Source organism: Camarhynchus parvulus, chromosome 13 (assembly GCF_901933205.1).
Source record: "Camarhynchus parvulus chromosome 13, STF_HiC, whole genome shotgun sequence".
In the NCBI taxonomy this organism is placed as follows: Eukaryota; Metazoa; Chordata; class Aves; order Passeriformes; family Thraupidae; genus Camarhynchus; species Camarhynchus parvulus.
The window spans coordinates 8,835,938-9,118,552 of NC_044583.1; the positions used below are offsets into that span (position 1 = coordinate 8,835,938).

The 282,615-nt window shown below is 46.4% G+C and overlaps 8 protein-coding genes across 15 annotated transcripts; 6 read left to right on the forward strand and 2 right to left on the reverse strand.

Annotated features, from left to right (window-relative positions):
- The first annotated feature begins 364 nt into the window (after positions 1-364).
- Positions 365-74,587, forward strand: JADE2 (jade family PHD finger 2). Of its 3 annotated transcripts, XM_030957550.1 has the most exons (13): positions 365-736; positions 3,356-3,472; positions 7,099-7,156; positions 9,569-9,654; positions 20,747-20,904; positions 37,986-38,155; positions 47,745-47,956; positions 52,860-53,027; positions 53,546-53,662; positions 59,153-59,614; positions 63,981-64,098; positions 67,995-68,123; positions 70,317-74,587. In XM_030957550.1, the coding sequence occupies exons 3-13, from the start codon at positions 7,099-7,101 to the stop codon at positions 71,171-71,173; spliced, it is 2,535 nt and encodes an 844-aa protein (XP_030813410.1). In that variant the 5' UTR covers positions 365-736; positions 3,356-3,472; the 3' UTR covers positions 71,174-74,587. The 3 variants fall into 3 exon arrangements, with proteins under 3 accessions (XP_030813410.1, XP_030813409.1, XP_030813411.1); XM_030957549.1 differs by lacking the exon at positions 3,356-3,472; XM_030957551.1 differs by lacking the exons at positions 3,356-3,472; positions 67,995-68,123.
- Positions 74,588-91,588: 17,001 nt separating this feature from the next.
- On the reverse strand, positions 91,589-106,175 carry SAR1B (secretion associated Ras related GTPase 1B). 2 transcript variants are annotated; one of them, XM_030957422.1, is made up of 7 exons: positions 105,941-106,175; positions 101,448-101,518; positions 98,477-98,596; positions 97,628-97,693; positions 96,985-97,088; positions 96,703-96,834; positions 91,589-95,316 (listed from the first exon to the last, which is right to left on the reverse strand). In XM_030957422.1, the coding sequence occupies exons 2-7, from the start codon at positions 101,500-101,502 to the stop codon at positions 95,200-95,202; spliced, it is 594 nt and encodes a 197-aa protein (XP_030813282.1). In that variant the 5' UTR covers positions 101,503-101,518; positions 105,941-106,175; the 3' UTR covers positions 91,589-95,199. The 2 variants fall into 2 exon arrangements, with proteins under 2 accessions (XP_030813282.1, XP_030813283.1); XM_030957423.1 differs by lacking the exon at positions 105,941-106,175 and adding an exon at positions 105,871-105,930.
- Positions 106,176-106,287: 112 nt separating this feature from the next.
- On the forward strand, positions 106,288-129,456 carry SEC24A (SEC24 homolog A, COPII coat complex component). Its single transcript, XM_030957319.1, has 23 exons — positions 106,288-106,395; positions 111,042-111,563; positions 112,927-113,085; positions 114,772-114,849; positions 115,165-115,331; positions 115,936-116,108; positions 117,087-117,189; positions 117,971-118,097; positions 118,420-118,529; positions 118,959-119,071; positions 119,726-119,844; positions 120,480-120,535; positions 120,916-121,122; positions 121,413-121,533; positions 122,074-122,232; positions 122,734-122,907; positions 122,991-123,101; positions 123,448-123,623; positions 124,047-124,184; positions 124,854-124,958; positions 125,096-125,188; positions 125,689-125,792; positions 126,200-129,456. Exons 1-23 carry the CDS (start codon positions 106,347-106,349, stop codon positions 126,312-126,314), a joined length of 3,279 nt encoding a protein of 1,092 aa, XP_030813179.1. The 5' UTR covers positions 106,288-106,346; the 3' UTR covers positions 126,315-129,456.
- A 1,045-nt stretch (positions 129,457-130,501) lies between these two features.
- Positions 130,502-136,948, forward strand: CAMLG (calcium modulating ligand). Its single transcript, XM_030957696.1, has 4 exons — positions 130,502-130,695; positions 131,777-132,231; positions 133,138-133,203; positions 134,945-136,948. Exons 1-4 carry the CDS (start codon positions 130,533-130,535, stop codon positions 135,134-135,136), a joined length of 876 nt encoding a protein of 291 aa, XP_030813556.1. The 5' UTR covers positions 130,502-130,532; the 3' UTR covers positions 135,137-136,948.
- Positions 136,949-137,049: 101 nt separating this feature from the next.
- Positions 137,050-155,190, forward strand: DDX46 (DEAD-box helicase 46). The gene is made up of 23 exons (XM_030957384.1): positions 137,050-137,142; positions 139,418-139,600; positions 140,489-140,629; positions 140,939-141,056; positions 141,227-141,392; positions 141,694-141,845; positions 142,170-142,283; positions 142,900-143,065; positions 143,434-143,554; positions 143,908-144,083; positions 144,514-144,635; positions 145,429-145,507; positions 147,294-147,376; positions 148,216-148,380; positions 148,720-148,882; positions 149,755-149,948; positions 150,499-150,636; positions 151,274-151,423; positions 152,036-152,233; positions 152,820-153,038; positions 153,566-153,710; positions 154,333-154,406; positions 154,859-155,190. Exons 1-23 carry the CDS (start codon positions 137,126-137,128, stop codon positions 154,904-154,906), a joined length of 3,132 nt encoding a protein of 1,043 aa, XP_030813244.1. The 5' UTR covers positions 137,050-137,125; the 3' UTR covers positions 154,907-155,190.
- A 6,076-nt stretch (positions 155,191-161,266) lies between these two features.
- Positions 161,267-173,431, forward strand: C13H5orf24 (chromosome 13 C5orf24 homolog). 2 transcript variants are annotated; one of them, XM_030957398.1, is made up of 3 exons: positions 161,267-161,397; positions 168,742-169,171; positions 171,066-173,431. In XM_030957398.1, exons 2-3 carry the CDS (start codon positions 168,745-168,747, stop codon positions 171,104-171,106), a joined length of 468 nt encoding a protein of 155 aa, XP_030813258.1. In that variant the 5' UTR covers positions 161,267-161,397; positions 168,742-168,744; the 3' UTR covers positions 171,107-173,431. The 2 variants fall into 2 exon arrangements, with proteins under 2 accessions (XP_030813258.1, XP_030813257.1); XM_030957397.1 differs by having other exon boundaries at positions 168,742-173,431.
- A 1,707-nt stretch (positions 173,432-175,138) lies between these two features.
- TXNDC15 (thioredoxin domain containing 15) lies at positions 175,139-203,968 on the forward strand. The gene is made up of 9 exons (XM_030957707.1): positions 175,139-175,525; positions 175,612-175,961; positions 176,471-176,634; positions 176,825-176,955; positions 177,641-177,829; positions 179,447-179,757; positions 182,403-182,534; positions 200,443-200,523; positions 201,965-203,968. Exons 1-9 carry the CDS (start codon positions 175,474-175,476, stop codon positions 202,058-202,060), a joined length of 1,506 nt encoding a protein of 501 aa, XP_030813567.1. The 5' UTR covers positions 175,139-175,473; the 3' UTR covers positions 202,061-203,968.
- Positions 203,969-238,706: 34,738 nt separating this feature from the next.
- PITX1 (paired like homeodomain 1) lies at positions 238,707-253,739 on the reverse strand. Of its 4 annotated transcripts, none has more exons than XM_030957504.1 (4): positions 253,696-253,739; positions 244,931-245,112; positions 241,982-242,187; positions 238,707-239,291 (listed from the first exon to the last, which is right to left on the reverse strand). In XM_030957504.1, exons 2-4 carry the CDS (start codon positions 245,091-245,093, stop codon positions 238,752-238,754), a joined length of 909 nt encoding a protein of 302 aa, XP_030813364.1. In that variant the 5' UTR covers positions 245,094-245,112; positions 253,696-253,739; the 3' UTR covers positions 238,707-238,751. The 4 variants fall into 4 exon arrangements, with proteins under 4 accessions (XP_030813364.1, XP_030813363.1, XP_030813365.1 ...); XM_030957503.1 differs by lacking the exon at positions 253,696-253,739 and adding an exon at positions 245,222-245,384; XM_030957505.1 differs by having other exon boundaries at positions 238,752-239,291; positions 244,931-245,108; positions 253,696-253,723.
- Between the last annotated feature and the right edge of the window lie 28,876 nt (positions 253,740-282,615).

Here is a 282,615-nt window from a genome sequence, read left to right on the forward strand (position 1 = left end):
TTTTTTAAAGGTTGGCGAAGCCGCCCCGTGTACGCGTGTGCACAGCGCGGAGAGGGGGAGCGGGCGGGGGGGGAAGGGGGGGCGGAGAGCGTGAGTGTGTGCGGGTGTGAGTGCGTGTGCAGGGCCGGGCTGCGGGGCGCCGGGGCTGCGGGCGAGCGGCGCTGGGGCTCCGGGCAGCGCCATGGGGCCCCGGCGGCCGGCGGGGGTGACGCGGGGCGGGCGGCGGCGGCGGCGGCGCGGCCCGCGATGGGACCCGCGCTGCCCGCACCTGGCCCTGCCGCGGCGCCCGGGGAGGGGAAAAGGCGAAGAAATTGAAGATTCGGGGCGGCCGAGGCGGGGGGGGGGTGGGTGGGGGGGTGGAAGCACCGCCACCATTATCCGTCCCCGCTCCGAAAGTCGCTTCCCCGCCTCCCTGCCGGAGCCGGAGCCCGGGCGGCGGCGGGGCGCGGAGCGCCGGAGGAAGTGCGGGGTGAAAAAGAAAGAGAAACAGGCGGGCAGGGCTCGCCCCGGCCGCGGCGGAGCGGCCATCTCGGCTGGGAGCGGGACCGCATCCATGGAGTTACCGGGCGGGCGCTCCTAAGGAGGGCCCGGGCGGCGCGGCCCTGGCAATGACACCGGATTGAGCCGCCGAGGGGGCTCTCCCGGCCGGGGACTGCGGGAGCATCCCCCGCCCCCGCCTCCTCCCGCCTGTCACCCCAGAGACCGGCGCAACTCCGGGCGGACACTCCTGGCCAAGGTAAAGGCTCGGCGGGGTGGCGGCGGGAGCGGGCTGGGTTTGCAGCGGATGGTTATTTTGCAGCTCCCCCTGCTTTTGCTGTATATATGTCTTTTTTTTTTTTTTTTTTTTCCCCTCCCTCCCCCGGCTGCCGGGCGGGGGATGTGCAGCATTCCCGGGGCGGATGGCGCACGGTGGTCACTCTCCTTTGGAAGTGCGGGAGGGGAGGCGGCGGGGACGTAAACAAGAACTTTTCAAGGCTCGGTTCGCCGCTTCGCCCCTTTATTCCCCGAATTAATGACTGCGGCAGCGGCCCCGCGCCCTGCCCTGCCCGCCGGGAGAGCAGGGGACGCCCGCGGGGCTCGGGCGGGCAGCGGGGGCTCGGCGGGCGGCAGCGCGGGGCGGGCGGCGCGGTCGGAGCGGAGGGGGCCGCGGGCGCGGAGCGCTGCGCGGGGCCGGGATGGCGGTGCCCGGGGGCGTGGCGGCTGCCGGCTCCCGCCTGCCCTCCCCTTCCTCCCCCCTTCCCTCCCCACCGCGGGGCTTTCCCCGCCGCCTTCCCCCGCCGCGCCGCGCCGCGGGGTCCCGGGGCTGCCGAGCCCGGAGGCTCCGCCGCTTTCCCCCCACGGCATCACCCGCGCTCGGGAACATCCCGCGTCCCCCCGCGCCGTTGTCCCCCCGGGCCGCCCCTCCTTCTCTCCCCGGCCACCTGCCCCCTCCCCGGGCTCCCTCCTGCATCCTCCGGGGAAGCCGGCGGGCTCCTGCCCCTTCCCCACCTGCCGAGCCGCTTCCCGGCCGGGATGCGGGGCTGGGAGCGCCCCCCCGGCTGCCCCGCGCCCGGGGTGGGAGCGGCGAGCTGGAAGTTGGGAAGCGCTGTAAAGGCGGGAGGCTGCTGGATTGTCAACCTCGATCGCAATTAGGGGAAAATAAATTTCTCTCTCTCTCTCTCCATACCTATACATTTTGAGCGCTTTTTGAGTGGGAAGAGAAGGATGGCATGGCATTCGCAGGGAAAATTCTCAGTCCTTTCTCAGCCCCCACAGTGAAAATTGTTTTGAAGGACTGAAGCCAGGACCCTCCGACCGCTTGGACAGTTCTATGAGGAGATTTTGCTTGGGAAAAAAAAAAAAACAACAATTATCTGATCTCAGCCTTCTCCCCAGGGTTAAGGAGCCCGGCTTTTAGGAATGGTGTTTGACCTTTAAGCATTTATTGGCTACTGGGGTTAAAATAAGCTTGAGATAGGAGTAAAAATAGCTTGCAGAAAGGTTAAATCGAAGGTTAAATTTGTTTTTCTTAAGGAAATTGAGGCTGATGTTCAAAAATGTAGGCTTGGAGCAAAGGATGGAGGGTACACGTTAGGGGGTCTGTAGGCAAGGAGATGTAGTTCCTTTAAAGTATTGATGGCTGCTGATAGTGTTTGACACCCAAGTTCTGAAAGTTGGTGGGTGGGTGGTCCTTCAGACCAGCTCTGGTCTTTACCTTTCTGTGGATTTTCGTCATTCACTAAGATTGGAGTGTCTGTAGCTCCTGTTGATTTCCTATGAGTTTTTGATGCTCAAGAGACCTGCAGGATGGGGCAGCTGGCTGTGGGCATGGAGCTTTGCTGGTGTCCCTTCTCATGCCCTGTGTCACTGCCTGCACCTTCCCCCAGGAAGGCAGGGGTGGCCCCAGTGCCCTCAGTAACCTTTCTGATTACCTGTGCTCTGTCTGGGCTTGCTAAAGAAAAAATAGATAATTATAAGGTAAAGAGTCAGAAGAGGCAAGTAAAGTTATAAACGTGAGTAGTAAGGAAAAAAAAGCCCCTTGTAGGTGTGGAGAAAGGCAAAGCACAGGAAGTAAACGAGGGCTTGTTTTGTTTTAAATTGAAATGAGATTAAATTTTGCCCTGGGGAGCCAAGACAGCAGCGTTGGTATGGAGGAGAGGAGGGATGGCTTGCTCCTCACCTGGGCACCTGAGCTTTTGCTGGAAAGCTGGGGCTGGCAGCAGCCTGTAGAGGAGGCGAGGGACAGACGAGCCCCGGCAGGCAGGGGCAGGCTCTGCTGCCCAGAAAATGGTTGTTGTAGGTACCGGGATCCTGCTCTTTAGCATTTACGCTTCGCAGGGTTACCGGGGAGGTCAGGAAAAGCTCCTCCCAGATGTAGGGGCTGAGCACCACGGCTTGCTGCGGGTCTTGTTGGCCCCGCTGCCGTGCATCCTTTGGTCCAAAAGTTTGTCCTGTTACTATGAAATTGGGGCTGTGCCAATTTGGGGAATGCTGCTGCTCTCTCAGAGCCTCCCGTAGCAGCGCTTGGCTCCAGAATTTGCTCATGGGAAAAGGCAGTGGGACGAGGATAACCCTCCCACGGCGTACCGACTGGGATGTTCCAGCCCTCCACCCTTTTTATTACACTTTCTAACAACTGGCTGGTGTTCCTAGACAGAGGACAAAAAGCACATTTAGGGCAGAGGGGGAGCGCTGAGGGGATGCTCGGGAGCAGCCCCAGGCTCGGTGCCAGCCGGCGGGCACAGGTGGCTCCGGGACGGGGTCCCCGAGCGGGGTCGGTGGCCGGAGCCGTGTGCGTGCCGCTGGGGGCACTATGTTCTGTTTGTGTTCCTATTTCTGGGCTGGAAGAACAAACAGGGAAGTGGTTTTTCTGCAGTCTCATTGCAGCTCACAAACAGAGCACATCATTCAGCCGGTGTTGCTCTCAGCGTCAGAGGTGACGGCGCGGGGACCGAGCGCGGCGCATCCCTCAACCTGCGGGAGCTGGGAGGAGGTGATGACCAAATACTTTCTTTTTTTTTTTTTCTTTTTTTTTTCTGCAACTTATGCAGGTTTCTGTGCCTGTTCCCTGTGGAAGTGGAGAGCACAGGCATGTATGAATTTCTCTATTTGCTTGCCACAATCCAGAATGGTTCGTTCTTGGAAACAGTGGAAACAGCCTCTGCGCAGGGTGCTGGGATGCCGCTAAAAAACCTCCAGATCGCACGTGGAGTTGATGTGCAGAAGAGTTTGCAGGGAGCTGGGAAACATCAGGGGGTTCTCCAGAGCACAGGGTGGAGGGGTCTGCAGAGGAAGATTTCTGTGCTGGCTGAAGGCTGGATGAGGCATTTCGGTTCAGTGTGGATGGGAGAGGGTGCCTGTCCCTGGCAGTGTGCCCAGCTGAGCTCAGGATCTGGGCACAGGCGTCTCTGTGTGCCAGCAGTAGTTGCCTTCACCTCTCCCAGGTTGCATGGCTGGGCAAAATTACATTCCCAAGAGCTCCTCTCCAGCCTTCCCCTGCTGTGAGGCAGGAGCAGCCGGCCTGAGGCCATCATCTCCATTGTAACACCAATCGTGGTGCTAATTTGTCCAAGGACATAGTGATTTACATTTGTTTAGGCTGATGAAGGGCCATCATCTTCCTTGCTTTAGCATTTATCTGCCTTTCTCAGCTTTGAACAAAGGCAATGCTAAACATGTGTTGGTTTGCAAGCAGTTCAGTTTTTGGTTTCCAGGCATTAGCCAGGGCTATGCCTGTGGATTTGAGTTGCAGACACTTCAGGGGGATGTTCATTTGTTTATAAAAGAAACCCACATCTGTTTCTGTTTGAATTTTTTAAGCAAGCCTACATAGAAACCTTTCACTTGGTTTCTGGCTCTGTAAAAACTAGATTTTGGGCCAAGTTTGACCTAACAGTGACCTTTTCAAAGTATTACAAATTTTTTTGGTATTTGTTTATGACTTTATTAATGATGCCATGTGGGGAATGGGTCAGTTAAAGGTGAAATTAACTTCTAATGTAAACAAAAGATTAATTTTGGAGCAGAGACGATATTTTGCGGGGACTTGAGTTGCTCAGTAGTTCGCCAGCTGAATTGCTCCTGAGAGCTTTTGGGAGCTGGAGCTCCAGCCCTGGGAGGGATGTGGGCAGTGAGCCCTCCCCACCCCCAGCCACCCCCCCGCGGGTGCCAAAAGGGTGGTGGGAGCTCAGCCACCATCAGACTTTATAACTCTGCGATACAGATGGGGAAGTGGCCCAATTACTCCTCTACAGTAAATTCCTCTCTTAAGTGCCATGTGGTTTACTACTGTTTGGCTGCTCGAGATGAGTCCCTCAGAAGCAGCATCTTCTTAGCACGGCCTGGAATGTAGCAGTTTTCTGGAATGGCCTGGTTTTGGCCAAAACTTTTGCTCCTTTCAGGCGCACAGTACTTTGTGTGCCATCCCCTGCCCAGCCTTTCAGTGCTGCTGTTCAGAGATGGCTGTACTTGGCTCAAGCCAGAATTTCATTCACAAATTTAATGCAGTTTGGTTTGGAGGATGCTGTCGTGCATCCTGCCAAACAGTGGCAAAATGATTTACTGAAGTACAGATGCTATTTTTACCTGCAATGTGAACCACTTCTGTATGTGAATATCAATTCATCTTGTTACCTAGTGAGTGTGTTAATTCTGCAGGCAGCTGTAGGACAGAAGCAGGATGCAGGGACCAAGTTCAGTGAGAGGGATGATCAGTGCATCTCCTCATATCAGCCAAAACCAGTGCCAGCCTCCTGCTACCTGAGCATTGATTGCAAACCTTTTTCCTTGCCTTGGAAGGAGAGTGATGTCAGTGATGCTGCCTTGCTGTAAAAGCAAAGATGGGAAACCTGGGAAATCTCACTGGCTGTCAGTGGCATTCCTTTGCTTCACCTCAGGTGGTTTTTTTCCCTCCTCTTGGCTTTGGCTTATTTAATCTCTGTGATTAGGAACTCCAGAATCAATAAAAGCATTGCCTTGCCTTTGTGCTCCAAATGTCTGTTTGTCACTTCAGACCAGCAGGAACCAGTTTCAAAGGCTGAGGTAGGATTTTCACTAAAAGTAAGCAAGCTGCAGTTAGAGCTATCTTCAATTTCATTTCCCCCAAGCAAAATTTAATGGCTGTTTGGAACAAGGCTGGTTTAATGACGTCTGTTTCCCCTTGAATCACCAGGGGAAAAGTATTGATATTGCCATATTCTTAGGGAGTGTTTTAAGTCACATTTTGACAGGGCAATGCCTTACCACAACACTGATAGTTAAAACGTTTAGGATATTTTGTAGTATTTTCCTTTATAATGCTGTGATAGCGCACATATTGTAAAATACACCTATTACAAGGTTTTTATATGTTTATGTGGAACATTTCCTGATGTTTGGGGGCAAATGTCATGCTGTAGCTTGCTATCCCAGTCAGTGTGCTGCTTGTACCTGTTGCAACCAAACCACACAAACCCAGTGTTTCATTATCATTCCCAGTTACCATTTGTGGAAGCAATAGTGGGTATAACATATTAACACATTCAGATTCTTCAGAAATATCTCAGAAAGTACTAGGAAGATTTCCATGAGGTTAAGATTGCTTTCTGTGGATGCATTTTGGCTTACAGCCTGTTGGATAGTTGTCTGGTCCACAGGTAGCCCTTTCCATCCAGAGCTGCCCAAGCCCTGTGTTGGGAGCCACGTTGATCAGCCACATTGGTAAAGTTTGGATTTTCAAAAGTTAAAATACCTTTCTTCTTTTTTTTTCCTGAAGCACCTACTTTGAGTTCCGAGTGCTTGGTTCCCAAGGGGTGAGTTCAGGACAACCTGCTGATTTCAGGCACTCCTGTGGCTTGTTCAAAGTCTCAAAGCAAATCAGCTGAGCTTGGAACAGGTCTCCTCATCGGTGCCGGGGTATCCACTGCTGTGATTTTAGCTCTGGGAGGATGGAGAAGTCAGGGCAGCTGAGCAGAAGCCACTTGTCCACCCCTGGGAGCTCCAGCAGGGCAGTGCACAGCGATGGGAGGTGCTTCCTGTGTGACAGATACTCCCGAGCTCTTAAAAGAAGTAGCTAGTGGCTGGATGGGAAGATGAGTCAGAGGGTAAAACCCCAGGCTTGTGGTACCCAGGGGTTCTCTTCAGCTCTGGGATGCTGGTACTTCCCCCTGCAGACATACCGAGAGTGTGCAGTTTCCATTCTCCTGTCTTCACACCCTGCAGCTGGGACAGGTGGTTCCCAGGACATCTCTTCTCCCCTCCAGCAGCACCATGGTCCCTTGAGGACATCCTCCAGTCCTGCTGGAGCTCCCTCCCTTGGCAGTGCTCTTGCAGAGGAAGAGACATTTGGATGCAAATCCCGCACAGACAAATTTCCATGCAAAGCTGAGCGATCCAAATGCACCTACTGTAACTACTGGGAGTGGGAAAAGCTGGTAGAAAGACAATTGAAGTTTTTTTTTTAAATCTGTGAGAATTGTTTTCTTGCATTTTTTTTTCAGCCTCTGGGTAGTTGTCTGTCCTCAGGGTAGGGACTGACAGGTGCTGGGGTAGGAGGGTGTGCAGATATCCAGATAGCAGTGCTTTGGTGCTGGGATGAGCTTTCTGGACATGAAGTGTAATGTTCAATTTCTTTTGTTACAGATGGAAGAAAAACGACGCAAGTACTCCATCAGCAGTGATAACTCAGACACCACTGACAGTAAGACCTTTCATTCAAAGCTTTGAACAAGATTCACCTCCAGCAGTCAAAATGCTTGAATAATTACTTTACAAAGAGTGGAGGAAACTGCATTTACTGGGAAGGCTCTGCACAATGAATAGTGTGCAGAGCTGGGTTTGTCAGAAATGCAGCAACAAGCTGATATCAATTTATTTAAACACTTGGCTGTGGCTCCTCTTAACTGATGAGAGTGTCTCCCTCGTGTGAGGAGTCTGGGTGAGGAGAGCTGCTGATTGCAGATCTGCTAACGAAGCAGCAAACACCCTTTGTAGATGAGTTGTCCTTTCCTGTGAGCTGCAGCCTGAGACTAGTTTGCTCTTGATTTGGGTTATACCGGGGGAAAGGGAAGTTTTTACTGGAGTCAGAGTAAAACTGGAGTAGTTTGCATTGTTCCCTTCTTGCAAACTGAAGAGTGATGTGGGAAAAGGGATAAGGCTCAAGCCAGCAAAACTTGCAAGCCCACGCTTGCTTTTCAACATCTACCTCACTTCATCCTCATTCAGGAAGGCACAGAAGCATGTGTTCAACAATAAACATGTGCAAATGTGCTGAATTTTGGCTCTAAATAGAGCACTCTCCTCTCCCACTTATTCCAGGGTTTCACCCGCTGCAGACATACTGCAGTGCCTCGGTGTTCAGTACCCTCCAGGCACCAGCCTAATCCCTTGTCTGGACTCTGGAGTTTCTTACTAGTTGCTCTTGGTTTCTTACAAATGTCACAGTAATTTCATCTGGGCCGTGCTGGGAATTTGCTCTCCACACTTTACAGGATCTGGCTGCTGGATATCCGAGAACGAAAGGGACTTTAGTAAAGACACTGAACTTCTGGGCTTTTTCCTAACAGGATGATGGAGAGATTACAGGGGGTTATGGAAAGGCTGATCTTGCTGGGTTTGGCTGCTGTTCCCACAGCTTCAGCCAAAAAAATTGTCAGTGTGAGTGGAGTTTGCACCACAACTGCCGACGGGAACCTGCTGTTCTGCTGCCAGCGGGGACCCCCGTCCTGCTGGAGCCCAGGGGGCTGAGCTGTGCCTGCACAAAGTGTCTCAGGCTCTGTCAACACCCTTGCTTCTCATAAAATGAAACATCTCTATCTCAGAAAGGAGTTTGTTTTGGAAGCCATGCTCCAAACTTCCCGTCTCCTAATCCCCAGATGCTCAGAGGCTTATGGAGCCGAGCTGTGCTCGCTGGCTTCCCTGCCTTTCAGGGGTAAGGCATCCTTAATCATGGTATTAAACAGCATGGCCTTATCTCTATGGGGCTTGGATATTTATGCTGCAGGTGATATCTAAGCTTTTGACAAATGCTCTCCTGCAGGATGGTTGTAAACAGAGTGGTGACCTTCTTTTTCATGCCTCTGCCAGGAAAGGGACGTTGTGGTGTGTTATCCAAGCCTGTAGAGCTGTAGCATCACATTGTAGCTTGAGAAAAGGGGGCAAGGTGGAAATTCGTGGCTGATCTCTCCATGAAAGCTGTGGAGCTGCTGCTGCTGCACTCCTTGGAGCAGCTTGCTGAGTAAAGCAGTGTGTCCATGGGGCTGCAGTATAGGAATGTCTGCTCTGGGCTTTGTCTACACAGTCCTGTTGTGCTGTAAAGTGTTATAAAGAATTTCATTTGTATGGAACCCTCTTTAATAACATCTGGCCTGCAACATCAAAAAACAAGCTGTGTTTTGGGAACAGGTGATGCCCCCACGTTTGGCCTTCATTTTGTGAAGTACAAGAAAGTGCACTGCAAGTAAAGAATACAGGTTGAGCTGGTGCCTCTTCCCCTGCCAGGAAGAGTAGACATGTGAAATTTACCTGGGCTCAGCTGCCTGAGCTGGTGGAAGAACAGCTTCCCAGTGCAGTGGTACCACAGCCTGACCCCTGAGTCAGCTCAGCTCCTGGCTCCAGCCTGTTTGGATGTTGCTTATGTGCACAGTGCTGTTTCCTCCTATTTAGCCCTCCAAAGATAAAAAAAAATCAGTGTTAAATAGGCCTATTGGTAGTTATTTTGTTGCAACCTCACAGAAACATTTTTATAAACTGTAATATGGAAGGGTCCTCATATACAGAAGACTAAACTGTCATCATTATTATACAGAAATTCCAATAATCAGTTTGTTATTTATTATTAACAAATACAGTCTTACATCTAAGTGATAATGACACAAATGGGTTGGAAATAAAGATCAGTAGTGTATGGTTCCAGCACATTTCAGGCTTTAGCTACCCTTCCCTTTTGGGGGTGGCAGCAGTGATGATACTGCACAAAAAATGTCATGTCAAGGTGTTATTCCATCTTAGTGCTGACCCAGTGGGTTGGCTGGGGCTGGAGCAGGAGGGCTGGTGAGGTAAGGAAAAGCTTTGACTCTTTCCCAGGTAACCTGTCTCTGTTGCCCTGTTGCAGGTCACACCACATCCACCTCCAGATGCTCCAAAATTCCGAATACCAAATCCCCCTGGTCACGGCAGAAGGAGAAGAAGCCCTCTGAGGTACGTGGGCTTTTAGGCTTTTCCCAAAGGAGAGGTTTCCTGTGGGACTGCACTTACCCAGATGTGACACCCAGAGTGCCCAGGGCTTCTGTGGGCAGTGGGTGCCAGGACAGGGTATCCCTGAGAAGGCAGAGCCACAACTCCCAAGAGCTGTGTGAACCCAATTCCCCTGGGGAGGGAGCTGATGGGGACACACAGTGAGCATCCCTGCTGAAGGGTGGGGGTCCTTGTGCCTAAAACCACTGGGGTCCTTGTGCCCCTCCATCCCTATTGAGACAAGTAAAAACAAGTTAAGTTTGGTGGGGCTGGGAGGTCCTACAGCACTGGGGTATCTGCATACCAAGATTCCCTGGTTTGGGTGACCTCCTGGGTGCCCTTTTATTAATGGCACAGGTCACAGCTCTGATGGCAGGGGAGGGTGATGTGGAGACTCCTCCCATGAACAAGTGGGAGGCGTGGAGAGCTGTGAAATGAGAGCCCAGCTGAGTTGCAGGGTGTGCTGTGTTGGTTTCCCCTGTCACAGGGCTCAAGGACATTAAGCTGAGGCTATCAGAGCCTGGCCTTGCTGCAGGGTTTCCCCTGGCTGGGGTGGGCAGTGCTGCCGTTCTGGGGACACTGCCCAGGTTCACCTGCTGGCTCTGCAGTGCAGGGCCTGGGCCTCGCCTGGGAGGAGCTGTTTGTCCCCAGGACTGTTGGGAGGGGCGGTGCTGTGTCCTGTTTTTCCTTTTGTGCCTCGGATACATTTCCACTAGCCATGGAAACTATACCAGGCATGAGCTGCTGTTGTAGCAACCGCAGTGTTTGGCAGTGGTCATCTTCATTTCAGCAGCAGCATGAGCAAAGCCAGAGGGACATTGTTCTCACATTCCCTTCCCTCTGGACTGGGGTCTGGAGTCAAACAGTGCTAAGTTTAGCAGCAGATGAAGCTGGCATGGCTCATGTGAACTCCCCATTTCACCTCTCCTGATGCTGTGGCCTGGTGAGCACAAACCTCTGCAACATCCTCCTTTTGCATCAAGCTGAGTAGAGATTTTGAGGTTTTCCTGTGGTCACTGCCTGAATTACAGCTGCACTTGGTTCTTACTGCTCTGATAGGTTTACATTGAAATATCTGTGTTGGCAAAGGACACAGACTGAAAGAGTTGAAGTTATTTGTGCCTTGGGTAAAGAGAGGGACTGGAAAGCTGTTACTGCCAGCTGAGTTAGTTGGAAATACTCCAGAGAGCAAGAACCAGGGGTGCAGATGTCACTGACTGCTAACAAGGCTTTTGGAAAATTGAATATTAGCACTGGTAATGTTGGGCTTTGGTTATAGATGTGTCTCTCAGTGTGGGTGTGGGGGAGATTTCTGGGAGCTGAATCCTCCTTTGGAAAGTGAAGCATTTGGGGCATCTCCTCCTCCTGTGGCGCTGTTATCCCTCTCTGAAATAACTGCCCATGCCTGTGCCTGATGTGTCCATAAAGGCCTTGGGTGAGCTCTCTAGGTGCTCTCAGGAGTCTCTGCCACAGAGATGCCTCATGTTAGATGTGGAAGATGTGACTCATGTCACAACAGTGTCACAGCTGCCACCCTGCTGCTGCCCAGTAAAATCCTTCTCCAAGAGCTGGGACATCTTTCTGCCTCACTGGTGCAGACACATTTTTGTCTTTAATATGAGTTAGTTTAATCAGCCATGTAGGATTTTACCTGGCTGCTACTGAATATACGTCCAAGATTCCAAGTGAAAATGCTTCTGGACTTGATGAAGTGTGGTAAGAGCTGGATCCAAGTTTGTGCTCTACAACAGCTGGGGTGAAAACTAGATATTAATCCATGGCACCTGGGGAGACATCAGATGCCTGCAGAGAGCTCCTCCCTCTGCTTACTGCTCCATTATCCCCTGAGGAGGGTTCTCAGTGAAATGTAGCTGTGGAACAGATAAAGTGGAGCAAAAGCTGAGCAGGTCCCAGCTTAGCAGCAGTTGGGACAGAAAGTGAACCTCTGTGGCTTATATGAACTGAGACTCTAGGGGAATTTGGGGAGGCCATGTGTGATTACTCAAGCTGGAGTTTGGCCAGGATGCTCAAGCTGACAAACCATCTTTTACAAAAGCGTGGTGGGCACACAGGCAGATGGAGCAGTGCAGATCTCAGCTGTGCTCCCCTCCCTGTGCATTGCCCCTGCACTAGCGGGTGTCTGGGTCTGCTGGAAATCAGCAGCAGTGAAACTCAGGGCTCAGGACATTGTTGGAAGTGGATGGAGTATCAGCCCAGCTGTGCAGGGAGATGGTTTGGAGATCACTCCTGAATTTCCTCTTCAACAGCATCTTCTAAACTTTTCCATGAGTGGCCCAACCTCTGCTCTTCCTGTGAGCACCCATGAACGTGTCTGGTCCAAGCACTGTGGGGTTTGGCACATCCTCCCAGGAACACTGGGGGATTTCAGGCACAGCCTGTGATGTGACCTGCATCATGTCCTGTTGGAGCAAGTGCTGAGAACTGTAAAACACAAACTACACCGCTATCAAACTACTTCACATGAAACAGTGAATCACCTTTTCTTTTGTCCATCCTGCTGAGGATGGATGTTGATCTCATCATCACTGACAGATGGAAACCACAGGAGAATAATAGGGAGAGCAGGATGAATGCATTAGCAGATATTGAACCCCCAGCCATTTTGGGTCTGGACACATCTTTTCAAACCACGACTCAAACTCCAGCTTTACATGTTGTAGCTTTATCAAGAGCTGCAGTGGGTGCTGGCGTGTCCTGAGGGATGGCCATGCTGGAGGATGGGCTGGGGAAATGGCAAATGGCCACCAACCTGTCCTGCCCTTCTCCAAGTCATGTCCCCTTTCTCTGGGAGCTGCTGTCCCAGAGGAACAGGCATTCCTCCTGACAGCCCGGGCAGGAGATAAAAAAATCGAAAGCATTAGTGTTACATAGTTATTAGTTAGGTCAGGGGGTGATGTTTATTATGAAAGACTCTGTGAGAAGGGATTAACTATACACATTAAAAACCATCGGATACAAGGCATCTGGAAAAACAAGCTTCTTAACATGGAAAAGTACTGAGCTGTTTGTAAACATCCGCAAAGGGGCCATTGCCAGGGAGGGTGATTATATTTATCTGTGCCTGTCACAGGGCTCTGCCCGGGCTCTTTCCTGGCTGTCCCAGGCACCAGCCACTCTCATCTTGGCTCTGTCCCTCACAGAGGTGCCAGTTGTCCTTCCCTGCCCCTTGCCTGGGCAGCAGAGCCTTCAGGGCTCAAACCTGGTGCTGATGGTGCCCTGGGCATGGCTCTGCTGCACTGCTCTGCCTGAAGGCAGGGATGAACGTGGGCAGCTGCCAACAGCTTCTTGCATCTGCAGTGATAGCTGTACCAATCTGGTGATTTTAATTAATGTCATTAGTGCTCGTTTGTCTCTTAACTTGTCTGCAAATGGAGCGTGGTGGCTGGTACCCATCTCCCCGGGTCCCTGCAAGGAGCTGCTGGTCATGCTCCCCACCCTGGGAGCTGGAAGGAGGGGATGCTCGCTCAGGTAATCCCTGCCATGGATCTGGATCTGCAGCAGGGAGTAACACATGCCTGAAGCATGGATTTCTGCTTCTGTTAGTGGCACATCAGTGCAATCCTGCCCCCGGCTGTAGAGCTGCTGGGGATGTGAGCACGGTTTGACTGCAGCCTTCAAGCCTCTCTCCTGTTCCTGACAGGGAACAGTTGTCAGTGTCTAAGGAGAGAATCTAAGAACAAGGCAAGTGTGTAATGGTAGTCTCAGGTTCTATCTGCCAGCTCCCAGCCACCAGCAGCCCAGGGACTCCCTCGGATGCTGCCTCTGAGTCACTGCCTTAGCTGCTGTGTTAGTCATTACCTCCAGAGCTGATTGAGATCCACAGCGCTCACCTGCACTGCTGGAATATATTTTGGAGGGACAAAAGCCTGCTTTTTTTGTGCAGGTGCTGCTCATCCCACCGGACATCCTCACTGCCCTTCTCCCTCACTCCAGACCTTCAGGAGGAGAGGGGACTGCAGCTGCAGGCAGGGCTCAGGGTGAAGGGGAAACCACAAATTTATACAATTTACATTATTTTCTGCTTGCCTTGTTTAGATATTACTTCCGTGTTTTGAAAGGCACCTTTTTATATCTCTTTACAAGGATTTAACTCTTTTCCCTTCTAAAAAGTAATTCTTACTGCATTGGATCATGGTTTTTTCCTCCTGCATTAGGTATATAATGACCCAGTGCAATGTGAATTTAGTTCCTGTGCTCTCCTGTGCTTGGAGAAGAGCTTTAATGGATGTGGCCAAGCAGGACTGGACATGCTTTTATGGGGCTGGATGGGCAGAAAATCCCTCTCTGTTGAAAGGTTTGACTGCAGTTTGGCTTTGTCTGTTCTCCCTTGCCAGTGTGGGGATAACAGATTAAAACCATTGTCTTCTGAATGCTGAGAAGGGCTGGACAAAAATGCTTCTTGTTCCTATTTTGAGTTCTGTTGTTCATTGAATCTTTTAACATCCAGCATTTCAAGAGGAAACAAGACTAGATGAAGAGATAGGAGGCTGGCTCCTCAATTGGACATGGGAGTTCAGGATTTTTTCCCCCACAGGCAGATAATATCTCCTTGCAAACACACTCCTGGCATTGCCACATTTCAAAACCTTGCTACTGAGTATCAGCTCTCTTCTCATTTTGGAAAGGGTTGGAAAAATGTGATAGAACAGCAGGGATGTAGGACTGGGAGGTCCAGAGGGGAGTGGGGTGGGGCAGCCAGGGCTGCACCCACAGAGGTGCCATCTCGAGCTGATAGCAAGACAGTTTGTACAACCAAAACCTATTCTCAGGGCTCCCATTGTTCCTGTTGTTTTCTCTTTCTCTAAAAATCCTTGTGACTCATGAGCTATAACAAACAATTTTATGCTTGAGAGAGTGAAGGGCTAAGAGAGCTGGCTGGCAATGAGGAGGGAGTCCTGTGCATGAGGCAGCTGGAGACTTCCCTGGTCCCAGTGTGGATGGAGGAAAGTGGTTGTGGCTGGGGGTATGCAGGACTCAGCTGCCAGGTCTGCAGTCAGGGAGGGGAAAAAGAGTGTTGAGCCAAAGCCTGAAGAAAACTGAAGATGTCAGTGTCAGGAAGCAGTCCCACACCTGCCTGCAGTGACCTGCTGCTGCCCCTGCTTGGGAGCAGTGTTCAGAGCACCCACTGCCCCTGCTTGCTGTGGGGGGATCATCACTGTGAGATACACGTGGCTGCTGTGGGTGTGAGGGCATCAGGGAGGATTACAGCTCTGCATCTGAGATCTCACCTTTGAATTCACTCCCTCCATCACCCAGCAGAAGCAAGCGCTGTGTTTTCTGCACACACTTCATTTTGGGCTCGTCTTCTCTTACATTGTGTACCACTGCTTTGGGAAGAGTTCTTTTCACTAAAACTTTTTAGGGACAGAGATGTTATTGTATATTAAAAAAATGGCATCCCATCCTGGGATTTGAAGGAGGAGGGGCCGAGTTTATTCCTGTGCCCCAGGAGCAAGGTCTGAAAGCTCCAAAGTCAGCTGGGAGCAGATGCAGAGGAAGATGTGTAACAGAATTCCTGCCAGCTCAGGAAGCCTGGTGTGCAGGGAGCCGGCCTGCTGGAGCCCATCTGTGTTGGGCTGAGCTGCCTGCTCCCTCTGGAGCTGGTTTCTCCTGGGCTGCCTTGCAGCAGGCGCTGGGAGCCGAGCGCCCGTGCTGGGGGTGCTGGGGCCGTGCTGGGAGTGCCAGGGATGCCAGGGCCATGCTGGGGGTGCCAGGGCCATGCCAGGGATGCTGGGGCTGTGCTAGGAGTGCCGGGGCCGTGCTGGGAATGCTGGGGCCGTGCTGGGAGTGCCGGGGCCGTGCTGGGAATGCCGGGGCCGTGCTGGGAGTGCTGGGGCCGTGCCGGGAGTGCTGGGGCCATGCCGGGGGTGCCAGGGCCGTGTCAGGGATGCTGGGGCCATGCCGGGGGTGCCAGGGCCGTGTCAGGGATGCTGGGGCCATGCCGGGCCTGTGCCGGATCCAGCACAGCAGTCCCTGCCTGGCTGCTGCTTTCAAGCTAATTACAGCCAGTGCTAGACGAGTGTTTCTTCTCATTTCGATGGAAAGCCCAAAACAGATCCAGCTCGTTGGCTCTCACCCAGGAGCTGGTTTCGTACAAGAGGGAAGTCGTTGCTGTGGGATCACTTTGGTGGTTTTGGGTGGGCTGTTTGGGCAGAGGGGAGATTTGGCAGGCTCAGGACCACAGTGCAGTCACTGGGAAAGCCAAGTCCTTGACAGAGCACATGCAGTGGGAGCTGAATGGCAGGGAGATTGCTGGCCACTTCATTAAGAGGGGTTTGTGAGTGAATCACAGAGCCTAGAAATTGATGTGAGAATTGCACGGAAAGGTGGTGGAGAGTCTCTCAGAGGGGCTGGGTGGTGGTGGGCCAGAGGCAAAGAAGGAGGAGAATGCTGGAAAGCAGCACAGCCTGGGAGTCCTTAGCTAAAGGAGGGGTGGGGAGCAGCATGTCTGATGCCTCATGGCATGTCCATCGTCCTTCCTGTTGTGGTGAGGCACTGTGTGCCTTGGCATCTCCCAGGGGTATGTGTTTTTCTCTGAGGTTGTCCAGCTGTTGGACAAATTGATGCTGGTCCGTGGAGAGCTCCCAGAGATGCCTCACAGGTGTCACAGGAAGAGGCTGCAGGGCTGTGTCCAGTGGGAGAAGCAGCAGATCCTCACCAAGGTGAAGCAGTGATGTAAAAGGTGCCAGGGGCTCAAGGAGGAGCCAAATCCAACCCTTGCCTTGCAGGTGTCTGCCATACCTGCAGGAGCATCCTTCCAGTGCCAGGCTGGATCCAAGTGACACATTGGGATGGGAACATCAGGGGATGTTACATTTAATTAGCTCAGGGTTTGGTTTTTTGGTTTGTTTTTCTGGTTTTTTTTTTTTTGAGATGTGAAAGTGACACAGCTTTTGCTTCAAAACAGCAAATTACAGAAATTACAAAAGCACTGATGTATTGTTGGGGAGCACCATGGCTATGGTGTCCCAGTGACTTCTCATGTTACTGGACTGCCAGACTGGCTCTACTGGTGTGTCAGTCCAACACCACACACTGGTGGGCAGCAAGGATGGGGAGGTCCTGGGGGTAGTCCAGGCTTGCCTGGCCTGTGGGATACAAGGGAGATCAAGGTTTTCCCCATGTTCCTTTCTTTGCCTGGAGTCTGAGCACCAACCTGGTGTGGACTCCACGTCCATTTCTTTTGGAAATATGAAGGAAGAAATATCTTGGGATTTTGAAATTTCACGTTGTTTTTCCCTGTCTTTAAAGCTGACAGTAACTAAGGGAGAGGCTGGCCCTGGGCACTGGTGTGATGCATCCTGAGCATCACTAAACCTCCATGAGGTTCCTGAGCAAGCAGAGGTAATAAAGGAACGTCTTGGTTTGGCCTTTCCCATTGCTGGCAGATCGATAGGCAATAACTGAAATCCCATTCTGGGCTGAAAGGGGAGGCCAGAGCCTGGCCAGGGCTGTGGTGGTGGCGGGGGGAGCGGGTGCAGGGCAGCAGACAAGCTGTCAGCTCCCACGGCCGGGGAGAAACAGTAAACACTCCTATTGAGGGAAAATTGCTTGTTTTCTGGTACCCAACTTTCTCTTCATCGCCAGGTCCTCGGTTCATCAGTGCCCAATTTATCCTTTATTTGGTTTTCATAAATAATTCAGAAGAGTTTGAGTAGAATAATTGAGTCTTTTCCCAACCCTAATCCCAGACAATTCAAAACAAAAAGACATTTAGATTACAATTTGAGCGTATTAGCTGTTGGGAGATTTCCAGACAACTGATCTGCTTTCCTTTACAATTTCTGTGCTGTTCTATCATTTCTAAAGTGTTCTGCTTTGATAGTTAATAATTTGAGCATATCCAGTTCTTCATGAAAAGACAGAGGCGTCGCTGTGATAAAGTGCGGGCGCGCGTGCTGCCGTCGGATGGGTGAGCTTATCTGTTTTCCAAGAAGGACTAAATAAATGAAGTAGTGAGATTGCAAATCCAGCCTGCAATGTGCCTTATCTTCAGGGAAATAGATACAATCGTGCTTATTCGGCTTAAAATTAAAACTAAGCTTCTATTCTGATGCGAGCTGAAAGGCCAGGAGGGATGAATTTGGGGAAGACTTAATGCAGGAAACCACGGGCTTGGGATCTGCACCAGGCAGAGGGAGGAATTATACCAAGGGCTGGTCCCATTGCTGTGCAGGCTCCTCCGTCTCCCTCTTCATCAGGAGGAGGAGGGTGATGGGCCAGGATTTTGACACAGTTCCATTGGTGACCAGCCCTGGTGTTACCCAAAGAGACAGGGCTTGTCTCCTCACTGCTGGTGCTGACCTAGCAAAAGAAAATGGTGATTTTTGCTTGGGGTAAGGGTCTGGGAAGGCCACAGCTGCTGTGGGTGCCTGGAGGCCTCAGGGCAGGATAATGGTATGGCTGTACCCTCCCAATGGTTGGTTGTCCTGCAAAGGGCAGTCCCACTCCCAGTCTCACTGTCAGTGCTCTCCACTGCTCGGAGCTGGCTGCCAGCTCTGGGCACTGAGGTGGAAGCAGGAGCATGCTGCCACCCTGCACTGCCAGCACTGCCCTGAGCAGCTTCCTGGCAGAACTGGGTGTATTTGCCTGCATTAAAGAAGGATGCAATGCTCCTGCACCTCAGAGCATCAAAGGAGGTGTCCTCAGGAGGCAGCTGAGCTGGCATTGAGGGAGCAGGGTACTCACATGTCAGCAGGATCCAGTCCAGGTCGTTCAGAAAAGCTTTTGGGTGCCCTGCACCTTTGGAACCATTCCTGCCTGCCTTTGCCCACAAATCCCTAGGGCATGTGTCTTCAAACCAGTGCCAGGGGAAGGGTGGATTCATTATTAGGAAAAAGTTTTTCGCTGAAAGGATGGTTAAGCACTGCCACAGGCTGCCCAGGGCAGCAGTGGAATCACCATCCCTGGAGGGAATTGAAAAGACATATGGATGTGGCTCTTGGGGACGTGGTTTAGTGCTGAGCTTGGCACTGCTGGGTTCACAGCTGGACTCGATGATCTTGTAGGGCTTTTCCAGCTGTAATGATTCTGTGCTTCAGGGATTGTCTGGTGCTGGTGGCCAGAGCAGGGGGGTGGCACTGACCCCACGGTGGCCTCAGCCCCGTGTGCTTCAGGCGCAGGGGAGCACCTCACCCACCCAAGCCAAGAGCTCTGAGGCTTGAGGGATTACTCAGGTTTGTGTTGTCCTCATTGGAGCTGGGCACTGAAACTGGGTTGAGGAGATGGTGTTGACCCAGGCTGGACCTGTCAGGCCTGTCAAGAACAGGGTGTATTTCTACCCTTTGTTTTAGAAAACACTCTACAGTGGGATTCCTGCACTTGTTTGGATACACAGACCCACACTGCTGAAGGGACTGATATCTCACATATCCCTTCTCATGTTTAATTAATGCCTCTCTTAATATTTCTTTAATTTCCCACACTGGCAGTGTGTTAAAAGGTTACTGTGATGTTTGTAACCATGGGTTTGTAACCCACAGAGGCTTAAAGGACCCTGATCTTTCCCAAACTGAGCTGACTGTAATATGTAGGCTGTTAATTATGTTTGTGGAAGGGTGTGCCAAGACTGGGTCTGACCAGCTCAAATCAGGTTTATATGACATAGTTAAAAATGTCTCCAAACAGCTGCATCAAGAGGAGAGTACCAGTGAAATTCAGAGGTCCCAACATAGCAAAGGTTGTTTATATATTGTATTAACTCTAATTGGGTTAGCAGCTGAGGCTCTGAGGATTAAACAAACTGACCTAAATACTGGTCTCAGTGGTCTTACTTAATGTCTAGTTTCCTGCATTTCAGTCGATTTGGGTTCCCAAATACTCTCCAAAGTGTGTTATCTTTGTGTCAAAAAATGTAAAACTATCCTGTATTATTTCTTGTGATTCTGACAAAGCAATTCTCATTTGGAGAGCAGACTGTGAAGAGATTAAACAATATCCAAAGAAAACACCTGATCCACCCCAGCCTTGTGGAAGGAATGCAGAAGTAGCAGGGAGGGAGTGAGATGGTGTCCAGGCAGGATTGCTGGCACTGGCAGTTATTATTCCAGCTAATAGCAGATGGTAGAGGAGAAATCATCCATTTTCATTTACAATTTATTTTTGTGCTGCAAGAGGCAGGATTGCTCGAGTCATTGCTGTCAGGCAGCCCTCTGGAAGGAAAACCTTACTTACCGTGAGGGATATTTTTAGAATGAGTTTTTCATCCCTGTGTATTGGGAGAAGATGCTGCAGGGCCACGAGTGAGATGGAGAATGAGCCTATTCACTGACTGAAGGACTGAAGGGTTTTCCTGCAGGAGGGGACCAGTGTTGATCTCACAAGGGGTTTATTGACTCAGGAAAAATCTGTGTTTGTGGATATGTAAGCAGCACCTAGATCACATTTTAGCTGGATAATTTCTGTCTCAAGCTTTTGTCTGTCCCTGTTCAGGACAATGAGGTGATGTGAGGGAGACATGAGGGTGCTTGGGGCAGTGAAGTGACCTGAAGGGGACACAAAGGTGCTCAGGATGGTGAGGTGACATGAGGAGGATATGAAGGTGCTTGGGACAAAGTGGTTCTGTCTTTCCCACATCTTCATTCAAGACAAGAACAGTTTCTTATGGCCTGTGAAGGCCAAATGCGGAGAAGCCCAGTTGCTGAACATCCCTTGGCATTTGGAGTAGATTCGTGTGGTTGTGCTGAAACCATCAATCCCCTAAGATAAAGCAGTCTATTTCTTCAGTTTAAAACTAATTTTTGATCTGCATCTTGTCCAAGCTCACACCCTGTGGCTGGATTTCCTGACTGCCCAGTATGGGGGACCTTGAAGGGGTTGCAGCTGCAGAGCTTGGGCTCCTGGCATTGCCTGGCTGGAGGGCAGTCCCTGCCTGTTGCCGTGTTCTCCTGCCCAAAACTTGCCCTGTAGGGGCTTAATTTGACACCCTAAAGCCACTCAGTTGGTGATGCAGACACCCCCTGTGCTGTGCCTTGGGGGCAGTTTCCCTGGACACCTTCCCTGGACTGTGCGCTCAGGATGGTTTGTTCCCCTGCAGGTTTTCAGGACGGATCTGATAACAGCCATGAAGATCCCTGACTCCTTCCAGCTGAGTCCTGACGAGTACTACGTGCTGGCTGATCCCTGGAGGCAGGAGTGGGAGAAGGGTGTCCAGGTGCCAGCAAGTGCTGAGGCCATCCCTGAGCCTGTGGTCAGGTAAGTGGGCAGGGTCTCCTCCATCTGGTTCTGTCCACGGGGAACCTGGTCCTGACTGGGGACCTGGTCCTCTCTGTGGGGTTCCCTCTGCCTTGGTGGGGTGCACACCATCTGGGAGAGCACATAGAGGTGATGCTCAGGATCCTGGGCTTGCACAGGGATGCTCCCACCACATCCTGAGAAGTCCCTCTCATGTGCATGGCTTTTTTTGGGCAGTGGCCAGCTGGGACAGCTCCTTGTTTGCTCTTGGTCAGGAAATTTTAAAAAAGACCTGATAAAATCGAAGGAACAGTAAGAAAATAACAACAGAAAACCGTGCAGAATGCCAGCCTGTGCCTGGCTGCTTGATGCTTCTCTGTCAGGGAGCACGTGGTTGTACCGCTGGTATTTCACGGTAGGGGAGCAGGAGTTGGCCCTGAAATTAAAAACTTCCCTCTTTACCATGTTTGTGCAGATTGGAGACGTGCTGGGCATGCTGAGATTCAGGGCTTGGGAAAAGGAGCCCAGCAAACACAGAAGCATCTCCCAAGACCTTGTAGAGACGACGTCTGTCAGCAGAGATCGGGGGCTCATTAGCTATTTTAAAATAGGGAGCTGAGGTTTAAAATAGACACTCAAACAGCTGCTCAGGCGAGAAGGAAACATGGGGGAGCTGCTACTCCCTGTGACGTGTGTGGGGGATTATCCCAGGGCAGTGGCCAAAGCTGTGGGGCAAAGGTTGGTGCTGCCGGTGGGGGGAATGCAAAAGGCTGGGAAGGGACCCCAGAACTCACAGGGTTGGATCTGAAAAGTTGCAGGATCAGACCCAAAACTCCCCACAGGGTTTACAAGAGGTTTGTATTTCTCATGTGTTCCCTTTGTGACGTGTGACACCGTGTGTGCATCCTGCAGAAACACTTGTGCAGCGTCGTGCCAGGGCGATGCTGGGGCCGCTCACGGGAGCGGGGTGGCTGCTGGGGGATGTGTTTTGCCAAGGGATTTGGGCACAGAGCAAAGGCTGGTGGAGGCTCTGCTTGTCCCACAGCAACAGCAGCTGCTGCTGCTGCAGCTGCCGATCCCGCTTCTGAAATAAACTTTTGTGTACGCTCCCCTTCCTCCCCCGGGGAAAACAGAGAAAGAAATGAAACTTTAATGAGTCTGAACACATCAAAAGGGAAGTTGTAAAGGGGGCTGTTGAGTTGATTTAATCCTTGGGAAAAAAAAAAGAAGCAACCAAAAAAAAAAAGAGAAGGGGGAAAAAAAAGCGCCTGTGTGTGAAATATCTTTTTTTAGTTGTCTTTGATAGCTAACCGCAGTCTGGCCTCGCCAGTGCTCTGCTTCCCAGCTGAGGGCTCGTGCCGGGGCTATTTCCAGCTGAAAAGTGATAGCTTGGCACTGCCTGGGCTGGCAGTGCCCACGTAGAGCTGGGAGTGCTGCTTCCCAGCAGTGGGATTTGGCATCCCAGACCTCACAGCCAGAGGCTCCTGGGGTGCAGGACAGGCTGGAAATGCTTCTCTCTTCTTGTCTCCCAGCCCTTGGGTTTGGGGGTGCTGGAGCAGCTCTGCTGCATGTTTTCATGAGTGGATATTCCTAGAGTGACACCTGGAACAGGTCACTCCCTCCCAAGTCCCCATCCCACCCTGTCCTGCTCTGGCACCCCCAGCACCATGATGGAGGTGGTGTCCCCCTTTGGTTTCTGGAGGGGACATCCTGGTGCTGCCCACTCACTTTGACTGTGAAGTTTCACTTCCAGCGTCAGTTTCTCTTCCAGTGTTATCCTCTGAAGAATTTCCTAATTCTTGGGATTATTTTACTTGTTTGATTATTCTAATTGGCACTTTTCCATAATCTTTGATGAATTGCCTTCTGAAATAGTTCCAGCTCTTTCTTCAGTACCTCAACACTGTTCTTAGTTCAAGCCTTGCTCTACAAAGCGTTTGTTTTATTTTTAAAGCAACAGGTATTAGAAAGCAATTCTTCCCTGTGAGGGTGGTGAGGTGCTGGCACAGGTTGCCCAGAGAAGCTGTGGCTGCATCTCTGGAAGAGTGTCCAGGCTAGACAGGGCTTTGAGCAGCCTGTGGAGGTCTAGTGGAAGGTGTCCCTGCCCATGGCAGGGTATTGGAACTAGATCACTCCTTTAAAGTCCTTTTCAAGTCTGTAATTCTGAAATCTGTCCCATTCACTATGACCTCTCAGATACTCATTGCTGACTCCATCACTCCCAGCTCATCCCAGGTGGATTTCTGCATCCCCTCTAGTTTGTGTCACACCCTGCTCATCCCAGGCTGCTCCTGGGCTGCTTGGAGATTGTGCTGCTTGCCCACAGCTTCAGCTTCCTCTTCTTTCTTCTGCTGTTGCTCTGTCTTGCACTGTGTCTCAATTGCCTGAACCATCTCTCTCTGCTGGCTGGACAGCAAGCACGGCCTGGAGGGCTTTGTCCTCAGATAGATGCCTATTTGGGATATTTTGCCTTCCCCAATGTGATGGGAGGGAAATGAAGAGCTCATTTTGCAGCAGTGTTAATGGTTGCACCTGGTTTGTAGCCATGATGCACTCCCAGGGGGACAGGCAGTGACACTGCCAGATTTTTTTTAATCAGGACAGAATGCACGCCAGAAGGCACAGCAGAGATGGTGTGTTCTGCTGAGCAGCTCTCCCTCCCAAAGCATCCCTGCCCTCAAGCTTTTCCCACTTGGGCCACTGATGTGAGAATGGGAGGTGGAAAGGGCAGTGTTGGGCTGCCAGGGACAGTGCAGACTGCAGTAATTTTGCTATCTCCAGGGTTAGACAACTCCTTCTTGCATCTTGCCCTGTTTTGGAGAAATGTCAAGTGTTTTTTCACAAGAGATGACTCTATTTCATCTGCCTTAAGAGAGCAGCCTTAAAAGGCCTTACAACTCCATTTACCTCCCCTGTTTAACTGCTTTAATTCACCTCAGTCTCCCTCCCAGGAGCAGCCACCTTGCTGGTCCTGCCTGAGCTGCTGCTTTTGCCCCCACCCTGTGGCTACTACCCCATGGCCTCGGCATCACTTTCCTCCTTTGCTTCCAAATTTTTCTTTCTCCCTACTCAAAAAATTTTGTCTAAACCAAACATCCTCTCTGTGTTAGCTGTGGATAATCTAAATTCCTTTAATCTGCTGAGAAAAGTCCCAGCATTGATGTTTTTTGTGGACTGGAAATGTGGAGCCCAGTGGCTGATGCTCTTCCTCACTGTCAGCGCTCTGTTTTCCCCATCAGAGGTGTAACAGAGCATCCTGCCCTTAGGGGGGGATGCCTGTGCTAATCCAGTCCTGATGTTGTCACTTCTGACAGCCACTTCCATGTGAAACTCCTGGAGGGAGGTGGGGAGGCTGGAGAGAAGACACCAGAGCCCTGGGAGCTGTGAGCAGACAAGCGCTGCCTGCAAAATAATAGCCAGCCCTTGGTGCTGCTGCTCAGGACTTGGTTCCTGGGCTGAGCCATTGGCAGCCAGCAGACTGTGCTGTGGGGTGGGAACTGCTTCCTGCTCAGGAGATGGAGCTGGTTGTCTGAAGGGTGCTGTGAGTCGGAGCAGAGATGGAGCTCATTGTGCCAAAGGTGCCATGAGCTGGAGCAGAGATGGAGCAGAGATGGAGCTCATTGTCCCAAAGGTGCCATGAGCTGGAGCAGAGATGGAGCTCATTGTCCCAAAGGTGTCATGAGTTGGAGCAGAGATGGAGCAGAGATGGAGCTCTCTGTCCCAAAGGTGCCATGAGCTGGAGCAGAGATGGAGCTCATTGTCCCAAAGGGGCCATGAGCTGGAGCAGAGATGGAGCTCTCTGTCCCAAAGGGACCATGAGTTGGAGCAGAGATGGAGCTCTCTGTCCCAAAGGGACCATGAGTTGGAGCAGAGATGGAGCTCATTGTCCCAAAGGGGCCATGAGATGGAGCAGAGATGGAGCTCATTGTCCCAAAGGTGCCATGAGCTGGAGCAGAGATGGAGCTCTCTGTCCCAAAGGGACCATGAGTTGGAGCAGAGATGGAGCTCTCTGTCCCAAAGGGGCCATGAGCTGGAGCAGAGATGGAGCAGAGATGAAGCTCTCTGTCCCAAAGGGACTATGAGTTGGAGCAGAGATGGAGCTCTCTGTCCCAAAGGGGCCATGAGCTGGAGCAGAGATGGAGCAGAGATGAAGCTCTCTGTCCCAAAGGGACTATGAGTTGGAGCAGAGATGGAGCTCTCTGTCCCAAAGGGGCCATGAGCTGGAGCAGAGATGGAGCTCTCTGTCCCAAAGGTGCCATGAGCTGGAGCAGAGATGGAGCAGAGATGAAGCTCTCTGTCCCAAAGGTGCCATGACTTGGAGCACAGATGGAGCTCTCTGTCCGAAAGGTGCTGTGCACTCAGCCACTGCTGCTCTTTTCATCTCCCTCCTGGCTGCTTGGAAACCAGCTCTGGGTTTTGTGCCTCCAAAGCTGAAAATGAGGTTTTTAAAACATTTTGTTTTACTGGAGCTGTAAAATGTCAAAAGCTGGGGTAGAGGCAGAAGGCAAGAGCTGTATTTTAAGGAATGCTTCCCTCAGAAAGCATCTGTCTCAAAATGCCTCCACTAAGAGCCACCTTAAACTTCAGGGTCCTTTCTAGGTTAGCACAAATTGCAGTGCAGTTGTGAGGAAAGCAGGGGAGGAAGAGGTGCAGCATATCTTGGCTTGTTGTCTCAGGAGGGTGCTGCTGGCAGCCACCTGGATGCCAGGGTCATCAGAGGCAGCACAGGACATCAGCTGTTTCCTCTCCACGATTACTTCTGGCTCACAGCTATTCAAAAGGGTTTTATTTGAACCTGAGAATTTTATTGGCCTGAGAATTGCCCAGAGCTTGAAGGGCTCCTGTGTGGAGATAAAAGCCACTTCCAGTCAGATGGGAGCTGTCAGAGGAGTGAGGAGTCAGGGCAGCTTTCCCTTGCAGCAGGCAGGCTGGCATCCCCTGCCCTGTGTCTGCTGGCCACCCACCTGCAGCGAGGGTGGTGGTGACCCTGCATCCCCTGTGCTAGACCCCTTAGTGGAAGGATCTCCACTGGGTTTTTTGGACCAAATCTGAGCCTTACAGCCCCTGTGTGAACTCTGCAGTTATTTTACAGTTGTGTAAACAGAGGCACAGAGATTTCCAGCATGAGGAGATCCAGATGCAAGGTCCCAGTCTGTTGTGGGGTGCAATTGGGTGTTGGAGGCAAAGTTGGCTCATCTCAGTGCAGGTTCAGGATTAAACAAGGTAAAATAAGAATAAGAGTTAGCAGTTTGGGAGCATCAGGGGCTTTGGGTACGTCTCCTCTTGTAAATGGGAAGATGGGAAAAACTCAGATGAGTTTTGTATTCCCAGAGTCACACCATAATAAACCCCAAAGGCCATGGACTTTGCTGGTTGATGAGTGCTCGTAGGAGGCTGTGAAGCCATTTTTGAGCAGTGGATGTGCCAGGGACCTGGGCTTGTCCCTTCCTACTGGAGGCAGTGTGTGTTGAGCTTGCACAGCAGAGCATCACTTCCTAAAGCAGCGGCACCTACATGGGATTTTATGCACCTGTGCGGGTTTTATTTCCTCCTTTATTTAATGATTTAATGTTCTTGGCATGTGGCTCCTTCCCCAGGCTGACAGGGATGCAAGCAGGATCTCAAGGTGGCTCTTGGATCTCGCATTAAGCCACATTAGTATGTGCTGTAGATTCTGTTTCCTGTGAATTTGCACACAGCGGGAGGACGAGCAGGAAGGCTGCTTCTTGCTGGCAGCCTTCCCAGATATTCTTGGCATTGCAGATCTATACTTGCATCGTCGCTGTGGCCCTGTTTTAACAGAAAACAGAAAGTGCTGTGCTCACAGGAAGGCACAGCCCCGGCGGGTGCCGGCTCGGCCACGGCGGCACCGGCGCGAACACCGTGTGCCGTGTCAGCACCATGGCCCTGTCCTGTTCTGTCCTCCCTCAGCCCCCTCTGCCCTTCTCTGACAGCCACACACAGGTCAGGCTGTGCTCAGGGGGCACATCCAGGTGCAGGGCTGGCTGGATTGGGTGGTGTGGCACTGCCCACTCGGTGTTCATCTCCTCCGGGCTGTTCTTCACTGGACTCCCATCAGGAGGTGCCCCCACGTCTGCAGGAGTTCCAGCAGCTCTTTCCCAGGGTGTGCATTGCTGGCAGGTCGTGGTTTTGTGGTGCCAGTGTCACTGGCAGAGGAGGCACACGGAGCAGGTCTGTCTGTGGGAAGCAGTGCTGGAGATGAGTGTACTGAGGCAGGGAGAGGAATGAACTGGTGCACCAGCAGTGGGTGTAGGACTGGGACACATCCCTGCCCCCATCTTGCACTGAGAAGACACCTCAGCTCCTCCTCACAGGGCTGGGTGCTGCATCCAGAGCACGCAGCAAAGGGAGGAAACCCCTGCAGGAGCAGTCTGTGCTGCAATGTGGAGCATGGTAGCCTGAGGAAAGGTGGCCAGGCTGGCCTGGCAGCAGGGTGGCACGATGCAGATGTCCCAGCTATGCCTGGAAGTCACCTCTCTGTGTCCCCTGGGAGTGCTGGCTGGCAGCCAGGCTGTATCCCTGCAGTCCCAGCCCGGGGAGGGCTCCCCGAGGCTGCCTGCTCAGTGTGTACTCCATGAACCAGCACACTTTGTTCTCACTGCTCACATTGGACTTCCTCTCCTCGGTCGGCGACGCAGGCTGGCTGTTGACTCATCAGCTGCTTCCCTTGGGCTTTGCTGCAGAAGGGGCAGGCAGGATTCTGCAGCAGTTTGAGGAGCTTTTGGAGCACAGCTTTTTTTTCTTTCAACATAATCCTTTTTTTTTTCCTTTTTTTTTTCTCCTGTTTTTTTTCTCTTCCCTCCAGCTCATCATGAAAAATGTGTGAGTTCAGAGCTTGCAGATGGCATGCTGGCGATTTTACAAAGGGCTATTTCTTGGGTTGGTTATCTCTGTTCTGTGGCTGCCTGCCCTTGAATATGCCTGGGTTCTGGTATGCTCCAGAAATACATGTACACTTCCCTCAGAGGCTGTGCTCTGATCAAAAGAAATGAAAATCCCAGTTGCCCTAGGCCTAAATGTTTTGATCACAAGCCCTGGGCTGTGTGTGGGGAGAGGAAGGCTCCCTGCCTGCCCATTCCTGGGGACCCCCACAGTGACAGCTGGCTGTGGTGAGGATGGGCTGGCCAGTGGCACTGATCCAGGACTGCAAAATAATCCCAGTGATGTAACATCAGTGAGTTTGGTCTCCACTGGCAAAGGGAGGTTTCCAGTCAGATCTGCTCAGGCATCCCTTCTCCCTGTAGGCAGAGGGGAGGGATGGTCTGTGCACAGGGTGGTCTGTCCTGCCAGGGCTTCAGGGACCTGGGTTAGGGTGGGATGAATCACACCAGGGCAGCAGAGGGTCTGGGCCATGCAGAGGATGGCACTGGTGCTGCAGAGGGGGCACTGGTGCTGCAGAGGGTGGCACTGGTGCTGCAGATGGGGCAGTGGTGCTACACAGGGGGGCACTGGTGCTGCAGAGGATGGCACTGGTGCTGCAGAAGGGGCCGTGGTGCTGCAGAGGGTTGTTGGCTCGTGCCCAATGCCTGTGAGTGCTTTGCAAAGGAGTGAGTGTGATTTACTCTGCCTGTTACTTGTCATCATTTCTGGTTTACTCTCTGCTTGACAAGTTCTTGTGTGGGCTTTCAGCAAGTCCTCACCTTTATTAGTTTGCTATGGGAAATGTGTTAATCCAGCCTGTTCTTACCTCATTCTGAGCCACTTGGACTTTTATTTTGAATGTTTGCTAATCTTCCCAGTGGATGCCTGTGGTTTATACTGGATCAGGCGCACAGAAAGTCAAGTGTACTTCAGCAGCAAATGTATAGCACGAGTGAGCTGGATTTCCTGCTGCTCTGTAACAAGGTTTACAGCTCTTGGGACCCACTCTGGTTTGGTAGAGCCTTGGGAGCCTCCACATCTCACTCCATTGCCTCTGCTCTCCATCCAGAACCGTGGATTTATTGTGTAGCCAGGCAAACCCCAGCAGCTCTGACTGCTGGGCTTGCAACCACAGCCCTAATGAAATCACCTCTTAGTGATTTAGTGCACCTTGGGTCCCCTTTGAACAATGCAAGCAACTATTGCTTTTAAGTGCTCTCCAGAGGGATAGCCCAGCAGCAGGAACAGCTGCTCAGTTCTTGGGGCTGCTCTGGGTAATCCTGTTGAGTTTAGGTGAGGTGTTGCTGGAAAGTGAGCTTCACTTTGTTGCCAGGCCTTGGGGAGGTGGAGGAGAACTGCAGGTGGTTTCTCTCAGTGCACTTGAAGAAGATCTGGAAAAGAAGAAGATCTGATCTAGTTGAAAGTGTCCCTGCTCATGGCATGGGGCTTGGATTAGGGGACCTTTAAAAGTCTCTTTCAATTCAAACCATTCCGGGGTTTCATGAGGTGCACCCAAACAAGAGCAGCTGCAGGGGATGGTGGAAGAGGCAGATGGATCCCTCCTTGTTCTCTGGGATGGGCTGTGAGCTGCTTGGAGTGTCAGAGCTGTTCTCATGTGCTTCAGGGTTCAGTGTTAGTTCAGTGATCCAGAACACATTAAAAGGGTCTGGGTGCTGCCTTTTCAAATTCCTCAAAGCTTTGCTTTCACTGGGCTGGGTTTCTTTAAGGAGACCCATGTGAACTCACTGTGCTGGTGGATGGGAGTTGTCATCTTGTGCCTGTGTCTGTGTTTTGAGCTTTGCCACACTCAGCTCTGTGAGTAACAGTGTCAGGGGGATTTGTGCAGTTCTTGGTCTGCTGTGGCTCATGCTCAGACCATGGCAGGTGCAGAGCTGCCACCATTGCTCATGTCTTCTGTTTCTGGTCTCCATTAGTAGGTGGATACAAAGGCAAGTGGAGCTGTTTGCATTACTGAAGTAATTATGGAAACATTATCTGGCTGGGATAATTAATTCCAGATGCTTTAATGTTAGTAGCTTGGCTTAAGTTACATAAAGAAGCAACTTTTTTTTTTGTCTTTTTATATCCAGAAAACACACACTCAAGTGTCCCTGGCTTCTCTAGTAGCAATTCCAAGACATACATTGCTGAAATGGAAATGAGCAGGATGCTGGCAGCCTGCAGGCTGGGTTTGGAGGAGGTTGCTGTGTGACATGGGTCCCTGGAGGGCCATGGGTGGGTCAGAGATGCTCTGGGAGAAGGGGGAGAGCAGCACCTGTGGGTGCTGGGGCTGGCTCTGCCCTGCTTGCCTGCAGGAGAAGGTGCTGTGTGAGCATCCTCTGCAGCTGCCCTGGAACTGGAGGCTGCTGTGTTTTGCTGGGTTTCAGAGCCAGGAGAGCAGCACAGGCTGTGTCACCTCCCAGCAGCAGGGCACCGTCCCCTGCTGCCTTCAACACCACTGTTAGAGCTGAATGGCACAGAGAGAAAAAGGGGAAAGGAATAAGGAGAAGATCTTTGCACAGCATCAGAAATTATGTGTGCATTTTGCTCTCAGCCCAGACACTGCTTTTGTCTGGTCTGCCAGAAAACATCTGCATTTTGTTGTTGCAGTCAGCCCCCCAGCAAACCACTGCCCAGCCATTGCTGTGTCCCTGCAGCCCTGGTTTTCCTCTCTCAGAAGCTGTGGAGATGAACCCAGCTGTGCGGTGGTGCTCTCCTCTGCCTTGGGAAAGCAGACACTGCTCTGCACCTGAATTCTTCTGTACCAGGGCCCTGCTCCCATCTACATCAAAATGATTCTCTGGGCACTGAATCAGAGTTGCAACTTAAATAATTCATTTGTTGAGCTAAATCTCAGTGAGATTTAGGCTGGAATATAAATGTGAGAAAGACAGGGACATCAACACTGGTCTTCCTCTAGTCTGCTGGGTATCAGGCTTTTTATGTGGTGATAAACAGCTCTGAAATGGAATTGGAAAAGCTGTCTGGGTTTCACAAGATGGCTGTTTAGTGCCTCCTGTTCACTTGTTTTCCTCTTTTTATCACATCAAAGAAGAGTGAATCACTTTCTCCTTAGAGGATTATGTTATTCCAGGGGCTTGGAAGGACCCACTGTGGCTACAGGCTGTTACAGAAGGACATTTCAGATGGGGAGGGAACAACTAAGCATTTTTCTTACTGCACCTGTTAATTGTAATTGGGAGCTTCAGCTGCATTTCTGTAAAACTCCCAGAACCTGCCTATGTAAATCCCAAACTGCCAGCAGCTTGGGAGGGGCCGCCCTACCCCATCCTTAACGTTCTGCATGGAAATGGGAATGGGATTGTCACAGGGGGATTTCCAAGCCCAGAGAGAGAGCCCTTGAATGGTCCTGGAGCCAAAAGGAGCTGTGCTGTGCTGCTCAGAGATCAGATGCTCCCCATGGCTGGGGATGCTTTAAAAGCTGACAATGAAAATTTCTGATGTTCACTGGGTTGCGCCGAGTGTCAGAATTCATCAGGGAAAGAGCAGCAGCAGCTGAAGGGGGCACCCTGTCCTGGGCTGGGGACAGCAGGGTCCCTGGGACATGCTGGGGTCCCTGGGACATGCTGGGGTCCCTGAGGCATCCAGCAGGAGGGCTGGGAGTGCAGCCTGCACAGGCACCCAGCATTACGTCACCTGGAGCTGCACTCACTGGCTGCTGGCACCGAGGGCAGGACGCTGCTGCAGGCAGCATTAACCCCTTCCTGAACACCCTCAGTGCCACTCAGGCAGCACAAAGGGACCTTCCCAGAGCTGAGCATTCGGCACTGATGTCTGTGCAGTCAGGGGGTGCATTTTGGGCACGGCTGCTCCTGTTCCTGGATGCTCCTGGGATTCAGCTGCTTTGTTCTCTCAGTACAGCAGCAAAAGCCAAATGGAGCTTCATGGCTGGACTGTGTGTGTAACTGCCTGTGTGGGTTTTTGGGACAGGCACTTAAAGGAAGGTTTGGGATATAGCAAAGGGCAGTGCCAGCCCAGCCACCCACTGTGCCCATCAGGGCAGTGGGGACAAACTGCTGGTGGCACTGAGCTGTGTGCCAAAGCAGGGATGTGCACAGGAGGGGCTGATGTTAAGTTCCCTCCATCAGCCTTTTTTGCTAGGAATGTGCTTGTTGCAGCCCCTGCCATGAAGACAGCCTACAAATGGTGCAGAATGGGTGGCAGATGGGGCCATCCAGCTTTCCCTTCATCCATCAGCCATCACAGGTTTCCCTTCCCAGACCAGAGGTTCCCATTCCTGTGGCTGCTCTGTTGATGTATGTATGTATGATGAATTTGCATGGATTTTCAGAGGCTGTTGCCAAATCATGAGGGGGTTTTGGTTCCAGCAGCCAATAAGGAAATACTGCAAATCGTTTCTTTTCTGCACAAAGTGGTCCCAGCAGTGCCATCTCATTCTTCTCAGGTTCTTGTTTGTTTTAAAACAAAAGAGTTTGGTGACAGTGCCCTGTTGAGATGCACTGTGTCACCTCTCTCCCTCCCTCTCCAGGACCAGCTGCCCCCAGCATCTCTTCTCCATCCACAGGAGGATGTGTTCACAGACTCTGGGTACCTGTGGTCCCTCTGCAGGGTCCAGGGGCTCTGGTGTCAGGTTCCTTATGCCAGGGGTGCCAGCAGGGTGCCCACAGGGCTCTGAACTCTCTGTGCTGGTGACCAGGGTGCTCCAGATGTTATCTGGAGTATCTTCAGCCAAGGAGGGAAGGGGTGAAGTGCACAGGTACCTGTTAGCACCAAGACCTGGGGGAACCTAAAGACACTTTGGACTCATCCAGCTGCTCAGGCCAGCTTGCTTGCAGGTCTGAACCTCAGGCCAGTTAATTGAAAACCTAAATATATATTATCTTCTTGGCCTTCCCTTTTGTCTCTGAGCCCAGTTTTGGGAGTATAGTTTTTGACTCATGGTTTTATAGCCTTTACTAGAAGCCATAAAAATACAAGAAGTAGGAGTAACATGGTCAGTAAATCTGGGTGTGGGAATGCTGAGGATCACAAACCCTTGTGTGTGGGTTGTGGCTCATTATTGTGACCATCCACCACTATCTCCAGCCCTATCCTTCACCCTTATACCCCCAGGCACTTTTCCTAACTTAAATGCTTAAATTCTGCTCTGCTGTTGAGAGGCAACAGCATGTATAAAATCTGTTAGCTTAAGTTCATAAGAAAGTGGGGCATCCAGTCCAAATGGCCTGCTAGATACTATTTTTAATAAACAGAAAGGGAAAATCATCCCTTTAAATTGCCCTTTTAAAGCTGTTGTGTGCCACAGGAGAATTCCCCCATAAGCAGAGCTGGTGGTAGGAGCAGTATCAGCACTGAAGGCTGCTGGCAGAGCTGTCTTTCCACTGACTTTCTTAAGCTGACTTATTTATGGACATTGGACAAGACTAATTTAGACTGGAGTGGAGGTAAAGAAAAGATTACTGACTAATGTCTTCGTTGTAATAAAATTAAGTATTTTTAGATGAGAAACACTATGCAGGATTAATTATTCCTGATATATTAAAAGGGAGCATATAGAAAAAAAAGCCTTCTCCCTTCAGCCAAGTGAAGCATTCAGTTTACAGAGATGATTAACCATGGGAATTTGCTGAGTATATTTTATTACTGTGTAATCTTCTCCAGGGATAGATGTGATCCTCAAGAGTGTTGGGGTCCACTTACTCCTTTTCCTCAAGTGCCCTTGAGACCCACTTTCAGACTAATGGCCTCAGGTTTGTTGTGATTTTGAGGCTGATCCCAATTTTCAACCCTTTGTTTAAAGGAGCCTTTGATTGATACAGGATTTTTAAAAAATGCTGTGTCTCTGGATAAATAAAGGAGTAAATGCTCCTCCTGTGTAACTGAGCTTCTGTGAATGGTCTGGCTCCTGGTGGAGGCTTTGCCTCTGTGATTCTTTGCCACGATGGTGAATTTGGGTGGGTTGGTGGCTCCTGTGCAGACTCCTCATCACCCAGCCTGGGTATTTCTTTGTCCACCAAGCAGCAATTTGGAGACATGGTTTCCCAATGGATTAAGACTTGTTCCTGCACAAAAGAGGAGCCCTGGTGACATCCCCAGCTCTTGGAGCCCAGCAGGAGATGGACAGACACTGGTGAGGGCAGGCTCTGTGCTTTGTTCCCTTTTTATTGCCAGGTCTCCACTGCAGTGTTTGGACAGCACAAAGCTTGCAACTTTTTGGGCTTCCGTTTCTTGAAGCTGCTGGAGGTGAGGAAGGTGCCCAGCTTGGTCTGTTTTCTGTATTGCTGTGAGGCAGGGCATGGTCTTTTCCAAGGGATTGCTCTCTTCTCTTAAACTGTAGGATCTCTTCCTTCCAAAGCTCCTCCTGGCCTAAGGCACTGTCACTGCAGTCACTGATCTTTACATCTCAGCACCAGGAAGGCCTTTGCAGGTGTGGTAGCATGTGTCAGGAAGGAGTGGGCTGCTTTTTAGGAATGTGATTCTATCCACCAAAGCAGATCCAGGAATCAGTGGCAGGCTGTGCATCTCTGGGGCATTGGGATGCCCCGTGTGAGCCTCAGCATCTGGCAGCCTCCAGCTCCCCTCGGGGTGGGAGCAGTGTTCCTGGGAACAGGCACAGGCTCTCTTGGGGTTTGCTGAATTGTTTGCAAGCCATAAAACCCTTGTGTTTAACTGAGTGCTGCAGATGAGTCAGGGAGTTGATCTGGACCAGGCTTCCAGCAGGTCTTCATAGGGTTATACAAGTTTCTCACTGTGTAAAAAATAATTTAGCAGCTATTTCAGTTTCTTCATTTCTGACCTTCTCTGTTTGCTGGTATTTGAAATAGTGAGAAAATGGCATGAACATGTCCCAGCATCCCCAAGCCTGAATTAACTCCAGGGAATCCCAACCCATGCTGCCAGAGTAGCATGGGGTTATGGGGAGGAAACTTCAAAAGTAAAGTTTAGCGATCCTCTTAGGAAGATACTTTTTATATTAATGTTTATTCCTTGTAGGAAAGTGTCTGCTGAGAGCTGCAGCAGCTGCTCATCCCTCCCTGTGCTCCCAGACAGGGAGAGGCACCTGCCATCACTGCACTGGCATGTTTCAAACCTTTAACAGAGTGCTGGTCAGCTTGTTAGATGTTTGTGCCTTCATTACCTTGATCTTCATCATCAGTGACATGGTGAGAGGCAAAATGTCACTCTACAAGTGCCAGTTCCCATTAAACAAAAGCAAACTTCATTTAATTACAGTGTCAGAAAGAGCTGGACATTGAGCACTGGTGGAGCTGCTACCATCAGTGAGCCCCTGAGCTCCCTGTGATCTCTGCATCACCAGGGACTGTGCACAGGTTTGAGAGTCTAAACATGAATCCAGGTTTGAGAGTCTAAACGTGAATCCAGGTTTGGGGGTTGGGAGCACTGGGGAGGTGGGTACATGGCTCGAGGGGACAGTCACTTGTCTCCTGTCTCTGAGCATCAGGTTCAGCAAAACTTCTCCATGAGATTGCTGCAGAAGGGAGGTGGGGCTGTGTGCCCAGGTGGGAGGGGATGTGCCCAGGCTCAGGCAGGTCCCACTCACCTCTCTTGGTGGGCAGTGCTGTATGCACTGTGTGAGATAACCCCAAGGGGTTGCTCCATGTTGGGGGATGGAATATAAGAAAATAAAGACAGTGTAGAAAGTAATCTCACCCCTAAGGAGTTGCAGCTGAGCCAATTATCAAAGATTAGGAGCAGGCCTGACTTTACCAGGCGACAGCTCTAAGCAGTGAGAAGAAGATGCTATAAAAGAGTGGGGTGGCTGGGTGAGAGGGGAACTGGAGTCAGTTGGCTGCTTTGTGAAGAGTCAGTGCTCAGAGGAGCTGCCCACAAGAAGCACCAAGAAGGTTTGGAACTTTTGTGATAAGGAGACAACAGTATGGAACCCCTGCAATGAGATGACAACAGCTCCAGCCACGTCAGCATCCTCATCACACTGAGTGCATTTCAGTGCTCTCAATGCAGTAAATGACCTGTTTGGGATACTCCTTTGATATGTACACAGAGAATTAATCTTTGCAGTTTTGTGCCAGGGTAAAAATAGCAGCTCTTTGCTCCTGCCATCCCGAGCATCCGTGGCTGGCTCGGTGTCAGAGCATCACCTGTTGCAGGAGCTCTTGGGTGAGCAGCTTGTGTAACTTGGCTTAATGAGGGCTTATGGCCCTGACCCCGTGCTGCTCAGGCAGCTCTTCCCAACAGAAGCATTCATTGCAGGTGGAGGACTGGTGTCTTCTCTGCTGTAACAAGGCTGTGCCCAGCCTGGCTGCTCCCACACCCAGGTTCTGTCTCTGTGAGGGATGACCCAGACTTGAGCTCATGGAAAACAGAGGTTCAGTCTGATGTGAACCAATGCACATTGCACCAGCAGCTCCTGCTCTATTTTTTTGTTAATAGCATCTTCCAGTGGCTAAAGGGGCTACAAGAAAGGCTGGACAGGGACTTTTTAGATGGGTTTGTGGTGACTAGACAGAGGGGAATAGCTTTGAATTGATAGAGGGCAGATTTAGATTAGATATTAGGAAGAAATTCTTCCCTGTGAGGGTGATGAGGTGCTGGCACAGGTTGCTCAGAGAAGCTGTTGACTGCTCCATCCCTGGAAGTGTTCAAGGCCAGGCTGGATGGGGCTTGGAGCAACCTGGGATAGGGGAAGGTGTCCCTGCCCACGTCAGGGAGGGCTGGAACTGGATGATATTTAAGGTTCCCTCCAAACCCATCTATTGTGTGATTCTCTGATTTTAGGGGTTTGGGAGCTCTTAGATGCCAATCCTGAAGCTGGGGCTGAAGCATACCTGTAATGTCTGCATTAGAGAAGTCAGTGAATCCCCATGTCCTGTCCTAGATTGCAGTGAGATTGTTCTAAAATGTGAGCACTGGGAGCTGTCCTTCCGTGTGGCTCTTTTGGTTCTTTAAAGTTGGAGATGTACTCAGGACATGGGGTCACATGTTTATTTTCAATTTACTGGTGGGGAAAGTAAAGCAAAAGAGATAATAAGACCCCATTTCTTGATGTTTCTCTCTCTGAGCCATAAATTGTTGCTTCTCCTGCTGGTGGCTCTGGAAGTACCTCCAGTGTTTGTGACCACAGAGGGCAGCAATTAAACTGCATGTCTGGCTCTGTAGGAACTCCAGGTTCATTTTCCTGCCCTGCCACAGATTTCCTTCCCAACCTTGGCAGGGCAGGTAGGGCCTCATTCCCAAGGACAGCTGCGCTCAGGTGTCTCTCCTTGGCACATACAGACCTTGGAGCACCTGGTACCACAACTCATCTGGTTCTGTGATGGACGCCATGGCTTTGCCCCAGACACATCACAGAGCACAAGGCACTCGATGCTCTGACATAGCAGGACAGAAGGCAGATAAAAGTCTTGCAGGGATCAGCAGCCTTCCCAGCTGGCATGGTGCTAGAGCAGGGCTGGGTCCTCCAGGTTTGCATGGGGAGAAGCTGTTTGGAAGGGGCTGACGTGCTGCAGTGAGGTATGATGTTTGGTTGCTGTTGCTTTGCAGCATCTTTCTGGCTTGCTATCTGTGCCAGGAGGTGGATTTCAGGGGAGGAAATGTGAGCTGTGCAAATCCTGCAGCAGGCTCCAGCTCCCAGCCTCTCTGAGATCTGTCAGCTGGCAGCACAGGCTGCTTCTCATTTCCAGCCTGTCCTCTGCTTGCGTGTCATGAGGCGTGACACTGTTGACATGTGCATGGCAAGTCTCATGCGTATTGCTGCAGAGCTGCCAAGGAAAGGCAGAAGAGCTGACAGCCAGTGCCTGGTTGCTCTCTGTGCAGGGAGTTTGCAGCAGATGAGGCAGCTCCTCTCGCCATCCCCGTGGTTGTGATTAGAGAGCACTCAGAACAAATCTCACAGGCCCCCATGGGATGTTCCCCAGTGCCAAAGAGCTGCCCAGTGGCTGTGGCACTGCAGTGTATGGCACGCTGGAGGTGTTCATGGAGCAGTTAATGCTTGGGGGCTTGCTGTTAGTACTTGGAGCATCATCTCCACTGCACCTCATTTTTCTCATGTAAAGAGTAATTTCTGTGGATGAATGGGAGCAGTCTTGCTGTAGTTACTCTGCTGAGGCTGTCTGTCAGTGCGTGGACTGACTTCAGGTGCGGTGGCTTTGTTTTCCTTCACAGAGTCAGGTGCCCAGTGTGGTCTCACCTTCATGGCAAGAAACAGGATATTTTTCTGAGTTGTATCTCTTTCTGAACCTCCCCTTCTTTTCTTCCAGGATCATCCCCCACCTGGAGAGCTCACTCTCACAGGTTTCACCCAGCAGCCTGCCTGGCTCTGAGATCTCAGAAGCTACAAGGACTTACCTGCAGGGCATGAGCCGCTATGACCTGGACGAGCTCGATGCCTGCTGGTTGGAACTTGTTAACATGGAGCTCAAGGAGATGGGTGAGTATTGCTGGCTTTGTTTTCTTTCTGGCCTGGGTGTCCCACAGTGGGCATTCAGGCTTTTTGAGTAAGCATGTGGAACTAAAGGCCTTGAAGAAGAACTGTCAGAAACCCTGGTTCTGATTGTTTTTTGTTCCAGGCATCTCTAGATATCACAGCCTAACATTGCCTGCATCACTGCTGTTATATCACTGCACATTCTTCAAATCCTTTAGTGGATTTTAGTCAAGTTCAACTACCTGAGTTTGGAATTTGACCGTTGGCACTGGTGCTTAGCATGGTCTGCTGGGCAGATTTGTTGGCACAGACCCCTGGGTGTGCGTAGCCCTGCCAGACTGTGGAGGGGTTTTCCAGTCCTTGTTGGGGAAGGGTTGCTGTGCTGTGGCTGCTGCCCTGCAGGTAAGAGTAATAACCTCAGTAAAGCATTCACCTTGTGAGGTCAGTGGAGGCTCAAGTGTGCCTGCATGAAGGGTTAGTCCTGGTGGCAAAGGCTTTTCAAGAGTGGGGAAAAGGATTTTACCAGGTGCTTGAGCAGATGGGATAGTGCCCTGTGGAGCAGGAGGGTTGTGCTGGCTCTCCCAGGCAGCTGGTTGAGGGCTGCAGCAGGATTCAGGATGAGGTTGGAAGATGCAGTTCAGTGAGCTTGCATGGAGCACAAACAAGCTCAGAAGTTGGCCATGACACTGACTGATGTTGGTTTTGGAAGATCTGTCCTTCTGGTGTACTCATAATTTACAATGAAATTTTGTTACCATGACCTTGAGAAAGTTTCAGAAGCTGCTTTCCCAGTTTGTCTGATTATCTGGTATAGGTATCCTGTATATTGGATTTCCCATAATCTCAACATTGTGGAGCCTGTAGCATCACAGAGCAATCACAAGTCAGTTCTGCCCTCCTTAGCTGGTCCTGTGCTAGCAGCCTCAGCTCTGTCATTAGCACACGCAGGTTTTGAGGCACTGGCAGCTACAGTGAAGTACTTGTGCAGAGCAGAGGGTGCTGCTGGATAAAGCCAAGTGCCTCAGTCCTGCTCAGGACTTGCAGAGGATCCACCCTTCCTAACCATGCACAGCTGCTGTTGCTGCATCAAGAAACCACCTTCAGCCACACTGGGCATCCTTCTGACCTCACTGTGCCTTCACTGTGTCCCCTGCTGCATTTCCCTCACCATCTCCACAGCTGCATGGCCATCAGAATGTCTCTGGGCTCCAGAGAAGCATTGTCTCTATTTCCACTTCCTCTTGTGTGTATTTCATAAGTCTCTAGAAATGAAGTGGGCAGAGATTTGGCTTCTCCAGCTCAGTTGGATTAAATTTGCCTTGCTTTATTATTTCTTCAGAGTATTATGTTTCAAATGCAGTTTGCAGCTGTGGAGCTCCTGGGGTGGTGGAAGGTTGAGATAATTGGAAGGTCCCTGCCCCAGACAGGAGCTGGCTGCTGGCTGTCCCCATGTCACCTTTGAGCTGGCATGTGCCAACCCCACGAGTGCTGGGCTAGAGGGGCAGCTTCTCCAGCAGCTCTGCCTTGGCAGTGAGTTGAGTTTAGGAGGGGAGGTTTAGGCTGAGCTTTGTCCCAGCCATAGCCCTGCTCCTTGTGTGGCTGGCACCTCAGCATCCCAGGGAACCCATCCCGGGTCAGGACACAGGCCGTGCTTTGCTGCTGACCCCCAGCCATTCTGAGCAAGCTGCATTTTTTCCCCTCCATCTCATCATTTATCAGCCAGTCACCTTTTCCAAGGAGTGTCCTTAGGAGATGTTTGTCCAGGGTGGATGAAACCACAGAATCTGAGGAAGCCCTTGAGCATTCCTGCCATCACCAGCTCTAGATGGTGATAGGACTGAGGTGGTCCCAGCAGTGGTAGTGCTGAGAACATCACTGCCCATTCCTGTCCATTCCTGCTTCTCCAGCCCATTCCTGTTCACTGAGGGAGCTCTGTCATTCCTGGCTGAGCCTTTAATATGCTGGGGAGAGAGTAGCTTTGAAAACCACAAGTGTTTGGCCTGTGAAATCCACTGTGGATACAGCTTCAGCCCAATAGGTGCTGGTATCTTTCCCCCTCCCCAGTCCTCCCAACTTCTCTAGCAGTGCAAGGGCTGGTACATTTTTTCCAATGACTTGGAAAGGAAAAGATGTGGCTTTGATAATGCCCCATCCCTGATGCTGTGGGGAGCTGGGGGTTTGGCAGGTGGGAAGCAGGATGGGAGCTGGTGCTCCTGGCTGCAGGACCATGGTTCATCACCCTTGGCAGCCATGCCCACTGTGGAGCCTGGAGGTCATTGGGCTTCTTTGAGGGGATGCATCTTCCTGCCCGTGGCAGTGACGGGGTTTGGGTGCTCATAGAGGAAAGCTGTTGTGGCAAATCTGTTGCTGCTCAGCTCCTGGGCTGGGCCAGAGCAGGGGCTTTGCTCCCTCTGCTTCCCAGATGGGAAAAGCCAGGTGGGATTTGGGTGCCCTTCAGCCCCCAAGGCAGAGAGTTGGCCCAAGGCAGTCCATAAATAGCTCTTCCTCCCGGAAGCCCTTGACATTAATGACACCGTTAATGACTCTCTGAGATTTCCAAACCTGCTTTGCTAATCTCCAAGATCATTAACATGACTTAACTAGAGAATGGCAGCCTGTCCTCCCATTCAGACGAGTCAGGAGTTATCTCCCAGCATTAATTCAGGAGGTAGGCAGAAGTTTAAAATCTTCATGGGTGTTTGGCTGAACTGTTGTCACTGGGCTGTCCAGGGGCACAATATGTCATTCCCAAAATATTTAATGACAGAGAAGGATCCAGATCTCTGACTGGCTCCTGAGGATGTGTGGGGAGGAGATCTGGAAAACACCTATGAGATCATCCAGCTCGCCTTTCGTGGGTCTGCTAGCACACTGCACATGCCTTTTCCAGTCCTTTTTAGGTCACCCAAGGGATGGAATTTTATCACCAAGATCAGATAAACCTCTAGATAGCTCCAGCTCTCTGCATTCTGCCTGCTGACTCCTCTCCCAATTAAGTGGAATTGCTCCAGAAAGCAGAGGTTTCACATGAAAAGCAAAAGTTTTAAACATAAAACAGCTTTAAATAGTTTTAAACCCCCTAGTAAGATGCCTCAGTAGCTGTTGCTGTACTCGATGGAAATGTGCTGTTTAAAGAACCTTTGTGTCCTAGAGATGAAGTCAGTATTTAGGCATGCCTAAGTGTTTTATTTGTTGCTGCTGCAATATGAGATTGTAAAAAAAGTGGATCTGAAGAAGACTGAATGGAGCCTGGAGCCAGATTAATGTCCATGCCGCTCCAGGCAGCACAGGGCTGTCCTTTCAGACAGCAGCCATGCCATAAGTCTTCATTTTTACATTAACATTTTATGCTGTGTTTTGTGATCTCCACTAAATCCAAAGCTATTGTAAGAGCGGAGCTAGAGAGACTTCAAAGAGCAAGGCTGAAAGATCCTTTTGCAGTGATGGACACTTCATAAACACACGGAAAATCCTCAAGAAATTGCTAAAATTGTTGTCAGAATCAGTTTTGCTGAAGGCAGAGTCGAAGTTTCTAAGTATTCCCTTGACTTAATCCATATGGTGTATTCTGCTCACATATGCCCACCACAGCTTCTATCTTTGGAGCTGGAGGTGTTCCTGGTATTTTATGGCAGGAACATGCAAAGGTCACATGGATTGCTTTTGAAGCTCCGGGGGGAATTCAGCGCTGCATACTTGAGATATGTCTGTGTGCTAATGAGCTGATCCCTCCCTGGTGGAGGTGAGATTGGTCAGGTAGATGTGAAGGAAGCTGCAGTCAGTGGAGTACCCCGGGCTAGATGTGCTCAGTGGAGCAGAGGCTGCTGTCAGTCCTGCTCCTCACAGAGTGGCTGCTTCCCGCCCTGGCAGTCTTGGGTGTCACACTCTGAGGCTGCTCCCATCCCACTGCATCCTTTTGGGATTCTGGGAGCCCCTTTTTCACCCTGAGGCAGCAAGTTGGCACTCCCCAGGCAGAGCCACCAGTCTGTCCATATCCTGCTGTGCAGGACCCCCCAGGATAGAATTGTGGAATGGTTTGGTTTGGAAGGGACCTTAAAGCTCATCCCATTCCCACCCCCTGCCATGGGCAGGGACAGCTTCTACTATCCCAGGTTGCTCCAAGCCCCATCCAGCCTGGCCTTGGACACTTCCAGGGATGGAGCAGCCACAGCTTCTCTGGGCACCCTGTGCCAGGGCCTCCCCACCCTCACAGGAAAGAATTTCTTCCTAAGATCCAATCTCACCCTGCCTTCTGTCAGTTTGAAGCCATTCCCCTCTGTAAAACATCACAAGCCTCCGGATCTGAGCTTATTTATCTCCTCAGAGATACAGATAATCAATACCACGTGTAAATGAATGTATTAATTGTTTGTATGTGATGTATTAATGTATGGATTAGCAGGGTTGGAGATCAGTGGGAGACCCTTAAGACATTTTCCCTCCACATTTTCAGCACAATCAGTTTTTACATCAAGTCGCTGTTGTGCTGTTTCCATGAATTCCTGGCAGTAATTGCAGTGGTTTCCAGCAGCACTCGGGTTTTGCTGCTGATGGGGTGAGGAGGCTTTCATCAGGAGTGCTCCAGGACAGCCCTGTCAGAGCCGAGCATCGCTGCAGAGACGCAGCAGCTTCTAAAGTGCCTTCTGAAACATTTTGTCATCATCTTAAATTTGAGCAATAATTGATGTCGGTGGGTGGCAGAAAGGGTGATAATTGGTTCCTGTAAATCTTTTAAGTGCATTAGCAGGCTGTGTTTGTAACAAAATGTCTGGAGGTTTCACTGTGGATGCTCAGTTCACTGTTTGTGTGTTGGTCACACTTTACACGTTTATAAATAACACTGATAAAAGATTAATGTACAATTGCTGCATGGTCCAAGGGCTGTGTGTCTGCAGGTGGTGGGCTGGAGGTGGCTCTGGGAGGCTCTGGTGTGGTGTTCAGGTGGTTGGCTGTCATCCCCTGATGTCCCTGAAGGATGCCCAGGGGGGCACTCAGCCCGGGGCAGGGTGGCTGGTGTCCCCACAAGAGCAGACAGGTGGCTGCTGTCCCCACAGGTGACAAAGCCGACAGGTTTGAAGTGGCTTGCCCGGAGCGAGCTGGAGGGCCAGTGAGCTGGAAGGAGATTCCTGGAGTGTGTGGTCCCTGTACCCTGTGTGAACCCCCCATCCCATCAGGGACCTGTCATTCTTTCACCTCAGGTTTGCAAAGATAGTCAGAGACAAGCCTACATCGTCTCACAATTGTTTTTCCCTTTTAAATTTTAATTTTTAAAAGCAGTAATTCTGATTGTTTTTTTATACATATATTTCCTGAAAAGTAGACTCCCAGGTTTATAGTCTGTGAATCAGCGAATGGCACAGCCTGCAGCCCTGATAGCTGTTTGTTCATGAGCTGTTTCTATCTCCAGGTACTCTCCACAGGGGGAAAGGATTTATTGTTTCAGTAAATTGATATTAGTGGAGCACAGTTCAGTCAGAAATAGGCCTCTATTTTGTGAAAGGTGGCTCTCCAGCTATTTTTTCCTCCCCTCGCAGTGAGTTGGCTCACACCACGACAAGGAGTAGCTGAGAATTCATTTAGCAGAAGAATATTGCTCCTTCATGCCACATAAATTACGATATTACAGGAATGATTGTGAGGAGGGCGGCGTTGTGTGAAGGAATGTGCCTGGTGCTTCTCCCCAGCGTGGCACTGTGGCTGCAGGGCCACAGTAACCCCAGTTCCTTTGGGACAGAGGGTTAAAATTCCGTGTTTCAGGTGCTGTGTGGGCAGTTGTACGGGCTGAGCTGTGTGGAGTTGGGAGCCCCTGGGGTAGTGGGGATGCTGAGGAGCTGCAGGGATCACAGCAGACCTTGACACAGACGCACAGGGATGACTTTTTTGCTTGGAGCAAAGTTCTTTCATGTTTCCTTTTCATGAATCAGATCTGGAGACCTCCTGTAGTGCATCATTATCTGCCACCTCTTCTCCTCCATTTCTGAAGCAAGTCACATTTTCTGGGGCTTGCTTTAGCTGGGAAGGTGCTGCCCTGCAGCATCCTGCCCTGGGCAAACAGGGGACAGAGTTTCTCCTCTGAGATGCCGTGGGAGGCAGCATTCCCTGGATTACAGCCCTTCCCACTGTGGGGCAATACTGGGGTGTTCCAGGGAGGCTGGGTGGCCACATCAAAGCCCATCATGGTTAATGAGCTCAGTGTTAATGGGGAAAGGGTGTGGGTGGCCTCCTGGAGGGGGTGATGGGACATTCTCCTCCTGTGTCAGTGTTGTGAACTAAATACCCAGGGATTAGATTGGCACGGGATTGAAGCCTCACCTCTGCCTGTGTCCCTCCAGACAAACTCTGAAGTTTATGGCTATCACTGCTGTCTTCTGTGGGGGCTCAGAAAAGCTTTGTTTTCTTGCCTAAGACCTTGGCACACCTTAACCAGGTGAAAACACTGTTCTCTTGGTCAGCAGGTAGAGTCTGCTGACCTGGGAATGGTCCCAAATGTGGACGTCACTGGATTTGTTAATTGTAGCCAAGATCAGTTGTCTGTGTCTCTGCTTTCCTTCTCTGGGGACAATAATAGTGTCACTTGTGCACGTGCACAGGCAGTGTTTAGGTGGAGGATATTTTTGTTTGCTGTTTAACTGGCCACGATCAATAAAGAGAGAGCTTTTGCAGCCAGAAAGATGACAATTTTATGAATGGAGTTTAGTAGCACAAACTTTATGTGATACAGAAGGAGATAAATGGAGCACAAATGGAAAAAGCACTTCACCCCCAGGCCCCATTGTTTAGTGTTTCACAAACGATTAATCGCTTCATCCCCATCAAGTGCAATTGTCAATTCAATGAGCTCCGAGGTGTTTGGGATGAGGCTTGGCAAACACATTCCTGATGTAATTACACCTAAATGGAGTGGGAGAGTGCCTGTGTGTCTGTGAGTGTGTGTGTGTGTGTGAGATCCATACTCCCATCTAGGGCTGTAATAGCTGCGTGCCACAGAGGCTGACGAGGGAACCCCACCAAGGCACTGCTCTCCATCTCTGGCCTTCCTCTGGCACAGGAGTTTTGGGATCAGTGTGAACTTTCACCCCAGGGTTAGACAGGTGATGGTGGAAAATTCAGGAGGTGGGATGGGTGCTGCTTCTTTCCACTCGAGGTGAAGTGGAACAGTGGCAATGCCAGCGTGATCCTGACCCTGGGCAAGGCTGAGTTCGTGATTCCTGTGGAAAACCCTCTCCCTTTCCTTCCTCGTGCTGCCTGCAGCTGTCAGCTCTCTGCCTGCCCTCTCCCATGAGCACAGGGCAGCTCTGGAAAGTGTGTGAGGAAAAGCACTGGGAGCACCTTGATGATCATTTTGCTTTGCAGAAGAGCAGAACCTGAAATGTTGGGAGGAATGGAGTAACTCCAGACTGGCACTCTGCTGCCCAGGCTCATAGTCACAGATGGGGAGTTGAAACCCTGACCAAGAGGAGGATATTCTTGCTGGACTGGTTTAATACTCACATAAAGTCACGTTGAGCAAGTGCACCTCGGGTGGTGTGTTTGTAAAGGGACTCCATTAGGGCAAAAATAACGCTCTGACTTTCTCTGTAACGTGCAGGCAATGATAGCACAAGGGGGAATGGCTTTGAGTTAAAAGAGGATCAATTTAGATTAGATATTGGAAATAATTTTTCCCTGTGAGTGTTGGGAGGCCCTGGCACAGGTTACCCAGAGAAGCTGTTGCTGGAAGTGTTCAGGGGAACACTTGGACAGGGCTTGGAGCAACCTGGTCTAGTGGAATTTGTCCCTGCCCATGGAGGGGAGGCTGGAACAGGAAGATCTTTAAGGTCCCTTCCAAGCTCAGCCCTTCCACGTTTCCATGACATCCAACCGGAATGGTGCCAAGAGCAAGATGGTGGCTCCATCCCAGCCCTGGTGCTCAGAACTCGCTGTGCTAGTGCAGGATGCTTCACATTGCTGAGCTGCAGAGTCCCAGGCAGCCTGTGCCAGCCTGGGGCTCAGATCCCACACCCATCGTGGGGCTGCTGCGGAATCCAGCAGGTATCAGCAGGTTCCTTGGCACGCTGCAGCACAGCAGCCCCAGCTCCTGCAAGGGCTGTGATAGGGAACAGTGTTGTCTGTCTTAGATGGTATCTCAGACTCCACATAGACGTGTAAAATGCCAGGCTGGATGTTTGCAGGGACTTGTCAAGCCAGGGAAACCGTGCCAGTGAAACATTGGGGAAGAGCTTAAAAAGGCAGACAATGGTGTGTTTGCTTGCCGAGCTCGCCTACGTGATGCTTTCCCCCTTGACAGAGTTTTTTCAGTTGATCAGTGGCTTTGGGGGGAAAGATGCAGCCTCTGCCAGCCCCATCCAGCCAGAGTTGCTGGTTCCCCTGCAACCCCATTCCTTGGGGCCTTGGAGCAGCCCAGAGTTCAGCCCAGACCAGGGACATAACACTGTGGCTTGAGAGATGACCAGGATGCCACATTTTTCACTGAACACTTAATTAGTAACTGGTCCTTATGGGTTCTTCCCCAAGCCCTTTTTCTCCATCTCTGCTTATAAATGAGATATTTTCTTCCATTGCTTTGGAGCAGTTTGGGTCAGGCTCCTCCACTGTCTGGCCAGTTGTGGATATTTCACAGTAATGAACTACAAAGTCTAATTGTTTTGTATTGCATCCTGCTGGTACTTCTGTTGTCCCCGTCCCTTCTCCTCTGATGACATAAAGCTTATTGGGACACAGGGTGTGATGGGGGCTTAACTCTGCCTCTAACCCTTCATGGAGAGCCTCACTCCTGCTCCTGACAGATTTTCTTCCTTGCCTGGAGTGACCTCATGTTGCATTTGTGGCCCCAGGATCTTTGTGTGCAGGTGGGAGGCAGCACTTCTGGGACAAGCCTTCTGTGTGGCACCATTTTGGGGGGTTTAGACAGGGCAGCAGCATGTCCTGTCTAAAGGCAGCTGGGTATCTCTCTGCTAGAGGCTGCTGCTCCAAAAAACCTCTGCTGGTTAATGACCTTATATCCCTGGTTGCCTCTGTGGAGAAAGCTCTGGTAAAGCATCTCTGCCACTTCTCTCCATTAAAGATCCTGGTGTGGGGGGAATAAAAGACCGATCTGGGTCTGACCTCCTGATTTCAGCCTAAACCCAAACACAAAAACCTCCCTAATTTATGCTCAGTTTCTGCCTTTGGCTTCAGTTTTACGTTTCCGTTTAATTGGCCTTAAAATGGTCAATTTTCAGTCTTAACAATTAAAGCACTGACTTTGTGTTGCCAAAGCTTGTCTGAGCCCTCTCTGCAGAAAGCATCTTTGCAAAACTTGTCTCCTTGAACATTTAAACTGTCAGCCCCAATTATCCGCATTGCTTCAGCTGAATGGGTTTCCCTCCTCTCAGCCAGCAGCAATATTTTGTTACTGTCTATGAAACACAAACTGCATCCCGAGGTAGGAGCAGCCGTTTCACCCTGGCTGTGGATTTGCTCTTGACTTTCCATCTGAAATGCTCAGCCCCTGGCAAAATGCTGCCCGAAGGCGGGAGGGCACCCGTGCCAGAGCTGCTTCGGTGCCTCTGCCTTCACACTCTGCCTTCACTCTCTGCCTTCTGCCTCGCAGAAAAGCCTGAGCTGGACGAGCCCACCCTGGAGCGAGTGCTGGAGGAGCTGGAGACCATGTGCTACGAGAACATGAACATGGCCATCGAGACCGAGGAGGGCTTGGGCATCGAGTACGACGAGGACGTGGTGTGCGACGTGTGCCGCTCGTCCGAGGGGGAGGACGGCAACGAGATGGTGTTCTGTGACAAGTGCAATGTCTGCGTGCACCAGGTGAGTCCTGGGGGGAGCATGGCACTGAGATGGTGTTCTGTGTGCACCAGGTGAGTCCTGGGGGGAGCATGGCACTGAGATGGTGTTCTGTGTGCACCAGGTGAGCCCTGGGGGGAGCATGGCACTGAGATGGTGTTCTGTGTGCACCAGGTGAGCCCTGGGGGGAGCATGGCAGTCAGATGGTGTTCTGCATGCACCAGGTGTGCCCTGGGGTGGAGCAGGGTGGCAGCACAGTGGCTCTGCTCATCACACTCTGGTACCCTCCTGTCAGAACCCAGGAAATTCGTCTGGCTGACCTGGAGGGCTCAAGCCCCTGCCCAGGGGGCTTAGAGACCTTGGCACAGAACCCAAGACCCCTGTGCCTTTGATTTAGCCCTTGGGAAAAACAACTACCAACCTTTATATGAAGAATTACAAGTCAAGAGGGTTAAGTAGAATAATAGTTTGTCACGGGGTGAAAAATAGCTTTTTGGGATTTTTTAGAATGGGGGTTCAGGAGGCAAGATAGAGGAATCTGGGTGTGTTCAGCCTTTCCCCTTCTTCTTGCCCTCCATCTTCTGCTGGGATGGTGGCACTTTTGGATTGGTTTAGAGTAGAAGCTCACTGTCTAACATAGGTGATAGGTATTGGGAAGTTATGGTAAATAAAGTACACGTAGTTTTTAGTATAAAAAGATAACACCACACCGAGGGCAGCCAGTGTGCCTCAACCCAACCTGCCAGACAGACCTGGGCAGGTCAGAGAAAGAATGTTATAGATAGAAATAATAAACAAGCTTCAGAACTAGAACTGAAGAGTTCTGACTCCTTCTTCGACCACCAGGCTGGGAAAAGAGACTTTCTAACACATCTCGGGGTCACTCTGAGCAGCAGAAGCCCTGAGACCCTCCTCCTCTGGGTTCCTCCTCCTTTGGGTTCCTCCCATCCCTTCCCCTGGGCTGCTCTGGATACCTGGTAAGCTTTCCTCGTGGATCCCAAGTGCAGCTCCAGAGGAGTGGGGACAGCAGTGAGGTCTTGGATGGCTGGCAGACAGCAAACTTGCTTTTCTTACTTTCTTACCCCCAGCTGGGAGTAAGAAAGTAGAAACTTACAGGAAGTTTTACCTTATCTCCTCTATCTTCCTATTTCCCAGCATTGCCATCTGAATTTGCTGAAACCTCTGAAAATGAAAGAGATTGAAATTATTACTGGCACAGTCACCTGAAGGAGTGAGGGCTGCAGTGGCTGTCACTGCTTCAGTCAAGGAGTAATGAACTCTCAGGGAATGAGAAGGGCAAAAGCACCTTGCAACCAAAAGAGAAGGATCAGTTTCCACCACAAATGGTGGCTGAGGAACTCATGGGAAACTCCAGCCTTCATCAAGAATGAGGAAAACCAGGGACATCTTCATTATCTCAGGTTGCTCCAAGTCCCATGGATTTTGGGGCAACCTGAGATTTGGGGCAACTTTCTTAGCCCCAGCCATTTGTAAGTGCCCACAGAAACACACAACCAGAGGTTGAAGTGCCCCTTCCTCCTTATTCTCTGGCCTGTGGGATATTTTATTTTATGTCTCCTTGTCCTTTAATGTGCTTATTCTTCTCTACCCCCTTTATGGAACCCCAGTGGGATCTTTAGCACATTCAGGTGACCAGCACTGTGTGCAAGACTTGGCAGGGGGCTGGGTGGGATGTGGGTCTGCAGTCCTGTGCTCACCAGAGGGGTGGGCTTGCACAGACCCCCTAGCTTCCTCCTCCTCCTCCTCTGCTTTGTCTGGGGAGTGGTTGGACCTTCCAGCTCCATCAGTGCAGTCTCACATCACAGGGCTTCTGTCCCAGCTTCCCCACTGTGTGAGCGTGGGATTTCATTTTATTTTGCTGCCTGGAGGAAAATAATTTTATTTTTAGAATTGAGTGCTAATGCTTCAGGCTCTTGCTGGAGGGAGTCTGTGGGCCTTCTGCTTTTGGAGAAACCTTGACAAGGGGAAGGCAGCCACGTGAGGCTCCCCTGGGTCCCTTGTGGACCCAGGGAGGTTTTACTGGTTGGGCTTCAAGGGGAAGCTGTGTGGTGCTGGGATGGCAGCAGCAGCACCTGGGCTTCACCCTCTGTGTGAACGGTTTTGAGTTTTTTCAGTTCTAAAGAGAGCCATTTGCTCATCTTTTGGGCAGCTTTTCCATCAGTGCTTCCTGGAGGAGGGAGAGCACTGGAGATATCTATAGTTGCGGGTGGTGGGTGTTTTGAATGGTTTCCATCAGTGAATCAGATTCCACAAAATACCAGAATGATTCAGGGTTGGGTTCGAGGTATTTTTTTGTGTTGGGTTCTTTTTTAACAAGCCCAAGTGGCAGTGTCAGGCTGTGAGCTGCATGAGCCACAGCAGGGACTCAGGAGAAGCTGTGGCGCCGTGTGGGCTCCACTTAAAGCAGCAGCCCCAGTGCTGCAGAAGGGGACACAGCAGCCTGGATTTCAAGGCTGTTGAAAGAAAAGAGGGATTTTCAGTTGTTTCCAGGGAGCAAAGTCCAGCCCTAAGCCCTATACCAGCCCATAAGCTGCCTGTGATTTAATCTCTGCCCCCATTTACACCCTAAGCCATGAAGTGCAGAGCCACAGTGCAGGGTGTTAGATGGCATCATGGTTACCTAACCTGCACCGTGCCTTTGCCAGCAGCACGTCCAAAAGCTGCTGGGAATGATGCTTTCCTGCAGCGTGGTGGGTGCTGGTGCCATGGGCTTCACCAGAGCCCTGCCTTGTCCTCCTGCATCCCACTGGGAAGGGGCTCAGGACACACAGTGCTGGGTTCTGGTGCCAGGTGATATCTTTGTACTCCCTTCATCTGCATTACACAGGCCATGAGGCTTGCTATTAATTAATTCCTATGAAGTGCAGCTTTTAGAAAGCACATGCAGTTGTCCTTTTAAAATTGTCAGCGAGGTGGAGCCATGCCCCCCACTGCTAAATCACAGTTCATTGCTCTCACAGTGACAACATCACACTTCTGTTTAGCATGGGAATGAGCCACCTCCAGTTTCCAGCCACCATGCCATGGGCCTGTCATCACTGAATTCCCTTTCCCTGGTGGGGCACGTGGCTGAACCCACCCTCTGTTCCGTGGACCACACCAAGCTTGTCTATGGCTTGGCATCCTCTCTGGTATTTTTTGACATCTCGTTCTCAGTGATGTTGCATCCCAAATAGATGCAGCAATAAAAATAGCTGTGCTGCTCCTATTCAGCATTCCTCTGGCTTCATATTTCTGGAGCACCTTCTGCCTGGTGTTGGACTTGGAAGAGTGTGTTTAGCTGATAATGGACTTTGTTTCTAGAGCTGCTCCTTGTCTGGGACAGAAGACCTGTATTTGCTTCTCAGGAGCAGGATTGCACCTTCAGCTACTCTAAAATCACTAGAAATAAATAGACAAGATCCATGAGTCTGCTGGAGATGGTCATAATTCCTGCTTTCCCCTGGATTTTGAGATGAGTCTGCCAGTTCATTCTGCTGCTAGTACATACCGGGCTGATTCCTGCCTGGTAATAAATCACATTTTATAAAACTGTGTTCCAGAAATGATTTATCTATCAGATTTGGAGGCACTGTGAAACACAGAGTTAAGTCTCTTTGAACCATGTAGACTCGCAGCAATAATATTTCCTCTCTTAATTCCTTGTTATCCCAATAATCTGTTCACAAAATGGCTTTTTCCACTTGGAAACCACTATCAGTTTGTGATCTGGGGCAACCTTAAGTCATGTTGTAGTCTTCTGGGCCAGTAGAGACTGATGATGTACTTTTGCCAAGCTGACACATCTCCATGTGCCCCCTCTGTTCCTGTCTCCACCCACAGCACTGTTACTTGCAGTGACAATGACCTGCAGCAGCAGGAGAAAAACCTGCTCTTTTTGGGGGGAAACTTCAAGAAGTAGAGCTGATGAATGCCTGGGCTCAATTTACAGCTACCAGTGCTGGGGGTCCTTGTCAGCACTGGCTGCTTGCCTTCTGCAGGGATGTCAGGGCAGCCAGATGTAGAATTAATTACATCTCCTGGCTTTAAATAGGGACACAGCCCTGTGTTAGCGCCCCAGGCAGTGTGTCGCCCTCTGAAAACCATTTAGTGTGAGTTATCAGGACCTGCCAGTTAAAAACTGTCTAGTTTTAGCAGTAACTGTTTAATACAGTCATAAATCATGGTGAAAGTGGGAAGTATTTATCATTATGTGATATAGCTTATCATTTGGCTCTTCCCCAAGTACGGAAGAGAAATATTTATGAAACGCTTTGGCTTCTCGGTGTCCTGCATTACCACAGCAGGTCAGGGAGCTCCAGGGAGCCCAAGTCCTTGAGTTCTCACTCTCTTGGCTGGAGACTTGTCTGTGCCCCCTTTAGATGTGTCATCCTTAAGATTTATTATCCTTTTTGGTTCCTCCTATCTCATTTACATTCATTACTATTGGCTTCCTCTTTTTGCCTTTCCGTTTTTATTTTTGCTTCCCCTTTGGGCTGTGCTGGGTCTCTAACCAGTGTGGTCAACTTTCTCAATCATGGGCTTGTGGCTTTTCAGCCCTCAGTGACCTCAGAAGATTTCTCTGCACAGCATTTCTGACTTTTCCCAGTCATTGTGGGTCAGGAATGGGCAGGACATGAGCGGGTAGATGTCTGTGGTGGGGGCTTTGCGCACCCCCAGCCTGGAGCCAGGTTCTGCTTGGCATGGTGCACAGCACATTTTTATACTTAGCTTTTAATTAACACCCAGGACACACTGATCCACCAGGAGCATCCATGTGAAAACAGGGAAGGTGGTAAGGAGGAGCTTCAGCTCCCTGTCTGCTGTTTATTGGGATGCAGCAGCAGGAGAAAGGTGGGAGGGAGGAGGTCTGGGAGGATGTTCATCCCGGGCTGCTGGATTAATCCTGTCCCTCCTGTCTCCACAGGCATGCTATGGCATCCTGAAGGTGCCCATTGGGAGCTGGCTGTGCAGGACCTGTGCCCTCGGTGTTCAGCCCAAGTGTCTGCTGTGCCCCAAGAGGGGGGGAGCGCTGAAGCCCACCCGCAGCGGGACTAAATGGGTCCACGTTAGCTGTGCCTTATGGATACCTGAAGTAAGGGGTTTGCCAGCCTCCTCCTGACACCTGGGTGGGCACAGGGATGTCTCAGGTCTTGGCCCAGGGTGTTCCTTAACGGTGTAAATAACAAATGTGTAAATAACAAATGTGTAAATAACAAATGCAGTTTGGCTGTGCCGGAGCCACAATGCCAGGCAGTTATCGTGTGTTTAATTAGCAGCCAAGGAGCTGCTAATTAAAGGAGGACAGAGAATTGGGCTGCAAGGCCACAGAGGGAGGGGCATACCTTTGAGCAGAGTAAAGCTAATTTCATATGCCCATCTGAGATACACCTCAGAATTCATGCGGAGGAAAAGCCAACATAAATTTTTCCTTCTTTGTCATACAGATTTGTTTCTGGTTTTGGGGGTTTGGGCTTTTTTCCCAAATTACAGCTGACCCTGAAAAATAAGAAATATAATCCACCCCTCAATCAGACTGCCACAGACATCCCCTTGTAGGAGATTTTGGGACCATAGCCAATATTTACAACTTGTGTTCTGTCTTGTGGCCAGGTTAGCATTGGATGTCCTGAAAAAATGGAACCCATTACGAAGATCTCACATATCCCAGCAAGCAGGTGGGCTTTGTCCTGCAGCCTCTGCAAGGAGTGCACCGGGACATGCATTCAGGTATGTAACTTGGCACTGGAGGAACTCAGAACTCTGGGCTTGTACCTGTATTAGCCACTGGAGAGTCTGGAGATGCTGAAGGACAAGGTCTGAATGACTCTTATTTCTGTTCTGAGTAAACCTAATGACAAGAGCCTGTCAGGCATCATCAGATGTTGTTTGCAATCATTTAATGCACTGAGTGCTAGAAATCTAGATTAACTTTATTTGCATAACACAGTGGTGTTGCTGTAGTGACACTAATTACTGGGACTGCAAATGACCTTGATTTAGATCAGAAACCTCCAGGAGAAGGGCTTTGTGAGGCTGCCAGGAAAGTGAGATGCTCATGGGATACATAACACAAGTATTTCACAAACCTCAGGGGGGTCAGCCTTTCAGTTGTGGGGATATCAGGGTGCACCAGGGTTGGATAGTCCTCACTGACCTGCTGGCTGGGAAAATAAAGTACTTACCATGTATTACATTTCCACATTTTCTGATGTGCCACAACTAAACAAACCACTGCAGATACCCGATTGCCTTCCCTCCCCACAACAGGAGAGGTAGAAATTCTGTTTTCAGACAGAAAGCAGCATTCTCCAGGCTTTTCTATTGCAAAAGTGGGACATAGCTTCCCACACCATGATCTCTATTCTTGGGGAGCAGAGCAGAAGCTCCCATCCATAGTGCAGCATTCTTGGTGTGAGGGCATTTGGGGAGCCCTGCTGAACCCCATGATTCCCCCTGCTTGGCCAGTGTGATGTCTTGGTGGTCCCAGAGAACAGCCATTAAGCTTTGAAAAATTTAGAGAAATTTAGGGATGTGCCTGACCCCCAGTGATCAGCTGCAGTACCTCAGCAGGAGCTGCAGGTAGTCAGTGTTTGCAGCAGTGACCATGGACCAGGAGCTGCTGGCTGGTGGCAGGAGGACAGCAGGGATGGGAGCTCTGCAGTGCTGAGCTGTGTTTGTGCTGTCATCTTGGGTTTAATACCTTAAAGGCAGCTATTTAAAAGTAATCCCCATAGTTTGAAATGAAATCTCACAATACTTCTTTAAATCTGTCGCATTGACTCATTTTTTTTGATGGCTCTGGGTGCTTATTCACCCTGCCAGATGGAGATACTGTGTCAGAATGGCAACTGCTTTCAAAGAACAGAGGGGCAGGGAAGGAAGCAAACAGGCTTGGCAGCATCAAAAAGAATTCAGTGTCTCTCAGGATTCATCCTCTTAGTGCCATCGTGACATGGGAGCTGTGAGATCCTGAGTACTGAATGGATTTGCATTAAAGGTCACCTGAGACAGAACAGGAGCCTTGCTGCCTCATGTGCTGGCAGCTCATGGTTTGTAAGTTTTCATGAGATTGCCACTGGGGCATTTGCCAAGGCCACCCTGCCGTGTGCAGGATGGTTTTGCTTCAAGGAAAAGGGGGAGAAGTGACAAAAAAGCAGGCAGTGCCTTTATGTAAGGATTTATGGGGTAAATTAACACCCATAGGTAAATAAATACACTCTGTACTCATCCATGGTACAGAGCTCTGTTTTGAAAGCTTATGTTTATGGAGCATATTTTGTGGAGCATATTTTATGGAGCATATTTTTGCTAGTGCCTGTTTATACAGGTGGGATCTACCCTTGTCAGCATTTTGGGTTTGTGACCCAGCTCTGAAAGGAGGATCTTGTTTTCTGCAAAAGCACTGGGTGTTTGTTCCTGGCAGCAGCAGTCAGGTGCTGCAGGTGGGCAGGTCTGTGGAAAGAAGGAAGTTGCTTCCAGGAGAGGGTTTTGCAAGTGGCCAGGAGGGTTTTGTGAAGGTGAAATCTTGGAGGCAGGCTGGAGGAGTAGAAGACTGTCATCCAAGCAGGGCATCTCAGAGGCAGCACTGCAGCTTGAGAAAACACCCACCTCAGCCACATTCACAGAGACAAACGCGAGAAGTCTTTGTAGGGACCTCTGTGTGGGGAGGTGTTTTTCCCCCATCCAAATTTGACCATCAAAAGGGAAAGAAACTCAGAGAAGCCTGAGAAAGGGCTCCCTGCTGGTGTCCATGCCTTTGCCCTTGCTGCTGTGTGTGACTGAGCCCCTGCTCTGTGGTGCAGAGCTGTGAGCCCAGTGTAACTTAGTGTGATTGTGACTGAGCCTCAAGCACTGGATGCTGTGCAGGGATGCACCTCTGGAGACACCCTTTGCCTGAGTCCTGTTCAGGGGAAGTCATTACTTCATGGTGGTTCTTGTGGTCAGACATCAGGAGATGCCAGAGAGCTCAGAATGCAGGAGGAATTTTCTTGTTTGCATTTCTGAGATGGAAAAGAGAGTGCCAGGAGCCAGGCTCTGGTGCAGCCTGAGTCCTGGCCATGCTTTTTTGGGACTCCTCCTTGCTTGTCAGAGCGACTGGAGGAGAGCTCACCAAGGCAGCACAGAATGCCAGGGCTCTCTTGGTTGTTGGCAAGCTTCTCTAAAGAAGTCATCATCTTCCAGCTTTCTTTTTGCTGTCACTTTTTGGAGAAAAAGCCCTTGGAAATGTCCTTCATCACTCCCCCATTCATCATCACTTCTCTGCCCACTGCCACCCCCGCCCATTAGGCAAGCAGTGCCCCTGGTCCTCATCCACTGGGACAGCTGGTGGTTCCCAAAGCTGTCTTCTGCCTGTAGTCCTGGAAAGGCAGCACATGGCACCAGGGATAAGAGCAGGGTGTGCTGCCCCAGCCCCATCCGTCCTCTGCCCCTCATCCCCTGAGGAGTCTGTGAGGCTGAAATTGCTGTTTTTAGCTGAGAAGCTCTACCAGGCTCCAGACCATCTGTGGTCACGAAAAATCACATGGTAGATTTTTAAGGATGCAGAAGTGTTGTGTCTGATGGCTTGGCCAGCGTTCAGCACCGGTAATTAATTTTTTCTTCCTGAGCTCCCCTTGCAGGTCTGTTGGAGGAGCTGCTTCCTTCCCCTCGGCCCCAAACTGCAGCAGAGCACCACTGCAAGCTGCTGAACTTCTGTTTGAGTGACCTTGGCAACTCAAATCATCTCTGTTTCTTCCCAGTAAGAATGATTTTAGGACTAATTAGGAGCCCACGTTAAATCTCTGGGCAGTTTTTACCCTCTCTCTCTCACTCACAGTTTTATTTGGGAATGGATTTGCCTGGATAAGCAAAATGTGCTGAAGTGCTTGAATGAAAGGTGCTGTAAGATAATGAAGCACAATCGATAACGAAGCAGAGACTTTTCCAGTCTTTGAGCCTGGTTCATTTTGTGTGGCAGATCCCTCCCTCCTGCCACAAGTGGCTCCATTCCAGCGCCATTCTGGGATGGATCAATATGTTTTTATTGTTAGTTTATCCAGGGTCCCTCAGTGGCTGTAGCCAGCCAGGTATCTTTCTTTGTTGCCCTGTCAGCTGAACTGCCTAATTATTTTCTGTTTGCATTTTGGGCACAGTTTCTGACAAGTGCTGCTTGCCATCTGTTGGAGTAGAGAGATCCAGGATGAGTGTCACTGGATTTGCTTTACTCCTAAGGTGGAGTGATGGTCATTCCTGGTAGCAGGACACTGTCCTGGCAGAAGACATGGGCGTGTTGTTAATGCTGTTTTTAGCACTGATGGCAGAAACAGAAGGGAAGGGACAGCACTGTGTGTGCTTTAAAAGCCAGCATGTGATATACTGACTGCCCTGAGTAAATCTGGAAACTGCAAGTCAGGCTGGGCTCCCTCTGTCCCTCCTTCGTTGCCAAAAATAAATACTTGGGAACAGAGCTGGTGCTTCAGCTGTGTGTGTGGCTGTGACAGGGCTTGTCCCAGGGGAGGCCAGGGTGGCAGGGCAGGCACCTTCTGCCCACTGTGGTGGTGAGTGCCCTGGGCTGGCACAGGGAGCATTCCTGGTCCCTCACAATGCCAGGCTCCAAGCGAGTGCCAGCAGCATAGCAGAAGGAGTTGAGTTTTGCAAGTTACCAGATATTTTTCTGAGCAATTTCAGACTGCAATTAGGACCAAATGGCCATTTTTAAACAGGATGAACGTGGTGTTGGAGTTCATAATCCGTTTGCTTGTGGTGCCTGTGGGAGTTAGTGCCCAGCATTGCTGCCCAGAGCCATGCTGGTACAGCCAGAGCTGCATCCAGCTCTTCCCACTGCTCTCTGAGGCTTTGGAGCAGGGCCTGGAGAGCTCTGGAAGTGAAGGATTTGGACAATGCTTGCCTAAGCTTTTCTTGGTCCTGGCAGCTTCTTGAGCACCAGCAGACTCATAAAAAAAGTCAAAGGAAAATATCTAAAAGCAGCAACATCAAAAGTTCGCCCCCGGGTGCCTGAGCAGGAGTCAGGGCTGATGGATGGGGTGATGATAAAAAGCTGTAAAACCTCTGTTCCTCAACTACTGCCAGAATATATTTTTTAGAATTAAGGTGCAGCAGAGCCCCAGTAAAACTAAATGGTTTGTCATCAACATTCAGGAAATTTCACATGCCTCCACCTGGTCCTTCAGGCCACAAGTGCATCTTCATCCCCCACAAGAACAATTCTTCTATTAACCCAAAGTAGTGCCTACAGTAATAGCCCGCTTAAAAGGTCTCATTATTGCAGTTTAACTGGTCATTAGCAGCTGGAATAGACTGATTTCTTATGGATTATGGTTGAAATAATTACCTGACACTCTGAGCCATTAAAAACAGTTAATGAGTGGAGGGGGAAAAGGTGCTGACATGGACATGGGCACAGCACTGGCTGGTGGGAGTTCCTCTGTGGGACACCAGGCTGAGATTTGTTGCCTGTGGGATCCAAAGTAATTTAAGCCTGAGGTAAGTTTGGAAGATAATTAAATAAATCGATCTGATGCAAGTTTGACAACATTGTAGCCAGTGTACAAGTTCTAAAGCATTCGTTTTGTGATGTTTTGCTCCAGTTGCATTTTTCTTTCTTTTTTAAATGGACCAAGTAAGAGGCTGTGTAATTTCCTGAGGAGGAAGGCATTTAGGAGCATTGGCTGCTTCTTAGATCCCATGTTCACTCCTAAACCATGCCATGTTCTGTATGCTTCCAGTAAAAATGGCATGCTGGCTTTAGATGTGGTAACAGGGTGGGAGTAGCTTGAGGGTGAAATACAGGTGAGCATTTCTCCATCAGGACTAATCCACTGACAGTCCTGGAGCATTGCATTGGCACGAGCTGTTCTTTGGCTTTTGACATGTCTTGTTGGAAGAAGCACTGGAAGCTTCTGGTGGTGGTAGGTGAGAGATGAGCAGGGCCCACTACAGAGGTGGATTAAAGAAGGTGGAAATTTTCCTTAGGTGGGAAAATGCCGCCTGTTGCACCCTGGAGTTCTTCTGCTTGTGTTTGTGGTGTTGGGCCCCTGGGTCTGTGTGACCGGGGCAATATCGGTGTTCTCCATCAGGAATTCCTGTGGTGGAGTATCCATCACTTGATGGCAGGTGTCACCCTGGTGCTGTCCCTGGTTTTGTGGCGTGCCCATGCCGCCTGTTGTGTTGGTGGCTGTCCCCTCATTGCTGTCCCTGAGCCCTGTCCCTCTCCCGCAGTGCTCCATGCCCGCCTGTGTCACCGCATTCCATGTCACCTGCGCCTTCGACCACAACCTGGACATGAGGACCATCCTTGCAGACAACGACGAGGTGAAGTTCAAGTCCTTCTGCCTTGAGCACAGCACCAGCGCCACCAAGTTGCCCGAGGAGGCACGGACAGAGCCCGACCAAGCCCAGCTGGACTTGGAGAAGGTCACGCTGCGGAAGCAGAAGCTCCAGCAGCTGGAGGAGGACTTCTATGAGCTCGTGAAGCCTTCAGAGGTGGCAGAGAATCTTGACTTGAGTGAATCACTGGTGGACTTTGTCTACCAGTACTGGAAGCTGAAGAGGAAAGCAAACTCCAACAAACCGCTGCTGACACCAAAAACGGATGAAGTGGACAACTTGGCTCAGCAGGAGCAGGATGTTCTCTACCGACGCTTAAAGCTCTTCATGCACCTCAGGCAAGACCTGGAGAGGGTGAGTACAGCTTCTCCTTCAGTGGTGTACCCCTGGGCTCCATCAGGGCTGCTGGCACCCACAGGCAGCACAAGCCCTGCTCCCCCTGCTCAGTTTGACTCCCCTTACAGTTTTGTTCTTCCATCTTCATTCAGAAACTTAGCAGTGCTCAGTGTGTGTACATCATCGGTGCCAAAACACTGACATTGATGGAATAAGTCAGTGTTGGGCTTATCCAGGGGTTCAAAAGAACAAATGTCTTCAGGGAGAGGTGCCTTGGCAGGGGTGGGTGGATGGGAGGCAGATGATGCTGCAGCTTGTGTCCCCTATACCTAAATAGTGTCACAAAATTATCCTGTGTTGTCCCTCAGGTGCTTTGCCGCAGCAAGGCTTGGGAACACATCGTTATTTACTTACATTAAACATCAAAGATGAGTGAAAGGCAGAGTGAGGGCAGGGCCAGTGGGACTGGGCATGCCTTGCTGCAGCCAGAAGTGGGTCAGCTCCTCAGGGAGCAGAGGCAGAGCCAGGCCAGAGGATGCAGCACCTGCAGCTCCCAGTGGTGCAGGACGTCCTGGAATCCTCCCAGCCCGAGCAGAGGAAGCAGCAGCCTCCACAGCAGCTTTTTGGGTGAGAGGGAGCATTGGTGGAGCAGCAGTGCCCAAGTGGTGCCAGAGCTCCCTGGGCTGGGCTTGCTGCCACACCATGCAGCTGCCTCTGGATTTGGCTGTCGCGGCTGCATGGAGGGCAGGAGCAGGGATGGGGCAGAGGCTGGAGAGGAGGAGCAACTATGAAGGTGAGAAGCAGCAAGAGGAAGAGGCACAGGGGGAGAAGAAGCACACACAGAGCCTGGGGTGAGATGGCAGAGAGGGGACAGGTTCAGTAGTGCTGCTGCTGGGGAGGCCCATGGGCGTAGCACACTGCAGCAGTGGCACAGGGACAGGCAGGGCAGGGATGCCAAGCTTGGCATGCACAGCTCAAGCTCCTTTGGCATGCACAGCCCAAGCTCCTTCACTTGCTTTGCTCAATACCCAAGCCCTGCCTGGTCCCCTCTCTCCTGCTCCTGCCAGAGGGGTGAATCCATTGCCTTTGCCCAGGTCCCTGTTAGAGCCCCACCCAGAGCTTAGGGAGTCTCTAGGAGCAAGGAGGAAGGAAAGCAGAACAGCATTGTTCTGACCTGGTGGACATGGTGCTGTGGTTTCCTGAGCAGGGGCTGAGGGTGCAGTAGGTGACATGCCCTTCCCTGGGAGGTGCAGGTGGTGGGGATGCTGGCCCTGCGTGTCCCTGAGCCCTCTCTTCACTCTGCTTTGGGTCTGTAGCTTAAGGGGACCTTTGGGGAGAAGGGCAGTGTGGGTGGGCACTGTGTTCATGTCCAGGTGGGGGTTCAGCTTTGGACCTGCCTGCCCTGGTTCCTTGCTGCACCCACTCCTGTGTGGATCCTGGAGCCTGAGAGCCTTCTTCTGTGTAGAAATAGCTGGATTTGAACCTACTGATCTATTTTCTGTGATTCTGTGGCTTTCATCCCTGTGGTCATCATTGCCATCCCTCTGCCAGTCTGCCCCCCCTTTGTTCCTGCCTTCCCACATTTCCATCTCTGTGTTGTGCTGGGCTGGTGCCACCATTAGTGGGTCTCCAGCAACAGGCTGCATCTGCCTGATTCAAGGGTGACAAGTTCAACTCACTTTTCCCCCTCATCTGCTCTATACTGTAAATCTAAACCAGGCTGCTTTGCCTCCTGCTGCTTCCTTTTGTTGCCAGCTTGGCTTTTCCAGCTGCACTGAACCACTGTGCATCCCTGGGTACCATGCTTTGCTCACGGCAGCTTCTCTTTGATTTCTTTGTGTCAAAACTACGTGTTTTACCAGATTTCTCATTTTCCAGAGTTGCCTCCAGGCTTTGTGGGGTGTGCCCATCAGCATTCAGCCTCTGCTTAGCAACTCCCTGCTAGGTTTCACTGCCTGTCCCTGGAAGAGCTGTTTGTTTGTTCTGCTTCCAAGAGTGGAACAATAAACACCAGCCAGATCAAAGTCCAGTGCTCAGATGGGTGATAGGGGTTTAAATCCAACTGTGGGCAGAGCATCCCAGGTATCTGATCCTGCACCTGGCAGGTCACTGCCACCCTGGTTCACTTGCAAATAGAGAGGAATCACATCAAATTGGGATCAGAGAGGAGCAGCCTGGAAGGCTCTGAAGGCTTTCAGAGGCTGTCCACAGGACGTCATGTTGGATTTTAGCAATTTCAGCAGTTAATCTGGCACAAGTGCTTCTGGGGCTGGTCGTGGTGTAGGGGTCCAGGAGTTGGGGAGGCAGAAGCAGAGAGCAGAGGATGTGGGGACAGCCATAGTGATTGTGGTTCTCCCTGTCATTTCTTAATCCCTGACATTTCTGTACTTCACAGTGTTAGCAAATTAAAGCTATTACCTGGGAATCCTAATACAGCCCCCCATTTTATTTTTGGCCTTTTTTAACCCTCTTTGCCTTTAAAAAAAAAAGCTTTTTCTGAGCACTGGGTGTTTAAATTAACTTTAACAAAAAGCTGTGGTTTCCAGGCTTTCACACCAGCATCTAAACTTGGCTTGGGGAAGCAGCACTGGGTGGTGTTGAGCTGTGTAAGTGTGGGTAAATACCAGCAGTCTCTAAGCAAAGCTAAAGTAATGTTTTCTTCCAGGAATATCAAATCACAGGGAAGAGATATGGCCAAACTCTTGGAGAGTCAGGTTGCCAGAAGCAGTTGTTTTCTTCATAAAGAAATAGTTTGGTGTTTTCTCCAATCCAGAAAGAAAAAAAGAAAACGTAGTAAAATATGCTATAGAACTCCCTGCCTTGTATTTACAGCTAGGGGTTTCAACAACAACAAAAAAAGAGCAGCTTCTTCTCCTTGTTTTCTAAACATTCCCAAATTGTCCTTAAGTGAGGCAGGCCTTGCCTGCAGTGGTCCTGCTGCCCTCAGTCCTGTGGTGGCAGATACAAGGTAAGTGTGGGACGGTGTCCTGGCTTGCTGTGTCATTGTGAGAGGCTCCTGGCCACGCTGGGACAGTCCCCCTAGCCTGGAAATATTCTCTGCAGAGAAGGGTGTGAGCATGAGGAGGGGGAGGAATGGAAGACATCAGGGTCGCATGTGGGTGTGGACATAGCCATGTGCATGTTCCTCTGTTCAGGCCACCTCCCCCCTACCTTATTACAGACAGCTTTGCTCTTTCAGAGCATCCAAAAGCTGAGTAAATGCTGTCAAATCCTGTTAGCTGCCATTTGCATTTTATGCTCTGCAGCTGAAAGCCTCTGCTTGCTCCAAAAGCCTTGATGTCCATTGTGGCAGCAGTGCCAGAGCCTGGCTCTCCAGCCACCCTTACGTGGGGCTGGCAAAAGCGTGGCATGAAACTCATCAAGTGCCAGGTGCCAGGAGTTATCAGCGATAATTCTGTCATCCTGTGCTGCTGGGGGTGTTTATCAGCAGCAGGGTTTAGCTGCTGCTGCTGCAGGGCTCACGTGAGCAGTTACATTTTGTGCTCTGCTGTTTGTGTTTAGAGCTTCAGATAATCATAGAATGGGTTGGGTTGGGTTGGAAAGGAGACCTTAAAAGATCATCTTCTTCCAACCCCACTGCCATGGTTAATGAAAGTTCTTGAACTGGGACACAATGCACCAGTGATTTGCAGGTAGCTGTGGAGCAAGTGTGAATAACCATATGGAGGGGCCAGATTGGAGGCAGGGAGCCGCTGCAGCTGCTGGCCTGAGTCAGCATCACCAGGGTATTTTGCTGTGTTTTCTGTGCTTTTGCCTGGTATCTGCTTTAGGGCAGTTCTGTGAGGCTCTGACATCCCCATCCCAGCTCAGTCCCTCCCCTGCACTGGCTGTGGGAAGAGGGTTTATCCCTCCCTGCTAAAGGTGCAATTTCTGTATGAGAACTGGGAGCACCAAGCTGCTTCATCAAATTTGGCATTTTTTGTGCAAGTGGCCATGTCAGGTGTGAACAGGACATGTGCATGATGCAGCTGCTGGGCCAAGGACTCAGCACAATGCTCAGATGTTGGTGCTGGCCCTGTCCATGACTGTGTTAAATGCTCCTTCTACAGCATTTTCCTTCCCAGCCTTCCCTGCCCACTGTGGGGTCCTGGCTGTTGGAGCCAGGACAGAGGTGTTTGGGCTTGGAATGATTCACTGCATGGCTTTTCCCAAATGTACCACACAGTCTGGATCCAGAGCCCTCACTGCCAGCCCTGGCTCACCCAAAGGGCCATGGCAGGAGGGCAGCACAGGTGATGGTGAGGGGAAAAGGATGGAGTCCCAGGGAGTGGGGATTTCCCTGGGCAGCAGGAGCAGCAACACAGCTTGAGGGGACCTGCTTTGACCCTGCCTAAACCAGACACTGTTTCGTGTGTTTCTGTAGGTTAGAAATCTCTGTTACATGGTGACAAGACGGGAGAAAATGAAACACACCATTTGTAAACTGCAGGAGCAGATCTTCCATCTCCAGATGAAGCTTATTGAGAAAGATCTTTACCCAGGTCAGTACCACAAAACTCACTCTCACAGATGCTTCCCACTGAAGCCAAATTGTGTGCCAAGGAAGCCAGAGCTGCCCCCTCCCCTGATGTGTTATTTTGGCATGGTTCATATATTGACTCAGAAACACTCAATAAAGCCAGACTCTGGGTGACTGGAGTGCTGGAGCTATTTGTTTTCACAGATCCCTCTTGATCCTCCCCTTCCCAGAAATCAGTCAGAAGGACCAAGCATTTGCTTAGGTGGGGGTGCTAAGACAGTGTTTGGTGGCTTTTGTGAGCTGGGACTGCTTGGGAGGAGATGGCACATCCTGGGCACGGGGCTGCTCTGCAGCTGGCTCCCTGGCACGGGCTGGAGCCCTGCCTCAGCCTCTTTGCAGATGCCTCTGAGCATTCTGTCAAGAAACAAGGGTTAAGCTGCTGGTGGGGGGGTCTGGTGTTCCAGGAGACCAGTTCCTTTAGCTCTGGTCAGCTGCAGCTCCCTGCTTCACATACCCCTTAGTGGAGATCACGCTGCTGACTGCAAAGCCTCTGCCAGCTTTTATTAAGGAGCTGAAATAAAGCTGGTTTCCTTTTGTCCTACTTTTTTTCCTTTTGCACAAGCAGTGCCGGAGCCCACAGCTCCTGCTCCCTCCTCCTTCTCCTCCTGTGCCTCCTGGGGCAGGGCAGAGCAGCCCCTGTGGCTGCAGAAGAGTTTTTCCAGCAGCAGCATCTGGTGCTTTGGCAGCTGCTTCCGACGGTTGTTGTGTTTGTGGCTTTGGAGTTGTGTTTGAAGCCATCACATGGTTGGGGTTTCTTCAGGAACTGTCTGGGCTGAGCTTTCCTTGACAAAAGTCTCCTTTGACTGAAGTTTTGGAGGCTGAGGAATGTGTGTGCTGAGATGTCTGTGACTCAGGCCCATGCAAATTCCTGTTGATAGCCAAGGCCAGGCAGCGGTGGGGCACAGGAGGGCTGGGGCCCCAGGGTGTGCTCTGGGCTGATGTGGGTCCTGCAAATCTCAGTCCCTGGCATACTCGTGAGTTGCTCTGCATGTCCTTACTGGATCAGAGGTACAGCTCAGCACTCTGAATACACACAAATGGTGTTTGCACTACTGGGGATCCCACATTGCAAATCCATTCCCTGGCACCCAGGGTATTATGTGCACATTATTCCTGAGCTGGACCCCCACCTCACTGTCCCAGCCAGCAGCATCCCTGCCAGGAGCACCACCTGCCATGTGCTGTCACTGCCAGCTTCTGTGGGTTTTGGAGGCATCACAGGGGACTGAGCAAACCCAGCCCAGCATTCGCAGCTCTCAGAAGGAGATAGGCACAGGGTAGTTTGCCAGGACAGGCTTTTAAGCTTTCCTCTCTTGCAGACAAGGTGTTAGACAGCTGGAAATGCCCTTGGGGACCTGTGTTCCCCAAAATGCCTTGGGGTTCATGTCCAACCCTCTCTCTGATGCAGCAGTGGGATGGAAGCCAGCAGTTCCTCCCAGGGAGAGTGGGAGTAGGTGAGCTGGGAGCCTCACCAGTGGGGTGCAGATGCCAGCCAGTGATGGGGAGCTGATGTTGAGGCTCTGCTGCTGATGTTTTGGAGTTGTCTGCATTGCCCAGTGTCGGTGCTGTGCGATTGCCCTTCCCAAAAATGTTATGGGTGTACTTGAGAAAAGCATGGCTGCTGTGCCCATGATGTTTGTTCTGCCTAAAGGTGAGTGATCAGAGACAAACCCACAGTGGGAGGGTGGCTTGCGTGGAGGTTGCTGTGCAGGGATCACTTCAGACCTTGTGATGCAGATGCTTTTCCCTCCTGCCCTACCTGGCTGGTGTTTGCACTTTCCACTCTGAACCAGCCGAGCTGAGCTGCTTGTCTCTCCCAGGACGGACTTACTGCTTGAGCCTGAGCAGGGACTGACTGCTTCCTCTGGGACCCAGCTCCCATGAGTCCCTGCTGCCAGGGAAGCAGCCCAGCTCCAGGAATTTGGTCCTGGCATCTCCAGGTGTTTTGGGCATCTGGGTCCTTCCTATGCCAGTGAGACATTAGGGACCCGAGTGCCTTTCAGCATCAGTCTGTAGAGTGTCCTGAGCTCAAGAGGAGTTCCCCTGCCAGGACCACACCAGGAGCTGCAGATACTCAGCATCCAGTGGAACCAAAGCTTTGGATAACTCACTGCTGCCTTTTCCAGCATTACAAAGCACTTACTGGTTTGGAAGGGGGGAATGGTTCTGTTAGCATCCTCCTCTACAGCTCCTGACCAGGATGCTCCCCTCCATACCTGGGGTTCCTGGGAGAAAGGAAGAAGTCTCCATTATTTCACTGGATGAGGCCAGTTTTTAGCTGCTGTACAATAGCCATCCACTGAGATCTGTTGGGGTTGTTCCAAAGATGGTTTTGGCACAAAGGTTTTTTTGGACCAGCTCCCACACAAAACTCAGAACAGGAGGGGTTTATTTTTCCTGCTGTCAAATGATCATTTAAGCAGGAGATTCTTAATAAAATCAGTGAGAACTTCCCGTGTAAAATGAACCTTCCTCTCTTCCCTGTATTTTTCTTGCACTGAGTGGAAAGTAAACATTGTCTGGCTTTGAAACACGGCTACTATTTTGACAGGTTCCTCTTCAAAAAGTGCTGCTCGGGTTTCTCTTTAGCCCCGTTGTGCTGTCTAAACAAAGTTAGATTTTGATTTTGTAAGCGAAGTGAAAAATGTGTCTGCCTTCCTCCCATTACTTGGCAGGAACATAGCAAATACCAAATTTGCTTTTGCATTTCTTTCTTTCTTTCTGTAAGTCCTTTGGTCAGGAGGGGTTCCTGGCTGGCAACTCCAGGACTGTAAATCCTCTGTTAATTCAGACTCAGGCAGGTGCAATGCAAATTCCCTCCCCTGCCCACCCAGTACATTTCCACTGCTGCTGCAGGGGGAGAGCTGAGGTTATTCCCTCTGACCTGTCCACCCCATGGCCTCTCTGCTGAGGATTTGCTGCTGGCTCACACAATAAACTGATTTCTTCCTCAAGATCATTGTTTAGCCTGTGGGCCAGACTGAAAAACTGCCTGTCTTGCCTCCATTTACGTGAGTCACCCACATTTTGGTTTAAGGGCGATATCCTTCCCTCTCTGAAAATTAACAGAAGTTTTAGCCTGGACTTCTGGAGGAGAATGGCCTAACAGAGTAAGTAAAAACTGCTGAAAGTATTTTACTTGGCAATACAAGTTGTACTTTTATAGGGTATTTGTCCTGTTTACCCAAGAGGAATAAATCCAGTAGAAGTTCAAAGCCATTTAGGAAATGCTAATTTTTAGCTGAATGTCTTTATAGGTAAGAGTTAGATCCCTACCTTTCCATAGGCAGTCCTGGTCATCTTTCCTACTTCATGTACCTATATCACTTTGGGGTTTTTTCACTCCTGCACAGTTTTGTCAAAAGGTCAGATCAAGGCTGGCTTTAAAACTGTTGGTACCTTTGCTCTGTCAGTCTGGCTGTGCAGCTGAATCCCTTCTGGAGATGCTCTTGTTGGTGATGGGTGACACAGCACCAGGTTTGTAGGTCACTATGGCTCCTGCAAGGGGTCTGAGCAGGATTTGGGGTTACTGCCTAGTGGGTCCTCACCCCAAAGTCCTGGTCCAGGTCTGTGGCTGTAGAATCTCAAGCAAGTTACCTGCCTTCAGTGGTGCTGCCACTGTGGCCACTCCTCTCCAAGGCTAAAATCTCATTTTTTTAAAAACCTATAGGATTAAGATTTTCGTTAGATGTAGAGAGCTTAGCATACAGCTGGCCAAAGAATGGCCCTTGCTCTCCCTTTGGCTTGGAGGTGTTTGCAGGTCTCCACTGCAGGGGTTGCCCAGGGGAACTCGCTCACCGCAGCATCCCTGATGCCTCGTCTCACACAGCGTTTTCCTTTTTTTCTAAAAAATGCCAGAACAAACTGGGAAGAAGACAAAGGGTAAGAAAAGTGACCCAAGAAGGAAAGGAAGAGATGGTAGAAAAAATAGTCCTGAGAAGACAGAGAAAAGGAAATCGGTCAACGAAACTGTTTTGGGACAACTGGGTAAGTCTGATTTTATGGCGCAGAGCTGACCCATGATGCTGGAGGCTCCCTCTTTTGGGGAGCAGGGTTAAGAGTCCCAGCCCCTGATCCCTCCTGCATGTAACATGGTGGAGTTACACTTTCCATCTCACTTTTGTGGGAATCAGCCTGAATTATCCAGGTCCTACTAGAGAGACGGGCTCAGAAACATGCTCGCTGGCAGGGCAGGGGATTTAAAACTCCCCCGTGTAGCTCCAGGATTGGGAGAATGTGTTACAAAACCTGTGATGTGCTGCTGGAGCAGGATTTCACTTTCAGGTGATAAAATCAGACTTACCCACCCCATGGTAGAGCTGCTCCCCTGTGCCTTCTGTGCTGTGCAGTGATGGTGAGTACAGCACGTGGGCTGTGAGGTTTTCTGTACCATCCATGGCATGTATGGCCATGCTGGTTGTGCCAGTGGTGCAGGAACATCCAGGAGTCAGGCACAAAGCACATCCATCTCTTGAATTTGCTGAGGAGGTGAGGAGCCCCTACACATGCTTCAGCCACCTCCAGCAGGTCCCCATCGCCTAAAAGGTTGTTTTGGACAAGGTCTTTGACAACTGCATATGGTTTTTACATGGAATTGGGTTTTTGCTTGACTTCCTCTGGTGCTGCCACCTCCACTAGCAGAGGCAGAAGGTGATGAGTTCACGTGTGCCTAGCTGCCAGGGCACAGGGGAGCACTGGTCCTTTGAGGCTCTCAGGCAGTCTGGAGATGCTTTAAAACCCTCCAGGGAGTACAGAGCATTTATGTGGGAGGTCTGGTGGTCTGGACTTCACCACTTCGCTCTGCTTTGCACATTGCTCACCTGACTATGCTGCTTTCTGGTCATCTCAGAGCTGTTGGACCTTTGGAAACGGGGCTTTTGCACTCATTCTGTCTCTGCTCTGTTTTTTCTGGGGCAAATTCCAGCAAACAATGGAGGCTGGAGAATCTCAGAGGAAAGCTGCATGGCTATGAGCTTGGGAAACCAGGCAATTTGGCCCAAAGCTTCACCGAGGTCTTGTTACCTGCTGCATTTTGTGAAGGGTTTGAAGCATCCCTTGGGGCTGCTGTCGTCAGAGCAGGGCTGGGGAAGGTGACCTGAGCAGTGCCCTTGCCCACAAAACCTGGGCTTTTTGGTGTTTGGGTACCACACAACGGCCAGAGTTCATCCGTGCTCCTGCTTCACCTTCCCTGCCTTGGGCTGCTGTCAGGGTGGGTGCTGTCTTCTCCAGAAAGGCTGGGGTGAGTTGCAGGAGGTGCAGGGTCACAGCCCATGTTGCTGCTCACAGGTGAGGGTGGTGTAGGGCTGACACTGCTACCAGCAAACCTTGTGGGCATGAGTCACCCTGCCCAGGCCACTGCTCTTTCCCTCTCTGTTGCTGGACTGACTGTTTCAAAGGAAAGCTCTTCCTGAAATCCAGAATCAAACCTCATTTTTCCTCCATCCATAAAACCAACTCAGATGTTGAACCCGTGGGTTTCTGTTTCAGAGATGAAAACTGCCTTTGTCTGTGTAGGTGTGCACCTTTCCCATTACTAATTGGACCCAATTAGCCCAGCCCACAGTGCTCGCTCTTGCGCTCAATGATCATTATCAGGAAGTTTTTCAGCTTTTTCCATTCCAGCCTTCATCTCTGCTCCTCTTCTTCAGTTTCCACGCCTTCTGAGATGTTCTTAGACCTGCAGATGTAGCAGTGGTGCCATCACCACGCTGGCTGATTAGCTCTGGGGGTGGCCTTGCAGCAGCTGCTTCCTGGGGAACTTGTCATTCCCATGTCTGGGCGCAAGTCCTGCTCTGTCACCATATTTTTTAGCTTACACTTGAATTGTTTTCTTCCACCTTTGCATGAGAATGTTTCCACCTATGCTGGGATGTGTCATTCCTTGTCATCTTCACTGAAAGAAGAAGCTTGGTTTGGATTCAGGGAGGTTTGTGGAGAGCTGGATATGAGGGACTGCTCAGGTTGTTGTGCTGTGACCCCAGTGCACCCCAAGTTCAGCACTAGTGCTGGAGTAACCCCTGCTCTGTGTCTGGTGTGCTGCGTTGATCTTTCAAGTGTTGATCTTTTGAGTGTTTCTGCAGTGCCAGGGAGTTCTGGTGGAGTGGGTGATGGTGAGAGAGGGCAACATGGCCGTTCCTGTTCCTGACTTCTGAGGCAATCTTCCACTCTTGTTTTTCCCAGGCTTGTCAACCTCCTTCCCCATCGACGGGACCTTCTTCAACAGCTGGTTGGCACAGTCAGTGCAGATCACTGCGGAGAACATGGCGATGAGCGAGTGGTCACTCAACAACGCCCACCACGAGGCCAGCACCCCTGGCCTCTCCGAGGAGCTCCTCCAGGATGAGGAGACCTTGCTGAGCTTCATGATGGACCATTCCCTCAGGTCCCCGTTCAGGCAGAGCGAGACCACAAAGAAAGTGAAAAGCAGAACGAGAACGAACACTAAGAAAAAGCTGCAGAGGAGCAGCCCCTGTGCAGTGGGCGGGGGCCACCCGGAGGGCTCGGAGCCCTGGACTAACAATCCCAGCAACTTGTCGGAGGATCCCGCCAAGCCCTTCGCTCTGGATTCCAGACCCAGCAAGTTGGAAAAAGGGGCGGCAAAGCTCCCCACCGACCGCAAAGGGATGGGCGAGGCCAAAAAGGTGGCCAGGAAGGGCTCTCTCCAGAAAGCCAGCGAGCCTCATCCCCCTGCTGGGACACGGGGCTGCGCCAGCAAGGAGGAGGAGGAGGAGACGCCGCGCTGCGCTCAGCCGGAGCCCAGCCCCACGGCCAAAGTGCCTGACTCCATAGGTAGCCCCAAAACCATCGTGCGGTTCAAATTACCAAAGGAGAGCCGGGGGGCGCGGCGGTCGCAGCCCCCCAAGGCCGAGGGCGCTGGCGGAGCTCCCCTGCGGCGCTTCGAGGCCGACACGGACGGATACTTCTCCGACGCCGAGATGAGCGACTCGGACGGGGAGTCCCGCGGCAGCCGGGCGCAGCGGGGCCAGCTGGAGGCGGCCGGCGAGGACATTGTCAGGATGAGCATCCTGGCCTCCTAACTCCTCCGACCGTGCCAGCTCCGTGAGGCCTCAACCCAGTTCCAACTGCCATGTCCAATTTCTGCCTGGTGTCGCGGCGAGGGGGGTTTTTAATATGTGTATATAGTTGGAAATTCGGCACTGTTGTCTTTCTCTTCTCGAAATGCCCGAGATACAGCTTCAGCTTCACCGACATCGACGACTGTGACAGCAGTGGTCCCTCCCCTGCTCCCTGCCAGACCCCACTGCCTGGGAACGTGAGCCGGCACCCGCCAGGACCGATGTTGAGGGCGCTGAGAGGGTGGATGGTGCCGGTGCCCGTGCTTTCTGCAGGGATGACAGTTCAATTAATGGGCATTATTTAATGAGGGGCAGATTTCTGCCTGGGACGGTTGCCCTCAGAGCAGGGAGCGAGTAGAGGGTCCGGCAGTGGCCAGCTGTGGGAGGGGAAATTCCCACCTGTGTGTGCGGAGAGAAGGAAGCGAAATAAGCGATTCTAAAATAAATAATGACTAAAGCACAAAAAGCTTGTTGGAGGAAAACGCTTGGGGTGGAAGAGAGCAATGTTGCATTTCTATTTTTAGGGAAAAAAAACCTCTTGGTCATTATTTTTCCCCTCACCTTTCCATGTGGTTGGGATCCGTCCAGGGGCCAGGATGCAAAAGTCCTCCCCGTCCATGCCCCCAGTGAGGTTCTTAGAAACACTGAAGTGATTTACTCAGGTGAATGGATCAGCAAGTGGAGAATGGAAATGTGGGGCAGGATGGGGGAGGAAAGTATCCTTTAAAACCACCATGGGGAGTCAGGGTTGGTGTCACCTGGGAGGTTGAGCAATTTTTTTGCCCATGCTTCCCTGCAGTGCTGCCATGGTCCCACCATGCCAGGGCAGCACCTTTGAAATCCCCCTTGCAAACCAAAACCATGGCCCCAAGGCCAAATGTGCCGTCACTGAGGGGAAATTATGTTGCCACCACCATTATGTTTTCCTTCTAAATGCTACAATGGAAATGGTGAATTTATTCCTCTCCATCCTTTGTTTTGTTTTGTGTTTTTTTTTTAACCTTAAATCCTGGTTACAAGCTGTTGACTCGTTGTGGGGGGGTGATTCACAGAAGCTGACATTATGAATATTACAATAATTTAATGCATAAAATGTCCCCAATAAGCCTTAAATGTTATTTGAAAGCCCATGTTACCTATAAGTCAGGCGAATTTCCATGTTTGCACTTAATTGCACCATTACTTCGGTTTTGGCTTCAAAGGTCACAGTTTAGTCATGCTACGTGTTTTATTGGAGTGACCCCAGTGTGAGCTCAGGGAACAAAAAAAAAAAAGGAATTCACTGAAACTTTTGTTGTTGTTGTTTTTTAAAAATAAAAAATGTTTTAAAAAAAAACTAAAAAAAAAAAAACAAAACCAACCCGAACCTGGGACACTTCTGCAACCGGTTAAAACCCATCACTAAACAAAAAAACCTTGCAATTGTCAAACCAATCAGTCAAAGAATTTTGTGGATGCCAAAGAAATATTTTGACAGTCAAGCAGCACAGCCAGAAACCGGAAACTTGTCATTATGAAAAAAAAATTGGAAGTTATTTAGCAACCAAGGACTAAAGACACACTCATACCACACTGCTGCGGCGTTAGGTTCCAAGCTTGCTCCGAGGGATGCTGCTGCTCCGAGACCGCATCCTGCCATTTTGGTTTCTGATGCTTTTTGCTCATTTCACTGTGAGCTTTCTTTTTGAAACTCTGAGACTATTTCTATTGATGTTTTAGAGTAGATCATCATCTTTATCAGCCTTCCAAAGTCCTTATTATTGATCAAATTGCAGCAAAGATCAGCGATGACAGCCCAGCTGATCCCAGACACGGCGACTGGTGGGGGCTGCGGGTGGGATGCCCAGCCCTGCCTCAGCCCAGCACTCACCTGGCTGAGACTGACCGTGCCTGGGAAGGAATCTTCCTCAGATGGGAAAATGTGACACAAGTTATTAGTGGGGGGAAAAAAAAAGAAAACAAAAAAACAGCAAAATACCAACAAAACAGGAACTACCTTTGTTATAAATTAGCATAATCCATTGAGGTTGGAAATGAAAGTCTGCTCATTAATTAAGGCTCAGTATGTTCAGATAATGTTAAATACAGTAAATAGGACTTAGTTTATCTTATCAGGCTTGCTAGCTTTAGCTCCAGTATCCTAGTATACGAGTCATAACAATAATCAATATACTGCCTTTTAATGAATCTTGCTTCCGTGTGCTTCACTCAATTATGGTTAAAAAAAAAAGCAATCCACAAATTTCACTGTACACAGTTCCATTCATCAGCTTCTGCACTACTTGTCTTCTCAGTACAGGAAAGCAAAAATGGGGAAACTTTAAAGAACAACCAACCTGGCACCTCCAACACTGGGCAATAGCACAGTTTGAAACACTCCCAAAACATCAGGCATCATGTTTTGCCATCAGGAGATGGGGGAAAAGCTAAGCAAGCTGGTGGGGCACAGGGAGAAGAATGGGCTGGCAGGAATAGAGAGGAGGAAAAGGGCTGTGGTGAGCTTTGGGGCTGAGCAAGGGCTGGACCATGGTAGGATGGCTGCAGCCACCCCAGAGCATCCCCTGCCTGGAGTGTCCTGGGAGCAGGGGAGTCTGGTGTTCTGGAGAGAAAATGCACAAGGAAAATATTTTTGATGTTAATGTAAATGTATTTTGAAATGAATAGAAAGAGAAGAAAAAAAAAGGTTTATTTTAGTACAGAAATGTTATCTTTTAAGATGTATAAACTGCAGGAATTGACATTTGCACTGTAAGAGCACCTGTTTCCTTGGAGAAGCAGCCACTGTTGAGATGAGGATGCAGAAAGCATCATTCCCTGATTGGGCACAGCCCCTCACCAGCCCCAGCCCTGATGGCTGAGGGAGTTTCCCAAGGACAGCTCCCATTCCACACTCCCATTTTCCCCACACCCATCTTTTTGTTTTTTTTTTTCATTTTTATTTTTTTTTTTTTTTTTTTTTCACTTGCACCTGTTTTATGGGGTTAGGATGCCTGCTGTCCCATGGAGCTCACCGGAAGGTTGGATGCACAATGGAGCCAGGATGGATGCAGGCTGCAGGAAGATGCTGCTACAGGGCAGGGCATGAGGTTTGGTTGTTCTTTAAGGAAATCCCCTGCAGTTTGCACCATTCCACATGCAAACCAACCCACTTCACATCAGTTACAGGAAACGATATGAATGTCGCAGGAGGAGAAACCCTTCTGTTTTCTTTGTTTCAAAGAACGTGATGTGCCATTTGTTAATACAAAAGAGAAATATTGAAAATATATTGAAAAGAGCAATTTTAAATTATTTTTGGCTTATGTTGCAATATTTATTTTCTTGTATTAGAAATTCCTTTGTAGAGAAAAAATGTATTTTTCATTAATGCAAAAACCTATTTCTCCTTTTTGTACATTTTCCATGTTAGTTAATCCTTAAAGCAATATAATGTTATCAAACTCGTTCTGTGTGAGACTGTATTATGCATGCTATTTGTGTTGCCTTGGAATATCTCTGTCTGCCATTATTTTCATCCTGTTTAGATACAGTGTATGCTTTAATACACATTGGGACCATGGCCCATTGCTTATGAAAAGAAACCCCTTTGCATTCCTCAATGTGTTGGCTAATGCAGTCAATAAAGCAGTGTTTTCTGTGTACCTCGTGTTGGTGTAGTGAGCATGGTCACACAGAGCAAGCTCATCCCAGGGATGCAGCTCTGGTCCAGCCCTGCTGATGCAGCCACTCTGCCTGTGAGTAGCACATTTTTGAACTTTCTTTGCATTTCCATTGCCAAATCTTGGCCAGCTCTGGGGGAAACACAGCTGGAGATGTTTGTAACAGCTGGAAGGGCAAGCCCAAGCAAGAGGATGTTCACAAAGTCCCCCATGCCTGAAAGTTTCTGTAATTCAAGGTAGCCACCTCTCTGGTGGAGATTTAAGTCTTGTTTTGCAGACTTGGAGCAAAGCCCACAGAGGAAGTCCTGCTGTGAGACAGGATGCTCAGAGGAACAGCTTCTTGCACCAGGAGCTGGTTTAACAGGCAGGGAAACACACTGCTAGATCTGCTCTTCATGGGAGCAAAAGAAAGCTGCGAAATCCAAAATTCTCCAGTGATGTGTTCCTGTTTGTGAGACACTCCTTGCATCCTGCTGATTTCAGCCGGCAGCCAATCCAGTGAGTGGCATCCCTGCCCATGGGAGGAGATGGGAACTAAATGGTCTCTAAGGTCCCTTCCAGCCCAGTTCTGTGACTGCTGATATGGGCTGTGCTTGGTGGCCTGACCCTCCACCTGTGGAGTGTGGTGGGAGCACAGGGCTCATCACACAGCTTTAAAAACTGGAATGGGATCCACATCTTGTGCATGCTTGGCTGGTTTGGAGGCCACAGGCAAGGGTGCTGCCTTGCTTCAGCAAATATTCGAGTCATTAGGAATGGCTCTTCCACCTTTTTTGGCCTTTGCTGGCATATTTTTCTTCTGTAAAATTGCCCAAGTGCCCAAGCTGCTGAAGGAAAAGGAGCTATTTAGCAGACATACTTAGTTCAGTTTGTTGGCTAATTGATTAATCAGGTAGGTCATGGTGCACAGTGAAGTCAGAGCAAAACCATTCATCTGAGATGGGTCTTCTGGGGGTGCAGCAACTACCATGGCCTCAAATTTAGCTCTTCAATGAAAAGGGAAAGGGTTGGTTTATTGCTAAAAACTAAGGATTTTGTTACTGGGCTGTGTTCTTGCTCACAGCTCTCCAGGCACCCCAGTGATGAACTCAAACTCCAGTCCAGTCCCCAGAGCCCCTCAGTGCAGGTGTGATGCCCACAGCAATGTGCATGAACCTGTCAGCCAGTTCAAGAGTTGCCTTCTCTCACAAGTTTTTCACCTGTTCCAGGCAGGGAGATATTCAGGAGTTCAATTCCATGGAGCAGGGAGCAAGGCCAGCCTGACTGTTATTGTTTAACTTGAAACAGCAACCCCTTTCCCAGCCCCAAAATGTCCAAGGGGATGATGCCAAGCCCAGATGGATCTCAGAGATCTGATGCTGGGGAACATGAGGCATCATCTTTACAAACTGGCAAAGATTTTGTCTCCAAAATATTTAAGGCTCATGGAAGAGAGAGCTGGCCAAATTCCTGGGAAGATGCATCCCTGCCTGCTGGCACCTGCATTAGACCAGAGATGGCTGGGATGGTCCAGCTGGATGTATCATGGAAATGGGCATGGGAATGAACAGAAGTGCCTGCAAGCAAAGGAAGACAATTTTGGACTGTTGAAAAGACTACATCACCTCTTATGTCACCTCCTCTCCCAGAGACCCCATTTCACAGGAGATAAAACAACCAAGCTGACCAACTCACCAAGAACAGCCCAGCAGCTCATTTCTGACATCTTCCTGTTTAGACAGGCACCTGCTACACCCCAAGCTGCCTTTTGAAGGAGTGAGGTGCAGGAGGAATTTCCACAAGGCCAGGACCCCAATCCTGAGTCCCAAACCCAGGCAGCAGCCCCACTGCCCCTCACCATCACCAGAGGAGGGCCACCAGCCACAAAGGGCACTGCTGACAGAGCAGGGACAGGCAGACCTGGGGCACTGGGGCTCCACCAGCAGCTCCACACCATCCTACAGCCCAGCCTGAGAAATGATTCCTCAATAAAGTTACAAAAAGCTGTTATTAAACATGTATTTGTAGGCAGTTAGAGCACATAAGGGTCTATCACAGGGCTATGGTGCTCACTCAGGGCTTGCCTGTAGTATCCTCAGCACAGATGGTGCTGAATGCCTTGGTTTGGAGTGAGTAGCCAAAGAATCATTTCAATTTAATTGCAAAATCAATGTTAGGCTAGTCCTTATATGTTTTGCATACAGATTGCAAGTGCCCCCATAAATACTAATGGGTCAAATACCCCCCGGTGTCAGTAAATCAACAGCAACGGATGTGGAAAGGAATTAATTTTCCTTCAGCTTATCCTGAAAGAATTGCAGTAAGACCTTGTTTTATTGTGTTTGATTAAGTGCTGGTGGTATAACATAATTTCCCCTAACCATTAAAACTGCTGGTGCTGTACTTCTGCATAAATGCCTCTAATGTGATGAGACCATATTTAATATTTACTCTTCCAAAGTTAATACATTTAGGAGAGATATTTTGTGCACTAAAAATAGTTCCTTGGTCTTGGATTTCCATGTAGGGCTGTGAAATGATGTGTCTGCTGTGATTGCAACAGATGAATAAGAAAAAAATCCCTAAAAAAATAAACAAACCTATGACTAACCCACAAAACAAGGGAAAAATCCCACTGCAGCCAGTCTCGACCCTGGCTGATCCAGAGGGTTTCACAAGCACTGCCTCTGCTGTCTTGCCCATCCCAAACTCTATCTGACAAACTCATTCTCTGTTTGTTTAATGCACAAGTGAAAACTAGACTTGTGGAGAGTCTAACTAGGTATTTTTTCATGGAAGGTTTAAACAAATATGTTTTCCCATGGCAATATAGCTTGGGGATGAGTTGGGACTGGTGCTGGTTGCAGGCAGCTCTTCCCTCTCCTGAGATGGCCAGATATGCTGGGATCCATCATGAAGTCGTGGTGGGGAGGTGCCCAGGACCCAGGCAAGGTTTGGGGGCACAGGGTGGGCTCACAGCTCTGCCCATACCCATCCCTCATCCACGAGTGCTGTGGGCACAGATCCTGCACCTTGTCTGCCATTGGGTATAAATCATGCAAACAGCAGAGTTTATAGGGGAATGAGGTGGTAAGAGGAATGCAGCTCCCTTCCAAAATCAGAAGTCAGGTGCTGGTGGTACTGTTAGTGCTGTGGGTGCCCTGAGAAACGAGCCCTGGGGGAGTCTGAGCTCTGCTGGTGTGTGCAGTGCTGGGATGGAGTTTCCCAGAGTGGGATTTTGGCATTTCCTGAAGTGCTGGGATGGTGTTTCCCAGCCAGACCCACTCTGCTGAGTATCAGAAGCAGTGTTTTTCCACAGGAGTAGCTGCTGTACATTCAGATGTAATAAGATTAAAGTAATTGACTGCCTGTGCTTACATTTTAAGTGGTACTTTATAATGCTGACACTGAGCACGAGGAGAAAATGCAGAGGTTAAAATACTGCTGTTCCACCTGGTCATTAGCAGCCCTGCAATGAGCTCCAAATGGTCAGATCAATGAAATGGAGTTTTTTCCAGGGAAAAAAACGGCAGGTCAAGAAGGCAAAATAACACATCTGCAGCCATAACTCCTAGGAAAATTATTCCCAAGAGAGAGCTGCTGAGGACACCAGCCATCCATGTGGGAATGGACCTGCCACGTGCTCTGCCTCCATCCAAACATCTCCCTGTGCAGGCTGGAGTGCAGTACCCTGCAAGAGAGAAAATTCCCTGCAGACAACAAGGTACCAAAACCCCGTCCAAGAATGCTCAGCTATAAATAGGTGTTTGTTGTGTGGGATACCACAAATAACACTGACACTCCACAGAGCGACTGTCAGGCAGGGGATGAATTCCTGCCCTTAATAAGAAAGCAGGATAAATAAAGCATTTCTAAAAGAGGGAAATCAGCAATTTTTGCAGCTCCAGCTTTAAAATGAGTAAGTTTAGGGGTAAAGCACAGCAACAAGGATGCCAGCCCTTGTGCCCTGCATTCCCAAAGCCAGCTGGAGCCAGGTGCCATGCTGGGGGACACAGGAGTCCTCGACACACAGAGAGGCCAGCACACAGACCTGGCACGCTCCAGCCCCCCTGAAGGGCTGTTCTGGAGAGCCATGAGCAATGAGCTGGTTCCAGTCAGGTTTTTTAATCCACCCCACAGGGAGCAGCTCTGGAGCAGCACGGGCCAGGCAGCATCACTGTGTGGCCAGAGGCAGGCTGGGGACACTCATCCCTGTGCCACGAGCATCACCTGCTCAGCACCAGCTCTCTCCTAGCAGCAAAAGGACCATGGCTGAGATTTCAGGCTGAGTCACAAGGATGCCAGGGCACAGTCAGCCACAAGGCACATTTATTGGCACAGCAAGAGCAAGATGTCTGCTGAGCCATGAGGACTGAGGTCACTGCTCTGATCTGAAGCCTGCGAGCATCCCCCCAGTCCTCTGTGTGTGGTGCACAACAGCTCCAAAACCAGCTCATACAAACACACCAGGAGGAAAGAGGAGTGTAAATAAAGGAGCATAAATAGCTGAGCTCCAGGAGCACAGGCTGGGAGTGGCAAGGGCATGGCATGGCACTGGCACAGCCAGAGTGAGCCAGGAGTGGCTGTGCCTCCCCCGCTCCATCAACAGCCACAGCTCCCACCCAGCATCCCACCAGCCCCTGACAGGCATCTGCAGTGTTTTCCATCCCGAGCATTAGAGGATGTTCAGTGATGGTGAAGTAACAGCCACACCTGGCACTAAGAGAGATGTCACTCTGCCCCTGGCTCACAGCTGCCTGCTGGAAAATGTGACCTGAGAGCTGAAACTCAGTGTAACCTCTGCTTCCTAATGGGGGAACACAGGATGCCATTACTGGCCTCAGAGACTGCTCGCTGGCTTTTTTTATCGTTTCATAAAGTCTTTGGCTTAGCCAAGGGTTTTCACCTCTTGATAATTAAGTGGACAACAGCAGCAGAATTACCTTACACTAAGGCAGGTGGCAGCACTCTCTGATAGCCCGAGGAATCACACAGAAATCACATTTCTGCTGATTTTCCAGTCTGAGGGTGGTGTTTGCTGGTTGCTGGAGAGCTGGGGGCTGGCAGAAGTGAAATTGTCATGCATATACAAACTCATTTTGCCTTTTGGTTTCTGTATCAATGGAAGAAATTTGTTGGAAATGAGGGAATTGGAGGAAAGGTTTGTGGACCTGGAGGGCTGTACTGATGGGGTGAATAAGCAAGGAATTGTCTCATTGCTGAATGACTGGAAAGAACGAGGAGTCTGTTTGCAGCAGCAACTGAAGCACCTTCCAAACTCAGCCGTAGGCTAAACCCAGCTGGAATGAGCATCTGCAGCCCTCAGAAGGGAAGCAGCAGGAGCAGGGGCTCTGCTGACAAAATATCCCATCCCCTTCTCTTCATTTTGTGCCTCTGTCTTTCCCAGGGAGGCTCTGTGGGACTGTGTCCCCCTGTAGGGCCTGACACTCAGAGCAGGGCTGTCCTGAGGGTGCTCCTGAGATCTGGTACAAGTGGAAAACCAGCCACAGGCAGCAATTTAATTTACATTTTGCTCTTAGACTTTGACTCATGCCAGACTAGAATTCAGAGCCCAGAACTCTCGGGGTGGGGGAACAAATGACACCTGAAACACCAAAAGCCAAGGGCAGTGGGCAGGGTGACACCAGTTCACTGCCTGCACTGGCAGACCTCTGCTCCAAGCCTGGCCTCCCATGGGTGCTGCAGCCCCTTTTAGGATGCTCTTAGCCCCCATCTGAGCAAGAGAACTGACAGGCCCAGATCCTCCACAGATGAATTTGTTTCACAGTCAAACATAAATGGAAAGAAAAGCCCGGATTGAAACACCTCTGCCCCCCGCCCAGCCCCAGCTCTGTTCTCTCATCCCCAGCCCCCAGCCCATATGCTGGCTTTGATCTCACTCCCTGAGTGCCCCACACAGCTGAGCTCTGGTGCAGCTCAGCAGCACTGGGGGATGCCCAGTTCCCACTCCAGTGTGAGTAATTGTGCCCACAAACCATCAGAGCAGGGAACGTAACTCCCGCCTAATATAGAGGAGCTGTGGTGCTGCTGGTGCCATGCAGGGCTCAACCCCTGCTTTGCCATCCCCAGAGCCATCATCTGCTCCCAGTGCAGCTCTCATGGAGTCACAGTCTGAACTGGGTTGGAAGGAACTTTGAAGCTCATTTGCAACCCCCTGCCACGGGCAGGGACACCTTCCACTAGCCCAGGCTGCTCCAAGCCCCATCCAGCCTGGCCTTGAACACTTCCAGTGATGGGGAAGACACAGCTTCTATGGGAAACCTGTGCCAGTGCCCCACCACCCTCACAGGGAAGAATTCCCTTTTAATATCGAATATAAATCCACCCCCCTTCAGCTTAAAGCCATTCCCGTTTCTGTCACTCCATGCTCCTATAGAAAGTCCCTCTCCAGCATCATTGCAGCCCCTTTAGGTACTGGAAAGGTTTTGGCACCTTCACCTGGGGAGGGGAAGAAAGCAAAGGCATCACTTGGCGGCATGGAGGGCATCACTTGGCAGCATGGAGGGCATCACTTGGCAGCATGGAGGGCATCATCTTCGCTGCAAAACACGTGAGTCACTGCAGCATCAGCAGCAGCAGCAGCCGGTGCCGGTGCCGGCGCCGGCAGAGCCGTTCGGTTCCCGGCAGAGCCGCTCGGTTCCTGGCAGAGCCCGGCTCCCCTTCCTTCCTTCCTTCCTTCCTGCCCCTCCACCGCCAGCCACAGCTCTGCTCGAGGCTCTGCTGCTTTTCGGAAGGCTGCGGGGTTTTGCGCTCGATCTGGGCCAGCTGGCTGCAGGAAGGCAAAGCAGGGCTGATGTTCCCTCCCCAGTGCTCTCCGAGCAGTTTGTGTTGGCTCTGCTGCAGTGAGAGGGGCTTTGCTCCAGGACAGCTGCCCCTCACTGCGGCTGCACAGCCCTGCTGGGCACCCTCCTGCTCCAGCAGAGGGGACGGGGACGGGGACAGGGATAAGGACATGGAGCCCGAGGTCCATGAGCATCCTGAGGCGTGCCAGGATGCTCAGCACCACTGCAGCCTGGGGACCGGCTTCCTCGTGCTCTGTGTGTGCACAGGTTTTGCTCAGTGATGTAAACAGTGTTTACATCACTAAGCAAAGAAGATGTTACCACAATAGTTTGATGACTTGTCAAGTCTAGTTTGATGGCAAATTGGCACTCCAGCCCCACAGGTAGGTGGTTGTGGTGCAGAACACCAGAGCCATTGTGTTCCTTCAAATGACACTGGGTTGTCCCTGTGTGCCTGTCCTGGTGGCACAAGCTGGTGGGTGGGAGCAAGGCTGGAGCTGATAAAATAAATAAATAAAACCTTCATAAAGGAATAATACTCAGCCTGCTGCAGACAGGGTTTTCCCCAGCCCACTCAAACTCTCCCAGACCAGTCCCTGGAACAGGGAGCAGAGGTGACCCAGAGTGACACAGGGCTGGGCAAGAAGGAACAGCTTTTGTGGTAGCAGCACATGGGAATTGCTCTTTCCTGCAGGAATATGAGGCCCCAGCAAGGCCACTGCCAAGATCCTGATGATGAACACTCCACTTGTGCCTGCTCCAGCCTGGACACTGCTGACTCTGGGCAGGCATCCCAGTGCTGGGGAAAGCATTTTTGGGAGTGCAGTGCCACTGGGCTGGTTTGCATTGCCATGTGGACTACACCGAGTGCCTGCAGAGCAACTTCATCCCCTGGGATTACCTAGGAGCAGCTGAGGAAATTGTCCTACTGCCTGCAGTGGCACTTGCTGTGCCTGTGGAGGGACAGCTCTGCTATGGCTCCCAGCTTTGGCACTTTTACTGAGCTCCACGTGAACCACTGGAGCAGCAAAGCCACAGGAGAAGGGTGGAGAGTCTGAAATCGTGGGCTCTTGTCAGGTACAAACACTGCTTGGCTGTACAGCGGCTACTTCCCATGTGGTTAATGCAAAGAAATGGTGAAAATAACTAAAAGCAGCATTTGCTGTAGTGATGGAGCAGAATCCACCTGACAGAGACAGAGCCCTGTTTCAGCTGCCCAGATGCTGCTGCATTCCCAGCTCAGAGTCAAGAAGCACTTGGAGATCTCTTCTGGGTAAAGGCACGGACTGTTTGAGCCAGAGGGCAATGGCTGAACTTCTGGAATTAACTGCAGGCCCTTGGTGTGTTGGAGCAGCAGGACAGATGGAGGCTGGGAATGACAGACCAGAGCCCAGCCTGAGCAGGACTTCCACTGAGTGTGACACCTAAACTGTCAGTGTCCCCCACTCAGTGCAGCTCCTCTCTGGGTTTTCCCAAGGCAGATGTGAACCCCAACATGAAATGCCTTTAAAACACAAACATGGCCTGACACTTGTCCTAACGTTTCTTACTCTACACTTGATGAGGGAAGAACAACCAAACCAGGCTGGATGGCACAGAAACCACCAAGGAGCAAATCTGTGCTGGAGCTGTGGGGTTAAAGAGCTTCTCCTTAGTCAGCTCCCACCCACGGGCACAGAAACTACTCAGGAATTACAGCTGAGCAACCCACCAATGCCAGCATCCACACTTTCCTGAAATTACAGAGGTTTTTAGTCTTATAAAAGTATATTACAGGCACATCTATAATGACTGTCTTGAGATATCTATATATGAAAATCTATAAGGGTAAATACCTATAGATAGATAGCTCTATAAATATAGTTTTTCATCTGAGGATAGTTAAGATATCTTGAATATCTGCAAATGAAAAGCTATATTCCTAGAATTTAAGGCTGAAAAATCCAATTCCACATGGGAAGAGAGAGAAGAGTTTACTTGTGTGCTGAGCTGTACTCAATGATACTTGTGGATCTCCTCCAACTCAGAATATTCTCTGATCCTGTGTGATTCTGTGTGGCACCAGCCTCCACCAAGGCTCAGTCTTGGGGTGCTCACAGCACAGGGGGTGCTCACCCTGGACAGGATCCATCCTCTGAACTTTGCCTCCAAGGAAATATGACATTGGCAGCTACCAAGAAGCTGGGGTATGCATCAGTGATTTGAATAGTGGTTATTTTGAAAATATTTTTATTTTTTCTGGTGTTCCTGGGTATTGGGAGCATGGCAGATGTTCTTGGGTGCTCAGGACCAGCAAGGGTGATCCAGGCTGAAGGCTTCCCCCTTTCCCAGCCCAGGCCAGGCAGCAGCACAGGACAGCCACTGCCTGTGTCACGCACAAATCGGCATTTTATGCTCCAGCAGATGAAGAACTGCTGTTCTCACAGCTGTCTGACACAGCAATCATTCTTTGGGAAGTTCCTGGAGGAGGCAAAGCAAAAATCCACCCAAATACAGGCAGAACACTGCAGAAGCCCAGTTTCCTGGGCAGCCTCCACTGCCCAGGCAGGACCTCTCTCCCTGACCCCCTTTTCCCCCCGGGATTTCAGCACCCACTCCCACCCCCACACTCCTGGTTTGTAACCAAAGGCCACTGCAAACTAGACCGAGATCACCAGATCATTCTATGTTAGACACTAAACAGACGTGAGATGATCACTTCAACTTAATTATATCATAATTAAGCCTTCATATTCCTGTCATCTGGAACTGTCAACGGCAGCCTGAGTGGAGCTGCTGCTCCTCTCCAAGAGCCGTCACTCAGTGCTCCTGAGAGGTGTCAAAATAGGGGTAATTGTGCCTGCAGAGCCAGCTCGTGGCTGTAAACAAGAGGCTGTGCTTCACTCCAGAGCTCTGCAGTGCAGCAGGGGCTCTGCCATTCCCTTGCCAGGGCTGTGGGCTAATGATTGCCCAGGCATGTGGCAGCCTCGTCACCCACAGCACCCTTGGTGTCCCATGTCCCAGCACTGGCACCAGCATTGCACCCCCACATGAAACCCTCCTTGCCTTGTGAGAGCCAGCTGTGTAAAACGTGTATGTAATCATGTTATTGGGAAAAGTTAATTTAAGTCTGCATGAGCTTTTCCCTACAGGATCAGAAAATGAGGCTGGGGATGTAAATGTGGGGAAGATGCCTTTCCCTGAGGTTCAGCTGAGCACAGCCCCCAGCCCAGCACATGCAGAAGGCTGGATGGGCTCTGTCCCTGCTAAGGAGAACCATCCCCTCCCAGCCCCTCTGCTCACCAGGCCTGATCCTGCTCCCTCCCAGCCTCAAGACATCCATCCACAAACCCAGGCTTTCTTCTTCTCCTTTGGGTGCCTCCCCTCCAGGCCAAGTCACAAAACTCCCTGTGCATATAGGCACTACTTAACTATAACTTTATTATTATTTAACCTTATAAGCACCCTGTAAAGCATGCAAGGTTTTATTTAGGATTGTCTGTCAAAATTCCTGTCACCTTTGTGGTTTCCAAGTGAGTCATTACTACTGTTCCAGCAACACCCCATCAGCTACTGGGCAGGTAGAAAAGAATGTCTCCTTCAATTGGAGCAGTGATTAATTAGAAGTATAATAACTTCTGTGGAGGGTTTCCCTCACCCTTGGCCAGTGCACCTGCTGCTGACCTTTTCCTTCTCCATGCCTTAACAAATTCCCAATTAATCACCCTGGGAGGTGGCCGTGACCCAGTGCCTCATTCTAGGGAGCCCTCTGACCTCCAGCCCACCTGGCTTTTGGTCCTTGTCAGCAGGATCCGATTTGTTTGTGTGAGCTGGCACCACACACATGGGAATAGAAGGCAGAGCACAGTCAGGCGCTGGAGTGTGCTTGGCACGTGGCACCACGGTCCCCAGGAGGTGCTGAACAGCTCAGGCGGGGACTCACAACCTGAAATTAATGGGAGGAGAGGCAGTGATGCTGACCTTCCTCCATGCCCAGGAGCTGGGCTGGGGGGCTGGAGGAGGGCTGGCTCACAGCCCTGCCCAGCCCAGGGCAGCCAGATCAAGGTGGAGATCCCAGCCCTGGAGATCCTGAGCAGCCTCTGGAGCTGCAGCTGACACCACCATGGAGCGGAGAGTGCTCCATGTGCTGCTGGAGCAGCAGCAGCCACTGTGCCCCTTGCTGTCCCCGTGTCCCCAGCATGCAGAGCTGGCCCTGCCACCTCAGCTGACCCAGAGAGCAGCCAGGCAGCACCAAGGCAGGGAGAGGAGACATCCCCAGCTGAGGCAGAGGCACACAGAAGCAAATTAAAGCAGAGCTGCTAAAATCCACACCACAGCTTTTTGCATCCGCATGCTTTTGCAGGGGAAAGCTGTTAACCACATTAGTCTTCCTGAGCTGCTTATCTGATGAAATCGCTGCCCTTTGCAAGGGTGTGCTGGCCCCAAACAGGCGCCTGTTTGCCCTTTCTTGCTCCTGAGTTTGACTTTCTGCTGTTTGTCTTCACAATTCAGCAAACAGCTGCAAAGGACGTTTCATTCCTTGAAAAGAATCCGTTCCTCTTTCCCCAGCTCTGTGCACAGTAGTTCTGGAGATCGTTGCACAACTCCCTGAGCTCTTAAAAAACATCAGTGGTGAGAGGTTAAAGATTTTAAAGCCTGCTGCCACCTATGGATGGAAGGAAAGCAGTGAGAGCAGGAATCCTCCCGGGAGCACGCCTGACTGGAAGGACACCTGAGCTGGGCATGGAGTCCTTGGACTGGGGAGATGCCAGCAGCCCAGAAAGACAGGAGCTCCCTCCTCCTTCAGACAAACCCAACAAAGTGTAGGACACAAAGGGCTGAGGAAGGGTATTGGGAAATTTGCTACCCATCATGTGATACAAATAGTACAGAGAGGAAACGAGCCTGGATTTTGGCCTGCTGTATTAATCTGATTATGGTGTTTTCATTGACAGACTGTGGCCTGCCTTCTCCTTTGCCTATTTGTTCTGTTGTAATTAAATCCTTAAGAAAATTTGTACATATTTGCATTCAGGTTTCTAAGGTGATAATTTCTGCCATAATACTCAACAAAACACCTGTCATGGATATTTGTGGGGCCATGAAAACTACAGAGCAGCATACTCCACCTTCACTGGAGGAAAAAGGGATATGTCTAATATGGATGATGTTATAGATAACAACACATCTATAATATGGATATGTTATTTTTATAGCACTGTGCCTAGCAGAGCCCTTAGTTCATGAAGAGGCTCTTTGGGCCATGGCAGGGGACATCTCCCATCCCAAGAGAATCCACCAGACCTCACAGGGAGCTGTGCTGCCCTCTGCCCAGCAGGACACACCTTCACCTCACACTGGGCAAAGAGGAGAGGGCAGGGACTGTGGTGCAAAGGCCACCCCTCAGTATTACATGAGATGTTCTTTGATACATGGTGCTCATACACTTTTTTTTTTTTTTTTTTTTTTCTCTGGTTATCCCCATGCCTGCTCTGGCAGTAGAAAATGAGCTGAAAGCAGGCACAACCTGATCCCCTGATCTCAAGCACCCACCACCTTGCCCTTTACAAACAGATATACTTTCAACACAAGGTTCAAGGTGTCCTACTGTTTTATTATTTTAATTTTTTTTTGTAATTTCATCAGCTTCTTGAAAAACCTGTTTTTCTTTTATCCTGAGTCATTTCACATGAAGAAACTATTGTTCTAAACTGTGACTCATCAGTTTGCATCACCACTTTCCAAACCCCTCAGGGGTATGTGGGCTTGGAAGCAGGGAATGGGAGCCAGCCTTTATTTACCAATAAATAGGCACTTCATTTCTGCATTGACTCATGGCTGGTTAAGCCTTGGTTTGCTCCTGTTCCTCAGTGAACCTGGAGTTCTGTTTGCTTTTGTAATGGTTTTTTATGAGGAGCATTCACATGAACCACATCTCACTGCCAATCTGTCTGCTGTTTAAATACAAATGCTTGCAAGGAAAGTCAATTATCTAAATGATAGAGCTGAAATATCTGGAAATATCAAGTTTCTATAAACTGCCACAAGGCAGAAAACACAACTGTTGGTTAATGAGACACCTCTACTTACAAAAATTCATGGGGAAAAGGAGGCCATCATCCAAATTATCCACTTCTCTTACACAGATCCTAACTATATATTTTGGAAATCTGGATCAAAGGAGCTCTTTTGGAGCTAGAATCCCCCCTGTCACTCACAGATACATCACCCCAGTCCAGCAATTGCAGCACCAGCAGCATGTGAGGGATGAACAAATTTTGCATGGGCAAAACTGAGCCTTGAGAGTTTAAAGGTGCAAAATGAAAGATTTGATCCTGCTTTTCCTATGCACCAAAACCTGAATAATTCTCCTCCTGTCCTTCTGCAACTGAATAAGTACCAATAAAGAAAAGAAACAAGACTTTTGGTAGCATTTGTCCTTCTAACCCCATAAGCTGTCAAGATCAAATTATACTCAGCATCTTATCCTAAATACCTGATGCTGCAGTTCCCTGTGGGACATAAATCAAATCATGGCTCAAATCTCTTGCAGCTGCAGTACTGAGTGCTTGAGCAACACTTGCTATGGTCCAGTTGGGCTGGGATTCATCTCAAGGGCAGGAGGAATGCACAGGGCCCAGAGCAGCATATTAACACTGATTACATTATATAACATATAACACTAATCATACTAACACTAATAATTGTGTTAATGGTTGCACTTGGTCTTAGAGGGCTTTTCCAGCCTAAACAGTTCTATGATTCTGTGTGTCCAAGGCAAAGAAAAGCATGAGAACATAACTTGAAAGTGGGAATAAAATGAATGCTTAAACTATGACTAGGATGATTTCTGCTAAGTACCCCAAAAGTGGGTTGCACACCATGATAAACTTAAACTGGGGCATAAATATCAGCAAGTAGCCAGTTAATGTGAAATTTTAACACATTTTTTCCTTGTCATCCTACTGTTCTATGCTGTCCATGGTACACAATTAGGAAGCTCATAGGAAAACAATTTAAAAGTAATTTCTAGTCAAAATTTCCACAGTAGTCACCAACACTTCACTGCTGGCAGAGCTGCCCAGCCAGACAATAGGGGGTATGAGCTGAATTTGAGGTTTTAGGGTTTTCTTTGGCTTTTGCACATCAGTAAGATGCCAACCTAGGCTGCTCACTGAATCCTTCCCAACAGGCTCAGCTTTCCACTGAGAACCTTTCCAGTACTGTGGAAAGCTTGTGAGCTAGAAGGCTGCTCTTTCCACTTTGCCTGATTTTTTACTCAGCTCAGAAAACCCACAAACTTTCTAAAGGTCAGGACTGGGAGCAGGCTATTCCCCAGGGAGACACAGCAACATAGGCTGCAGGGGTCAGATGCAGTGCAACACAAGCCCTGTGGGCTGCATGGCACAGGAGGGAGATGAAGGCACGTGCTGCTCCAGGAGTTTGGGGGATGTTGTGTGTGAATGGAGGGGCACCATCTGTTTCTGAAAGGACTGTGCTCAAGCATTTGCTGAAAATGAGGTGGGAGTTTGATTGCCTCTTCTGCAAAAATGAGAAAATTAGAAATGGAGTAAATAAAAAGGACAGAGATTTGTTGGAGCAACTCCAGAGGAGGCCACAAAGATGCTCTGAGAGCTGGAGCATCTCTGCTCTGGAGACAGGCTGAGAGAGCTGGGGTTGCTCATTCTGGAGCCAAGCAGGCTCCAGGGAGATCTTACAGACCCTTCCAGCACTTAATGGGGCTCCAAGAGACCTGGAGAGGGACTTCAGACAAGGGCATGGAGTGACAGGGTAAGGGGGAATGGGATCACCCTGACAGAGGGCAGGGTTAGACTGGATATTAGGGACAAACCCTTCCTGTGAGGGTGGTGAGGCCCTGGCACAGGCTGCCCAGAGAGGCTGTCCAGGGCAGGCTGTCCTGTCCCTGTTCTGGGCCAGGCTGGATGGAGTTTTGCTGTCCCTCCTTGCATGATTTTCTTACCCAGCTCCCAGGGCAGGCTTTGGGTCTCCTCCCACGTGGCAGGACTCCTGTGCCTGCACAGACAGGCTGCTCCTTGTCCCAGCAAGCACCTGCCCAGTGCCCTCCCACTCACCCCCTGTGGCAATGGGCTGGATCCCAGAAGGCTCCAGCAAAGGACTCAGGGTAGGATCAGCTCCTTCCCCAGCAAAACCTCGTCCTGTGCAGGTCTGGAACCATCTAATGAGTGCAAAAGCAAAGTCTCCATCACCCATTTCTCTCAGATCTTTTTCTTTCTTTTGCAATATTGAGATTTGCACTTTTTAATATTTTGTAGAAAGGATCCAAGTCTCAGCCACACATCTGTTTATTTCAGATCTGGAACATACAAAAGAAGAATTATTGTGGGTTTTTTTTTCTAGACTCTGTCAAGTGCTCTTATGCCCACAAGGTGTCCGAGATATTATTACAGAAACTCACAGCATTTTCCCTCTCATCTGGTAACACACAGGATGCTTTTTTTGTTTTATTGCATGAACCTGCTTCCCTTTCACTAAACATCTTCCAGCAGCACAATGTTCTGCAGCAAGTTAAAATTTGCTTTGCACTCCCAGAGAGGTGCAAACAGTTGACCAGGTCAGCCAAGGACTTCACCAGCCCCATCTCCATGGTGTGCATTTCATAATTTCATGTTTACAGAGACATAAATAGACTCATCCCTCAGTCACATGTGTGAGGATCTGTTACACATTCTTCACTGCAGTCAGACTCACAGCAGCTCAGTTAACTTCAACTACCCACAGAGGAACTTTCTGGGTTTTCTTCATTCCTCACAAAATAATAATGGCAAACAACATGTGTAAGCTTCATATTGCTTCTCTCTTGCATTGTGTCTGACAATGGCTCTGAAAACACAAGCAGAATTCCTTCTTTGATAGAGGTTTCTCTTTCTCAGGATTTGGAATAAAGCTCCCCCCAAACAGCCCAGTGTGCCACTAATTTACACAAGGTTTGTGAGGTATCTCCAGCAGCTTCTGTGTGAGGGAGGCTTCTGTCACCCTGTTACAGACATGGGCAAACAGTGCCCACGTCAGGGAGGCACCACTTCCTTCAAGGCTGCTGTGAGAGCTCTTCTTGTTCAGGCAGAGCCCAAGCATGACCCAATCCCTCCAGCCACCACTGGCACCAGAGGGAAAACAAGGACAGGAGCCCTTCCACTCAAAAGGATGATGAGGCAACATTAGCAGATTGAAAGCTCTGAGGCCCTGAAATGAAAGGCATCAAGGGCTCCAAAATATTACTGTAAGATTTCTTACTATGATGCAACATGCGCAGTGAGAAACAGGGTCATAAGAAAAACAAGGGATATATTTTTTAAATTATTATTTTACCATACTTGCTCACCAAATTTTTAATTGTAATTCAAAAGCAGACAAAAATAATTTGAAAAATGTAAACTAAGGAGAATGTATGCTTAGGGTTGGAAAACAGTTCTCTAACAGTAGGTTAACACACTCTCCTGTGGGCTACACTCAGTTTGATAAATTTGAACTCAGTGGCAACCCCCACTCCATAGTCCCACCAAGAGGGCCAATCCTAGAGCACAGCTGGATTCTAAGGATGTATCACTCACCTCTAAGATCATATCTTTCCATCTTATTTTAGAACTGCAACAAAGGAAAGGCAATTTTTTCCACGTTCAAAGAGTTTTCCAGATAGAGGATTTTTTTCCATACACCCATGAACAGAAACTGAGCAAAAATGAGACAGAACTATTACTATACCCACCCAAGAAAACCCAAACTCACTCCTAGACCATATACTGAGCACACCTTTTTCCTGATTTTGATAATTTGACAAGAACTACCTGTTTAAAACTCCTTCAAATTTCAAGCAAAATTTTATTTTCTATTCCCAATACTTGTATTTCCAGCATAGGATGGGACAAGATAATAACAAATGCATCGACAACACGTTAAAGAACACTTTCACCTTCAGCTTTTCTTCTGCAGTTTATTTTATAAATTACAATTTTCAACATTTAGTGCACTCACATTTCAGAACAGAAATACCAGTGCAAAGAGTGGTTTGTCCAAGTGCAAGAAGTTACACATTCCCACTGACCCCAGTGGATGAAGCTCAAATGTAACTCCTCAGTCCACAACTAACAATAGTGTGACCTAAATGTGAGCACGTTGTAGTCAACAGAAACACTGGACTTTGGTTGGAAACAACCAAATACTTTGACAGGACCAACAAGAGAAGAACAATTTGACCTCCAGCAGACCTGTGAATTCACTGGGATTGGAGACCACCTCCATCATTTTTCTGAACAGACATTATGATAAAAAGTGAATGCCAATTGTTCTTTATTTGATGCTCAGATCCAATTATCAAACCACAATAAAGCTCCCATGCATGCAGGTACTGTACTCCAGTGAATGCCACAGGTCACCTTTGGCACATCATAGTCAGGACCTGAACACAGAAATAATCCTGATCTGGCAGAGGATGAATGAGAAAGCTTGGAGAGCTTTTCCATCTCCAATGCCAAAAATTGTTGCTGAAAAATGTATTAAACCACGACTGAAATACAGCAATCACCTCTCAGTTATACCATACATACTAGACCCCAATTTTAATTACATCAAAGCAAAAGAAATGTTCAACCCAGAGATGCTGGTAAATAGGGTCACGGCTGTGAAATACAGGCCACTGTCAGAAGTAGTTAGTAGGATCTTAGAAATGTGCATTCATTTCTCTTAAGGAGCTGTTGCAATGTAAAAACAAAATGAGACAATTCATAAATAACATCTTTATTAATGAGTTTTCTTTTTCACATTCTTTAAAGTGATGTTCAATTAAAATCTGCATAGTCAAGAGTGCAAAAAAAAATCATAAGTCAGACCCAAATGTGAACACTACTTTTTTTGAAGCAAGACTGGCCACAGTCATAGGAATAAAATAGAACTAAATGGCCAGGGGGATATGGAGGGGGTGGGGATGAGAACGACCAGGAAAATTCTCATCAGTATATTTGTCTATTAATAAAGTCTGCACACAAAGACACACAACACTCATTCACATTCATGTGCACAACAGAATGTAAACTACAGAAGAAAGGTCCCTCCTCTGCTGAATGAAATGAAATAGAGGAAGATTATTTATGTATTTCACTGAGCATTGATCATCTATTCCAACAACATACCCAGCTGGATAACACAAGGTCCAGGTTTCTCCATGCCCTTATTACAATAACATTTCAGCCACCATCCCAGAGCAGGAACCAGGGAACCAAGAGTGTTTCCACAACACTGGGAACTGTTCTTAACACACACTTTTAAGCACCATCACCTCCCTTCCTTTTTAATTTTTAATGGGATTACCCATTTTCTTAGTGCTGTTGCTCACAGTTGGTTGGAAGAGCAGGTGAGGAGGGCCCCTCCAAGCCCATGCAATGGCTCAGCCTGTGGAAGTGCAGCACAACATCTCCACTTCCAGCTTCATTTCCATAAGCACAGGCAACACAGTCCCAAATCCCTCACATCAACACCACAATGTGACTCTGCAAGTAGTACTTATAATATTTACACCATCTAGTGATTTAGCTGTAGTTCTCTGCATTATCACCATCATCAGAAAAAGCTAGAGAAAAAAACCAAGAGGCACATCCCCTACATACTGGCTGTAGGTAGTAAAGACACACACTGTGCACACAGTGGTGAGAGGCCACTTCTTGCCTCCAGTTTGGATTTATGCAGCAGAGACACCACTCTACAGCTGAGCATAAGTTAAAATGCAGAATTCTCTATGTTGGTCATTTGGAAAAGCCCTCCAATGCCCTCACACTGAACTGCACCACACACAAACTGGGCTTAATGTTTTGCATGTGATTCTGCAGTAATAAACTTCATTTACAATTTATATTAGTTAGGTTCTGAATTATTCAGATGCACAATCTAGGACTGTGGGGAACTGATCATCAATATTCAATCATACCAGTTCAGGTTTGGGCAGGGAATAAGTCTTATTTATTTGCTTTGTGCCTACAGCCTTTAGATCTGAGATTCAAGCCCAGAGGTCAAAAGAAAGTTACTTGTGAAATCAAACCAGTCAGAAATACATTTGCTGCTGTGGATATTGGAAACATAAGGCCTAAAGTATTTTGGAGAAGATATACAACAGGAAGTAAAAGGATTCAGTACAACTTGCAGCAGTTTGTATTTGTACAAGGACAAAACAAACTACACAGTGAAACTCAAAGCCATCAGAGTGAAATGCTGACTCCAGGGCTGAAAACCCACATTCATTTGGCAAATTAGGAGTAAAACTTGCCCAGCACAAGAAAGCACCCACCACAGCTCCCAGCCAGTATCAATAAAATGTGCTGCAGCACCCTTTCTTCAAAGATAACCTGCTTTCTCCTTGGGGAACTAACACTCAAAAGCAGGGAAAAGCAGTCAGAAACTGGAAAGAGGGACTGAATTTGACCCCAGAAATAAGTGCCCTGGGCAGCCAGCAGCTGCCACGCTGGCCAGGTTTCAGGGCAAAACCATGTAAAAGAATCCATCTTGTCCTAAAAATAAAACTGGCCAATGAGTGTGAGCTGGTAAACTTGCAAAAGCAGCAATGGCAACCCCTTCTTTTTCCTGGAAATTTCATGGGCAAGTCTTCTGGTAGACCCAAAAATGAATGAAATTGGAAACAGGATATTTAGTGCAGTGGTATCCTTATTTCTTCAGAAAGAAACTGTATTTCTTGTGTCATATCAGGGGTTCAATTCAAGAAACCAGTAGATTAAGACCACTTTTGTCATTAATTCAATATTTGCTTTGGCACAGCTAATTTAGACTTTTTCTATTTGTGGTAATTATAAGGGCATCACAGTGGATTTTTCCTTTACTATGGAAAATTCTAAAATAAATAGAATTTAGTAGTCTGAAAAAACCCACCTTACTCTAATCTACAACAAAACTACTTTGTGGCCTGCTTGTGTTTCAGGAAAATATCCCACATATTCAGATCAGCCTCACTAGTTAAGACACATTAAAATGAAACATTTCCCATTAAAGATGCCAAAAACTGGATTTAAATTTATTGCATGACGTTGCATAAGAAAGTGTATTATTGAAAACTGTAAGGCATCATGCAATTATCCATCAGCTAATTATTTATTATTCCTTGAAAGATGGTTATATACTCTGAAGTTATAAAACCAGTTTCAAAAAAGTACATAAAAAATTTAACATAAGCATTAAATATTTTTCACATGTTCATTGTTTTCAGCTGTTAAAAAGTGCATTCAAACATCCTGTACTGGAAAGTTGCTCTTACCAAAAATGGTGCTGGACACTCATTAAATTAAAAGCTGCAAAAGGATGTTGCATGGGATTAGAAAGCTCACAGGTTGTGGTATTTAAACTTACAAACTTGCTTGAAATAATTTCGCAATCCTCACACTTACAATTTAGCATCAATGATATAATTAGCTAAAAATGTGTATTTTTAAAATTGAACAGTCAAATGAATTCAAGTTACGTACACTGAGTGATCAAAAAGGAGCAGACATTGAGCCCCAGGGCAGGGTGTGCTGCTGGGATTTTGGCAGGCTCAGTTGATGTACTGGGCCATCCAGCGGAACCCCTCCCCGTAGCCTTGTCTCTTCAGCACGCTGCACATGAACACCTCCAGGGGCCTGGCATTCAGGTCCTTCAGTGGTGTGCTGCCCTGCAGAGAGACACAGACAGGCCCTTACAGCTCCTTGTAAATAAAAATGCCCTTACAGTTCCCTTATAAACAGCATCTATTCCACATGGACATCTGCTTCTATGGAACGCCCCTATTTAACTCCTGTTTGACACTGGAATTTTGGAAAATAAATTAATCTAAAATCATAGAATGGGTTGGGTTGGAAGGGACCTTAAAAGCTCATCTCATTCCAAACCCCTCTCATGGGCAGGGACACCATCCACTACCCCAGGTTGCTCCAAGCCCTGTCCAAACTGGCATGAAAACACTTCCAGGAATGGGGCATCCCCAGCTTCTCTGGGGCTGACACCTCCACAGGGAAACCAGAACATGTGACCCTCACCTCAGTAACTTGTGTACAACAACACCATGCATGTTCTCACATGCATGCACACTGGAGAGGGGATGTGAAACCAGAACAGAACAGCAAACATGCAAAGAGAATTTTAGAGCTTGTATTTGGTGCTCAGTCACAGTTCCCTGCTCTGTTTGCAGATTAAAAAACCATTTGCTACCAGTTTCAGGACTGACCAAAGCAAGAGTGCCATGTGCTTGCTTGCTAAGATCAGCACAGTGCAATAAAGCTGCTGTTCAACTGGAGATTCACAGTGGTGTCCATGCTTCATCAAATATATGTGGTGTAAAGACCAGAAAACAAGAGGGCAAAATGCAAAAACAAGGAAGTAAAGATTACTTCTTGTCTGACCTAAACTATGACTGGCACTGAACTTAAAGGGGGGCACCAAAGAGTGAATAAGTAAAGAGGAATTGCAAGGCAGGTGTCCTCATCAGAGCTGGTCAGCTAAGGGAGCTGTGATTGGAAGCCACAGTGGAACGACTCTGTCAGCTGCAGGCAGGTTTCTTTCCAAGGGCCAAGGACATCAAGCACCGTTTCTAATGCTCACAAGCAGAGCACTGTATTAACTTTATTTACATTAAGAGGAGCTGAAGTATCACAAAGATCCTTACTAGAAATCTGCCTTGTTGCTACAGATGACAGTAGGAACTTTTTCCTTCCCACAACCTACAAACTTGGACTTCTATAATGGTGTAAATCTATCTCTAAGCTTTAGGCAAATATGTTAGGTAGAAAATTATTAAAGCTTGCATTTGAAATGAGAAAGATTCTATTGTTTTCTCTCAATTCACTCTACAACTATAGCCTCTGAAAACTGTTTAAAAATAGTGCATAAGAAAGTTGAAGTACTAAAAATTATCCTACATACAAATACATTTTCTCTGAAAAAATGTGGCATTAAATATGATGTAAAAAGTTGCAGTAGGCATACATTTAACACACACACACACAAAGAGACTCTGGGATTCATTCTATATATTGTTATTAAAAACTAAACCAAGCAATACCTTTCCTGTTGTCTGGCCATACAGACCAAACGTCTCTCGTAACCTCTCTTCACTGATGGCTTCAGGTCTGTCAATCTTGTTACCAAGAATTAGGATAGGCACATTAGCAATAGTTTCATCTGTCATTAGTGACTGCAAAGGAATGGAGAAAGGAGGACTGATTAATTTAAAATACAGAAGGTCAAATAACTACTACTCATTTGCAGGTGACAGCAGAGATCTGTTGGGGATTTGAGCTCAGTTCTTAGAAGTTCAAACTTTCAAAAGCTTATTTAAACTTACATCAAGTTCTTCTTTTGATTCAAGCAATCTTTCATGATCTGCACAGTCCACCAAGAACACAACACCATTAATTGCAGGCAGGTAGTTTTTCCACACTCTGCGAGCTACAGGGAAAATAAGAAATTAGAATAAAAGGAAATTATCCCCAAATAACAGAGCTATGCACATTGGTAATTAAAAAGCAACAGGTGTGTGTGGGTTTATTAATTTGATTTTTTAAAAATTCTTAGCTTATGTTGCCAGTCTTTGGAATGCAATTTCATGTTTTACAAAGCTTGAAATAACAGAACAAAATTATAATTCACTCTAATGTTATCATTGTTCTATCCCACATGAATGCTGATGTGTGGAAATGGTTTTTGTTTCCCCAAGAATTATGTCAACAAAGGTAAGTTTGAAGGTAAATGCAAGGAATTCAAAGTACCAAACTCCTCCTCACAGTATTAGTCAAAAGTTTCTCCTCTACTGCAGCTCTTGCTAAATCATATTTATGATTTGTGATAAATGGTGGAGTTGGGCAAAAGAGCAGCCAATGTCCCAGAAGAGTTTGGGAAGTCAGTCTCTGCAGCAGGGCCATGTTTCTGATTGGAAGCAAACTCCAGCCCAGTTCAGTGAGCTTGAGTGAGTCAACACACACTCCTACCTTGAGCATGTCCACCCAGATCGAAGGTAGTGAAAGTCATGCCAGCAATTGTCAGCTCTTCTGAAGCTGGAAATACACAGAATTATGTTCTAGGTGAAGATTATGCAGTGCTTTGGAAAAGTCTGGCCTTCTAGCACATAGATTTTACTTTCTTTTGGTTCTTTCCAGTATTTTGTTATTCAAGAAGAACATGAGAGTAATGCATTCTCTCAAAATCAATGGCACATTCATGTATCACCAAAATGTTATTAACCATTAAAGCATGTGTGAAACATCTACAATGCTAAGAAGAGCAGAGTATTCCTACATTATTTATCCCTGCATGTTACACAAACAACAGCTGGCTCTGACATCTGGTTTGCAAAAAAGATTTTGCATTTGGCATGTTGTTTTCAATACTGTTCAAGGTTTCTCCTCTCCACATCCTTTCCCAGTTTCTCACCTCCTTACTAGACTTCCCCAATCCACATTTTCAACCTGCTGAACTTTTTCTCCTGCAAGGTTACCAGGATAACAATTACAAAGCAACCTCTGAGACACAAACACTGATTTTCTAATTATACAGAGAAACTGTTCCCAAAAATTGCAAGCCCCTATTTCTTGCAGCTTCTATAGTACAAACTCTCTACTTCATTGTTCTGATTGTTATTCACCTCTTAATTTTAAATATAACACTCTGAACTATCCTACACACATTGTTTTTTTAAGATGACTTGAACTATCCATGGATTGCAATCCCAAAAATCCATTTGGATCTCTCCAGTTACACTGGTTGTCTTAGATCTGGCATAATCAGATCCTGCTTTTCTTCAAATGCTTTCTAGCTAAGGAGCAGCACTATGAACTTACTGGGGTGTAACGTGGGGACGTGTTGTCCCAGTCTGTCATCTTTGAGCATGTGCAGCAGTGTCGTTTTTCCAGCATTGTCCAGTCCAAGAAACACTAGTTTGCCTGATTTCTTGTACAGTCCTAGAACAAAAAAGGACCTAGTGACTAATCAGTTCAAAAGAGTTCATTTCTAGCACTAGAGATGATTTTGCTCCCAGGAACAAAGTGTTACAGTCATGGTATGAAATACAGACCAGGCAAACCGGACCACACCTTTATCAGTGCCCTTTATCCACGTTGTACAAATGACATTCCCACTTACTTCACAAGCCTGCTGCACCAGGTAACATGCAGCTTACAGGATGCTTGGCAGGAGAGGCACAAATTGGTGTGAATGTGTCAATCATGGAATGCATTCCATTATCTTAGGAAAAGCTTCTGACAGAACAGGACTAAATGCTACCAGTGTAGTTTACTCTGCCCCAGCAAAAGGACAGTTCTGCTCACAGGTGGTGGAGAGGCGGGCACAGACCCAGCATTAACAGCAGGCTCTGGACCATGGACCATTCTGAACCTGAACTCTGTTCATCCACCTCCACTTACAACAAAACACTTGTCTGAGACAAAAAAGAAAATTCAGACCTCAATCACAATAATACGGAGAAATTCGATTCAACATCAATAACCATAATTTGTGAATGAATTGTTTAATATTGGTTAACACATTATTTGGACAAAAAGTGACTTTCACCCCCACCCCCAGGAAAACTGTTGGCTACATCCTGAATGGCATTGTCAGGACACTTCTGACACACTTTGTCCCATGTGACAATGCTTTCCTAACAGGAACAAGAAATTTTATTTTCATTGATTGTCATCTTTATAAAAATGTCTTCTGCCCTTCTTCTCCCCCTCCACTTGTAACCCCAGAAGTGCAACAGTTGCTGTGAAGGAGAGGAAAGATTTTTTAAAACACAAACACCATATTTTCTTAAATTGGAGATTATCAAAGGGCAATTCTCTTACAACTTGTCAACACTGTATCCTCTGCCAGAATTAGTTTTCACTGCTTCAAACTCATTGATATTCAAAGTAAAACATTAAGATAAATTAAATTTAAAACAAAAAAATCAATCCTGTTCTGTACTGAGAAAAACCCCTATTTTCTGTAATGTGCTATGCTCGTGTGTGTTGGGAAGTGGAGCCAGCCCTGCTGAGGCTGCAGCATTGCAGGGGCAGAGGTGCCTCTGCCCAGCAGACCTTTACACCACTGCTGTTTGCTCACCTCTCCCTCTGCCTTTGAGCTAATCTCTGGGATCACATTCCAGATGGACATGTTTTGTAACTTGTAGGAATGAATATTCTCTCCTATTCCTCATCTTATTTCATTAATGATCTTTATTACTCCAGGTCCTGCAGAGTGTCTTCACAGTTCTTTCAAATACAACAACCCTTACTTCCCAAACTCACCTCTCACATGCCCATATATACACTAACTTTAAACCAGGGAGTGGAGGAGAAAGTGTTAATGTTCACAGAGAAAGAAGTGAACAAACATTTTCATATAATAACTTACATCACAGGAGAGACTCCAGTTCACACTCACGAGTTAAAATCAAAACTCTACTAACTTATAGGAAAAAAATAATATTTTTCCCCTCTCAGCCTACAGATCCAGGAGTCTTTGCTTCCCAGTCAGATATTGCTGGTTGCACCACAACTGAATTTCAAGCTTCCCAGGTGTCTTTCAGAGAAACACAAGACTAACAAGCAGCCATACTTCAGCTACTGGCTACACCAAGACCTGAGTTTTTATACATACATACAAATTAAAAAATGTTTTTGTGCCTCCCAGAAGTATACTTGTGCAAAGATGTTCTTCCTAAAGTGATCCCATTAACCTTCTGACAGGACAGCACAGGGAACTGTGGGCAGTTTCCCAAATGTTATGATCTGCCTTCTTCAACTCTAACTATAACTGAGAATGCAAAGAGAAAGTGTTTCTTTTAGAAAAAGAGGGACATAAAAGAGGGAGCTGCTTCAAGCTGCTCTGTCTTTCAGCAGAATTAGCCTTTGCTTGCACAGGAATGGAAGAGCAAGCCAGTGTGCAGTAATCACTGTGCAGCTAAAGAAGAAGAGATAAGAAAGATTAGTCAACTTAGTTAAAATTTCACTGGCTAACATTTTGATAGCAGGCCAAGGGTCTGACATTCAGTGCAAAACTTTAAACTTTCAACTGATAAAAGGTAGGCGGCACAGCTTGCTATGACTTCTTAGCCTCAAATGCTTTTTGACCACTTCAATAAAATCCTTTCAATTTGGAAATTGTGTCTTTTACCTATGTGATCTGTAACTTCTGTTCCTTTTTTTAGCATCCTAACATTAATTTTCCTCATCGTTGTGGAGTTTTTTCACCTTGGACTGATATGGATTGCAGACTTTTTGAACAGGGAATAATTTTCTGAGGCTCTTGAGTAGATGTCAGTGAAGTTTCACATTAATTTTTGTGGCACAGAACAAAAAATCACAGAACAATGTGCTGCTGAACATGAGAAAGGGCTCCAATATCTGACACTAATTCTTTGCAGACAGTCCCTCCTATTTGGATTCTGAAATGATAGCTTCATGTGCAAAAGAACTGAATTAAAATAACTGAGTTCAGTTCTTTTAATTGAGAAAAATCAGGAGAAGACTCATAAAAGCCAAGTGAATTACACCAGCTTAAATGTAGTATGATTAGAAAAGTCCAACCTTTTATGATCATGAACTAAAATGTAATTTTTTTCAGGAAGGGTTAATGTAAGACAGAGTGGAGAGCATACTCTGGAAATGCTCAGTATTGATAAGCGAAATTTTTGTTTGAGTGTTACTGAAAGTACACCAAACCAAATATTATTGTTTACCCAGCAGTCTTATTTGAAGATAACAGAGGTGAGCAGATATTTCACACAAGAATAGCAGAAAGGAAAAGCTCCAAACAATAATGACTTACCTAAAAACTGCAATACACTACTGAAACCACTGTAAATCCAATCAAATAGGAACATATCTGAATCTTGTAGTCTGAAATAAAGAGAAAATACAATGCATTTAAGTTCTGTCAGAACAGGACATTAAGCATTGTAAAATATTTATAGGTAACAAAAACAATTTAAAATCCTGTGTTAAAAAAAATAAATTAGTTTTGGTAAACTGTATCATAGACCAGTTAAATGACAATAGCAAAGACTTTCCCCTCCCTTGGGAAAACACTACATGGACTGAAGTCTTTCCAAGAAGTAAAAATAATTTTATCCAAACTACAATTTGTTGAAGGTATGTGATGATCCACTGAAGATTTTAAACAGGATTTTTACTTTTCAGCTGGGGAAAGGTGGCACTTCAGAGAGGGCACTAGAGGGATACCAGTGCAGATTTAGGGCTCCAGCCACCCCTGGGAGCTGCTGGGGTTCAAAGTGGAGGCAGTAAGAAGTGAAGAAGTTTTGCAGAGTTGAATCTAGAGAAGTTTGATACCAAAGAAATCCTTGTCCACACAGAACCTGTCTGTTTGGCTTGTTATGGAAAACAATTACCTAGCACAAAGCACTGGAATTACCCTCCAAAGACAGTGACCTGTCCGTCAGTACCTCCTGTACTGCCCTGCACAGGCTGCCACAATTCAAACCTTAAATGCAAAAGTTTTGTTTAAAAAAAACTACCAGACCCCCATTTTCCCCACTGAATTCCTTCAGCTTGGATTCAATAACAGAAGCTGAGCTGACAGCCCATACTAGCTAGGTTCGTTGTGTAGCCATGAGTGATTAATTTCCTAGCTTTCATCTTAATTTCCTCATTATCTAAAGTGAGGATAATAATAGAATCATTGAGGTTGGAAAAGACCTCTAAGATCATTGAGTCTAATTTTAGCCCAGCACCTCCGTGTTCACACTTAAAGAAGCACACTTAAACCAAGTCCCCAAGGCCACATCCACGGAACTTCTGAGTGCTTCCAGAGGTGGTGAATCCACCACTGCCTCGGGCAGCCTGTGCAGGGCTTGGCCACCCTTTCAGTGAAGAAATTTTTCCTAATATGTAATCTGAATCTTTGCTGGCACAACTTGAAGCCGTTTCTTCTTGTCTTGTCACCTGAGAGAAAACACCAACCCTGACCTGGCTACAACCTGTCAGGGAGTTGCAGAGAGTGATGAGGTTTCCCCCTGAGCCTCCTTTCTCCAGGCTGAGCCTCCCCAGCTCCCTCAGCTGCTCCTCATCAAACTCGTGCTCTAAATCACACTGAAAGCACCAGTTTGACACAGTGAACTGTGAGCATTTTAGTTCTCTTGGAGACTAAAGGGCAACATCCTTAGAAGCCCTTAGCCAACTAATTCCTACTGGAATACACGACCCCCGTGGACACTGGAGTCTGGCTGCCCTGGAAAAACTGGGCTGCACTGCTAAACACAGCTGGGAGAGGCATCCACACTGCTACAGGGTCCCACCACACTTGTTTAGAAGCTGCAGGGCTGCCTTGGGGCATCACAAGAGGACGTCAAGGCAGCTCTGAGCCTAGAGCACAGCACACAGGAGTCAAAACACAGGTCTGAACCAGCCCAAAAATCCAGACATCCATCACAGCAACTAAACCCATGACAGTTTCTTTGCTACGCAACAACAGGCACATCACACAGAGCTAATGTGGAAAGAGGAGCGGATATTTAAATGACCTTTGCTTGCAACGGAACAAAATCTGTTCAGATGACGAAGCACCAGGTGTCTTGGTTTCACCACAGCTAACCCTTGAACCTTTAACCACGTCTACATGACTCTGAACAACACAGCAGCTGCAACAGGCACAATTTTTAAGAATACCAATCAAATATGCTTGTCAATGCATAAACACCCAGTTACACAATGTCATGACTGAAACTGTCCCTTGCATGGCTAAAAATCAAAGGTCAAGAATAAGCAAACATGGCAGAACACACACGTCAGCAGATTTATTTATTGCTTGAGCAAAATACCAATGGAGAAAAGTCTCTGTGGGGCTTAGGGAAACCATCGACTCAAATAACCTGCAAATCAGGGCAGGTCATGATGTAAGAGAAGTGCTCAGATTACTGAGGTGAGAATAACTTCAGTGTTCAGTTGTATTAACCTGTTCCATCTATTACACTTAGGTTTACAAAAAACATCAACCAAAACAATCTTCATGCACTACAGAAAAACTTTTAAGGGGTGAGATTCAAACGATTGATGTGAGAGCAGGATTACTCTACAAACACAGCTGAAGTGGCATTAATACTGCTTCAATTTCCATCACCATAAGAAAAGTGGTGCTGGAAACAGAGCTACCCAAATCCTCTCTGAACAACCTCCATATCAGCTGGCAGCAGTTAAAGGAAAACACTTTCAAAATGGGAAAAAAATGGACAGCTAATTGTAAAGGCGCACAGGTAATATTTGAATAGTGATATTAAATCCACTCTTATCACACAGGAAAACTTTATAATCCAGAGCTATGTCAAATCAAAGCATTACAAAACCAGAGTGGCTCTGCTCTGGTTTGAGAGTGGTTATGCTGAGAGCACATTCAGGGAAGAGCTGAGGCTGTTGAATATATACAGACTCAAACTCTCAGGCTCACGTTAAAACACCACAAAAGCAGAACAATGAAGACTCAGCAATCACTGTTCACAAGCCATGATGGAGATGAAGGTACTATTTAAATGTTATTTCAAGGGTTGATCTGAAAATAATCCACTGGAAGCAGACAAAAGTTTTGAATGAAAAGCTGTGCTGGACCAAGACAGTCTTTTGATACCAACTGCTTTTACAGACATCACCAACTCACTGTGTCTCTACTGCATAGACACCAAAGTTAACTTTCTAGTATCACTTCAGTGACACACGTCCACCACTGAAAAACATCCCCTTCAACCCTGGTCAATGTTTTTTCATCAGCAAAGCATCACCCAGTAACTCCTGTGGAGCCAGGTCCACCACTCCACAGACCAAGGACGTGGGTTCACTCACTGAGACTGGAGAATGAGGAATTCCCCACAGTGGCTCTGGTAACACCGAGCCAGCCTCCTGAAGGGAAAGCTGCTGACAGCATGGACTAGCAAGCAAACTCACTCACACCTCTTTTATCTTCTGAAAACTAAGAAATTCTTTCCTCCTACACTCAACTTTCTTTTTTTCTAGCTAAAAATTCATCATGTCACTTCCAAACCTTAGGACAGTGCTCACTTCTGAAGACTCTTGAAGTTAAGGTAAGAGACAATATCAGGCTTTTAAAGAGTGTTTTAAATGCCTTTATGGAACAATTAGGAAACAGAAACCAGTAACACCCAAGAGAACAGCTCCTGCATGAACTGGGAACACACTGTGCTACACCTGTGAGGGGACTGTCAGCAAAAAAGAAGAGATCTCAGCCCAGCCTGAGAGCTCCAAACATCAGTTTCAGCCACAGTTCAGTCTGAAACCACAACCTGCAAGCAACAGCTTAAAGCCTACTGCCAAAGGTGTATTTTTAGTTTTTCAAGCAGGATGGAAACATGATAACTTGAAAGTTATAATTTCACACATGATCACCACAACATCATAAAACATTACCACAGGCAACAAAAGTAAAAATCCCTAGGAAACTCAGTGGATAAACTGAGATTCTACAACACAGTTTATTCTTTGATTTGAAACTGCACTTGGATCTTGTATTTTAAGAGCTAAGGAAAGGCATAGTTAGAAAATGAGGCAAAAGCATAGACTTTCTTAAAGTATTTTAACAAATTTTTGACAGCAACTAATTTTTGAGACAGCAGAGTTTACCTATGAAAACAGCACTACAACACACGAGTTCCTAAGGGCAGCTGGTGCAGAGGTTTCGGCAGCCCTGGCTCACAAAGCCCAGCTGTCAGAGCACATCCTCGCTGCAGGGCTGCCGCACCATGCGCTGACTTGGGAACAAAACCCTTAAAAGCAGCAACTTCTGAAGATATAACACTACTTCAAACAAGTATTGTCAGGTCCATACAACACAGCAGACGGCTGCCCAGGGATGCTGCAGGGCATCTGTGGGTTATGGGGCTCCTTAAGGCACCTGACCATCGCAGACCCACGGAGGCAGCCCTGCTCGGGACCTGCGAGTACCGTGACAGCCTCAGGACCGGCCGGTGCCGCCAGCGGCCCGAGCAGCCCCAGGGCAGTGCCGGGGGGAAAAGGGAGGCGATAGAAGGGAAAGGAGGGAAGGGAGGGGAGCGGCCGGCCCCGAGCCCCTGGCGGCCCCGCGCAGGCCGCAGCTCGTGGGGGCGCGCAGGGACCCCCGGCCAGGCCCAGCCGCGGCCCGGAGGCCGCTCCCGGCAGGACACGGGAACGGTCCAGCGCCTGCGGGGCGGGCCGGGAGAACAGACCCCTCACCGCCCGCCCCGCTCACCCACCGCCGAGCCTGAGGTGCTCCGGGACTCGGGCAGCACCGACACCGACACCAGCACCGACACCGACACTCACCCGCGGCTGCGCCCGCTCCGCCCCTCGCCGCTCCTTCCGGCACCGGCACCCGCGGCGCACACACTCGGCTGGGCTCGTCTGCGTTCGGATGGAGTCGGCTCTGTCCGGATAGGCGGGCGTGGTCCCTATTGCGCTGCCTTCAGCTGGGTTCGGCCGGGCTCGCCCCGGTTCGGTGCGACTCGGCTCTGTTCGGCTGGGTTCGGTTCGGCTTCGCTCGGCTCCGCCCCTCCGCGTGCCCGCCCAGTCCTGCCCCCGGCCCCGCCCCCTTAAGCCGCAGCGCCGCTCCCGGAAGTGCCACGTGTCCGCAGTGCGGCTGCGCGCGCCGCCCGGCAGTTCCGGTGGGTCCGTCCCCCCCGCCCGGGCCGGCGCCGCCACACGGGCGGCACCGAGCGCACCCGGCCGAGCCATGGCCCAGCCCGCCGGGGCCCCCGCCGGCCAGCAGCCCTACAGCAACGGTGAGTGCGGGGCAGGCTCGCGGGGCTCGGCGCGGGATAGGGCCTGGCGGGCACGGCTCCCGCCGCGGGGCGCTTCCCCCGGGCCCAGGCCGCCCTTCGCCCCGCGGCAGCGGGGGCCGGGGCCGGTGCCCGCGGGCAGAGCGCGGGGAGGGGGTTCTGGGGACGGGTGCTGGGTCACACCCGGCTGAGCTCGGCGGTGCAGCCCGGGCAGCCGCGGCCGGGCTTAACTGGGGCGGAGAGCAGGAACGGAGCCGGTTCTGCCGGGACCCCGAGAGCGGCCTGGGCCGGTGGGAGCGGGGGCGAGGTGCTGTCAGACCGGGCCCTGCCCCAGGTGTCACTGAGGAAAGCACAGGGCGGCTCATCAGGCAAAATAAAGTTTCATTCTGATTTATTTTAATGGCAGAAGTATCCCAGAGTCCATTTGTCTGTCGGTATGAGCGACAGCGCTTTGCAGAGAGCCCGTGTCCGTGCTGCACGGGCTGGCCCGGACCGTCCCTCAGCCCGGGTGGGTCCCTGTCGGTGACACGGGTGACACAGCCGAGGTTTGACCCTTTGGAACGGGGCTGTACATGTGGCACTGTGGTTATCGCTGAGCTCAGCCCGCGGCGCTGCGGGGCTTTCTTATCTTGTCATTCCCGTAAAGCCGACATTATCTGGTTCTGTGTGCTGCCAACTGGGAAAGTCTTCATTACTTTCTTCCCCTCAAAATGTATTTCTTTACAACGAGATCTTGAAGGTGAAACTGAGCTTACTAGCCGGTGTTTTAATATAGGAATAAAAAATTCAGGGCCAGGCTTGTCTCTGTGTCTGTTTTCGTGGCATGTGTGTAAATCTATGCTGATGGAAGTGTCTCCTGATTTCGCATACACATCCTCTGCACTTGCTGCCTTAATTATACACTTGTGTGTTTCAGTAGCTGTGCTGCATCATAAGCAGTTCAGTTATAATGAGATCTTTTGATTTTTCTTCCCCCTCCTCCTGCACATTGTGTTTATTGCTTTTCTTCAAAGTCATCAGCAAAACGACAATTTGCAATTAACTGTGTAGGTGCTTCTAGGGTCAAGGGAGTGGGAAGAGTATGAATATAATGTGGAGAGAGAGGCTCTGTCCTGGAGAGCTTATGGTCTGAGCAGAGGCTGTACAAAGGGAATGTTAGCTAATGGAGTAACTGAGTGGGATGATTTACAGACTGGCATTGCTGTATGTTTGCTCATTTCCCTAGTGTCAGATTAAGCACATAATGGAAGTTTGGGAGAGGCAGCCGAGAAAGAGGAATTTCAGGCTGTTTAGCTGTCAGGTGTATGAAAAATAAAGAACTGAGATGTAGAGTTATGCAAATTAAACAGTTGTTACGGTATGTTAGAGATAAGGTTTGGGTTGCTGGCCTTTGAAATAAATCAAATTGTTCAAGCATGGACTGTTCATAGCATTGTTTAAAACGTATGTTGAGAGGATGCTGTGATCCTTACCTTTTATACTGAACACCAAAGCTTTATAAAACAATTTTGGGGGTACTGAGTGCTGTGGTGGTGCTTACAGTGGTCTGTGAGGAAAGAAAACTGTCAGCAGGATGATAAATTGTTCTACAGCTGTCAGCCCTTCCTTGCAACTTGTTGCTTGCTGAAGTGTTTGCAGGTAACTCCCTGAGCTTGCATGGCCACTAAGGCAGTGAATTGTCACAGCAGCACCCTGTGCTGCCCGGGAAATTGTTTAGCACAGAGCTTTGGGTTGCTTAGCAACAACCTTCCTCTCCTTCATTTCTGTTTGTCTTTTAATAGGACCAGTATTTTGTACTCATTTAATTGCAGGTGTCTAATTTGCTTTCCAGTTGATAGATCTGAAGTGCAAGCAAGAAGGGGAAACAATTCTTTTAGAATGTCTTGCTCTTCTCATGTGGTACCTTATCATGGTACTTTGACGTCATGAGGTGCTTTAGGAGCTGTTGGGTTTGGAATCTAGTGGGTCAGACTCAGATGAAGTGGACATGGTGGTGACTGATTCCACAGCATCTGTTGGCATGTAACTTTCCACAGTGTTTATCTTTGCATCTCCCTGAAGCTTGGAGAACTTGTGGCTGGCAAAAGTGATGTGCTGAGTAACTGCCTTGGAGTAGGGGACAGTGAAATTCTGTGTGGCAGAAAATACAGCTTGGATCCTGGCTGTCCACATTAGTACTTTGACTATTTTATAAAACCATCAAGCGACCTTCATACATATTCTGGTGCTATTCCTGATCTCTCAGAAACATTAAATGGCCTTGTATTGTTGCAGAGGAGAGTTCTGCTGTTAAATAGGTAGCCTTTGTTCTATTACTAATTCATTTCTGTGGTCTCCAAGTGTTGGCTGTTTTGCTGCTGTACAGGTGAAGTAACTCTTCAGTCCACACAGAATTCCTCGTTTCTTTCTGGCTTCACAGAAAACCAGCAGCATTTGGGGAAAACTGGACAGCCTAGATACTCCTTGATGGGTCTCAGTGAAGAGGTCAGGTCAAGATGGGGATCTGGCTGCAACCAAGCAGCGAGTCCTGAAAAGTTTTTGTGCGCTGTGAAACTCTTTCCAAAGGGATTTTGTCCCTTAGTGCTATTTCTATAGCTTTTTTTGGCAGCTTAGTGCAGGCTTGTCTTGGAAACATGAACTATTACATGAGGATGTCAAGACTTTTCGTTGTGCTTCTGACGTTAAAAATAAAAATTGAAGTTGGAACATTTATATTTTTGCATAAAGTGCCATAGAAAATATCAAGTAGGTCAGTTTTTGATATCACCTCACTTCCACTGTTTTATCCTCAAGCAGAGAAAACAGTGCATAAGAGAGCAATCCAAATACTCTGATTTCTGCCTGGGGTAGAGTCATGCCCTAAGCTGAAAAATCAAGTTATTAAATCAGTTTGTATTTCTTTTGTATTTTTCCTGCAGTTTATAGTGATGATGTTATATCAGTGTTTGTGTGGATGCAGTCAGAAGATTTGATAAGAATTCATAATTTTTAAAGTTATCAAGTTTAATTGCCAATAGGGTTTGTAAATCAATTGTTGGAAGCCCATCTGATACACTGCAGGGTAGTTTTTGAAGGTTACTGTAAGCATTTTCGTCTTGGTGAGATTTTTCTTTAAACACCCTTGATTTTAGAGAATTATTAATTGCAAGTATCTATGAGCAGCATTGTAAGGACAGTAGGGTATAACTGGATTTCCTAACTGAATGATAAATTACAGGTTGAAATTAATGGTTGGAGAATAATATGGTGTGTACCTTTTATGCACAAAGAAGAGGCAGTGAGGATGAGATCACTGGCACTGTAGTGGTTATATGGACCTGTGCAATATTCAGTGAATTAACAGCTGCCTGTGACCCAGAGCCTCAAGTTTTCTAGGGAATGAGGAGCTGAATGATCAGTGCAGTGTTTGTCCTAAGAATTTCAATGTATTCTGTTTTTAGCTTAATTTATTGTCAGAAATGTGTGAGTTACTTTAACTTGGAAATGTGAACTTGCTCACCTTTCAGAATTTAAACATTACATTCTAATAATCAGCCATCTTTTTTTAATGTGTAACTGTGTGTGTGGAATGTCTCCAGTATCTAAGCTGTGTTTTTAGGGGATGAGGAGAGCCACAATGTGACTGGCTGAACTGAATGATACAACACTGGAAAGTGATTTGGTAGTTGTGAACGAGTCACAGCTGGCTGTGGCCTGCAGCATCTCGTGTGTTCTGCTCAGAAGGATTTCACTTGAAAATTGGTAGTCTCTCTTCAGCATATCCATTTCCTGGCAATGGTATGAACAATCTGTAGTAGTACCTTTCTTGATGGAGCTCTTATTGCACTGGAAATCCCATGGGATTCTGTCAGCCTGTTCCCCTGTAAAGCAGAAATCTGATGTGTTGTTTACTCTTTGGAGAGTTATTAATCTTTTTTTTTCAAATTTTTTTCTTCAAATGAGTAAAACTTACCTCATGTATACCAACCAACATATGCATAAAGAGCATCATCAACCTGTCAAGTATTTTTTTCCTGACTGATGAATTATTTTATGATGAACTTACCCATCCCTCTGTGTTGGTGACCAGCTGGCCACTCACATGAGCCGTATGTGTACTAATAGTTCTCATACTAAAATTAACTGCAGAAACTTTCATAGATTAACTCAGTCACTTGAGAAGCAGTGTGGTGACCTATGCTGGCACTTGGCTGGCAGTGTCATTGTGGTAAGCTGACGTGTAGGCTGGTGTCAGCCATGGTGTGAAATGGAGTTCTTACGTAATGGATCTTCCACTTTCAGTCTGCTGGTGTGTGCTGCTGCCAGTGCTGTGGGACTGTGCTCCTGTGTGGGCAGCTTGCTTTTGGGGGTTTCTAAGGTCTGGATGGGATCCTGTGTGAGTTTCAGTCCAGGAGCATTGATGGTACTGGAATGCTTAGTGGTTTCAAGGTTACTGTAAAACAAAACAAAGATGTAAGTGTCAATAGCAAAATATTGCTGAATTCATGTTCCTTGCAGTAGTACTTCTGTCACACCTAATGGTTTAAATTAAAAATGGCTTGGAGACTAATAAAATCCTAAGGAAAGACATTCACAAGAACATCTTTTCTTTTCAGATGTGATATACAACACTGCTTCCTAAAGAGTGTAGGTTTTTTTTTTCATTCCAGGCCCTGTTCAAAATCAGCTGATGCATTCCCCAGATGGCCAGGGATACAGCCCCGCAGTTCCAGGATCGTACTCCTATCAGATGCCAGCAAAGGTTCCTCCACATCAGTCTTCTGGACAGTACAGCTATAGTGGCTCTCAGAATGTTTCTCAATTAAACAACTTCCAAGGACCTGGCCAGACTCTCAATAGACCACCTGTGGCAGCTTTCTCTGGGTCACCAGTACAACAGCCAGGTCCTGTTGCACAAGTGCTGCCGCCTGCATTACAGAACTCAGCTGCTGTATCATGTGCTGGGAGCTTTCCTCCTGGAGCCAGCCCAGCGGTGCTTTCAAACTGGCAGTTCAGCCAGACCCCTGGGAGTCAGCCCCTTGGGGCTCAAACAAGCCATTTGGCTCATGTGCCTGGGACAGGGGCAGCTCAGCCTCCATCATCATTACCAGGAAGTACAAATCCTGCAGGGAGTTATCAATATGCTGCTTCTCCAGGGGCTCCTCCACTGCAGAACAGCTACATGAAGCCAGGTAATCAGAACTTTGTGATATTCTACCAATGAATGTTTTTCAATGAACTTTTAACATAATGAGTGTAGAACTGACTCTGCACTGACATTTTGCTTGTGGAAGATTGTTAAAGCAGATACACCCATTAAAAATACCTGGATGCTTTCTTTGGGTTAGAAATGAAAGTTCTGTGCCCAGGATGGGTGGTAACTCCTGAATGGTGTCCCATTGTTTTGGGATGCTGTGTGTGGGTGATGCTGTTTCTGTGATCTAGACCATTTCCTGGGGTAACCCATGAAGCATTAATATGTTCCAGTTCAGGACTTCATCATTGAAAACTAGCTCTGTTTAGTGAGCATGGTCAGTAACCACTTGATTCAGGTAATTTTCTGAAGAGCCTGTCAGGTTGATGCAAATAACTGGAGCACAGCCTGGAAACTGAAAAGCATTCTGTGCTGTTGAAATAGAGGTCAGTTCAATGGAAAGCTTCCTTCCCCCAAACTTGTAATTTTCACATTTAATGATAATTGTCAGTTTTCAGAAAGTACTCTAAAAGTAGGAGACTTTGTTCCTACTGCTTTACTGCTGTTATATGCAATGGTAAAAGCTTTTCTAGTACAAAATAGCTCTATTGTGCAACTTGTGATTATTATGGAAACACAGTTAATACTCAAGTTTCTCTTTGCCAAATTGCTGTATGTTGTTAGTTTTTTTCTCACTAAGCGTGCAAACAGGACTTAGGTACAGAAATATTTTCATGTAAAAGCAAATAATTTTTCTTGTTAAGCACTTTTAGCCTCATTAGAGATTTTTATTGATGCTAGTTTTTTTGTTATATGCCTGCCTAATTTTCTTATGCTGTTCAAAATGTCTTAAGTTTGCAGAATTTATTAAACTGTTTTTGGCACTTAATTGGAATAAACAGTTAGTAGTTTGGAATTAGTGAGGAAAATGCAGAGAAATATTGGAAAGTGGCATATGAAATGAGAGGAAGTGTTTGGAATAAGTAAATTTTATATCCATTCAATCCTCCTGAGCCATTTCCCTCGTATGTTTTTGTGTAACAATGATCACTTTTAATTAAGCTTGTTTGGTGATCATTACAGACTTGGTTATAGAGTTTATATGTTTTTTGTACATCTTGAAATTCTTTCCAACAATAGCAACAAAAAGCTGAAAGAGATCAGTAAATGCAGGAACCCGGAATGAGAAATGAACTTGAAGTTGAGACCTTCTACCCACATGTTAGGATTTATGTATCTCATGCCATTCATCCTCTGAATTAGAAAAACATTTAGAATTCAATCTGTGAATTTTTGTAACAAAACTTTTGTGATTTTTTTCAGCTGGCTTAAACTCCTCCTAAAAGTTAATCTCTTTATAGGATCTGCACCTCCACCAGTGACTCAGCCTTTAACTCCCCTCCACCCTCCAAGGCCACCTTTAGGACCTCCACCACTTGGTGGTCCCCCTAGGCCACCAGCAGCAGTAGCAGGACCACCTAGTGCACAGTCTATGCTACAATCAGCTGTCAACCAAGAAGGTAAGAAACAATTTGCTCTTTATGTTGAATTCAAGCGCTGCGACTTGTGGTGATATGCAACCTTTAAAGTCAAGCACGTTGTTCTATTAGAAACTCAAATTGTAAAATTGATACTGATACAGCTAATAATTTAATCTGAAAAGAGTAGGTAAGGACGTAGAAAGAAGAAAAATTCTTGTAAACAGACATTATAAAATTTAAGAAATTAACAGTTGGAAATAGATTTCCAAGTGCTGTTTTACATGGCCATGTCTGCTGTAGTTGGCATTGCTTTTTTTCTTTTGAGTATTGTAAAGTGATAGGATCTCATTTCTCTGCATCCCTGACTACTGTTAGGACAGAAATCCATGTATGACTCCCTGTCTTGTTCATTCTACAGGGGGAGATAAAATGTGGTCCTTGCAATTCCTTGCTATTTATGTAGCTGTACCTTATTTTTCTCTGTGTAAAATCACTGAAATACACATCTTGCATTTGTTAGCTTGCTGAAGGAAGTTACTAGAGGCTGTGAAGTCTCAGCTGTTGAAGACAGACACCTGACTTAGTGTCTCCTGTGGGCTCTGCACAAATATGCCATTGTTTAGGAACTCCTCAGGGCTCTGTATCAGACAGACTCCAGTTGTGTGGCATTTAGTGCCCATGCTGGATGGGGCCATGTGTGAGTTGGCAACAAACACAGTTCTGTCAAAGCTGTTGATTCCTTGCATGTTCAGATTGACAGTTTCTCATGTGGTAGCTCTGTGAGCACAAGAATAGTATATTCAGATTTAACTTTGTTTGGTATGTATTAAATGTGTTAGAAACAGCTTTTGCTTAGAAAATATTTTCTTCATCATGAAAAGAAACATTTTCAGAGCCCTGGAGAGATAAAAATGTTTAGTCTATGAAGCAGGTTGATTGCTGCTAGGAAGATTCAGTGTGTAATGTAAGTTCCTTTTTTTGGGTCATCTTTGGAGATTTTAATAAAAAATGGTAATAAAAATAGGGTACCTACTTGTCCTTAGCAATATATAGTTGTGTTAGTTAGTAATATATAGTTGTTATATTTAGACATAGTTGGCTTACCAAAAACTGTCCTTTGGGAGCGCTCTCTGAGTCTCAAGGTTTTTCCTATCTTAGATTGAATTTCTATCTTGACTGGTATGTGACTGTGTCAGAGCTATTACTGTTTGGTGAGCAGTAGTGAACTAGATGTGTAAGTGTAGGGAATTTGGTGTTTCTGTGAATTATCAGGGGAAAAAGTTCTTCAGGGTTAAGCTGAAAGTTACTAAGGAAACCTAAGCTACAGGTTACTTGGAAAACTACAGCTGGCCTAAAGAAACTTCCTTTGCTGAGGAGAGAGCATCCCCTGACCCTTTGCTGCATTTTGGCTTGGAAGCTATGGCAAATTCCTAATTGGAAGAAGTCATAAAAGATTATTCAACCTGAAGTGTAAGGAATTTCCTTTTCCTTAAAAAAAAAAGATTGTGAAAAGTCCTTTGTTGAGGTCGCATCTGCAAGGGATGTGTGTGTGAGAAAGAGGACAAAGTATATTTAATTCAGTTTCATCCTGGGTCAAAACCAAAGTACATTCAAACTGTGCTTATCTTAATATTCATCCAGCAAGTAGGATATTTTTTGCAGTTGCCTCATTAAAACTTCTTCATAACTTGTGCAAATTTTTCCTGTGGTTGTTTTTCTTTTAAGGTGATGCCAGATCTGCTGCCAGTGATGGGTCTGTAGTGCAAAACAGCTATGATGCAATTGAAGGTGGTGGCCTCATGGGTAAGGCTTTGGGAGTAAAAATGCTGGTTATTATGGAACTTTTAAGAGTCTGGGAAAGATAGAAGTTTAAGCATTTGTGTACAAACATATGTACTTGGTTCAATGCCTGTCTTGAAGCTAAATGTGAAATTTGAAGCATTGACAGTTAGCATGTGTTAGCCTGTGATATGTAAAGTAGGTGAGAGCTCTTTGCAAAGTTGACAGCAGCTGTATTTTTCAGACTTAGAAACAAAACAGGCAGCTCTCCTGTTGTACTAATGCCTCAAGTAAGATACAGTTCTTCAGCAATTAAGTATCTGTCTACTCTGCTTCCAGCAACTCCACATCATTCTCCTGCAGCCCCAAATCTTAAGATGAATAGAAGTGTTGGGTATTCTTACCCTGCCTTACCTCCAGGCTACCAACATACTTCTCCACCTGGAGCCCCAGGAATGAATGCAGCTGCTTTGCAATATCCAGATGGATCAAAACATTTCCAGCAGGTAAAGGTTGTCTGGTTTCTATCTCAGTACTACCTCTGGTGGGGGTGTGTGGGTAAAGAAAAATGATGGTTGGTAGGTGTTGTGCATCCCTAGGATGCTGCTTCTTTTGTTCCCTGTTTGGGCACCATTTGTTCAAGAGGACATACACAGCCCAGAATTAATGCTTTTGCCTGTGCCTTGGTACCAGTTGGGAAAAGCTGTGTGCCAGCTCTTTGTGAAATGTTCCACCCTCAAATCTGTTCAGGATGTTTCTTTTGAAACTTTCAGCTGCTTTTGACATGTTTCTCTTCAGTGGCTTTGTTATTGTTAGCTGAAATGTTTGGTTTTTCTTTCCCTGAACTTTCAAAGTTAACTGACCAACACTTTCACCAGCTGAGCCTCTGTATTTCAAGAGTTTTACAGGGAATTTATGCCTTTTTTCCTCTGTTATGGTTACATACATTAGTCAAGTTCATGTGACAACCAGCATTTCTAAATATATTGATACAATGGCAGTTAGTACATGAGCAAAACAAACTGCAAGGGATATAGATGTGGTTTTAAACAGATTATGGGTTTCATCCAAGTACTTGGTGCTAATCTGTGAAATTTGATTTGACTGTAGCCTGCCCTGGGCACTAATCACTTAACTGCCTCAATGGCTGGCCTGACTCTACAGCAGGAAGGGTTAAGACCTGTGAATCTTCTTCAAGAAAGAAATATTCTTCCTACCACCCTTTTAAAGGCTCCTGTCCCCAACTTGCATGAAGACATCCAGAAGCTCAACTGCAATCCTGAGTAAGATCATGCATTTGCTATAATACATCAAAATAAATAGAAATGTAAATTCCTGCTTATAAACATAATTTCGCGAAATGTTTTCTTAATTTTATGAGTAGAAAATATTTTAAATGGGTTTCACTGTTACCGTAAAGGCAGTAAGTGGGTTTAACTTTGAAGAGGGGAAAATTGTCTTTGTAGAAAGTATGAGGAAAAATTTGTTAACAAGGCAGCTATAGATAGGTACAGTATAAGAGTTTTATGCCTGGTAGTGAGTATGGATGAGAAGATATAAAATAGCAGTTAATTCAGTCAGGTGAGGTACACCAAAAAGGTTGTGCCTGAAGAAACATGGGTGGCCTCTGTATTGAGAAGTAGCCATGTAAAACAATGGAGTAAATGAAATTTCAAACAAGAGACTGGCAGTTGGTTAATTAGTTATTCTCTCTGAGGAGACCAACCAAACTGTGAATAGCCAGGGACTTCTGCTTTGCAAATATTTTCATAGTTGATAAAGGAAATAACAGTGCCTTTGTGACGTTGTTCATGCAAACAAGCTGGACAGGATTTGCAAAACTGCCACATACATCTGCACCTTGTGGAAGCTGCTGAGAGCTCAAGACTCAGAAAATTATTGTGGGATTGTTTGTAGTTACTATGTTTTTAAAACCACCTTTTAAACATTGCTGGTTCTGATTTATTCCAAAATAACATTTAGTATATAAAGATTTGGTGCAACTTTGAATATTGTTAGGCTTAACTTTGACTTGAGTGACTAAAATGACACTGAGTTCTGTGTAAAGAGCATTTGTATAAAATAAGAACTCAAAGTATGTACTGTGGGTCAAGCTCAGAAACAAAATGATTTGACAGAGATAGAGATTTTTCATCTGGAAACAGAAATTCACCATTCACAGCTCTAGAAAAATATACTGTACTACTGAAATCATAATTTATTTGAAAGCCTCTGAAAATAACCCTTTGTCATCCATGTAGGTTGTTCCGCTGTACCCTGACTAACATTCCTCAAACTCAGGCCTTATTGAATAAAGCCAAACTTCCTTTGGGGCTCCTGCTTCATCCTTTCAAAGACTTATCGGTATGAGAAATGTTCAAAACTTTACATGCTGATATATCAACTACACCTTTACCAGAGTCCAGACAATGGACAATGAATTATAAAACAAGGGCAGGTACCTTGGCCCAGAAGAATTACCATAGTAACTGACATTTCCTTGTTCCATACAGATTGCTGTAATTTTTCTCCAATTATTTTTCCCTATCATATTTGAACCTTCAGGTCTCACTTCTTAATAAAAAAGAAAGCCTCCCAAACCTCAAAAACCCAAAAGCTTAAAGGCAGCACAGAATTTGGACTGTGATAGAAGACAGCATCTAAATTCCAGGTTGTCACGTATCAGTTGTAGTTATTAATTTCAAACCTAGTACTAATTCTAAATTCAAGACTTGACAAAGTTGAAGGGATTTGGATGTCATGAAATAGCCAGAATACTTTGAATTTAGCAGTGTCTTTCTTAAACATTGGGGTTTTTTCTCATTTCAGTTGATTTTTCAAAGATGTGGGGTTTTTTCCCCCTGCTTTTTGGTCTGTATTGGGTGCAGGACTTGATCTTAAACCATCAGTGTAAAATTCAAGAATGTAGAGGCTTGGAAAGGGAATCTACACAGTTAAATATGTTAGAGCTCAGTTCCTACCTGTCTTATTAAGGAATTACAGTGATGCTGTGAGGATGCAGAAGTACTCCTTTCAACAAGGATGCTTTGCCTCACTAGGTAGCACAGTGTGGGTGGTGTTGTTAACCACAGATGAGCAGCTGCAGGGTGAGTTTGCTTTAAAACAGGAAGCTTTTCTTTTCCAGCAATTGCCAGTGGTCACTTCCAGTATTATTGTGAGATGCCGTTCCTGCCGGACGTACATCAACCCCTTTGTCAGTTTCCTAGACCAGAGGAGGTGGAAATGCAATTTGTGCTATAGAGTCAATGATGGTGAGTTTTAGGTGTGCTTGAAAGTGCTGCAATTAACCTTGGCCTTTGAGACTGGAGTGTTGTTGGCCACATCAGCAGGGGGATTGTTGTCAGTCATGCTGAGAGTCATGAGAAATGTTTCCCAGTGCCAGTGGTGTCCCTAAAGAAACATGATGAGCCCAAGTAGTCCCTCACAGTACCCTTGCACAAGTGTAAGAACTCCATTGCCTGGTGTAGTTCTCCATTGTTGCCCAACAGCCACAAAAGAGTTGATATATTTGTTTTAAAATGCAACACAGCCAATACTAGTGTGAAATACTAATATATAAACTTATCTGCATAGTTCCTGAAGAATTCCTCTATAATCCTGTGACAAGAGTTTATGGAGAACCTCATAAAAGACCTGAAGTCCAGAATGCTACTATTGAGTTTATGGCTCCATCTGAATACATGGTAAGGGTTTATTTGCTTTTACTTATTCTCTCCCTTTGTTTTATTTTCAGAGGGATGTCAGAGAAAGCTTTGTTTCAGAGGGTGCTTTCCAGTTCAGTAAAACAACTGTGGCCTTAAGGAGTGTATCTGAGAACTCATGGGGAGGACCTCAGAGAGTTCACTTTTAAACATTTATGATGTCAAAGTTGTTCTGTATTTGGAATATGTAGGTATTCTGTATTTGGTATATGTAGGTATTCTGTATTTGGAATATGTAGCATCTTTGGAAGAAAACTAGAATTCTGGTATTACCAAATAAGAGGCAAATGCATTCAGAAATTTTACCTATAATCTGTGTACTATTTTAGCAGTTGAAACTTGCAATAGAATGGATAAAGCCAATGTAACAAATGCTATTTGAGAATGAAAGGTGATCTTTTCTTTGCTCAGCTGCGTCCACCCCAGCCCCCCGTGTACCTCTTTGTGTTTGATGTGTCCCACAATGCAATCGAGACAGGATACTTGAACACAGTCTGCCAGACCCTGTTAGACAATCTGGACTCGTAAGTACTTTTTTCTTAAAATCTCCAATTTTCATTCATCTTAAGAAACTTGTGGTAGACACCAATATACCACTCCTTTCTGTATGGAAGACAATTTTCTAGTGTGGGCAAACAATGGCCAGTGTTGTGTTAAAATGTGCCATAAAGCTGTAGTGTTTTTCCCATCACAGCTACCCCAGTATAAAAGGTAATTTTGAGGCTTGATTTTCAGTCTGACTCTTTCCTATAAGTTTCATAAATGTCCAAAAGAATGTAAGCATCATGTTTATCTTTTGAACTATATTTTTTAAAAGCTGAAATTTAGATAAGTATTTGCTGAAAAGAATCATACATCTAATAAACTTCTCATAAAGTGCATACTGTTTGAACTTATATAAACACTAATTGGGATTTTGCAGTTTATTTATTCCTTTTCTTCCACTTCTGATTACCCTCTTAAAAGGTTTTCACCTGCCTGCTAGGTGACTCTACCATGAGCTCCTTTTTTGTTGTGGTTTTTGTTCTTTCCAAAATGACATAGTGAAGCTCTTGCAGTCTAGCTGTTAAACTAACAGCTTGGTAACAACCATGGAGAGATGCAGTGGATGTTAAAAAAAAAAAAAGCCTGCAGAAATGAAATTTCATCTTGTTGAACACCATATGTCTCATTTTCAGGCTTCCTGGGAACACTAGAACAAAAATAGGCTTCATAACATTTGACAGCACAATCCATTTCTACAGTCTTCAGGAAGGTCTCTCTCAGCCTCAGATGCTTATAGTTTCAGATATTGAAGGTATGCAAAAATAATTTTTGTGATCAGTACCTATTAGTGACTTCTGGTTATGACAGCCTTTAAAAATAAATATCTGGTGGGAGCTTCTGGATCACACCATTAGTCTCTCTAGTAATGCCTTTAGAAGTACCATATGTGTGAGTTTGTTTATGAAGACATCTCCCTGATGTCTGAGCAGTGCTGTGGCTGCTCATGACTTCAGACATGAAGACAGCTTTCCTACCTTCTAGTTTAATTTGTACCAATCTCTAGATTCCTCTTGAAATCCCAAATACTGATGCTAGATATTTTTTATAGATTTTCTTGTGGCTGATGCTTAGTGCTTGTCCTTCTGCCTTTTGTTTCAAATCACCTTTCACTGGATATTATTGGGCAGAATAGAATGAACATTGGGAATATTTGCTATGTGATTTTATGTAATAATCTTGATTATCCTTCAGCCCTGTTGATTGCTGCTCCAACATGGGATTCTAGCCACAGGAATGCTTATGAGAAAACAAATCCACATCATTATGTTTACATGGGTTAATACACTGATACTGTGTATTTTTTTCCAATAAATATGATGGTTGGCAAATAAAGTCAGGGAAAGCTTGATGTGTTTTTAAAAGATAACTCTTTTTTTCCCCTTTCAGATGTATTTATACCAATGCCAGAAAACTTATTAGTAAATTTGAATGAAAATAAAGAGGTAAGAAGCAAGGACTTTCTTACATAACTAGTGACATTTACATAATTGGGGATATGTTTGGTAATTTTTTGATTAATTAATGCTCATTAACACCAGCTGTTCAAATGCCAGGTTTGAGGCAAAAAAAAGAGGTCCTTTATCTATGTCACTGTAAGTTCTTGCCAACCTGAAACAAGACAGTCCTTCAGTTTTTCTAGGACTTTCTTTTTACTACTTTAATATTAGAAGTGTTAATACTTGGTTGTGTTCAAGTATTTGAACAAGTTCAAGTATATATATACATACATATATATATATATATAGACCCAACAGCCAATATTTGGCTATAAAATAGAAATCCTTGAAGACTTGTAGGCCTAATACTGTTTTCTCACTTGCAGCTAATTCAAGATCTGCTGAAGACATTGCCACAGATGTTTACCAAGTCCCTGGAAACTCAGAGTGCTCTGGGGCCTGCATTACAGGCTGCCTTTAAGCTGATGTCCCCCACTGGAGGTAGAATCACTGTCTTCCAGACACAGCTCCCATCTCTGGGAATGGGAGCACTGAAGTCACGAGAGGAGCCAAACCAAAGAGCAACAGCAAAGGTTAGGAAAGCAAAAAGGTTGGGAGTATTAACAACTCTGTTCTGTAGGTTGTTTGGTTCTGGGATTTCCTCTTCTGGGTTAATTTTGTGCTTGTCTTGCTCCTTTTAAAGGAGCAGAAAAAAACAAAAGAAAAACCAAGCAATATAAACACAAATTAATTACTTGATTTTTTGAAATAAAATATTTTTAATCAATGATGGAGAATTGATTGTGTCCCTGAAAGCAGGCAATAAATGTATGAATCAATTTGAATTTCCTTTGTGTTTTGTAATACTCCACTGTGTTAACAGGATATACATCTGACACCATCAACTGATTTTTACAAGAAGTTGGCCTTGGACTGTTCAGGACAACAGGTTGCAGTGGATTTATTTCTTCTTAGTGGGCAATATTCTGATTTGGCTTCTCTAGGTAAGTCATATAAAGCTCTTTTGGGGCATGTAACTCTTGTGTTTTGGGCAAATGCATGGAATTTTACATTAATATTTAGTAGATGTACCTGATTTGAATTAATCTAGTGTGTCAAGATACAAATTTGTCCTTGCTGAGCAGTGACTATAATCTTTAAGTCCTGATTTAACCTACTTATTTTCATGTCCTCCCTGAGTCAGGGTCCTTGTGCTACTGATACAAGTAGTGGAAATAGTTTCTTCCTTTTTTATGCCTTTTTAACCATCAGTGTCATTGCCTTTAGAGCAACTTTTATTAGCATTTTAATTATTTATTTCTATTTAACCAAACTTTCAAGTGACAGCAATTTCAGGTCAATGGAAAATTATTTCACACCTGAAATTTATCTCATACTAGAATATGCAGTTGTAGCTACATCTGTCTCTGTAGGCAGGTCTGTAACTGTGTGTTTGAGTGATTTGCAGGTGTGAACAATTTAATACTTTTAAGACTGCAGCAGCAGCTGTTTGCACTCTCCAATGTATACTGGTTTTGTTTCAGGTTGTATATCAAGGTATTCTGCAGGTAGTGTCTACTACTACCAATCTTACCATCATAAGCACAACCCCGTCCAGGTGGAGAAGTTGCAAAAGGAACTGAAGCGATATTTAACTAGGAAAATTGGGTTTGAGGCTGTCATGAGGATAAGATGCACCAAAGGTCTGAATTCACTTTGTTCGATTTTTGTGGGGTGGAGGAGAGGGAAGTGGGTTTTTGCTGCTCTTTGGGAATGTTTTCATTGGTATTCTAGCTATTTTGTAACCTCAAATGATTAAAAGACAAAGGTTAGAAAAGTAAAATTCAGTACCAGGGATAAGACAATTTTTTTAAGACTGTATTTGCAGCGTGTTTTCTGGCATCCAAGTTCCAGTTTATAATGGTCAAAACTGGAAATTTTCCTGAATTATTTCAACAAGGAACTGATTTTATCATCTAGATACTTTCTACTACGCTGCATTGGTTTGCCTTGCTAATTCCCACTTTCTGCTAGGCTTTGTGGATTCTTTGGATGAGTTGTCAGTTGGCAGGATTTACCTTTTCTGAAGAAAATATATTTCATTGAGAGGGAGTATTCCAGTACAGTCATTGGTGTGGAGATCTGTATGTGGTGCCTGTACTTCACAGCTATAAAACCCCAACTGATACATTATTATCTTGTAGGTCTTTCCATTCATACTTTCCATGGGAACTTCTTTGTACGATCTACAGACTTGTTGTCATTGCCCAACGTAAACCCAGATGCAGGATATGCTGTGCAGATGTCAGTGGAGGAGAGTCTTACTGATATGCAAGTGGTTTCTTTTCAGTCAGCTCTCCTGTACACCTCCAGCAAAGGTAAGGGTAGATTGAGCCAACAGTGGCGTTTGTAGTGTTCTTCATAAAACAAGTGTGGAGCTTACAGTTGTCTTTCCTTGCAGGTGAAAGGCGAATTCGTGTGCACACTATGTGCTTACCTGTTGTCACAACCCTGAGTGAAGTGTACCTAGGGGCAGATGTGCAGGCCATCACAGGACTCTTAGCCAATATGGGTGAGTGTGCTAAGAGCTTGTTTGGATATGTGTGGATTGTATCCTTAAAGGTCTGAGCAATAATCCTCTGGATTAGAAGAAAAGATTCTCCCTCATCCTAAGAGAGTTTAGGTTTTAATGCTTGGCTTAGGTGAAGGATCAGTAGAGCTGTGTTTAATCGCCTGAGCTTAGGCTCAATCTGGTGAATCATCGTGGCCCCTCAGCTTTTTTCTGAAGCACTTCCCCTAGAATGTAGTAAAAGCTTAAGCTGCATTGGCATATATGATAAAGTGAGAAGAGTTAGTGTATGTGGCTGCATTCCTGCCAAGGGAGCAGCCCTCTGATTTGAGCCTTGCCCTGTTTCCAGCTGTGGACCGCTCCGTCTCCGCCACGCTGAGCGATGCGCGCGATGCCTTGGTCAATGCCGTGATCGATTCCTTGGCTGCTTATCGCTCCTCCGTGCTGAGCATCCAGCAGCCTGGGCTCACAGCTCCCTTCTCACTGCGCCTCTTCCCTCTTTACATACTGGCACTCTTAAAACAGGTAAGAGGGGAAAGGAAGCCAGGCAAGAGCATGATTGTTTGGCAGGTCAGCCTGAAGTAAAAGGGCAGTTCTTTGATGGAGAATGATTTAATTCAAAAGCAGGAATTTAGAAGTGTGCGTAAAACCAAAAGTATAAATGTTTTAAGCAATGGAACGGCAAAATAATAAAGACACTGAGTAGTGAAGAGAATGTGTCAGGGTACTGATAGTTTTTCTCAGGAATCTCAATTTTGTATGTCTCTGGAAATGTAGATCCACACAGCAGATCAGTGTGGATTAGAAGAGAGCTGGGTGCAGCAGAGAGGGAGTTGGCTGGCTGTTCTTTAATTTTAAAGTTAGAAATAAACAGTAGGCGATGTGTTTTATGCTGCAACTTACCTTGCTTTGCTTTAATGGTTAAACTAAAGGCCTGATTGTTTGCAGAAAGCATTTCAAACTGGGACAAACACACGTTTGGATGAACGCATCTTTACCATGTGTCAGGTGAAGAACCAGCCCCTTGTTTACCTCATGCTCATGACACATCCCAGTCTGTACAGAGTTGATACTCTCACAGATGAGGTGAGTCTTGGCCTGGCTACATAATCTGTTTGATCCCAAAGATCTGTGTGATGTGAAAGTAAATGTGTTCAAAATCTCCCAGGTTTTCCATATTAATATTAGAGCTGCACAGCTAAAATGTTATGTTTCATATTCTCCCACTTGTTGCATTTATGTATGTGTTATTTGGAACTGGATTGATGAATTCTGGAGAGAAGCTGTGCTTGCTATGGATGGATGGGGAAAGTTTTTTCCTATCTTATTTCATCTTTGCCTTGTGTCATTATCTTGTGCTATAAAATCACATGTACATAAAGACATCATAATGTCGTTTTTGTCCCTTTGTAGCTTCCTTTATTTTAAAATATCAAGCAGTTTTGAGAACAGGGAATGTTTATGTAAAACCCTGAACAATTTTAGAAATCATGTCTTTGGTACATAACAAATCAGATATTCCAGTTTCAGAACTAATTAAATAAGATGCATTTGATGACATTCACCCTCTCTAAATAAAACACTAAGATTTATTAGTAATAATAAAGTAAATTATCACTTTAAGTATGGCTTGAGCTAAACTGAGAAAAATGGTCCAGCTCTAGTATTCAGTGTAATAGATCCTCGTCTTATTTAGTGTTCTGTTCTGGTTTTTTGCGTCAAGATTTGAACCACTGTTTTTCATCCTTCTTTTAGGGAGCTCTTAACATAAATGACAGAACTATACCTCAGCCACCCCTTCTCCAGCTGTCCGTGGAGAAGTTGAGTAGGGATGGTGCTTATCTTATGGATGCTGGCTCTGTAAGTTGTGTGGTGGGGGGATTTAAAAAAGTGTCCAAGTTTACTTGGTGTGTTCTTTCTGAGAACCCAAAATATGCATGGGACTGCTGAGGTGTGATTTGGGTTGGATTAATGTTGTTATTGTTGGTGTCTTTCAGGTGATGTTTCTGTGGATTGGGAAGAACTGTGGGCAGGTTTTTATCAGCCAAGTCCTTGGAGTTCCAAATTATGGCTCAATACCACAGAATATGGTATGTGCTTGCTCTTGCACATCAGTCTTACATACAGTGCTGCCAGAATATCATTTGCATGAGAATTAAAATACACTACTCAGCTATTAGCCCTCTAGTGGTACAGATCCACATCCAAGGAAAGAAATAATTGCTGTTACCTCTTGGAGTTTCTTCTCATGAGGACACAGTAGGAAGAGGGTGACAGTGATTGAGTTTCTAAGACCTGTGGGAGCAGACTAAGAATGCTTGAAAACAGTGAGCACAGTGGGTTAGAGGGAAATCCTTTAGTTTCTGCAACAAAACAGGAATCAATCACAGCTCACTCATCACCATTCTGACAGCTAATTGCTCATAGGAATTCAGTGCTCTTGACTATTTCAAAGAAGACAAGACTGAAACTATACATCACAAAACATATCTGTCTGAGTTTTCTTTATACCTAATGAGTTGGGCTAGTTGAAGTGTTCCTTTTAATGTTTTTCTGAAAAATTTTATTAATGAAACCCTTTGGCTTTTAGACACATCTCCCAGAACTTGAAACGGCAGAATCCATCAGAACACGAACTTTCATTTCTTGGCTGAGAGAACAGAGACCTTTCTTTCCTATACTATATATAATAAAGTAAGTGGTTTTTAAGAGTCTTTTTTGCTTCTTCAGCAGCCTGCTAACAATACATACTTGGATATCATATACTGAACTTCCTTAATGGAATTCTTAACAGTAGTGTGTGCTGTGCCTGACAGATTTGACTACAGATATGACTTATGAGTTGTCTCCAATTAGAATTTCAAAAGACTAAAAAAGACTAAATGTCACAGAAGAATCTTTAGGTAATGTCAGATAAATGATGTAAATGCTGGTAAGAGCACTTATTAGGATTAATCACTACTAAAGGCTATTTGAGATCCTCTTTTCATATGTCCTTAAGCTTTTGAAATGTCTTGCCACTTGACCTGTAACTTTATTAATGCATGGTAACCCATGGCAAATGTTAATTCCACTCAAACACTTATATTTTTGTTTTTAAGGGATGAGAGTCCATTGAAATCAAGTTTTCTGCAAAATATGATTGAAGACAGAACAGAATCAGCCTTATCATACTATGAATTCCTCCTTCATATACAGCAGCAAGTGAATAAATGAAACACTAGCCTTTGGCTTACTTCTTTAAGGAAAGATTTTGCAGTAAAGAATGATTGTGCTTGTAATATCTTCATTAAATCTGTGGCCTGAGGCAGTTGATGAGAAGTTCTCACTGTGATTTCAACGAACTAAAGCAAATAAAGGACCACATCTGAGAATCAAATGTGCAACTACATAATATTGTACCTTAAAAAAAATCAAACTGTTGGAACTGGTTGAGCACCTTTAATTTGCTGCAAATCGTGTTTTTACTGTAAGTAGTTGCAGCATGAAGTACATTTACAAAGGCAATACTGAAAAGGTGAAATACATTTTGTAAAATAAAGAGTTCTTTGTTGTTCAAAATGTATATTTCTGTAACTTTTTTTTTGTTTTGTTTTTGTTTTTCTTCTTTTTTTATTTTGTTGCTGCTAGATATAAAACCTCACAATACTGATCATGATTTGCAGGGAAATTCTTTCTAAGTGCATCCAGTGATTACAGACAGAGCATCTCAATGTTCAACTTAATGCTTAAAGTAGCAATGAAAGAAGTGTTCATTGTGAAATGAACAAATGCTTGTGAAGTGTAGAATCCAGTGCTTGGATTGGATTATGGCTAATAGGACTAAAGGTAAGCTTAACCTGGATAAGGTGGCTGAATTTGTTGAAGCTTTTAATAAGTCAGTATTCTAATTTTAAAAATGGTGGGGAAGAGTGGGCCCTACATGAGACATTTTAAAAAGTCATTGGCTGAGTTGGCAGCAAAAGTAGACTTAGGTAGATTGTAAGCTCTGCTTTTCTTCAGTAAAAGGAATAGTGTTAATTTCTATTTATGAATGGTGTGGGAAGGGAAGAGCAAGGAAGATTATCTCAGATTTTGTTTGGTTTACGTTCAGTAGACTTTTGGCTCTTGTTTACTTTAAGTGAATGTTGGGCCCCTCGGATCTGGTGTGTTTCTGAAGCAAGTTTGTTGGCAGCATTTCAGACCAAATGTTGGTCTGCAACACTGAATATTCTGACATTAAAATTGGAAATTATTTTTCCAAAAACAAAATTATTATATTGAATTTGAAGATTTGTATATGGTTGCAGACATGTCTGAAGTTTTCAAAAAAAGGGTTTTATGCTGCAGCTGTGTAATGAGCCCAGGTCCAAGGCCAGTGTGCACCAAATAAAAACTTTAAATATACTCTGAGATCCTGCCAGAGCTACAGATCAAAACTGATATTGGACTTGAAGTACAAACTTATATACAAAAAATATTTAAATAATTTTATAGAGGTGTATTGATAATTCTTCTGTTTAAGATTAAGCTATCATTGATAGCTACCAATGTAAAAAGTATTTAAGTTACTGTATTCCAATGCCCATGGAAATGTTGCATATGGAAAAATCTTGGTTTGCTTTTTTATTTAATAGTGGTAAACTTAAAGGTCTTTCAAAACCTACTTTCTGGGGCAGGTAAAACACTTGTGAGTGGTCAAATGTACTGTGCTTAGGATGTTTGGACATACAGATGTCAGTAGGGTCAACATTTGGGTAAACATTTGCTCCCATTTCAGGCTGTAGCTGCTTGTGATTGTCAGGATTTTCCTCACTTCAGGGGACGAGTTCTTTGGGGGAGATTGTTCTTGAGCACAAGAAGCTAAAGTTCAGAACAATGCCTAAAACAGCATGGAAAGATTATTGTAGAACCAATTTAAACTTCTCTGTCTGCTGCCTCTGTAGCAAACAGGAATATATTTACTTGAACTGCTTTTCAGAGAATTGCACAGTTTCTAGTCATAGTGAAGAGGTGTCTTTTAAGTTTTGACAGTCTGATTTTTATTTTTTTTTCCCCAGGGAGGGGGAAAGGGGTCTCTTCATTTAAATCATAAATGGAACCTCTGCACTTGCATAGGTTCTGCCCCAAACCTTGTGTTTTGGGTATGTTATCACTCAGATGTTGAATTGAAAACCATCCTTGCATCAAACAGCCCACCCAAAGTCTATTTCTTACTATGACTGTATTTTGCTACTATATCCCTTTTTTTAAGAACCATAAATACTGGAGATGGCCTCGTTGCTTTATGTCCACCAGACCTATGGCTGAAGATGTCAGTCCTTGTGGCAGTTAACAAGTTTGAAGTTGAGTCCCTAAGTTTTACAGAGCAAAACATGATAAATGAGTCAGAACTCCTCTGGGAGTTCTCTTCACTTTGGAGGAAATTCTCTATTGAACTTCGTTCATTTATTCCCTTGCAGTAGGGAAAGCCTGCTGGTTCACTGGTACTGCTGTAGTGGCAGTACAGGGAACATGAACACACACACTACCTGTGATTGCTTTGTTACATACAATTGAAAAATGAGGACACTGAAGATGGACTGCAAAAGTAGGCAAGAGTGGTTCTGGTACTTAGATGTCAGCACCACAACTCCACCACTGTAAATGTGTGGTAAAGATGTGTCTCTCTTGTAGTCAAACACTTTTTTTAAAACTGTTTCTTATTTTGACATATTAGTCTTCAGCCAACATTGTTACCATCCATTTTACTTTGCTTTCATTATTGTTTTTAAATTAATATATTTGAGTCTAAGTCCACATAGGCTATGTTGCAATAACTAGAATGATTCAGTTTTATTTAGAATTAATTTCTTAACAATTTAATCGAAGATGCAGAATGGCTGTTAAGGGACCATTAAATGTGATTTTAAGGTTCTGTTTACTATTATGGATGTAATCCTTATAGTAAATTTAATTTTGTAAAGTAGTGTATAATATTGTAATATTAAATCTTTGTTCTCTGAACTCAAAGATTTGATCTTCAGTATGAAGTTATAAATCTTCCCCCTTCTGAATTTGAGACAGGATTTACTTGTCCTCCTTTTTACAGTTTGTAATTTTCACTGTTTTATTCCTGTAAAAAGTCATTTATAACACATGCAAATGCTTATTTTATCTGTGCTAATTTATCAGATTTGGCTACTCAATAAAATTAATTGAAAGAACTCATGCCAGTCCATCACTCTTTTCTTATAAATAAAAGTAGAACAATGTATTTAATTGAGATAAATACCATGTTGGTCACAGGAGCTAGCTGACAGTGATGGTTGGAATTTAGCCTTCAGCAGCATTCCAGGATGGTGATCAATTTTATTTTAGGTAATCCTGTATCTTCATTTAACATCCCATTATTTCAGCGGCTTTTTTGTAAAAGCCATTCCATCTTAATCCTTGCAAATTTTTTTTAGATGTTGTCACTGCTGCCTCTGGCCCATTATAGATGAGTTAATGCATGAGCTTGGTACTCTGACTTCTGTATTTAACTGGTTTTAAATACAGGATTCTCTCATTCAATACTGTAGAAATATTAATTGGATTTGTCAACTCTGTTTTTTTTCCCCAATGCACCTAACACTGCCCTCCTGCTGCTGAAGTCCCCCACTGCTGTAGTGGCTGGGGGATCAGCGGGCACCTGTCCTGGCACGGGGCTTTGGGATTGCGGGCTCTCCGGTGAGTCCCGTTCCGGGCAGTGCCCCCGGGCTCTCCGGTGAGCCCCGTTCCCGGCAGTGCCCCCGGGCTCTCCGGTGAGCCCCGTTCCGGGCAGTGCCCCCGGGCTCTCCGGTGGGTCCCGTTCCGGGCAGTGCCCCCGGGCAGGGACTGCAGCTCTGCGGTGCCAGGGCCGTGCAAGGCGCTGGTGCTGATGGTGTTCTGGGGCTGGTCAGGTGAGGGAAGACTAACGTGGCAGTTGCACCACCTGGCACACCAGGAGCGGTGTACCGTACTTTTGGTGCACATAGACATGAATTGTGCCAACCGGATCTTACTGGGAAGCAGTCAATTCGCTCCCTGTTCGATAATGCCAGTGGCTCTGGCGTCCTGGAGCGGTGTGGTCTGTTGGTGTTTTCTCGGTGTGCCCGTCAGTCCCGCAGTGCCAGGGGCGGAGGCTGTCCCGAGTGTGCAGCGGGTCAGCCCCGCCCTGCCTCGGGTGTCCCCGCCACCCGCGTCGCCTGAGCGCCGCCATCGCCCCTGCCTGCCCTCGCCCCGTGACGTCACCTCTGAGGCCGGGGCGGCCATCTTTAGTGCGGGCACCGCCCTGTCAGAGAGGGGTGCGCTGAGCGCTCTGCCAGCGCGCCCCGCCCTTCTTCTGCCCTTACGCAAAATGGCGGCGACCGCTTCAGCGGCTGGAGGCGGGCGGTGCCGGCGCCTGCGCGCTGTGCGGGGCGGGCCCGTGGTGCCGGGCCTGCGGTGCCGGGGATGGCGGACGGCAGCGCGGGAGGGGAGCCCACATCGCCGGGGCCCCCCGCGGGGCTCTCGGCGTCCCAGCGCCGCGCAGAGCTGCGCCGCAGGAAGCTGCTCATGAACTCGGAGGAGCGGATCAACCGCATCATGGGCTTCCACCGGCCCGCGGCGGGCAAGGGTGAGCCCCGTGGCGGGGGCGGCGGGGCTGTGTGAGGGCTCCGGGGCTGCGGTGACGCCTCGGCCTCTCCGGCCATGACCGCTGCCCGCAGTTCCCGGTGAGCAGGGGCGGCTGGTTGCCCGCAGGGACAGGGCCGGCTGGCTCCCCGGTCCCTCGTAGGGATGCCTCAAGCAGCATGACCTGCCCTGCTCCGCCAGGGACCCGCCCATAAAATCCCTGTGCCCTCAGAAACGTCGGGACTCGAGCCCTAGATAGCGGGCATACAGGCTGTCGTTTCACTGCAAGTAGGTTTTTTTTTAGTTGAAGAAACGATGAGCTTCCCCCATGTTTTTAGTTAGTAGCTGCTGGGTTTCATAGCTGGCTTTTTATAGCAAAGTTATCTCACATTTGGATAGCGACATGGATGTTTGTGGTTGTTATGCAGAATTTTCTTACAGAACCATATCTTAGGTAGCTCAGTTATATCTCTCTGCATTCTTCAAATGGGCTGTCTTGTCGGGAAGGAGTTCTCAGAGTTTGGTTTAAAAGGATGCCCATGAGTGAATCGGTGTGACACTGAAAAGTACTCCTGAAGTGTTAGTTCTTGCTCTGTGCTAGGTCCAGACCGTTCTTGATTTGCCTTTTGTTCTCTGCCCTTGCTTCTGTCTCGGTAAGATGAGTCTTCAGTCTCGATACAGAGCAGCTGAACACTGCTCTGCCTCTGACAGTAGACAGGCAGCTAAAGTGCTTAAAGTCCTTCTGTTTGCTTATTTGTCAGGTGTTAGTGCTCTTCTGGTTGATTCACTTTCTGCAAATCTTTGTCTTTTTTTTTAACGTCAGTCCATGTATTTGGATCTTTCTGCTTGTGTGTGCAGTGCTATTGCTTAAGGAAGTTCAGTGTTTTAACATCTTCATTGCTTCAACTTCTGACCTGCATTGCACAGCTTTTATATCTTGTGTCTGCTCTATGAAGAGTGCCCTCTTTAATTGTGAGTCTGTCTTTTCTCTTGGGAAGCAGAGACCCAGGATCCTCACCCAGTACAGCTGAAGTGTTGTTTATGTACACAGCATGCATAACTCTGTTTTTATTTTTCTTCCTTAGATGATGAAAGTCACACAGAATTAAAGCTTCAGCACGAGCAAGATAAATCAAACTCCCTTCCCATTCCTTCAGTTTCCAAGCGGGTTGTGCTTGGTGATTCCATGTGCAATGTGACAGGCTCGACCGACCACGCAGGCAGCATGGCAGAGCTCAGAGGGGACAAGGACTTGTTTGCTAAAGCCCCAGAGCTGGTCACCGAGGGGACAGGCGAGCTCCGGCAGCGTCACAGGGGAGAGCTGCCCTCCGAGGCTGCAGCACGGCCACCCAGACACGGCTTGGAGCAGTACCTGTCCAGGTTTGATGAGGCTCTGAAGCTGAGGAACCAGCTGATGAGCGAGAAGCCGAGCCAGGAGAACGGGAGCGCGGCGGAGGAGTTTGACTCTTTCCGCATTTTCAGATTGGTGGGGTGTGCTCTGCTCGCCGTCGCAGTCAGGGCTTTTGTGTGCAAGTACCTGGTGAGTTCAGGGACACCGTCCTGCTGGGGTGTGCTGCTTGCTACACATTCTTGGGAAATATCTGGGCCTGATTGGTAATGACCAAGTTGGGAATTTCAAGCACTCTTTACATTTCCAAAAATTGTATAAAACCTAAAAAAAATCACTGAATTCTATGAGATTAATCTGCTACCAGCATAGCCACTGTGTAACCACTGAGAGCAGCACATTTGGTCTGCTGTGGTGCAGGAGCAGATGCACTGGAATAGTTGTTGCAGCTTAAATCCCCTGCAAGTTTATTCCCATCTTGGTGAGCATATGAGTCAGCTGCTCCTCTAGTTCAGGGTCTACAAAAGAATAATAGAGTAAGAATGGAGTTCTCATCTCTGGAAGTGTCCAAGGCCAGGCTGGATGGAGCTTGAAACAACCTGATCTTGTGGAAAATATCCCTGCCCATGGGATTGGAATGAGATGTGTTTTCAGGTCACTTTCAACCCAAATAATTCTATGATTGTAAGAATAATAGTTGTGCCAAGATAAGTAGATCCTACTCATTTTTAGCCTGGGAAAGGCAGTTCCTCAGTATTCCCAGTGCCAGCCAGAGCAACAGCACAGAGGTGTGATGCAGGTACAGCCGTCCAGCTCCTGCATCCCTGGGCTCAGTTTTACACATTGGGCTCAGTTTTACACCCTGTTGTTCTCTTCTGCCATTTCAATTCTTTAGGCTCAAAGAATAGAGGGCAGAACCTTATTTTTGGCATGTAACTTGTCCACTTAGATTTGTAGTGTTCAAGAACAATGTTGCTCTGTTCCACAAATTAATTTTTACCTACTAATTTTTTTCTATGCTTTGGAAGCATTAAATCTTTGTGTTTCTTAGCTATTCTGACCAAGTTAATTTTTATATATTCTTTTCTGTTCCTTCAGTCGATATTTGCACCATTTCTTACTCTACAACTTGCTTACATGGGGCTGTCCAAGTACTTTCCAAAGGTAATTTTTTTCCAGAATTAGATTAATTTGAAGTGTTTTCAATTTAAACTTGTGTTTAGATTGTATTGTTTTAGGAGCAATGCATGTGAAGTATTCTTCCCTTGTTTTAAACTGTAGAGTTAAATGCTGATAGTGTATACTAGTTTTTAATCTTTCCAGATTTAGTCCAGGATCTTTTTTAAAGTTGCAGTGAAAACATGGACTAGCAGCTTGTGTAGCTGTAGCCTAATTAAAAGTGTTTGACCAGGAAATCCAGGTAGTTCTTTCATGTCTTCAGGAAACTTGCTTTTCTTCTAGACCATGCTCTTCCCTGGTTATTATTTGCTTTGCTGAGCAGCTGTTCTGCATATAATATCTGCATGAAATCTGGGAGAGTGTTTGCTAAAAAAATGAGGCAGAATGTTGAGTTTTAAGGGCTCTGCATTCCACTGCTGGTTTTGATTTGAATGGCAGCTTGAAATGAGACATTTATCTGTGTGTGAAACTTGCTGCTTATTAGCAAGATTTGCTATACTACTTGCTTTATATATTTACAACTGGTAATTGTTCCTGAAGCATTTGTTAGGTTGATGATTTTGTCAGGTCTGTGGGGCAGAGTGGGATTGAATGATGTTCAATCCATAGTTAAAAGGGAAAATTTGCATTTTAAAAGGAATAATAGATTACTTGTAGAAAATCAGAAGATATCAGCAGTTGTTTTGTAGTTAAGTATATCATAATAGTCATTCTAAGCTGATGTGTCACAACACAAAACAGTAAGATTAGCCTTAGATTTGCACCAGCTTATCTGCTACATCATCTTGATCTTGTTTCTGGTGTACTTAAAATCCACTCTTCAGTTTCAGAATTCAAGAGGTGGCTCCTTTCCACAGCTTGCTTTTACTGCAGTTAGATGTGGGTGGGTGAGGTCAATCCCTTCGTTAACCTACATTTTTCTCCCATGAAACACAGAAATATTCTTGAAAGCCTAATTTAGATTGGATTAAATTAAAATATCCAGCAAGTATCATCAAGTTACTAGAATTTTCAGTCACTGTCACCTTTTCCTGCCTGTCAGACTTGCATTGTTGGGATTCCTCATCTTAAGGATGGAACAGCTTTCAGAAGGTTTTGGAGCATTTCTGAGTTCAGAGGATAAAACTGCCAAATTAAGTTGTTCTAAAACAGAAACAGTTGGTTTTCAACTCTAAATAATTTTACTGTTAGAAAACCTAACGGTATTTATGGGGTTTTGAGCAACCTGGTCTAGTGGAAGGAGTTTCTGCCCATAGCAGAGGTTGGAAGGAAATGAGCATTAAGGTCCCATCCAACTCAAACCATTCTGGGATTCTGGATTTTTGCTGAATAGTGTGATGAGATTAATCCAGTTCTGACAGTGGAGAAGCCAGGCTTGGCTCCTTACACCTAGATTTCCCTTCTCTGGGAGTGTTCCCACTCATGCAGGGGCAGCTACCCAGCCTCACATCTCAGCCTGCTGGGAGGAGTAGTGTGAAGGAGGCAGAATATCAGGATGAATTTGATCTGCTGTTAGCCAGCCTCTCACTGGTAGATCCATCACAGCAGGAATCTGTGTCTGGGATAAGGGCTGTGACTCTGGAGCCTGTCTGGACAGAATCCATTCAAACCTGCTGCTCCTACCAACTGATTTGGAACGTGTGAAAGTGGCACAACATTGGTGACACATAAAGCAGAATTGGATTAGGAGAACTAATACTGCTACTGGTTTTTCTTTCCCTTCTAGTGTGAGAAGAAGGTGAAAACGACAGTACTGACTGCTGCTCTTCTCCTCTCTGGAATCCCTGCAGAAGTGATCAGTCGCTCCATGGACACCTACAGCAAAATGGGAGATGTTTTCACAGACCTTTGTGTCTATTTCTTTACTTTTATCTTTTGCCATGAACTTACTTTGGTTTTTGGCTCTGAAGCACCATGACGGCTGTAGAATTCCACACAGTAGCTACACTAAAGCTTTCTGGACTGTGTTCCTTTTAACATTTGACTGTGCAGGCAGGTCTAAACCTTCATTAAAATTCTTAGCTTTGGAATGCTTGAAAGGGACCTTAAATCCAGTAATTTTGGGAAAGGGAGAGCAGGGTCCCTCACTGCCAGTTGTGTTGGTTCAGTTTATTTAAATACTGTGTCTGCATATTACAAATGTGAAGGTTAGGATGCAAGTGACAGTGGATGATTTATTTGTTTTAGTTAGATGATGCCCTTCTCAGCCTCCTTCATAAACATTTACAAAGCTGCCTTTGTTCTTTTCAGTGAGAACAGGAAGAGAATTCCCTTCAGCAGAACCATATATATGTGTATATCCTGTATGACTATAGCTAACAAGACCTGCTCATTTTGTGGTGCTCCCATGTTTTAAAGAAAGCTCTAAAGAAAAGAAATCCCTGTATTCTCTTCACGTGTTCGAGTTCAGAATGTTGAACCAAGTAGCTGCCTCTGGAGAATGTTGGTGAAACTTGCCACTTTGTTGTCCTTATCCTTGCCTTGCCATTCATTACTTGTTGTGATTGTGATTAATTTAATTTGATGATTGTTGTGAAAAAGAGCTAGGCAAAACCAACAGCAAGAAGGTCCTGGTGCTTACAAAGGTCATTAATCAAAAAGTAAGAAGAAAGAGAACTAATCACATCGTTCATGAGTTTCCAGCAACCTAATCCTAGTGCAGCTCACACCTGTCCGTTTTGATACTTTTTTTTTATATTAACAGTTATCTCATGAGAATTTTACATATTGGCACCCAACCTGCAGTATCAAATGTTTGCTCTAGTGTTTATAAAACTTACAAGAGAAACAGTTTTGTTTTCAAAAAAAAACCCCTTTGTTTTGTCTTAGAAATTTTGCACAGTGGGAGGAAGTGTCATTCCAAATAGTCAAACACTGATAAATCTCTGAAAATCTCTATTGAAGCTAAATTTGGTAGTGTTTTCAGCTTGTAGTTTTCTATTTAAAATCTGGACTTTCAGGTAGTATAGGCTGTTGCCTATTTTTAGCATAGTAACCACATATTTAACTTGGTATTTTCCTGCAGAGGTTTTTTTAGGGAGCAGATGTGTTTAACTGTACCTCTCTAAATGGCCCAGCTTTCAGCTGATTATTCTCTCTTAATGCTTCCTCCTGTAATTTTAGTGATGCATTTCTGACTTTTAAATGAGATAGATGTTTGTGGCCTCAATACAAGAGCTTTATGTTTTGATTTGACCATTTTCATGGTTTTTTTTAACTGGTTCTGTTACGGTGAGTATTATATTACAGATGTACAGGGCTGGGTTGCAGAAAGTTCTGACTTAGGTCTATTAGCACAGATATTGATTCAGCAGATTTAAATTTATTTATATTAGATAGTCATTTCAGAAAATTGAAATTACAGTAATTTAAGATAAGGTTGAGATATGTAAATAATGAGTTTGCTCAAAAATTACTTGTGCTGATTCTCTATTTATATGCCCAAATGTAGTACAAATAAATTGGAAAAAATCCCTATACCAGTACCTGCAAAAAGCTATGAATTTTTAATGCTTACCATTAATCAGGTAAATAGCCTTGCATGGGTAGAGCACCAGGAGGGATGCTAAGAAATCGAAGAAATCTCGATGAAGAAATGCCGATCAAGAAACGACCTTTGACCAAGAAACCAATTTCTTTTATTCCTTTTTAACGTACCTCTGTTGTTGTACATAGTCCTGTTTCATGTTTGTTGCCGATGTTTTCTATTAAAAGCCTGTTTGTTACCCGCTTCCTCGGCGCTGTGTGCGGCCGGCCCGGGCCGGGCTCGGTTCCCGGCCCCGCTGCGCCCTCCGCCCGCCGGGGGGCGCTGGAGCGGGGCGCGGCCCGGAAGGGGCGGCGCTCCCCGCCGGGCTCTCGCGGTGCGGGCGCGGAATGGCCGCCGCCGTGTAGCGGGAGCGCCGCCGCCATGGGCCGCGAGTCCAGGTGAGGGAGCGGCGCCGCTGCCTCACCCGCTCGGGATCGCGGCGCGCTCGGGGGTGGTGGCGCGGTGAGGCGGCCGTGAGGGGAATAAAGGGTGCCGCGGGCTCTCCCGGCCGGCTCTCGCGGGCGCGCTGAGGCCGCCGCGGCAGGGCCCGGGCCTGGAGCCGGCCCTAAGGGCAGGGCCGGGCACTCGAGCCTCCGGCCGGGGCCGAGGATCCCCACGCTGGGTGGGTCCGAGTTGCCGGGGCTCACCGGCACCGAGCCCGGGCTCCCGGAGCACCTCCGGCCTTCTCGGGCTTGTTCCGAAATGTCGTAATTAGCCACGTAGGGGGGTTAGCTTGGTTTAGATGCTTTTGCTTGTGCCTTTTGTGTTTATGAACTATGTATATTTTACCCTCTCCCAGCTGATGTAAAGACCCGATTGGGGTTGTAACCAGCTCAGCAGTAACGTGCCCTTGTGCTGCTTGTGTCTCGGGCCGAAGCTGTGCTCCAGAGGATACGGAGCTGCTCACACCTATCAGGCTTTAAACCACTTCCACGGTTTAAATTTGCTCCTGCTCTCAGGCATATGCCTCTGTCTCGTAGTTTAATCAGATTTTTATACTAAAGCTGATATGACAGTCCCCACATACAGTTGTACTACACTGTAACAGCTCCAGGTCTCCACCGAGGGAGACAGATAACTTGAAATTTTAACAACCACCTTAAGCTCAAAGTAGTGATCTAGTGCAGAGCTGGGCACTCCCACAGGTCTATCTAAATTAGTTCCAGATGAGCTGGGGCAGCAGTGGGTGGTACAGGGCACCCTTAGAGCCTCCTATATTGAAAGCCAAGCTCTGGTGCTCCAGCCAACAGGACTCAGTTGCTTGTCACCGTGTAGCTTCTCGGCTGAAAATGACAGGGTTCGTCTGTTTGGGCTAAAAATAATGTTAAAAGTGGGTTTAAAGTTTTAAAAGTGAAGAAATGGTAAGAGGGTGAGAGTGAACGGTGGGTGGAGATGGGTAGGGGCTGCATGTGCTGGGGTTGGTGTGAGGAAATGTTCCTCCCACTGGGGCTTCTGCAATCTGAAATCATCTTTTTGGCTTTATTGCACACTATAGAGGAAAAAAAATTAAAAACAAAAATAGTTCTCTAAAACGAAAAGGTTAGAAAGAGAGGAAGTATAAACCAGATCCCATGGCATTTTGTGATGGAGATGGAAAAGAAATTAAAAATCTCAATGCTGACAAATGTTCTTTGCAGTCAGTTATCCTGCTGATAGGCAGGATGTGGGTGTGTGCTACTGTACTAACTCCAAGTGCATGTGCTGCCTAAATGTACAACATAACATAGACTAGATATAATTATACTGCTGTTTTTAGAGCTGAACTATTTTAGTACTACCATTGAAGTGAAACAGGGAGTGGGGGACTTAAAGTCTTGCCTTCTCTGCTCCTTCCTTCTTCTCAAGCATGACTACTGGGCTTGTCAGGAGAAAGGGTCTGTGGGTCCTGAGCCACAGGAGAGTGAACAAAGGAATTATTCTGGCATGGTGTCTGAAAATCTGGGACTGGGGGATGAGGAGATGGTCACAGTCAAGGTCCCTCTGTGACTTCTGCACTCAGTTGAAGAGTTTCCTAGGAAATTCCTGGCCCTGCTCTGCCCCACAGTGTGGTTGGGATAGGAGCATTAATGAGGGGAGGGAAGGAGACACCTGTCTCCATCACACCCCTCAAGCCTTGCTGACTTCTGACAGCTTCTGTTGTGATGTTTGAAATTAAAGAATTTCTGTTGATGTCAGCATGGTAAAGGCATTGACCACGGTGTCACTTCCTCAGGGGTTTATGTTTCTTTAATTCCACTCCGACAGCTTTCCCATTGAGCACAGCTATAGTTCACCTACCTTACATGGGTAAATATTTATTGTATAAAAAGCAACAAAGAGCAGTTTTGTTTGCTTGACAGATTTTGGGATAGCTTCAAAGAGCCTTCAGCTTTTTCTATATATAAAATGGAAATCCGTGGATTTCTGAAAAGGAAATTGTTCTTGATGTTCTGGTGTTCTCATGGTGTGCTTATAATAGTACTCTAAAATTTAAAGAAAATAGTGACCAAATAATCCTTCTAATTTCAGCGTCACTAGGACTGTATATGCATGTTTTGTATATTCTACATAGAGTATGTGATTAATCAGTTTGGCAAGAGGATTGCAACAGTTTAGACATTTAAAAAGTCAGAGAAATTCAGGTGATTTTTTTTGGTTTACATGGTGGTGGTGCTCACACTCTGTGCCACGCAGGCATTACCGGAAGCGCTCTGCGTCCCGGGGCCGCTCCGGGAGCCGCTCCAGGAGCCGCTCCCCGTCGGACAAGAGGAAACGCGAGGACAGGCGCTCCAGGAGCCGCGAGCGGGACCGCAGGCGGGACAGGTCGCGCAGCAGGGACAAGAGAAGGTCACGCTCGAGGGACAGGAAGCGTCAAAGGTACGGCATCAGCTCCAGTCAGAGTACCTGAAAGTGCCTGTCCGCTGAACGTTGGTGTTCTCCCACTCCTGTTAGTTACACGATGGATTTCACTATGCTTAAGGCTTTTTGCTTATTAAATGCTTGCTGGTGCTGGAGTTTCTAAGTTCTTTGTGGCCTGTGGGAACCCAGGAAATTCCTCTAGCTGCCCTGGAGGGCTTGAGACCCTGCCCAGGGGGCTCAGAGACCTTGGCACAGAACCCAAGACACCTGTGCCTTTGATTTAGCCCTTAGAAAAAACAATTACCAACCTTTATATGAAGAATTACAAGCCACAAAAGTTTAAGTAGAATGATAGTGAATTTATCACAAGGTAAAAAATAGATTTTTTGAGGTTTTTAGAATGGAGGTTCAGGGCGTAAGATGGAAGAATCTGTGCGTGTCCAGCCTTTCTCCTTCTTCTTCTTGGCCTCCATCTTCTGCCGTGATGGCGGCACTTTTAGATTGGTTTAGAGTAGAATCTCACTGTCTAACATGATAGGTATTAGAAAGTAATTGTAAATATTATATACGTAGTTTTTAGTATAAAAAGATAACACCACCCCAGGGGAGGCAGAGTGCCTCTGACTGTCTTGCTGAGTGGACCTCAGCAGGTCAGGAGAAAGAATTTTATAGCTAAGATACAATAAACAACCTTGAGACCTAGAAATGAAGACCTCTGACTCCTTCTTCATGTGCCAAGCTGAGGAAAGAGACTTTCTAACTTATCTTGAAGTCACTCTGACCAGCTAGAGACCCTGAGAGTGGTCTTGATGGTTGGTGGGTTCCTTTTACAACCTGTTCCTCAACGGAGGGCTAAAGTTATGCTATGAGCATGTCCTAAGTAAAGACAATTTTGTTGCATGTCAGACGTTCAAGGAGTAGAGAAAGGGAACGGAGCCGAGAGAGGAGACGGTCCCGGAGCCGAGAGAGGAGGCGCTCACGGAGCAGGAGTAGAGGGAGACGCTCTCGATCCTCCAGTCCAAGCAAGAACAGGAAAACAGAAAACAGGTATTCTTGTGTTCTTAGCTTTAGAATTGTGTGAAAGCTTGCTGCAGGTCATTGTCTTTTAACTATATCTTGATAAGGTTTTGTTTTCAGATGTAACTGAAAACAGCATATAGTCAGGCTCTGCTGTAAAATGAGTGGGAAGTCTGTAAATGATAACATGACATGGAAAGATTGTCTTGGAAGCAGTGTGTTTTGTAGTGCTTGAAAATATAAGAGGATGGTTATAGTTCTGTTTCTGTCCATCATATGTGTATCCTCCCCCTGAGAAAAGCTGTAATGTTCTAAGAAACCTTTGATCTCACCTTTCAGATCAAGATCTAAAGAAAAGACAGATGGTGTGGACATTTCCAAAGAAAAGAAAAAGGACAAAGATGACAAAGAGGAAGAGAAAGACAAAGATGCTACCACAAATGCTGTGGCCACTGAGGTAGAGGCTTCTAACACTTGTCAATTTAAAAGATAAAGAATTTAAACCAGGAAGTTTGTGGATGTCCACAGCTTCTACAGCTTGCTCACTCAATGGTTACATTTGTTTCAAGAAGCATAAATAAATCCAATGGCCATTAATTTTCACTTTTTGGTTGGTTTTTGTCATAGAATTTTGATCAGAATAAACTAGAGGAAGAAATGAGAAAACGAAAAGAAAGAGTGGAGAAATGGAGGGAAGAACAACGCAAGAAGGCAATGGAAAACATAGGAGAGCTAAAAAAAGAAATTGAAGAGATGAAACAGGGGAAAAAATGGAGTTTAGAAGATGATGATGGTATTTAAACTCTTTATAAATAACAGAATACTTCTGTTCCTAGTAATATTTTTATTTCAGTATCTTTAAAGCATCTAATTACTCTTCAGAATGTAAATCGTAAAATAAAAAAGCCTAAATCTGGTCATGGTGTCAGATGGCTTAAGATAGATTTTTGATAAACCAACTGGAGAGATCTGTATGAGGAAAAATTATATAGTAATATAATGGGCTGTAGTTATTTGGGTGGACAATAATTTGACACATGTAAGGATTTCTGTCTTTCCCTGTCTTTCATTCCGATTTTTTTCACTTTTTTTAGATGATGAAGAGGAAACTGCAGAAGGAGAAAAAGAAGGCAATGAGGTTGAAGATGAGGAGTTAGATCCTTTAGATGCTTATATGGAAGAAGTAAAAGAAGAGGTCAAGAAGTTCAATATGAGAAGTGTGAAAGGTGGAGGTGGGAGTGAAAAGGTAAAATCATTTGTTAAAGATTTCTTGCTTTTAAAAGATGGAGATGACTTTATGTTTTAATAGCAAAATGGCTTGGGAAAAATAGGGGAAAGTGCAAAAAAGCACAAATTATATGCACTCAATCCATGTTTGCTTTAACTGTCATTTCCTAGTTTTTTACGAAACTGTTTATCAAGCATTATTCTGATAAAATTTCACTAAGGGAAGTAGGAAATAAATTGCTCAGCATAATGTATCCAGAAGTACAAATATTCTGTATGTTTTTTACAGGATGGGTTTTGTTTTATACAATAGCGCATTCATGTTTTTAAACGTTTTTTATAGAAAACTGGACCAACTGTTACCAAGGTGGTAACTGTGGTGACAACCAAAAAGGCATCTGCTGAGTCAGAAAAGAAGAAAGGGGAACTCATGGAGAATGACCAAGATGCAATGGAGGTAATGGAACTGTTTTGTATTTCTCTTGTGAACAGGTAAAGTGCCTATTCTTGCTTCCTGTGGTTGTGTGTGGTGTTTGGCCTGAAGAGCTGTGAAGGGTGTGGGCATTTTGCTGCTCAGGAGGCTGTGGAGGGTCAGCCTTGTCTGAGTCACATACTCAACACGCTGCAGGCCCTGGAGCTCAGCCACTTCAGGCTGTGCTCTGTGGCTGCAGTTCCAGTGCTAGTGGTGCTCCTTCAAAGCTGAGCTGGGGACATCAGTCAGAGCTGTGACTGCAGTGTGACACCAATCCTCTGGCTAGCTGCTTTCTCTTCATTTCCTCTTACTGTTTCTTTGGTGTGGCAGTGATTAGTTCTGAATGACGGGGCTGGTAGCTGGCATTGGTAAAGCTGTGAAAGTAACACAGAACATAGTGAGAGTGAAGGTTTGGGAGAAATATGAAAGCATTAGGGGAAAGAACAATTGGGACTCAGAAGTTAAGAGCAGGTCTTCAGTTTCATCTCTAATACAGTAAGAAGTACCTGTTGCTTCTGAATAGTTTTGCTATAAATTAAAAAAGCCAAACACCTTCATAATTCATTAATCCTAATGTACACAAAAATTGTGATCTCTGCAGTATTCCTCAGAAGAGGAGGAAGTTGACCTTCAGACTGCCCTGACTGGCTATCAGACCAAGCAGAGAAAGCTGCTAGAACCAGTGGATCATGGAAAGATAGAATATGAACCTTTCAGGAAAAACTTCTATGTTGAAGTTCCAGAACTAGCTAAAATGACTCAAGAAGGTAAAGACAAATACAACCAGAACACCTTGGGTACTATTGAAGAAAAGAATGGTGGATTTCAGTGTGCTCTGGAACAGCAAATGCTTTGCAATGTAAAAAGCATTTGGAGCAACTTGCTATAGAAAAATGTTAAATTGGGTGCATCTCTATTGTGATAACTTACTATAATTATATATGAGGCTTTGGTTGGAAAATTAAGCTGAGTCCTTTCAATCTAACTCCTGTGTTTATGTGTAACAAGCAAAAAGCTGTTTTTCTGGTAGTGATAAACGTAGTATTTCATGTTAAGGGACAAAGCAAGAATTTTTTGATCAGGGTAGTAGAGAAGTGTCAAGTTTGACTCTGTTAAAAGATAAACTCTATTTCAGAGGTCAATGTGTACAGGCTGGAGCTGGAGGGAATTACAGTCAAGGGAAAAGGCTGTCCCAAACCAATAAAAACCTGGGTACAATGTGGTATTTCCATGAAGATTCTCACTGCCCTCAAAAAGTAAGCAAGCACTTTATGAACTGTATCATCCTTGATTTTGCTCACTGTGTTCTGTCCTATGTCCTTGAGAAGGACCTTTTACTTTGCTCCATAATGAATGCCACATGTCCATGTAAATGTTACATTTATAATCATCAGAATGTTTAGCACTCTGTGTTGAATTATTGTTATTAATTGTTCTCTGCCATTTGTATCATGCTTTTGCTGCTCATTTTGATCTGTATTTTTTGAAGGGCACTGATATATATATATATATGTAAATACGAATATGTAAGGACATTTTAGCATAACTTCATGATTCACATCTGTCAAATTCTATTTTATTCTTAAAATTTTTTTTTTCCTTCTTGAAGACATGGCTATGAAAAGCCCACTCCAATTCAAACCCAGGCTATCCCAGCAATTATGAACGGACGGGATTTGATTGGCATTGCTAAAACAGGAAGTGGAAAAACTATTGCATTTCTGTTGCCTATGTTCAGACACATTATGGATCAGAGAGCATTAGAAGAAGGAGAAGGTCCCATAGGTAAACCAATTTTATTTTCAAAGTTACTATTTAAATAAATGTAACATCAAGTATACGCTCTAGATGGGATTTCAGTTCTTTGGTTGTAGGGAGAAGTGCTTACTAATGTCCATTGATAAGTAGTTTTTTTTTTTTTAGTTAAAGATCACTGTGCTCTTTAATGTTGTTTTGTGATTACTGTGCCATCTCATGTTGTTTCAGTAGCACTCCCATGTCCACGTATCTGGGAGACCTTCCTCCCTTGATTTTTACACTTGGACCAGATTTCCACGCCTTCCTCATAATGTCTCACTTATCTTTTCCTTGAAATTACATTCTTAAAAATACGAAGTAAATTGCTGCAAACATCATTACAAAAGATTAATTTCTATTGTGGAAAATACAACAGCTCTTATGTTGCAGTGTATGAGGAAACTGTTTTGCTTTTCAGCTGTCATTATGACACCTACACGTGAGTTGGCTTTGCAGATAACCAAGGAGTGCAAGAAATTCTCAAAGACACTTGGGCTTCGAGTTGTCTGTGTTTATGGAGGAACAGGAATCAGTGAACAGGTATGCAGAACACATGGCTGCCTTGTCAAAGAGTGCTTGGGCTTCATTAGTCAGTGTTTCTTTTGTAGCAAAGTTAGTTGCTTTTTCTTTTCCATTAATCCAGTACATTTGCAGTCTTCATTATGGATTTTCTCTGTGGGAATGGTAGTAGTGCAAAAAGCTTTGCATGTAACTAACCCTTAAACAATAATGATCCTGGAAAGTCTCAGGTATGATCCTAAAAATTTCAGACTGTTTGTCTTTATGTATGTACTGAGCATTAAATTAAAATTGAATTTTTAGTGGGATATAATAGTTTGAAAGTTATTAGGAAGCTGTATTCTTCTGAGAGTTCCCTTTAAGATAACAAAAGCCAGAAAATAGTAACTTTGCTTTATTGGATCTTGAAGTAATTTAGAGATTAATTTCAAGGTCTTCCAGATCTCCACCCCACCCATTTATGGAAACAACAGGAGTGACCATCTGTGGTGGAAGGTGGTGTATCTACTATCACTTGTTCCTCATGTAACACTGACATTTCTTACAGGCTCTTAAGCATATTGAAGACATCTCCTCATTAAAACTGCTCCAGGTGGTGGCAACTCAGACTGTCAGAGGTTACTCTTTTTCGAAGCAAAGTTCTCCAAAGACTTGAAGAAATTGCTAATGAAAATCTTTACATAATTCATGTTAGTAGAACAGATGTATTACAGAGTAGATGGTTTTCTTTTTTGCAAGGTGATATATGTTTAAAAAATCTGAAAGAAATCACTAAGCAAAAACTAATAGGTTGTTTGCTGTGTTTTGAAATCAGATAGCTGAACTCAAAAGAGGTGCTGAAATTATTGTTTGCACACCTGGACGTATGATTGACATGTTAGCAGCTAACAATGGTGAGTAGAAAACCTTTTCCTTTGGAGATTTTTTTTTACATTTGTTGTGTAATTCTAACAGATTCAAAAGATCATGTATTTTGATAAATGGTCTTATGGAATTTTCTTATATCTCTTCAGGCTGCACTATATAGCTATTGAGAGTATATAGCACTAATAATAGGTCTAAGAATATATTGATTTGACATTTTTGGGGAGGACAGGAAATACTACATTCTTGAAGAGTTTTTGAGAATGTTTATCATTGCTAAACTTGAAATGTGCTGCTCCTAATTTTTTAAGTTGGAGTCATTTAGATAAAGGTTATGTAACAATTGCTTGTCTGCCCCTTGATCCACACTAGAGTAGCTCAGCAGTTCCCTGCTTTACAAAAGCACCTGACTCTGCCTTTATCTGTTGGCTTTAAAAACAGACAAAGAAGCCCTCCCTTAATACCTGCTCAGAAGTAAAAGAACTGACCTTATATCAGATACTCAGATTGATTAAACTGAGCCACTGCAGCTTTAAGAGGTTTTGTCCTAGTGTAACCATTGCATGCTTATTAGATAAAGTTTTATTATTAAATTATTCCACATCAAAACCTCTACTAAACTGTTGACATTATTTAACTTCTGTGAAAAAAGTACCTTCAAGACATATAGAACTGGGCTTCCAAGACTTATATCGTCAAAGGTAGGTACATTAATGCTGTTCCCAAGTAATTTTACAAAGTTATTATTTGGGGATGAAAGTGTTAAGATGTTAAATAGATACGTAGATATAAGGAATACTTGCTCTGTTCCTTAATATTGAATTCTATATCTTAAAAAATGCAGCGCGTAATGTCTTAAATAATTTGAGGATTCAGCTACAATTTGCTGAAGCTTAGAGGACCAAATTCTTCTGTAGTTTGATAGGCACAAGTCTGAGTGATAGTTGTAGAAAATGTGACGAATCTTTCCCATTCAGAGAGCATTTGGCAGTGTCACTCCACAGTTGTGTGGAACTGAATGTGTTTATATTGTTTGAGAGTATGATTCTAAAATCCTTGAGTTAAATCCTTCTCATGAAGGGGAATCTCTTCACTGTTTGGGAAGGGTGCTAGTTATCCTGTCCATGATAATTTCAAAATGTTCACAGAAACACAACTTGCCTATTTTATTTCAACCTGTCCCAGAGTTTGGGGTGGTTCTTGATTTTTAAATTCAGTCGTGTTACTGGGTAGGTTTTAATCTTTATATAATAGTTATTTTTAAAAGACTGCTTACCCTGTTTTATGCCTATTATTAGCAGTGATCTAGAACTAGTATGGTTATCCTCATATAGTTATTCTTAATTCCAAGGAAGCATTACAGATTGTGTATAAAGGAATTTTCTGAGGCTGCAGCAGTTAGCACTGGGCTTTGCCTTCCACACATGCGCTGTAATCTCTAATATGTTCTTTTCTAGGTGCCGCTGTCAGATACTGGCTGATGTGGCTCCTTGCTTCAGCTCAGTCTTAGTTTTATGATGTGTTTTGGCGAGGGCAGTTTTCTGAATTTTACAGGTTCTTCTGGCCCTATGATGGTATGCAAGAGAAGAGTTTGACAAACTAAAAGGGCCTTGTGCATACTTACACATTTCCCAGAATGTATGTGTGATTAAAGTGTGAACATTAAAATTCACATTCAGTGAATTTTTTATAAAATTAATTAATGTCTTTGTTAGAAGATAGTGAGACTATATAACATTTAAAAAAATATTCCTAAGGGAAACTATATTTCCATTTGATTTTGTTTCCCATGTGTTTTTTCTTCTCCTTTCACAGGTCGGGTGACAAACCTCCGTAGAGTCACGTACGTTGTACTTGATGAAGCTGACAGAATGTTTGACATGGGGTTTGAGCCTCAGGTAATTCATGACATGAGAGGTGGTGCCAAAAGAGACTGTTTTTCCCATCAAGGGTTTTGCAATGCTACGTTATTGCTGCACTGCCAGAGGGTGTTCAAAAGGATGTGCTGCATATGGACAGCAGTTTAAGCTGACTCTAATATTTCTATTACTCTCCTATCTATGATCACATTATTATAACATCACATTATCCTCACATCTACTGGAAGATATCCATGCCCATGGCAAGGGCTTGGAACTGGAAGATCTTTTGAGTCCCTTCCAACCCAAACCATTCTGTGATTCTCTGTTTTGCTTTCAATAAGTTCCTATATAGCTTAGATTTTTCTCTAATACACAGTGTTTTACACACTCATTTTGAGTACTTGTGGTATCCCTGTGTAATTCCTTGATACAGGTGTTGTGTTAGTAGTTGTAGTCTGTTTATAAAGACTTTGATGTCTCTTGGCAAGAGATAAGAACAAAACATTGGAAATGCTGCTGGCTTGCTGAGAGCTTTGGACATCCAGGGCTCTTCCAGTTGTCATGGGCTGTACTGTTCTCCAAAACTAGGAAAATTCCTTTTATTTGTCTCTTGAGCTGTAGGGTTTCTGCTGCATTTCCTAGGATTTTTGCTGAGCTGCTGCCAGATTCCATATTGCCATGCAACTTCCTTCTGAATCCAGCAAGTTTTGGCGTCTTTCAGTGCCAGCAGCTTGGTGCCTAGAGGAAATCTGTAAAGAATGTTTTGTGGTCTGGGAGGTGCAGATACCACCTGACTTTAGAGATGACAGCTTTGTATGAGTGTGAAATGGAGTTGCAGCAGTTGGATGTTAACAGGGAACGTTCTCTCACCACAGGTCATGCGCATTGTAGACAACGTCAGGCCTGACCGTCAGACTGTCATGTTCTCTGCTACTTTCCCCAGAGCTATGGAGGCCCTGGCTCGCAGGATCCTCAGCAAACCCATAGAGGTGCAGGTTGGAGGCAGAAGTGTTGTCTGTTCTGATGTGGAGCAGCACGTGGTGAGTATGCTACATCTGCCTCGCTTATCTTCTCCTTTGCTTGCAAAGGATTGTTCCCAGCAATATTGAATATAAACCAATATACCCACAGAGCTTTTATTTTGAGAACTTTAGTGGCCTTATTAAAAATGAACTTAGAATAAATCAACACCTTAATATACAAATGCAGTGTGACTGTTCAAGTTGGTTTGTAGCACTAAGCTGAACAGCTGTTTTACCACTAGCTGTGGGAACAGCCTGAAAAACTCATCTCCTGTTCATGATTTTTACTTTTATACACTCTGGATTTGTTTAATGACTCAAGATACAAATTATACTCTTTTGTATGTCTTTTTCCAGATTGTCATAGAAGAGGAGAATAAATTTCTGAAGTTGCTGGAGCTACTGGGACATTATCAGGAGAAAGGATCTGTTATCATATTTGTAGATAAGCAAGAACACGCTGATGGATTGTTGAAAGATTTAATGAGGGCCTCTTATCCTTGCTTGTCTCTCCATGGAGGTAATCTGCAAATTTAAGGACTTATATTAACAACTCCCAACTAGAATGTTGGTATCCAGTAGTTAAAAATCACTTAAGTCCTGTATAGTACCAATTTTATACCTTCTTCATAAGCACGTTTTGCTTTGTAATTGGGGAGGATAATTGTCTCTTAATTTGAAATAGATATGATAGTTTTGTGTAATTACTCTTCAGTGTTCTCTGTGAGATGTCATCAGATGCCAAATCTTGTGTCTGTGCCAGAGGACTGTTACTTAGAGTTAACACCTCCCAGGGAATATTGCTGACTGCTCGTTATTGCCATTGGGGAGTATCACATGATATTTTTATTTGAGATTCCACAATAACAGCAGTTGTTGCTTTACTTTTTTTCTATCAAGTAGTAATAGAATGGAAGTAGCAAGAGGAGAAAAATCTCTTTACAATGCTGTCCATGTGTTTTAAGTGTATCTTAAAGCTTAGAGTATTTTTTGGAGTGTGTTATATAAAATCAGTAAGTACAAAATCATTGTTCAGCAGGAACGCAGCAATGGAAGAGGGAAAAATATTTTTGTTCTTCTGAGATTTCCGTTGCCTTTAGAGAATGGACAAAGCCTCCCAATGAGGTCTCAGCTGAAGTACAAAAGAGAAAATGATATTAAATGATTTTGAGGATCTTGGTATGGGGAAAACATCTTATGGTAGTTGAAAAATTAGAAGTTATTCTAAATAAGAGGTTATTTTGGCTAATGTATTTTGCCTTCAAAAGTGTGAAAGTGTTGAAGTTTTATTTGCTTGTGGTTTTGGTTGTTTGAAGTTTGAGGGTATTTTGACTTGTGTACAGATTCTTGTCACTTAAACAGAGCTTTATAATTAACTGATTTGTCTTGCAGGTATTGATCAGTATGACAGAGACAGCATCATTAATGACTTCAAGAATGGAACCTGCAAACTTCTGGTGGCCACGTCTGTAGCAGCAAGGGGCTTGGATGTGAAGCAGCTGATGCTGGTGGTCAATTACAGCTGTCCCAACCACTATGAGGATTATGTGCACCGAGCCGGCCGCACTGGGAGAGCTGGCAATAAAGTATGTACACTCATATACTTATACACTCACTTGGCAGGTGTGGTTAGTACTGGCATTTTCCCTGCTCTACTGTTTGATGAAGTTGTTCCAAAGGATAGCTACAGAGGGAGTAGTTTGTATTGTTGGTGGGAAGAGTGGTTTTAGTATGTTCTGAACTTCAGCAATTTGAAATTTGGAAGATACGTTTTCTTCTGATGTCTGAGTGTTCTTTTAAATCCCATTTGTGGCTGAAAGTTTGGGTGTTTTGCACTGTGGGAAATGTGCCCCACTAAATTGAAAAGATTTTAATTTTTCAAACTTTGACCCATGACAACACTGGTTGGAAGGAGAGATGCCAGTGTTTGCTATCTTTGGATGATTACGTCTGTATCAGCTTCCTGGGAAATCACATTATTCATTCTACACTTCCACTAAAAAAGAGTTATTGCACAACTGTTGTGGTTACTTTCATTGACTAGAAATCAGCATCTGTGCAAAGGTGCTTCAATAAATTTAGAGATGGTATCTTTAGACCCTTTTCCTAATTGTCTCTTAAATTAATTTTGACCAGGGGTATGCATATACATTCATTACTGAGGATCAGGCACGTTATGCTGGTGATATCATTAAGGCTTTGGAATTGTCTGGGAATCCAATTCCTCCTGATTTGGAGAAGCTCTGGGCTGACTTCAAAGACCAACAGAAGGCTGTAAGTAATTCTTTCTTCTGTAGGGGGCTTGGTCCAGCTTTAATGCCTGTGCATGCATGTGTGTCCAGTGTACATGCATGGGTCACCTCTCTGGGAACACGTGTGTGCTTGGCTCAGTGTGTCAGTGACCTCTAGATTGGGATCCTGAATGTCATTAAAGGACTGTTCTTGAGAATTTAAATATTGTCACTGGGTATGTAATAAATACCTATGGTATGAGAGGCACTTTGGCTTTTAACAAAATTCACATACAAGATAATGAATCCCTTTCACAGAACTTATATGATTATTTCTAGAGCTCTCACCATCAGAGGATCTCACTCATGCTGAGAAGAGTGACTTTGGAGTTTTTCTGATAGAAAAAATGGAGGGTTTTTATTTACTGCATTTGAAAAGCATTTAAAATGTATACATACAGAAAACTCCAATAGGGTACTGTCTCTGCTGAATTAACATAGGTTTTTTTAATTACATTTCATTGTGAAATGCAGCTTTTAAATTTGAAGCACTTTATGAATGTGGATTTGCTTTTTAAAGAATATCAAAATTATTTATATAATCTTAAAGTTATTTTATGACTATAAGAACTAGCATTTGAAACTTCTAAGTATGATAATGTTTCTGGTTTTGTTTTCAGGAGGGAAAGTTGATTAAAAAAAGCAGTGGATTCTCTGGCAAAGGTTTTAAATTCGATGAAACAGAACAGGCTTTGGCTAATGAAAGAAAGAAGCTACAAAAAGCAGCTCTTGGCTTGCAAGATTCAGATGATGAAGATACAGCTGTTGATGTAAGCACTTGGGAATAGGATTTAAGTTGCTTATGGATTTTCACAATACATTTGATTTTCTAACCCAGTAGGTTGCATAATACATTGCAGAGTGCATGGATTTCTATTACTCTGTGACCTTTGTTGCTGACTGCATGTATTCTTCAAATATACAGATACAGCTGTGAAGATCAAGATCTGGGAAGATTTTCAGTGTCTCTTTTTGACTTATTGGTATTTTACACTTAACGTGTGTAGTTACGTAAATGTCACATAAATTATTTGGGATATTAATCTTGCATAAATGAAATATGATCCTCAGTTGCAAACATATTTTTATTTGAAGTGTTTTAAAGACATTCATGGTAGCATTTTCTATTTTAAATCTTACTAAATTCCTTTCTTAATATTGGATAGATTCCTTTTTGGGACCTTGCAGGTAAACACTGTGTTCAGACCTTTTCCTGATTAGATCATCCTTTTGTTGAGCTGTAGTTTTAGGCAGGCTTCTACCATTTATACAAGATTAATTTCTTTAAGAACATGTAAACTAAATGCCCCTTAGTATTTCTTTATGATGACAAGATTATATAGTGGTAAATGCAGTGATCAAATAATTGTTCTTTTCTTTAGATTGATGAACAAATTGAAAGCATGTTCAATTCAAAGAAAAGAGTAAAAGACATGGCAGCACCAGGAACATCAAATGCTCCTACACCATCAGCTGGAAATGCAGAAAAATTGGAAATTGCTAAAAGATTGGCTTTGAGAATCAATGCCCAGAAGAATCTTGGAGCAGAGGCACAAGTCATGGTTCCCTTCCACTTTAAGGTCAGGCTCTTTACAGACCAATTCTACTCTTTTTTTAATAAAGGTTGTTCAGTTCTTTGTTCTGTGGTTGCCATTTGATTTAATGTTTCTGCACACTAGTAACACACTGCATTGTTTATCTAATTTAGGCTGGGCTAACTCACTTATATGGGATTTGTAAGTGAGCTGATTTGTTCATAAGACTTATTATAGAACTATAAATGCTTTGTCTGCCCTGGCAAGAGTTAATTCATTACTGATAACATTACACAATTAGTTGTGTCAGCTTTGGCAGAGTTGCAGAACATCTTTCTCTGCTGAAGCATGGGATGTACATGTGATGTACAATTTGTTTACATAGAGCATAATTGTTCTGGAATATCCAAAGATATTTTAAGCTGAAAATACAAAAGACCACTGAGATCTTTTGTTTGCAGGTGTGAAGGGAGTTGTTGAGAGGAAGGAAGGAAGGAAGAGCAGAAGTCTGGAGAATGTATTTGTTATGTAGACAATTACATTACATAGAGAGCTTTAATGAAACCCTTATTGGTTTATATAGGACTTTTTTTGGCTACCTTGTTCTCAGTATGGACCTGTGCTTTTACAGGATGTGATGCAGCAGGCTACAAATGCTATCCTGAGAGGAGGCACTATTCAAGCTCCTACTGTGTCTGCCAAGACCATTGCAGAGCAACTGGCTGAAAAAATCAATGCCAAGCTCAATTATGTACCCATAGAGAAGCAGGAGGAAGAGAAACAGGATGGAGGACAGAATGAATCCTTCAAGAGATATGAAGAAGAATTAGAGATCAATGACTTCCCACAGGCAAGTAACCATTTTGCTATAATAAAGTATAAATGACCATCATTCAACAAAGCCTCTCTTCATACTTACACAAGTAAAATACTATGTCTCTAATCTGATCATACCTAATGGAAATTGCTACATTAATTGTGATTACTTCTCAGGTTATATAAATGCAATGCTTTGGATTTATTCCAGACAGTATCTGAAAAACAAGTATTCGTTATCAGATAAAAATCTCTTCATCATCTACCCACTTCTCTAATACCCAAATCTCTGACACTGTCTGGTGTTTTTTGCAAAGGCTTTAATGCCATGACTGATACAACTCTTTGCCCTTTTTGTAGTACCTGAGTATTTCTGCCATTCAGAATATTGCTGCTCAGATCTAACTCATCTATTATTTTGAGGATTTATATTTCACAGTATCAAGTACAAATTCCCTGTATTTATCTTTGAGGTTCTGCCCATGGTGGCAGAACTAAAGGATTGCCATTTTGTGTGGTACCTTTCTCCTTGTTGATCCTCTCATACCCTTCACCTTGCAGACTGCCAGATGGAAAGTTACCTCCAAAGAAGCACTGCAGAGAATCAGTGAATATTCTGAAGCTGCCATTACAATCAGGGGAACTTACTTTCCTCCAGGCAAAGAACCCAAGGAAGGAGAACGAAAGATTTATTTGGCTATAGAAAGTATGTATTCTTTTTATAAATGTTTCTATTAAAGCTGTGAGTCTAGTTTTGTAATTAGACGTGGAATTTCTGTAGTCAGTGTTTGAACACTTGAGTTACAGACTCACTGCAGTTACTTTGCAATTACTGAAAAACACTTGTTTGTCTTTATATACTTACCAAATGATCCATGGGGATCACAGAGAGGCTTCTCCTCACCTGCCACAGAACAACAGCTAATGTATGAAATCAGTTTGGAGGAGAGGAGGAACAATTAGCACAAAGAGGTCTGTGCCAGTGTGAAATAAGGAAGAAAATAGAATTCTGTTTAGGCTGTTAAAGGTATAAGAAATTGCATCAACTACTACAACAAAAAACTTGGCAAATATCATGATGGTTGAGTTTTTCTCAAGAAACCTCAAATCCTACATATTTCTGAACAGTATCATTTATGACTGGAGTATCTTCCTTAAAAGAGAGCGCAGTCAAGCTTTGGAATTCTGTGTAATACAGTGTTCTTCACCAAATAACTCAGGATATTCAGCAAATTTTACTGTGCTTCTGAAAGTAGACACCAGTTTTTATGCTGTAGGCTTCATATACAGAAAGTGTTTAAGATTATAATACATATTTTTATCTTCAGGTGCCAATGAACTTGCTGTACAGAAAGCAAAGGCAGAAATCACACGACTTATAAAAGAGGAGCTCATCAGATTGGTGAGTGCAGTATCCAGAATGCAGAGGGAAAATGCCTTAATGTATACTCTGTGAGATTGACTTGTGCAAATGTTGATGCTCTGGCATAAGATTTAATTAATATCAGGGACTGGGACCTATAGATCTCAAAAACACTGAACAGCCTAAAAATCCATGGCCCTGGTTAATCAGCCAGAACACGGCTGCTATCAGCCAGCAGATGGAGATAACACATTGACAGAGCTTTCTTGGTGAAGACCCCTCAAAGAGTTGGGTCCCAATAAATTTCCTAATTTCAACACCATCAGGCAGGGGAGAGGATTATTCCCCTCATTTTGATATTTTATACGTGTTGAGAGATCTGGTTTGCTGTCGCTTTACAACATAGCCAGCTAATAACCTAGTGGGGTTTTACTGCAGTTCATTTATCCATCTTCACTTTTAACTGGGCTTATCCTCTTCTTTATTTGCAGCAAAATTCTTACCAACCAACCAACAAAGGAAGATACAAGGTTCTATGAGCATTTGGAGTTATTTGTTTGCTCACAGCTGGTGCGTGAAACTTTGTGGCTTCTGTTGTTTTTGCTGTTTACACTGCTTATTGTAAATTAAGAAAATTTTTTATTTCATCTTGCGGACATTTTTTTAACAGAAAATTGATACTTGCTGAAGCATCTTAATTCTCTCCACTAAAGTTATCAGTCTTAAAGCCAGACCAGTTTTGGTGGAACATGATTTAATTTGAAAGTGCAGTTTATACACTTTTCATCATAAAGAATATGAAATAAACTGACTTTTTTTTTGACAGACAGTATACTGTTAAGTAAAATGAAAGTGTTGGGATTTGTGTTGGAAATTGTTAGAATGTACCTGCTTCATATTGTTGAAATGGTTCACACATCAGTTTCTACTGGAAAAATTCTAAAACACCAAAATAAAGACAGGATTTTTCTCCTGATCCATAGCATCTCTCTGGCTGGTTTCACACACATTCATTCCCTGTACAAATGTCCCCTAAGGTCAGAGAGTCTTGCATTGATCAGAGTAGAGAATTTTATCCCTCTCATGTCCCCATTTTTCTTTATTATCCAGGTAATAGATAACTCTTTGGGGTTGTTGTAAAGTGAAATGTTTTGTAGTATGACAATAGTTTTCCTGTTTTTTCCTTAAGATGAGAATTTTAGGATTTGATTTTTTTCCCCTCTTTTGGTGACATAAGAATGAAAGCTGGTTTTAGTTTAAAAAGGAATTTGCAGAAAAAGAGAAACCTCTTTTGTAATGAAATAAAACTTTGTCACTCTTTTATATTGTTCTTATATATACATTTAATGTGATTATTCCCTCAGGATTGTCATCTTTATTACTGTTAGGACATGGCTTTAAGTAAAAATGTATAATGATATTTATGAATTAATTCCACAAATAGTATCATTGCAGTCAATAAGCTACTGGGCAGGCAAGACCAATGTTTTCAAGCTCTCATCCCCATAACCAGTAGGATTCATGAGGGACTCTACTCCTAAGCAATTAACTTCTATCTCCTTGTCTGGAGCCAAAGCAGTAGCAATTTCAATTGTTTCATCCTAGCAGCTGCAAGACTTTCAAGATGATGACTTTCAAAAGGACTTTCATAGAAAGCTTTTCTTACCTGACACACTGAGAAGAAATGTGTCATTTTAAACCAGCTGTGTATATACTGCTTTAACCCTGCTGAAGACAAATCATACAATCTGCATCATGGCTGTATAAATTCACAACTTTTCTTTCCAAACTTCAGGTAATTTAAGTGACTGTTTGTGTTTGCATATAACTGTGTGTTACCCTGTCAGTGTACTTTATTTGCAGTACAGGGAAGAAGCAAAGGAATGACTGTACCAGCTTAACTGTCTACTTTTAGGGTAAGAGCACTCCTAATGTAGTACTTGTCAGTATTAATACATGGAGTAGAGCAGAGAGAACAGCACACACAGTAACACTTCTCAAAACTTAAAACAGAAATCCCAAACTAAAGTTCTGTGATTACATTTAAATACATGGTTTTTTTCCCTTAAGGACTGGGGTTTGATGTCTTTCCTAGAAAATCTTTGTTGAATTGTCTAACTTTTGGACAGTGTTCCTTCCCAGAAATGACACATTTTGTGTATTTAATGAAGAGCACTGTGGAGTTTGGACAGCCTGACACGTGTTTAAAAGTCTTGGTTCAAAATGTTCATACATTGATATCTCCTAAAAAAAGCATGATGGAGACACACTTCTATTGGGTTTCAGAGATACAAAAATGTATAATCTTTAACTTCCTGGGGGTTTTAAATGCAATGTCAATATTCTTATGTTTTTTTTAATTCCAGCAAAAATAAAAGCAATTTCAATGTATATTTTTCAGAAACTGTCTTTCTGAATAGCTCCTCTGTTTTCTGCATTTGCACTGCTTCTGTGGTTTTTCCTATGACAGTTAACCTCATGCTGTTTGGAGAAGAGTGATGTGAACAGCAGCTTGTACTTTTGTTTTTGTGCTGGGAATGCATTGCCACACAACTCAGATTCAGTTAAGAAAGTCACAGTGAAGGTGTTTGGATATGTGAAAACAGGAGCAAAATGCATAAAAGCTGGGGAAAAAGAAACTCTCAAACTTACAAATACACAGGAAAATAAACAGTGGAAACAGGATGAGTATGAAAGTTTGGAAAAGATAGATTTCAATAATGAAAAGCTCCGTGTAGTTCTTCACAAGGGTGTCCATGGATCTAGATAAGGTCTTTATAAACATCATGATTTGGCTGCTTTCTAGGGAATCTGCCCTGGTCAGATTCACGTTGCTAGTTGTGGGAAGAGCACAAAGATGCTGATTTTTTTGGGTTTTTTTCCTTTTAAATACACATAAGCAGAGCTTGCTCTGTTACCTGCCCAGGTGATAATGCTACCAGCTTTCAAGGTTGCCTTTATGCTTTCAGTGAGTGAGCAGTGATGTTTCTGGGTGGATAAGTCATAAAAGTATTTGGCAGTGGATCACAAATTATCTTTTTCTTGCGTGTCACGTAATGTGGTGGTGTCACTGTGCAGCAGGCTCACAGCAAGGAGGGGAGGCAGGGTGAGACCCCTGCTCCCAGCGCAGCTTCCTCATTCTCCATGCAAGTGACCCACCAGAGATTCAAACAGCAATAATCCCCCCACACCACCCCTGTGACAGGAGAGATTAAATCCAGTATTTTGTGTGGGGGAAAAAAAAATTCACAGTAAGATAAAAAATGTGTGCTATCATAGTTCAGAATGTTATACTCCCTGAACTATATGGTTCATGGTGCCACCTTTTGTTTAAAACAGGCAGCTCAAGGCCTGCTTTGCATGCTGACTTTATGCTATAAACATAAACCTGGACAGTGAGTGCTGATCACAGCCAGCATGTTCTGTAGCTGTTCCTTGTGCTGGCTGCTTGAGCTTTTACTTCTACAATTAAAGCACTGCAATTTAGTTAATGTGCATTTGGCTGCTAATTAAATAAAATATTCAGAGGCTAAAAGTACCATCTGTAGGGGGTTTTCATAGTCAAGTCTTCCAAGTGGAAGAAAAAAAATTGTTAAGCAAAGTTTTCCTGAAATTCTGCAATCGTGGCAGCCAAATATAAAACAAACAGCAGGGGCTGGATTTGGGATCTTCCTAAAATAAGAAAAAGAATGCTGGAATTTCAGGGAGTGAGAGAACACTTTGGTGTTTCAGTCCTTCAGGCATGTTTACAGTTGTAGGAAATGGTCATGACTTCAGCCAAAGTAGTGGCAGGGTTACAGCCAGGTACCTGTGGCTGTGAGGATGGGGCCTGTGGAGCTGGCCTGGATTAGTTTTGAACTTTCTGCCATGATCCTGATACTGTTGGTGGTGTGCTGCTGAACAGCTCATTTGCCCCAGTTTGCTGAGGTGGTGCTCAGGGTGAGCAGCAGTGGCAGAGGGGCACTGAGGGTCCTCCCTGAGCATTAGCACCAGGCCCTGTGTGTGCTGTGGCCTCCTCACGTGATGCTCCAGGAATGCACTTTCCTTTGATTATTTTCCTTGACCCAGATCTCTTCCAAATATGGTCTCAGCTTAAACAAGTTTGTGTTCTTAGAGCCTGGGCGTTTGCAGAATAAATTCTGGCTTCCAGCTAGCCGTGGCTGGCTGTATGGGGGAGTGGAGGCAGAGAGCAACCTAAAAATGCAAAAAGAAAAGGGGCACAGCTGGATTCAGATTTGTCCCAAAATGTACATTTTGTACACTGTTTATACAATGCTAGGCAGGAAGATTTGTTTTCATAGTTTTAGCTACAGTGGAAACAATTGTTTTTAAATAAATGACCATTAGTCTGAGTGATTGCCACCCAAACATTGGTTCTCTGAGACTTTTCATCTGAAACAGATTTAAATATTTTTCTTTAGTCAAACTGAGAGATAGAAGATTGTTAAGCTGACCAGCATAAGCAGAGGTAAATTAATTAACATCTCAGATCTAAGTTGTTCTAGTGAGCTAAGAAATTATTAATAACCTACTGTGGAGTGAGCATATGATTAAGTTATTTTATACTTTGGCCATTCTAAGTATGAAGTTCATCATCACAAACATTTCTCAAAATAATAAATACCCCATGGCAACTCTTCTGAAATGAATGGCCAAGCAAGGAAAATGTTACACTCAGAGTTAAGATTAAGGATTTTCATTAAAACCTACATTTCCTCTGCCTGTGCATGTTAGCTAGGAAATGAATTTGTAGAAATGACCAGCTCTGATAATTCACAGTTAAATAGACAGGAGGCCATGGCAGTTCCCATACTGACTTCTCCCTGTTTGCTCAGCATGCTCTGGAGCCCAGGACTGAGGAGAAGCTCCTGTATTGGCAGAAGAAGCAACTTGTGCTTTGAGGTCCTTCCTCTCCTTGAAAATGTGCATTCTTCAGTGAAATCTCCACTGAGAGAGGAGGAGAATGGTATTTTGTGGTTTGGATGTGGGAAGGCTCAACATTTCATTGCATCACTTATCTTACAGATAATTAATGCAGTCATTTGGTACTGCTAATGAGTCAGTCCTTTAGAGGAAGAAAAGGATGAAGCAGATCCACAACCAGAGTGCTTCAGGCCCTGGGAGCTGTGACAAAAGAAGAGAGTGGCAGAGCAGTTTATCAGTGTTTGGTCCCTGTTGTTATCAGACAGTTTCACACGAGGGGACCGGGCCCTGTTGCTACCAGATGACAATTTGAGCTGGCTCAGCTGGTGTGGCTTTGCCTGGAGTTTGGTGCAGGGCAGTGACACCAGCCTGGCCAGCACAGAGCCATGGCCAGTCCCAGATCAGACAATTGGATCTTGCTCTTCTCTGCCAGCAACACCCTTGACAACAGCTGGGCTCCAGCTTCACAGCTTGAGATGGAGCCTTTCACTGCCTCACACTGCACTGCCACTCCTCTAAGGTCTGATGGCTTCTCTGTTCTGTTGAGACCAAAAATTCTGCAGAAATCAGGAGGATAAGCCCAGCCTGACTTCATCACCTTCCAGATTAAAATATTGCAAATAACAGGACACTGAAAAGGTATCAAACGGAACCATTTTTCATTGGCATTTCCAACAGGCGTTTGAACACTAGAAAGATGAGCTTTGTAAATAAACGGAATCATTTGCTAAATTAAGCTAAATAAATGCTGCTTTTCCCTGCTGCTTTCTTATATTGCAAGTGAGGATTCCTGCATGCATTAGGAAGAAATGGCAAGAATACGAATCATCATCTTGGCAGGATGTTTCACAGCAATTTTCGGCCTGAAGAGCTCCAAGTATTGTAGAAATTGAATATCTTGGTGTTGGAGTACAGCAGTCTGCTCCTCAAACAACAGCAGGAGAGGAAAATATTTTTAAAAGCAGAATTAACCATTTGTGAAAGCTACAGGTTCTTGTTTCCAGGTCTTTTTTGCTTTTATTATCTAAAGCCTCATCTCAATAATATACAATATTTTTCAGGCTCTTTTGTGTGTCAGTAATTTAAGGACCAATGTGGTCGTTCAGACCATGGACCAAGGGTGCTCATGAAGGGCAGGAATCTGTTATAGTCACTAATAAATGTGCATTAAAACATACGTTGGTTACAGCCCTCCACCAAGTGGGCAGAAGGTTGGATGGTGAAATGTGCTGGGCACTTGAAATGTTTCTATGGGATCTTTTTGTAAACATTTGAAGTTGCAATTCCTGGAGCTGCTGTTCCTGCTTGCAGGTATGAAATTGTGTTTATAAGGAAGTGCTAATGCAAGACTGAACTCTTCAGAACAAGGAGGAATGAAACAAAGAAAAGTATTTAACAACCAGCAGTCCCAGAGATGGTCCATGCCCCGTGTGAGCTGCGCTGGGAACGGCAGCTGTTCCACTGCAGAGTCAGCAGGGAGACAGAACTCATGGCATACATCCTTCTAACATTGGACTATTCCATAATGGACTGCAGTGTGTGGAGGTGATGGAGTCACCGCCCCTGGAGGTGTTTGTGTAAAGACTGGAGGTGGCACTCGGTGCCATGGTCTGTGTGAGGTGGTGTTGGTCATGGGCTGGGCTCGGTTACCCCAGAGTGCATTCCAACCAAAGTGAGTCTGTGTGTGTACTTTTGACACAGAGGATACCACACTCCTCCATCCAGGCGACAGCGATGGAAGCACCAGTAATATTTACCCGCTCCAGGGATGTGCAGGGCCACGCACGGTCCCCCACGCATTCGGGACACGTCTGTGCCCTTACCGGCCTCACCTCTGCCCGCCCGCCCCACAAAATGGCGGCGGCCGCGCGGCCCCGACCCTCGGCGGCGGGAGGGACCTCGCCGGCCCCGCCCCGCGCGCGCCCCCGCGGCGCGTCCCCGCTCGGGAGCGCGCCCCGCCCGCCCCGCCGCCCGCGCCCGCCGCAGCGCCGCTCCCCCTCCCTCCCTCCCTCCCCTGCGCCCGTCCCCTCCCTGCAGCCGCCCGGCGCGGTGTGGGGAGGCGGCCGCCCCCCCGCCGCCGCCGCCGCCGCCGCCCCGAGCCTCTCAGGTAGGTGCGGGTCGGGCCCGCGGGCCCCGGCCCCTGCTCCGCGCGGTGGGAGGCGGCGGGCGGGCAAGATGGAGCCGCGGCCGGCGGGGGAGGGGAGCGGAGCGGAGCGGGGCTCTCCTCTCCCCCCTCCGCTCCCTCCCCGCCGCTGAGGGCGATTCCGCGATCTGCTCGCCCCAGGGTGCGGTGCCCGGGCCCCGCGGGGCCGCGCGAGGGGAGCTGCGCCATCGCCGCCTGCCCCGCTGTCCCCGCCCGGCCGTGCCCAGAGCCCGGGGCCGGGCCCTGTCCGTGCCCCCCGCGCGGGACACGGGACACCGAGTCACACCGAGGCCACCCCCGGCGCTGTGTCCCCGGCTGCGGCCGAGGCGGAGCGAGCTGTGCCGCCCCTTTGTCCCCTCAGCCGGCCCTCGGCCGCTCCAGGTGGGGCTGGGCCCTCCTGTCTCCAGCCTGCGGCCGGGAATTGTTCCTTCCCTTCAGCAGCCGCGGCTCCGTGCGTGGGGCTGGTGTGTGTGCGGGGCTGTTTACTTGGAGCATGTTCCCATTGGCGTGGGGCATCTGGATGTGTGCGGACAGCCCATGGATGTGTTTCCTGACACACCTCAGTAGCGGATGCCTTCGCTGACCTGCACATCTGTACCTGGAGAGCCTCACTGTGTCCCTTCTGTGCCTCTTTGCCTTCTGATACAACGCGTGTCAGTGCTGGGTATTCTCGTGTTCAGTTGTGGATAGTTTAGTGCATTCTTGTTTGTGCATAGTCCTTCTGGTGTAATTAATTAGTGAATAGTTGCACTTTAAATTTTTGCGCAGTTCTCCACGGATTAACAGTTATTTTGATCCATGTTTTTTATTTGTGTAAAATGAAAGGGTAGGAGGGGCACTTTGTTAAAATATTCTTAAATAATGGTTTATTTCAGTTTTCAGATGCCACAGTTTCTCTTAGAATTTTGTGTCTGTGTGTCTGTACCTGTATCCCTCATATTTTAGATGCAGCCTTAAATAAAAAAAAGGTCCAACATGTTCTTCCATTGGCCATTGTTGAACAGATTCAACAAGTGAACTTTGTCTTCCAGCAGTCTCACACAAGGACGCTGCCGTGGCTGTGTTTGGGTGGGTGGATAGGTGTCCAGAGCCTTCTGCATGGCCCCATCACAGAGAAGCACTGTGAAAATGCACATCAGGAAGGAGATGCTGGATCCATCTCTGAAGCTTGAAAGTCCTTTTGTGGTGGCAGGCTAGGGAAAGGAGAGGATAGGTGAGAACACCCACTGAGATGAATGAGCACCTCTTACCTCTGCAGCTATTGTTGGAGACTGCAGCCCTGGGGAGAAGAGGGTGGGCGAGAACACCCACGGAGATGAATAAGCATCTCCAGCTCCTCAAAGCCCTTGTTCTAGGCTATGGCAGGACTGCTCCTTTTTATTTGGGAATAGCCCCTTGAGGTGAATGGACAATTCACAAACACTAATAATCCTTTCTTTATAAAATCCACCTCTACCTGCTCCATCATTCATATGCATATTTGGTTTGCCTTGAAGTTTGGTAATTGCAGAACCACAGAATAATGAGGGAGCAGTTTCACCTACTCTCCTAAGCCAGTCTGTCTGGCCTAATGGCTGCCTCGATTCTGTGCTGCTCCATCCCCAGCTCTGGGGTTTTTCTCCAACCTCCATTCCCTGTGCTGTATTTGGGACTTGTCATGCCTGTCATCCAGATCTCTGAAGTCCACTAAGACCATCTTTTTGAGATCTTGTTATTTTTTTTTTAAGTAACAGTACCAGGGAGTGGGTCAGTGACAGCCAGTGGGTAATGTGGCTTAAGGCTGACCTGGCACCATCTCTGTGCTAATGGAAATGTGGGTTTCTGTTACTCTCTTGCCCCTGTGCCTTCACACTGTTGCTTTTGCTTTCTTGTTGGATTAGTTTTCACCTGGATCAGATCCCTGGTGTTGATTTGTCTTGCTCTTGCACAATAGTTAGTGTTGGCAGAAGGAGTGGGAATGTGGGAGAAGAGGAAAGGGCAAGATTGTCCTGTTCAGAAGAAGGGCGGATTCAGAGTGGTTTTTCTGTTGATTATGAAACCAAACTGTCAGTTGTGTCAGTGTGACTGGAGGTGCACAGATAATTAAATAATTGATGCCATCTTCTTTAATTTTTGTGAAGCTGTCTTAAGTCCTTCAAGGTGTCCTGTTCATCATCATCATATATGATCTTAGTTTTGGGGTGGGAAGAAGTCAGCTGACATCCTTGCTAATGTTAGCATCTACTGAAACTCTGTCCTTGGATCTGGCTTATTTGGTTTTTAGGGTTAGAAAGCCTAACAATTACTTGTTTGCATGGTTTTGCAATCAAATAACGAGTGAACCCTAAAAGTTCAGTTTACTTTACACTTAGCCTAGTGGTGCTTGCCAACATCAACTCTTTGTGAGAGCAGTTGAGCTTTGTCTGTAATACAAAGCTGGTGCTTAGGCTTTGGAGAGCTTTGTTTCTCCTGGGGTGTCTGAGTCAAAAGACTTGAACTCCCGGGGGCACCGCACCCAGCTTGCAGCTCTCTGGTGAGGAGCAGGAGGCACAGATGAAGGCTCCCACTCTGCCTGGCACGTCTGGGAAGGGGAATTTGAAGGGGGTGGGTGTTTCAGCTCCAAATAATTCTTAACTTCTGTCATATAAGAAAACTACTCTGGATCATCAGGGGGAAGGACCATACTTGTAAGCTGTATTGCTTGGAGAACTCTTAATTTCTAAAAATAACCAAAATTCCAAAATTAGGTTGTCTCTTGATTTGCAGTCTTATTTTGTCACTCTAGGAAGTCACTGCTGTAAAGAAATTATTTCTTACATTTTGGCATCTTACCTGGTGTCAGATGGTGAGAAAATAAACATGCACCAACTGCAGCAAGGGCTTCATAAGCACAGTGTGGAAAAGCTGGTTATCAAACTTCACAAGTAGATAAGATTTCAGTTGTAGATTCAGGTGTTACAGTGTATGTTGTGCCACTGATAGAATTTAATACTTAGTATTTTTTAAATATTTACGAGTAATCCAGGTAAGGGGCATCTTTGTGAAAGCAAGCAGTTACAGAGTTTTAAAAACTGGGTAAGGCCCTACTTAATGTGAAGAAAAGGAGCTGACAATAAAGGGGACATCTGAACAACATTTAAATTGATAGAATTCTTAGTGAGTGATGAAAGGATTTCTCAAACATGCTGTCCTAAGAGAGAAGGACAGAACTGACACCATATTTCTGTTGTGGTCTTGAAAGGGAGAATATTCCTCCTGCTGCAGTTGCTGCTCACCCCCCCTGCAAAGCAAAGGAGCCCAGTGAGGCTCCCCGGGGCCCTGGAGCTCAACATAGAGCGTCCTTTATGAGGGATCCTGAACAGAGCCCGGCCTGTGCTCTGCTCCTGCAGCGTTCGCTGGCCACAGTGCCCTTCAGAGAGCTGTGCACAAATGATGCTTGTGGCTGCTTGTGTTGTTAAGTAGCGAGTCACATACTTTGTATGTGTTGGATGATGATGAAAATGTGCTGCTACAGCCTCCCACAGCCCCATCGATACTGTGGAAACTATTGCAAGCTCAGCGGTGAAAAACCTCAGAAAAACGAGTGGGTGTTGTATACTAACCCTCATTAAAAGCAAAATTGGTGTGAGGAGTTTACCTTTCTTGGTATTCATCATTTGGAAAGCTGTAATATAGGTGGACTTTTGAGTTTTGTGCAGTTTTGCTGTGATTCAGGTGTGTTTTAGCAGAAGTGAGGGGCACTTGCTGAGTCAGGTCTGTTGTGGCACTCACCAGGCCGCAGCAGGCAGGCAGGGTGGGTGGGAGCAGAGCAGTTGCCTGCTGCTTGTGCTGGAGCTGATGATTCTGCTCTGTGCAGATAATGGCTCTCAGGTTCAGTACTCAGTGTAAAATAACAACTGAGCAAGTGCCTGTTCTGGGGGGCCTTGTGAACTTCTCTGCTTATCAGAGGTTTCATCTTGTCTACACAGGCAGCTGAATCATCCCCGTGAAGAAGGCAAGGTATGATGTTTGAAAGCCAAAGATGGCATCACATCACAGCCCAAGAGGATGTTTTTATGTCATGTGATTTAAGTAGCTTTGATATTACAATTTTGTGTAGTGAATAGATCATGAATGGGAATTTCCTGCAGGAGGAAAGCCTGGAGAGAGAGATGGGCCATAACAATAGTGGGAGGCTTAGCAGCTGTGAACTAGAGCTGTGTGTTAAGCTGTGCTTTGGGGATATGAGGGGGGTCATGACCATGTCCAGACATCCCCCTGTAGCAAAGCTTTGTGGGTCCCAGCTGGATTGTCCTGTTTCTTTCTAGCAGCGGTGGAACTTCTGTGCTTTGTTGCATGAGAAGCTGTCTCTCTTTTCCCAAAGCTTATCCAGTGCCTCCTCCCTTCCCCACCACTTGTATTGATATAAATTACCAGGCACTAAAAGATCCGTACAGAAAATCCTCCACAATCACTTTCCAGTGAATCTTTTTGAAATACAACTTAATTTCCCTGTTGCAGTGCCTCATCTTAATTGTTTGTTGATACAGAGATATTCAGCCAGTCAGTTAAATCAGTTTAAAAACTCATTCAAGTAAACTGTTGCAAATATGTTTGCATGTCTATTTACAGGTTTAAAATGAGAAAGTTCTATCTTATTGGAAAGTTTTTGGAGGCTTTTATTCAAGTATGATTGCACACAAAATTGTATGTGTCTAGCTATACAATTTAGCTGGAGTGTAATTTTTAAATTGGCATAGCTTTGCATTTTATACCAATTTTCTTTCATACTGTATATCTCCCTGCCAAGAAACCTGCTTCCACTCCACGGATAGACTCTCTACATTCTTTTATTCCCTACTGTAATGAGAATGAAGGAAAATTGTGCTGGAGATTCCATGTTAGGGTAATTAAGCTTGATTACAGATTTCCTTTTAAAAACTTTTCAAAAAAAAGTCTTAAAGAAGATAAAAGAGGAACCTTGGCTACTACTTGAAATTTGCATGGTTTGTTGAAAAATGGTGCAGAGAGGGAGGGGGAAATGGATTTAAAAATCCTGTTGGCAGTCTTCCATTGAGATTGGGGGTTTTAGTAAGCTTCTTCTAGAAAGAAATTTTAAACAGTTACTGATTTGTACTGTCTTTCTTCATTCATCCATTCCAGTGATGCTGGTTGTTGCCAGATGGAAGGTAAAGCACCATCATCCAGGGCTTGTGTGAGAAGTCAGTGTTTGTCAGTGGTATTGCAGTAGACACAAAGCACATGCATATGGTGATGAAGCTCCAGCATTCATCAGTTACAGCAGAATATATTCACTGTCTAGGACTGCTTATAATGGTTCTCCCCCAGAAAGATGGATGGAAAAATCTCCCAAGTGTAATGAAGAGAAGAAGCAGAGAGTAAGAATGTAACACAGCAGTGAGTGTGAGCCTGGTTGGTCTCATGAGAAATAGCAGCAGCCTCTGCTTTTATTCAGTGCCTTCTCCCAGCTCTGGTGATTCCTTGTGTTCCTTGGATACTGGGCAGCTCAGCTGATCCTTCTTTGTGGCAGTTGAGCTTGGAGCAGTTTTTTTGGGGCCAAAGCCAGTATTCCTGTGTTAAAATGAGTACTGAGACAAGAATGCTGCTCAGGACTCCAAGTGTCTCTAGTGGATCAACAAACAGCTGAACAGCCTTTCAGAGCTGCTGGACTTTACACTCCCTGCAGCAAAAGGACATTATAGAACCCTCATGTTTGCAGTTACATATTATGAAAAATCTCAGGTATTTTTCGTGATAATTGCAGGCACTTTTCTAGTGGGGTTAAATAAAGGTAACATTTTTTGACTGCGAATTGTAGAAAACCCTAAGCTTCCTTCTGCGTTGCTGCACAAATCTGGTCTGTCTGGTCTCTTGACCGGAGCTTATTTCCTTTGTGCTTTGCTAAGTGCAGGCTTGCAAACTATTCTTAGTTGTTTGGCTTGGACGGTAACAGCTGCAATAACAATGGTTTCACTTTTGTTCTACTGTACCCCATGCAATGCACCAGGATTGTAGCACTTGGATTATCTCTGCTAGAACATCTAATATTTAAACTATATAGCTATCATAATTTCACTGTTTGACATAAACCCATACTCATATATTTGCACAAGAGTAATGCACACTGTAATGCGCATTTGACAAGCCAGGGTAGATTGAGTGTTCCAACAGGGAATGTATCCTTTGTAATCAGGAGAAAAGAGCACGGGGATTTACTCCAGGGTAAATAGACTGTGCTGTGCGCTTTCTCTCTGGCTGGCAGGAAACATTTGTAACTGCCAAGTAAATTCAGTAATCAATGGTAGAGTTTAAATTATGTTGCTGTAGGTGATATTCCATAGCTATTGTAGGGAAAAGATAATAAATCTTCCAGACCTTATCTACTCGTGGAATTTAACATGGGAAGTAATTTTTGGTGTCTTAAGTGTGGCTGTAAGACATAGAAATACTCTGAAGGGACAGATATTTATTGGCTTAATATTGTCTTCAGCAGGGCTAAATATTATTATCTTAGACTTTGAGTATTTGCAGCTTACTTAAGTTGTAGAACCAGTATAGTTGAATGGAAGATGTAATTGCTTTATTTCCCAGAGTTGTTGGCAATGCCAACAATATCAACATATCTCAGTGCTGGCATTGCTAACAGCTTGTACGTGCTCTCCTAACTAGGACAGCAGTGGCATTTCTGCAATCCAGCATCTTGTACTTTGTTACAAATTCATTTCATCCCTCTGCTTTCCCAGCTATGGCACTATTGTGTTGCCAAATGCCAATGCCAAATGCAATGTGTTTCTTTCTTTGACATTAATTGTGACATGAAATAAGAAAACTGTTTTGCACTTTATTCTTTTGCTGCAGTTAAGCAAACAAAAAAAAAGTCTTTAGGATCTTGTATCTGCTATACCAAGAGAGTTATAACTTTCTTTGGCTTACAGCTGAGTCACACATCAATCTTAGAGGTAGAACAACTTAGATTTAGATGATACTTGGTTAGAAAGGTTTTGGAATCATAGATGAGCAAATGTTGTAGGTCTTGGTTTCTGAAATGCTGTTGTTCAGTTTTTTAACTTTATCTCTAATTATACCTGTGTGAATAATATGTGGTTTAAACTCTCCTTTTTAACTGTGTGTAAAGGTTACTGTGCAGAACCTCAAGTGAAGGCTTAATAAAACTCATTTCAAAAGTAATTTACCGACATCAGTACTGCTTACTAAAAATAGACAAAGTAGTTCTGACTAATTGATGAAACAGAGGTGGCTTTTGAAAGTTGTGCAACACTGCAGTATTATGATGTATTGATACATATTTCCCTCTCCTGTTTCTGGTAGAAAATGATGCACCCTGTTGCCAGCAGTAATCCAGCTTTCTGTGGGACCGGCAAGAGCTCTTGCCTGAACGAAGACAATGTGAGGGCTGCGGATCAGTTTGACCTCTACGCCACGCAGCAGAGCAAGTACAGCCACGCAGTCAGCCACAAACCCATTGCCTGCCAGAGACAAGATGCCTTGAACGACCCCCACTTGCAGACCACAAGTGGCAGGAATATAGAGACAAAAGATGAACTAAAGAAAAAGAAAAACCTCAACCGCTCCGGGAAGCGCGGAAGGCCGTCAGGGACCACCAAATCAGCAGGGTACCGAACCAGCACAGGTCGACCCCTGGGGACCACCAAAGCAGCTGGATTTAAGACAAGTCCAGGCAGACCCTTGGGTACAACTAAAGCAGCAGGATACAAAGTCAGCCCAGGCAGACCTCCAGGTAGCATTAAAGCTCTATCACGGCTTGCAAATCTAAATTATACTTGTGGCAGTGCAGCTTTTCCTTACCCTGTGGTGCATAACAGAGGAGTCCATGCTGCTGGTGAAACTAGCAGCAAAATCAAGCAGCCTAATGAATGAAGGGAGGGAATGAGTAACTCCTTACTAATCTGCTTTATGCTGATTTTGGGCATGTTTCTTGAGTTTTCTTGTAATGTTTGCTTAAGTCTGAGCTTCTAGATTTTATTCCAATAATGCCATAACCTACGGGTGCAATTAATAACTTTAACAAAATGTTGGGAAGGCTGTGGTTTAAAGAGGCTTCTGTTGATTTAAAAACATAATTTATAAGCAAGTTTAAAATGATACACTATGCCTTGGTGTCAATACTTAAGTAATGTCCATGTCCCTACTTTTAAGTTCAGTTTCTCATAAATCTAGATGTGTGGTTATGCATGATGTAATTGAAATAAGGAGGACAGAAATTAGCTGGCTGATGTTTCATGATGTGGCCTGTCCCACAATAAGCAACTTAGCCAGTTAAGTTCTTATTTGGTAAGAAAAACTGATAAAGTGGCAAGCCACATTTTCCACTTCAGCAGGACCTTCTACAGACCTCAGATAGACTTAAAATAGACTTAAAAACTTAAACAAAACAAAACAAAAAAAAACCCAAAAAAAACCAAAACCTTTTTTTCTAAAGTGATTTCCAGTGACTTTTATTTCTGGAGTTGTAGCATTAAGTGAATTTCAACTCATGCTCCAAAAACACTTTGGAAGATATTAAAGAAACCTGAGCATTTGTACAGTGCATTACAGCTGCACAGAGCCTTACAAAGACAAGTTACTTTGCCATTAGGTGGGAGCTGTTCTTTTAGGTACATTGTTACAGGATTCTGCTGGGTAATTTTGAAATGCCTAGTAATACATATACCAAACCACAAATAATTCTTTGGAATATTTGAACATTTGAAATATTTTATAAGAAATTAAGTACTGTTCATTCTAGTTAGGCACTTGATTAATATTAAACAGTATGTTCTTAAATCTGTAAATAGCTATTTACGCTGGCTTTTGCCTTTCAAATCTGTGCTTAGATGGCAACAGTTTAATAGCTTTTAAAGTAATAACCTATAATGTTTACAAATTAAACTTTTTAAATAGACACTGTTGCCAAATTTTTAGACTCAGTTTTGCCAGATATTCCTGGAAATAGTTATTTCATTGTTAGACATTTATACTATATTTAAGTTATGGAAGCTTATATATCTACCAAAGGACACCATTTTCATGATTTATAAAAGCAAACTGTATAGCTGATGCAAACAGGATGCAGTTTACTGCAGTGCTAGATCCCAGATATAGAGTAATTCATCTATGCATGCAAGCCAGAAAAAAATGTTGTTGGTTAACTATAAACACCTTTCTTGACTCAAACTAAAACCTCCCCTCCTCCCCAAAGAAATATTCCATTTTTCAACTGGGTGTGTGTATTTTTTTTAAGTGTGGGAGAATGTGTGAGTGTGAATGTGTAAAATACTTTCATCCAGACTTCGAAAGAAAAAATAATCAGTCCTCAGTGTTACATATTGTTTGTTCAAAATTAATTTTCTTTTTTTTTTTTAATCTGGAAGAAAGTTTACATTTAAGTAATTTCACATCTAAAATGACTTTATGATAAATTCATAGCTTGAAATACCTGGGGAGGGGGAATATGTAGAGTTTGCAGATTTGGGGGAGAATAAAATTTGGGTTGAGCCTGTGCTGAATGGGTAATGATGGTCATTTTTGTTAACATAAATGCTATTCTGGCCTGCTGTCATTTTGACTAGACCTCTTGCTTTCAGTGATGACAACTTAAGAAACAGATGTCATGTTTATACCTTTTTTATCAGGAAAAAAGCAGCAAGCCTTCAGGTGTTCCAGTGATGCCTAACACATATTGAGCTGGACTTTTGCTGTACTTTACAATAGGTGTGTTGAATTGTTTTGGGGGAACTGTGTATGGACTGGCAACTAAGACAATGAACCTCAACTTTTACTGGATGGCTCCTTAGTCAATACATGAACTAATGGCAGCTAAATTGCTACTAAGGAATAGTTTCTTCACGCTGAAGCTCTGAAATCCAGTTGTACGTTCTGTTCCTCAGCAAACTCGCAAGTCTGAAATTTAGCAGTCTCTCTCAGAAGATGTAACTTCTGACACATGCAAAATGCTAACGTGAGTTCATTCACCCTCAGGATCTGTGTTGTATTGGCTGTTTTTAATCAGATAATTTTTCAACAAAAGACTGCTTTAAGTTCTTTCCTGAACTCAGCTGGGCAAGCAGTCCTCTTCAGCTGAATGTGTAACTGCAGGAGTGTCACACCTCGCTGGCAAGGAACGTGTTGCATGTCACCACTGTACCTTGGAGAAACTCCACTCCTTACCTCCTCCTGTTGATCCTGTTTGCTCCTGTCCGTTCCTCACTTGTGCATCCACTCAATGGTGCTGTGCTGTGTGTCAGGAGATAATGCAGATGTATTGCTGTTCTGCTAGTATAATTTGTATTCAAGTATGCTGATGAAATAATGAAATCACCTAAGCAATTTCTGTTCATTACAGTGTTTATTAATTACATCAGATGAAATATAATCCCAGTAAAAACTAATTAATGTTGTCAGTTGTGAAATGATGAGCATCAAATAGAAAAGTGTTCAGAGAGCCTGCACTGCTGCTTGGTGCTCTGGATTTAGGAAGGAGATCAGAAGTGCACTGCTGGTGTTTCCTAATTCTGCTTTATTTTATATCTGGCTAGAGTTTACTGGTGCCATGCAGTGAAGGGGAAAAAAAGAGGAGATTCAAAGTGACTAGAAATGGAATTTTCAAATACTTCTGTTCTTCCTGTGTATACTCTGCAGAATACATTGTGCTTTTTTCAACACTTTTTTTTTCCATGAGAAACACTGAAACAGCATGTTAATGCCTAAACTTTATTAGTACCAATGGGAAAACTGGCATTTTCCCCCCATAGTATGAAAACATTACTTGTAAGGTAAATTGCTTATTTTATATTATATATCATAATTCAGCTATTCATAAGCTAGGATCACTGTTGTGTGTTAACACTGTTCAGAAGACAGACATGTCAAGTTTAGGTTTTAATAATTTCTTTTAATTATCAAGTTTCTAATGTCTTATTTATACATAAATGAAATGTATTAGCTTGCTATTATTCCTTAATGATGCTATAAAGTTCACTGTTTAAGATACATATAGTAACTACTATTCATTTTCTTGATTAAATTTACTTAAACTTTAAAACCAAATAATTTTGCTACTATAAAGTCTTGCACTGGACAGATTCAAAATGCTAGCACCATATTTTGGCAGAAAAAAAATCACATACCATCAGAAGCAGCTGACTTTGGTATCAAAGACGGTATTTTTAAAATCAGCACTTAGCTTTGTCATTAAAGCAATGTTATTTATATCTTGGATTTAGTTTAAAGTAATCAAATTAACTAGAGCCATTAAAGATCTCTCTTCTGAATGAATATATTTTCATTTTGTCTGAAGGATCTTAATGTTCAGTCAGGACAAAACCAAGCCTTGTCAGTGAAAAGTGATGTATCTGTGAAGAGAATGACCTGGAACTACAATACACTGAGTAATTCAGATGAGAATTTAACTCCCTTCCCCATTTTGAAGAGCTTTAAAAGGCAGAGCAATGTGAAGTCATTTGTGCAATGGTTTCATTAGCTGTGGCTCTGCTGGTCTTTGTTATGTGTATAATAAGGTTTCATGCTCCCCTTAGAGTTGACAGTTAAAACAGCTGATAACAATCGTAAATACTTGGAACTGCAAACTTCATTTCTGATTACAAAAAGTTTATTCTTCTCTATTTTAATGCATATATTTTAACACCGCTAAATATATTTATGACTTTAGTAGACACTAGACCTTTCTCCTTGTGACTTTTTTTTAAATAGAAGAATCTGTATTCTGAAATTTGAACCACTTTCTGTTTCTTCAATCTTGCATCATTTGCTTTTCCACAGGTTTACTTTGGGGGTAACAGTAATCTGTTAAGTAACTAGTATCAGCACCCTGTCCTCTGCTGTAAAAAGCCTGATTAGATACTGTGTATGTTTTTATGTCCATGAACTTGAGCTACTCGTGTGCAATTATGTGTATGGGAATGGAGTAGTGTTCATGATCTGTATTTACATCATCATATGGATGTATATTTATTAATAAAGTTAATACTTTAAAACCTAACTATTTTTCTCTGGTTTTTTTCTTAATACCTTTTAAATTCTGGCTGAAGATGCCAGTTGACAGCATTACCTACTTTGTTACAGACATGTTACATATATTTGCATTAAGGCAAAAAGATTGTGAGTTGCAAGGTGTCAGGAGATAGAGGAATGTTGCTTATTTTTGAATTAATTGAAAACAACGTGACAGTAACTTAATTGTTCTTGTCCTTTCGCTCAAAGTGGAGAAAAGGGGAGGAAAGGAGCTATAACCCTGTATGGATAAATAGTCAACTGAAGGAGACTGTTAGGATTAAATTCACAGTTAGAAATTGTTTTCAAGTTGCAAATGCTGTTTTGACTAAAACATAAGGAGAAGGGGGAATGGGGCAGCTTGTTCTTTGTTAGTCTGCACCAGTTTGGATTCCCTTTGTGCTTTTGCTTTCAGGCTTGCTCTGTATCAGCTGATCTAATTAAATGTTTTCCCTCTATGTGCAAACCTCATGTTTTCTATTTTTAGACTATTATGTCCTCATTATTAGTGCTTATGCAAATTGGACTTTGAAAGAAAAAGCTTCAAGCGAGAAAATATGTGCTGTAAGGAATGACACAGTTGGAGAAGTACACCTGAGTAAAAAGAAAGCTTAAAATCCAGTTTCTGTAATAAATGAGATGCATCTTCATTTGTACACACGTGCTTGATTTTTCCTGCCTGTTTCCCGTGTGCATGGTTCATGCTCCCCTCGGTCATGACTATCAGTTTTTGACAAATACAGAATTTTGGCAAAATCTCATTGGGCATTGCTGGCAGTTTTAAGGAAGTGTGTTAAAAAAGATAGCACTCGAAGTAATGTGATAATTTTCAAAAGTCCCAAATAGTCTTGAAGCTTCACTATTAAACTGAAATAAAGTAAAAACTAATTCTGCAACAGGAAAAATACAATTTCCTAAAAAGGAATATAGGAATATTTATCTTGCTATTCTGCTTGGGAGCTTTGGTTCATAAGCTGCTGGACAAGAACTCTTCTTTTTTATTTTCAAAATAGACCTTTAGTTTGCCGCGTTTTACCCGTATCCCAGCCTGCTGTAGGTTAAGGCACAGTTTGTGCGCAAACAACTCCCAAACGGTGCTTCCCCAGCGAGGGTGGGAGTGGGCAAATCCTTCACCAGGCACATGCGGCTGTGGGGAAGTGCTGGGGTTGCAACACGCTGGTGGTATCAGAGCAGGCTCTGGGATGAGTTCCAGGCACTCACTGCTCAGTCACAGCAGCCTGCCGAAGCCATGGCACTTGTCTCGTTGCAAGAATTTCCGACCCGAGCTAATTTAAACCAAGGGTGAAATGCCTCCAGCAGCACCAGCAGCCCGACAGCCGGCCCGGGCGGCGGCTCCGCTCACCGCGCGGGCTCAGCCCTGCAAGGCAGGGACACAGAATCATGGGAGGGTTTGGGTTGGAAGGGACCTTAAAGAACATTTTGTTCCACACCCCTGCCATGGGCGGGGACACCTTGCACTATGCCAGGTTGCTGCAAGCCCCGTCGAGCCTGGCCTTGAACGCTTCCAGGGATTGGACACTGTCCAGGGATGGGGCAACCACAGCTTCTCTGGGCAGCCTGTGCCAGGGGTGCACCATGCTCACAGTAATTTTTTTCTGAAAATAATTTTGGTAAAGATTTTTTTTCCCTAATACCTAATCTAAACCATTCTTCCTTGTCCTGTCACAACATGCGCTTGTCCCATCCTTCTTGTCCCATCCTTCCTATAAATTCCCTTCAGGTACTGGGAGGCCGTAAATAGGTCACCCGAAACTTTTCTCTTTTCCAGGCTGAACACCCAATTCGGGGTTCGGCGGGGCCGCGAGATAACTCGGTTACACCCACCCGCTTTGTACCTAACACGAGCAGAGCTCAGCCCCGCTCCGCTGTCCCACCTCCCTCCGGCCCCGAGGCCTCTTCCCACGGAAACACGAGCGGCAGCGGAACTGGAAGTGTCCCGGGGATCCGGCGGAAGCGCTCGTTGTCCGGGAGACGCGGCGGCGGCCGCCGGGGCCGGACCTGTGGCGGAGGATGTGGCGTCTGCTGCTGGCGCTGGCCTGGCTCGGTGCGACCCTTCCCGCAGGTGCGGCCGGGGGGCTCGGGGTGCGCGGTGGCGGGGCGGGCGGGCGCGGTGCTGACGCTCCCCTCCGTGCCTGTGTATCCCCTCAGGAGCGGCGGAGCGGAGCGGCCCCGAGCCGGTGCGGTACCGCACGGCCGAGATGGCGGACGCGATGCTGGGCAGCGAGGCCCTGGGCGAGCAGCCCGTGCTGCTGTCGGCGGTGCCGGCAGAGACGAGCGGCGGCCCGGCCGGGGCTTGCGATGGGGCGGCCGCGGGCGATGCGTGCGGGCCCGCGGGGAGCGGCCAGGCCCGGGAGCAGCCCGTGCTGGAGCCCGTGCTGCCCGCGCCCGCCGAGGAGCAGAACGGCACCGACAGCGCCAAGGCTCCCAAGGTGAACTGCGAGGAGAGGAACACGACGGGCATCGAGCGCTTCACGCTGCAGATCCTGAACGTGTCCCAGGTACGCGGGAGGCCCGCTCACTGCTCGCTGTTGGTGTGACCCCGGCAGCCTGCTGCTCTCAGTGCCTGACAGCGAATTTCCCTGCGTAACGTGCTCAGTATTACTGAAGAAAATAGATGAATGGGCAAGGAGGCTTTTTTGGGCCATTATGAGCAGGGAAAAAATGGAGTTGTGGCTCGCTTCATGTGCCTAGGTGTGTTGTCTCTGTGCCTGCAGGGTGCTGCCAGCTTTCCTGTTCTCTGGACTGGTGTTTCTCTTGGAAATCGTTAATGGCAATTAATGCCTGCTCTTTTCTTGTAATGGTTATGTGTATGTATATTTTTAAGTAACAAGCTTTTAAAACGACCTTTAAAAAAGATTATATAGAATTTTCCACCTGTTTTAAAAGGTGTAGCTGCTTGATCAGTATTGCCAAGTATCTAATTGATTGCTGAATGCTGCATCCCAACACAGAATTTAACTCTGTTAAATATGTAATTGTCCACGTTTGTTCTCATGCTTTCTCCAAGGACCTGATGGAGTTCCTGAACCCAAACAGCAGTGACTGTACATTGGTCCTGTTCTACACGCCGTGGTGCCGGTTTTCTGCCAGCCTGGCCCCTCATTTTAACTCTTTGCCCCGAGCATTTCCTACTCTTCGCTTCCTGGCACTGGATGCATCCCAGCACAGCAGGTAACTCACACTCCCTATGCTCTAGCTGCAGCTCATTTCTGTTAGCTTTCAGTTTTATGAACAGGAGTGACCTTTTTCTACATAAACTGACAATTTTATGTAGTGAAACTGACACTTTTGGTACTGTGACTGTCTTTATTTCTTCCTCCAGAAGATTTATTTCCTTCATGCTTTGTTTTTTCTTTTGTAGTTTATCAACTAGATTTGGAACTGTGGCTGTACCAAATATCCTCCTTTTCCAAGGTGCTAAACCTATGGCTAGATTTAATCATACAGACAGGACGCTGGAAACCCTGAAAGACTTCATTTTTAACCAGACAGGTGTGTAAATCAGCCCTGGTTTGCCAGTGGGAAGAACAGGCTGGCTTTAAGGTCCAAATTGGGCTTTCCTGTCCCTGTGTGTGTTCTTTAAAATGAAAGTCATAAAGACCCTGTGAAGACCCAGCAGAGGTTCCCTTAATCAGTTGTTGCTATGAGCTATATTTCAGCCTGTGCTGAGAGCAAAAACTCAGCTGCTTGGGCTGCTGTCACAGAGCAGGGGGAACAGTGGGGTTTAGCTAAAGAGGCTGCCAGAAGAATGGAGCATATCTTCCTGCCCAAAGATTTAATTGAGAATGAAATAAATTAAACTCTCTTTGCCACTCAGCTAGCTCTCTTCTAATTCACATTGAAGTGCTGTCTGGATCTGCATTTCCAGATATGCACAAAAATTAGATCCCTGAAACACTCTAAATTAAATTTCCATGCACTGAAAAACTCTCACAACTTATCCAAGGCTGTTCTGTGGGAGGACAAAACAAGCCTTCTCCTGTTTTGCAAATACACATAAAAACCACTAAGTTTTTCTATCAGTAAATCATATCATGGGATGTACAAGGGCCATCTCACCGAAATTTTAGTCTGCCTGTGTTTGAGCCTTAGTCTGAGAGCAGGAACAAAGCTCCAGATAGAAGCAGCCTCTCTGTATTTAGCGATTACAATGTTGACCAAGTACTTTGTTTTTTAGGGATAGAAGCTAGAAGCGATGTGGCTGTGACAGAGGAAGACTGGGAAGGGCCCCTGCCGAGTGTTCTGACCAAGGGCATAGACTGGCTGCTGCTGTTCTCTGTGCTCTTCCTGGCTGCCTTTGTCATGTACGCCACCGTTCGCACCGACAGCATCCGCTGGCTCATCCCGGGACAAGAGCACGAACACCAGGAATAACCCCGGGTGTTCAGACAGGGACAAAATTTTGCACTTATTGGTGAAGCGGGAATTTTTATGGACTAGAAGTATCTAAGAATGAACTGTTGAATTTGTTGGTTGTAATTTATAATAATGACTAAAAATTGGCTTTAATTTATGAGCTGCTAAATCTGTGACAAGCACATTTGTGGCAATTCCAGTGGTAAGTGAACAAGTATGAAAAAACACGAACTAAAGTATTTATTAAGTTGCTCTGATTGACTTCTTTTTAATGGACTTTGATGTAATTAGTGTTACAGTTCTAATTTGTAGATCAGGGAAGATTTTTACAGCACATTGGTGTGTGCGTGGCACTGCAAGGCAAACAGTGGTGAAGGGAGGTGTTGGTACATTACTTTGACTGTCCATAAAATGAACTATGAAGATGTTTTAAATGATTTTTCACTCCCATGGAGGTGACTGTTCCCACCTCTGGCACTGGGGTTCAGTGCTGATTTTCTCATCTGAGTTTTGACTTAGTAACAGTTCTTTATGAGATTTAGAGTCACTTCCCAAGCTCACCTCACTATTTCTCTGTGTGTATACAACTTATTTACCACATTCCTGTTGGATGAAATTGTATTAATTGTCCTTTAAAAAAATAAATAAATCAGGTTTTTAGTGTAACCTTTTAAGTCCCTTTCTTTCAGAAGTAAAAACATGCAATTTCTGCCTAAATTAGCAAGACCAGTCTTGATGCTTATTTACATTTCTAGTACCATGTTTGCTAGTTCCACACTCTCCACTTGAGGCTACATAAAGAATTTAAGGGTTATTTTAGTTATGATTAGTATGGAGGGCTTTGGATAAGGTACGGACTGATATGTTGTGTGGGGTTGGATTATGTGATTGCATAAAATTTATCATGGTGGAGGCTTGCCAGAGTATCCTCATAAGGTGGTTTGGAGAGCAAATTAACATAAAACAAAGACAGTTTTAAGACTTATTGTTTGACAGATAGCTCAGATCCCTGCAATGCAATTCTTCATTAATTTCTCTGCTGGCTCTATCTTTTCCTCTGGAAACCAGAGGTCATGTATAGCTGTGTCCAGAAAGGAAACTGCACTGGTAAAACTTTGGTGTCACTGAAGATAAAGCTGGGGTGGATGTTATTAATAAAGATTAATAATTGGAGCATTCTTGCCTCTGCCATCTGGTTCGTTTGAGAGGCCCAGGGTTGGATTGTCCCCAGTGCTCACGTCTGCACCGCTATCAGGGATGTGTTTACAAACAGAACGGGGCTGTTTCAGTGCGGTCCCTGAGGTGGAAGTGACACCTGCCCACTCTCTGTGCGACAGAATCCACCCGCGGCCGGCAGCTCTGCTCGGCCCTTCTCCTCCCGGGTAGGTGTCACAAATCATGGAACCATCAAGGTTAAAAGAGACCTTTTAGACCATCTAGACCAGCCCTCCACCAGCACCGCAACTGTAACCCCTAAACCACATCACCCAGCGCCGCATCCCGGCGCCTCTGAAACCCCTCCGGGGCTGGTGACTCCACCGCCTTCCTGGGCAGCCGCTCCAGTGCCCGGCCACCCTGACAGAGAAAAGCTTTTCCTGAATATCTGATCTGAATGCTCCAATCTCAGCTTTAGGCCGGTTCTGGTGCTCTCACTGCAGGCACGGCAGAAGCGATCGGTGTCCCCCCACTCCAGCTCCTTCCAAGGAATTGCACAGAACGCTGCGGTGCCCGAGCCTCCCCGCTCCTGACCGGCGGCTCCGGGCGGCTGCCGCGGCGCAGGCAGTTCCTTTTCCTCCGTCGCTCCGTCTCTCGCGGCTCCTCCCGCGGGGCGGGCCCGGCGGGGCTGGCGGGGCCATGCCGGGCGGCGGGGCCGTGCTGCGGCGGGCGCTGCTGGGAGCGCGGCGGGCGGCGGGCGGCGCCGGGAGCCCCGCGGCCATGGTGAGGGTCGGGGGCGCCGCGCCGGGCCGGGGCGAGGGGCGGAGGGGAGGCACACGGACAGGCCGCGGGCTCGGGTCGCACCCGGCCCTGTTCCCTCGGAACTGGGGGAACTGGGATCGCTCAGCCGGGACAAGCCTCCGGGGAGACCTGGCTGGCACCGTTCAGTGCGCCAAGGGGCATGGGGAGAGCTGGAGGGGATTTGGGGCAAGGGCGTGGAGGGAAAGGATAAGGGGGAATGGCTTCACACTGGTAGGAGGTTAGGTGGGATATCGGGAAGAAATTCTTCCCCGTGGGAGTGGTGGGGCCCTGGCACTGGCTGCCCCGAGGAGCTGTGGCTGCCGCATCCCTGCGAGTGTTCATCCAGGCTGGAGGGGGCATGGAGCAGCCTGGGATAATGGAACGTGCTCCTGCACGTGGCAGGGGTGGAACAAGATGGGCTTTAAAATCCCTTCCAGCCCAAATCATTCTATGATTCTCCCTGTGTCCCCCTGCCATCCCGCCTCACAGCTGATTATTTTATTTTACACAAAGCTAAAAGTGAACAGCACGTGCAGGGTTCAACCCTCGCCCCTCAGGCATGAGAGTTAAGTTTTTTTTTTTAACTTAATGACTGGTTTGCCTGGGCTTCCTCCGAACAAACATTATCCATCCCTCAGGCAACCCCAGCACCAGCAGCCCCTGAGTGTGGGTGCGGTGCCGGCACCTCGGTCAGCATTGGCACCCGGTGCCCGTTCCTGCCTCCCTGAGCTCTGGCCATGCCCCTGACGAGCTGCTGGGGCTGTGAGTGTGGAAACGCCATTGGAGTTTTATCTTTGTCCTTGCTGCTTGCTGCTCCATTTCTGAACATCCTGGTGTGTCAAGGGGCTGACTCAGGACGTGGCCTCCACAATGCAAAACGTGCTCCGTACTCACCAGGGCCTGCATAAAATGTGGTCTCTACATTCCTATTAAAAACGAATTTCAAGTCACAGCATTGTCTTGTCATGTGTCAGGTGAGGTGTCAGGAGAGCACCGCAGTGTCCCCAGAGTTGGCACAGGACATCTCTGTGCCAGCTGGACTTTGTGTTTGAGACAGCAAAGTCCAGCAGTCCTGGACTTGGCTGTCTCAAAAAGAACCACCCCCCTCACGATTTTTTGTGCATTTGCAGTCGAATTTCATCTCATGCCAGATAAAACAGTATGTTTCAAGGCAGCCCTTAGCTTTGGTGATTTTTGTATATGCTTGAAAAATAAATTACGTTAGAAATTTATGCCTATGATGCAGTTATAGCAATGAAAAATCTGAAATTTGTGTTCTGGCAAGCCTAACATTGTGTTTAAAGTGTAAAGAGCCTAAATTAGTTCAGTTTGGGGCCTGTAAAACCCATCTCTTGTTACATCTCTGTATCCCCCTAAACACAAGCAGCAGCAGTGTTGCTGTTAGATTGATTTACTCCATTTGGGGCTTTTTATCCTATGTTATTGGTGAAAATGTTGCTCCTTAGCCCTCGTGGATCTCCAGGCCGTGCTCAGGTCGCATTAATTGCGTTAATTCCTGCTCTGCTCGGACTCACAGCCCCATCTGGTGGCACCGGGGCTCGGCTGGCAGATCCTCACTGCCTCCTATGTCTGAGTGAACCTCTGGAGCAAAACTGCCTTTCTGGAGGATTTCACAAAGCTGAGCCAGTGCTGAAATAAAGAATAAACCAATCTGAATGTAACTGTACTGGGGAGAAAGGTTCTTCCCACTAAAGCATTGCATTTATCATGAGAGCCTGAGAGCCATCTCAGAATATGTGGTCTGAGGAAGGGCTCATGCTCTTAGTCCCTGCTTTTAGAAAAGGAATCAAACCTTTTCCAAAGGCCCCACAGAGCATTCCTCTGTGTCTGGCTCTGGCCTTGTGTGTGGTTCTGCCCCTGATTCAGATATTTAAGCAGAGTTTTAATCTGTCATGTCTGTGCTCCCAGTGGCATCAGGAGGACTCCTGTCACTTCGAGTAACCCATACTTAAACACTGCTGCTTTGCAGAATTTAGTGCTTTCACCAGTAAAAACTTTTTGTAATTGTGTCTGTATTGACATTTTTTTTCTTTTGATTTAGTTACAAGGCTCTTTGTTCCTCATAGAACTCCATAGCATGTGCTGTCTTAAAAGTCCATTCCCACTTTCCTAAAATAGTAAAATACAAAGGAGGTAGAGCGCAATCTCCTGTTTTTCTTCTCTCTTTTGAAATAGGTATTGCCTGATATCTTTTAGCCTTATAATTGTACATTTAGCAAATAGTGTAAATACTTACCAGACAGAGTGGAACATTTGGAAATTCAATGTGATGTTACAGCATCTGGTTAATTCAGATGACCAAGGGTACAGGTATGCGGATGTCCATCTTCATTCCCAGGAGTCTGTTACTTTTCACTAGTTCTGTACAGAAAGCACTTAGCCAAACTTATCTGCCCAAACAGAAATGGCAGGGTTTGGCTGGTTTAGGTTAAACTGGTCTGTGAAACTATAAATGGTAAGAAAAAAAATTCACTGCACAGTGAATTTTCCATATCCTCACCTTTGCACCATACATGACCACGATTTCATGGTGTGGTTTTCTTATTGTTGTACAAAAGAGAACCTCAGCCTCACTTGTGCCATGCCTTTATTTTTTCCCTCAATAGTCCTCCCAGTCTCACTGGTTGACGACAGAGGAAAGGAATCAAGTTTTACTGGATCTCAAAGCTTCAGGCTGGTCTGAGCTGGGAGAAAGAGATGCCATCTACAAGGAGTTCAATTTCAAAAATTTTAATCAGGTAATGATTGTTATATGCCACTTTTAATATAAAGGAAATGTAATTGCTTTAATTTCCATATGGTCCTGATGGGAAAATATTTATATTCAGAAGTTTGGGAGTATCCTGGTGGGGCCAAATCCTCTTGGATTTGCCCTGATGATTTGCTCTCAGATTCTGATCTCATTAGGTGGAGTAAATTAATTCCATGTTGTAGTTGATAAGTAGATTTGTTCTAATATTACAGTTTCGTGATTCTAATATTCAGGTTGGGGTCAAGGTTGGGATTGTGGAATCAGACAAAGCAGTATTTGATCCTGATTTTTTTTTTTCATTACTAGCACTCATAAATAAATGCTGGAAATATGTAACTGATGGGCAGTGGGGATCATTTTTGTCAGGGAACCATGTGAAAAACATAGGTAAATATAAGAAAGAACAGAAACTTTTGGCAAGCAAGGTGGGGAAAGCAAGAACGTTTCAGCTTCTAAACAGGAAGACAAAGTTCCAGTATATCCTTGATTGAGTTGTAATAGCTATCTTGCAGTGTCTTTGGCACACAGAGTGCACAGTACTGGTTTTTATTTACCTCACTGGGTTTTTGTTTGGAAACAGGATCCTGAGCCACATCTCACACTCACAAAAACTTGTCTCATACATTAGTTACAAACTTGCTTTAGAAATACTGAATTTGTCTTGAGACCCCTGCTCAGCTGCATTCCACTGAAAATTCCCTTCTGAGGAATACTGACATTGCTTAGAAAAAGTCACATTCCCAGAACATGCATTTCCTTTCTGTTTTATTTCTGAGGGAGGGGTGAGCTCTTTCTTGGGAGGGAAGGAGTTTCCAGGGGTTTGTTGGGATGATGGGTTTCACCAAGCTGGTTCTTTCCCTCACTATGGAGGGACATGGCAAGCTGCAGTTTGGGGATGCTGTGGGTTTGTTGCTGTGTGTAGGGACCAGGAGCTGTGCTGTGAGCTGTTTACATGGCTGTGCCTAAACCCAGAACAAGATGTTTTAGGAAACCACAGTGAGCTGGATAAACAACAAATGTTAATGCTGGCCCTTTTTTTTTTGCTGTTTCAGTGGCTGTCATATTAAGGAAAACCCAGGCAGTAGAGAGAAGGTGGGTGAGGTGAGCTGGGAGAAAGCAAAAGAGAAAACAACTGCAGAAAATCCAGCTCATTAGCAGGACTGTGCTGGTCCAGGGAGCACGTCCAGAGCCATGAGTACATTTTTAACCTGAATGTTAATACAGAGCAAACAGAACCAAATCAGTTCATTCCAAGGACAGTGAAGGGGAGAAGCCCATGAGAGGGAGCTCACAGGAAGCCTTGGTGAGATGTGCAGGCAGCTGGAGCAGCCAGGAATGTGGCAGGTTAGAAGTGACCCTTGGAAGAGTTGAGATTTTCTGACTTGAATATTCATGAAATGGCATCTCTGCCTGGTTGTGGTCAAAGTCTTTGTTGGTTCAGCACAACTAGAAGTGAAGTTGCCCTCAAAATTATTTAAAAACTGGTTTTGCCCACTGTAAATGAGTAACTCAGTTTGATCAGATGGATTTAGACAGTCTCTGTCTGCCAACAGACAGGTGAGGAGACAGATCAGTGTCCTGCACCAGCAGATAGCTGGAAAACGCATTGCTTTGACAAAAATTTACAAAGTTTTTTTTTTTTTTTTTTTTGGACAGTGTAGATTTATCTTACCTACCAACTTAGGTAGATATCCATATGTCTTCCTGATTTGAAGGTGGATGGAGCACAGACCAGTATAGGAAATTGAGTATATTTAAATTTGCTTGTTGGTAAACGATGAACTATATGTCAGTACTTCTAGTACCTGTAGTCATGGGAGGAGTACTTTAAAGTGCCACTTGAATTTTTTGAGAGCTATTAGAACAGGGTCTTCCATTCTTAGCTGCTTTCATGGATGTAAGGCAGAAATGAGAGCAGAGGCTGGGAGTTGGCTTCAAAATGGAATTTCTGCCCCCAGCTGGGAGAAAAAGCCATGAAGGTGGGTACTCTGGGCAGCTCTGCTTGGATCAAGCATAGATCTGAATATCTGAGGGCAGAATTTCCCCTGCTGATTTTTATGGATTTACTGCAGTATCCCTTTTGCTGTTACAGAGGGCAGAAATCATTGCTGTTCTCATAGTCCAGGGCCAGGCTCAACATGCAGATCCCAAGGGCATCAGATCCTTAGCTGGTATTAGAGAGCAGGTATTTGCCTTTCGATAAGTTAAAGCTGAAAATAAATTTAAATTATGCATGTATGCCTAATTTTATTAAATTATGCACATATACTTGTATTTGTAATGATTATTAGTAAACCCTGTGTTTACTACAACCTAGGAAACAAATGAAAAAAGTGGAGCTATACCTGCCTTGTACTTTGGGAGAATTTGGTCCTGCAATGAAAAAATGGAATTTGTAGGTACAACTGCTTTCATTTAATGTAATAAATATTCTATTTACAGGATTTAAAGTGTTTAGTAAAAGTCAAAGGACTGAGAAATGTCATTTCCTCAATGATCTTCTTGCTGCCCTTTTACAGATGGCATAAAATCAGGTGTGGAAAAAAAAATCACCCCCAAAAATACACACAAAGAAAAAAGTAGTTGAACTGACATGAAAGGTATTTCAAATTTATGTTTTGCAGATTATATTGGTATGATTAATGTATTCATTCCATTTTTTTTATTGCTTCTTGCAGATAATGTTCATGATGCATGGAAAATTCTGTGGCTTCAAAATCTATGCCAGGTTTACAAAGTCTATGTATGTCAACAGATGTTAAGAATATAAACACAACTTTTATAATAAAGTTGTGCAAATGTGTAGACTTGAGCTTGGTTTATGTATATTATTTTCAGCATGAGAATGAAATGAAACTTCTGTGAAAGAAGAATTATTTGGATTCCTGAAGCTTTCAGGCTGAGATTAGCTCAGTTAAAAGCTATCAGCAGTGAGCTGCCTTTGTTAAGGCTGTCAAGCTAATGACACTTCTGGCTCAGGGAATTAGTTTGTAACCCAGAATTTGAAAGCACTGATGGTGTTTGTTATTCTGAGGATACATTTTCACAAAAATGGACTTTGGTGGGACAATTCTCTGAAATAAGCTGGAAACCAGCCTGGGGTTTCTGCTGAAACTCTTGGTTGGTTTTGTTGCTGTGGATGGCCACCAAGCACCAGTCCTGGGGACTGGATGTCATTGGCTGTATGTTCCCAGAATGTGAGGCAGGCTCCTGGGGGCTTGGTGTTCTGCATCTTGTATAAAATAAAGTATACCAGTGGTGGGGGGAAAAATGCAATTCAGCTGTAGAGGAGAGTGCTGCGTCCAGAAGAGCTGTGCTGATGGCACCAATGCCTCTGTTCCTCCATGTGCCTTGCAATTGCCCTGAGCTGTTGTCACTGTGGAGTGGCAGGTAGGCAGGGATGAGTTAACACTGGGGTCTTTTACCTCCAGGATCCTGAGTGGGGTGCACTTGCTCAAAGCCCCCGGGCTGAGTCCCTTTTCCAAGGGAACATGTGCTTGGCTGAAACCTCTGGCTGTGAGGGAGGTTTTGGAGAGGAGGTGGACTTGGAGCACTGGATGGCAAATCCCAATTCTTGCTGTGCATCTGAGTGCTCATGAGCCTCTACAAACCTCACATCAGGGAGCTTCTCTGGGGCCTCTCTCCCAGGCTGCAGGGCAGAGCAGAGTGGCTGGTGAGGCTTGCAGGCCATGGTGTAGCACCATGAAGTGATGTTGTCATCCATTCACATCTTTGTGCTGCTGAAACAGAACGGTTTTCTTCCAGTGGAGCAAGCCCTCTGCTTCCAGTCTGATGAATAAGATTGGGAATTGGGATAGAAAGTTGATTTATGCCTCCAGATCATGCTGGTAACTTCTCCCAGCATTTCAGGTCAGTTCACCTTGGGAGCAGTGAACTGGAAGAGGGGACAGGCCTGGTTTAAAGATGTGAATTTCTGCCAGATTCATCTCAAGCCCAGTCCTGGGCTGGGCGTGCAGCTGTGAAAGGCTGTGAGTGCAGGATGCCAAGTGCTCAGTTTGGGTCCTATATCCAGCTGCTCATTTTCCCAGAACTTGCAGGAACATCTTAGCTCTGAGACTTCCATGTCTCTTGTCAAACTTGGTTGGATTTGACCAGAGGGTTTAAGGGGCAACTGCCTGTGTGATTGCGTTTCCGTAGGTAATCACACCAAGGCAGCAAATGCAGTTAGGAAATTACAAAGGTGGGCAAGTTTGCTAATGGTCAGGTTCAGAATTTACAGCTGCTTTCTTTTATAGGGTAAGTTTTTAATTAAGTTTGTTTTTTTAAAAAAAAATGTGTAGGAAGTCTCCATAAGACCTCTAACATCATTTTCTAAAATGACAGGAAATCAAATGCTCTAAGAGTTTTAAAGCTATTTCAGATACATTTTTTGTCTTTTGGGGCAAGAGGGTGGAGGTGGAGGATGAGTCTGAGTGGAGGGGACGGTGCGGAAATGCTGCGCACTAAGAGTAGAGGCCCATGTGTCTCAGTGCAATTTGTGTCTTGGGTTTTGAGAACATATTTAAAGATGTGCAAAAAATCTAGGAGTATTAAATAAGTTATTTTTCTCACTTTGCATTTCCTTTCCAGATTCACTGTCTCTCTTGGTTGGAATCTGGGAGAAAAAGGTCAGACAGAGCATGTTGTGGTACATGCCTTTTTTTCTTCCTCCTGGTGATGCCAATTTTTTTTCTTTTGGCTGTAGGGAGACATGCTCAGATTTGTCCCTTTAAATGGATGATCCTTGTTGTATGATCCCAGTTACACATCCAAACGAATTTGGTGGGATATGCAATGCATACTCTTGATTTCTTTCAATGGCAGTACTTTCAAAGGCCAGTGCCTTCAATACAATCTGGATCCATCCTTTTTCTACTCCTGGCACATTGCTTTGTTTTTTACATTCATCAAAGGTTGGAAAATTTGGTTTTATACATATAGGCAGTGTATTTTGTTTCCACTTTATGTACTTAATCTTTTGGCTGTTTGTCTAAAATACGTCCACGCCTTGTATGTATTGAAAACATTATATCCTTTAACTTACAATCTGCAGAGTTAAAATGAATTTTATGGTAAATATTCAGTTGTGGACCACATCTCCAGCTTTTTATATGCCACAGCGGTCTTGTGGTTTTTTTTCTTCTCCATTGTCTGATAGTGAGGTCATTTTCAGTCCTCTTGAGATATTTTATTCCCAGCCAGATGCAGGCCATATATTAAAAGTAGCACCTGTGGCTAATATCACAGCAGCTTACCATAAATTTACATGGTAACTAGGATTATATCTGTCAAGACTGTTAAAAAATGTCTAGTTTTAATTTGATTTCCAGTATTGAAGGAGCTCTCCAACATTTTGCTTCATAACTATATTTTAAAAGTTAAAATCACTCCATTGTTAAGTTTTATGGCGCTCCCAGTGCCCATTAAGTTGATTTGTTAAACGGGGGTCAGAATAAAGCAAGTTGGCTACGGGAGGATCGGAAACCAACCCATTTGTGACAAATTTAGTCCTCGCGTGTGAATCTTCTCAGAGCCCAGGGAGTGATTGGATTCAGGTGCAGCCTGTGTCAGTTGTGTTTAACCTCAAAGCCTGAGCAGCCTCAGCCCAACTGTCACTTCTGCTAATTGAAAGTTGGACCTTTTTTCATACATTTTGGGGGGAATTGCTATTTTTAATGTAGTACTGCTCTGCCAGCTCCTTCTGCTAGAGTTTTGCATTTGATTGCCTGTCAACTAAAAATAAATTATTTTTTTATCCAGCTAGGTAGGTGCTGGTTTTCATATAGGCTTTCTGAAACTGCTTCATTTTCCATTATCCTTTGAGTCCTCTCCCATATGCTGTGATTTGTGCACCTGCAAAGTTATGAAAGTATTTCATAACTTTGGTAGTTATGTTGGTAGTTATGTTGTTCACTAACTTCCCAGCGTTTATGAATACAATAACCGATTTACAATAAATCAGAATTATTTATGAGTGGGTTTACAGAGTTGGAAATACTTTTGTATCTGAAAATAATGAATTTTGGGCGTATTTGCCTGTTGACATTTTCTTTTATTAGAAACTGATAGTGAAGTTTCTGGGACTGGCAGAGGTTAACCTGCAGGCCAAAACACAGTCAATGAACTGCATCAAGTGTCTCAGAGCAGAGCACATTAAAAATATATGATTCCTGGATGGTCACACCTTCCTTGAGTTTATTCTTGGGATTGAGTGGGTAAATAAAGAGTCTCACCTCTGAGTCGGCAGGTCAGGGTGCAGCTGTGGGACCTGGACGTGATCCACCTGCCCGTGCTGCTGCCTGCCACTGCCTGTGGGACCAAGGTACTGCAGGGTCTGGGGGAAATGACATGAGAGGTTCCTTGTTTGGAAGCTTATGATTCTCCATCCTTGGCCTTGGAGAAGGAGGAGATGGCACTGGAGCTCTGGTCAGCATGTCTGGTGTCCAGTGATTCTTCCAGCTAATTGGCAGTCAGTGGTGAGGAGTTATGCAAAGCTTGGAGGTCTGTAGTGGTGGTAATGTGTGATCTGGTTGTGTCTAAGAAGAAATGAAATCCTTGGAGATGGGAGTTGGGAAATAAGGGAATTATTTTCTTCTAACAGCCATCAGGGCCTGCCATGTACAAACCCATAGAGTCCTAGAATGGTTTGGGTTGGAAGGGATCTCAAAGCTTATCTCATTCTGTACCCCTGCCATGGTCTGGGACACCTTCCACTATCCCAGGTTGCTCCAAGCCCCATCCTTAGACACTTCCAGGGATGGGGCAGCCACAGCTTCTCTGGGCAGCCTGTGCCAGGGCCTCACCACCCTCACAGGGAGGAATTTCATTCCAATACCCAATCTAACCCTGCCCTCTTTCAGTTTGAAGCCATTCCCCCTTGTTCTGTCACTCCATGCCCTGTTAAGAAGTCCCTCCCTTTGTCTCCTGTAGCCCCTTTAGGTGCTGGTTCCTCTTTGTGCTGTTGACTATCCCATCTCCTCTTTGCCAGGCTCTGTGTGTGCAGATGCCACTGTGTCCCACCTGCCTGTGACAAGTGCTGTTACAGTACCCACGTCACCATTACAATTTCATTGTGGCACTGCCAGTGGTGTCAGGCCACCAGACTTATTTAAAATGTCACAATATTAATAATGTTTAAATAAAGATAATTATTTTTAAATTGAAGACTCACATATGGTCATATGTCCTTCATCTCCTTCATCATGAAAAATGTCCCATCCTGGTTGTGGTAGAGTTTGCATCAGTTTTTTTTTTTTGGTTTTGTGACTTAACTGTAATTTGGCATACTTATTTTCTTGATGAGTTAATCATATTTCTCCCTAGAATAAACCATTATTTTATTGTTTATAATTAGTGGGGTGTGGTGTTTCTAATTGCTGAGTTTCCACCCTCAGTAGACCTGTTGTATCTCCTTTTATGCACTTCACTGCTTAAAATCTACCCAGCTGACCTTTGGGCTGCTCTCCAGTTGACTCCAATACAAATGCTTTTCTTAACAGATGGATTTATTATCACTCAAGTAAAAATTATTACAGCATTTGTTTTATACTTGTTGCATGCATCGATCTGAAGATGCAGAAGAAATGATTTGTCAAAATGCCTTTTGGATCGCACAAGCTGTCTTGTAGATTTGTAGCAAGAGAAGAGTTTATCTTTTTTTTTCAGCTGCACAGATTGATTGTTTCAATTAAACAGAATAAATAATGCCCTATGAGCCATATGGACAGTGCTCAAAGAGATAAATGGGAGCAAGTCAATCTAATTTTAGCTACATTTTGGGTACTTCCCATGATAAAACACCTTTGGAAAATGAATGGAAAAGTCAATGGGTTTGAATTGAGTTGAATAGCTTCATTTGGGAAAATGCAAGTATGACTGCCTCTTTTGAGGAAGATGGTTACTCAGATGAATGTTTTTATCTTTTCAGTTAAGGAAAACTAGTTTCTTGAAACTCCTTTATGCAATAACATTTATTTTTATGGCGGGACTGGAACGATGCTGGTTAAATGCAGTCCTGGTTGTCTAACCTTTTGCATCCCCTTGCTTTTGGAGCAATGCCTGCCTACAGTTTCGAACTGTAAATTGCCTGTAGCACCAGCAGCCCTCCCTTTCCCATACTCCCACAAAGGAGCAACACGCTTTGGGATATTATCCTCTGCAGCTGCAATTAAAACTGGACTCCGGCTGGCGGAATAAACTGAAATAAAGCTACAACGCCCCTATTTCAGAATGAACCATTACTCACCAAAAGCACATCAAACCCACTTAGCGGACATCCGTTAATCCCGCCGTGGGGCGGTTCAGGCTTTAATGCACACTGTTTTACACGTTAAGGGGTTTGAAGTGCAGGGCCAGCGCTGACCTTTCGCATCTGCTCCTCTCGCAGTAGGAATCTCCGCTCGCCGCTCCCCGTCAGGCCGGATTAGCGTGATGAAGTGCAGCTCTTCTGCTGGCTGCAATTTCGGGTTTTGATCAGAATTATTTCTTTCACAAACAATCACGTTTGGCTAAAACGTTACATCTGCTCTGGAAAGCCACTGGCAGGGCCGTCGTTTATCAGGGCGAGGCATGTGGAGGTTTTTTTAGCCCTCTCTTATAAAGCTGCAAACCCACTTCACGTGGCTTTTTGGGGGAGAGTTTCCTTTCTTGCTCTTCCCCTTGTCCTTTATTCCTTTAGTTTTGTTTGGCTGAGATGAAAAGTCATTTTTGACAAACAAGAAGCTGGGTGTGATGTTTTGGAGCTTTGGTGGGAACACAGTGATGAGTGGGAAGCCCTGTGCTGAGTCAGCACTGCACTGTTTGGTGTATTTATTGCTAAGGATGCTTTGAAGTAAAATGTTATTTATTCCTAGGATCAGAGGGAAAAGTCCTGATTACATGATCTACCATGATTTTCCTTGGACTGGGGTGAGAATAACAACAGACAATTAAATATATGTCTGTGTATGTCCAGGGTGTCCTTGGTTGAGGGAACATTTACTCTGTCTTACAGTGGGTGAGTGCTCATAGTGAGCAAAAATACTGTTAACTGTACAAGCCCAGAATTCTGGGTTTATGCACATGTCTTGTAATGCTCAATCTAACAAAAAACCCAAGAGTTGTACAAAGGGTTTCCCTTGGTGGTGTGCTCATATGAATGTCTAAAAGAAATTTGGTGTTCAGTGGAGGACTCAGAATTACTGTTTGCCTCCCCTCCTGAGCCCGTGTCTCCATTTCCAGGTGGACCAATGTACAAGCAGTGTGGGTTGCCCAGACAAACCTTTGTGTTCTGCAACCAACAAAAACTTTGCAAAATATTGCTCATTGAACACACTCTGTCACTTCCAGGCATGTGCTTGGAGCATAAGAAGGGGTCTGAAGACAGTGGATAATGTTAAGTGCAAGTTGAGTACCTGAATTGTTGGCAGTTAGGTGAGCCTTGTTCTAATAACACCGCTTAATGTAGCTGCTTTTATCTTTTTTTCTGTGACCTGCTCCAGCCATTCTTCCAAACAGCAGAGACAGGAGATGAATCTACAGATCCCAGAGGGAACAGTGGGCATGGCAAACCAGGCAAGGGACCCGACTGTGCGGATCTTGAGGGATATCCTGTCTTCTCTGGGAAAATTCTTGGTCTGTCTTGCTCTTTTTCCCCAAATGATCTGTTGTTTCTAGACTTAAAATGTCTTGTTTGCAAAATAACATTTGAATTTTATGGTGCAATATAAATTAGCAGCCTGACAGTGCTGGCCCAGGTAAGTCTCCTCCTGTGTTCCCCAAACTCTACTAGAAGAGGTGTCCAGACATTAAAACTCGTTCTGACAGTGCAGTAGGACTTCAGGTTCAGTGCAGAACCTTCAGCAGTTCAGCTGAGTGAAATGATTCCCTGACTAGGTCTGACATAAATGGTCCTTAGTTTGCTTTATTGCAAATCTCTAGATCTTTCTAGCTTCTGGCTTGGCCAAGAGAATGATTGTAAGACCTGTCCAAATTCCTCACATCTCCATCGTGTTTTCTCTGTTGCGTGTTTGAATTGCTGAACTTGTCTTTAAAAAAACAAACTAAACCAAAAAAGCTGGCGGGATAGTGGAAGATGAAATGGTCATGAGACCAACATCTTCTCTTAATCCATCATAAAGCAAAGTCTTTCTTACCACTCTTTGATGTGTTCTTAGGATCATAAATGGCAAATATTTAGAGGATTATCAGAGGCAGGATGTGATTGCCCTTGGATGCTCAGCAGAGAAGATGTTGGATATTAAACTGATAGTGTATGTAATCTTGGCCAAAAGACCAAGGAGAATTTTGTCTGAGCATCTCTGTATTATCAACAGCATGGATGGCTTGTGAACTTCACTTTCATGTCTACAGAATGAAATCATTCCTTCTCCAATGAGTAAAAACAAACACTGGGGAAAATTGCAGAATATTTCGTTTTGCTCCAGTCAAATCTGTTTCATCCAAAATGTGGCATGATGGGATAATGAACTTCTCTGTTCTTCTGCACCATACCTGCACTCTGTAAAAGTCAGAGGGTTTGAGAAACTTTTAGAAGGGGAACATTTACTTAAATTAATTCTGATTTGCTCTGGTTTACGATACCTTCGTGTCATGGGCTGGCACTGTGCTGTCAAGGATGATTCATTGCCCTCTGCCTTAGCAGAGGGCTCAGGTGCCTGAATTCAGAAGGCTGGAACTGGGGGCTCCCTACACCTTGTTACTACTTTATTTTTATTGTGGTTTGTGTGATGGCTTTATTACAGTACAGCCAAGGGTTTGATTTGCTGGACCAAACATTAGTTTTAGCAAGTCAAATTATCATTGTTCTTTCAGTTGTGCAGCCAAGAGAGTTTGTTATTTTAAGTGCCTGATTACTTTAGCAGGTGCTCAGTTAATGGGGACTTCACTGTTATTTCATGTTTTTAGGTAGGGTGCAAAAATCTCATTTTAAAAAGTCATGTTTCATGAAATAGCTTTTTTTTTTGGTCCAAACCTCCTAAGGGCAACCTTTATATTCCATTTTTTAACACAAAGCCCACAAAAATGGCTTGAGAGGTGGAGAGCTACATTGAGATTATGACATGGCTGAAGGATTTCCACCATGCTCTAGTTCAGTCCTGACACCTGAGATTATTTCCCCCTTTTTTTTTCCTGGAAAATGTAATTCAGAGATCTACAATTTTTAATAAATAAAATAATATTAACCAGTCCATAAGTGCTGAGGGACCTGGGGGAAAAAAAGGAGAAATTAAAGCATTTATTTTCTATATTTTGATATGAAATGATGCATCACAAATACCACATGATTTAGTTGCAGATGTGGTTGGGATTTAGGGTATCTACTCATTTTGCAGAAGTTTTATGGGCAACTATCATATTCATCTACCTATAAACCAATGAAAGTATTTTGTAATATGTTTGTATTGACATTGAAACTTTTATCACTTCCAGAAAGTTTTTATGCTGCCTTAAGACATCTCCATCTTCTTTCTCTTCTACTCCACCAAGTCTATATTGGATATAGAAGGAAATTCTTCCCTGTGAGAGGGATGAGGCCCTGGCACAGGTTGCCCAGAAAAGCTGTGAATGCCCCATCCCTGGAGTGTTCAAGATCAGGTTGGATGGGGCTTGGAGCAACCTGGGCTAAGTGGAAGATGTTCTTCCCCATGGTAGAGGATTACAAGTAGATGGTGTTTAAAGTGCCTTCCAGCCCAGAGCATTGTGTCCTTCTGATCCTGAGATGTCACAGCTTCGGTCACTGCTGAGCTGGGAGGATGAAGCCCTGAGCTCCCATCCCTTTGCAGAGCTGCACCTCAAGCACTGTCAGAACTGTGATATGCCTAGTGCTGCACTGGGTCTAGAGGGTGCTGTGTAAATGCAAATTTCCCTTTGCCACAAGTGGGCTTTTCCTGGGAGAGCATTCCTGGAATTGCCTTCTGTCATCTCCCGTAGCTCTGGACCTTGTAGCGGTACCTGGGTGAGGAAGGTCCCCATGGAGGCAGGGCTGTGCCTCCCAGCTCCGCTCCTCCCTGCCTCCAGTTATCCTGCATGGTCCTCAAATTGGCAAATCATATGACAATAAACAGAAATACTCTCAGTGAAGAGAGAAGGGGAAACTGTTGTTTATCTGGTCAGGTGGTTTAGATTAGCAGTGATGCTGGTCTGTATTATGTTACTTTAAATCATAGTGTCCCAACAGGACATAAATTATGAAGATTGTTACAGTATGTTTCATCCAATGTAAGATCAACAAATTGGAATAATTTTTTTAATAGGAAAATCAGTGCTTTGGCAAGGTTATTGTTGAAGAATTTAATTTAACTTGAGCTTTGCTTGCATTATTTCTTAATATATAAAAACTATTTGCATAATGTACGAAGTATAAACATTTTTAGAATCAAAGGCAAGAATGCCTTTTCCAAGATTACATGGAGTGGCAAACTACTTAGAATAGATCAGTGTTTGTGCTTTTGCTGTCAAAAATGTTTGATATAGAGCTGGCAAGCTGGTTTCTTCACTGACATAATTGTAAACAAGTGTTGGGAGACAGAAACAGCATTCTTTGGAGAACATGGTGTAAAGGTTTGCACATTCTCTGCTGCACATCTAACACAGCAATGTTTACAGCTGCAAGAGGAATGTAAATAGGTAACTTTTTTTAGAGTGTAAAGCAGCATTGCATTTTTGTGTGAATGATGTATGCAGATAAGTATGGGGGATGCGAGTGGTCAGCAAGATGCCAGTGTTCTGGATTTTCAAAGAACATTGTAAACACAGAAAAGCGTTGGCAATTCAGTTGGAGATTGGAGTTGTGGGGGTTTGGAGTTTTTAGTTTCAGATATTGCTATGAAGATGGAAATGGCATCTCAGTCCATGCCAGAGTGTCTTTAGTATTACTCTTCCATTCTTTCCCCTCAGTATTGTCATTCAGAGTTAAGAGCACTGCTTTCCCCAGTCACAGGTGATGCTGTGGAATGGGAAGCTTGTCTCTGTTCACAATATTTTGCTGCTCAAGCTATTAAAGAGGAGAAAACCAAATTTCTACCAGTGGTTCATCAGGTGTTGTTCACCTTCAGACCCTGTTGGCTGCCCATGCCAGGATGGAGCGAGTAGGGAATTGTAGCACAACACCTGATCTGTCTTGTCTATGCCTTGAGGCCTCAGCAGAGAGGTAGGGGACATGAGGAACCTGAGTTTAGCTCTATTTTGGTGCATGGTTATTTTCATTCTTAATTACTGTCCCACTGTTCATAGATTGATCTTAAAAAGGGGGAAGCAATGAGATGTTCACCTGATTTATGTTGTATGTGAATCCAGACACAGACAAAAAGGAGGAGGAAAATATCTAATGCCACATGGATCCAGTGTCCCCTTCAAGCAGATTGATGATGCCAACAGGGAAGAATCCCAATATTGGGATTCCTGTGGTTTTGGGAATGGATACCTGTCCTTCTGTGCTGCCATCAGCTTCCTAAATACTAATTAGATTCCTCTTTTTGTGTTTTAACTCTGTTGTCATTTTCAGATAAAGACTGCAGCTTTGTGACATGATTGATGCGTATTTATCTGATAAAAGTATTTAGTGATGGAGTAAATAGAATCAAAATAAAACAAAGTCTGATTTTTTCCTGAGAGCACAAGAGAAAATGTAGTGAGAGCCCTCATGACTAGCAGCTGATCCTGACTTAAAATATCTTGACTTCAAAGAGCTTTTCTCCTTTTATCTGCTGGCTTTTAGCTCACTATTAGGTAGTAATGTCAGCTGGGTATGTGAAAACTTCTGGAGTTTGGGAGTGAACCTTAATGATTGATTTTATTGTTACAAGTGTCAAACTCTAAGGAGAATACATGCTGTATCCTGGGTACTTTTTACTCAGGTGAGTGGAGAGCAAATGTGTGAGGTGTAGTCATCTCCTGTGTGACAGTGTCACTGTAACCTGAGTAATTCATTAATTTCCCACTGATAAATGGTACAGATGCAGCCTGGGAGGCAGGGGAAGGGAAGACAGGTAGCCCTTGTGCTGCAGAAGGTCGGGGTTAATGCTACCTCCAGCGTTATAATGACAGATGGGAGGCAGAAACCTTAATGTACTTGTGATTAGCACATGCTTTCCTTGGCTGCGCGTCCAGAGGATTTAAGAAGCCTGAGTGCACACTTCATTTTAAAACAAACAAACAAAAAAAAAGTGTGCATGGTTATGTCGTTGAGCCTTTCAGCTGTTTTGCTTAAATATCTCCACTTGGAGTCAAGTACTGTCAGCTGCTTTCTCCTGGAGATGCACGGGGTGATCCATCATGGGACTCGTGGTGGGTGATGTATGAGCACAGCACAGCGACCTGGGAGCCTTTGATGTATAACTCATCAAGATAATGTTGGCAAGCATTGTACAAAAGCAGCCTGTTTAAAAAGTATTAAGATGAATGGATTCCTTGCTTAAGAAGTGTGAAAGGAAGAATAATAGCAGATTAGCTTTGGGATCCGGGGGTTCTCCCAGAGCTGCGCAGTGCTGGGCGGGGCAGAGGAGTGCGCGGAATTTCATCTTTCCTCCCAGTTCTGACAGCAAAGTGTCTGGCCCTGGTTTTCCCATTCCCAGGCAACAAAAGTAACATTAAATCTTATTTTGTGATAGTGGATTATATCAGTTTCAAGCGTAGCTTGACCAGTCACAGAACATCATGAGGCAGCTGAATTCTTTTATAGTTTACCTTGGCTTTTTTTTCACTTATTTGGGTTAGCTTGTTTTTCTAAGAGTAGCCCTGATTTTTATCTCATGGAGACATACTAGGACTGCTAGTATTTAAGAAACATTTTAAATGTGATGTGATGACTGAAACACCATTAGTTTTTAATTCCTTCTTTCATGATCTTAAAAGATGTGAAGGGAAGAGACATACCAGCGCACCCAGGCATCTTTTCTGTGCAGGGTTGCTTCACTCCTTACTTACATGCTCTTCATGGTTTGTTGCAGGGACTCTGCACTCTGCCACCCTTTAGGTGGTGTCATCTGCACGTGGAGTTCCCTTAATGTCTGGATACTATTTTAGTCCAAATGTCCTAAAAGGGTTAGGTTAAAAATGTGTCTAATATGCCTATTACTGAAAAACCAGAATACTTCATAATATTTACTGCATCAAAGTCTCTTTTAATACTTTTCTGTGGTTTCTAGAAAATGCACAAAACCTTTCTTTCTCCTGTCTTTTTATTTTTGAGGGAAAAACCAGAAAATGTTCTCATGTGGAGCTGAGGGACTGCACTTCCCTGTTATTAACAGAGTGAAAGTGTCAAGACTGTGTTGGGTCTCACTGTCATGAGTGAAGTGGTTGTCCCACTTTCATCAAGAAATGTGTGATGGTCTGATAAACTCTGCCCACCAGTGCAGTCTTGACAATGATCTTGCACTGCAGACTGCATAATAATTTTCATTATTTTTAATTAAATTTGAAGAAGTGCAGACTCCTGCTCAAATTAAGGTTGGTTGTGTTGCCGGAATGCGGTAATTACTTTAATTGATCACAAGATAGTTTCCTTGATCACCAATTAGACCAAATTACCGATCAAGTTTCAAGACGTGAAGAAATGTCCAAACTGATTTTGTGTAACAGTGTTTTCATATCTAATCAAACCTAAAGATCTTTTCCTTCCAGAGCCAGTTGTATTTTCCCAAAGAAAGGTTAAGGCTCTACAAATATAAAGGTGATTAATAAACAATAGTGTTCCAATTCATTTAATTAGTAAAGGAAGTGTTTAAGACCTTAATGGAGATTGTGTTGGTGAAATTGCTCATTAGAACCATAGGTCATTTTTTTGTGAGAGTTACACTTTGTGTGTAATTAAAGTAAACTGAAATGCAAGGAGTAAGTTGCTGTGGGTAATGTGCAATGAGGGAGAACGTTTGTGAGCAGAGCAGGGCATGAACGAAGGCAGGCAGGCTTCATCCTTCACTGTGACGCTGGATTGCCCTGGTTGGGACAGCTGGGGGCAGCTGGAGCAACAAGCAGCAGGACGTGTCCTGGGGAGAGTCCTCTGTGCTGGAGTTTATTCCTTTTCATGAGTTGGACATTCTCAAGTTGAGCAGTCTTTGGTAGGATGAACAGTTTTGTGACCAATGTCCATTTTATCCCGTTGGAGACTCTTCTCTCTGTGGGGAGGGGGCAGTGGGATGTCATGTTGGTACACTGACTGGGGGGATTTGGTGGTCTACTGATGAGGAGGATTTGTCATCTGAAGTGTGGAGGAAGGTCTATAGAGCAGATTAATTTTTTAGAGTAATTTGCTTGTGTAATTCTCTCTGTATGCTTTTGTTGGAGGGATGATTATTGTCTCACCATCAGTGACTATTTGCAGTGTGACCTGGGTCTGCACATGGGCGGGTGAGTTCCTGGGATGAACAGACACCAAACCTGATAGGGGATTTTATGAATTTATTTTTATTTTTTTCCTTGCCCTTTTTTTCTGTACAGGAAATTTGATTGCAGACACATCACTGTTTTAAACATTAGAGGATATATCTGTGTATTGATTGCTGTGTTGGAAATGGCATTCTTATTAAGACCCTGGACACTCTAAAAACATTTAAATAATCACTATTAATGGAGAAGTTTTCCAAATCATTGCTAACATCTGATGCACAACTTGCAGCTTTCTACTTCAAAGCATGCTGCTGAAACATGGGCAAACTTTTAAAAGTAATTGTTCACTCAAAGTAAAACTAAACCGAGTGAGAGCTTCAAGGGAAGTTAGATTCTCCTGAATTTTGGAAAGCTCTTGGGTCAAAGAAAAAAAACTTTTTAATTGCTGACAGTTTGGTGATTTCCAAATGACAAACCTCATTGGAATGATTTTCTCTGATTATAACGTTTGCATTCATTTGACTGGCAAAGCGACCAACAAAGTAATTCTTCATCCAGGCACCAATTCTTTTTTTTTTCTTAAAGGTTTTTGCAATTTGTGAGAGGGAAAAAGACTTGAAACTATTATCAACCATTATATGTTATTCATTGACCACATGTTTGTTTGAAATGGTCATCACTTGGTGGAATGTGGGCTATATACATTCTCTTCCATAAATTAGCACTAAAAACCTACCTAAATCAGGTATGGTTTTGTGGAGCTTGTTGTATTATAATCTGAACCAGACTGTAACGGGGATGTTCCTCCAGCTTTGCATGTTAATTCAGGTCCTGAACTCGATGGATGGAGCTTGGTATGAACAAAGCCTGCTGCTGAGAGCGTCCTGCTCACGCTCCCAGGCCCTTTGGGCCCCACTGCCTAATTACAGTCTTGATTTGCATGGACCTTCTAATTTTCTTTATAATGCACTGATTTGCTCCTAAGTATTTTGGCAAGGGCCTGCTTTTATTTTCCTTTTGAGCGTCTGATAAAACCTGTGTCCTGGGGGAGCATGTAGGTACAGAGGATTGGAAAACCTCTTTTAACTCATTTAAAGGGAAAATATGTCTCATAAAGCAGAGGGGCAGGCCCACCTGCTGCCTTTTTCTCTGCAGTAAAATAAATACCAAAATGGTTAAATGGAGGGATGTGTTTCTGGAAGCAGTGTTGGTGTGCAGTGTCATGGTGCTTAATTAGAAATGGCATGTTTCTAAGATGCAGGAGGGGATGGGGAACTTGGGATGGATATTTAAAATCCCTGCTGATGCCAGAGGTGAAATCACTCTGTCATGCAATAGTTTTGAGTCCTGGGCTAAGTCACATTGAGCAGGGTGATTTACCAGGGGATTTGTAGGGGATCATTTCAGATGTATTGAGAATGAACCAGTGGCATGAGAAGTTCAAATGCTTCTTTAGCACACGCAAACCCAAGGTGCAGCCATGTGGGGCATCTTGAGGAGATTTTGGGATTTTGGAGTGAATCTTGCCAATCCAGTATTTTCCTCTTTGCTCTCTCTGTCCCTAGGCTTTTGGATTTATGACACGTGTTGCTCTCCAAGCAGAGAAGATGAATCACCACCCAGAATGGTTTAATGTCTACAGCAAGGTACCGTTCACCAGCCCTACTTACTCACACAGCAGTGGAGTTAAGGACACCAAACCACTGGCCCATTCTCTCTGCTTTTATTTGTAGCTTGTCTACAAGGTAAGGGAATGGGAAGTGTCTCTATAAAGAGATTTGAGATTTTAAAGGGATGCTGAGATTTGCAGTGGTGAGGAATCAAGAATGAAGCTCTTTGCGCCTGCTGCCTGCTGTATGGTTGGGGCCTGTGGCTTCACCTCTCTGGCTGAGATCTAAAAATAAAACAGAAGCCTTTAAACTCTTATTTAGCCAACCTGAATAAATTACTGTTTTAAAACTACTCACCAGCTCTCATTCCTGTCTGTGCAGCAGGTCAGGAACTCAGCAGTGTAGGGTAGCAGGCTGTTGGTACCTAAATGGGAGCCTGGCAGTCTCAATTCAGATCTGATTTTTTAGAAATTGTAGGCTCCTATGTCTCAACATAGCAGCTTATAAAATTTGTTTATAATATTAGCTAACTGATGGTGGTCTCATATTTACAAGGGTTGCAAGGATTACTGCAACCCTCAAATGAAAGGTGCTGTGTGAAGGGAGAAATTATTGCTCTCCCCTCAGTTTTATTTTCTAATACTTCTCATTGCATTGTATCACATTGTTTGTTGTAGTATTTAGTGAATACATGGCAATCCCACTAAAAATATACCAGAAGAAAGGACATGTGGACAAGCAGCCTGTAGCTCAGAGCAGGACATCCCACCTCTCCTTGTAGCTGAAACTCCCAGCAGAGACTCTTCCTCTTCAGCCCCTCACGTCACCCTGTTCAGGGGACATTAAATGTTCACTGGAAAAAAATCTGATCACCCACTTTTCCTCATTTTCTTGTATTTCTAGAATATTCAGAGTTTGTCTTTTTTTTCCTTTTGAGTCTTCTCAAAATGTCAGTCAAAGGCAAGACAAAATAATGCCCGATTTGTCATCTAGCTCAGTCTAAACAGACCTGTGAGGCAGCTGTGTCACCTATACCTTTTTTTAAATTAATCTGCAGCAAGCTTAAGAATTTTTTCACCTTTGGGATGCTGGTTCTTAACAAAATATGAGCCCCTGATCCAGCTCTTGGCAGCTTGGTCACTTTCCCGGGTTCTTCATGAAACTGATCTGTGGTATTTAAATGTAAAGAGTGAATGATTTAATCAGATACCTCTTCTTGGATGAAACCCAAGAATACAAAGCCTGTGTTATTCTGCAAAAGGGCTCATCTGGTGAGATTCCAGGCTTTGTAAAGCCTCCTCACCTACAGCATCTTCTGGTTTACGATAGCAGGGAGGGTCCAGCTTGGTGCTTGCCAGGAGCACCAAGTAAAACCAGCTCACTGTGGAGACACACCACCTTCCCAATGAACTGCTGTTCTGCCTGCGTGTCAGAGATCAAAATGTCTTTGTAACCTCTTTCTTCTCCTTTGTGACAGGTTCAGATAACTCTGATTTCCCATGACTGCGGTGGGCTGACCAAGAGAGACGTGAAGCTGGCTCAGTTTATTGACAAAGCTGCTGCCTCAGTTTAACCAGGATATAAATAGCTTTAATACAGTGTCCACATATATTTTGTTTTTAAATGATATCTCTTTTTCCTTGTAATCCTGATTTCCAAAACCTGTAGAGGGAAGATATTTTGTAAAAGGAGTGGCTGAGCTTTTCTGACCTTCAGTACCTTAGTGTTGAGACCCCTTTGGATGCCTGTGCTTGTCCTTTCCCATTGCTGGTTCTGCAGGAGGATGAAGAGAATAAATCAGCAATAAATAAGCTTTGAACAAACCTTTTTTAGAAACTAAATTCTGCTGGAATGAAACCAGGAACCCGCCCATATGTGTTGGTGTTCCCCAAGCTCACAGGGACTGGTCCAGCTGCCACATGAGCTTCCCCCATGCCTGACCACTTCCCTCCTGTGGTTTGGTACATCTCTGCACTTCAGACAGTGTAAGAGCAGCCCAGCCAGGTCAGTCCCCTCTGGCTTGGTACCATCATCTCTGCCAGTGACCAGTGACAAGTGCAAGGATGCTGGGGAGAGCAGTGCAAGCTGCTGCTGATGTGTCCTTGGAGTTGCAGCTCAACTGGCAGGAACACCTGTATCCAGAGCTGCTGCTTGAGAGCCTTTCCCCATCTGAGAGTACAGAATCACATAACCACAGACTGGTTTGGGTTGGAAGGAGCCTTAAAGCTCATCTCATTTCAACCCCCTGCTGTGGGCAGGGTCACCTTCCACTAGACCAGTTTGCTCCGAGCCTCGTCCAGGCTGCCTTGGACACTCCCAGGTGCAGGGCTGGATCTTGGAGTTGCTGAAAACTTTAGCACCGGTACCGCAAACACAAAATGTCCCTGTGATCCCCCAGCTCCCACACCATTGAATGAAACCTGTGCTGAAGTGCTTGGCCAGCTCAGTGCTCAGCTCCCTGCAGGACTGAGCCACTGTTGGTGGTGTAATGTTCCAGTACCTGCTGGATCAGGCCGGGGATGGCTTGGCCCCGTGCCCAGAGCCCTGGCCAGGGCTGCCGGCGGTGAAGGAAGCGGCATTAGCAGGATTCTTGCTAAGCTGGGCTTCACTGAAGCTATGCTCACCCACTTTTTTCTTCATAGCTAGAATTACTCGTTGCACACATTGTTGCAGGAGTTGCAGATCCCACTGACAACGTTTAAAATAGTTCCTCCCGTGGTTTGAATTGTTTTTTATCCTATGATCCTCCCCGAGACAGATTTCCAGTGCCGGCAGGGAGATTTCATCCTGCTCAAAGCTTGCAGGAGGGGCCTCTCCCCCTGCAGTGCCGCTGCTGAGTGTCCCCAGCGTGCTCTGTCATGCCCTGCCAGCAGCTCTGCCGGGAGATTGACACCTCCCAAATGCCGGGGAGCATTGCTCAGATGACACCGGCGGCACAGCCACCAGCTACCGAGAAGGGGGATGCAGGGCTGCCAGAATCTATATCGGGGCGAGGTGTGTGGTCTCTCAGATATTTTGGGATGCAAAATGCCATGAGCTGCCACCCAAGTGACTGAGCCGATAAAATAAGATATTTTTTGTAAATCCTTAGCAAACATGCCGTCATGTGCTAATTGGTCACACACAGGAAGCAAGATGTTGGGGTTTGTTGTCAGTAACCCTGCTTGGGATATCAAGTTAATACCTAAAAAGACCCAAATTCAGACAACGTGCTCAGCTGTTCTTTTCTCACAAGTGCCTTTCCCCAGTGAAGTGGAGGATTTCCCTGATATGGTTTGAAAATGGTCACTGTTGTGAAGAGCAAATAAAACTAAAACCAACAGCCAGGCTGTGATGTCTCGGTTAGTGGTGGGGAAGTGAAATGAGCTTCACCCAAAGTTTTGACAACATCTCTAATGAAGTGTGTAAAGTCTGTTGTTCAGAATTTATGTATAACGCGTGGGCTTTGAATAAAACCAATAAAATCAAATTCCTGCTTTGTAATTTGTTTCTTTATTATTGTATATATGTGACAAAGCTGTTTAGTTTGAAGACAAATTTAAGATAAATAATATTTAGTTACTGGGAGGTCTTTGGTTTAGAATATTGATATTTATTTACATACTCTGAGGAAAAAATCCCCATCAACTAATTGAGCTCAGAGAGCTGCACTGTCTGGCTATGGCACGAAGCTGTGCTGGGGGTGTTGATAATCCTGACCAGCAAAGAGGCAAAAATACTCAGGAATGAGAAGGATGAAGCTTTGAAAGGAAGCTTTGAAATGCTTTGTTTTATGGTCAGTGCTTATTTAGCCCTAATTTTAGTCATTTAGCCATAATGTAGCAATTTCTTGATAACTTCTGGGGCATCCCACAGACCTGTAAGCAAGGTGAGCATTGCTGTGAAATGTAAATAATAGTATAAAAATAGGTCATGGGGAAGGGATACACAGTGTCCATGAGCTGGAATTTCACAGCAAACTTGGACAAAAAGGATTTAGTGGTGGGTGCTGGTTTGGGGCCAGGAAAATCAGCCTGAGGCTCCTCTTGAGCATAATTTGCTCTGCTCTGAGCAAAAATAGCCAGTGGTCAAGGTTTGGGGATGGTGGCATTGCTGGAGCTGTGCTGCTCTGTGAAGATAGGGCTCAAAAATGAGTTGCCCAAAATGCAGCTTTGCTGTGCTGGCTTCTCCTCCCTGGCAGCTCAGTACCTGCTCCCCAAAGCCCACAGAGCTGCACCCCAAGGCTGAGTGTTGCTGCTCCTGAAGTCACCTCCCCTGTTTGCTTCCAGATTCAGATCACCAGTCACCAGATTAAATATTCCCTTGGAGTGCTAGGTGGTTTTTTTTTTGGTTTTTTTTTTTTTTTTTTTTTTTTTTTTGTTTTTTTTTTGTTGTTTGTTTGCTTGTTTTTGTTTTCATTTTTGTTTTTGCTTTAAGGCTGATTGTGGCTTGAAATATTTGGATAATCCATCAGAAAGAGCATTCTTGCTGGCTGCTCCCCTGTGCTGAGACTGATGTGACTTACTGTGTCACCCCCGCCAACCCTGACCATGGTGAATGGGGAACACTGTCCCTGGGAGACCCCCCAGTAGTGCTCTGTGGCCACAGGAAATTAAAAAGCAAAAACTCAAGGCTGAGAGAGCAGAGTGGGAGAGATGCCTGCAGTGTGCTGTGTGTTGGGATCATTGCTTGGCTCCTGCAAGGCTGGGGATCAGACCTTCACAGCACCAGCTCTGAAACAGGGCCAGGGAATAATCCTTTTCTTTCCCCACAGTGGGAGCTCAGGTCCAGTAAACTGCAAAAATCATATTGAAATGGGAGGCAGTGGCAAAAGATGTGCTATGGGGCTCTGGGAATGGGGTTCCACAGCTCTGCAGGAACACATTAGAAAGCAAAAGTTTGTGAGTTATGGCTCAGTCTGGAGGCAGCAGCATTCCTCCTGCCACTCCTCCTCCTCCTGGCTGCCCAGAGTGTGCTGGAGTGGCTGAAGAAGAGGTGGGTTCTGTTATTAACCTCTCACCTTGGACACCTTGGACATGAGAAGGCTGATGAGGACCTGTCCTCACCCAGCCAGCTCCCCAGGCTGGGAGGATGGATTGATGTGGTTCATTTTAACATGCCCAGGGCACATCCCTGGCTCCAGGATGGGGCTGGAGGGATCACAGCATCCCTTGGACATGTCTGGGCTGCTGTGCTGGTCATCTCTGCCTCTTCACTGGCCTTGTCTGGAGCCTTGGGGGTTCAGCAGAGTAAAACCTCCGGGTGGATCCCATTGGAATTTTTGGTTGGTTTATGTGCACCAGCTGGCTCAGTGCAAGGTCAGGGGTGCAGCATCCATGGATCTGGGTGATGAGCACAATTCCTGGGTTTGCCCATCCCTGCTACAGCGCTGTCCTTGGGGTGTCTTGTAGCCTGGCACGTCCTCAGCCCTGCTTTGCCTTTCCCTCCTCTGAGGGGCTTTTCAATCCTGCAAAAAACAGCTTTGAAAGGTTTGCACTTTCCACAGCTGCTTCTAGGTGTGTGCATTTCCTCTGGCCCTTTCAGCCTCGGGTTAATGAGGGGATTGTCAATTAAATGAAGTTAATGAGTTCTTCTGCATGAGCTAGTTTCAATTCTTCACCACTGTTTGCTCCAAGAAACAAATCTTTGTGGCTTGCTCAAAGTTACACCTCAGGAAACGTGTGTGTGTCCTGGAACAAGTGCTCACAGAGTGTCCAGACTTGCAGCACAGAGCTGCTGACAAACCAAAGTAAATTGGCAATTAATGCTCCTTCTCCTAAAGATCCAAGGCAAGGAGCAATCATGGATGTGAGCTATCCACTGACATGTTTACACAGAGGCTGAAGGTCTGTCACAGAGGGGATTCTTTGGTGAGGAACTGGCAACTCATTTGCAAGTGAGCTCTGCAAAGAGCCCAGAATGGCTGCCGGAGGTTCTCTGGTTAGTCAGACAGTGCACATGCACTGCAGGATGCTGGAGCCTTGGGAAGGGTCCCAGTGAGAGCAAAGGGCTGTGCTTGGGCTGCTGCACTGCTTCCAGACGTGATGGAAAGAAGGGAGGACAACCCCCTAAAGCTCAAAGGCACAGCCCCCATGGGAGTGCTCAGCAGTTTTTGCTGTTGGCCAGCAGGAAGGGGGGATGCTCTCCATCTCACTGCTGCTCCCACCTTGGCATGGGGGCAGGCTGCTCCCCTGGGATGCCAGGAGGGATGGCACCCATCCCACACAGCACCAGCATGGCTGATTGCCTCCTCCTGATGGGAGCAGGTGTGCCTGAACTGCTCAGCAATGCACATCCAGTAAATTAACAATAATCAGCCTGTGCTAATGATGGAATTTTGTCTATCCAGGAATTTGCCTCAGCATTTGCCTGTGTGTTTTCTTCTGGAAGTGACCTCATAAGGTGGTGGCATCAAACAGCAAGTTCTCCCTCCCAGCTGTCAGCTGGGGAAGAGTAAGAAGCACCCAGCTGTTTCATGGAGCCATTGTGGAAATGGCACATGGGGCATCCAGATCCTTCCTGTGATGGATGTATTGCCTCCAATTTTCTTGTTAGATCCTTATAACATTTACTTGAGGCTGTTGCAAGGTGTGCTCCCTTGTGCTATGGCCTGGAGGGGGTGGATGGAGGGGGTGGGGGTTTTGCCCCTGTGGGCACTTGGGGTGGCTGCCAGTTCACTGTCCTCCCCTGTGCCACTGCCTGCACTGGCCCAGAGTCTGTATGAAAGGCATTTCAGCTTCAAATCCCCTCATCTGTTTGATACTTACCATTCTTAAAAAGCAATTGTTTGCTCCTTTACTAGGCAGCCCTTTCCCCCTTGTGGTTTTGGCTCAGCGGGCTTAAGCACCCTTTTAATACTCAATTTTCACATTGAAAAATCCCTCTTGGTCACACTCCTTGATTTCCTTGTCTTACAAAAGCCAGCTACTGTATGCAAACCTCTGAGCCTTAATTGTATATGCCAGTAATATATAGCCAGGCCTGGCTAATGTCAAGGAACCCAGCCACAAGCACTGGAGCTTTCCAAGAGCTCTGGGGCAGGACCAGGCTCCCTGCAGGGAGTGAGTGGCACATGCCAGGCTCTGAGGGGCCAGTGGGGTGCAGGATGTGTGGCCAGGTGGGCAGGACCCCCCCACAGTGGGCAGTGGCCCCTGATGGTGGCTGTGGCAGGGTGAACTGCCTCACACTTGAAGCGGTCCCTGTGACAGAGATGTTGTTTGGGATGTTTAATGTGGAAGTGCTGGCTCAGTGTGCAAGGTCTGGCAGCCTCAGGCAGCTGTCTGGACTCATCTCCCCCTCTCTCCAGGTCACAGATCTTTCTGGCTGTTTACACCAAGGAGCTTTGGCTGGGGCTGTACACAAGTCCCATCCCCTGCTGGGAGCGGCTGCAGCTCCCAGCTGCACCCTGGGCTGCTTCAAAAACCAGCAGGTCCAGGGAGGGGACTGTCCCCCTCCAGTCCACTCTCATGGCACCTCACCTGCAGCACTGTGGCCAGGTCTGAGGGGCTCAACACGGGAAAGATGTGGGCCTGATGGAACAGGGACAGAGGAGTAAAGAACAATCCTGAGCCTTCCTGTGCTTGTAGGAAGGGCTCAGACAGCTTGAAGGAATGGTGTGCAAGGGCAGGAGAGTGCAGGACAGCAAGCAATGTGAAGGGACACCTGTCATAAAGGGTATGGAGGTACATTTTAACTGAAAATAAAATGTTAATGGCAGGAGAAAGCAATGACAGTGGTGAGTAACTCGGGATTATATAAATACAGGGTGCTCAGAGGGACGGAGCAGCTCTGCTCTGGAGACAGGCTGGGAGGGCTGGGGCTGCTCAGCCTGGAGAAGAGGTGGTCTGAGAGCCCCATCCAGTGCCTAAAAGAGCTGGAGGGGGACTTTGGACAAGGGCTTGAAGTGACAGGTTTAGATTAAATATTAGGAGGGAATTCTTCTCCTGAGGGTGATGAGACACTGGCACAGTTTTCCCAGAAAATTTGTGGCTGTCCCATTCTTGGAAGCGTTCAGTGCCAGGTGGGATGGGGCCCTGAGCAAGCTGCTCTAGTGGGTGGTGGCATCTCTGCCCATGGCAGAGGGTGAGATGAGATGGGCTTTAAGGTGCCTTCCAACCCAAACCATTCTGGGGTTCAAGGACCTCAGACCATGCTCCTCACTGCCCCCTGTGTGTCACCTGTGGACAGCACTGCACCCATCCCCTGGAGGGGACAGCCAAAGGTTTCCAGACCCTCTGCATGCTCAGGCTCCTCAAGTACAGCACAGGGATGAGTGTGGAGCTCTGCTGTGGTCAAGCCTCGCCAGAGATGGGGATCCAAACCCAGGAGCCAGGTGAGGCTCTCCACCTGGCCCAAGAGTGGCTGATGCTTGTATTAGCTTATTAGAAAAGGTGAAAATTAATAATTCCTGATTTTTTGAGAAGCCATGGCTTGGCCATTGTATTCTTGCACAGCTTCTTTTTCCCTAAAGGAGGGGTTTTTTTCCTTTTTTTACTACAGCAGAGTAGACACAAAAAACCCAAAACCCTATAAAACACAGGTCATGTCCTATTCTTGGTCTGTGTGTATTTTTCTCTCCAGCACACCATCTCCTACTTCATTTTCTCCTGACAACTCTGGAGGTTTATTTTTCAGCAAGGAGCTTATGTGGGCAATGAATGCTCAGCCAGAATTTCTGCCTGTAATTAATTGGCTGGGTAGCCCACCAGAAGTGGGATGTTTATGGGCACAGGGCTCTTATAATGTTCACTTCTGAGCCTTCATTCCTCTAGTTTGGATCGTAAACTTCACTTATCACCAGACTTTTATATGTTAATTATTCTGTGTCCCTGGGAGAAGGGAGGACATGCAGAAGTGCATGAAATAATGAATGATTTAGGCATGGGGGAATAGATGCTCCAGTTTGGGCTGAATGTCTATGAGAGAGAAAACTGATGCATGGCAAAGTGGGGAGAAATTTAAATCAGGGTAAGTGTGTGTTTGTTGGTGGAGCCTCACACTTTGAACTTGTGGAACCCAGTGCCACGAGATGCCTTACCTGGGGACCATGAGGAAGAAAACCTGTAGGATAAGATTTGGCACCATTCCCCCCTGAGACACTTAAAATGCTGAGGTGCTTTGAAAAAAATCCCACTCAGCACAAATCTGCACGTTTAAGAGCCTAAATGCCTTTGAAAATCTGGGCCATGCAGGATTAGGTTTTGATGGAAGTCAGGGAGACTTAACACCTAAGGGACTGGGACCACTGGGAAATTGCATCCTGGCTTTGGGTGAGAATGCCTAGAATGGCATTACTGCGGCAAAAAATGCCAAAGAAAAAAATCCTTTAGTGTCTCACAGTCCCTCCCTGTTGCAGGGATGCTATAAATATCCTGCCAAGCCCCACCACGCTGCTGCTCTCCAGCTCCAGGGGCATTTGGTACTTGGCTTTGTGTCCTGACCTGAGGAGACAAGTGCCCTGAGCTACTTGCCACCCCAAGAGACAGCACCTCTTTGCCTAAAATTTGTTTAAAATGTGATAGAGCCATCTAAATGCATTTTGCTGAAGGTGCAGGAGGCTGTTTATGCCTCTGTGTGTATTGTTATTTATTAATTGAAGCCTAAATTAGCCCTCAACAGGTTAGCAGTATTTAATGCAGAGAGCTCAAACATGCAACACATTCTTGGCACGCTTCCCTTTATTAATTAAAAACCTCTTTAAAACACTCTGCCTGCCACCTTGGAGCAATAAATTTCCACCTTGAGGAAATAATTTCCTTGTTGTATTCCATACAGAGACGTTCTGTTAGCTGCAATCCCTGTTTCAGTGTAGGCCCCACTCAGCCTTATTTCAATTTCAAAATAAACTTTCAAAAGGCCAGGTTTTTCTGTTAAAAAAAAGGGGGGGGGGAAGAAAACCTCTAAAAATCAACTTTTCTGCTTTTTAAAAATATATTTGGGTTTAATTCCGATGTAGTTTACTGTTTGTGCAGACTGTGAACCACAAAGCTCCTTCTTAATAAGAGCTCACAGGACTCTGCAGCAGGTCCTGAAGCAGGCAAAGAGTCCCTGGCAGCCCCAAATGAGCTGATGGTCCTGCATGGGAGGCACGGCTGGGAGAGTTTTATGGCCCCCCTGGCACCCCCAGCTCTGCGTGGATGCTTTGCTTTATGTGTGCCCCAGCCCAATCTTCCCCAATGCCATGACATAACCTGGCAAAAATGTCACCTGAATTTGGGGGCTGAATGGCTTTTGCTGCCCTGCCAGTCCCAGGCTGTGCCTGCCAGAGGCCTTGGTGTGCAGGGAGGCAGGGAAGTCTCTGCTGGCTCCTGCAGGAGCTCAAACCAAACTCAGCAGGTTTGGAGGGGGGGAGAGATGATTGCAGAATCCTGTCTCTCGTCCTGATCCATCCTGCATGGCAAGGGAGGAACAGCCAGGCCCTGAGGGCAGCACAGATGTTGCTCTATCTCCAGTTTGTGCCCAGAACATCAGCAACCAACCCCGTCTCCCTGGAGCAGGTGGGCTGTGGGCAGTCAGCACTGTCTGCAGGTGTCAGATGTTGTTCAGCAGGGAAAGATGTGGATGAACTGCTTTCAGTGGAGGAAACATTTCCTTTTCTTTCCTTGCTCACTTTTACAATTATCCAGGCTGTAGATCCTGTACACCTCCTTGGTGGGTTCACCACAGGTGCAGCCAAGAGTGTTCTAACAGCACACAGACCTTAAAGTGTCATAAAGGTGGGGGAAAGCTCCTGATCAGTTTTGTTGTGCTTTGTCTGAGTTTAACTTCAAAGGGAAGTTTAAAAAGAATCCCTTTTAGGTCATGGCAAGCCAAGAGCCCTGTCCAGAATGGCTTGGACTCACTTTCTGTGAGCACTCACAGGAGATTGTGCTCCTTCCCGCACTCTCACAGCCCAGTGAAAGGATGTACCCAAAATGCTGCTCTGGACTTGAAACACATTCTGCAGGAGAGCTCTGCACTGCTTGATAAAGGGCTTTTGCAAAACTGACTTGAAATAAAAGCAGTAAAGCTGTCACTGAAATGTAAATGATTAGAGCAACGTGACTCCCTGCTTCCCCCGATTCTTCTGCTCATTCTTGCTTTTAGCAAATGTAATTTAAAAAAACCACTTCAGGATGCCTTGGTGGAGAGTGTTCTTGCCTTTGGGCCCGAGAGTCACTGGTTCAGTACTGAGTGGGTCAGTGGTTTGGGTCCCACACAAGGGCAGGGGTCCCTGCAGGTCCTGCCTGCCTGGCTGGGCACTGGGAGACCCCGGGCTGCTCCCTTGGGATGAGCATCCCCGTGGCATCAGCACCCAGGAGCTCCTGCCCTGCCTGGCACCTCTGCCTTCTCCAAAAGTGGATTGGGATCACACACAATCCCCTCTCTAGCCAGAAGCTGGTGTGAAGCAGTTGGAGGGTTCTATGGGGTGACAGCCCCAAGTGTCACCTCCTTCTTGCTGACAGTGCTTTCTTCCTGTGCTTGTTCTTTCTCACAGCACAAAATCACTGAAGATTTCAGCGAGCTGCTGGGTGACATCAAAAAGACTCAGTGCCACTCTGATATCATCATTGTGGATGGGTTTTGTTTCACCATCCCATTTATTGACCTCTGTTTGCCCTTCCTGGACCTCCAGGATGACACACTGAACAGGAGCGGTGGAGCAGCTCTCACAGGAGAGACTCCAAGTCACAGAACAAGATACCCTTCAGAGGTAATTAATTATTTTCTTGGAACAAATGGATATTTTGAGTCTGTTTTCCCCAGGGAAAATGTGTCTGCTCTCAGCATGAGCAGTGCTGAGAGTCCAGGAAGGCACCATCACATATGCTGGAAATAGACTGGTTTGCTTCCCATCAGGAGGACTCATGTCATTTCCCAGCACCATGTAGTGTCAGTGTGGGATCAAGGTTCATCCCAAATGATCAATTTCCTGCTGGAAAATTCACTTTTGTTCACTGTTGCTCATTGTGCCAGGCCCTGGCATGTCCTGGGATTCACGGGGTCCTGGGTCTCCCCTGAGGGCAGAGCCCTGAGCAATTCTCCATCCTCGTGGTCTGGCTCACATGTCCCTCCCCTCAGCACATCTAGGAGAGAGATGGGAGCTCATTCCAGGTTTATGGGGACAGTGGGGTTGGAGAACGTGCTTGCTTTAAGGTTTGGGAGGTGAGGAGGTCTTGCCTTCTTCCTACAGCTCTGGTCCAGGCTGTTCTGGGCTTTCCCTCAGCAATGGACTTCTCTGGATCTCGTGTGGGGAGCAGCTAACCCCAGGCAGCAAATCTAAACCATGTAATGGGAAAAGCCTCCCACAAATCCCCCAAATGGAGACTGCTGAGTTTTACATATCTTGGGTTAACCTTAATGTGATTCAAGCCTATGATCACAGCTTGATACCCATTTGTTTAAAAAACCCACAGTCTGGCCTGGAGTCCAGAAAAAATTCCCTGGATATAAAAAAATTCCCTTTTACCCAAAACTCCAGGTGACTGTGGTTATTGTCAGGAGTCTCTGTGTTATTTCCTCCCTATCACTTACCAGGACTGGGGCTTCTGCAAATGTTTTATGTGCACATGGCACATGTTGTGAAGCATCTCCTGGATTGCCTCCTTTGATCTTTTGGGAGAAAATTATTTTGAAAGATATTAAAGAAAGTAAAGATATTAAAGAGTCAGGAGGCTCATCTCTCAAAATACTTGGGATGTCTCCACTGCTCCTTGCTCTGCTGGGTGGATGGAGGGGTGCTTGCCAAGGGTGCAAGTTCTCCATGTGCCTTAGATGTGGCCCTTCCCATTTTGCACAGCATTTGGGGATCTTTTACCATGCTCTTCTCTCTCTGCAGGTTGCAGCATCACTGTTGTGAACATATTGGCATATTGGGAGAGACTGTGAAAGTCATGAAAGTAAAATCTTCGCCAGATCATGAGGGGGTGAAAAGTTAAACTTTTAGACAGAACGTGATCCTTGGTGGCTGTCAGAGCTCTGCCTACAGCTTGTGCTTCAAACCTTCATTGAAATAAGCCAGAATGATTGACAAGTAAGCATTTATGATTGAAAATAATTCTGGAAATATCTTCTCTTTTTTTCTGTGAGCTGAATGGGTGGAAGTGCAGCCACCAGCTCTGGCCCTGTGCTGGGAGCAGCTGCTGATGGAAGGAGGAACATTGCCATTGAGGGCTGGGAGCGGATCACAGCCCAGGTCCTTTCCTGGAAACCTTGTGGCAAGGCTGGGACTGGAGCCCAGGCCTCCAGTGCTCTCCTGCCAGCTCCCTCTTTCTAAGATCAAGCAGCCTCAGCACAGCAAAAGAGCTGCTCCGAGTCAGCAAAGGCTGGCACTGAGGAAATGGGCTGTGATACCTGGGAACAAAGCAGCTTGTTCTGTGCCCTGGTGCTGATTAGCACCTTGGAACAACCTGCTTGGCCTCTTGGTCTGGCAGTTCAGGTGCAAACACACCCACAGAGCTCGGGGTAATCTGAGAAGGAAAGAGGAGAGCTGTGAGCAGCAGCCGCTCCTGCGGGCAGCACGGGCTGTGCCAGGACAGAGCTGCACCCCAAGGCCTGGCAGGGATGGCAGAGGATGATGTGGCTGGGATGGTGAAGGCTGAGGCACCCTGACCCCTGCAGTCATGTGGCAGTGGGGATTAGCAGGGCAGGACTGGCTGCACAGCTTCACTTCACCCCCAGCTCAGTGTCCTGTCCTTGTGCTACAGCAGGGACCAAGAAATGATGTGGGGGCGAGCAGAGGGAGCAGAGTGCCTGGGGGAATGTACATTTGGGGGCTTGGCTCTCTCTTGGCTGGGTGGTGGGGGCAGAGGGCTGTGTGCCTTGCAGCAGGGACGCTCCTGTGCAAACGGGCTCACACCCTCAATGGCCTGGCTGTCAGCCACAAGCTGTGCCCGTGCTGGCATTGCTGCTGTAACATCAGGTGGGTTTTTCTCGGTTTTGTGTGACCATTCCCTGTGATTCTGCACAATCAGCGGGAGTTCAGCATTGCCAGAGGAACACAGAATCCCAGAATTGTTTGGGTTGGAAGGAGCCTTAAAGGACCTCTAGTTTCAGCCCTGCTGCATGGACAGGGACAGCTTCCACCTGACCAGGCTGCTCCAAGTCCTGTCCAACCTGCCCTTGAACACTTCCAAGTTGGGACACATCAGCAGCTTCTCTGGGCAGCCTGTGCCAGTGCCTCATCACCCTCACAGGGCAGAATTTCTAGAAAATATAATCTTTTTCACTATTTTATGGCTTCCAGCCATAAAATGAATGAGACCCCAATGTGAGCAGTATCTAAGCAAAATTATTGCTGCGCCCCTCCAGAGCAGAGTGGGTTGATCTTGCAGAGCTCTGCCTGCCACTGTTGAGGCTGTGCCTGCCTCTCACCAACCCCAGAGAGCTCATCTGCATTGCTCTCCAAAATCGGCCTTTCCAATCCCATTTGTGTATTTGTGCCCCAAAGCCTTCCCCAAGCCAGCTGAGAGCTGAGAACAGCAGCTCCTTGTAAAAGGGTGAGGGAGGAACCAGTGACACAAGCTCCTGCTGAATTTGTTCTTCATGTTCTCATTTGTAATCATTTTGTGTTTTATGAGGGATACTTCCTAAAACTTTGCCAACATGATGGAAACATATGTGGTGCTCTTATTCATGATGTGACCCTTTTGGTGGAGAGATGAGATGAAAACCTGCTTTTCTCTGACATCTCCACAGCATATGGTCCAGTGAGATGGAAAATCAGTGGGGTGTGGGGTACCTGGTCCTCCCCCAGCCATGCAGGCTCTGTTCACTCCTCCAGAATCACAGCCCACATAACTCTCCATGTACAATCCCCAGGTGGTTTTTCTTGCCAATTATTTATTTAAACTTTTTCTCCTTCTCTTAAAATTTTGTTTTACTAGGGGTAGCCCAGCTCTGTGGCCTGAGGGTGACACTAAAAGTATTGTTTGGAATTCTCTCTGAATTGCAGGTTTGCTCCTGTGCTGGCTTCAAGGACAGAGCCAAGCTGGGGGCAGCAAACACTATCCTTAGAAACAGTTATTACAGGTTTCAGAGCTAATGATGCCAAGGTTAAAGGACCTTTGCTTATTTAAATTAGCAAATCCCTCTGCAAAGGGCATGACTCAGTTATCAGCATCACTGGCTCTATTTGGGCCACACCACAGCTGTCACTGAACAGGGACAATTCCTGCAGCATTTGTGTTTGGGCGAGTGACAAGGGTCACTCTGAGTCCATGAGCAGGACTGCTGCTGTCCCTGGGTGCCCAAAAGGGCAGGGCTGGCTCCCACCAGCAGCACTGCACCTGCAGCAGCAGCAGCAGCAGCACTCTGCTTGGCACCCCCAGCTCAGGATGTGGGCTCTTGGTTATCCTGGTTTTCATTATTTCAGTGGTGAGAGAAAACTTTTGTGTAGAGTAAAAGAACAATCCTGAGCCTTCCTGTGCTTGTAGGAAGGGCTCAGACAGCTTGAAGGAATGGTGTGCAAGGGCAGGAGGCTGCAGGACAGCAAGCAATGTGAAGGGACACCTGCCATAAAGGGTATAGAGGTACATTTTAAACTGAAAATAAAATGTTAATGGCAGGAGAATGCAACAATGACAGTAGTGAGTAACTCAGGATAAATACAGGGGCCTGGCATCACAAGTAGCTTCCTGAAAGGTAGAGAGTGGTGAATTCCTCTAACCTGACCATGGACTGAGAGCTGGGGCTGCTCGGCCTGGAGAAAAGAAAGCTCCAGGGAGAGCTTAGATCCTCTTCCAGTGCCTAAAGGGGCTACAGGAGAGATGGAGAGAGACTGCTTACAGGGACATGAAGTGACAGGACAAGAAGGAATGGCTTTGAGCTTAAGCAGAGTAGATTTAGATTCGATACTAGAAGGTGGGGAGGTGGGGAGGCACTGGCACAGGTTGCTCAGAGAAGAGGTGTGTTGGCATGCTGCTCAACCCCTTTGCTCAGGCAGGCAGGGCAGTGAGAAGCAGCCCTCTGAACAATGTCTCTGGTCTTGGGAGGAGCCAGCAGCCACCCTGGTGCCCAGCAGACAGTGGGATGCTGCTCTCAGCTCTGTCCTGGGGAGAGTCACTGAGCAGACACACTGAAATGGGGGTTCTCAGCAAGGACACCCCCACTTATTAAGGAGGGAAATTAATGTATTTTGTGAGTTGAAGTCTCCTGCAATCTGGGCTGGTGAAAATTAGGAGTGGGCCAAAAAAGTCAAGGAGGCCTGCACCAGTGTGAACCAGACTTCATAAAATGGAAAGGAGAGGCCCCTTTTGTCAGGCGATGGCTTTTCCTCAGAAGCTAAATGATACATAATGTTTATATAGTGTTTTGCCTCTCCTAAATGCAGGCTAGACATTAATTGATTCCAGGTTTGCTCGGTGAAGCAGGTCAGCTCTTTCCATGTTCAGATAGAGGAGAGGTGGGGATCTCTGAGGGGCGCAGGGGGGCAGCGCTGGCGCCAGGGCACCCCCAGGGATGGCTGCCCTCCCGTGGGACCACACTGCCACCCTCAATGTACCCCCTCTGATGGATGTGCACATCAGCTGGGACTCTGTAAACCCAGCTACATTAAGCCTGGTTCAAATGAAATCTGTTTATGTCTCCATTGCTCGCCACTGGTCAAAGCAGGGCTTAACCAACCTAACGCTGTTTGTGTTCAAAGCCTCTTAAACCCTTGCTCTGACTGTCTTGAAGTGAGATATAAAGTACTTGCTGGGACCTGGCTGGGGGCCAGGGAGCTGTTTCAGACCCCCCTCTCTCTCTTCTACTCATGGGGCAGTTTAGAAAAAGCATCGCACATTTCAAACAGTGATGGAAAAAAATAATTTTAATTCACTTCTGTTTACATAATGTTGAAAGCTTGGGAGGGTTTGGGCAGACAATTATTAATGGTTTAAATTGGCGTGATAAAAATATTGCCTTGGTCTGGGAACATGAGCTGGCTGCCCAGGCCTTGGTGCTGGGTCAGCCAAGCACTGGCTGCAGGACTCAGGGAGAGAGGACCCAATGGCTGGGGGGGTCCCACTGCTGTGCTTCCTTTGGACATCCTGGAAAGAGCTTCCTGCCCATTCTGCTGAGGCTGAACTGCAAAAACCCAAAGCCTGGATCTGGGGTAACACCCTGCTCTTCTTGGTCACCTCCATTTCTGCCTGCCCAGCCTGGAGGTGTTCGGTGATCAGATCAGAGGGACCCAGGGCATTCCCACCCTGGGAGCACCCCTCCTTCACTGCAGTCTCAAAGCTTAACTGCTCAAAGGTTTTGGTCCAGCCTTTTGGGAGCTTGGCCCTTTATTTTTGGTTAGTTCCCTGTGTGAATCAGCTCCAAAGCAGGTGCAGCCATTCCTGAATGTGCAGCATGGGAGTGAGAGGGTAATTGGGTCCCATGTAAAGTGCCCTGAGCTCTCAGGTGTCACAGGAGGTGGGGATGGGCAGGCACTGTCCCACCTGCAGGCCTGTGTGTTCCATCCTCACATCCATCCCTCAGAAGACTCAGACACAATTTTACTGCTCTATCGCTCAGCAGGACCTGGCACCTATAAAACTGCTCTTAATTACTTCCCAAGTTTCTCACCAGGGTGATTTTTGTTGATTTTGTACTATAACCCAATAGGACTCTGCCTATTTAGGATAGAGCACTGCCCACCATAACTCTGTTGTCTCATTTCTTGGTGTGTGATCATACACCGTATCTGTGGCTGGATTTTGGACACCACTGGGCTGCTCACAGAAGATGCCCATGCTGTTTTTGCTTTCCAGCCTGTGCCTACCACACTGCAGCACCTCCCCACACAGAGCTGGGCTGCTGTGAGACTCTAACAGGTTTTTAAGTGCTTGCACAAAGGGGTACCAGCATGAGAAGCACCCATGAGCCTGGTTTGGAGGGTGACAAATTCCAGGTCCTCCATCCTAGTGTGTCCAACTCACACATGCATAGGAAACAGAGATTTTCCCTTCTAGCCATGGCACTGACTGCCTCTGATCTGCTTTGACACCTGAGATTAAAACAAGGGCTGTAGTAGCTAAGAAAATAGTAGAGAAAATTACAGTTGGGAAATTAATCCATGCCAGCATCAATTCCTGCAGCATCCAGACACTGCTTTGCAGCTCTGCCCTCAGAATATTGCCTCCATGATCCGTGGGATTACCCTGCACCATGGCAGCTGAGTGCCAGCGTTACGAAATTCATAAGCACAGGCTTTATCTGCCTGCTTTGCAAGTCATCCTTGGCCAGCAGACAGCAGGGCTCTGCTCAAGGGCTCTGCTCAAAGGCATCTTGGTGTTGGAGGCTGCATCTCTTACTGCTGCCACTTTGGCTGTGGTGAAACCAGGCTGGGACTAATCTGAGCCCATTAACTGACTCTGACGTATTCAAAAACCAAACCTGCCATGTGTGAAATATTGTATTCAAAAGAGAAAAATTAATTTATGAGGATAAAGTTTTATACGTAGCCCAGTGACTGGTCTTCTCCAGAGGACTTCCTTGAGGGGTCATGACATTCCTCCAAGGCTGCAGACCCTGGGCAGTGAGGCATGGACAGAGGTTTCCCTCTGCAATCATTAATTGCAGTATGGTTTTTTCCTGTGCTGGGAGAAGGTGTTGGATGAAAGATTTGTGAATAACACACGGGCTGAGAAACGCTTCATGAGCTTAGTCATCACCTGGGTGAATCAGAGAGAGAAAACAGCCTTTATTCTGCAAGATAACCACATCCCACAGAGATTTTCCACTTGAGAAAAGGCTGAAAGTTTGTTCCAAAATTGTGCAATGGAGTGGAGTCCAGCCTCACTGTGCACAAGAGGTAATCTTCAGATGGATTCTGTGTTTGATATGACATCATACTCTGATACAGAAAGTCCTGTTACCTGGAGCCATCTCAAGGAATATTTTAGAGAAGGGTTTGAACTCAGTGGGAACTCCCCTCATTCAACAAGTGGAGAGTCCAGTTAAAAGAAGATTGGGAGAAGTCCTGAAAATGGGTTTTCTGTTATAAAAGGGATCAGTACCTGAATCCTGCCATTTGTGCTCCTCTTGCATGCCCATGCACCAGGGCCTGTTCCAACTGATGAAGTTATCCTGGACTGATGCTAACGTGGGAAAAGGATCAGTCCCAGCACTTTGAGACTGACATTAAAATATTTATGGGTGTGAAAGAGGAAAATGCAGCTGGGAACAATGGTGAGAGGAACAGCACAACAGCTCAGAGCAGCACAGAAGCAACTGCAGTGAATGTTTCATGGCTTACCACCCTCAGCATGGGATGTGCTCCAGAGGCTTCTTTTCTGTCCAATTTTCCATTTTGCACTGGAACTGGGCACTTCTGAACAGGCATGTGGATTTCTGTTGGCCTGAGGAGCTGCTGCTCTGCGTGGCAGGCTCTCCTCTGGGATACCCCCAGGCAGGCTGAGCCCATGCCAGCTCCTGCCCCACCGTGGGGTTACTGCCTCTGGCTGCAGGTTGGTGATCTGGATGGAGACTTTCTGGAGTCAGGTCCTCAGCCCCCAGGCTTAGATGCGACAAAGAAAAGATGGTAAATCAAAACACTTGGAAATCTGTTTCTTATTTACTGTACTGCCAAGCTGCTGCAAGGCTTGCTGGAATCACAATCCCAGAAAAGCAGAATGGAAAGGATTTTCCTACTGATATTGTTGGCAGTGGGAAAGACCTCTCTGCCTACTGTGGGCTGGGACAGGTGGGGATGGGATGAGGGACAGAGTTTCTGTTTGCTTGTGAGGGTAAGGTAAACATTGCAGATATTCCTTGTCTCCCCTCAGCCCTGCTCAAGAGGAGTGCTTGTTAAAAATTGGGAAGAACTGAAGGCAGACTGGAATATTTGGGGAAGGGATGCTTAGAGATGTTTTAGTGGTGACGAAGGGTAAATGTGCCAGATCATAGTGGCAGGAGAAAAGAAGTCAGATGCTCAGGCTACAGCAAGTTTTGTTGGAGGTTTTCATGCTCACAACATCACCTGAAAGGATCTCCCAGCACTACTTACCCATCAGGCATGGGGAGAGATGCCAAAGTGTGCAGAAGATGATTTATGGAACCAGGGATCTCTTCCCAATGCACGAAGGCCCCACATCTTCCCTCTCCCTGCATCTCTCCTGGGAATGTCACACATCATCTCACACACTGCGAGCTGGGTAAGCTGAGCAGGGAAAGTTTCCCAGAGGCTTTGGGGCTGTGATGCCAGGAGTCATTATTGCCTTGGCAGAAGCAGCCAGAGTTGTTCAAACCTGCCCTCTACCCGTGAGTCAGAGTGGAAGTGCTGCAGCCATGGGATGGCTCCCAGCAAAGATGCAAAGTTGGGAGTTGCTTTCAGAGATTCTTATTTCCTTGAGGGAAAGGCTGAAAAAATATTAGTATAAAATTTTAGTATAGTAAAATATTAGAGGGAGGTAGAGAGAGTCCAGCAGCCTCAGGGCCTGCCTGCAGCCCTCCAGGGCAGCACTGGGCTCTGCCAGCTGGGATGCAGGCACCAGCACCAGGGGCCTCCACTGCCTGCAGGGGATGCGACCATCTCTGGGGCCCCCAGTGGCAGCAATGCCATGGGAAGCAGCCGTGCAGTTTGTGGGTGCCCATGGGTGGGCTGTGGCACCAGGGACATGTCCTGTGAGCTGTTCAGGACATGTTTTGCAGAGGCAGCATTCACTGGGCAGGTTCCTGCTTGGAGCACAAGGGGACAGAGCCCCAAGGTCTTGTGGAGAACCAAGCTCCCGTGTGGGGCTGCATCTGTTGGATGTTTTCGTGCTCACAGCATCCTGAAAGGATCTCCCAGCACGACTCACCCATCAGGCATGGAGAGAGATGCCAAAGTGTGCAGAAGATGGATTATGGAACCAGGGAGCTCCTCCCAATGCACCAAGGCCCCACATCTTCCCCTAGGTCAGAAAGCACGAGGAGATGGCTCAGCAGAGTTTCCTGAGGAGAAATGGCTTTGGGCATCTGAGAGGATCACTGGTAGTGAAAGCACTTCTGCTCAGGGGGTGCCAGTCCCCCTCTGGTCCATGGAATGGAGGAAAGAGCAGAGCCAAGGGGAAATAAACCCTCAGCATCCCCAGGCGGGGGACAAGGATTGTGAGCTACTTGCTCTCCCAGCATCATGTCCATGACGCCTGGCTCCATCTGAGCACAGGGAGAGGCAGCAGAAAGGACTGGGGATTCTGGAAGTGTGGGATGGGTGCTGGTGGAGCTTTGCAAAGCTTCTGTGGGGAGAAATTGGCATGAGAGCTGCTTCCAACACATGTGGGAACTCTGGTGGGATACAGTCAACCTGCCTCCACAGGATGGCTGAGGTGGTCAGAAGCTGGTGGTGGCAGGGATGTCCTGAGCTGGGTGTTGGACCAGTCTGAAGGCAGGTGGGAATGGAAACCCCAATACTGAGCTCTCCCCAACCTTGGGGAGGTCCTGTCACCTCCAGACTCCAAGTTCATGGCTCGGAGCCATCTCTCGTTTAGTCCCAGTGAATTACTGAGCCCCAGGAAGCCAGCCTTACTGAGGCTTTTGTAGAAGTCAAGGGCTCAAATTGAGCAGGAGCTTGGGGAAACCGTTTCCCTTGTTAAAATAAATGTATTAGTTTAATACGTACCAGGACAGGATAGGGAGTTCTCCTTGTTAAATATTTACCAGTCAAACCCTGCTGAGGACTTACTTGGAGCAATTCAGCTTTAGTGATTTCCCTCTATTGTGGTCTAAGTCTCCAGCATTGCTGGGAAATGCAGCAGGGCCAGGACAGCTGGTGACAGAGCTGAGCCCCGGGCAGAGGAGCTGCAGCTGGGACAGCCACCCCCCTCTCTGTCCCCCTCTCTGGGGACACTGAGGCGCCTCAGCGAGTCCCCAGATCTGCCCTGGCAGCTCAGTGGAGATGTGGACACCTGCCTGGAGATACAGAGGGAGCAGCCTCGCTCCCAAAGGGCAGCAGAGCACAGGGCAGATGCCCAACAACCAGGCAAAAGAAAAGAAACCTTAACAAAAGGTGAGTGGACAGCAAAACATTGCTCTGTGCCTTACCTGTCTGTCATTCCTGAGAGCATCCCAGCATCCCAGACTCATTACAGTCCCTTTTAACAAGGAGCATTATTTCTTTGGGGGCTCATCATCTTGGGAATGGGAATAACTGTAAACAACACAAATTGTAAATTACCTTAATTTCCCTAAAATGTCCCTTCTGGTACCTGATGGTGGAGTTAAGCCATGTCCAATAGCTCAAGACCTCCTGATGTAGCTGTTCAATTTATTGGACCAATTTTATATTTATGTGTATTTACATGTATATATATTAACCTGACACACATTTACATAACCAATTTGTCATTCACAAGTTCATATTCCAGCAATCTCTACAGTTCTTAAAACTGGAAACACATTTTTTGGTAATCAAGTTAAATTTGGATAATTTCCATTGTTGGTGACTCCACATTGTTTTGTAACACTATTGCTTTCCCTTGAACTCCCTAGAATGAAATGGAAAAATGAAGGGCATGAGGCATCTGTATGGAAATACTCCTGCCTTGTTGGTTCCCTGCTCTCCTGAAGGCAGGAATTGCAGATTGTCAAGGATTTTGTGTTTTTTAAAGAATGACTCCATTAATAATCGTAAGAGAAAACAGATGCGTGAGGTTTGCAACTAGAACTGTGGATATTCCAGGAGACATCAATTGTTGGAAGTAAACAACAGTCCTGATTCAACAAAGCTCTTAAGCAGACGCTTAACTTTGAGCATGCACTTAGCCCAGGCTTCAGGAGGTGTTAACATATGTTCTGCTATATAAGGAGGGACTTAAGTGCGTACTTAGAGTTAAGCTTGTGCTTAAGTGCCTTGTTGAATTGGGGCCAACAATTCAGCTCTCCCTCTGTCTCCCTGACATTAACTGTGCCTGACATCCAGGAAATTCAAACAGGGGCTGCAGTAGTCACCTACCAGCAGAACTTTTCCCTTCACAATGGGGCTGCATCTATTTTGCAGCACGGCCAAAGTGCTCTGGGTGGCAGGGTCAGGTCACCCCAAGCACCTCTGTGCCCCCATCGCTCCCCATCCCTTGGGATCCCTGCAGAACCACCTGTAGAGAGACAAAAACCCAATATATTTGTAAGTCTCTATGAAGACCCTGCCTCAAAATCTATCATTTTTAATTGTTTTTTTTTAATCAATAATTTTTCCATAATGTTCTGCAAGTTCATTAAAGATGTTTGCTTTCTTTGTGCTTATTTTCAAGTGGTTGGGGTTTTTTAAAGTCCTGAGTAGGAAGAATTGCACTGTGCAATGATTTAGCATCCACTGTCTACCTGTATAAATGAAAAGTTAATTATTGCAATTTTTTGCCTTTGTAGTTTTTTCTTTGTTACATCCTCCATCTGCTGAGTTGTACATAGCAGGTGAATATGGGTGGGAAAGGCCTCAGTGTCTCTACAGGTTACTGATGACCTCCTGGACCAGCCTGGATGCTCTGGATGCCCTTTCAATTTCCTTGAGAGCCTTCTCTTGGCTGTAGGGCCCCTTCCTTTCAGACCCCAATCACTGAGGATGGAGGTCTTTGCTCACTGTGATGACACTTTCAATCGGCATCACTGAAAAACCCAAAACCCAGCTTGCTGTTGTGCCTTGGGATCAGCTCATCATCACTTGCTGGGTTTTATTTGCAGTAAACCAGATTTCTCTGAAAACTGAATGGATCTTGTTTCATGAGCCAGGGAGAGCTCAGTGAAAGCAGCTAACAGAGCCGATACCTCCAGTTCCAAATCACACAAGGCAAATCCTGAACCAAACATCCCCAGAGGTTTCCTGATCTCCTGATCTGAAGTTCTGCCCTTCTTGTAATCAAAGGGAACTTTCAAACTTGCTTCAATGGTGCCAGAGCTGCTTTCTCCCCAGGATTTTATTTATGGGTGGTTTTTAAACTGTGGTGCAGCAGTTGCCTTTCCAGTCCCAGCTTTCTGTCTATCCTGTTTCTTCTGTCCAAAAGTCACAGCTGGGGAACCATGCTCACTGCCAAAAAAAGGAGTTTGTTTTACCTGCCAAAGCCAGGTGTGAGGGACATGTAGCCCTCAGTTCAAAGCATCTCAGGGAGCATCATCCAGATGCAACACCCAGTTTTCTTGAACAAAAAAAAAAAATAATGTAGACCTCAAGAACCAGCTCTTCCCTGCTTATTTTCTTTTCAGATGGCAGCATCCAAGTTCCAGTTATTTCTGTCTTGGAAAATAAAAAAGTCTACCAGAGGAAAAGGAATGTGAGTTTGTAGCAGAGTTTGGTACCTGGAAGGCTCTGGGCTGGAGTGCACACTCCTGATTTATGGTGTACTTGTTAAAACCACTTGTTCTTGTCATAACAAAACAGATCCAAGTGAAGCTGGGTAGAAGGTCCCCTTCTAGCTGGCACTTCATCATGGCTTCTTACTCTGTCTTAGGTTCTGGGGGTTTACAGTTATATAAAACTTAATGAATCAGTATACTTTAGATTTCCTTCCTAATGCATATGGGTTCAATTAACTGCACTGTTTGCTTATTTAAGCGTTTTCATTAAATTGCTTTACTATATTTTCCCGCAATTGAAAGGGAACATGGTGGGGCTGATGCCATCTGCCACCACCAGTTTAGCAGAACCTTTTTCTTTGTTCAGGTCCCTTCTTTTTTATTAGAAGAGACCCTCCTACCCTCAGTTCCCTGTGTGCCATGCACTTATTGCATTCTCCTCTTCTGACTGCAGACTGATAAACAAAAAGCTTGAGCAAGGGCCTTCATGTATGGTATTTTTAAGGGTCTCTTTTACAAGATTAGTTGTGTTTTGCCCCTCACCCCCTTCTCTCCCCCTGCCTGCAGATCCCTTTTTTGCTCCAGCTTGTGAATAAGGGCTCGTTGCTGTTACAATGGCTCTCAGCTCTTGCTGCCTGGCTCTGCAGGGTGGAGGATTGCTGTGGCCAAAACACCCAGCCGGGCTGCAGGCTCAGCCCAGCACAGCAAGAACAAGGCAGGAGAGGTTTTCTCCTCGTTGTTAAGGAGTAGCTGATCCCAGGCATCTCACCAAGGTCCTTCTCATGGCAGGGGAGGGTGTCCCTGCCTTCACCCACTGCCTTTTTTCTGGATCTGCTGCTCTTAGGCTCTACACACTACTCTCCCCCCTCCACAGAGGGTGTTTTATTACATTCCTCCTTGTTTTGCTCCATCCTTTTGAGCTGCATCTTGCAGTGTCAGTGCTCCTTGTGAGTGGCCCTGTGTGTCCTAAAGGGCTGGTGTCCCTCCAAACACCCCACACTGCCCAGGGATGCCCTTCAGGGAGGGACAGTGCCTTCCCCCTGCCTTACAAACTAAACTGAATAAACTCACCCACCTGATCTGGAGTGCAATCTGCACCCTGTTACACAGAGCAAAGGCTTTATACACATCACTAATACAAAAAGATCCTGGAAAATATAACAAAAGAAGGAGAAATATTCATCCTGAAGGACTCTTGTCCAAAGGTTGGATTTTTTTATTTGGAAATGCAGCATTTGATATTGCATTGTTTATCTGCCATCTCTGGCTTAGGAAGCAGAGAAGGCACTCGTGCTCCTGGAGCAAAGGGATATTTTGCAATACAGTGTGAGGTGGAAAACGCCCCAGCATTTATCATTTTCTGTTCTCTGCTACAAGCATTTTATGTAAGAGAAGGTGCAAAGACAATAAATAACTTGCCCTAAAGGCACACAATGAATCTGTGGCAAGGCCAGCAAGAAAAAGGCTTTTAACCATTGGTTGCAAAAGCCCTTGTTCTCCCCGAAGTCTAAGGGGGCTGCTGTGTTTGTGGGGATGATGCTGTGAGACCCTCACCCAGCCTGTGCCCCTTTTTGCAGAAGGGTTTCAGTTTGTGAAGCAATGTACCAGACCAAACATCTCCAAGAATAAGACAGAGACAGAGAGAGAAAGAAAGAGAGAGAGAAAGAGAGAAAAAGAGAGAAAGGAAAGAGAAAAAAAAAAAAAAAGAGAGAAGGAAAAAAGAGAAAGAGAGAAAGAGAGGAAAAAAGAGAAGGAGAGGAAAAGAGAGAAAGGAAGGAAAAGAAAAGAAAAGAAAAAAGAGAAAGAGAGAGAGAAAGGAAGAAGGGGAAAAGAAAGAAAAGAAAAGAAAAGAAAAGAAAAGAAAAGAAAAGAAAAGAAAAGAAAAGAAAAGAAAAGAAAGAAAAAAAGAAAAAGAAAGAAAAGAAAAGAAAAGAAAAGAAAAGAAAAGAAAAGAAAAGAAAAGAAAAGAAAGAAAGAAAGAAAGAAAGAAAGAGAACCACCCTTCAAACTCTTTTGTTTGCAGCAAAGTGAAATTAAGAAAACACAAAGTGTGGGAAAACTGAATTTAAACTGAAAGGAGAAGCCTTTCTCCCAAGTGTAAGACTTTTTCTTCCTTTCCTTATTTTCAAGAAGGTTTTCTGATTTCTGTTTTTTTCAATTAAAAATGCAACCAAAGCACCAAAGATGTTACAAAACACCTCTGAGTTGTAAAATTAACCTTGCAGGGGGAGTGGGAAGTGGGGATTACCAGGAGAAACATCAGCTTGTACCCTCAAATGTATCCTGGGTCCCCCTCCCTGCTCAACAGCTCCTGGGCACCTCTGCCAACAGCCCCAAGTACAACTGCTGAGAACTGCCAAAATCGTAAGGAATCACCCCAAAACCACCCAAACTGATGCAGAGTCTGGACTCTGGGAGACTTTTTGAGAGAGTGGTTTGACAGCCCTGCCAGGTCCAACCTCTCTCTCTGGTGCCCTTTCTTCTGTAAGTGAGGCATAAAATAAATTTAAGCTGCCGGCTGTGGTAAACATTCCCTCCAAACATGCCTGTTCTTGATGCCCCAAATGCAGATATTCAATTGTGGAAGAAAGTAGAGAAAAAAAAAAAAAGAAAACAAAACAAAAGAAAAGAAATTAAAAGAAAAGAAAAGGATAGAGAGAAAACCCCCGACGCTTCCAAGACACTAAAAATAGACTCTGATCACTTACCAAATGGTAAAATGAAAATGATTTGCTTTGAATAGTCTCCAGAAAGGCTCAGATACAATGTCTTGTGGAGCAAAATTGAATCAGTTGAAAGTGCAGACGCCAGCTCAGCCTAATCCCTCCCAGCTGCTTTGCTTTCCTTTTTTTCCAACAAGCAGCCCCTAAAAGTCATCTCCCTAATCCTGCAAACTGAAATTCAATCTTGTATTTTTTTTTTTAAATCAAGTTTCAAGCCTGGGGCTTGCAGGGTGGGGGAAGAGGAGGAGGGAGGGCTTTGGGGTTGCCTCCTTCCCCTCGCCCTGACTGCCGTAAACACAGCCTTGAATTCAAGGAAAAGCTTTAGACTACAATTCACTTGGCTTGAGCCAAACACACAAATCTGATGCCTTTAAAGCCCCTCCAGCAGACGGTAGATAGCTTTGAGATGTTCACTAAATGACTGTCTGGTTGCTGCCTTTTTTGTCGCTGATTGGGGGCCCAAGGAGACCTTGTCTCTGGGCTGGTTTTGGCTTTTTTTTTTTTTTTTGGTGTCTGCTGTTATCAGTGATTTTGGGTAGGGCATTTACCTAATGCAAAGACCAAGACAAACAATTTCTCACAGAGGCCGGTGATTGCAGCCAGCAGTGCATGTATGGGCTCTGCTATCTCGGGGAATACTGAGAGGTATTTATGACACTTTCCCAAGAGTTTCCCGACTCCTGCCCTCCACTCCCCCATTCCTGCCACGTGTGCGGCTTGCAGGGACTCAGGAAAGCTCCTGGGGCATCCCAGCCCTCAGCTCCCTCCATGGCACTTGGAAGCATAACTCCATGTGCTTCCAAATCTGCTTTGTCAGTCGTTGCCACCTGATGGTTCACTGATCCCAAATCTTTTTGGCAGCAAATGATACTGGCTTGATTTTGGAGAGTAATTGAGAATAAAATAACAGCAAAATGTGCAAAACCAGATCCTGCAGCTCAGCATCCTGATAATTCAAATTCTTGGGTCTGAACACTTCCAAACTCAGGGCTTCAGAGGTTTCCCCCCATTCAGCCATGCAGATTGGTCCTATTTTGCTTTTGTTTGAACCCAGGTCAGGGTCCAGAATCTGAGCAGGAAAAAAAAAAAAACATGTAAGAAGAGGACACCAATTTTACTGGATAGAAACTCCCCCACAATGGCAGCAGGCAGGTTTAAACTCACCTGGTCAGGGAAAGATTTTGAGTGCCAAAGGAAAACAGGAAACTAAACTTACAAGAAAGGGAGGAGAGCTGAGCCTTTGATGTGACTTCTCTTACCCTCACAGTACGATGACAAAAACCCACACACAGTGAAAATCCCACTTTTCACTGGTGCAGAGATGATTATTTTGTCTGTTCCCAAAATGCACTTTTCTTCCTTTTGTTAGCATAATGGCCCTGACCCCCCAGCATGTCAGAAGTAAACTTCTACCTGTTCACAACTGATTGTTATTTCTGCTCTGAGGCTCATGGGATTACATGACATTTACTCAGATGATATCCATTCTTGCTTTCTGTACCCCTGTGCCCATCTGTCTGATACAAGGCTGGGTCACTGAGAGTGCTGAAGTTATGTGGAGCTGAATTTCCTCTTGTCTAATGAGGGAGAGTGCACTGGGCACCCAGATCAGATGGCCCCATGTGCTGGTTGCTGGATTTTATGGTGTAAACTGATGGAGAGTTGAGATAAACATACATAATTAAATGGGTAAAGGTACACAGGTACATGGGAGATGGATAAATTAGAATAATTGGCATAATTATATAAATTTACAGGGTCTGTGCAGAGGGGGGATAACTTGATATTAATGCAGAAGATGTGATGGTGGAGGGAAAGCTTGCCCATGGAACGTGGACTAGGTGGCCTTGCCAGGGGTAAGGGTGGTCCTGATGCATGCCAGGAATAGAAGGGGGATGTGCTGTGTTAGAGCAAGTCCTGCCTGGGTGAGCAGAAAGTTTATCCAGCAGATGGACGGATGGACGGATGGATGGATGGATGGATGGATGGATGGATGGATGGATGGATGGATGGATGGATGGATGGATGGATGAATAGATAGGGATGGATGGATGGATGGATGGATGGATGGATGGATGGATGGATGGATGGATGGATGGACGGATGGATGAGCAGTGGAGCTGGGAATGAGAGGCTGATGAGCTGCACAGTGACCCCGTGGGATGAATATGGAGACAGAAGAGGGGCTGGCTGGATTTGCTATAAAACAGAAATATTTTAAAACAAACAGCTAGGTAAGGGGAAGGAAGGAAGGAAGGAAGGAAGGAAGGAAGGAAGGAAGGAAGGAAGGAAGGAAGGAAGGAAGGAAGGAAGGAAGGAAGGAAGGAAGGAAGGAAGGAAGGAAGGAAGGAAGGAAGGAAGGAAGGAAGGAAGGAAGGAAGGAAGGAAGGAAGGGAAAAATGCATGGAATGGACTGCAGCACACCTGAGCCTGAAGGCCACGTTAAAATGAGCAAATAGGTGTCTGTGTGTCAGGTATTGGTTTGTTGTATGGGTGTGGAACACATAAATATGGAGCAAGAAAGCTGGCCTGGGTAGGTAAAGTAATTGCTGGACAGCTGGGAATTTAAGTGGAGTAAATGTAATCTGGATAGATTGAAATAAGGAAAGCAGGTATTGTAAGTCTGTAGCTGTAACAGGCAGCAAGGAAATAAGTACAGAGAGAGTAGGAAACAGTGGAATGTAGGGAACAAATGAACACACGAACTGTTGCTGTGTCTGTTGACGTGTTTGGGGATGTAAAGAGATGTTTGGCTACATAAATTCCAGTGACATGAGCAGCAGTGGTGCTAACATGTCTAACACAGGAAAATGGATGTAGCAAGGAAAAGGTGATCCACTGGAAGTACTGGGAATACACAGGGAATATTCTGAGGCTAGTTCAGCTGAGTGGAAATGAGATGGGTGGGTGGATGAAGAGATGGTTGTATATATGGCTGAATTATCAGAGGAGCTCATATTAGCTAGAAATATTGATGAGATTAAGCTGTAGAGAACAAATTAATAAATTAAAGGCCAAGAGAGAAAGAGATTAGCTTGAGAGGGACAAGCTGACAATAGACAACTATGTGTTGGGTGGGTAAAGGAATGGAAAGATAGGAGGAAGAATGGAATAAACATATGCCAATAAAAATGTGCTGATAGGGTGAATGGGGCATTGATTATGGGGAATGTCGATAGAGGGAGGAACAGATACAAGAAGAACAATAGCAGAGTTAAGAGATGAGCAGTGAATAGAATAATGGATGAGCAGCTCCCATAGAGAGGGTATCTGGTGATCAAGACTCCCTGCAAACACACAGACAGAGAACTGTGAAAAAGGGGATGCAAGACATAGGGGAGTGGGGAAAGCATGGGGTCAATGCACACACAAAAAACATAAAGTGTACAGACAGGAGAGGGGAGCTGATATGGGAAAAAGTAAAAAAGCACTTTAGGAGGAGTGAGGTAAAATAGCAATGGAGTAAATATATTGCATATAAAATTCATGCAGAATGAAGAGATTATGCTGAAAAAACCCAAGCTTGGAACAATTAGCAAGCTAACAGGTTGGACCAGGTATTGGGTAGATAAGGAGACAGAGGAGTATTCATGAGCTGGGAGCGTTGAGAAATTAGCCTGATGGTACAAATTAGAAAGGTGCTTAATGGAAGAGTAAATCCTGGACAGGATGATTGATGCAGAAGGATGTGGGTGCACATTCAGATGAGTGGGTACCAGGAAGCTCATCAGAGTGGGTACGAGTGAGCAGAGAAATGAATATGGATGGAACAAGGAGGGAGATGAAAATATATAGTTTGGGATGTACTATGGAAATCCAGAGAGATTAATTGAAATTTGCATCAGATTAATTAGGTAGGTAAGTAGTCACAGGCTCTACCTTAATGAGTATGCATAAAAGAAACAGAAAAAATATCGTTAATCGTGGCAGTAGCTGCATTGATGTCTTGGGCATGACAGGCAAAATCAGAAGGGGTGAATACATTAGTGCTGTAAAAAAGGATGAGAGCCATTAGTATATGAGAGATAGATTAGATTGTGAGACATGAATATATGCAAAATAGGCTAAGAGGTCAGGTAAATGAGAAAACAGGGGGAAAATGGATTATTAAGTGTTATGAAACTCACCTATGAACACCTACAGGGGTGTGTAGGAGGGAAAATTAGATGGACAGAAAGAGTACAGATCTGTTTGCACAAGAAATAAGCATAGAGAGATTATATGATCAAGGCTGACATGTGACTCCCAAATCAATCCTAAAACTAACACTAATTCTAAATTCTGACACAAACACAACTCTTAGCTTAATGTTTATTCTAGCATAGCACTAATGCAAATCTAAACCAAAAGTATCTGAACACAGCGCTAATCCAAACCCCTGACCTCACCTAAAACTGCATCCCCTAGCTAATCCTAGCACAAACTGAGATCTCCCACTGTCCCTGATACCAATCCTATCCTACACCCAACCCATGCCTCACCCAAACCCAGCTGCAAACCAAACACAATGCTAAATGCTGAACCAACTATATCCCTACTCTAAACCAATCTCTACCCAATTCCAACAAGCCTTGACCCTAACTCTAAGCCATAAGCCTTAACCCTGTCTCTAACTTAATCTTAACCTTGTATCTTAGAGGAATGGGAAGAAATATGTGATACATTTTAATTTAGCTGATATTAAACTGTAATTAACCATAAGAAAGAAGATGAGGTAAATATGTCAGAGCTGGAGTGGTCAGGTTTATGTATTCTAAAGCTGTATGGTTTTGTTGGCAATGGGGGAGCAGGGTTGGCTAAATGAAAGATGAACCAGTGAAATATGTCCATCTAGAGGAGTTATAGCTGAGAGCTCCAAGGGTGCGTGGAGATAAGTAATGCAATTCATAGTTCTGATTTCAGATCAGAGATCAGATGGATGAAGATATATAGAACAGAGTGAGGGTGTAACCAGGGGTTAAATCACATCTCCGGGTAGACCTGCAGTAGACTATTATTGGTATGAGATATTCAGGTGAGGAATGAGATGTATGGGGGAGAAATGTAAAACTGATCAATAGACACAGCAGGGGGGAGCCTTGGAATGAATGAGTGGCTGTGATGTGTGTGTGGGTGGGACAAATAATGGGGTGGGTCAGGTCAGGACAGCAGACAGGACCATGGATTGGCACTTTCTGAATTTTCCAAATGATGTCCCCTGCAAAAGTGACCAGCAGAGGTGCCAGCCCCTGCCTGGTGAGGTTCAGCTCACGGTCTGTAGGTGGGTGGAGAGAGATTTGTGCAGAACATTCCAGCCTCAGGCTCCACTTCTGAACCTTCTTCTGGGATGCTCCCCAAAGCTGCTGCCTTCTACAGAGCAGGGAGGGGAGGCTGATGCCTGTGTTCCCCAGACTGGCCCCCAGTCTTCTCATCTGCTTTCCAGTTTTCTGTCAAAGGTTCAAAACCTGTCCCCCCTGTAAATGTTTAAAGAGAGGGGTCTTGCTTTGTGAGACCATAAGATTAAATTTGGGATCTGACTTAAAACAGGGATGGCGAGAGCACAACTCTCCAAAATGCTTTCTGCACCTTGCCTAACTTTATGCCTAAATTTAATCAACTTTAGTTTGCTGGCTTTGACAGCAGAGGAGTGGGGTGCTGTGGTTACCCATGGAGCACAGTCCCACTGCTCTGCAGCCAGTGACAGATCTCCAGCTGGCCTCCCTGGGACCAGAGCTTCACCTCATGCCTAGAAGCATTTCACTGAGTAATTTCCTTGTGTGCTTAAGTACTTTCCTGAATTAGCTCTTAAAAGAGTGAACTCTCCTTCTAGACTTTCTGGGAAAAAAGAAAAGAAGGGAGTGGAGGGAGAATGGGAATTTTTGAGGGCACCCAAATGCCAGGAGCCAGCCTTTGGAAAGGGTTTGGGTTCTCACAGTTTCACCCAGGCAGTCAGTGGAGCCTCAGAACGAGCCAGAGCAGAAACCCCTGGTAGACACAGGTACTGGGTGCTTTCAAAGATCCCACTGTGTGCTTAGCTGTATCTTCAGACATCTAAATCCCTCTAAAAGTCTCACCCTTAGTGTCTAAATCCCAGGTGCCTAACTCACTTCTAGGAAAATCTCACACCAGGGTTTATTCTGTGAATCTTTTTTTTTTTAAATCTGGTCCTTACTCACATAGGGCTTTTGAAAATCCCACTGCTAATCTCCTATACCCAGGCATGTATCACTTTGAACCCTGTAATATAAATTACTTTGTGCTTCTGGGGGACAGCCACTACTTTGTCCCCGCTCATACTAGGTCAGATTTTTGGGGTTTTTTGCGTATTAACACATAGGTTTTCTGGGATTTTTTTCTGACGGGGGAGGTCTGAAGTTGCTCTACAAGACTTGAATTAGCAACCCGGAGCGAGTGCTGTTTTACATGTGATTCCGGGGAGGAATCTCAGGCTGCCGCGGATTGCAGGGCTGCATCGGCAGAGGTGTCGGGAGGAGCTGGTTCTGGGCTCATTTACATCGCTGGGGTTTGCCCCCGGGCACAAGCCTTCGCTCAGCTCCACTGATCTCCTGGGAAGATTTGTGAGCAAATTTGCTTGTCTTTAGCAGAGTCGGAACATTGTTACCTGGCTTTCTGCAAGAAATGGTGGAGTGAAGAAGGGGAAAAAAATCAAATACATATGTTCTTTCATTTTTCTTCTTTTTATTTCCTATGAGAATTTTTATTTGTAGGGAAGTTATTTAGTAAATAAAATTTGTGTGCATATGCTTTCTTCATTAAAGAAATTGGAGTTGGGGATAAACAAATTATTTTTTTTTCCTGTAAAAAACCCCATCACTCTGCAGAAGAACAGGCTGGCTGCCATTGAAACATTTTTGATAGAAAATCTGCCTGCAGCCCTACTGCTTAATCAGTTTGGAACAGAGCGTAGCCCATGGCTTGTTAATAAGAGCAGCTTGTCCAAGCAGTTCACACAATGGTGAGCCACAGAGGAGGCTTGCTGCATAGCTGTGGATTTTATTTTGCAGCTCTGTTAATTAAAATATATTTTACTTTGATGGAGGTTTTTACTGTTTTCTATGAGGCTGAGCAGAGAACTGTTCTCTTTGATAGATTAAAGGAGGGATATGAAGTATTTTCTTAGAAGTAAAAGCTCAGCTTTGTTTGATGGGCAAACTGAGCAAAAACACTGTGCAGTTTTGTATTTTTGTTTGTTCTCAGTCTTTGTATATGGGCTGGCTTATAAGTTGGTATATTTGGCTGTTTTGATAACATCAAACAAAATATTTCACATACAAGTTGCCAGACTGAAACAGAAAAGTCACAGATTCTCATTTAATTGATAAAGTAATTTTTACTTATACAAGCATATACTAAAATAATAAGGCCTGAAACTGTGCCACTGAAGTTAATGACAAACCCTTCATAGGTTTCATATAAAACCTGTATTTTTATTATCCCAGTACCACTGACTTTTGTGGCAAGATTGCAGCAAAATGTTAGGGCATTTCTAGGTGTTATTTTTATTATACAAAACCCCATTAAAATCTGTACTGAAGCATCCTATTAATTTAAATGGGACTTTGCATAGTTTGCTGAGTTCCAGGCCACAGATAAAGAGAAGTATGCAATTTAGAATTAAACTGACCACAGCTTTTTATTAGAAGACATTTAATCTTGAACGGACTGTGCAGTCTGAGGCATAAAGTATTTGTGAACTTCATCTGGGCTGGTGCAACCAGCGCTCCGCTGTGCAGCCTCTCCTGGGCTGGTCTGGGACCTCTCAGGACCACGCAGCATTCCCAAACAAACCCAGGCAAAGCTCTCCGCAGGCAGCTTTGCTTTGGAAATGCTAATAGGTAAGCCAGCAGACCCAGAACAAATGGAAAACTTGATTCCGGTATTTCTCTGGCTCCAAGGATCTGCCTGCCTTGACAAAGCCCGCAATGAGTAGGCAGAAGTCTGGGGACTCTCTGCAGTCCCACTGGGATGGAGCCTCTCGAGATCCAAGTGATGCAGCTTCAGGAACTCCGGCTCCAGCTTCACACACTGGAAACCACCGGGAGGAATGTGCAGGGCGAGGGATGGAAAACCATCGCCTCCGGTGTGTGGAAACACCCACCAGCCAGATGCCGGCAAGGGGAGTTCAAAACCCAGAGTGAGCAGGGTGGCGGTGAGCGGGGTTTTATACTGCCCTCCCCCCGTGGGGATTTTGGGAGTAATGAAGCGTTAAATGACAGCCTTGTTCGGCTGCCCCCAGCGTGGGCACACACCTGGGCACCTCCGAAGGCACATCGCTAAGGAAAGCGTGCTTGGGCAAGGCAGCGCAAAGCCGTGCCTCAAACACCCCAAACCCCCGAATAGTTGGAGCTCTAAGCAGTGTGGGGGAGACCCAAAGGCTGCTGGAAGCGGGGCATCCGTAAAAGCGCACAGTGAAGGTGAAGGAGCTGCTTTCTGCTCAGTGTCTCCCTGGAAATTTCCTTTCCCTGAGCCATAAATGTGTCAAGATGCCCAAATGTCGCCCAGCAGCCGCAGATCGGCTTTCCGCGGGACAGTCACAGGGCGGGGGGACACTGGTGGGGGACAGCAGCACAGAAGGCTGTGTCCCTGCTCCCCCAGCTCTTTCCTGCAGTTTCGGGAGGGGCTGGGCCCTTCAGGGCTCCCACAATAATTGAAACCTGGGCCAGGCTTCGGCAGAACGTGAACGCCGCGCTCTGATTCAGGGCTAATGGTGCTACCTCCAGGAACAGGAGGAAACGAACACCTAAAATCCTGGCTAAAATCCCAGAGGAGCGCTGGCAGATCCCCTCCCGCCTGGAAAATGAGGGGAAATCAGCCCTTGTGCTGCTCTGGTGACACTCCCGGGGCAGACACTCCGATCCGGAGTGTCGGATCCGCTCTGCTGAGCCCCCGTGATGAGAACAAAGCCTTGCCGAGCCCCCCAGCCCCGGGACGGGCGCGGGAGCTCCCGGGGCACAGGGAACTGCGATCCTGGGGAACGGGGCCGTCCGCGGCCCCGCAAACAGCGCGTTTGGGCCAGGGAAGGGCCCCGGCCGTGGCTATTCCTGCCGCCGGCTGCGGATATTCCATTGATTCGTTATATCACTTGTGGCATTTGGGGCAAAACATTAATTGTAATCGCAATAGTTAATAGATAGTAAATAAATAGCAATTAAATCAGAGGGGTTTGTGCTTGCAAAAACTTAAAGGAGAGGGAGAATTAATCGAAACATCTTTAAAATTCAGAATGTCGGGGGATTTGGAGAAACAAGAGAAAAACGCGCCTTAGCGAAACGGGACGAGAGACTGCGGGGGAATGAGCAGTGCCAGGGCTGCAACCCACGGGGTATGCAGGGTGCGGGATGAACTCTTTGGGGAGGAAAACCCGACCCACGGCACGGTGGGATGCAGCAGGGCAGCGGCAAGCAGGGCTGGATCCCCAGCTCCGGCCAACAGCGGTAACAGTCTGCCATAAAAATAAAATAAAATCGAACCTGGGGAAGGTTTGCACTGCCAGCCCGGGGAGCGGGGGCAGGGGTCGGGGCTCCTTCCCTGTCGGGACGCGGGGAGGCGGCGCAACTACCGGGGGAAGCGGGGAGGGGGCTCCCCAAAATGTCACCGCGGGGAGGGGGGCAGAAAGTCGCTTTTCTTCTTGTTTGGTCGCTCTCTTAAACACAGCCAGAAAAGAACATTAAAGGCATTTCTAGATTTCGTTTCGGTTTAGTTTTTTTTTTTTTTTCAGTTTTCTTTTTTATTCCCATGCTCTTAATTTTGAAAAAAAAATCACAAAACATAACTTATAAAACAATATATATACTGCATCCTTATCCACAACAGCATAATTGAAACATCCAGCGTAACGTTTACCACAGGTGTGAAATACACTGGGAAAGAAGTACCGTGTGCATTTTATGTCTCTTTGTCATCTACAGGTAATAAGTATCGACAAAAATAAGCAACAAATATGCCTGCAATTAAACTTCATATGCCTTTTGTATGCGTATTAATAAAAATCATATTTATAATTTCCATGTTTTGTTTGTTGTTTTTATTTTTTTCCAACAAGCACTTGTAAAAGTATCTATATTTACATAATAACACCTTAAGATAATAACACCTTAAGAAAGTTTTTTTGGTTCCTTGTTTTTCCTTCACATTTAGAAAAGCAAGGAACGCTTTCAGCTTTGCTAAGAACCTTTCCGGACGCCGAGGCTCTCTGTTTCTCTAGCAGAGATGCAGTATCTGAAATCACTTCATAACACACCATTTTTCGTCTTTTTTTCGAGACTTTATAAACGGGGGTTGGTTTTCCGTTTTACTTTTAAAAGAGAAAAAACACCCCCTGCATTTAAATAAAGATGAATGATAATTTCATTATCAGGATAAGACTTTTTAGGATGGGGAAAAAGATGAACAGTTTTCGCCTTGCTGAAGGGTTTCTGCGCTCTCTCACAACCGGGGATACTGCAGTCTTTTGGAAAGGATGAAGAGGTAGGAACCTTGAGCTGCTTAGTATCAGGAATGACTGGATTAGAGCTTCCAACTAAAGAAAAAAACATCAAGAATCATGCATTTTAAAAACAGTTTATTCAACGGCCAAGGACAATGATCCGGCACAATGCAACGGTAGATATAAATATAACCTTATATAAGTGGTTGACCCTTGTCATTATTATTTTAATAGTTTCATACCTAATATTTCAACCATTTTCCCCCTGCAGATGATTCTACTCTGCGATTTGGTTTTTCTTTTTTCCCTCCCCTCTTCCCCCAACCTTTTTTTTTTTTCCGAGTGTGATTCTGTTTCTCAGTGGTAAACATTAACCAAACTCTTCCCGTGCGACAAGCGGTCAAGAACGGTCCCACCAGCTCTTACCACCGAGGCGTCCCCTCCTGCCGCCCTCCCCGCGGGGCAGCGGCCGCCGTACCGACTCCTGTGCAAGTTCAAGTAAACACATACAACCCGCATAATCCAGAGAAAAAAATTGCAACTCATCCATGTACCAGATTTCGGTGTCTCTTGCAAAAGTTTGCTGGTCCGTTTACGGTTTTAGATGGAGGTGGTTTTTTTTTTTTCAATTTTTTAAAAAATATTTTTAAAGCACTGTTCTGTTGGTTGCATCGTTGTTTTGCCTTTTTTTTTTTTCCTAGACAGTCGAAGTCCGCGGAGTTTTTGGGGCTCTTTTTGGGGGGGCGGGGGGGGGTGTGTGTGTGTGTGTGTGCTTTATTTTATTTTTTCCCCTCTCTCACTTGCTTGGGTTTTGCTTTTAATCATCATCGGGTTTAATATTTTTTTTTCTTTTCCGTTAAACGTCGCTTTGCTTCTGCTTTGCTTTGTCGGCGGTGCTTTGTCGGAGGTGGTTTGTGTCAAGTCCGTCAACTGTTGTACTGACAGGCGTTTAAACTAGAGCCGGGGCTTTGCAAACTGCTGTAGCCGAAACTGGAGTGCTGCTTTGATTTCAGTCTGAGGCTGGCTAAGCTGGAGTTGCAAGTGTCCCGGTAGACGCTGTAGGGCGAGCCCGGCGGCCCGTAGGGACAGGCGGGCGAGGACATGGCCGAGTTGAGCGAGGAGCCGCTGATGTTGTTGATGTTGTTGAGGCCGGAGTTGGCCATGCCCGGCACGGCCGAGTGGCCCATACTGGAGGGCATGTTCATGGAGGGGATGCTGCTGGGCGCCGAGAACATGGACTGCGAGGACAGGGGGCTCATGGAGTTGAAGAAGGTGAAGCTCTTGGTGGAGAGAGGCGCCGGGGTGAGGCTTTTGGTGGCCCAGTTGTTGTAGGGGTAGCCGGCGTACATGTCATCGTAGGGCTGCATCAGCCCGCTGAACTGGGGCACGTAGCCGTTCTTGCACAGGTCCATCTGCTGGTTCCGCTCCCGCTTTCTCCACTTGGCTCGGCGGTTCTTGAACCAAACCTGCGTGGGGAGGGGGGAGCGACAGGTCTCGGTGAGTGCGGGGCCGCAGCAGCCCCCCACCCACCGCCGGTGCGCAGATGCGCGCAGGGGAGCGCAGGTATCCGCAGCCCAGCGCTGCTCCCCGCTGCCCGGCCAGCTCCTCCGGGACTCCAGAGGGGCTCCGCGGCCCCGCACCGCCTGTCCCCGCCGCCCCCCGCCCCCGGGACGGGGTCCCGCTCCGCACGGTGCCTGTGCGCACGGCGGGCTCTGCGCGCATCCCTCTCTGCTCGGCGGGATGCGCCAGCCGGGATGCGCGCAGCCGTCCCTGTTCCCTGTGCCGAGGGTGCCTGCGAGGGTCTCCGCGTCCCCCCGTGCCCCCCGCGCCCCCCGCGCCCCTTTCCCGGAGCCAGACGGGGGGCGAAGCGCGGCCCGCTCTGATTAGGGCCGGCTCGCCCCGGCTCTGCCGCGTTTCCGAACGTTAATGCTGTGTAATAAAAGCCCCCTGTTACAGATCATAAAAAAAGGGATTAGATTAGTATGTTTAGGTTAAAAAAAAAAAAATCAATCCCCGCATCGCCGTCGGATAGATGCAGCCTCTGCGTTTATATCTAATGAGAATTTACAACCCTAACTAGGAAACAGAGAAGAGGGGCTGGTCCTGATGCTTGATGCGAAAACCGGTTCCAGTCTCTGATTATTTTTATGCATAATAATATATATATATAACCATATATATATATATATATATAATCATATATATACTACATATATAGACCTCGGAAAGCATTTGAGTCCCCCCTGATTGAAGCCGGGCAGCTTCAAAAATCTTGAAAAATCGGTTAAAAATCTGCATCCTGCTGCCGCTGCCTGCGCCCAGGCTGCGAGCCTCCCTTGCAGCATCCTCCCCACCGGAGCCCGGGTTTGTCCCACCGGGCCGGGGCCCAGGAGCTCCCCGCGGACACCGGGCCCGGCCCCGCGCAGGCTGCGCTCCCTCCGGAGCCGGGATGGGGGCGGGGGGCGGCTGCTGGGGCCGCCCCTCCCGGCGCAGAAATGGCACAACTATTATTAAATACCGGGCTCAAGGATGGAAACTCCGTGGGGGAACGGATGGCGGAGTCTATTTTAAAAAATAACAATAATAAAAAGAATCCTGTATAAATAGGAAACGAAAGCCAACATGTTCAAAACCTGTAATATACTCCTCGGAAGGTGCTTCCAGACAGGAATTTCCTGAAAATGAGGGTAATAGTTTTAATTATGGCTCCTAGACATTTTAAAGGAAGGCCCTCATAGCAAATTAAGGTTAGATTTGCAATCTGCCATCTCAAAACATCAAACCCAAACATCTCCACACAGAAGGAGAACGAAATTATGTTAATTGCAACTCATATTTTAGTTATATTTGTTCCCTGAAACATTCAACCAGTATTAATGTTCAGGCTTTGTTTTGCTTTAAACTCAATTAAGACAATGCTTTTAGACGCAATTGTTTCAGATGGGTGTTTACTTTTCAAATGTTTAAAGCAGAATCTCTGTAATCCGATTTGGTCACTCAAAGTTTAATTGCCAAGTTGAAAACAAAAAACGAAAAGAAAAAAAGAAAAAGTGGATTTTCCGTGCGGTGGGGCTTCGCTCCGCAGTTCCCGTTTTTCCTGTGCTTAGCCCACGGTCCTGCAGCGTGCGACCACTGTCGAAACCGCGCGGGGAAATGTCTCGGGTGGAAAAAAAGCACTTGGGAGGTGGACAAACTGAGACACAGCGATAGATCCATAGAGACCGAGCCGCTTCGGCCCGGTCGTTCTTTGCCAGGATCTTTCGCTCATAAATCCCTCTAAGGAACTGCCGAAACACACACACATACGTACACACACATATACATATATATATATGTATATACATACACATACACACACATGTATGTTTGTAGCTGTATGCACCAACATTACTGAGCCCCTCGAGGAGTCTGGGTAAGAGGGGCACACACACACACACACACACACACACACACACACACACACACACACATATATATATATATATATGTATGTATGTATGTATAATATATATGTATAGCATAGGCTCCGAGGCGTGTAAAAATGGAGCGCCTTAGCGGTATAAGTTTGTGTTTTCAGCGCGTATTGACTTTGTGACCGCTCCCCAGCCCCTGCCCTTCGCCTTCGGCCTCCACAAGGAGCCGGCGGCCTTGGGGGACGCGCGGCCGGGAGGGGCCGGCACCGAAACCGCTCCGTGCGGATTGGAGCTCGCCATCCCGCTGTCGCGATAGCCAGGGGCAGGGGTTTGTTGGGACATGGCCGTGGCGATTACTGGGAATAACCAGAGCAAGGGGAAATTGCTCGGATGGGATTTTCTCCATCCCTGCGACGCTTTTCGTCCGGTCCCGAGGGTTCTTCCCCCCACAGTCAGACCCTTCCCCACCGCGGCCTTTCGCTGCTCACTGCACCGCTCGCCGCCCACTTTTCGAACCGGTCCCCAGCGCAAGGCCCACGGTCCTAACCCGCTCCGGGCGGCATCTCTCCGCGGCCGAGAGCTGAATTTCTCCTCTCCGACCTGGGTCCCAATTTTGGTCATTAAATCCAGCCCAGAGCAAACCGTCTCAGCGCTCCCCCAGGAGAAGCAGCTGCCCCGAGCCCCCCACGCTCCGCCGGCCCCAGGGCAGAGTTCGCTCCCGGCGGGGCTGCGGCCCCTCTTACCCGGACTCGGGGCTCCGTGAGGTTGGTCCAGACGGCGATCTCCTCCCTCATGCTCATGTCGGGGTAGCGGTTTCGCTGGAAGGTGGCCTCCAGCTCCTGCAGCTGCTGGCTGGTGAAGTGGGTCCGCTGCCGCCGCTGCTTCTTCTTCTTCGCCGGGTCGTCGGCGGCCCCGTCTTCGTTTTTCTGCTCGCCGCTACGCTCTTTTTCTGCGAGGGGTCGGGTTGAGGATGGTTGGTTTATTCGGTTTTGTTTTGTGGTTTTTTTGCTTTAGTTTTTTCCCCGGTACAGGCACACAAAGGCAGACACCCCCGGCCCGCACCCAGCGCTGCCCACCCCACCGGGGGCACGCGTGGGGCCACCCACTCGTGTCCCGCTGAGCCCTGCACGCAGCCCCGCAGCCCATCCCGCATCCAGGCCTTTCCCGGCGCGGCTGGGGAAGGAGCAGGGAGCGCTGCCGGGCCCAGGGCACCCAGGGATGCGACAGGAGGGACCCCCAGAGCGGCTCAAAGCGAGTGACCGCATTCGTGGGGAGCGGGGTCCCCGAATCACCGGCCGCTCCGCCTTTCTACGGCACCTTCTTGCTCCCTCCAAACCAAGGCGTGATCTTTGCTCCATTGTCTTTGTTGTGCTCAGCCGCGATAGGAAACTTTGGAAGGGCAAGGGCGGAAAACCCAGGAGCAATTAATTGCAAAAGGCCCCTCTGCGCTCCCCCACTTAATTCTCTTTTCATAATTATTTTATTCTTCATCTTTTAGGATTTTGGTGTTTATTTTAAAAAACGGCTGAGCGAAGTCCTCCGCAAAAATCATATCGGAAGAAGGAAAGAAAAAAGAAACCACCCAGGAGGGTTTTCTCGGCCGGGATTTGCGCGGGCTGGGAGCAGGAATTCAATACCGGCCCCGCGAACCCCCTCTCCCCTTTCATAACGGGCTCTCTGGCTCTCCCAGCCCAGTTTCGGCCCGGTTTGTCCCGGCTGCAGCGCTCTGAAGGCCCTGAACCGAAGTGCTCCGGGCTGGGCCCCGCAGGAGCGGGGAAGGTGCGGCCGGGCCGTGCCGGGCCGGGGGCCGCGACCAAGCCCCGGCCTCGGTCCTGCTGCTGCAGAAGGGAAAAACCGCGGCGAGTTTTCTCCTTTAGAGCTTTTCCCCTCCTCATTTAAAGAATTGTTTTTGGTTTTGTTTTTAAGCCCCTTTCGGAGGGTTTTCTCCCGCCGCCGGCGGGCCCGGGGGCATTTCTACAGCCCCGACCTCTGCGAGGCAAGCGGGAATCTAAAAATAATCGCGTGCTGAATCCAGAGCCCGGGAGAGCTCGTCCTTGCAAAGTCACCCTTGGATCGCACCTTGCTGGGAACCCTGCACAGGGAAAGGGGTGAGGGTGCGAGCGAACCTCAGTGGACCCCCAAAGGGGCCGATAGCATGCGGGGTCTGCAGCGAACCCGAGGCCTCTCAGCACAGACCCCACCGCCCCAGGCCCCTGGTCCCCAGACCGGCCCAGCCGCATGGCCCGGCGGCGGCGGCGAAACAGAAACAAAAATCATCCCCGCCAAAACAAATCCTCCCGCTCTCGGCCGCGAATGGCTCGGACAAACCGGGCCGAGAGGGAGCGGGGGCGATCGGGAAGCGACAGCGGTCCCGGTGGGCTCCGGCCCCCTCGCCCAGCGCTGACTTTAACTCTCCTGGTCCTCCCTAAAAATCCGGCCTCAGCGCAGGGCTGTGATACAATTCCAAATCATAATGCAAGGCATCTCTAATCGGCTTTTGTAACTATTTTTTTTTCCCGTTAAAAAATAAAATCGAAAGGTATTTTGCAGGTTCTCGGAGAAGAAAAGCAGGCAGCTCCTCGGCCCTCCGGCAGCACCGAGGGGTCACACACAGGGGTAGGGCAAAATGGAGCAAATCTCCCTCTCTAATCTCCAATAATCCCCTCTAATCTCAGAGTCCCTTCCAGACGCCGGTCTCTAACTTTGTTTGCGAATTAGGCCGGGAGGCACAACCCAAACCCTCTTTATCACCGAGTGCCACTTCGGGACCCACTCTTACAACAGCCACTCTCTAGGTTAAAATTCCCAAGAGCAACAACAGCTATTAGAAAACTAAAATTATATAAAACATAAACTCCTGCTGAAACAGTCTTGCTGGAGAAGGAATATCACAGTCCTTCTTTAAGCTTTTGTTCCTGTCTTCTACCTTTCCCTTGTCATTCTAAAAATGTTGTTGTTTTAATTAAATGCAACCTGAGAGAGACCAGCGTTCCCTGCAGCCCTCGCACACGGTGATCAGGGCATGGGGATCCTTCCCTTTTCCTGCGGGGAAAGCGCTCGGCCCCCGCGCAAGCCCTCTCTCTCCGCGGCCGCGCACATCCCCTCCGCGGCGGCCCGCGCTGCCTGCCTTGGCCCCACGCTGCCTCTCCGGCTATGCCTGCCCTTTCTTTCTTTTTTTAAATTTTTTTTTTTTCGCTGACAGAGAGATCTTTTTCCATCTCTGCACCACCCGAGCTGGAAAATAAACCCGGGCAAAAGCTGACATTATTTCAGAAACATCCGGCAAAACCGCACTCCCCGAAGAGCCCCCCCTTCCTCCCGACCCCATCAATTAATAACGACAGTTTTTTTATTTAAAAATAAATAAAATAAATAAAAGAGAGCAGCTCCTGGGATGGGACCATGGTGCCATGTGTCCCCCGGGCGGGCTGTCAGCGCCGGGCACGGTGGGGGAGGCAGCTCCAGGAGGGCCCCTGCCCCCCGCTCCGGTTCCCGGGGCTCACTTGGGATGGAGCCGCCGCGATCACCGGCAGCTCTCGCTCAGCCCTGTCCCTCCATGGGCTCCGGTAGCGCGGGGGGTGCAGGCTCGGCACCCCCGGCCGCCCCGCGGAGGGAAGGCGCGGTGGGGAGGGGGAGGCAGCTCGGGGGGAGCGGGCCGGGGCCGCGGGGGGCGCGGGGAGGGGGAGGGTTACCTGGCACCTCCGTGTCGGAGGATTCACTGGCTGAGTTGTCGATCGGGTCTCTGGGTTCCGAGGATCTTTGCAAATGGAAGCTGGAAGCCATGTCATGGGAGGGTTGGGGTCTCAAGCTCTCAGGCAGTCTCTCCAAATTCATTCCACCTTTAAAGGAATCCATGGCAGGGGCGCCGGGCTGCCTGGGGGAGTTTGCAGGTGTTTATTCCACACAGAAAGGAACAAGGAGCTTTTTTTTTAAAGAAGAAAAAAAATCAACAAAAACCAAAAGCAAATCCACTTATTACTAACAGTATTATTTTAAGGGTGTCGGAAGCAATCTGGGCAGTGCCTGGAAGGCGGTTGTCTCTGCTGGGGAGAGGCACGGCGCTCCGGCCGCATAGGCAGGGAAGTGGTAAAGATCCCTTATAGAGAAACGCGAGTTGCGACTTGGACAGTTTAAAGCTAAAGAGATTAAAGTGACCTGCCCTAGAACAAATGCCTGTAGTTAAACGGGGCTCCTCCCCCTGAAGGTTAAAACCTCCCCGTCTCGCTCATGCATCACTCCATCTAGCGCTGGCCCAGCCCGGCCGCGCGGGACCCAACTCCGCACTCCGCGCCATCCGCGCCCCTTGCGCGCCCGCGGCCAGACCCTCGGCCCCCGCCGCCCCTGTCCGGCCCCCGCCGCCTGGCCGCGGCTCCTTCGGGAGCGCCTCCCCTCCTCCCTCTCTTCACCCGCCTCCTCCCCCAAGCCCGGTGATGTATTAAAAATATTTCACAAACGAATGGAAAGGTGGACAATCCTCTGGGGACCCCCGCCCGCTCCCAGCACCCCGTCAGTTCGCCCCGCTCCGTAATCCCCTGCCAGCCGGCAACGCGCAGGTTGCGCCCCCGCGCAGCACGGCAGCCCCACGGGGATCCCCACACCCCTCCAGCCTGGGCCTCACGACCCGCGGAACCTCCGCAGCCAGGAGTGGATGCGCACCCGCGCACTCCTCAGCGTCTCTGCGCGGGGCTAAGCGACCCCACCACACGTTTCAGACCCACGGGGAAGATGTTCCTGGAGCGGTGCTTGGGCTCTGGGCTCTGTCGGAACTGGTTTGAACCTTTTAAAAAAATATTTTCCAGGCTGCGGGGGTTATAAGAACGCTGGCCGGGCCGTGCCTGGAGGCCGGGGGAGCGCAGCTCGGGGAGCAGCGGCAGTGCCATCTCTCCCATCACATCATCTTTCAGCACACGATTAATAACAAATAATTTTCCTGCTGCAGCCGAACTCGCGGCGACCCTCGGAAGGGGTCTCTGCGACTCTGCCAGTCCTGGGGCCTGGGCAGCCGGCGGGGACGGGGCTGGGACACCCCCACCCCTCCTCGGCAGAGCCCCTCTCCTGCATCGGTCCCCGGTGCACCCTGTCCCGAGGCAGGGGCGAGTGGAGCAGGGCCCGTCCCCGGTGCGGCCCACGCAGGCCGGGACACGGCTTTAGCCCTCCTGGATAACACCTCGGTGTTCTGGCGAAGTGGAAAAACCCACGGGGAAGGAAGGTGGGAACCGCGGGTACCGGAGGTGAGGGGAAAGGGGAGAAGAGAGACGGGAGGAAGACCCTGGCTGTGACTGCCTAGGAAAAGGACCCTCTCTCCTCTTTACTTTCTCGGCACATTTTAACTGATCTATCCTGACACTCTATTTTGCTTTCAAATCAAGTAAAGATGTGGGAGAGAACTTTTGAACTGTTTTATGGAAAAGTGGAGGGAAGCAGTGTTCCAGCCGCGCAGGCTTTTTCCGACCTCGCCAAGGTGATGGAGTGGGGCCCGCCCCGCACCCCGGCAGCACCCCGCAAGGCCTGGGGACCCCAAAGCTTCGAATCCCTTCTCCTCTGGTCTTTAGCACCGTTCCGGGGATGCGCATGTGGGTGCTGTCAGGGTCAGCTCTCCAGAGCTCTCTTTCTTTTTGTTGATTTTTTTTTTTAGTGACATCTTGATGTCCTTCTGCCTGTTCTCCTCTCCCGGATGAGCTTCGCCCAGGAGTCTGCAAACGACTGGGAATTTCGAGCACCCGAGGTGAACCAGACAACCTCGGTGGTGTTTAAGATGGACGTGGTTTAAAATGCAAATATTTACCAGGGTCTCTGAGCCTCAAGAGGCTCAGCTGATGCAGGAGGCACGGGAAGGATGGAGACCTCCTCCAGTGTGAGAAGCAAGAGGTGGGAGCGGCCTTTCTCCCAAGGAGGAGGGAGGTGAATATACTGCAAACGTGCACCGTGTCTGAGACCCTTCACCGTCCCCTTTTTTCACTTTATTTCCTGGATGGGCCTGCGGGGGCTCCCCCGCCCTCGGCGGAAGGGGAACGGGCTGGAGGGAGGCGTTGACCTTAAGGGTCTTTTTTAACCTTGATGGTTCTATGATTCCACGAGTCTGCCAACAGCCTGGCTCCGCTCCGGCTATTTTAAACCCACGGCTCACAGCAGCCTCCGAACCGGAGGCAGCATTTTTCCGTTCCTTTTAATTTTCCTTTTTTAAAAAATTAATGTGCCGAATTACGATTTTATTCTGTTCTATAGAAAATAGTTTTAAAATATTCGTTCTAGGTTCACTTCCTCCCTGCTGGGCGCAAAGATAGGCTCTGCCCGGGCACCGGCGTGATTCTGCCGAGGCAGCGACCGCGGTAACGCCGGGTCCGTTTGTCTTCCCAGCCCTCGGTTCCTCCTGGGGTGTCACCGGGGCAGACATCCCCCGATACCGCCCTTAAACAGAGAGTAACGGGGTGGCCCTCGGGAGCCGGAGCAGATCCCGGTTCTCCCCTGGCCGTCTCCATGAGCGTACACCCCGGGCCGTGGTGTGAGCGGGCATTCACTGCACACCTGGGCACGGGTCGGCAGTGGGAGAATATACCTGTATCATAGATCTATCTGATCTAATCTCATATTTATCTAATCTAATCCATACCATGTATCTGCCTTCTCTGTGTGTCTCATACGCCTTTCTTGGATTTAGGGGCATCCTCTCACTCCGCGCTCTGTGCAGCGGGCACAGTCCTACAGCACAGAACCAAATCCTCCCGGTGATTCCCGACACTTCTGTCACGACAGCAGAACGCGCCTCCAGGGCGGTCACCCCCAGGTTTGCGCTTTCTCCTCTTCCATTCCATCCCAGCGCGCTGCCTCGGCATGGCCAGGACATCTCTCCGCCGGCAACTCCTTCCACTGGGCGCTACGTCACGGCTCCATTCGCGTGACGTCATTCGTCGCCTCCCTGAGCTCACGTCACACCTTTCAGCCAGGCCACGACCCAAGGCAAACCTTGATGTCCCACTTGGAGCCGGCTGCTCTCCCCGGACCTGGAAGCGGCTCAGCGGCCCCGCTGGTCGGGCAGGACGCGGGCCCCGGGCTCGGGTGCCCCTTTCTCCCACCGCCTCGGGGGCTGAGGGGCTGCGGGGAGGACGAGGAGGAGGAGCCGCAGCAGCCCGGCCGCAGAGACCCCGCCGGGACATCCCTGGGGAGCCGCGACCTGCGTGGGCGTGGGAAGGGCCGGGCAGAGGCGGAGGGAGGGCAGGGCCGGGGCGAGCAGGACCGCGGAGCTCCGGCGGGGACCGGGGCGGCGGGGCAGCTCCGCGTGGGAGCGCTCCGCGTGGGGTGGCCGGAGCGCTCCCGGCACCCCCGGCTGGGGACTGCGGCAGGGATCTGTAAAACGCTGGAAACCCGCAAATAAAACCGCACCACTTCCTCTTGCTATAAATAACCCCAGAATTAGGATGGCGCTTAGAAACAAATCAGCGCTGGCCACGCCAGTGACAGCCTCGTGAAGAGGAGACGCGTCTGTCCGAGAGCGGGACTGTCACTGTCCCCGAGGGGACAGCGCCGTTTCACTCCAGGCGTCTGGAGGGGGTCCCTGCTTTCGGAGAGGTGCTCCCATCCCCGGCTGGTTGCGGCGGCCAAACCACCTGGGCCATATATCAGGTGGTGAAGTTCAGTCTCTGCCAGCTTTTCATTTTCAGATTTATTACCGTTGTATAGACTCAGATTCAGTCTATAAATTATTGGGAATTGTTACAAAAACGAAGACACGTCCTCCCAAGCACACCTCTACCCGAGAAGAGAGGGAAACCTTCTGAGAAACAGAGCTGCAGTGAGGCAAGAGAGGAGGGAGAAGCCCCCCGAGGCAAACCCAACCAAATTCAGTTCAACCAAACCCAGCCAAACGCAGTCCAAACAACTCCAAATCAAACCAACTCAGTCCAACCAAACCCAATCCAGCTCAACCAAACCCAAGTCCACTCAGCCAAACCAAACCAAACCAAACCAAACCAAACCAAACCAAACCAAACCAAACCACAACGAATGCAACCAGACCAAGCCAAGCCAAACCCAAACAATGCAATCCCAGCCAAACCAAGCCCAAACCAAGCCCGCCTTCCTCGGCGCCCCCTTTGCTGAACCCAGGAGATCGGACCTGCTGCAGGAAAACAACTTTTAATAATGGAACCATCCAAATGGGGGCACGGGCACGCTTTGCTGGTGCGCGGCTCTGACCCGCGGGGTGCCCACGCGTGTGGGAAGCAGCAGGGTCCGGCGGTGCGCGCTCGCCCGGGTGTGCGCAGGACTGCGCGGTGCCCCGCGGAGCACGGAGCGCACTGCGGGGGCAGGGGCTGTTGCTGCACTGTACCGTGGGGGTGGTGTCCGTCGGGGAAGTGTTCCAGGGGTGTCCTGCCTCAAAACAGCATCACCCCAAATGAAAAGCGTGACCCCTACGCACAAGGTGGAGATCCGCCCCCGCGCAGGGCAAAGCTCTGCTCTCCCCGCGCGACCTGAAGGGAAAAGGAAGCAAAACCCCAAAACGGCAAAAGGAGCCCCAGAATCTCCCGACCTCTGCCGGAGCTAGAGCCGGGTCCCCCACGGGCGGGGTGGAGTGGGAAGCAGAGAGAGGGAAGAAACCCAGTGCGTGTTAAATCGCTCAGGAGGGGAAGGTGGAAAATTACCCTGGCTCCCGGCCGGCCTGTCCTCTGCGCAGCCAGGACAGCAATTTTCCTAAGAAGTAGAGCAAAACGAAAACAGCCCCTTTTGGACGCGTAGCCTTCGTCCCTCCATATGTCGGCCAAGCCTCCGCCTTCCGCGGGAGCGCAGGGCCCCTCCGCGCCGCGGATGCTCCGCGGGAGGGTTCCCAGCGGCCGCTCTCGGCCCCCCGGCCTCCCGCTGCCTCCCTGCCCCATCCCGCTCCCCTCCTGCGCCTCCACCTCGGCTCTCCCCGCCACTAAAACACGATGGGGGAGACACACAAGGAGGTGTCTGGTCCTGGACACGTCCCGGGCCACCTGGGATAGCCGGGGCTGCCTCCCCGCCCCGCCAGCCGCATCCCGCTCCGGGGCTCCCCCGGGCGCGGCGGCCAGCGGCAGCGCTTGAAAAAACTCGGGATGAAAAAGTTGAAGGCTTAATGTTTTCTGACAGATACAAATGATACCCCAAGGCTTTCTTGAAATGCAACGACTGACGGCTGGAGAAAGGGTTTTTTTATTCGGGTTTCTGCGGCTGGAGGCGGCCGGGGGTGGAGTGGGATGGTGCTGGTTCACTTCGGCCGTGATTCTACCAGCATCCCGAAAATAAAACCATTTCGTAGTTGTCCGACGTGGGACAACTTTTTTTAACCCCAAACCCCTGGCGGCACAGTCTCAGCCTTGCCAGCAGCTGCCTTCCAGCCCTCCTCGCATCCGTCAGACCACAGGCACTGAACTCTGCTCCAAGAAAATACGAATTTGCTGCTAGCAGCGGTTTGGATTTGTCTCTGATAAACCTGATGTGAGTGGGAGAGTGTCAGTGCACTGCAATGACAGCGTCGGAGGATGGACAGCTCAGGAATACGGTTTTTTTCCCCCTACGTGGGGGAAAACGAGGGGAAAATCACAATATAGCCACACAATTCCCTCTCTGGGCAGAGCGAACATGCTTTTCTGATTAATTGATGGAGGAAGGGGCACCGGAGTTTGCTAGGAAGTCTGCTCATATTACTCTGTGCATCTTTAGATCCCGAAATGTGGCTCTTTTGTGGGCTCAAAAAGATGCCTCTGAAACAGGATAATCAGAGGCCCGAGCACTGTTGGCATTTGTTGAAGACTCTTCTTCAGGAGAAAAAAGAGGCTACATTTAGAATGAACGACATTAGGTTTCCTTGTGGGTTTCCCCCACCTTGTTTTGGGCGAGCAACCTCTTAATTACTCCAGCATTTGGACGAGGGAAACACATTTCCATTCAAGAGGACATTTCCCGAAGGACTGAAATATTCTAATAATGCGCTGGACTCTTTAATGTGCTTAGAACAGCAGCGAATCTCTGCAAGACCTACACATTTCCTGCCTTAAAATGCAAAATCGGAGAAATAATTAAACTTTGAGTACATTCAGCTTATCTTCTATATTATTTTATTTTCCTTCCTTTTATACTTTTTTTCCTTTTAAAATTTTCTCTTATTTTCTTTCCTTCTCCTCCTCGCCCCTCCTCATATTTTTTTTCTCTCTCCTTCCAATTTTTTCTTCTTCTTTTCTCATTTCCCCCCAAAGGGCTGATCTCGCCCCGCTGCTCGGCAGCACCGCGCTGCTCCCGGCCCTGCTCCGCTCGTCTCCAGCGGCCCAGGAGCAAACACCGCCGAGATAAAGGCACGGGACACTTTTCTTTCCAGTTTCATTGTGGGAACGGCCGTATCTTAACGGGCACATCTCGGGAGAGATAGGAACACGCCGCCTTCCTGAGGGCTGCGCTAATCAGCGCGCCGGGTTAGATATAAAAGTTCAGGGCAAATAAAACGAATTAGTTTTATTAGCACGTTTAGGAGGCGGTCTAACGAAGGAATTCCGCTTTACTAGAGAATGTTTTCTCCTCCCCTTTTGTTATTTAGAAGCAATATATATCCGAGCTGTTCATCACGGGAGGGAAATAATGAATTGTTTCATTTGCGGTCATTTTCTGGGAGAAACGTGCTCCCTTCTCTAAGCTCGATAAGAAGGAGATATTTATATAAATATAGATATATGTATTTGGAAAGACACATTTTCATAATAACACATGCATGAACAATGAAACGCACAGGAAAGGAGAGGAGGCAGAGCCACCAGGTTATTGTTCGGCACTGGCTTTTGGTAGGAAAAATCTGCCTCGGTCTCAGGCGCCTCTAACTCGTCTAAAACTTTCCCAGGGAAATGTGGCCACGGCTCCAGCGCGGGATTTCCAAGGACTTTGTTCTTATTTCAGGCAAATGACGGATTTTTGGGGAAGTTCTGCCAGTGAAGTAGACCTCAGGAAATATTCGGAAGTCAGTTTTTATATAGGCGGCTGGAGCTGGCGCAGGGAATAACCTGGAGAACATGGACTTTGGTTTGTTAAGTGGAAAATATATATATTTAAATTGTTATTTTAAAAAAGCAAACAACATCTAGGTTCTCAATTCAAGCACTACGTATAATTTTATGTTCAATTCGTGACTCGGACTTTGTGTTTGTCTGCAGTGTGATTGGCAAAATTTGGGGAAAGGGGACGAAATAATAGAAAATAATAGAAATAATAGAAAACTCGCTTAGTGACAAAGTTTTTAACGCGAGACTAAAACCGAAATCCCCGAAAGATAACATCGGTGGGCATTCCTCACGTCCATTTAAGCAGGGTTAACACGCGGAGAAAAATAATTTTCCCCTTGTTCCAGGACTTTGCTCCACCACAGGAGCTGCGTGGAACCCGCGATACATGTACTTCCCAAACATGGTGCCTATTTTAAAAACTAAAATAAAAACTAAACCAAAACAACCCAAACTAAAAAGAAGAAAGTGCAGGGGCTGTAGAATATTATTTTAGTGAAAAGGAAAATTCATCGACGGCCCAGGGTCTCTCCGCCCTCCCTCCCTGCGCATCCCCGGCAGCAGCTGTCTCCTCACCGCGGCAGCGCAGCCCCGCTGAGGCACCGCGCAGCCCTGGGCCGCATCACCCGCACCCCCGGCCCGTTCCGGGGAGCCCCAGCCCCACCGGGGCCGCCCGAGGCTCCGGGCACCGCTGCAGCATCGGCCTCCCCGCCGAGCGCACCGGGACAGACCGCGGAGCGTCCCGAGCAGCAGCGCTGGGGGCTGGAAACGTTACGGTGCGTTTGGAAAAAAGAATTAAATATATACATATATATACACATACATAAAAAAAATATAAAATGAGGTAACCCCTCTGGAATTGCCTTTCCCAGCGCATTTGTCAGAGCTGACGAAGCGCAGAGGCCCCGAAAGAATTTATACACGGTATAAAGATGTCAAGGACTGCGCGGAGAGCGGAGCGGGGAGCGCGAGGCGGGAGGCGAGGCGAGGCCGCGGCCAGGGGCGCTCCCCGCACGGCTCGGCTCGGCTTTGTCTCGGAGCCCCGGAGCGCTCCGCAGCCCCGGCCGCGGCCCCGCGGAGAGCCCCGAGGAGGAGAGCGGGGCCGGGGGCAGGACGGCTCCGCGGGACGGGCGCGGCACTCGCGGCGTGGGGCGGGCCGGGGAGCGGGATGCACGCGTGGGTCGGGCCGGGGAGCGGGATGCACGCGTGGGGCGGGCCGGGGAAGGGATGCACACGTGAGGCGGGCCGGGGAGCGGGATGCACGCGTGGGACGGGCCGGGGAGCGGGATGCACGCGTGGGGCGGGCCGGGAGCGGGATGCACGCGTGGGACGGGCCGGGGAGCGGGATGCACGCGTGAGGCGGGCCGGGGAGCGGGATGCACGCGTGAGGCGGGCCGGGAGCGGGATGCACGCGTGGGGCGGGCCGGGCGCGGCGGGGGACGCGGTGGGGAACTCACCGGGCGGTGCGTGCGGCGGCGGCGGGGGTGCCGGGCCCGGCGGGCGCTGAGCGCGCCCCGGCCGCCGCTCCAGGGTTTTCTTGGGAGATTTCCCCGTCTCCTCCTGACGTCAGCCCCGTCCCAGGGTGCCGCAGACGGGGGAGGGCTGGGGCCAGCGCCGCCCGCACCGGGAGCCCGGCGCGCCGGCCGCCCCGCGCCTCCGTCCTGCCGCCCGAGGCATCCCCGAGCCCGGCCCCCGCTCCGGGGACTCCCGCCCGGCCGAGCCTCTCTCGGGGGGCGGCTTCGTGCTCCTGGCTACTCGGCCCCTGCCCTCTTCATTTCCTCCCGGCTGGGGCTTTTGTCCGAGGGGACAGGTACAAGGAATGGCCTCTTTTTTTACTTGTTTTTCCACCCCCTGAAATACGGTCTTGTTTCAGGACCTCAGTGTGGGACTGGAGCACGGCGCTGAGCACCCGGGGGAAGGCTGCGGGCAGCAGCCAGGGCTGCCCGGGCTGGAGGATGCAGGCTCCGGGAGGTGCTTGCCTGGGTCATATCGGCACACTGAGCTCATTGCTCATTCCCAGGCCCTGGTCTGCTTTAATTTTCCAGGGATGCTTCTGGAGTTCCAGACACTGCACTTCCCATACCTAACCCCCTGGAAGATTCCCTCTCCAGAGAAAAACACAAAAGTCATGCAGTGACCAAGCAAACACGACAGCAGGGGTGTGCCTAGGGCTTTCCTAAGTACAGCAGGTCACACACTCGTGCACACACAGGCTATAACTGTAGCTGAAAACGAAGGACAACGAATATGGAATGGATCAGAAAGATAAATAGCATAAAATCAGCAACAGTCCAGTCCCACACTTGCCATTTGTTATAGAAAGAAGAAGTAAATCGGATTCACATGTTGAGCATTAGCTGGTTGTTAGTCTGTAAGATAATATTAACTTCAGTGCTTACTGGTTTACTCCAGTTTTCCAAAGGCAGTTCCAGGAAGCACCAGCCTGTAATTTAGGATGGCACATACTGTGTGAAAGAGGCTTTGGCACTGGGGCCTACCAGCACATCAAGGTGATATTAGCATAATAAAACTTTTGGAGAGGGAGTGGGAGCTCATAAATTAATGCATTCTACTGTTTTAATGCTGGGAGCTAACAATGTGTTTCCTGTTCAGCTGATCATCTCCTCTGCAGCCTAACAGCTGTTTTAAAGGTGCTGTGAAACTGAAAAGAGGGAAGATGATTGTCTTTAAATCAATGTTTAATGATGTGTTATTAGGAGAAAAGTCTTCCTCCAGCAGATGTTTACATGTTGAGGACGGAGGGGAGCTTCCCAGGCTGCCTGTCTGTCTGAGAAGCTGGGGAGACACCCCGTGTCCTTCCAGTCTTGCAGATGGGCCAGCACCAGGGCACAGCTCCCTCAGCACCACGAGAGGCTTTGCCCAGGTCTGTGGGTGGGTGCTGAAGAAATTCTTCAGGGATGTTGGACTAGAGGATCTGCAGTAGTCCCTTCCTACTGCACCCAGCCTGTGATTCTGATTCTGTGAAGGTTTTCAAGTAATTTGAGTCATGACTATGAGCAGGTGAATAGGGCAACTACTGAGAGCATCCTGCCCATGTGCAGCCTGGGTTGTGGCTGTCAAGATCCTTCCTCCATAAAGATTGGATATGGATGCTGGAATATCCCCCAGCCCAGGAGCTTCCTTCTGGAGGGACAAGCTCAGAGTGAACCCCTTTTTAGAGGGGGTCAGAAGACCTCTGGAGAGGCAAACAACTGGTCAGAGACCACCCAGCAGGGCAGTGGGGCTGGTTTGTGGCCTCTGGGCTGCAAGGGCAGATTACATACAGATTCTACCCCTCCTAGTCTGGGAGACACACCCTTGCACATCACTGAATGTGTGTTACAGGTTGGAAGCCTGACTGAGCTCCTCAGCCACATAGGTTAGTTGGACTGAGACATTTCTGAGCACTAACAGCACGAACAGCAAGCTTCAGGTACTAGGGAGGTAAATGTAGCTTTGAGGTAAGATGTAGGAGTGAACTAAGGTGGAAATAGAAGCTGTGAGTAAAAGCAGGTGTCTAAATCATGTTATTTCCTTCACACTTGATTCAGAGGTGGATTAATTAGTCTCAGTGTCTGCTTTTCTCAGCTTCCAGAATAAAAGATGGTCATTGCAAAGCTTCTCCCCCAGAAAAGAAATCAGATGAATTGAGGGGTGTCAATAACACACCAGGGCTTGTGCCCAAATGACAGCGAGGAGTTCCAGCATTGCAGGGGTTGGGAGGGAAGGACACCTCACCACCAGGTGACTTTCCCAATGCCAACCAAACAAGCATCAAATCACCTCCAAGCCAAGCCAGTTCCCAAAAGTATTGTTTCACAGCCAAGATGGTATTCTGTGTGATGGTGACATAGATTGTTCCTACATAAAGAGAAGAACCCTTTGCAATTTCTTTTTTAAACCATCACAAACATTCATTAAAAGAATATCTCCATATTTCCAAATATAGTGTAGAAATGACTCCCCAAACTCACCCATTCCTTTATTTGCAGCCTTCCCTGTTAGTCCATCCTTGGAATAGTGTCTAAAAGGCCACATTGCTTCTCTGGGAGAAACTGGGATGTTTGGAACATGACTGGATTGTAACATTTCTAAGCTTCCCAGAAGAGGCAAACTAAAAGAATGAGCTTCTTTCTGTGCATGCACATTTGTTTTAGAGCCAAATGGAAAGGAGAGCTCAGAAAAAGAAATGACAAATTGTTTGGAAAATATTGTCCTTCCCAAGACAGACCTAACCATATGGGGGGAAGGGAGTCAATAATGAAATTTTCCCTCTATATATGAGTCCAGCAGCCCTCCCATTCACTCCGCTGGGAGCTTGGTGTGAGTCAGGCCTGCAAGATCATCCATTCAAGGCAATATTTCCAGAACTTCAGTCTCCTCCCTGCCTCACTCTTATTCCCCACTGAAAGAAGCCTACATCTCAGATTTATGGGAAGAGCAGTGGGATGAGACCCAGTGCTGTCCCTGTTTCCCCCTAACCTCACCCACAGCCTGACATTGCTGATGGAAAACGGGTCCATCATGAAGGAAAAGCAGAGCAGCTCTGACACTTAAAAAATGTATCTGTGAGTTTATGCAAGGAAAATGAAGCATGAGCACGGGGAGAAGTCCTTTTTCCAGCCCTGCCCAGTCTCCTGGTGTGATTCCAGCATGTTGTAGGAGGTTTATGTGCTTGCAACCAGCTACGCTGACCTCCCGCCAGGAGGGTGTGGGCAGGTTAAGGCAGGAAAAGGTGTTGGACAAACAGGAGAAGCTATACAAGAGCAGAGTTCATTGGCATTTTGATCGTGCTTATGAAAGGCTCTTGCAGCTGCACTGGATCAATAAAGCTAGACCCAAATCCTTTGTGGAAAGAATGAGGTGGGCATCACTGCCTTGTGGTTAGATGGAAACAGAGAAAACACTTGTTGTGGCAAGGAAATCCCTTCACTCCTTTAAAATCACTGGATTTATCATCGCTGCCATTTTTGAGTAATAAACACACGTGATATTAATGCATCCCAAAGTACTAATAGTGACAGCTATGCACCAACAAAAAAACCCAAACTGCAGCAATTGTGTGAGTCAGCAATTAGCAGCAGCTAGAGCCTTGAAAGATGTTGGGAAAGAAGTTTCTTTTGTGTGTGTGGTTGTGTTTATTCCCTGGTGACATGCTGCTAACAAGCTGCAAACCAAGGATCACCCACAACAAACAGAAACAAACAAACAAAGTTTAGTAGAGAGTGGTAATACTTAGCTTAATTCTCTTAAAAAATAATTATAGCCCTGTTTGTGACAACTGGAAAGGCCACATTTACTTCAATAAAACTTCTTGCTATTCTTTGGGATGACATTTGGAGATGTTTCCTTATACAATGTAGATGTTAATGAGAGTAGATCTCCATCAATGAAATATTGATGTATTTCTCATCTCTGCACTTGCAGGATTTTTTGATTCTGCAGCTTGTGGTCAGTTGTTTACTTGCCAGTGAAATCACAACACATTCAATGATGTTCCAGAGATCTGTCAGAGGACTGGCAGCCAAAGAACAGAGTCTTGGGGATTTGGGCATTGGGGAAAAGTTACTTAAGGTCTAGACATGAATCCAAATATCTCTACTGCAGTCTGTTCCATGTATTATGATTTTTGGGGAAGGTGATAAATGGTCCACATACCTTCAAATTAACCCAGATTCTTCCTGTGCTCTCACAAGGTAGTTGTTACCTCTGACTCCAAATACTGTGTTGTGCTGGTATAATTCACCTATGCTTTGACAGCCCAGCAGTGTCTCAGCTCATTCACTGTCTGAATGCCACACTGGAGCTGAAGGTGCCCTGTATTAGACCCTGGCATCTACTCAAACCAGCTGCTTAGACCTTCTCAGGAAAAAAAACCCAACATATAGGTATAATATAGATACTCGATCATACCTTCAGTTGAGATTCATTTAGCTTTGGTAGTAACAGGGACTGAGCTTGTAAATTTGTGCTCATTCCTGAAGAGATGCTGAGGGCAGAGATGTGCAGTACACATATCTGTCACTGGGTATGTATTTTATTCCTCCTTCTTCCCCAGAGATTGGCTTTGGGCCAAGGTGAGAGAAAGGAGAGGGGACTTTGGCCCAGCCAGTCTTGATTCCTGAAGTTAAATAGTGGAACAAGACTTTCTCAGAGCCAGGACCACCTCCTCCCCTGCCCCATGGGACCTTCTCTGTCTTCTATTATTATTGCTGTATCTATTAAGATTAATGACTTCCAAGGCCGTTCTAAAACTATTCAAGTGCCTGATGATCCATCTGAAACTCATCTCCAGTCTGTGCACAGGTCCCAAACATTAATCTTTATAGGTGACTATGCTGCTTGGGGGTGGAAATGAGGTAAATGCACATTATTTGGCAGGAGCTATATATGGGATAGAGCTCTCTGGCAGCAAACACAGGGCTTCATACAAATGAAAACTGATGGCTTAATATTTTGTTACATTTTCTCCCCCCTGAAAGTTATTGCCTCCTAATTGCAGGGATGGATTGAACTGTTGAGTGTTCTCATTCTGGGACAGGCTGCCCTGTGTTAGCCCTGAGCTGTCACCCAGGGAGCAGGGCCAGGGGATCCCCTGCTGCTCCCACTGCTGGCCCTGGCTGTGCTCAGCACCAGTACGTCCCACCACCCCTGTCTGCACATGGGGTTAAACACAGGCTGCACTTGCACTACAGGCAGCATTTCTGAGGGAATTTGCACTTTCTGTGTGGTTCCAGGGAGGATGCAACCAACTCTGCACTGAATTCTAAATATGCATCTCATTCTTCATGGACCTACCCTATGTAGCTCTATTTAGATGATTTTTAATTGCCAAACCTATCATCAAGGTCTCCTAAAGTCAGCAAGCAGAAAGGAGAGATGACTTCCGGAGGCAGCCTGAGAGTGTCCAGTGGAGCTGATGTGAAAAAAACCCATCTTTTTTATGTCTTCATGTATTTTACCACAGAACAAGGCATGGAGGTGAAGATGCTCAAGGTGGATTTGGTAGTTGCACATGAAAAGACCTGTTGGATCTTGTTACGCCCAAAAGCTTTGCATCTCAGGAGCTTCCTCAAAGAACTCTCCCGCGCACTCATGGTGCTACTCCTGCCATCCCACCCTGGCTGTCCTCATGCTCCAGAGAACACCATCCTGACAAAGATCACAGAACCATGGAATCATAGAATGGTTTGGGTTGGAAGGGACCTTAAAGCCCACCTGATTTCAAGCTTGGGTGCAAATATTTGCTGCTTAGAAAGCAGATGAATCATCCATGTCTGTAGGTTAAAAACACATTTAGTATTTTTGCTCTCCTGAGGGGAACATTTACAGAAGAAGGCTAACCTGGAGCTCTCCCAGGCTGACCACAGCATATTCACCAAAACTGGGTGTAAGGTTAAAATGAAACATCTGCATGGAAAATGTTTGCAGAAGAGAAGTCCTTGTTTGCCTGGGAGCAAGAGAATTAAAGGCATTCATCCAGCTCAGTGAATTACTGTGAGATCTATGGGTGGCAAGTGCTAAGCATTGCAATTATTATTTACTATATATTAATATTTGTTATTCAGGAGGATTTGTGTGTGGAAGGAACTTGGAAGATCTGGTCTGGCTCTGTGTGTGCTGGAGCTCTCAAGGGATTTTTTAGTGTCTACCACAATTATAGATGAGGACTGAATGAAACCTTGTGGTTTTGCTCTACAGAACATTAAATTCAGTAACTGGCCATGTTTTCAGGGAAAAAAAAACCCAAAAACTTTCAGAATGTGTTTGAATGATATTTCAATGCTATGGCTGGAGTGAAATATTTTTTAAAAGCATCATATGTGGCTATTGGGGAGAAGTATAGGCTTAGGCTCCGGGTCATAAAATCAAGCACTACAGATGAGGGTGTCAGGTACTTTAATTGCCTTGTTTCCCCCAACCTGCAGAGAAAATCCACCTGCATGTCTTGTTTGCAGAGGTGTTTTTGCCTCTGTGTTGCTCACAGTGCTTGGTATTTTGTGTGAAGGTGTACCTAGCTGCAGATTTTCTTGCTTCACCTTTGTACCTGCAAAAGAGAAAAGCAGAATATTTCCCTGTGGATTTGGGGAAGATGGATTTTTATGTTTTGAAACACAACACATCTTTCTGGGTGAACTGCAAAAATTGCCAAAAAACATTTAAGGTGTGTTTGTACAGTTGCTTACTGTACCTCTTCAGATTAGTGAGTGCGTTTACATGTTTAGCTTAAAAAACCAGAGTTTATTCCTCTTCATTCTTAAGTAAACACTGGAAGTTCAGATCCTCCAGACTGGATAAGACCTCTGGTTCATCAGGTCTGGCATGGTGCCTCTGGCAGTGACTCACATCTGATAGTGGCAGAAGCTGCTGCAGTGGGATGGGGGATGAGGGGTGGATATGGGCTGGGATGCAGGGACCAGCTGTGTACTGCATCCTCCAATCCTGCCCCTCCTGGGCAGCCAAACCCTTTGGTTTCACATCGTTACATCTTCATTAGTTTTAAAACATTATGAAATATTAGATATCCTTCTTCACCAGAGCCTCATTGCCTTCATCAGCAGTGCCCACAGAGCTGCTGCTGTCTTTTGTCCTTGGCTGTACCAACACTCTGCCAGGAGAAACCTCCAGTTGTTCCTGTTCTTGCTCCCTGTGATGTGCTGGGGTCCTTGGCCATGGCTCACTCATGTGGAAACTGCTGGTAATAAAGTCTGCAGGTGGGAAAAGCATTCCATGGGTTCACTTCAGCGTTTCTGAGAGCTCCTCCCAGTGCTACGGTGTGGCTGAGCTCAGCTGCGGTTTGGTTTCTTTAAACTTCAACCCTTATGTGACATATAATAACTCTAAACTGCATTACAAGCCAAGATTACAAGGTATAACATGAGGTGAAACAGTATATGGGAAATAAGGATGCATGAAAGATTTTGTACAAAGGAAGTAACCCACTGTACATAAACTGGGTAGTTGCTCAGGGCAAACCTTTAGGATTTGATGGATTATTATCACTGAGATCCAGTGTTAAAGAGTGTTTATTTATTATAGCTCCCTAGTCCTCCTCCTCCCACCATGTCCCAGCCTTGGGGCTCCAAAAAACTCAGAAATCCCACTTCTCCCTGACTGCCTCATCACTGATGCTCAGCATCTGGGATCTCCATTTAATGCTGGAGCCCAGACCTGAGCTGCTGTCCTGCTGTCCACTGTAATAAACAGGAGAAACATGGCATGAATGAAGCTTTAGCACACCTGTCCTCAGAAAACTTGTGTCTCTGTCCCCTCATTTCCTGTGCCAGCCCTGTCGCCCCACTGGCACTGCTGAGGCTGAGGAATTGTACCTGATGCATTTCTCAAGAGCTATGAAAGGTGATGTTGTTCTAGTTCTGTCACCGAATGCTGCTGCTGAGCATTTCCAGCCCCCTAATTACAACTGTAAATGCAGTGAGTCAGGTCTCTATGGATGGCTTTTCTGTGCTGCCTTCCTCTTGTCTGGATGACTGATTCTTCCTCATTAATGTCTGAATGGAAACCCTCCCATGAAAATGACTTGAAATTCTGTTTTCTGGGCAGGTACAGATTTTGTGGGGTACAAGAGCTTCCTAGGTTTGACTGAAGGAGTAATTTGATGCTGTCAGTCCAGATCTGTCTCAAGACAAATAAGGCAGAACAAGGAAATTTGCTGCAAACTTCCAATGCTTCCATTCCCTATTTTCCAGCACTTCGTTTGGGTAATTTGTTTTACTTTTATACATTTCATGTTATCTAACTGTAAACTGAAAATCAATGCAAAAGAAACCAGCTCCTTTTTTTTTTTTTTGGTAAAGTGCAGGTTTTGTTTGGAATTTTGGAGAAGTGTCTGTGCCCTGGAGGCAAAAGGTGTGACCAGCAGAGCAGGGTGCATCCCTAATCCTCTGGCTGCAGTGACACTCCTGGCAGGGCTGGGAACTGGGAGCCTCTTTGTCTCTGACAAAAGGAGCATCACGTACAAAGCACGTATTACTTGATAAAATATTCCTCCTGTAGAGATGGAAAGGAAATAACCTTGGAGGCCAGAGACAAAAATTACATTATCCATTACGCCTGACAGCACATAGCCCAGGCTTTAGTCATGGGTAGTCATAACCCTTTAAACTGCTGTGCTCCCATGTCTTCCCTGGAAGGATTATTCAGCAACCTAACACATTTCATCATTGGGAAATATTTCCTGATATTTAGCCTAAACCCTTCCTTTCCTAATCTCATCCCATTACTCTTAATTATGCCATCTATACAACTGCAGATAATTTCTCTCCCTCCTTGATGTTTACAGCCTCCAGATACTTTTAGGCTCCTATCATGCCCCCTTTGCTATCCTCCAGCTGACTGAGATGTATTTGGCTCTGCTTTCCCCTCCTTATACCTCAGCCCTCACTCTCTATCCCAGCTGCCTTACCATGGTCCTCTGCTTTCCTCCAAAGCTCCTTCCAGCCTCTGCCTGCCAGTGCTCTGCCATGAGGGACTCTGCCTGGAGTGCTCCTCACAGAGCTGCATCACGAGAGCTGTCCCTGCGTCCTGAAGGACACACACCGGTCCCCATGACCTGGCTGGCTTGTCATTGGTGCTCCTTTCCCATCTCCTATGTATTCTTGAACCCAACAATGTTTCTGTCCTGCTTTGCCTTTCTTCTTCCCGAACTTTTCTCAGCTCCTTTTCATCCCAGGTAAAAGACAAACAGGAGCTGCTTCTTCCCTGAGCAGCAGGACTTGCTGAGCTCCTGCAGAGATACCATCACGCTATTTCATTTTCTCGAGTATTTTTTCGCCCAGAGAAGTTTCACCCAGTGGCTGTTTGCGGGCTTGTTGATGTTAAAGCTGGCGGCCGGGGGGTCCCGGGGTGTCTGCAGCTGGAGAAGCCCTGCCCAGCAGCGCTGCCCTCCCGCACCCTGCGGGCGCTGCGAGCTCCGTGTCCCCTTTGCAGCGCTCGGCTCCGCCATCCGCCGGCAGCCGTGAAACCCGAACCGCCTCCTGGCAGCCCAGGGCAGGCTGTTAATTCCTCCCGGTGTAAATTCCCACTCGGAGCTGTTTCCTGGCAGCGGGCGGAGGGCGGGCCGGTGTGGGATGCCTGGCCGCTACAAATTAGAGCGCTGAGTGGCAGCTCTCGCAGGGATGCTGCTCCCTTCTCCTGACACGCTGGGCTGCCTCAGGCTGCAGGCTCTTGATCATCGTGGCATGTTCCCCTCGGTGTCCCACAGTTAATTATTTCTGTGTTGGGTTGCAGCTATCATCTTCCCCTGACCAGCAGCGCCTGCAGCAACGAGAAAAGCAGGACCAGGCAGGTGACTGGGAGCCCTGGGTGGTGGCAGTGGGGCAGCTGGCTCCATGCAAGCCCTTTCCCCCCAGGATTGCTGTGCCAATGCTGGACTGGAAGTCTCAACAGTGGGATTTTTGCCTTCCTCCTTCTTCAGCACGTGAGGAAGATCCGGACGCACTTTATCAGTGACAGGAGAGACATGCTGGAGCAGGCAAATGCCCAAGGGCAAGGTCACAGCTTGTGTAGCCTGTGGATGATGATCTCTGTCCTCCAGAACGTGTCTCTGGAGGTCAGATTCTTGTGTCTTACATGAAGGCAGTGGGAGCTGGGCTGGGAGGGGAGACTGAGCCCTGGCTCAGAGCTGCAGCAGCCAGGTCGCACCCAGAATCACCCTGCTCATGGTGGCAGGGCATGACTTTCCTCCTGAAGGATCAGACCAGGCTGGAGCCCTCTGGTCCAATCAAACCAGCCTGGGAGGACTCAATGCAAGCCATCACTGGCACCTGCTTAGTGGTGGGTAATGCTTGTGGTCACTGTGCTGGAGAGGAGCTGCCTCAGGCAGGATCCATTCCTTCTGCCAGGACCTCCTCTTGCAGGGGGTGGTTACAAACACAGAGCTCCTTTGGAGTGAAGCAACCAACATCCCCTCCATCAGAGCCACCACTTCTCGTTCTGGTGGTGGTGACACTGCTCCTTGCCTTTCACAGACAAGGAGTGCCCTGGGAAAGCCCCATCTCACAGCTTTCCATTGCTAACCCCTCCAGCGAGGGCAGGAGCTCCCTGCAAGCCTCTTCATGCCCAAACACCCACCAAGGGCTGTGCACCACCTGCTGTCACTGTCACGCAGGGAGAGGGCTGTGCCAGGCACACCAGGCAGGCACAGCTCCATGGTTTGCTCCTGCATGGTGTGGAGAGCAGGCTCACAGCATCTCACCCTCCTGTCACAGCCAGCAGAACTGCTCAGCTCCACGGACACAGCTCAGCACACACTGCCTGGTACTGCAGGCAGGCCTGCTGTCAGGCCACAGAGCATTTGCCCTTCAAAATATGCTTTGAATGGCATGAAACTGGCACCTCCTTTTAATGATGAAGTTGGGAGTTATATTGACAGTGTGAGTCACACTGCCCTGTGCTTTGGGAAGGCTGTTGCCCATGTTACACACACACAGGCAAACAGGGGTGGGAAGGATGGCTGTCATGCTTTCCTTTTCCTGATTTTAGCAAATTATCATTATTAGGAATACAAACAAGTTAATTGTGGGTGGTTTGGGAAGTGTAACTTTGTACACATCTATCTGAATGTGCTGTAAGCTTCTGCATTTTAACAACCATCATGCTGTCACTTATTTCAGCTTTATAGTTTGCAAATCTACTGACAGCTCTTAATTAATTTTCTCTGTTTTATGTATCTGGACCTGACTAAATTTGAGACTTAATTTGGGCTTTTGTCTTTGTCAGGGAAATATTTCTATTGTTGGTATTTTTACTGACATTTTTATTTGTACAGAAATGATTCAATGCTGCATGTGTCCCATTTTTTTCCAAAGGTTTTGCTTAGCTGCATGTTTGTACAGCAGAATACTTTCTGCTGTTCTTCCTTGTACCTATTCTTTCAATGAATACTCTTTCACTGTGATCTGACAAGCTCATACTGCTCCAGTGCAACAACTTGCCCATACATATTGTGGTGTTGTATTAAAGAGCTCCCTCATTATTTCAGTGCAATGTGTATCTCCTGCATTTGTCAAGGCTTGTTTGATTCAAATGTGTTTGTCTTATCAGAGGGGAAAAAAACCAACCAACCGTTTAGAACTGTCAATGGGGACAATTAATAACGTTAAAAAAACAAAAAGAAGAATAGCACTCCGTGAGGAATGCCTTGCTGTTATGGCACCAATGAGGAAGTCAGGCACTGGAGCCAGTTTGGAAATGAGCTCTGTGTTTGTTCCAGGCTGACTGCAAGCCCCAAATAGGAAGAGTCATGTAAGAAGATGGGCAATGGCTGGAAGCACCAGGGATGTGAAAGCTCCTGGGTGTCCTCCCTGGGGACCAGCACTGGTCCAGGCAGGACTAAGGTCACCCATGTCCAAACATGCAGATGGCTGAGAGGTGTGCACTTCTCCTTAGTGCCATTTCTAGATAATGGAATTATTTCCTGAAAGTTCGAGTCATTTGTCAGGAAAGCTTAAAGTCCCAGTGAAAATCTCAAGTGGTGTTAAAAACTCCTCAAGCGGCACCGTCTGCGTGGCTTCTTGGAAGTCCTACATTAATCATTTAATAGTTGTAGAATTCCTTGTTATGAATTCACCTTTTTAGCCAAAAGTAGCTAAAAAGCTGAATTTCATGCTTATTGACCATTTTGTTTTTCATGCTGACAGTTGGATCAGAAAATTTTTATGCTGACAGGAGACAAGAATTTCAAGGCTTTTACCTACGAGGCTTGACTCCTATCTCTTGTACTAATTTTATACCGACACAGTCTCATCCCCAGCGCAGATGCTGTAGAAATTACACAGGTGTCAGTTTTGCTCCAGAAAACTTCCACGGAGCTCTGGTAAGTTGAGGAGGATGTGTCAATCTTCTGTGGTGGTTTTACACCTGCAAAGCCCCCAGATTCAGTTGCTCTCCAGGGTGAGTGTGTGGACTGTCACTTCTTGCCTTTTTGTTTGCCTCAGGAGCCCATCAGTAAAATAGATGTCACTGTATCCCATTTCAAAATGCTCTGTGGTAGCTGTTGTAAGTGTTGGTAGCTGTCAAGAGTAGTTCCAGGCATCTCTTTTACTAGATTAATTTTGTTATCAAATAATATAAGGGCACAGTTTTTATTTCTCAGGATATACTTTAATTTCTTATTGTTTTATTCGACCCCCTGCCATGACCCAAATCTGAGCTGTCCTAGTGAACAGGACCAGGTCTCACATCAGAGGATTCAAATGTGTATTCATTGTAATCTGCACAGCAGAAATTGAGTGAGATGCCTTTGCCATTGGAAGAAAGGGAGTGTCTTTTGTTTAACACTTGCTTCGCTCTTGCTATCATGCTGTGCAAAACCAGGAGCCCCCCTTCCATGTGAATTTGAGGCTACTTGGTGTAACTCCTGGTGTTTTTAGTTTACCCTGAGGAACAGAAACCTGAACTTTTCTTAAATCAGAAGACTGACGAAAATGAAGACACACACTAGGCAAACTTTATTAATATTCATTGACTTGCAATCTCTTTTTGGACTTTTTACCTGTGGACTTCTGTGGAATTCCTCATTTGCAGAGCTCTGTGGAAGCTCACAGAGTCCCTCAGAAGACAATGGGTCGCTTTGTTTTCAAGGAAACAAGTCCCCAAGAAGAAAAGGAAGATCAGCCTGTGAGTACGAGGTTTTCTAATTCATGAAAATGATTAAAGTATCTTGAACCAGATCTTGCCAAAGCATGGAATATAAGCATGTGGATGGCTTCTTTTAAACCTCTCTTTCTTTTCCTTCCTTGGCCAGCAGAGATTCCTGGCAGGGGGATGCAGGGCTGTTTGTACTACTGATGTGGTGCTCTTCTACTCTTACTAAATGGACCAGAGCAATTCCCACTGCTCTCATCCTGGATTGTTTTGCCAGCACTCAGTTCTCTTGGAAAGCTTTGGCCTTATTGCACACACTCTTTTAAGTGGTTTTCAGTACTCTCCACAGAAAGAGGGGGAAAAGAATGATCCTGTGGAAATTTTAGAAAGAACTGAAAATAACCTTGGTGTTCAGTTGACATCCAAGATATTCAAGGCTATGTTTTGCTGTTCTTTACTACAGCTCTAAGACAGGACAAGACCAAGGCAAAGATTGTCTAAGGTAGTTATTAGAGTCCTTGTTTCCAATTCCACCTCCACATCCAGGTCCATCTTTTCATCTGTATTTTGCTTATTGCTGTCAATGTGTGCAGAGACCTGTCTGAAAGCAACACCTGCTTATATTCCTTTTCTACTATTTCATCCCATTAAATGCATTCCTTCCTGAAATGTTCCATGATGACATGATTCCAAACCTTGATACATGTGGATTTTACTGGGTTCTTTGCACATGTTCCTGGCAATGGTCTGCAATCCCCAATTATGACTGTTAGTAGAGGTTCAGTACAACTGAACTCAAAACTTAAGCCCCAGAACTGGTCTTTCTGCCTGGAACTGTGATTTCATGACATTTCATTTCAGTAGTAGGCATGGCTGCCAAGGGTTTGTGCTTCTCCAGGGTGAGGTTTGTCCCCATTCCCCCATGACCAGCCCCTTGGTGGAGCTGCTAGGTACACAAGACCCAGCCTAGGTTAAACCAAATGAAGCATGAGAAAAAATTGAGAGTTCCATGACATTTTTCCTCAGAATTTTGGACATCACCTGGAAAAAAGGTGCCCCAGGGAGGTTGAGCATCTCTCTTGCAGAGAGGTGGCATTGTCTGGGGCACCTTGACTGGGATCAGCTCCCACTCAGCAGCATTAGGTACCAGTGCTGGGTTACCAGGCCCTCCCTTTTCATAACAAGCCAGAGAATTTTCCACTATGTGTGCTGCAGGGAGCATGGTGATGGTGGCTATTGTGTCAAAGCTTACTGAATCTTTCAGGAGTTCTGGGTATTTGGGCTTATGCCCCAAGGAGCATTTCCATCCCTATTGCTTCTTTTTGCTCCTGCAGTGGTTTTGTTGTATCCTTTTCCAGTTCAGGTCCCTGTTTCCCTGGGAAATAAGTTGCAATTACTCCTTGCTTCCTCCTGAGTCTCCCTGTATGAGCTTTGAATTTTATGGGAAACATGAGCAGCTGCCATAAAATCTCCATCTCCTTTGTCCCTGAATAGCATCATGCAGGCAGCAAATTGCACATCCCAGGTTTTGGATCTTTGATGCTGTAAGATGATTTGTGCCTCATCCTCACAGACATCTAGATCAGCTTCACCTTCCTTGGGAGGTTTGAATAGCTGAGGCTGTCAGGCTCTTGTGGAGGATGGCCCAGGTTTGGAAGGGGCTGTTCTCAAGTTCAACAGAGCCTCAGGCCAGGCTCTGCTTGGAAGGCTTAATTCCCTTTCCCACTGGACCATCTGATTACAAATAACCGTGACTGAATGTTGTATGTCGAAATCCATAATCCCCTGCAAATTGTTTAAAGTCTTGTCCACTGAACTGCAGACCTTTATCAGACAGCAATTTATGGGATTCCATGTCTGGCAAATGCAAATATAATGTGTGCTGGGATATGTTTTGGTGTCAGATTCTCTATATTATTGGATAATATTATATAGTTCCAGGCTCATGTGAGCAATAACCCCAATTAAAATGTGATCTTTGCCAAGAAGTATAAATAAATCTGCTTTAGACGGCTCAAATATTGCCTTGTCAGGCTATTTTATTTTTTAAGACCCCATTTTTATTTTACAAGTTGCTCTTCTCAACATTAATCCATGAGCAGCACATTGAACATCATGGGCTCTCCTTTCTTTTTCTTCTAAGAGGCAAATGGGAAATAACACTTCCATGTCCAAAAATCCTTGTGTTGGATGATATGAATGAAAATTGGAAAGTTGCGCCATGTTGTGAAATAGATTTTCCAATATTTTTTCTTTTGCTGAGGTTAACTTCTGTGTTGGGAAAGATGTCTAGTCTGGGAAAGACATCTGATCTGGGCAGAGGTTTGTGGTGCAGATACCCCCAAACCAGACCTACCCATGCTAACAGCAAGCCAAAGGCAGCAAAACTGACAGAGTGTTGCTGCTCCAAATGAGTTATCCTGGGCTCAGGGCTGCATTAACAGAGCCACTGTGCTTTTGGTACCCAAGAAATGTGCTCTGATCTCAAACAAAGTACTTATTTTTCTTTTTTTTTTTCTCCAGTGGAGACATGCTAACATGCTTAAAATAATGTTTGCAGCCATTAGGCTGCACTCATACGTAGTGCAGATCTTGGGGTTTGCTTGGAATGGAATTGTGCTAAGTATAAGGATTTATTGCCCGCCTCACACTTGGATGCTATGTTTTATTCTATCAGTAAATAATGAGGGCAACAGATTGCAATTGAAATTCTTAGAAAAATTTGGTTCTTAACCTCTTACTGGATGGCTGGACTTGGAAGAACAACTTATTCCCTTGCACCAAAAAGGTGCAATAAAGTTCAAGAAATGAACTTTTCTAGTCATTTCAGCTTGAAGAGGTTGGCTTGCATGAGTATTTCCATGAACCTTATTCTCATCTGGAGAAAAATGCAACTAGAAGGTGAAAGCAAAAAAGAAAAACATGGTCAGACATCCTGCAAGTTTAAACCTGAGTAGTGCTGAAATAAGGCTTAGACCGTCTCTGGTTCGATGTGGGAGAAACTGGTATGAGTTAAAACGTGTGGTGTGGTGGTGAGGTTGTGCCTGGGGGGAAATGAGAAATCCTGCAGGATCACATCTCTACAGGGAAGTCCCACCTCTTCCAGGGTGGCATCAGCTTTCTCTCTTTGACCCCCAAAACCATTCTGATCCTTCAGGACCTAGCTATGAGTTTTTTTGCCTTGCTGTGGACTCAAGTAATTCTTCGGTCTTCATTTGGGTTCCTGCTGGCTGAGGAGGGTATATTTTTAAATGGTGTCAGTGGAAATTTTGATTCAGGGCTTTCTGAAATCCCTGGAACTGAAAACTTGAAGTTCAGGCTGTTGAGTGGTTTCCTTGGACACGTCTTCTTTTTTTTTTGCCTGGAAATTTAATACCAGCGGAATCAGGGGATTTTACATACTCATCCAGGGTTTCTAGCATGTGGTACCTGGCTGGAGGGTGTAGCCCTGCTCTCAGGGGTGTAGCTTGCCCCAGGGAAGGACCAGCATCAGCCACGGGGCTGTGTCACACAGCAGAGCACTGGCAGAGTTAATGAACTGGGAATGGTTGGGTCCTGCATTCTCCAGCTCGTTGTGTGTTTGAGCAGCCCAGGATGTGCTTTTATCTTCAGGTAAATTCTCAAAGAGAAATCTTTTCCTCTTCAGCCTCTGAACAGTAGCTGGGTCTGAGGGAGCTAAACCAAATCAATCAATTAGGGACAAGAAGCACACCAGTTTTCAGAGAGCTGATGATAAATTTTCATTGGACTTGGCAGAAGCCTGTGATATTGAATCCAAACAAAAACTGGCTCCATGGGTGCCGAGACGTGGAGTTTCCTCAGCTCTTTCTTTGGCTCTGTCCTCATGAGCTGATTTCAGCTGCAGCCTGAGAAGACGAGAGATCTTCCCAGCACCTCCCTCAGCTCTGCTCCTCCCAGTGTCCATCCCTTAGTCCTGCTGGCATTTCATGGCACATGACAGAGGTGTTGTGAGCACTGGCGTCCTGGAAAAGCCAAACCTTCTGTTTGTGTAAAGTATCACCTTCAGTTTTCTATTGCTGAAGTATTTTAATTTTTCCTCCTTTTGCTGGGTTTCTTTCATCAATTTTTTTTACGCATTTCCGAGTTCTTTGCAGAAGCATGAGAAAAAATGTCATTTAAATGGATTTAGACATTTTTGTCAAAATTCTGTTCATTCTGTGAATTTGACAACCATTTCAATAAAGTTTTCATAAAACTGGGAAGCTTTTAATCCAATATATCCAATACAATGAACATATTTTCTTTACAGGGTGTTCTATCACTTAATAAGGAGTAAATACTTAGACCTGACTGGTTGTCTGCTCTGTGGAGGATGGTGTAAATGGATGGCTTTACTCATTCATAACCAAGGAGTAAGCAATAGAAAGGAGTCAAGATCCAACCCCCAGCTTTGTAAATATGAGGCCTAGCTGTCTTTTCTTTTAATAGCAAACTAATGTGTGCTTTCAGAACTGAATGCCCCTGGTTCATTGATATATTTTTTCCCTTTGGAGCCCTGTCACTCATTTTAGGCTCTTCCTTGCGAAGAGCTGCCTAAAGCTGGTGGTTAAAAGCAGAAATCCCTGTTGAGAGCCCTCAATTTCTGTTTACCTTTCCTCCAAACCCAGCATGGGTGCTCTGATTTGTATTTTACATTTCAAAATTTGAACAAACTGGAACAACTGAGGTTTACCCTTTCTTCTTTCCTTGAAGTAGTGCTGAAAATGTTTTGAAGGGGCAGTAAAAATTGTGATTTAAGTTTATTTCTGCATTGGGCTAAGAAAAAGTAGAAGTGAGGCAGTTTTCATGCAATTTCAACTACCAGGAGAGCTTTCTGTGTAAAAATTGTATTCCATTCCCATGGTTTCATGAAGGGCCATTCATTAAACTTTTGTGGGAGATGAACAAAATCCAGAGAGCTTTTCTAAATATGGGAACTGAAAACTAGCACACTGTTTAAGAGAGACAATAGAAATCAATTTAATGAGTTAAATCTGACCAGAGATTAACTTCGTTCAGGATATTTTCTATAGGAAAGAAGCAGTGGGGTCATCCAGATCCCTTTGAAAATTTATTGCTGTGCTCAGGAATTCCTTGTACATCCCAGGACTGGGAATCTGAGCAGCAGGCTGTTGTGGCAAGTAAAAAAATAAATGGTGTTATCTTGATAGCCAGATAACACAGTATCTGCTCAATAAAGTCATTTGGAGAATATTGTTTGTGAAAACCTCTTTGCTTTGGATCCATTCCTTCTTCTTTCCGTTTTCTGATAAAAAATCCTAAACACCAAGCAGTTAAAGGCTGCCATAAAACTGAGAAGAAACACTGACACTGGTGCTTTATCATGCTCCATCTGGGAGGCGAGCCAGCTCTTCCTACTTCAAGTTTATTTCTCCTACTCTGCTTTACCTCAGATAATGTCTCATAAACAGTTAAGAGGGTCATTTGTAAATGTCTTGGAATGGTTATTGCTCTCATATAGGCTTTGGATCTTGGTGCTTAAAGTGAGCGAACATCAAGGTAAAAATCAAAACAAATTCCCAAGCCCAGAGCAAGGACTATTTGGGAATGCCTCCTGGCTCCTAGGACAGAAACATTGCTATTTTTCTCCACCTTGTTTTTTAAATTTTAAGCATCGTCTCTCAGATTAAGTGAGACTTGCTTGCTTGCCAAGCTTGGTGTATCCCTGAACAACTTTTAAGAACCAGAACACCTGAAGAGAGCTTGGCTGGAGCATTTTAACAGAATATGGTCCCAAACAAGTGGGTTACTGAGCAGCAAGTCTCTGGGGGTAGACTGCTAATTTCAATTAGGATTTGATTGTTTAAATGAATTAAACCCATTGGTAGCCAGCTACAGCAGCATCTTTGGGAGGGCATGGAGACTTGCTTTCTCCCTCTTCTCATTTGTGCCTTATCCATAGGTGCTCCTTTTTTTGGGAAAGACCCCTGCCTGCAGGTATTACCTGGCTGCCTGTAGAACCCAAGTGCCTATTCCAAGAGCAGTGGTTACATGATTTATCTTAATAGATCATTACACATTGATCCCCTGGCCATCAGTACATGATCCCCACAGCTGGGGACACCTGTGGTGCCCTCTGAGCCAAACTGTGGTGCCTGAGCCAGGGGATGCAGGACGGGCAAGGAGCTGGTACAGCACAACCCCCCCAAAACTTTTGATGTGCTGGAAAAGCCTTCCTGAGCCCTGCTCTGAGCAGAGGCAGCAATAAGGGCTCCATCCCCACTCTGCTGTGTGTGTCAGACCATGTGGTGAAAAATGGGCCTTTGGCTAATTTCTTGTGACTGTGTTTGAAGAGGCAGATGCGTAAAAAGACATTTACAATAATCTTTCATGTTCTCCAAAGGAAAAGAATCCACCTGTGTAATCTTTCAAGTTAAGCTTCCATCAGGTCTTGTTTAACATTATGAATATGGCAGGTCATATAATTTTATTATCTGAACTAAATATTATTCCTTCTCTGTCTTCCTGCTATTCCTCCTAATCCTTATCAATAAAACTACTTGGGTATAATGATTTTATAGGCTGCTGCTTCTTTGTCTTCTTCATTTTATTACTTCAACTGCATTCTCTTCAAATAAATTAATTAATATCACAATTAGAAACCCAAAGCAACTTTACACAATCCACACAGCTACATCAGTCATGGATGCAGAAACAGAGATGATGAGATAGTTACTTGGGATGTCCCAGTTCTGAAAGGATTCTTCAGAAAAGAGCAAAGAGAAGAATGTCTTGAATAGGAAGAGGAAACTGGGGTCTACTCCTAAATTTGTTTGGAATTATTTGAAGATGGGCTATTTGGAGAGGTTCTGCTCTGAGCATGTCTGCTGCTTCTTTGGCTGTAGGAGAAAGGAAGGTAATAAATTCCCTGGATTTATTGTGTATGGACAAGGTGGTGGGTAGTGGGGTAGTAGGGTAGTGGTCTGAAGCTTTGGAGAAGATTGCATCCAGTCAGAGAAATCAAACTGCAGGAAGTGCAACAAATCAGAAATTTTTATTTACTGTCAGTACCAAGGAACTCTGAAGGGCTTTGAATAATGAGATGTGAGGCTGGGGCTTGTAGACTCAAACTTCATCTCTTTGCCTTCAGCAAAAGGGGTACTTGTGTGCCTTGACCCTCCATAAGACAGGAGTGATGAGAGACACCTACTTTAGGCAACATTAGAGATTCCAGCTGATGATTTTAGTGCACCCTGCAGCAATCACTAAGTAATTATTATGCACTAATTTTTTTTCAGCCCAAGCCTGTAGTTTCTGCTCTCCCAGGGGTAATTTTTGACTGCTGCACTCAGTGTGGTATCACTGCTAAAGTTGGTATGAGTGGATGTATCGAGGTCTCAGCTTTAGAGAAGCAAAATCCCTTCTTGTGCAGTACAATATATGTCATTGTAGGCAGGGTGTATTAGTTATCCTTTCATACATGGAAAATAAATGACCGTAAAGCTCGCTAAGTCACACTGTCTGTATTGATTGTCTGTGTCTGCTGAGATTCCAATACTGGATCCCAGTGATTTAGAAACAAAATTAAATGCTCCAACTAATTATAGCTCTCTGCACGTATAGTTGCCTCTGAGTATTTGCAGCTGTCAGGTTCAAATATTTCTAAAAACTGTGGCTGTGACATTTGTTCAACAGATGAGGTAAGAATAAAAGACAAAGGGGCAGCAGTTTGGTTTGAGGAATGGAAAGGAGATCAGATACAGAACTCGATGCCATGGAGCATTATAACACTGGTTTGAAGGTGGACTTGAATGCACCAGGTTTTACAGCTAAAACTGAATAGCAGGTGGTGAGGCAGCAACACTGAGAGCAACAGGGAGAAAACACCTTGTGGAGGAAATGCTGAGAAATATGAGTTACTCCGAGCTCAGCCCTGAGGAGGCTGAATGTTAAGGTTCCTCTGAGGGGCGGCTAAGGTCCTTGAGCAGTTTGTGTCCTTTCTGTCAGGGTTTCCCATGAGGGAGAGCAGCAGTGTATAGATGGATGTCTTCTCTAAAATTCTTAATCACTAAATCATCTGTGCAGAGGCCTTCACCTCCTTCACCTCTGGGCTTCCCTGCAGCACAACCTGGTGTTTGAGCCCACTTCACCCTGCACCATTCCTGCATTTCTGTTCCTTTTTCTGCAGAGTTCTTCATTATTTCCAAACTGTGCTTGGAGCTTTCAGACTTGGAACACCCTACCTACCTGTGTCTTGCATAGCTGACTTTTCTCTTTTTTCCCCCATTGCAAATAATTTTTTACACATATCTGTCCTCAATTGCTGCAATATGCTGTGTAAGACATGAGATACTAACAGCAATTTAGTTTTTCAAAGCTTTCCCTTTGAGAATTCCCTGAGAATCCCCATTATGATGTTGTTGACAGGAGATACCTTAAAAAGAAAGCACCACGAGGAAAAACACATGTTTGGGTTTTCTCTTTTGTGGGGGGAGGAGTGGAGGGGGGAAAGATTAGTAGACTATTCTCAATGTGTACGTCTCAGATCTGTGATCTTTGCTGCAGAATCCAACTGTGCAGATCTATCAAGTTCAGCCATGCTGGGGTATGCCACACAGGTGGATGGTTTAATCTTGACAGTTGAGCTTCCAACTGAAAGGAGACAGAAAAAATGAGATGAAAAAGCATGCTAAAACCTGTTCAGCTCCCAGCCAGGCTTTGGAGCTGTGCTGCTGGGTAACACTGCTCGTGGAACAAAGGCTCAGCAATGGGTGGCTCTTTCCATCACAGGTACTCTATTGGTTTTCCTAAAGCAGTTATGAAATAGCAAGGACCCTCCCAGCTCACAAAATAAAGGAGGTGGGGTGCAGTTCTGCTTTGATGAGGAAAAAGCAGAAACGTGGATATGGCCTTGGAATGCAGCTGAGATCCTTGAGCACAGTGTGTGTTTCACAGGGGCATGATGATACTCCAAATCTGTACATTTAGGGATGGATCTTTAAAACTGCACATTGTGCATCCAGAGAGTTTTAATTTCCTTTAAATAGGAGAAAACATCCTGTTCTCAGGAGGAATATTTCAGAGCTGCCTTGCTCACCCACCGGCTTCACACTCTGCTGCCTCTGGAATGTTTCAGGTTCGGGTGCAAGTTGCATTTCTGCTGCAAACTTCCAGATGCATGTGTAGAGTTAGCATGGCTTGGGTTAACATTAAAAAAGGGAAATGTTAATGAAATGCTTAAGCACATACCTATGACACAATCTGAAACAGGTGGATGTGGAGCTGTTGAAGGGCTCCTGCTTCACTCAAACCATATGTGAAACTCCTATTGCCATCTTAGGAGAAAGGATCAAGGGCAGGAGATGACTGTTAGTGAGCATGATTTAAAACTGACTTTAGAAAGAGTAATTTATGCTTTGGAGTCTCCTCAGATGTGTACCCAGTAGGAAATTCTGTAGCTACACCTGTTTACACATCTTTCAGCTCACTGAGATGCTAATGAGAAACCCAGCCATCATAGGCACTGGGAGAGACTGTAACAATTACTGAGCACCAGAAAGAAAATGGGTTCCAGTGACTGATTTATCAGCAGGCTTTCCTGAAGGACAGATAATTCACACCAGGAGTTTTGAGGGGCCAATGGGCTGCACTCGGATTTTGTGGGACAGGGCTAGAGTCTGCATCCAATAGGGCTGGTAAACATACAGTGCTCTGGAGTCAGGGGTTGGCCAGGACAAAGATCCCTTTCCCCTCTCTTCCTTTCTGCTTACACCCACATTTTAAAATCTCCATGTGCCCTTCATGTTTGTGAAGACTTTTAGGCTTGAAATGCAGAGACACACTGTGGAGAGCTGGTGAAAACCAGTAGATGTGCAGAGCTATTTCTACTGGAGATGCCCAAGCTGGGGCTGGATCACAGGGTGGCACCAGCACCCCTCTGCAGAGCAGGTGCTGCACCTCTTCATGCCTCAGGACTCTGGGCTGGGAGTGGTGGGAGTGAGGAAAACGCTTGGGGAGGTTGCAGGATCAAATGGTTTGCTTAAGTGCTAGTCATTATAATTTTGTTTGTGAAGCATCATTTTACTTTCTAAAGATAAAAATAAGCATGGTGAAAGATGAATAAGGCTCAGTGTAAATGGCATTGGAGGTTTAAGGAGCTGTTCCTGCAGTTTTGGGATGTGATTCTGTGATGCGAATGAGCTCCCATCAAAGCCACTTGGAGACTCCAACCACAATCTCATCACTCTCCTTCCTAAAATCAGATTGCAAACTAGCAACAAGACTTCTGCTTAATTATAGCCTGAAGAGTGATGTTTGGGCTGTGAATCAGGTTAGATTTCACACTGATAGACGAGGAGTACAAGTGCTGATACCATCTGCAGGTTGGGCGCGGTTCACACAGCATGGTGAGGAGCCGTCCCGCTATGCTGTGTCCCTGGCAGGTCCCTGGTCTCAGAGGAGCCCACACTGGCACCAGAGAGCAATTGATTTTCTGTGCCAAGTGCAGCTTTCTTACCGTGCAACCTTGTGTTTGCCCCTCCTTTTGTCTCTGAAGGTGCTGGGAATTGGAAGACTCCTTTTTCTCTTTGCATAAGCAGGACATAAATTCAAAGGGTTCTGCTGAATATTTGTGAAGTTACATATTTATGTGCAAAACCCTCCCGACCCCTCAGAAACCATTTAGTTAAAAGAGGATAAAGATAATTTACTTACGCCTTAGGGCTGCTGCTATTTAAACCCCTTACATTTATGTCTATTTACTCTGGTATTTACTAAAAAAGCGCAGTTAAATTAGCAGTTGCTGCCTCTCCTAGACCATTTCTGAAGGATCTTACAGCACTTCTTTAAGGGAACAAACTCAGGGGTGAACAAACCACATCGTTCTGGCTGTAGGACAGTGAAAGCAAACACCCTTTTCCAGTGGCTACAGGGAAATAAAAGGATGTCTGTGGACTCCTCAGTGTGGCAAACTGCTTATTTTGGTGAAAACCCCAGCTTTGCAAACTGTGTTGTCACCACACAGTGCAAGAAGCATCAGTGGGGTGGTTTGCTCTGTCACCCAGGTTTGCACACAGGTTCCTGACATCCCATGAACTACAAAAATGGCGCAGAAGGGGCAAAATCCCCAGGGTTTTCCCCCTTTGAGCTGGACAGGGCTCTTTTTCCTGCTGAGGGGAATTGGCAGTAATGGCAGCAGTGCAGTGGTAACTGCCTGGCTGTGCTTAATGACCCGAGGCAGGGCAGCTCCTCTCAGCTGGCTCCCAATCCCCAGGAAATGCACCTCAGCTTGATTACTGTCGCCTAAAGAGTCACACGTGTACTGGGGGAACCTTCTTTTCATTAACTTAACCTGGGCCCAAGGAGCTGCTCAAGAAACAGATTTTTTCAATCAGATAGTGCATTTTTGATTAGTGGCTTGGTTTCTACCCCTTTTCTCTTCCTTTCCTGCTGTACAGGAGCTATCTGCGTTTAATGCTGTAATGGGATCTTAGCACAAACTTGGCTCTGTCCTTCTGAAGTGATGGTGTTGATAATTAAGATGTGTTATGGTTTTCCACAAAGTATATTTGTAATATATGGATATTCAACACGTCTGAGAGCAAAGACTGGTCCTGAAAATTGAGGACAAGGTGCAATGGATGTGAATTCAGAGTGGAAAGTACAGTAGCATTCTAGACAAGCAGGCAGCTCTGTGTTCCTGTACCTGCCTGCCTGAGGTTCCCCTGCAGATGACTTTGGCAGTGGTTTAAGAAAAGAGCACGCAGGGTTGTTGTAAGTGCAATGAATGATGGATGGCAAATGTTTGCAAAGCAGCTGAGAAAAAAAGCTGCTGGGGCAGGGCTTGGGTTTTCAGCCTGCAGTAGCTGCACTGAGGAGTGGGACATGGAGATCATGTGGCTTTGGGGGAGTGCTGGCAGGGTTGAATTAAGCATGAATCAGAAATCTTTTTTGAATAATGAGATAAGATGTAAGAATGGATTTCTATTCCAGAAACAACCTTCTTCTCCCTCTAAATGAATGTTTTCCAGAGCTGTTGAACCATGGGGGTTCCATGTTCAAGGCTTAGGCTCTGGTGGTGGGAAATTGCATGTACTCCTTGCTCCAGAATCAAGAACAAGAACAGATCTGCCCTTTCCCAGATGGAAAAAAGCCACCAGCACCCAGAAACAGACCGTGATGGCCCCCAGGACCAGGCTCCCTCCTGTGCAGCTCTGCTGGGAGGCAAGGGAGGGTGGTGCTGCTGCCCTACTCCAGGTGTCATTTCCTGGCTTGCTGGTGGGGGCAGGAAGCATTTTGCAGATGAGCAAACATTCCTTTGGCAAAAAATTATCCCTCAGTCTTGGTACCCAGCTGCATTTGGTGAAACTGCTGCTGGTATTCATCTCCCCAAGCCCTGCCCTAAGCTTTTTACCCTTGGCGTTGCAATGTAAGAATGACTCACCAAGCCCAAAGATATCTGGAAATGACAGATACAGGATGTGCTTAAAACAAACAAAAAAAGCTTTATTTATTAATAAACCTTTTTTTTTTCTCCTGAGCAGGCATCAGCTCTCCACCACTGCAGAGTGCTTTGTGTGGAAATTCTGGTTTTGTTTACTGTGGCTGAAGTACAGAAAGTGAGTAAATGAGATGCTCTTCTAGCAGACAGGTGTGGGCTGGATTCTGGGGGCTCCTCTACAAGTTCTTTGTTCACATGTGGTGTGAGGAAAGGGTATAGGTCAATTTATTCAGTTTTCTTTTTAATGTCATTCAAGAGTTAGAAAAGATCCCTCATTTCTTAAGTGCTCTTTGCTCTGCTAAAACAGCCTTCTGAAGAAAGTGGTAAAAAATAAATCAAGTTTGAAGCAGTTCTGGTGTACAACAGGTTAAATAGCTTTGAAATGAAATGTGAAGTAAATAACTTCAGAGCATAGTTATTCCTTTTTCTTGGTGAATTCTTAGATCTCGCATGACAGGGAGATCTTATTTTCAGGAAAAAACCATAAAACCCCCATATCCTCTGGCATGTTTAATGGAAATCAATCTGAATTGAAATTTCAACTGTTAGTAAATCAATGCCATCCCCATGCTCTCTGTGAATACTTGCCTGTTCCTTAAAGATCATGTTTATATTTGTTTAAAAAAAGGCTGCACAGTGTTTGGCACACAGTGAACTAGACTGATGGTGCTTTATAGCTATCACAAAGGATTGTGAGCTGCTACAACCCATCTCTCAGGGGTTATGTGAGCCTGCTTGTCACCTCCCTTGGCAAGATCATGCTGTGTGGTGTACCCCTGTCCCTGCTGGTGGCTGATCTGAGCACAGCTGAAGCTCTCCACACATCTTGCATTTCCCAGAAAGTGCTTTTCCACACTGCTGAAACGAAACTGCCTCTGAGAGGTCCCCACTGTGCAGCGCAGCTCTTTAGCAGTGGAGCTTGGCAGCCTGGGCTGTTTGCCATGAGCTCTGTCCTTGGAGGGTGTCACTCATCCCTCTGCCCGGAGCCATCCATCACCGCGTCAGAGCAAGCCCTCGCTTGTCCCTTCCTGTGGAACACAATCAAAAGAAAGAGACATCCAGGGAAGGGAGGAACAGCTCTGTGTGTCTTGGTGTCATTCTCTCAAAGGTGCTTTTTTCAGGGTGAGTGACCCCTGGTGAAGACCAACCCCACACATGCTGTGAGGGGGCAGGGGTGGCACAGCACCAGGCAGGGGCACAGACAGGTCTCTCCAGCTGACTGTGCCTTCCCTGGGTGCCACTGGCCCTTGCCAGGTCAAGGAAATGTCATACATTAAATTTGCCATCTAGAAGTTACCTGCTGGTTTGTATGCTTAGGTTACCTGTCCCATTTATTGCTTTTATATTAATTAGTTTTCCACATTCCACAATGTCACTTTTATTTTCTTAGACGTGTGTGGGACAGATTTCCAGGCTGTGTGACATAGGAACCAACCCAGGGAATTAGGAATATGAATGTCCTTGAAGGTACCAGCTTTTTCCCAGTCTCACATGACTTGGAGGATTAGCCAGAGATTTCTCAAAAGCGCCATGGGAAGAGGGGTGCTCTGGGATCCAGTGCCAATGCCCTCATTGAGGATTCTTCCTGCTGGAAACGTGTGAGGAAAGGACATTTCTAGGCTGTTTGCACAGATATTTGTGGGTTCTGTGTTTGCACTGCATGCCTTTACCTTGTCGACTGGCACATGCAATTTTTTCCCCATGGCAGCCTTCCTGTTCCTACAGACAGCCCAGACTCGGGGAGGCTGCAGGAACAAACACTTTTTCTTGCATCTCCACTGCTGCAGGAGCTGCACAAGGGCTGCCTGCACGTGCATTGTGTGCCCCATGTGCAGCCATCTGGTTCTGCTGAGGGTTTTGATCTCTCAGCCGGGTTTGATTTATGTGGCAGGAGCAGCGGCATTCCCATTGGAGAAGCTGAGCACAATGTTTAATTCTGCCACTGCTCAAGGGTGAAGTTGGATCCCACCAGGGCTGAGTTTTGGGTTGCCCCTTATTGGACACATCTGGGGAAGGAAAGGCTCTCTCTGCTTGCCTCTGGCCCGCTCTGGCTGGGTTTGGGCCAGGCAACGTGAAACCCCTTTGCATTTTCAATGCCTCATGTCTTGGTTTGCGGGAATGCCGCTTTCATCCTAGTCTGGGAAAACGATACTGAAGGGTATTTTTGTGCTACAAAGAAAAACTAATGCAAGGGGTTGTAGCTTGGTGTAAAGAGGTTTTTCCTCCTGTCGTGAAGGTGGGGGCATCAGGTGGGGTGTCTGTATGATGAGAAGTCTCAATGAGATGTTTTGTAAGGGCTCCTGAGGGCTCAGTGACCTCTTCAGTTTGCATATGGGGAATGTCCCAATGCCACATTGCTCATCTTATGTCCTGAGTCATCCTCATGGACACTGATGGTTTTTCTCCTTTTCCTGCAATTCACAGAGGCTGTTGAACACCATGTTCAATGGCTGTGGACTTGAAACTCTTGTGTTGTGTTTGTTTTTTTGTAGATAATATGACTTATCATGGTGCATTACCATAACTTTTTACTATTTCCTTTATTACACGACATTTTGCAAAGTTCATGAATGCATAGTCATTAGTTCTCGCTAAGATATGCGACTATTAAAGGTATTGTTTCTGCCTAGGAGAATCCCAAAGAAAAAATGAAATATGAATTTGGTCTAACCCAAAGCTCTTTTATCTCAATTTCTTAGTGAAATCCAGCTGACATCAGTGGGATGCATTGATTTAAAGTGAAAGAGCATTGTACTGGCACAAAGTGTTTTGGGATGGGAACTGAGAAGGGAAAACTCCAATTGAAATGTCATAGGAAAACTGGGGAGAAAAAAGACCTACTGACCCAACCTGAAAGGAGCACAACCCTTTGCAGCAGGCAGGGCTGGTAAGCCCTGCAAAAAGTGATTTGTTAAGGTCTGAGTGTGTTTCTGTGATGCAGATACTGGAAGGAATTTTTATGGGATCTGGCCCTGGAATTGAAAGGATTAAATAGCAAAGGAGAAACCAATGTGCTATTTGTAACTGATAGCATGCAGAAATGATAGTTCTGGTAGGGACAGGAATTTGGGTCCCAGTTGCTGTAGCCAGCCATCTGTGAACAGCAACAGCATGGGATTCAGGGCTGGAGAAATAAGCTGCAGCAATCCTGCATTTCTTCATGGCCTCAGGAAGGATGTGCCATGGTGGGAAAAGGGGACGCAGCCCCCTGAGTTGTAATGGTTTTGTTTTTGAAGCCATCAGTCCTTGTGTCAGAATTAATCCATGTGTGCTGAATTGGAGGTGCCAAAGGGAAGGTCCACAGTGCAGTGTC

Excerpts from the sequence above, each read along its gene's own strand:
- C13H5orf24 (XM_030957397.1), top strand. The coding sequence starts at position 168,745 with ATGATGCACCCTGTTGCCAGCAGTAATCCAGCTTTCTGTGGGACCGGC.
- CAMLG (XM_030957696.1), top strand. The coding sequence starts at position 130,533 with ATGGCGGACGGCAGCGCGGGAGGGGAGCCCACATCGCCGGGGCCCCCC. Across the intron at positions 130,696-131,776 it reads CCGGCCCGCGGCGGGCAAGG|ATGATGAAAGTCACACAGAA; the intron begins GTGAGCCCCGTG and ends TTTCTTCCTTAG. Across the intron at positions 133,204-134,944 it reads TGTCCAAGTACTTTCCAAAG|TGTGAGAAGAAGGTGAAAAC; the intron begins GTAATTTTTTTC and ends TTTCCCTTCTAG.
- SEC24A (XM_030957319.1), top strand. The coding sequence starts at position 106,347 with ATGGCCCAGCCCGCCGGGGCCCCCGCCGGCCAGCAGCCCTACAGCAAC. Across the intron at positions 121,534-122,073 it reads TTCTGATTTGGCTTCTCTAG|GTTGTATATCAAGGTATTCT; the intron begins GTAAGTCATATA and ends GTTTTGTTTCAG. Across the intron at positions 122,233-122,733 it reads GAGGATAAGATGCACCAAAG|GTCTTTCCATTCATACTTTC; the intron begins GTCTGAATTCAC and ends ATTATCTTGTAG.
- PITX1 (XM_030957504.1), bottom strand. The coding sequence starts at position 245,093 with ATGGATTCCTTTAAAGGTGGAATGAATTTGGAGAGACTGCCTGAGAGC. Across the intron at positions 242,188-244,930 it reads CTCCGACACGGAGGTGCCAG|AAAAAGAGCGTAGCGGCGAG; the intron begins GTAACCCTCCCC and ends GACCCCTCGCAG. Across the intron at positions 239,292-241,981 it reads TCACGGAGCCCCGAGTCCGG|GTTTGGTTCAAGAACCGCCG; the intron begins GTAAGAGGGGCC and ends CTCCCCACGCAG.
- SAR1B (XM_030957422.1), bottom strand. The coding sequence starts at position 101,502 with ATGTTCCTATTTGATTGGATTTACAGTGGTTTCAGTAGTGTATTGCAG. Across the intron at positions 97,694-98,476 it reads CGTCCCCACGTTACACCCCA|CTTCAGAAGAGCTGACAATT; the intron begins GTAAGTTCATAG and ends GTGTATTTCCAG. Across the intron at positions 97,089-97,627 it reads TCTGGGTGGACATGCTCAAG|CTCGCAGAGTGTGGAAAAAC; the intron begins GTAGGAGTGTGT and ends TTTTCCCTGTAG.
- DDX46 (XM_030957384.1), top strand. Across the intron at positions 143,555-143,907 it reads ATTCTCACTGCCCTCAAAAA|ACATGGCTATGAAAAGCCCA; the intron begins GTAAGCAAGCAC and ends TCCTTCTTGAAG. Across the intron at positions 150,637-151,273 it reads TCAAAGACCAACAGAAGGCT|GAGGGAAAGTTGATTAAAAA; the intron begins GTAAGTAATTCT and ends TTTTGTTTTCAG.
- TXNDC15 (XM_030957707.1), top strand. The coding sequence starts at position 175,474 with ATGTGGCGTCTGCTGCTGGCGCTGGCCTGGCTCGGTGCGACCCTTCCC. Across the intron at positions 176,956-177,640 it reads CTTCATTTTTAACCAGACAG|GGATAGAAGCTAGAAGCGAT; the intron begins GTGTGTAAATCA and ends TTTGTTTTTTAG. Across the intron at positions 179,758-182,402 it reads CCGGGAGCCCCGCGGCCATG|TCCTCCCAGTCTCACTGGTT; the intron begins GTGAGGGTCGGG and ends TTCCCTCAATAG.
- JADE2 (XM_030957550.1), top strand. The coding sequence starts at position 7,099 with ATGGAAGAAAAACGACGCAAGTACTCCATCAGCAGTGATAACTCAGAC. Across the intron at positions 20,905-37,985 it reads ATCCCTGAGCCTGTGGTCAG|GATCATCCCCCACCTGGAGA; the intron begins GTAAGTGGGCAG and ends CTTTTCTTCCAG. Across the intron at positions 68,124-70,316 it reads AACTGTTTTGGGACAACTGG|GCTTGTCAACCTCCTTCCCC; the intron begins GTAAGTCTGATT and ends TGTTTTTCCCAG.